General features: G+C 40.5%; 15 protein-coding genes and 1 pseudogene across 25 annotated transcripts; 9 read left to right on the top strand and 7 right to left on the bottom strand.

Moving 5' to 3' along the window:
- Positions 1–6,919: 6,919 nt before the first annotated feature.
- LOC139294212 (phosphatidylcholine:ceramide cholinephosphotransferase 1-like) lies at positions 6,920–10,995 on the bottom strand. Its single transcript, XM_070916047.1, has 5 exons — positions 10,382–10,995; positions 10,158–10,275; positions 8,728–8,881; positions 7,688–7,854; positions 6,920–7,447 (listed from the first exon to the last, which is right to left on the bottom strand). The coding sequence occupies exons 1-5, from the start codon at positions 10,993–10,995 to the stop codon at positions 7,271–7,273; spliced, it is 1,230 nt and encodes a 409-aa protein (XP_070772148.1). The 3' UTR covers positions 6,920–7,270.
- A 16,782-nt stretch (positions 10,996–27,777) lies between these two features.
- LOC139294372 (multiple inositol polyphosphate phosphatase 1-like) lies at positions 27,778–30,993 on the top strand. The gene is made up of 5 exons (XM_070916243.1): positions 27,778–28,024; positions 28,105–28,299; positions 28,915–29,012; positions 30,149–30,279; positions 30,563–30,993. Exons 1-5 carry the CDS (start codon positions 27,808–27,810, stop codon positions 30,939–30,941), a joined length of 1,020 nt encoding a protein of 339 aa, XP_070772344.1. The 5' UTR covers positions 27,778–27,807; the 3' UTR covers positions 30,942–30,993.
- A 1,402-nt stretch (positions 30,994–32,395) lies between these two features.
- Positions 32,396–37,916, top strand: minpp1a (multiple inositol-polyphosphate phosphatase 1a). Its single transcript, XM_070916049.1, has 5 exons — positions 32,396–32,725; positions 32,806–33,000; positions 34,399–34,496; positions 35,316–35,446; positions 37,147–37,916. Exons 1-5 carry the CDS (start codon positions 32,428–32,430, stop codon positions 37,523–37,525), a joined length of 1,101 nt encoding a protein of 366 aa, XP_070772150.1. The 5' UTR covers positions 32,396–32,427; the 3' UTR covers positions 37,526–37,916.
- A 1,560-nt stretch (positions 37,917–39,476) lies between these two features.
- Positions 39,477–50,819, top strand: LOC139294287 (bifunctional 3'-phosphoadenosine 5'-phosphosulfate synthase 2-like). The gene is made up of 12 exons (XM_070916140.1): positions 39,477–39,535; positions 42,347–42,461; positions 42,618–42,853; positions 43,048–43,186; positions 43,372–43,490; positions 45,316–45,429; positions 46,320–46,431; positions 48,064–48,269; positions 48,573–48,708; positions 49,885–50,153; positions 50,278–50,507; positions 50,633–50,819. Exons 1-12 carry the CDS (start codon positions 39,509–39,511, stop codon positions 50,772–50,774), a joined length of 1,845 nt encoding a protein of 614 aa, XP_070772241.1. The 5' UTR covers positions 39,477–39,508; the 3' UTR covers positions 50,775–50,819.
- A 3,128-nt stretch (positions 50,820–53,947) lies between these two features.
- Positions 53,948–65,447, top strand: LOC139293940 (phosphatidylinositol 3,4,5-trisphosphate 3-phosphatase and dual-specificity protein phosphatase PTEN). 5 transcript variants are annotated; one of them, XM_070915631.1, is made up of 11 exons: positions 53,948–54,728; positions 58,725–58,809; positions 58,971–59,015; positions 59,116–59,159; positions 59,384–59,622; positions 59,910–60,051; positions 61,905–61,973; positions 63,106–63,272; positions 63,993–64,126; positions 64,181–64,274; positions 64,448–65,447. In XM_070915631.1, the coding sequence occupies exons 1-11, from the start codon at positions 54,650–54,652 to the stop codon at positions 64,631–64,633; spliced, it is 1,284 nt and encodes a 427-aa protein (XP_070771732.1). In that variant the 5' UTR covers positions 53,948–54,649; the 3' UTR covers positions 64,634–65,447. The 5 variants fall into 5 exon arrangements, with proteins under 5 accessions (XP_070771732.1, XP_070771733.1, XP_070771734.1 ...); XM_070915632.1 differs by lacking the exon at positions 61,905–61,973 and having other exon boundaries at positions 63,993–64,093; positions 64,145–64,274; XM_070915633.1 differs by lacking the exon at positions 61,905–61,973.
- A 16,731-nt stretch (positions 65,448–82,178) lies between these two features.
- On the top strand, positions 82,179–87,282 carry fas (Fas cell surface death receptor). The gene is made up of 9 exons (XM_070916099.1): positions 82,179–82,261; positions 82,725–82,816; positions 83,784–83,918; positions 84,152–84,269; positions 85,130–85,200; positions 85,332–85,418; positions 85,629–85,681; positions 86,021–86,039; positions 86,565–87,282. The coding sequence occupies exons 1-9, from the start codon at positions 82,191–82,193 to the stop codon at positions 86,837–86,839; spliced, it is 921 nt and encodes a 306-aa protein (XP_070772200.1). The 5' UTR covers positions 82,179–82,190; the 3' UTR covers positions 86,840–87,282.
- Positions 87,283–89,350: 2,068 nt separating this feature from the next.
- On the bottom strand, positions 89,351–90,172 carry LOC139294041 (cholesterol 25-hydroxylase-like protein). The gene has a single exon (XM_070915810.1). The coding sequence runs from the start codon at positions 90,170–90,172 to the stop codon at positions 89,351–89,353; it is 822 nt and encodes a 273-aa protein (XP_070771911.1).
- Positions 90,173–93,601: 3,429 nt separating this feature from the next.
- Positions 93,602–95,475, top strand: itprip (inositol 1,4,5-trisphosphate receptor interacting protein). The gene has a single exon (XM_070915809.1). It carries the CDS (start codon positions 93,638–93,640, stop codon positions 95,243–95,245), a length of 1,608 nt encoding a protein of 535 aa, XP_070771910.1. The 5' UTR covers positions 93,602–93,637; the 3' UTR covers positions 95,246–95,475.
- Positions 95,476–95,953: 478 nt separating this feature from the next.
- LOC139294042 (glutathione S-transferase omega-1-like) lies at positions 95,954–98,579 on the bottom strand. The gene is made up of 6 exons (XM_070915811.1): positions 98,453–98,579; positions 97,440–97,548; positions 97,127–97,349; positions 96,926–97,027; positions 96,604–96,710; positions 95,954–96,378 (listed from the first exon to the last, which is right to left on the bottom strand). The coding sequence occupies exons 1-6, from the start codon at positions 98,478–98,480 to the stop codon at positions 96,228–96,230; spliced, it is 720 nt and encodes a 239-aa protein (XP_070771912.1). The 5' UTR covers positions 98,481–98,579; the 3' UTR covers positions 95,954–96,227.
- A 397-nt stretch (positions 98,580–98,976) lies between these two features.
- Positions 98,977–115,370, top strand: cfap43 (cilia and flagella associated protein 43). Its single transcript, XM_070916112.1, has 38 exons — positions 98,977–99,005; positions 99,280–99,533; positions 99,727–99,823; positions 99,934–100,095; positions 100,333–100,483; positions 100,671–100,815; positions 100,969–101,051; positions 101,179–101,310; positions 101,452–101,568; positions 101,696–101,773; positions 101,945–102,093; positions 102,388–102,491; positions 102,712–102,861; positions 103,688–103,848; positions 104,026–104,190; positions 104,283–104,413; positions 105,595–105,763; positions 106,364–106,474; positions 107,121–107,198; positions 107,860–107,985; positions 108,087–108,191; positions 108,282–108,398; positions 108,939–109,133; positions 109,353–109,559; positions 109,755–109,841; positions 110,106–110,186; positions 110,911–111,039; positions 111,136–111,255; positions 111,506–111,613; positions 111,860–111,946; positions 112,032–112,120; positions 112,232–112,436; positions 112,747–112,859; positions 113,078–113,237; positions 113,383–113,547; positions 114,689–114,769; positions 114,860–115,013; positions 115,111–115,370. Exons 1-38 carry the CDS (start codon positions 98,977–98,979, stop codon positions 115,284–115,286), a joined length of 4,971 nt encoding a protein of 1,656 aa, XP_070772213.1. The 3' UTR covers positions 115,287–115,370.
- Positions 115,332–116,527, bottom strand: sfr1 (SWI5-dependent homologous recombination repair protein 1). The gene is made up of 3 exons (XM_070916113.1): positions 116,319–116,527; positions 115,772–116,140; positions 115,332–115,651 (listed from the first exon to the last, which is right to left on the bottom strand). The coding sequence occupies exons 1-3, from the start codon at positions 116,412–116,414 to the stop codon at positions 115,463–115,465; spliced, it is 654 nt and encodes a 217-aa protein (XP_070772214.1). The 5' UTR covers positions 116,415–116,527; the 3' UTR covers positions 115,332–115,462.
- Positions 116,528–122,040: 5,513 nt separating this feature from the next.
- col17a1b (collagen, type XVII, alpha 1b) lies at positions 122,041–144,734 on the top strand. Its single transcript, XM_070915494.1, has 55 exons — positions 122,041–122,095; positions 124,271–124,321; positions 124,472–124,579; positions 125,372–125,692; positions 125,833–125,889; positions 125,995–126,030; positions 126,163–126,213; positions 127,527–127,673; positions 128,279–128,836; positions 129,851–129,934; positions 130,068–130,130; positions 130,220–130,378; positions 130,686–130,778; positions 130,870–130,914; positions 131,010–131,156; positions 133,034–133,582; positions 133,689–133,739; positions 133,849–133,866; positions 134,002–134,028; positions 134,143–134,205; positions 134,301–134,405; positions 134,514–134,567; positions 135,605–135,640; positions 135,776–135,829; positions 135,935–135,970; positions 136,042–136,077; positions 136,166–136,228; positions 137,072–137,107; positions 137,324–137,395; positions 137,500–137,526; positions 137,612–137,647; positions 137,761–137,796; positions 137,886–137,966; positions 138,076–138,111; positions 138,207–138,299; positions 138,730–138,801; positions 138,947–138,993; positions 139,128–139,194; positions 139,291–139,359; positions 139,466–139,492; positions 139,638–139,688; positions 139,804–139,890; positions 140,006–140,044; positions 140,551–140,667; positions 140,750–140,872; positions 140,961–141,065; positions 141,260–141,394; positions 141,492–141,611; positions 141,708–141,887; positions 142,421–142,573; positions 142,677–142,904; positions 143,323–143,487; positions 143,624–143,704; positions 143,814–143,897; positions 143,987–144,734. Exons 1-55 carry the CDS (start codon positions 122,041–122,043, stop codon positions 144,040–144,042), a joined length of 5,490 nt encoding a protein of 1,829 aa, XP_070771595.1. The 3' UTR covers positions 144,043–144,734.
- Positions 144,735–145,113: 379 nt separating this feature from the next.
- slka (STE20-like kinase a) lies at positions 145,114–168,212 on the bottom strand. 3 transcript variants are annotated; one of them, XM_070915491.1, is made up of 19 exons: positions 167,633–168,212; positions 164,441–164,605; positions 162,234–162,282; positions 161,514–161,663; positions 160,472–160,544; positions 159,895–160,089; positions 159,599–159,680; positions 159,230–159,361; positions 157,809–159,068; positions 157,581–157,711; positions 157,005–157,128; positions 156,447–156,626; positions 154,172–154,264; positions 151,468–151,597; positions 148,582–148,706; positions 148,291–148,485; positions 147,544–147,669; positions 147,118–147,231; positions 145,114–147,031 (listed from the first exon to the last, which is right to left on the bottom strand). In XM_070915491.1, exons 1-19 carry the CDS (start codon positions 167,780–167,782, stop codon positions 146,885–146,887), a joined length of 3,621 nt encoding a protein of 1,206 aa, XP_070771592.1. In that variant the 5' UTR covers positions 167,783–168,212; the 3' UTR covers positions 145,114–146,884. The 3 variants fall into 3 exon arrangements, with proteins under 3 accessions (XP_070771592.1, XP_070771593.1, XP_070771594.1); XM_070915492.1 differs by lacking the exon at positions 154,172–154,264 and adding an exon at positions 152,711–152,782; XM_070915493.1 differs by lacking the exon at positions 154,172–154,264.
- A 2,120-nt stretch (positions 168,213–170,332) lies between these two features.
- Positions 170,333–221,390, top strand: LOC139294098 (SH3 and PX domain-containing protein 2A-like). Of its 3 annotated transcripts, XM_070915883.1 has the most exons (15): positions 170,333–170,578; positions 177,513–177,593; positions 182,802–182,877; positions 184,232–184,308; positions 185,150–185,241; positions 189,518–189,610; positions 191,820–191,851; positions 200,493–200,621; positions 211,024–211,137; positions 213,678–213,761; positions 216,335–216,452; positions 216,548–216,876; positions 217,045–217,094; positions 218,067–218,186; positions 218,375–221,390. In XM_070915883.1, the coding sequence occupies exons 1-15, from the start codon at positions 170,507–170,509 to the stop codon at positions 220,301–220,303; spliced, it is 3,396 nt and encodes a 1,131-aa protein (XP_070771984.1). In that variant the 5' UTR covers positions 170,333–170,506; the 3' UTR covers positions 220,304–221,390. The 3 variants fall into 3 exon arrangements, with proteins under 3 accessions (XP_070771984.1, XP_070771985.1, XP_070771986.1); XM_070915884.1 differs by lacking the exon at positions 189,518–189,610; XM_070915885.1 differs by lacking the exons at positions 170,333–170,578; positions 184,232–184,308; positions 189,518–189,610 and having other exon boundaries at positions 177,519–177,593.
- On the bottom strand, positions 171,211–173,919 carry LOC139294067 (N-acetyllactosaminide beta-1,3-N-acetylglucosaminyltransferase 3 pseudogene; annotated as a pseudogene).
- Positions 221,391–227,776: 6,386 nt separating the features above from the next.
- LOC139294294 (E3 ubiquitin-protein ligase NEURL1-like) lies at positions 227,777–253,503 on the bottom strand. Of its 3 annotated transcripts, none has more exons than XM_070916147.1 (6): positions 253,392–253,503; positions 248,088–248,329; positions 246,738–247,059; positions 233,588–234,304; positions 229,109–229,282; positions 227,777–228,338 (listed from the first exon to the last, which is right to left on the bottom strand). In XM_070916147.1, the coding sequence occupies exons 1-6, from the start codon at positions 253,423–253,425 to the stop codon at positions 228,094–228,096; spliced, it is 1,734 nt and encodes a 577-aa protein (XP_070772248.1). In that variant the 5' UTR covers positions 253,426–253,503; the 3' UTR covers positions 227,777–228,093. The 3 variants fall into 3 exon arrangements, with proteins under 3 accessions (XP_070772248.1, XP_070772249.1, XP_070772250.1); XM_070916148.1 differs by having other exon boundaries at positions 229,142–229,282; XM_070916149.1 differs by having other exon boundaries at positions 227,777–228,343; positions 229,147–229,282.
- Between the last annotated feature and the right edge of the window lie 26,916 nt (positions 253,504–280,419).

The following is a 280,419-nucleotide window of genomic DNA, read 5'->3' as shown; positions in this document are numbered from 1 at the left end:
TAGGAGCGGGGAGGCTCGCTTTCAGTCGACGTTGCAGTTGGCTACCATATTTCAAAATCATTTTGTATTGATTGATTCCCTGCTGATGGGCCTTTCAAAGCCCGTTCAGGTCTGGATTCTGACTGGACATATACTGATGGACAAAGGAACATTTTCTGGATTTAGACACATTATCTTTTCATTCAATATTTCATTTTCACAGGAAGTTACAGGAAGCCTAGAAGAAGGCCAATCTTAGATAACCTCATAATGCTGCCATGTGCTATAGGGATGCAGGGAATGATCATTTCCTGTATGAGTTCAGGACCTGACCCCAAAGCAGGACAATACCAGCACGCACACTGCTGCTGTGGTTGACATGAGCAATGCACATAGGTGCTGCCTTTACCTGTCATCTCTCCCAACCTGAAGCCCAGGATGCATTGATGCATGCATTGAAACATCAAGAAACTTTACTATTTTTGTTTACTCTCACCGCTCTCATCAGAGCCGTTACCAGCAAGAATGTTCAGATTTACCCCACCCAGCACCAAACCACGAAGTTAGCGACTAGCTGGTGAACATATTGGGGCATTTAGCAGCTAAAGAGCCAGATATTTCCCTCAGTAGTTGGTGGAGACCAAAAAGAGCTAAAAGGAGAGTTAATATAGGAATCAGGTGGCTATAAACTTTACTTCAAATGAATGCTGATGTTGATGCTGATAATATGACAGTGTTGTGTTTACAGCTTGTTGCGCTGCCACCAAGTGGTCAAAAAAATGAAAGCAGGTTGAAAGAGTAACTTAATATCCCCTAATGTGCTTTAATTTGATGATCTCCTTGTTGAGTGATGTACAGGTGTACTCCAGAGCCCATGACCACCCATTGGGTGTGGTTACAGGTGTAATAAAGCACTCTGCTGACCACACCTATCAGTGATGCTGGCTGCAGTCAGAGGTGAAACTTTCAACCAGAGAGAGAGTCAGTCTGCTTTTCAACCTGGTGTTACTCTTTAAACTAAGGCAGTAGTAAGTAGTATAGTCATTGAAGTAGGAGGACAAACTAAATCCACATTACTGTGATCAATAGATGCCAATAGAGCCACAGCTCATCAGCAGTGTGCTCTCTATCTAAATGACACTTTGACAGCCAGGATCTGACAGGAATCAGTCTGCCATCTGCTTACCCAAATGTGTTGGCAGCACAGCCTATTTCCAAAATCCCCCAACAAAGATAAACTACTCAGCATCCAGAGATCAAAGTGCCTGTTCACAAATGATGCATCAAAAATCGGCCTTCCAGGTAGAGCGGTGAGATGGCTGCGGACGCCTCTGCTTATTCGGTCTGGCATGCCAGCCCTGGTGGTGAGGACTGTGGACAGATGGCACAGAAACTGTTTCCATCAGGCATGAGAGTGTCCTCTCAGTTGGCATGAGTTGACTTTTGACTTGTTACATCACACAGTATGTCATTCTCTGAGACGGCTCCAGCTCGGACAGGAACTCGGACCAAAACTTGTAAGATTGTAGAATGTAGAGGAAGCAAAGTCACATACCAAGTATCCCAAGTCTGAGCTGGAGTTTGACTTCCAGTTTCAGACCTTCTTAAATGGCAAGGGGGTGACCTCCACTTCTGAAAATCAGCACCTTGTCATGTTGGCTGTTATGACTGCCAGTTACTGAGTCACCTCTCCAGTGGTAGATGGACTGAAAGTGCAATGCAATTTCAAGTGGTCAGATGCTGTAGGGAGTGTTGGCCCAACTGACAGAGCGTGGCGAGATGAGCAAGCTCTCAAGCGAGGATAAACGTCAGTGGTTAGCGGGGGTGGTGGGGGGGGGGCAGTGTCGCTTCTCTAAGCTCTGGTCATTTCATGGCCTCTTCAGATGTGTGTGGAGGGGGTGGAATTACATCTCACCAGTCCGTGATAATGATGTGTGTGATGAAAATAACTATCATCATTACAACCGTCGGCCGTCTTCGGCAGCAGCAGCAGCCACATTCGATCATATCAAATCTCTGGAGAGGAACTTGAAATGAAGATCTCTAGGTGTAAAAACTGTGTAATGTTGTTTCTCCAATGACCTTACCGCATCTCAAAAATAGTTAGCAATAAAAGAGATAGAAGAAAACTTATCTTGATGTTTTTGAATGCTGCTGTTTTAGCCTTTTTGTCCTGCAGCAAAGTGAAAAAACACAGCACAGAGAATATTAAGCTGCTGTATACTTAGAGCGGCTAAAATCAACATTTATATAATAACAATGTATTAAATGAGAGCGGTCGCTCGTAGTGATGAACCTACATAGAATTATCACCTGAGTCTGCAGCTCCCCTCAGCTTTACAGAGCCAACTGTTGTTTAACTGTCTGTCTGCAATTTTACTGTTTTGGTTCACTCTCACCTCTCTCATATCGTCGTTTTCAGCAGCAGCAGGCAGCTATTTCCAGTGGAAAAACATCTAAAAAGCCACTTTATACTACCTGCCCAGCACCAAACAGCCGACAGACACAGTTAGCGACTAGCTGGTAAACATAGTGGAGCATTAAACAGCCAGATATTTCCCTCAGGAGAGGGGTGGAGACCAAAAACAGAGCTAAAAGAAGGGGGAACTTGAATTCATCAGGTGGACACACGACTCCAAATGATGATGATAATGCCCGGATGTGTAAATAAGCAGCCGTTTGCTAACATGCTCACCGTATCAACTTAAAAGGTGATGATATGTCAATGCTCACAGCTTGTTTTCACTTCCCCCAAATGGCCATAGAAATCAGTTGCAGGTTTAACTATGTTCTGACTGCAACATCACTTATTATAGATATCACTCAGAGGAGGACATGCATTGTTATTCACATGCACAGCAAAAAACACTCCACAGCACTAGAAAGATTAGTGAAAACACAGAGAGACATGGGGAGGAATTCATTTTCACAAGACATCAAACAATCAATGGGCTTTTGTGCTTGTAAATGTGTGTGTATCTTTCTATCCATCAACTTTCACCAGTACAAGCTCAGGATGGGGTCAGGACTACAGTGCAGAACATGGTTGTATACATCATGGCAGTTTTATTACCAAAATCCCTCTTTCTCATACCACCCACTTTCAGAGCCATCCATTAATAGACAAAACTCCATTTGCACTCCGACAGCATTATCTCCGCAGACTAAGTATGGTATTACGGTGAAAGACCGCAGCACTGCTGAGAATAGAATTTGCTTGTGAACCCATGAATCAGACCTTTGTTTCTCTTGGCTTCACGGCCTTGAGGGAGGGAAGGTTACTCCACAGGAGCAGACAGAATTGTGTGATGCAGTCGTGCAACGGTAAAAATAAGATTTGTATGTTCACATATTGAGGCACTCTCAGTAGAAAATGTCTTCTTTAGGAAAATGATTGATGGACAGCAGAGCATAGAGAGTGGCCAGATTGGAAAACAGGCTGCTACAGTATGGACAATGCCAGAGCAGAGTCTGCATTTTCACATGCACACACATTATTCACGTTGTTAAATCATTTACTGCATAAGATCTGAATAATACCCAATTGCTGTAACTACCTGAGTCAAAAGAAAGTGCACACACACAAAGCATTTTCCCACCCAAAACTCTCAAATCAAATGCAAGGTGACAGTAATTAAGAACAGTCTGTTTTCTGTCCACAGTACAGACTGTACACCTGCATAATTAGAATATTTTCAGCCACATTAAGCTGCAAACTATCTTGAGAGCATCACTCTGGCCTATTTAATGAAGTCAGCTGAAACTAGATGTTTAGAGCACAGACTTGACTGTGTACAGTAGTAGTGTGTGGGAGTTCGGCCTGGCTGGCCAGCACAGTCTCTCCAGGGTGCCAGCGAATACTCCAGCTGGCCGAGGAGCCAGCTCGAAATAAATATATGTCCCAAGGAATTGTGAGGACCTCTTGCTCTTTTAGCAGGCAAGTGCAGAGAACCCCAGAGGTGACTGAACCCCCCCTGCCCCCTAGCAACAATTCATCAGCAGCTGAGGTCGTGATCTAATTAGTTTTATTTGGATCTCTCATACCCCTAGAGGCTGCTGTGGGGAGACGCCACAATAATCAGCCCCGGATTAGTCCTTTGATCAATTGCAAGATAACATTTTTGGGACACGTTTAGACCTCCAAGAGAACGTTCACGATTTCATTCCTTGAGTGAAATTGGGTGTAAATCAGTAGCTAACTTTAAATTTTGGCTCATAAAGGCCCAGAAAACTTAATTTTCTTAATGAGATTCTGACTGTGAGTGATGGAGTCCTCCGTGAACTCCAACAGTTTTGGTTTGTTGGTTTTCTGTATTTAGTTTTCTCTGTACTCTTCTGGGAAAACCATCACACCACAACGATCAGGATTTAGCAACATTTGAATACAACTGCGATGTGGGGTTGTTGGCTCATGTTGCCAGGCAACTGTCGATCAAATTTGATCAAAACACACCCACATAGACCTGATGAAGCAGATGTGCTGAGTGTTAAACTGATAATAAATAATACAGAGCAGACAAATATTAATAACAAATGACAAATACCTGAGATTTTAGAACATGTTTTCAGGCTCTTTGAGTTATTACTATAGAGTGTGTATTACATTAGATTGTAACAGTGGCTACACAGGGCTATAAAAGTTATGTGTAGGTGGTGTGTGTTTATTCAAAAACCTCATGCTCAGCAGTTTATTGAACTGGCTGACTTAACACCTGGGAGGATGAGAAAAGAGGTTATGGGAAGACTTAAATTTGAAACATGGACGAGACAGGTTTGAAGAGTTAACAAGAGGTCCAGAATGAGCAATGTTAATGGAGGAAGTGACTCTGTCAGACATACTTGCAGTAGGTGGAGTCCACAAATACATACTGGAAGCAAAAACACATTTTGGAAAGAGAGGCCACCCCTCACTATACTAGTCTAATTTATGTGACTCAATGTGTCCATCTGCTGGCTGTTAGTGGGTCTGCCATGACGTCACCTTTCAGCACAATGAGTGTGATCTGCTGTGAGAAAAATAGATTGTGATGATAAAGAAAGAGCCCGACAGTAAAAACAGAATACATTATAGTAAAATGTTTTATTCAAAAGCGTCCCAAGTAGAATCCTTTATCATATCTTACAAACATCTGGTATACACACAAAGTGGGTGAGAAGTTCACAGAGAAGCATACAGGATGATAACCAACTTTCATTTCTTAGAGACAAAAAAAAACAAAACAACTTGATTGGCAAACTAGAGGACAAACATTAACTCCAACCTTCATCCTTATCAAAGCCCTCAAACATTAATAGAGAGCCATATTGAAACCATTACTTCAAACATTGCCTCAAATCACAATATGGCCGTATGTGAGGAAGCTGCTGTGCTCTTAAAAACTGAGAAATCGTTCTCTGTAAAATTGAAATGATTGGACAGTGCTACAGGAAGTACAGGAATGTACGCCTGTACTGTAATGCGTCTCAAACATCAAGACTCATGTTGGCATTAGCTCCATAAGCTTTTCCTCACCTCCTTTTGACAATGTTTAAAGAAATTAAATCACATCACTATTATTAATTATTTGGACTTTGTATAATCTAAAGCTTAGTGCAGTTTTTCTTCATCAAAGTTAATCAGTTTAATTTGAAATGAAAGTTTCACATGAGTTAACTCTTTCCCTATTGATGAACTTGTGCAATACTCATTCCTTACAGTTCAGTCATAATTACACATAGAAAAGCAAAAAAAAAAAAAAAAAGTGACATCCTGTTTGCACACATATGGCCCAATATACCACCAGCTCTGTGCGTCATCTTGTTCCCCCCACACACACACACACACACGAGTTCCAGGTTGAGTTTGCTTCTTCTAGAAAGAAAACAGCTGTGGCGTTAAACTTAAGGAGCAATGCAGAAGATGCACTGTCTTCAAACTGTAAGGCAGCAGCTTGATTTAGTACAAAGCCCGTTCAGATTCATTACAGACATGCTCAGAAACTTTGCCTGAAGCTTCTGTTATCTTTGACATTCCCTAAACTCAACACAAACAGTCACATTGTACCGAGACCTCATCACCAAAAAGGCTACAAGACAAGACCAATGAGGATAATTCCGACTTCAAAATGGGACTCGATGTAGGGAACAAGAGAGGGGAGATCCAGAATAACTTCACTCTGCACCTCTGAGACATTTCTTATCCAATCAGGCAGTGATGTTTAGCAGATAACGTTGTGGAGAGTAAAACGAGCAGACGTGGTGGTGTCCACAGGTGACTGAGCATCAATGATCGGGGTTTTGAACATGGCTGGTGTTGGTTGAATGTGAACAGACAGATGATACAGACATAAAAAAAATACAATTAACAGTCGTTTTTCTTCTGTTAAAACAGCATTAACCAACGAAACACAAACTGACATCATAAAGCATCAATAAATAAACAAGACATTTCACTCACTGCACTTAAATTTGGGGGAAACCAATTTTCTGGTAAGGCTGGCGTAGTTGTTTTTACATTCATGGGATTCAGGAGACTGTTAACCAAGTACCACCTCGTACCACGGTGTGGTCACACCAGCGGCTGAGAGACACAAGACACGTAGTACTTGAACTGTTTTACAATCAAGCTAAGAAAGGCACTGGAATAATGTTATACCACATTAGATTCTTATGCTCTCAGTTATCCATCTTGAAAAAGGTAAAAATCTAAAAATCTTTTCTTGGACATCATTTGTTTTTGAAAAATAAAGTTTGACATACTTAAAAAAATTATTTTTTGCACCTTTGACTCATTTTAGCAAGGACAGTTTACAAAAAGTAATATGCTATAAGAAAAAGAAAAAAGAAAAAAATGCTTATGGCATTTTGGTTATCAAATAAGCATTTGCTTGACACCATTTGCACTAAAAATCTTGGAAGAACATAAAGACATTAACTATGGTTTTGTGCAGAGAGGGAAAAAACAGAGTTGAGTCCTTATGGCCAAAAGCCGTCGAGTTTTAGAGGTTTGTTGAAATGCTTCAAAGATCTGGTACAAAAGCAGCAACTGTTATGTGGCCCATGGAGAGGAAAAGACACAAAACAAATATAAATTAGTGCTCTGTGTTGACAAATACTACCAGAAGGGAAAAAGGACAAAAATAATATCAAAAAACACAAAATACTAGATGGGTCACAGTGCTACCCATTTGGACAGGGATATGTCTGTTACTAGAGGTGAAAGGACAGCGCTACATTTAACAGTGCCTTCTTCCATGGGTAAAAACAGCACTTATGGAAGTCATAGTCCTCGCCTGCTTTGACATGATAAGGGTCACTGGGTGTCCAGTCTGCTGTACTTCACACCGCGGTTCCACTGCAATGCTCGCCATGACAACGGCAGCTGATAGTTCCGAGGGACCGTGCCGTTGACGTTCTCTTCAAAGTATTGAAACAGTCTGTACCACCACACCCGCGAGAACGGGTTACTCTGTGACGTCTCCTTCAGCGACTGAAACATAAACAAGACAAATACTGTCAGTGGGGTAATCAAAGATGTTTTGAGCCTTTACTTCAAATTATTCAGGGACTATTGTCATGTCACATTGTGTCAGCTGTACTTTCGGTTCCTAAAGTCAGAAAGTACACAGAAAACATACAAATAACAACATGGCACTAAAATACAGGTTCCAATTACTTTAATTCAAAATCCAACGTAGTAACGTAACGTGCAGCACGTGTGAACCCTCACCTGCTGGTTGGCCATGGTGTGGTACCACCAAAAGAGGCGCGTAGTGATAAAGTATGCAACGACTACATCCACAGTGTAGTGATCATGGGCCAGAAGGATGCAGAAAATCCCCACAGCACTCAAAGTCCAGCAAAACCACTGGTACCACCAGAACCGCTTGGGGGAGTCTGCCAATCAAACATGAAAGAACAAGCAGGGTTAATACACAAGAGACACAGATCGAACCCAACAGTATCAACACTGGAAGAGAGGCTAAATGGGCCATCAGGGCCAGTGGGCGTCAGCTAGTTGGTCGAAAAATGCCTCAGAACTTCAGAAGGGGCACTGTGGCTCTTTAGCAGAAACATTAGCCTTTTCACCACTAGATGTCACTGCTGCATCTATTGGTTTGTCAGCACAAACCTGGTGGAAAAGCATTGTGGCACCATGTGATGTAGCAGAGGAAAGAACTGTCGACTCAAAACTTGCATGAGAAATTTAATCATGTCTACAACAAAGCAGTTAAACGGCTACAACTCCTGACGCTTGTGCTTTGTGGTGAACCAAGAGGGTGTGCAAAGCGAATAAGTGAGATAACGGAAATGCCTGCTGAGGAATGTGAAATGTGGTTATGTAACAGAGCAGTGTCTTAACACGCTGAAACTAACATGTTACATTAACATTAACTGACGTGCAAGTGGATAGCGCAATGTTTCCTCTACATTTCCTTTGTCTACATTTCCTGATATTGTTTAGAGACGTGTTGCAAAAGACAAGCAGTGCTAGACTTTATCAGCCAGATACAGACGGCACTGAAAACTGTGGTGTGTGAACCTAAAACATCAGTTATGAAATTGAGCATATGTTGTAATAAGTACGCCGTAATGACAATTTATGAATCAAAATTAATACAATTGGAGATAAAGCAAAATTGGTCGATTTAGCTGTGAGTGCCAACCTGCTTACAGTGTCTGTATATTTACTAATATGCAGCATATCGACGAGGCTTAGAGGCCTGTAGATTCTTACTTAAACTACAATAGAGACGCAGTGGAACTTACACTCCTTGATGAAGAGGTACGTTAGTGTTAACATGACGGTGTGGCCACTATACAGGTAATCTCCACACATGGTGTGGGAACCTGTGATGGATAGGCCGCCACCAGCAATCATCTTCATTATTCTCCTCATCTGGGCCTCCCAGTTCCCGAGAAGCTGAAAGAAACAGACATTTGTCACATCATCTTTAGATTATTAATAAAAGTGTAACAACTGATAATATTACAGGTACCTGCTAAAGAAATATATGATGTGTAAAAGTAGGATGTAGAGCAGAGAGAGAGAATACAGCTGCACAACATGAATTAATCCAGACGGGGGTGTTCATTTCTTCATGGCACAGGTGGGGACAGCTACTATCAAGTTTTCCTTTGAGTCTGGATTCATCTGTGACGCCACGTCTCACCTCTTTTCCATTGCTTTTGAGATTATTTTACATCGCATTTGGAGTTTTTTCTTCAACTTTTCATTTAAAAACATCAAATTCTCTCACTTTTGCTACAAACGTTGCAGGGTGATCTCATTTGAGGTCCAGTTACAGAGGTAGGTGGTATCCTGATGCTTCACTTAACAAAAATATTGTAATACAGTGTAAAAAAATACTTGATACAAGCTTTCTTCTTATTTCTGCATTGAAATGTTTTCACAGTGAAGGACAAAGCAGCAAAATGTGGCTGCAGTATGAAAAGTAAAAGCAAATGAAGAAAGGCCTCTTTCAGATAGTTGAAGGAAGTAGTGCAAAATTTTTATTGATCAGCAAAAAATAAGGGTGTGGAGGACGAGGGTGTAAAACATGTTTGACTTCAACGCTGGAGGCCACGGTTTTATCTGTAACAGAAATTTGAGCTTCCTGAAACTTTGTAGCATTTCCGATGACCGCAATTTCCCCAAACCTTACACTATGAAGGTCTTTACCACAGGTGGTGTTTCAGAGCACTTTCGTGGCCGTGTATCCATGCATGAAGAAACCTCATGAACAAGCATGCAACTGTTTTACGAGCTAAGAGATGCATAAAGAACACACAGTGCATCTATTTTATCATCTATTTTCTCCAGGATTGTCTACTTCTTCTGTGAACCAATAATATTTTAACCCAACTGAAATGCTGCACAGTGGCTGTGAGTAAAAGGATGTGAATCTGCTTTCCTAGTACAGCAATTGCAACATTATCTAATAGGAACTACAAAAAAAGTGAAGCAACCACTCAAAGCTCCTCTTACTCACAGAAAAGAAAATGGACATGCACATATCTTACAATCAACGGTCAGTGTAGAGCACTCAGAGGCTTTCAGCTTACAAAACAGACATCATTTTTTGCTGAATTTGCCCATTCAGCGTGTTTGTGCCAAAAGCGGTTAAGTAAAAAAAGAAGCCTTTCATGCTCAAAAAACCTACAATGGTGAGAGAAATAAAAGTGTGTATGTGTTATACCTTTGGAGAGCATTTGAAGTGCATCCCAGGAACAGGCAGAGTGGTGATGTACATTGTAATACACCGGTACAGATAGAGTGTGCCCACAATGAAAAAGAACCGCCTGCCTATAATCGACCTTGAAAAAAAAAAAAAAAGACAGAAAATGAACACGACATTTTCATTTACTTGTAGTTAGATTCTAGCTCAAAAGAAATATTTTGGCTGACTAAACAAGACTGTACCTGTGCTTGAGTAGAATCCACTGTATGAGCCAGAACCCCACCAGCAGCATGCCGTTAATCTCACAGATGGAGAAGGCCCACTCCACCCTGTTGAACAGGTCGAAGAACTTATCAGGCAGGGGCGGGGTGTGCTCCTTTGGCGGTACTCTCTCGTGGACCACTGAAATGACGACAGTGGTGGTAACAAAGCACACCACCGCGTAGACGAATGCTATGCCCGTCTTCCCCCACTCGGCAGGGAACGAGGAGTGCGTAGTATCTATTGTGGGGATGGGGATGTGGACCATCTCCATCCTGAACTCCTTCATCCCCAACGTGCCATTCCTCTGAAGCTTGCTAGTTCCATTAGGTAGCCCGCCAGCATGCCCGTTTGCGTGGCCGTTTTTGTGAGCCTCGATGTGAGTCTCTATCCGCAGCGTCTCCAGTCGCTCCAACAGCTGCTGCCCGCCATCAGACGACACCAGCGAAAGGGGGGGCATCTGGAAATCTGCCTCGGTGAGCCTGAGCAGAGCAGGGCCGTCCGTCTGACGGAGGGCATCTATGTACTCCGGCATCCCCACTTTGCTGAGCCAGTCAGAGACGTCCTCTGCTGACCATGCTGCCACCTTCTTCATCTTGGCCAATGGGCAATGTGGAGGATTAGGAGGGTCCTCAGACCAGAGGGGAGGGTTCACAAGAGGTTTGGCGGTCTATGGGGCAGTGATAAGTCCTCTCCAGTTTTGGCACATGGTTTTTCTTGCACCCAGAGGGAGCCCAGCCTCCTCTTGGAGTGATGTTGGGAGAAAGTAGGCAGCAGGGTCCCTCAGGGTTAGGGCTAATAGATAGCAGATGAACCACAGTGGCCTCCTTTAGGTTTCTTCACCTCATCAGCTCTTCCCCACACACTGCACCCCTATTAAAAAGGAAAAACAAAATGCTGTAAACCATATCCACTTCCACAGCTCCACTGGGTGCAATCATGGGCCGGATGCCTGCTAAGACCTGGAAGCTAGTATGTACTCTGACTGAATAATAGAGCAGCATGACGCACAGGTTGTTTGACTCTGAAATACTGAAAATCACAAGTGAAACTACTTAAGCTCCATTTCACACACATGAAACATTAAATGAATAATTCACATCATTCTAAAGCTCTTACAATAATTACAGCAGCATTATGAGGACTCAATCGATCGGAAGGTTTCCCCCTCTTTAATCCTCGCTGCAGGGAAACCTTTTCATACATCAGTGGCAACATCCTGAGTTGATTAACTGTTTTATACATGACCCTCTGCATGTGTACGATACTTTTTAATTAACTACATGAAAGGGTTTCAGATTAAAAACCACTATTATTAGACAACAGTGTGTAAACAGATCAGAGGTGAAGGCAAGAGGAAGTGATGGATGGGAAGAGAGAAAAAAAACATGTACAGTGATTGATCATTAATTTGATAAGCTCAACAGACAGGGCCAAACACATGACGGAGTAGGCTGCCAAGTCAACTGACCATGTAATTCAGGTTATTTAACAGAGTTATCTCTCGAGCTCCGACGCTGTAAGTGTAGCAGATACAAGTACAATCCTACCAGTTCTTTCACAGATCTGGCTTTTTAACATGAACTTAGTTTTCAATAGTGTGTGTTTCTCATCAAGGCTTCAGGAAACAGCTTAGCATGAACAGAGAGACAAACTCGCACATCTGCTGCATATCACACGTTTGTTTACAGACCACAGTGTCGGTGGTGAACACAGGGTGGCCCTGCTTGTGTTCGCGGGAGTGTGAGGTATAGCTGGAGGCCATTTCTGATCTACTGCATGCAAGGAAAGAGGGGCGGATGGGAGGGACACAGGCTGCAAGGAGGAACTCATAAATCAGAGTGAAGGTCAGCGCAGAGCACAGAGACAGCCCCACCCCTGTAAAGAGGGCAATCAGCCAGCAGTCAGGCCCCAGCAGAGCCAGCTCAGCGAAGGCCAATAGCAGCTAAATACACTGGCAGGCTGGCTGGTTGGCAGGACAACAAACTGCACATCAGTACCTCATCTCGGCTCAGCTCAGAGGCCTGCTCATTTAGGCCAGCAAAACAGGGCCAAATAAATGGGCTATAAGCTGGGTCGTCTACAACTCCGACAACACCTGGCATCAGAGAACAATTTGACCCAATAACCTCATGATACTAATGTAACATACAAACACTAAAGAGCAAGTGTGAAAATAAACATATGGATAGCATGCAAACAGCACAGCATGAGAGTCCTCATTGCAACAGCTCAGCTACGTGACAACACAGCTGTGCACCTTCACATAGTGTGAGGAGTGCAAAGGAGAACAGTATTTAGTGGAAATAAAGACAAACACAGAGACAAACGCTTTTGCAATCAATCTGTTAACAGTGTATAATTCAGATAGCTCAGAGATTAGCTGTCACTGAGTCAGCTGTGTGCTGAGGACCTTTGGTCTATGAATCCGCTTACAGCGCGCTCAGTGAGGGAATAATCTGACTCAACTGAACTGGCAACGGGAAAAACAAACTAATCCTGAAACTAATAAACTAACCTGTATTTACTCAGGCATCTCAATGCAGTGGTCTCCTCAGAATCCGGGATATGAGGGTGCTATCTATTAGCTTTGTTTTGTAATTTGCATGAGAATATGTATATCCATTTTGTTAGTGCAATGATGGAAAGAGTGTTATGGTGCTGTGCTATTGTTCTCTTATTCAAGCACAGACTTGGACATGGAGAAAATACAAGTATCTGGAGGACATATGTGTGCACTGAATTACTTTTCATTGGCTGGAAGTTGACCCTGCAATGAAATGGAGGTTGTGGAAAACACATATTTCTCCCAATCAAATCCTTGTGTGCTGAGGTTAACCGACACCTGATGAGTGGAAAGCTTTGATAATAAAAATTGTTTCTGCATGAAGCAAAACAGATGGAGATCTGACCAAGCGTGACTTCAGGACAATATTGTTTTGAGGGCAGGGAATTACAGAGACAGAGGAAAGCCCGGAAATGCTTCGGCCTTATGATGTTGTGAATTTTGATACAAGATAAAAGAAAACATTGAAGCTGCTCCCTAAACAAAGAACTTTTGTTTCCCATCAGAACTTTAGTAAATATGACAACACCAGACACAGAAGGATAGGATTGTTACGCCTTTATTTTCAGTGTTTACTGAGTGGGGACTTCTATTGTAATAGGTTTATGTACTGTGGGCCAGCCCCTACTAACAGCACTGATATGGATCATTTGAGGATGTTTAAGGTGTTGAATGAAGGTTTTTTTTTTTATCTGACCAGAAAAAGAAAGACAGGGCACACACTCAGCATTGCACAAACACACAGAAGATAATATTACTGAGGTTTGAGACTGAGACATAAGCTTAGACAACTGAACTTTGAATCTTAAATGCTCATAAACCAGCACAGAGTTGGTGTCGCCACAGATCAATAAACACGTGATGCAGAGAGCACACACAAAAGCTAGAGTTTGCTTCCTTTAATCATGCAAATGTGACTGTTACAAACCCTTTTAACATTGTACAGATGTGTGCTGTCGATAAAAACAAGCCCCGCCTCTGTGTGTATGTGTTACAGCTCACATTGGCTAATCTCAAAATCTACTAGTAACCCTATTGCTTTCATTGTCATTATGGAAATATTGATTTCAGTTGTTGACAGCCCTCAACAGTGTTGCATGATGTTATCACGGCCTACCTTGTGTTTCACTTGGCTTGTTTGCTATGCAACTGTCGCCTGACTATCAAAGAACACTAATCATTTATTTAACATCTAAATTCAGCACTAATGTCAATTGCACTTTATTAGGGCCTATAGACTGTACACATCTGCCCAAAGAAACTGGTTTACAAATATAATTTCTTAAAATCATTTACTCCGCGTAGGTTCGCTGAACACTCTGCATCTCCCTGCTCCACATTCCTAAAGTTAGTGTCGTCTGTCTGCAGGTGAGTAGCTTAGTTCAAAGAAAAAACACAAAATGATGCTACACCCAAAATCTTTCGAGTGTACAACGTGCATCTAATGAAGGCTTAGAGAAGGTGGCTGTAAAACATTTGGAGATTGCTCCGTCACAGAAAACTGAGGCTGTGGTCAGCTGGATTCATGGGTTTATAGATTATAATAGTGACAAGTACAGACTCAAACTTCTCTGTTTTGTTTAGAGGAAATGGAGCATCAGGGTGGAGTGTCACTTTACAGGGCTTGCTCAAGGTGGAGACTACTTAAAATGGGCCCTGTAGAGTTTTATTGTAAACAAACAAAAGTTATGTGTACATTCAGTTTTACTCACCAAATGGCAACATTTACTTGCTTGAACTTCTCACTCAGTCTTTTTCCATTCTTGACACAACTATTTATGTCGCTTTTCTTGTGAACCAAGTGAAACATTATCCATGCCTTCCAGGAGAGTGTCTGAAAATTCATTTACTCTAAAGCAAATAATCCATTGTTATTAAACCTGGAGCAAACGAACAATAATTATGAGGAACACATCACTACCAAAGGAGAAGCAACTACACAGGCATAGATCAGACTTTTGGTGGCATTTGTCAGCACTTCCTCTTATCTTCACATCGCTCTCTGCAATCTAAAAAGCAAAAGTGACAGCAGCACTGGGAGCAAGACGGCTACATTAGCTGTGCTCACTGGAAAAATATCAAATGTATCATACTCAAAACATTGCCGCAACTGCACTTCTCCCCCATTTAAATCTTTCCCCTCAGAAAGTTTGGTGGGGCCGAGAAGAGGGAAAAGAGGGGGTGGGGTGGTTCAGCAAAAGGGAGTGCATGTGACATCACCAGAAAAAGATCCCACCCAGGAGCAACAATATGTCAAGGCGACACAAACATAAACACGCCATCCGTGGACCATCTTTAGGCAGCAAAGAGTGGTAACGAATTACTCATTCAACGGCTTTGAACAGCCTTTCAGACCAACGTTATAACCAAACCTCCTCTCCTACAAGTTTCATCTAGACATGCAGTAACTAAACATTTACTAGAGTTAACAGCAGCCTGGAGGTACTCTTGTGATATCACTAAACTTTACAGAAGCATGTTGGGCTACCACTTTTTAAAATGCCTGATCTGAATTTGAGCTTCATAGTAAAGGGCACTGTGCAATACAACTTATCACTTGTTGTTGTGTTCCTAAATTCCCTCCTCTGCTTTCATTGGCTCAACAGCATTGGCCTCAGAGGGGAGGAAATTTGTTTCTCTGACCTGTCGCCACCTTCTGTCTTTCCTTCATTCTCCTCCCTGCCTGCATGATCAGGAGCCAGCGCCTATTGATTGTACTTTCTCCCACTATCTCTGTTCCTGCACATTTGTTTCCTGCCCTTCGTTTCATTCTGTCTTGTGTTGATTTATTTATTTTTTGGCCATTACAACACTTACAACTTGTGAGAATCTCCCGGTGAAAAGAATGGTCTTCGTCAAATTGTCAGAAGTACAGATACGTGAATACTTAATGAGATGCGAGTACAGATATACAGTACAGAGCCTTAACACACAAGACACGCACACACACAGGCATATTAAACTTGGCCTTACCAGTCTTACCACATCAATAGGAATTTCTGACAAATATCGCATGCCTCTAAGGTAACAGTAATCTTTGAGCACTCAGGTCCAGAAGCCCTCATAATGAGGTCTTTTCAAAACAACATGTCTGTGCTTGAACCATTTCAGTGTTTCCACCAAGGAACCCATCATCAGTCCAGGGTAATGTCATCACCATGTAAAGCTCATTCGTAGAAGCAATGAGAAGCAAGCAGAGCTTTGAGGTGTGACTTGAGTGAAAAATGTAACTCAGCTATCCCTTAAACAAAAGTATGCACTGCTGGTCATAAGGTTGATCCTCAAGAGACATTCAAAATGAATTGGACAGATGCAAAAGATATTGTGTGCACTACAAGAGGGGAAGTGAGGAAACCAGTTTAACCAGAAAGATAACGAATTGGATTTATTGCCAAGTAGGTTTTCACTTACAAGGAATTTGCTTTGGTATATTGTTGCTACTACAAAAGTAAAGAAATATAAATGGTAAAAAGAAAAAAATTACACTTAAAATATGAAAAAAATTATAAAATGTATATAAAATATATCTGTTTTTGGAATGAAAGAGCTGTACAGTTTGTGCAGGAATGTGCAAAAATGCACAGTATGAAGTATAAGGAATATGTGCAATGTACAGAGACAATAGTCCAAAAGATGTGTGTTAATGTAATGCATATAGACAGATGTGGAGGCTATACGTTAATGTAACGTGTAGTGTCTATGGGAGGAGATCAGAGTCAGTATCAGTCTCATTCTCAGTCTCAGTCATCTGAAACGGTTTGTGTCTGAGGAGGGAGGGGTCAGCTAATTGAAAAATTTAGAATAAAAAACTGTGATTACAACAGAGCAACTTCTATTGAGCTGACAGCACAATAACAAGATTGGTATCAATGTTGTCCTGCTGGATACAAGCTGACAAATGAACTGACGGGGTCACTCGATGTGTTTGCTTTTAGCAACAATGTTTGACATGATGCGAGAGTTGTGTGTAGATTGTGTAATTTCCCCCCGGGGATCAATAAAGTATTTCTGATTCCGTGTGTTTCCGTCAGCCACCACAGTAGATCATGCGTTTTCTTCAAGTTTCAACATCATGTTAGCAAATAAAGTGGAGCTGCAAAGATTAGTCAATCGACTTTTTCGATAATTGATTTTTTTCAAGCAAATTGAATATCTTTGGGTTTTGGGCTGTTGGTCAAACAAAACAAGCAATTTGAAGACGTTGCTTTGGGCTTTGAGACACAACATAATACACAGATTAACAGATTCTCCTTTGTTGGCATGTCATGTTTGTTACCCTCACAGTCTGATTAGGTCAACTTTTAAACTGGTGGAAATGTGGGCCAATTCGTAAAACGTTTTGCCAGCCAAAATTGCAATCATTCACAACAGCCAACAGACCAATCCTGTACATGGCTTCAATTATGCCTCTCATGTTTGACAGCTCATGTTGCTGTTTTTACCTCGATATCCGTGTGTGATACATTCACACAAAATGGTCAAATCTTTGGAGAACAGACATGATATTGCACAACCAGCACACAATGTCGGCCACATAAACTTCAAACAAAGACAATATTCCCCTTCAAAAAACAAAAGTTACGCTTTGTTTGCCTTCTCTCTACCGTGAGTCCTGAGGGTATTGTCCGTGTCTTTATACACAGCTTTTGAAAGAGTAGTATCCCTTTGCAGGTTTTTTTTATCTTGTGATGGGTGAACAACACACTCTCACCTGTATCCCTTTACACCTAGTATACAAACGCCCCGCAGGTATACAATGCAAGGCCAATATTTACACAGCCTGGTTAAAGTGAAAGAGGTTATGGTTAACAATTAACTCTGTATGTTCCCGCTGTGGATTGTTAGACTGAGTTTATACTGTATACTTAGACCAAGCTTCATGAAATATGGTGCTGTGACTCATCCTGCTATTTCTTAGTAACTGTGACCAAATGATTCAACAGTGTTTTAGTGAACACAGAGGGGGTGAAGTTAACCAGACTTTCATCAGCACTGCTGTAGCAATGAAAAGAATTATTTGAGAAGTTCATCATTAACATGTCATTCCAGGTAGAATGTGCTGGTTACAAAATAACACCAATGAAAAATCTTTACAGGTCTGTTATAGGACACGTTTTGTAACTTTAACCCGGGTCTAGATCAAACTTAAAACTCTTGAGTGTCCATTTTATTTAATTGTTTTATTTGGATTTATTTTAAATTTGTATTTCGTCATTTTTGATCTTAACCTTTACTATTGCGTCCAAATTCTGTTTCGGGATGAGCTATTAGAGAAGTCTTGACACTACTCAGGGCAAGAAATCTTGAGAATGCTGAGGTCCGATGACGGCTTTGACAGAGTACAGTTACTGTGAAGCGAGACCACAGGCAGTGAGATCTGATATTTATTTGTGTCATGGAATAATCAATCCGCTAGCCATAACAGCTGACAACAGAAGCTCCAAAACATTACATAACATCCTCCTACTACCGCCGAGAAATTGCACTTCTAATTTTGTCAGATAACTAGACTACAGTTGCTTTCCCATTCTAAATTGGAGGTAAAACAAATGATTAACATTTATTTTTTTCCAGTGTGGGCATTTTAAAGTGTCACTGAACTCTGGTCTCCATGACTAACTATGTTGTTAGTAAACAAATATTTTCATGAAAATTGGCCTTTTCTGTTTTTAAATTTCAAAGAAGTGACTAAATACCTGGACCCCCCCCCCCAATCATTCATTCCTAAATCAATTAAGTTAAAGTTAAATGGCCAGATGCATTTTCCTCTTCTAGTGTGTTACGAAACCACTATATTGATCTGTCATTACATGATATTATTAAGAGGAAAACACAGGGATATGAAAAAGTCTGCAATGCCAAATAAACCTAGTTCAAAATGTGTTTCATCATAGAGGCCTTAGCAACCCCTACTATCACAGAGCAATAGTATATCCAATCAGTCTGTTAATTAAGAGAGCAAGGTGTTTGGCCAAGTGTAAAGATGAGTAAGACCAAAAAAACAAGGGTGGCTCAACAACCACTGTGCAGGTAGGTGCCATCTGCTAATGAGGAAACCACATGTGGCTTTATGAGTCACTTATCTGGATGTCAGGCCCTCACAGTCCCAGAGGACCAACACACACAACTCGCTTCGCCTCTCTGTCGCACAAACACATCAGAAATTATATCTAGGATAGCACACAGGGGTCTTGTTGTCAACAGGGAGTAATTAGTGTGTAGCACAGCATTTAGCCCATCTTTTCATATTATAACTATCCAATATGCAAAGGTCTGTGTCAATAAGGCCGACAGCTTAAGAGACCTGTAATGACTTCTTGTTTGGGCAGAAACTGTATAAAACTGTGGGGGGTTTTTATGGTTGACACTGTTGAATGGTCCTTGAAACCCAGTAACTAAGGCTCAGTTAAAGAGACTGGAGATAGCACATCAATAAATGTTGTGGTGTACTTTCTTTCACACAACACAACACAACACAAAATGCAGGTCTTTCTTGGACTTGAATGTGAACCATACTATTAAAAACACCTTAACATACCCTGATGACTCTCCACTGGCATGTGTTGGGACTTTAGAGACTGAAAAGGTTGTATTTTAGTAGCAATAACTCGCAGAGCACACTGAGTTCTGGTCCTTGCTTTCTTGGTTTCTTTGACCTGCACAATCTCCCATGAAGATGCCATCCACTGTACCCCTTTGATGACCTTAAAACTCCACAGCACTCTGAGAAAATCCACTTTCTCCAACAACGAAAGAAAAAAAAAAAAACACGATCAGCCAGTGGTTTGTCCACTCCTGGATGGAGGTACATTCACATAACTGTAAATCAATAGTACTTTAGTGGTATTAAGACTCACAGACCTTTTCACACGCAACTTCCAGATGCACTCCATGTTTCCAGACTTTTTTTTTTGTTTAAAAAAAACTGCTAGTAGTTGGTGTCTCTATCACATTTACACGTTGTACTTTTTAATATTATATATAATATACATAAATGTAATATATGTGTGGTTTTCCTCCAAGGACACTGGCCTGCACTTGGCCAAAGTCACACCATCTACCCTCAATATAGCATGTTACACTTTGCACTTAAAATAGCCAAACATTAGGGCAGGTCTACCGCAATTAGGGTACTTGTGTGTAGTGTCACACTGGTGTATCATTAAATGCATGTACACCAAACACCCTAAGAAACTAGATTGAATTAAGTGGAATGCAGGTACAACAAGAGTTACTCCAAACAAGTCTGAACAGGGAGATACCCAGCTCAGGTGTAAACAGGCCAGACAATAGCACAAACCACCACTTGCACCATTTAAAATTCCTTACAAAATACTCCAACCCCCCACCCGTCCCCATGTATTTGTCATGCCTAAATCATCCAATGTAATACAGAATCTTACATACACATAATTTCAAACTGTACAAAATTCATTTCAAGTCTGTGTGGCTCTGTCATTTATTCAAACAAAGCTCAGCCAACTAAGATGACATTGCGCTACTTAAAACACTGCCCTTTTGTCCCACAAGTATTATTAAAATTTCATCTCATTTTTTGACATAATTTAATTTCTGAAAAGCACAAAATAGGCTACATCAAAGTGCTACTAGCCTAGATTTCCAAAAAGCAGTTGTAGGCCACAGGAAACTGGGACATCATGCGAGTGGCGGTAAAACTTCATGTGTTTCTAATTATGGCAGAAACGAGATTAAAGCTATTGCATGTTTCTCTGGAGGGAAACCTATGATGGAAATCAAATGATCAATGGCTATTTGCTGACAATAACAATGTAGTACCATACGCTAGAACAGCAAACAGGCCACGCTAATCAGGTAATAACATTATACCCCAGCTGTGGTTTGAGTATTGAGGGTTAAATATGGTGCAGAGGAGCAGATTCATGCATTTGCAAATGTGTAATCGTTTTGGTGAAGACTGTGTCAGAAGACAAACAATGTTTCCCTGTTAGGTATCTGAAGCTGTTTTGACCAGTAACCCGTTTAAAAACAAACTGATACAACTAAATAAATGGTAATTTGCCAGGGATCTACACCCTGTATGAATAACGATGTATTAATGGAGCAATGTTTTGATCCCACAGAGATCTTCTTCAGGCTTTGTCAGGCTAACAAACATAGGCAGGTAATGCAAACTTTGTTTGACTTGGCAGTGACGTGTATCATTTTGGCTCCACTTAAAATTTACCTTGAGGCTAAGTAAGCTAAGTTTACATCATAAAGGGGATAGTTAAAGAATACAAAACAAAACACATAATATTAATCTTTGTAATGGACACAAAGAGGCAAATGGTCCAATATATACTCAGTGGCCAGTTTATTAGATACACCTGTACAGTCTAATGCAATCCAACACAACTGTTCTGCCACAAAGTCTATTTTGTAAAAGACACAAAAAAGATGTTATAACACTGCTGTTGTGTTGCCAGCTCCCCCATTTTACACAGACGTCAATTCGTCTCTGTTACAACATCCACTCAATGGCCGAACAACAATGTCCCCCAATTCAGTAGTTGTACGTTTTATACCGAACGGTGAGGTGGAATAACGGTGCAACACTCCCGCCTTGAACAGGCTGTATGTGACGGGCTATTGACTTTATTGTCCACCTCTGTGGAAATGTGTCTTTGGCTTCTACCAAAATACAGCAAAGGTACATACAATGCACATAACACAGCACACCATTAAAAACATACAGAATATACATTAGTGCAAATGGGAATGTAACAGCAGATAAGTTATATAAATAATACAAGAGTTATATAAATAATACAATATACTAATGGAGCTTTAAACTGTGGCGCATATAACAGGAGCAGATTACTGTGTGGTGCCACCAGGTCACATATATGGTTCTATGTGCTATCTAGCCTCTTAATTTTGCTCTCAAAGTGCCCCAGATTTATGCATTTAATTCTAAAATGTAACAGGGCTGCAACTAACGATTATTTTCATTATCAATTAATCTGACGATTATTTTTACATTTAGTCTTTAAAATGTGAAAAAATATGTTTTTAAATTGCTTCTTTTGTCCAACAGTCCAAAACCCCAAAACTCTAAATTTACTATCAAATGACAAAGAAAAGCAGCAAATCCTTACATTTAAGAATCGATTATCAAAAAAGTTGCCAATTAATTTTCTTTCAATTGACTCATCAGTTAATCCACTAATCGTTGTGGCTCTACAATATACAAAAATTTCTTCCGGGGAGCATTCCCCCAGAACCCCCTACACCTACCACAGTCTCACAAAATCCTGTGGGAAACACTGGAGTGCATAAACTAAAAATCTGTAATGTGTACACTCATTCTTCCCCGTTATCTCTCTCCATCTCCTCTCACGTGTTGCTCTCTCTCTCTCCTCGAGTTGCTGTACAAGTCTCATCTGTCTTCCTCATCCTGTCCTGTTGATATCTGTGTCTCTCCTAATTTCCTGGTGCTCTCCATTTCTCCCTCTCTCTCTCTCTCTGCTTAAAAGAAAATCCAGATCAGACATTTGCACAAGCTGACACTAACATAGAAGTGCAAACATCACTAAGAGGGATGCTAATATAGGTTAGCTAAAGCATATTATATCAGAAGCTCTGATCATCTGAGTCATATCCAGTTAAGCTTTGTGGTTTTCATTCATAAAAATTACATCTCACTCTAATGTAATCAAGTAATCTGCAGCCTATGAACGTAACCAACCAAGAGAAGCAGGAGAGTGTGTAGTCCATCAAGAGTTTGAAAAACATACACATTTGTTTAATTCCAAGTTAAACAAGAAAACAGTGACATGAAAGCACTTTTTCCATGCCAGAGGAAGTTGATGATCCAAGCTACTATTAGGCAATACGTTTGACTGTCAGCTGAGACTGTTTTCCAAGGCTGTGCCTACAGAAAACTCATTGTTTCCACTAGTTGATAGTCTGACATGCTTTGCTTTAGCAATGAGGCCAAACTGCAGCCGGGATGGATGCAGTGCCAACAATAAACCCCATTGACTCTAACATTTTGCCCCCTTGACACTCACTGCAGTCACATTGTTTATGTCTGTGAAAAGTTGCTTTCTCACCAGTTCCTGCTTCACAGAAATCTCCCTGTTTATTTCGATCACTGTCTCTGTTGGCTCATCTGTCTTTCCAGGGAGTTTTACTGTGGCCTTAGCGGATGTTGGGTTAGCGATCATACACAGCATGCTAACGGAGCAGAAGTGTCTTTTTCCAACGACAACAACTGTTCAAACACATCTGTGATCAACCCCCCCCCCCCCCTTCCCAAAAAGGGAAGAGACGTGTCTACAAGACTTTGTGGAAAACAGTGCTGAATCAGGTCGCCTGTTCCGCCCTGTTTTAAGGCGAATAAATGAGGCAAATGTATCACTGCCAAGAGACGCAGAGCAAAAACAAATGTTTGACTTAATACTCTAGGTTAATATTTAGAGAGAAAGAGATCCGCGGAGAAAATATTCGGCGATTCACAGCCACCATAACGTTAGTAGGCACACCTGTGAGATAGCCTTACATGAAAATCATGGCTGACACAGGTGTTTATCGTGCTACAAACACTGCTTTCATTCACACTAAGGCCTCGGCAGCCACTGTATAGTTTGGCTTAAGAGCTTATAGCCTGACCACCTAAAAATAGATAGGCAAACTGGCGTCTTCAGTGTTTTAGCTAGCTAGCGCGCTAGCTAAAATACAGCCTACACTGGGGTCGTGTATTCCTAGCGCGATTTTGGGATAACTGTTAGCTACATTATCGTGGATTTCACGACTGTAACGTGTTCATTTGTATAATTACAAATACAATATTAACATGCTCAATATTTAGCTCGGGTTAAAATGAGCACAGCGCGAACTGAGTGTAGCTTCTCTGCCAATCCCGTTGAATCGGGCTTAACGATAACGGGAAGTGTTTTTTAGTCAACTGATAAAATGTTTCAACACAAGGCCAGTGAGCAGCATTAGTTAGCTAACGTTACGTTGGGCTATACATACAACGTTAAGTAGTGGTATGTCAACTAGCGCATAGGGAGTACGCAGTTTAACGTTATGTTAAAATACCACGGTGTTTAACTCAGAGTTTGTGTTACAGTATAACACATTAACTAACAGTTGCCTTGCCACCACTTGGAGCCAGAGTGTTAACTAACAAACCTCACGTTGAGGGCTCCGCGGTTAGGTAGGTCTGCTGTCGACAAAAGAGTAGAAAGGATATGTGAGAAAAGAGTAGTAAGGGTGTGTGTGTGGTGTAATTACCTTGTCCTCGAAATGTTGAGGGACTTCTCTTCAAATTGTAGCGGGTATGACCGCAATGTGGTACGAATCACTGTGTGAGCCTGTCCGGTGTTTTCATGGATAGGCGGTTGACGCTGGAGAAGCGGGGAGTTCCTTCATGCCGTCATCCGTGCTGCCTTAAAGTACCATCAGGAATATTTTGCTCGGTACTTCAGTGCACATACGACAAAAGACGGAATAAGGTGTGATGGGTCGCAGCAACACACTTTATTTCCAAACACAAAAACACTACGATAAAACTGCACTCTCATAGCACAAGTCTTTGATCTTATTTAGCAAAGTAATGCGCGACGAGACATATTTACGTATTGGAACTCTGAAATCGGGGCACAGTAATCGCAACAGTGACAACTACGCAGAAAATGCAGCGTTGGAACAGCACAACCCAACCCCACTCACTCATCTGAGGCCATCTATTGGTGAAGGTTTGAGTTCGCCAAAGATTTCAAAATTGACACACGCACAGTTTTTGAACTTGTACTATGCTTTGAAAATATAGTGGTACAACAAAAAAAATGTGTGGGGGGGGGGATTACTGTAATCACACCAAAAATAAAGTTTCAGTGTACTGATTATTTAGCGAATTAGATCGGAAAACTAACATGAAAGTACACTGTATATTTCTGTTGTGATGGCTTTACCAAATTTCAGGAGGAGAAATAAGGAAAAAATGGGTGATGTAATGGGTCGGGCAGCAATATGGTTCATAAAAAATGTCACATAAAATAATACATTTTATGCAATCAAGGAAGATAAAACTGTCAATAAGTGTAAAGCAGGACATTCTGGTTCTTTTGAAACAATAACACATGATCAAATCATCATGATACAATTCCACTGTTTATAAAGATTATATTGAATTGAGTAGGGTAGTGGTAGTAGCATAACAAAACATTTCTGATTTGAAGTTTTCAGTCAGAACTTTACAAGCAAAACACCAAAGCTGCACTTGACATTTAAATACATACTTGCACTAATTCTGCTTTTCATTCACGCTGCTTGTGATACCACTGATCAGCTTATACTGCTTGATAAAATAGGATAATTGAGTTGGCATATCTCGGATACCCACTGAGTACATTTTCTTCTGTTTTGTCTGACAGAGGATTCACTGTCTCTATAGGTGACTTTACATCCTTATCAGCTTTAACTGATACATGACTCCTGCATGGATCAACAGTTGATCCGTTGTATTCATCTCTTTGGACGTAATCAGTTTAATTTGAAATAGCCTCTTTTCTGTGTAAAGTATGATTGCACTACTGCGACTCCTACTAATATAAAAAACAGAAATTCTTGTTCTAGGCCCTGACAAGTCATAAAAATCTTTACAACCATGACTTTTATTTTAAAAATCCTACTCCAAAATTCTTGCATTATTTTTGATTCAGCACTCAAGTTTAATAAAAACATTCTTTTAACAGTAGAATATGAGCTTTGTCCAGATTTGAACCAGCTTTGTTTTTGGTTGGCTTCAGGAAAACAGACCAAATGATCCCAGCACTCAATTCCCTTCACCAGCTCCCACTTCACCAGCTCCCACTTCTCTTCAGAATTTACTTTTAGATTCTGTTGTTTATTAAGGTTTTGCATGGACTGGCCACTGCATGGCAGGACCCTCCTGTAGGACACTAATGAGTCAGAATCAGAATCAGAATCAGAAATACTTTATTGATCCCCGGGGGGAAATTGTACAGCACCGGTGCGCCCATTCAAGATTAGAAAGTAGCATAAATTTAGAGCTAAAGTATGTACAAAATAGAAAATAAAGATAAAAATATACACATTTACAGTATTTAAGTGAAAATAAAAGTCAAAAATATATACAATAACAATGTATATGCATGTATATATATATATATATGTGTATATGTATGTATATATATATATATATATATATATATATATATATATATATATATATATATACATATATGTGTGTGTGTGTGTGTGTGTGTGTGTGTGTGTGTATGTATTGCACTGTTATGTATGACATATATGTATTGCACTGGCACATATGAACAGGTGAAGTAGGTCCAGGTTTCCAGTCTCTTTCTTGTCTCTTCTTGTGTCAGTGACACTCAGAGGGAGAAGTTGAACAGTTTGATGGCCACAGGCAGGAATGATTTCCTGTGGCGCTCCGTTGTGCATTTGGGAGGAATGAGTCTCCCACTGAAGCTGCTCTTGTGTCCAACCAGCACGTCATGTCTGCACTGTATTGCCAGATTTTCCTGTGCAGACTTAACCAAAACTGAAAACTGGAATATCAAATAATAGGTACTACAGTAGTAATTAATGAATCATGATAACTAGTAGAATTGAATGGGACACTGGTTAAACAATCAGTGATTATTGAAAAAAATGTTTTTGAATGAAAGAAAATACAAGCTTTTCTTAGTTATTGATATCTGAATGCCTGTGATATTAGCATTGTATGTTAATATCTATGTGTGCCATGTTTAACAGTTTATGACATATTGCAGGTATAGACATCAAATTTCAAGTTGACATTTAAATTAGACTAGTTCATTTTCAGTCCCTGCAAGAATTTAATTATATGTGATGTCAAAATCTACAGATATGGGTCTTGCACTTGTGGAGCTCCTGTACAAATTTCTAAATGTCATCTTGACATTTAGTAACATGAAACAACTAAATACATGTTAATATGCAAGTGCTATATAATATGGTCTAAGTATTAAAATGGGCAGAATATTATGAGTTAAATGAAGTGTAAGGCTGTAGAGCAACAATTAAAAATACACTAAAGTGAAATGCACCTATGAGACTGAAATACTACTAAACAGTATCTCGTGACTGAAATATAACTGGCCGACAAGTGAGACTAAAATCTAAGCATCATTCAGTCAGCTGTTCCACCTTCTTCTTAGGGGAATGAATGAGGCGAAACAGATCTCAAATGTGACCCTGCCAAGAGCTGAAAGCTGTTGAAGTGAAACTACTAGAGCTGTGAGTATTATGATATACCTGGGTAGTTGTGGTAAGAAAGGGCTTATAAAACAACTATGTGTTTACTTTACATTTTAGGACGTGCTGCTGTGAGGAAATAGGGGTAAACAAACTGGACTGGACTATGCTCAGTCCCATTTTTGATAGCGTCACACAGATGTTTTGGGTTTGGAGAAGTTTTGGGGACAGCTGCTTTTCAAGCCTCTTCTTGGATGCATCATGCTGAAATCCGCCGTCTTTCATTTCCTCATCATCTCCTGCTGTTTACTTAATTATGTGAATCCCGAGGACAATCTGGACATACCAGCCATCGCCAGATATTTCAACACAAAAGGGAGGTATGAAGAAGTGAACCCGTATCTCATAGAGGACATACTCGCTGTAAACAGATCAATTTTACAGCTTCCATCTGCACAATGTCAAGAAATTCACCTGACTGCCATAATAAGACACGGCACAAGATACCCGACAACCAAAAACATCAAGGAGATGCAGCAGCTCTACAACATCGTCCTGCACAATGCCTCAGGTGAAGAGAGCTGGCTGCGTGAGATCCAGACCCAGTGGACGATGTGGTACAATGAGGACATGGACGGCCGACTCGTCCAGAAAGGTGTGAACGATCACAGGCATCTGGCCGTCAGGCTGTCAAAGCTGTTCCCCTCTCTGATTTCAGAGGAGAAGCTCCGAGGTGGATTCTTTAAATTCATAACCAGCTCAAAGCACAGGTGTGTCAACAGCACACTGTCCTTCAAGGCAGGACTGACAGAGCTGTGGGCCATCACAGGTATGACCATAATGACATGACACATTATTATTCATTATTCATCACTTTCACTATAATCTGTTCTCTTTCTTTCTACCCAGATAAGGAGTTTGACCATGCAGTGAATGATGCTCTCATGAGGTTTTTTGACCAGTGCACCAGGTTTGTGCAGGAGGTTGATAACAACCCCTCAGCAGTGGTCGAAGTGAACAAGTTCAAGGAGGGACCAGAGATGAGGAGGGTCACAAAGAAGATCGCAGACCGTCTTGGAGTCCCACACAGTCTCATCACACTCGGTTATATCTGCAGAAACACTACCTTTTTACGCTGAGTGTGTTCTCTGCATGTGCTCTAAAGTATTTAGCCTTTATCATAACTCCCAAGGATCTGTGCTCTCACTGGTCCCATGCACAGGGTTTCTTAACTGACTGATCAAGACTATATAGTATGTGTCCCAGGTATATTACAGCTATGAAATGAGTACATTATCAGTTAATCCAAGCATAGTACATCTGTGTCACAGTCTGTAACAGACCATAGACGCAGTGCATATTGATAAGATACTGTATATCAGCTATCCTACATCCACTGGGTGGAGCTGTTTTCTAATTTGGAAGTAGTGAGGCCTCTGCACCAGGTTGTAGTGAATCTTGTCATTTATGGCCTTGAATTAGGTGTCAGAGGCTTTGAAAAAGTGCAGTAATTAAGAAAGCAATGCATACCAGACAAAGTACTTTCTGAGCAACTGTAGTGTTAGTAGATAGTATAGTTTTTGGTGCTTGTAGTGGAAGTATGCGCTCTCCAAGTGCTTTATAGTTTATTTTGAGTAAATCATAGATTTTTATATGGCTGCATTTCATGTGTAATTTCACCACTAAACATTTTGTTCCAACCTGCATCCTCTCTTGCAGATACGACTGAGGCTGCATTTTACTTGTGCGCTTATGAATTTGCAATCAAGGCGGTGAACTCCCCCTGGTGTCAGCTCTTTGACGAGGAAGATGCGAAAGTAGGAGCGATTAGTGGTCAACTGTGTGTAGATTTAATGTCGCAGCAGCATCAAATGCTTCCCTCAACTCAGCTATGATGTTTATGAGGCTGATTACAATCAGCCAGGAGATATTTGCGGGTCAAAAACCTGAACTGCAAGTTAATTTATTTATGGAGTTTATTACAGTGAGAACAAAGGGGATGTTTCCCTGCACAATAGGCCTTTTTCACAGGCCGAGTAGAAAAAGCACAGGTGTTACTAATAACATTAACTATGGCTCTGCTCTATTAGAGTGTTCCAGTAAGCCATGTCAGTGTGACAGTGAGCCAGCATGCACAGTACCAGGACCCATAAACTGAAGCAGCTGAATGGAATTCATCCATCATTAATTTGATCATTTTCACCTGTGCTTTTCCTGCTGTGACATGTTGAAATGTCTACTGTGACACTGCTGAAACAGCGCTACATTCCAAAATGTCTATACTCTGCAACTCTGGCAGCAAATTTGTTATTTCCCCGTCTCAAGTTCATTTATTTATAGAGCTCTTTATCACAAAGTGTAGAACAGGATGTTTTCCTACATAAGCAAGTATTGTTCAAATGTATCACAAGCAAGTCTCATTGGACTATACAGGGATAGGGTAAAAAGAAGCACAGGGTTAGTGTAAGGATTATATTATTTGGCCATAAGGTCACAGCAAAGTGGCAGATGAGCACCTCTAGAGAGCCACTTGGGCCTACCAGAGGACCACTTAGGTCAACCAGGGGCACAGGAATGTACAGATACTCAACCAATTATTGAATCCAACACAAACAGGACAAAGCAAACAAACAGCTCTATTTAAACTGGGTCAGAGGCACTCAGCACCCTCAACATTAGACAAATCATCTGGATATCCTGTTGCTTGTTTCTAGGAAAGGGAGGAGGAATATGAATATTAACTTCGGTGGCTTGTTCCAGGAAGAGTATACATGCATTACCTTCTCTCACACCATTCATTCACAGAGAACCGTAGAGAAAGAGCGTTTTGTGTCTTGTGTTACAAGCTGACCTCACACTCAAAACGAACAGATTGCTATCTTGGGATATTGTTCCTTTTAAAGTCTAAAGCTCACCCACATACAGGCTACCTTTGAACGCTCTGCACCAACAGGTGATGGAGTATGTAAGTGACCTGAGGGAATTCTGGAAAAGAGGCTACGGTCATGATATTAACAGCAAGTCGAGCTGCATTCTTTTCCATGATGTGTTCAGTCGACTGGACAAAGCAGCCAGCGAGACCAAGTGAGGGAACTTTAAATGACCTGCACACCATATGAATGTACTTGCTGAATACTTTAATGAAAACCTTCAAGTGGAATAGATTCAATAATCACTGGTATCATTGGTTTTATCTGCTTCTCCCCCAATCTCGGTTGTTTTACTGTTGTCAAAGGTTAGGTACTCTAAGACTAGTCTGTGTTCTATCTTAAAGTTACAAATATAGACATTTAAACTGAACGCTTATGAAATGCACTCCTTCAGTGTTACAGCAGAAGCTTTGTTAAATTCCTGTCCTGTATGTCAGGTCAGGCCAGCAGGTGACTGAAGCCGTGACAGTCCAGGTCGGCCATGCAGACACCCTGCTGCCACTGCTGACCCTCCTGGGCTTCTTCAAGGACAACGACACCCTGACCTCCACCAACTACGCCACACAGGCCAAACGCTCCTTCCGCACCAGCCACACGTTACCCTATGCAGCTAACTTACTCCTGGTGCTATACGACTGCGGCGGAGGCGACCTGAGACTGCAGCCACTGCTCAATGAGAAGCCCGTGACTTTCCCCGGTTTGACCGACCAGCGGGCCTCCATGCCGCTCTATCAAGACGTCAGAGAACACTACAGGGAACTGCTCCAAGGCTGTGACTTTGAAACTGAGTGTCAGCTGTTCAAGCAACCTGCTTAAGTTTAGGTAGACGGGGTAGATTCTGCAAAAGAAGGCATAGTAGTGGCTTTATTGTGTTCAGTCACAACAATATGCTCCCATCATGAAAGTGTAATGTGAATAAGCATCTTTCTAAATGTTCTGCTTTGGAAATGTTAATTATGGCTGTCTTACATTGAACACTTTGCTGCTTACTGTAATCAACATTCCAGGAAGCATTAACGTGTTTTGTGAAGCACTGAATTAAAGATTGAGATATGACTAAATGTGCTGTTGTTTTTTTGTTTCTTTCCATAGTAAATCAAGAGAAAGAATTATAATATAGAAAATGGTTTAATCAGTTATTAATAATAATAACTTTCAAAAATGAATTCACTTTTGAACTGTTAAAGATGTTTCAATGTGGCTGGAAAAAAAATGTAGTTTATATCAATATGTATGCAACAGTATCTAGATTTTTTAAATAAGGAACAACTTTGAGTTTTTACCAGTGGGTTGACTCACAACCTAAATATTGATTAAATCCAGATTTTAGGCCAGAAAAGTGACTTGTAAAATGTATTTAGGTACCTACTGAAATAGAACTCACTTTTATTATACAGCAATTAATATACAGCAACAAATGACCGGAAAATATGCAGTAGTAGACTGCCAGAGTAATCTTTAGGCACTGATTAAAAGGAAGACAGCTACACCTTCTCATTGAAATAACTGTAAGAGGTAAAATGATCCAATATTTCACACAAAACAGCAAAAATTAACAACGAGTGATAAAATCAAATTCTAATTTGTATAGCAGAACTTTTTCTTCTTTCCTCTCCCATTAATCACCTCACAGCCCCTTAGATTTACCTTGTAATACTTTGGAGGGGCCCCGACTGTACTTCTACTTTCAATAGGACTTTGAATGCAGGTCTTTTACTTGTAATGGAGTATTTTACATGGCGGTATTGGTTTAAATCACCCAGCGCCACAGGACGTTGTAAAGGCCCCTTTAGATCTGAAATGTACATAAACACAAGCAGTGATGTGATTAAAAGTGGTCAATGTCCATTACAGTCTATTACGTAACCTCAGTGTCAGTTGAAGTAAGTTAATCCTCCGTGTACCGGATTGGTTGGTCAGTCCCACATGGACCACGTCACCCTGTTCTGGGTCTGGTAGGTGGGGGGGGGGGTGCATGCGGGGACATACGTACAAGCAACCAGGCTGCATCATGCCTTTTACTTTATGGAATATCATTGTAGTTTATTTCACCACCATTACTGTGCTTTGCTGCTGTTTTCGGAACGATGTGAAGCCTGAGAACAACCCAAACATCCCAGCCATCGCCAAATATTTCAGCACGAAAGGGAGGTACGAGGAAGTGAACCCGTACCTCATAGAGGACATACTCGCTGTAAACAGATCGATTTTACAGCCTCCATCTGCACAATGTCGCGAAATTCACGCGACGGCCATAATAAGGCACGGCACGAGGTACCCGACGACCAAAAACGTGAAGAAGATGCAGAAGCTGTACGAGCTGGTGAAGAGCAGCGCCTCGGGTAAAGAGAGCTGGCTGCGTGAGATCCAGACCCAGTGGACGATGTGGTACAATGAGGACATGGACGGCCGACTCGTCCAGAAAGGTGTGAACGATCACAGGCATCTGGCCGTCAGGCTGTCAAAGCTGTTCCCCTCTCTGATTTCAGAGGAGAAGCTCCGAGGTGGATTCTTTAAATTCATAACCAGCTCAAAGCACAGGTGTGTCAACAGCACACTGTCCTTCAAGGCAGGACTGACAGAGCTGTGGGCCATCACAGGTATGACCATAATGACATGACACATTATTACTCATTATTCATCACTTTCACTATAATCTGTTCTCTTTCTTTCTACCCAGATAAGGAGTTTGACCATGCAGTGAATGATGCTCTCATGAGGTTTTTTGACCAGTGCACCAGGTTTGTGCAGGAGGTTGATAACAACCCCTCAGCTCTGTCAGAGGTGGACAAGTTCAAGGAGGGACCAGAGATGAGGAGGGTCACGGAGAAGATCGCAGACCGCCTCAGAGTCCCGTACAACAACATCACAGCTGGTCAGTGGTGGAGGAAGTAAAATAAAATACTCTATACTGGATACACCATGTGAGCACAAGACAAACTTAAATGATAAAGGTGTTAAAACTAGATTTTGACACTGGGCCCCAATGTGGGACCCAGTTGATGTTTTTGGTGCAATTTCCCAAACAAATTTACAAATGATCAAATTAACCTGTGACTTTTAGGGCCTAGAAAAAGTTGCCCATTTTGTCTGGTTTGTAATACAGCTTTTGTGCTATAACCATATATGTTATTTTATTAAATTATTATCACTAATGCATTGTGTCATTAACATTTACTGTTGTAGTTGGTCTGTACCAATATTTTATTTTATAAACTCTGTTCCTCATGTTCTTCAAAATAACTATAGTTGTCAAATAAATGTAGTGGAGTTGGAGAAGAAAGTAGCATAAAATTAATAGTATCTCAAACCTGTACTTAAGTACAGTATTGAGTAAATTTACTACTTAGTTACATTCCACCATCTGGAGATGGTCAGATTTGTGTAAGGACAATCTTTTCTTGGTTATTGAGTGTGCTGTGTGAATGTTACTCTGATTTATTTACCTTTATTGTAAGTTACGATGTGTGCTCATCCCACACACTAAGTTTCTTAAGTGGATGAATAAGACTCAATATGGATCCTGGGTCTGTTACTTACTGGCAAGAGTTGTTTCTGTCCCCATCGAGTGTATTAGTCCCATATTCCAAGCAAGTAAATGGTCACTTTTTATTCAACGTTCTTGAGTATTTTTTATATTTTAGTTAAATGCATTGACTTTATACAAGTTGCTGATTTTCAGAGGATTTTCCTCAAAAACTGCCCCATTTAAAACCATTCATTATTCAAATCCCACATTTTTGGATGTTCAGTTGACCTGCTGTGCACTGACTAAAAGGTTACAATTAATTGGAAATAATTAATTGAGCGTGTCCCAATTGATTAATGTCTCCATTTTCCCAATAATTAATACTACATTACACAGTATTTTCTAGGAGCCTCCCAATGAATTCACAGATACATTTCAGTTCCTTTCCAGGATACTATAGGAAACTATTGGCCCCCTAAAATAAAGTGTTAGCCAGTAAACCTACTTAAATGCATCTAATGACATTGTAAGCACAAAAATGAGTAGTCACTAAAGTATTAGTTGAGGTAAAGTCAGTAGTCAGTATTGGGTCATATTTCACAGTATTTGCACAGTAGGTGGAGCTGTTTTCTAATTTGAAAGTATTGAAGCTCCACTAGACTGAGCTGACTTTATCTGTGGCCTTTAAAAAGAGTCTCAGGCCTCAAATTGGTGCAATGGCACACCATGATGTGTAAGTTTTTGGATAAATTGGGTCACTTCTTCACTACTTATTAACGTTTTATTGCCACCTTTCCCCTGCAGATATGGCAGAAGCCGCGTTTTACTTGTGTGCTTATGAGTTTGCCATCAAGACCGTGAACTCCCCCTGGTGCCAGCTGTTCGATGAGGTTGATGCACAGGTACGGGCCTCAGCTATTTAATGATTGTAGATTTAATTATGTATGTTAATTAAGATGTTTATGGGTCAGTAAAGGGTTTTAAGTTAGTCTAAATATGATGTTTTCCCACACAAGTAGACACGTTGTCAAAACTGCCCTGGATTTCAGATGCTACATCTTTGGCAGCAAATTTGTGTTTTCTCTTCACTTGTAGACTGTGTGAAGTTAAAGTTACGGGCCTTTTTGTATCACATGTAGTTTGTCTGTAGGAGTAGATGATTTGCTAAAACTTTGTTAAAATGTATCACTAGAAACACAAAGTACCCAACACCACATCAGTCTTAGACCATCAAATCATGCGAGGAACAATGTCCCCAAAGACACTTTAGTCAGGAAAAATATTGAATGTTTAATCTATTTGTTTGCTTTTAAACCTGAATTTGAAAATCTAACCCACACAGGGAGCTGCAAATTAACTTCACCTAGATGCCACATATTACATCCATTGCTTTACTTCTTCCTATGTAATCTGTACTGTCTCATAAATTTATAATAAACAAATGAATACAGTAAATAAAAAGAGAAGAAACGTTTGGAAGGCCAAGTTAGAGAAAGACTCGTGCCTTACCTACTTCTTGTTTTGGAAACAAGTAGGTAAGTATTGAGACATAGAGTCACAAAGAGTGTTTTGTGTCTTGCGTTACAAGCTGACCTAAGGTAGCCTGATATGTTACCTCACATAACAAAAGACTGATTGCTGTTTTTTGGTTTTTTTTGGTCTTCATATAAAGCCCACTCCCCATCCAGACTAGTAATTATGTTAATTATCTGTACCAACAGGTTATGGAGTACGCAAATGACCTAAAGCAATTCTGGAAAAGAGCTTATGGTCACGATATTAACAGCAAGTCGAGCTGCATTCTCTTCCATGATGTGTTCAGTCGATTGGACAAAGCCACCGGCGAGACCAAGTGAGTAAATCCTAAATGGAGGGAGGTATTACTCTGTGTTTTTCTTACTGTGCACAAATCCCATGAAAAGATCAAAACCAAGAATGCGTTAGTCCATGTCAGTCTTTCTGACATCCTTACCCTGTCTTTGGCTCTCAGCCCTGTCAGTATTCGTTCCTACTAAAGACGTAAAAATCGCTAGGCATTTGTTGGGGACTGCACGTCTCTATTTCAATTAATTAACAAGTAGGACTGAAATGATGATTGATTCATCGATAATCAACAGACAATGACAGACAATTAATTGCCAACAATTTTGATAAATAATATTTTAAGTCATTTATCAAGCAACAGGACCAAACATTCACTGTTTCCAGCTTCTCCAATTTGAAGATTTGCACTTTTTCTGTTTGATATGACTGTAAAGTGAATATTTTGGGTTTTTGACCCTTGGAGACCTCCCCCTCACCTGCGGGAACATGTAATGGACATTTTTTACTATTGTCTGACATTTCATAGACTAAACGATTTGCAGAGAGAGTAACTGCAAGATTAATCTACGATGCAAATGAGTTAGTTGCAGCCCTTATGCCATTACATACACATTAATGTCTGTGTCTATCAGTGGTGACAAGAACTGGTACTGACAGGGCCAACGGGGCCATTACCAAAGCTCTGCTGGCCCTGGAGGCTAACCCAAGTCCGAGGCCCCCATTGGTTCCCAGGACATTGGCAAATATCACAAATCTTAACTGTATGAAAGAGTAAATATGCAAGAGCACACTGTGGCACAAGTAAGGAATGCATAGAGAACAAGTAATAACTTGTTAAACTAGACAAGAGCATGCTGTGCTAGACACACACACACAGAACACAGTGTCCTTTCTCTAACAACAAATAATTAACAAATTCTCTTGATATTTTACAAGTGTTACTGCTATTGTGTGTTGTGAGATTTCTCATTAAGTGTGTCTGTGTCATGTTTGTGTTGTTTTGCTGGAGCTCTTGGCAAGAGGCATTGCTTTCCTATATGTTTTTAAGTATCTGGTTAGATATTTGCCATATCCCTTCGTTACTGGTATGCAGACCTAAAATTTGTCCCTCCGCAGAACAATAAGAGTGGTGTAGTCACTTGTCTAACAACTCAGACATTACTTTGTACAAGTTTCATGCAGATGCAGTTTTAATACAATTGGAATTGTAAACAAAACACACAAGAGACAACAACAACAGCCCACAATTTCGCTTCCCTGATTACGGTCAATTTACAATGTCAATTTAAGTAGGCTGTAGAAAAGATTACGCTTAGACTCAAGTTTCTGAAAAAATGTGAGGCCAGAAATAGACATGTTTCATGTGACATCTACTAAGGTTGCAATGATTATTTTCATTACCGATTAATCCATCAATTATTCAATTATTATTATTATTCAGTCAACAAATTGTCTGGGGAAAAAAAGCTCAGAGTCAAATGTCATGCCCTCAAACGTAAGATGTTTTATCAACACTGATTTAAAAAATAACTGGCAACCTAGTTATAGGTTAATAGTTATAATAATAGAAATGTGCCGATTGGTTCAGTATCAGGCTGAATTGACACTTGTGTGGATGTTTTCCAGACTTGTATTTGATATAATATGAAAACTTGATGATGTAATCTGGATAATTTACTTTGACACTTGACATTGTTTTAAACTGATGTTGTATGTTCTGTATGTCAGGTCAGGCCAGCAGGTGACTGAAGCCGTGACAGTCCAGGTCGGCCATGCAGAGACACTGCTGCCACTGCTGACCCTCCTGGGCTTCTCAAAGGACAACGATACCCTGACCTCCACCAACTACGCCACACAGGCCAAACGCTCCTTCCGCACCAGCCACACGTTACCCTATGCAGCTAACTTACTCCTGGTGCTATACGACTGCGGCGGAGGCGACCTGAGACTGCAGCCACTGCTCAATGAGAAGCCCGTGACTTTCCCCGGTTTGAACGACCAGCGGGCCTCCATGCCGCTCTATCAAGACGTCAGAGAACACTACAGGGAACTGCTCCAAGGCTGTGACTTTGAAACTGAGTGTCAGCTGTTCAAGCAACCTGCTTAAGTTTAGGTAGACGGGGTAGATTCTGCAAAAGAAGGCATTGTAGTGGCTTTATTGTGTTTCATTTGCAAGATGGAGTGAGAATTGTGATCCTATTGGGAGCATCTTAGTCTGAATGCTTCTCGTATGTAAACAATGAACATATTGCTGTTTGACCTGGCTTTTTATTTCAATGAAGCAACATGGAAGCACATTCTCCCTTTGTCTTATGCCTAAGAAAAGTTTATGTCTTTGAAACATCCTATGATCCCAGCCTAGGAAATTAATTTCAAGTTCACCTGTACCACTACAGTATTACTACTGCTATATTGCTTATTTTCTCATGGTTTATTTCCATTATTGCACAACTCAGAGCAGGAAATAAAGACTTTATTTTTGCAGTGTACACATTTTATATGTTATATGTTCTACGTCATTTTGTTGTTTCCTGTTTTTCAAGAAGCACTGAAACATTCATCAACACATCAACCCTACTGTCAGTCTTTTGGATACACTTTCTATTAAGGCACCCTTTATACAGAGTGTATAAATTGCAACTAATGGGTTAATGAATCATTTACTAATTCATTACAGATCAGTTCTTAAAAAATTATTGATGACTTACACTTACAACTGTAGACTTGATGGCTTATTAGACCATGAGAAACCCATTTATTAATGGATTTCCATCATGTAGAACTGCATGACTATCAAAAAGAAAAGATAAGCACTTGCCAAATGCCCTTTCACCATTTGGCAATCCAAAAGTTGTTCCTGTTGGATTATAACAGTGTTCTGTGTAAAGCAAATGATTTATTTTACTAAGCATCCATATAGTCAACTATTTACAACGAGTGATTTATTTGAAAGTTGTACCCTTTTGGTAATAATTTCCATTTGTTTTAATTTTCAATTGATTCAGACAGACTTTCGTCATGTTCAAAATTCTACAACTGCAGCCTAATTGCAGTGAAATATAGACATCATGAATTATTGTTGAAGCTAATTATTACCTTTCAAAATTCATACATACCGTAGATATCTAATATGGATAATCAAGCGAATTCATTGCCTTACTTGAACTTTAATTGTTCATTTTACCTTTAACCCTTTACCTTAAAGAACACCTTGGTAACGGCTACTTAGCTACTCATGTCATTATGACTCCCGGTACGTTTAATTGCATGTTTTGGGCATTTATCAAATAGTATGTGCCCTCACGTAAAAAAAAAAAGAAAAAGAACTCGGTTAACTATAAAAGTAAGCTACTTCATTTTGTGTGACCGGCTTCTTAACTTCGGCTGAATAACTGAATCAGTGAAGTGGGGATATTTCTATACAGGAGAGAGTAACCTAAACTTTCTGCCATTTTGCTCCGACAGAATTGAGCTAGCATAACTGACATTAGCTAGCTTTAAAGTTAGCCAGCTGCAGCTGAGACAGTGGTGATTTACGGCTAGCTAATGTGCTTTTAACGGTTCACCTTAAATCTGGTAAACTAGAGATGTACTTTGTAACCCGAGTTGAGTGTGATGTCAACTAGTCTCCTGGAATTGAAATAGTATGAGCTAACAAAAGCTACCTTAATCAATGCATGGTGTAAGTAGTGGTGTATAGCGAGTCCCTTGGTTTTACATTACTATAACGTTATTGCCTAACTTCGACCCAGTCCTGCTGGCTTCAGTCAGTGCTCGGCCCCGTCATGGCGTTATGCTCGAGTATTGGCTGGAATACGGCAAATTATGCAGATTTCTGGACGTCGGAGGAGGGCTGGAGGATGGGCCAGCGGAATGCTACGTGTCTTGGTAGTCCCATTTAAACCCCCTTCGTCTTCTTCGATTCCAAAAGTTTGGAGGTTACAACCCAAGCGAGCGGAAGATTCCTCCATCCAGGCCTGTGAGTGTGTATGTGAGAGTGCTTGCGCGCGCGTGTGTGTGTGTGTGTGTGTGTGTATATGTGTGAAGCCCGGTGTTAAGCAGTCCGTCGGCGGTGTTACACGCGTGAGAAATGTCCGGAGTGAAAAAGCTTCGTACGGTGAGTAGATCTGGAGATAACGGGGAGAGAGAAACAACCGAAATCCGAGCTGTCATCAGATTAAGTTAGCCTCAAATGTTTGTCAAAAGTGCTGCGGAGTGTGTGTGTGTCTGTGTGTGTGTGTGTGAGCCGCCAGCGCCCGAGATGTAAAACTCATCCCAAGTATGTGTGTCAAATAAGTGTCTTATTAATACACAAATATTAACACTAACTATCCGCTATATGTTCTCCTTGTTAACGATGCTGTTACTACTGATGTCTGGTGCGATCGAACAGAAAAAACAGTGAAAAGTAGGCATAATGGTTGATGACTTTTTCCTCCAAAGTAACTCTGGATTGAACACCTTGTTCACTCCGGCGCCTCTTTACTGTAACTAACTACCAGGTGTGATGGCTACAGCCTTGACTCTGAATAGGCTGGTTGTTGTAGTAGCGTATTCGTGTCAATCTGGCCCATTCATAACGTAGGGTGTCTTGTGGGGGGGAGAAAGAGGCCACTGTGAAACGGCAGTCTGATGCTGCACAGGAATGCTGCTAACTTGGACAACATACGTGGAGTCAGAATGAGAATAGCGAGAAATCAGTGGGAAGATCATCAAGTGTAAAGTCATGCAGTCTTTCCATGCACTGACCTGTCATGTGTCTTTGTCATGTATGTCCCATAGAGCTGCATTTTGTAGGTACACCACTCAAGGTGTGCACCATTGCAGACAGTGTGTCACACTGATCCAACCATATAAACTGAGCTGAATATCAGCAACTATTTTGATAACTGAAATGTTTGAATCACTGTTGAAGCATAAATGTGACACATTTGCTGCTTCCAGCTTCTTAAATGTGAGTATTTGCTGCTTTTCTCTTTTTTGTATTGTTGTAACATGCATATCTTTGAGTTTTGGACTGTTGGTTTGACAGAACAATCAATTTAATTATTCAATTCAATTCAATTCAATTTTATTTATATAGCGCCAAATCACAACAAAAGTCATCTCATGACACTTTACAAATAGAGCAGGTTTAGACCGACTCTTTATAATGTTATTACAGAGATCCAACAGTTCCCACCATGAGCAAGCACTTTGGTGACAGTGGCAAGGAAAAGCTTCCTTTTAAGAGGCAGTTTAATTATGTGAACGTGGGCATTTTATAGACTAATCAATGATGAAAATTATCATTAGTTGCAGCCCTAAAATCTCCTGCGATTTAATGCTTACTGTTACTGTGGTGTTATTAACCTACCCAAAGTGTTAGTGTTATTATTACTCTGACAGAATTCCTGTACTATTTTCCATCATTGGGTGTATGCCTTTTTCATCATAGTTTTACTTTTTGTGATTTCTTGAGAAAGAGGATGTAGCAAGAGAAAAGGTTACAGGCCTTCAAATTTGGTAATATCAAGAGTTTATGGCACCTTTGTTACACAGGAATGCAGTTGAAAGTGCTTTTCATGACAAGTAAATGTAAAAGCAAGCGACATGAAACAAGGGAAGGGACAAAAAAAGTATTCAAAGAAATAAGATTGTTAATATGAAGTGAAGTGATGGTTTTGGATAAAGCATGTTCCCCTGAGTGTTGAAAAGGAAGGACGGATGAATAAGGAGCAGTGTGTCGGCAGTGGGATTCAGTGATGGAAAGAGAGAAACTGTTTCTGTTTGTCTACCTCGTGTGGGTGTGTTCGTGCACAAACTGTAGGCGACGTGTCATTTGGGGAAGATTCTGGTCATCATTAGTGTGAGTGTGTAAAGTATATCTTGTACTGTTGAGGAGCAGGTCACTTTGAAATGCTGCTCGAGGTACATTAACACCACTTGACAACAATGACAGTGGTATACATTTACATCCTTCTGTAGTATTGAATGTCACACTTTTGTTACAAAACTGCACACAAACTTTTCAACCTATTATTGATTTCTATTTTTTAGTAGCAGCAGTGCCTGGACTGGTAATCTATAAACCCAGCAAATGTATGGATCCCCTCCACTAGGAAGACAACCATAAAGTATAAGTCTTCTCACATTTTTCATTGAAACACACCTTTATGTGTCATGGTTACATTTGTGTGAAAAAGGAGCTCTTTAAACTCAGATTGTCAGCAGCAGACTGAAACCCTACAAGGGCCATATAACAGGGTCTAGTATGTTGAACTACTGTAACACTGGGTGGAGGTCTTGAAGACTTGTTATATGCACAGGGGACTGATTGAGAGGAGGAGGAGGAGGAGGAGGAGGGGGTGAGTATGCAAAAAAATGAAGCCATGGGATGAATGTAGGGAAGAAGGGAGAGTGGACGCAGAGGGCGAACGTGTGGGCACGAGCATTGCCACATCATCCTTGGCCTGCAGGCAGCACACTGGACACATTGTCCAGTCAGTCCTCTCCCTCCCTCCACCCTCCCATGCCTCCCCCCATCCCCCCATGCCTCCCTCCCCTCCAGAAGTCAATACAGCCCCATTTATCCACAGCCTGGTCCACAGAGTCACTTTGAACAGGGCATGTAAAACCAGCCATGCTATGCTAAACTGAGTTCTAATCACTGTGTAAAGTGCCATGGCGCTGCTGAGCAGTATGACTCTACATTTTTTCATCATTCAGTCATCGCTATTTTACTATATTGAAAGACTAAGGGGAACAGACAAAGTGGAAGTGTCTTGTGTAACTTGGTTAACATGATCTGAGTTGAATACATTTAGATGGGGGCAGTAAGATGGCTCTCAAGTCCTGTTTGCCTCTATATCAGGCTATCTGTATCATGAGTAATTCTCCAGAACCACTTCAGTTTGCCTCTGTCTGAGCCTGCCGTCTTTTGTTTCAGGATCTCAACAGGTCGACCAATGTGGTGTACCAGGCCCACCATGTCAGCCGGAGCAAGAGAGGGCAGGTCGTGGGCACCAGGGGAGGCTTCAGAGGCTGCACCATCTGGCTCACCGGTAAATCTCTATAGTCTTATGATATCCACCTATTGGTTGTGAGGTGGCTCGTTCCTCTGCCACATAGAAACCATACATTGAATAAGGTTTAATTTGATAAAAAAAAGTGCCTAATTCAACCCACTGTCATGCTTATATGTCACATTTTCCCACTAGGTTTGTCTGGTGCCGGGAAGACTACCATCAGTTTTGCCCTGGAAGAGTACCTGGTGTCCCACGCCATCCCTTGCTACTCACTGGACGGAGACAACATTCGCCATGGCCTGAACAAGAATCTGGGCTTCTCTGCCGAAGACCGCGAGGAGAACATCCGTCGTATTGCCGAGGTGGCCAAACTGTTTGCCGACGCTGGGCTGGTGTGCATCACCAGTTTCATCTCTCCTTTCTCCAAGGTCAGAGAACATTACCAGTTACAGTCTTGTGCTGGTGCTTATCTATTCACTTAAATAGCTGAAAACAGGATCTAATGATGGTTGATACTAGACATCTGGTGCACTTAAGGGTTTCATGAAAGAATCAGCCTAGAATACACTGCAACACTTTGAACTGTATTCAAATGCAATGTTTGTCCTATTTTCTTCCACAGGATCGTGAGGAGGCGAGGAAGATCCATGCAAGTGCCGGGCTACCATTTTTTGAGGTGTTTATCCACGCTTCTCTTGAGGTGTGTGAGAGCAGGGATGTGAAAGGACTTTACAAGAAGGCTCGCGCTGGAGAGATCAAAGGTGCAATGTTTTGTATTTTACCACTCTATTAATTATACTGTACAAGTAATCCCAAGCCCTTCTTACAACTACATGGTAGTTCACTTCCTGTTGAGGTGATACTGTATCCTACTCAAGTATTAATGGAGTGTCAGTGCTGATGGGGTTGATGACATTCCCTACTATGGTTTTACATTTGTTGCCAGGTTTCACTGGAATTGACTCAGACTATGAGCGTCCTGAGGTTCCAGATCTTGTGCTGAAAACTGGAGAGCTCTCGGTGAACGAATGCCTCAACCAAGTGTTGGAGCTGCTCAGGGACCAGGTGTGTGACGAGAATGTTTTCTGATGAAGCCCGTCGAACAAACCCCCAAAATGTGTCCAGATCTTTGTGGCAGAATGACCCACTGCACTGTGCATGTTGTATCTCACACAGCCGTTCACCATCCATCATACATGTCAAATGCTAAGACCTGTTAGTCTGCCAGTACACAGAATAATATATCCCTATTCAAACAAGCAGCTCAAAGCAAGTTCAATATAGTCAGGGATGGGCTATATTAGCTGGCTTCCTAAAACCAAACAATGATTTTTGATACCAATCATGAAGAATATCGTAGTGTTGTTTGTCAGTCCTGGATTTTACAGTCCAGCTATGAAGACTTATACATGAAGGAGGAGGGGTTTGCAACAACTAGCCAGAGGCAGAAAACATCATGGTGACCATCAGATGGCGTTGCTCAGAGCAGATGACACTATTATTGGTCATTGTCGGGGCAAAAAATAATGATTCAGCTGAGAAAAACTATAGTATATGTACACAATATGAAACTTATGATGTCAAAATAAAAGGTTATTAGGTCTAAAAAATAGTAGTTTTTTACTTCACACCAACTGGAAGAGAAAGAGCAACATAAATCGCCTTTCACAGATGAGAATGAATAAAAACCATAAGGTATTCTCTTGTACTCTGTGCCATTTTTACCCAGGGGTCATTTGCAAATATGTAAAGGAATAACAGATATGGTCTTAGATACAGACACAGGGTTCACATTACAGCTTTGCTGACGGAAAGGTTGCTGATAAAGTAAACGTGTAAACACATAAGGCACAGGTGACTTACTTTTAAATAAAACAATGCTGTGTCAACAGCAGTTGGTGAAAAGATTTTCTCATCTCGGCCTCCTGTTCTGGCAAGTACATTGCTTAATAAACGCTCAAAGGCAAGCTGTGTCATAGGACATGTTGAGTGATTACCACATATCTGCCTTGTTCATTGGGAAAACTGAGCTGTGAGCTGACAATGTCTATTTCTTGGAAACCTAAAATGACACATCAGAACTGTAAATGATGTAAATGACATCATAAATGTAACTTTTGAATGCTCATTCAGTGCAGTATCATTAGGCAGCTGGTGATTTGGTTTCAGCAAAACTGAGTGAAAGTGATTTCATGTTCATGATCCCTGGAGATGTTTTAAGGCTTGGTAACACAAAACTAGGAGGCAAACATGTATCCTAGTTACTCATCAAAAATACACTACACGACAAATACCTACTAAATACTGGATGTAATGCAGCAGACTTTAGAAATATAACAAAGTGCCCCATTCATTAATTTCATAATGGCTTCAAACTCAACATTCTGAAAGTATTGACAAAATTATTTGTAATGGAGCTCTTGGTGGTTAGGAAAGTTAGTCAGCAATATGGGATGTCTAGTCCGGACACAGGAGATGCACAGGTGTGTGTGTGGTCACATGACAAATGTAACGGGAATGCTTCTCGATAAACTGGACGCTGTTCTCTCTGAACAAGCAGAGCTGTAATACAAAAAAGGGTGTTGCCTAGCAACTGGTTAAACCTCTCTATCCATACTTCCTCATTTTACTTGAGCCTTTTGCACATTATTTCTCAGTAGAAGTAAATGTGGGAAAAGTCAAGTTTCTTCATCTTTTTAAGCCAATCCATTTTCTCTCAGCTCTTCTCTGGTTACCCAAAGTTTGGATCTGATGAGAACAAACCTGCTCCAGAATAGGTTGTGTGTTCAACTTAATTTGCTATGGAGATGTACTCTGTTTCAAAGTGAGCCACTGTGCAGTCCTACCATTCCAACCTTGTCCAATACTCCCTTTTTCTCCTTGTACGTAGAATATTGTACCAAGCGGGATCATGGAGGAGGTGAATGAACTCTTTGTTCTGGAGAACAAGCTGAATCTCGCTGTGGCTGACGCAAACACGCTTCCCACCATCAGCATCACCAAGGTAACCCACTACTGCAGTATATAGGCTTCTTTTTATCACACAGCAAATGGACAAGGGGGTCAGTACTGAACATGGCAGAGAGCTGCCCATAAACCTTCCCCACTGTTTGGAGCCTGTGTACTAATGTCACTGCTCTGACTTCCCTGGGCACTAACAAAGACATAAAAGCCTACCAGGCACACAGCTGTGAAATGCTTATTAAGTCTTATTAAATTATTGTTTCAATTCCCTAGAGGGGAATGAAAATTTCAACCCACAGAAGAGCAGTTGTTTGTGTTTTTTAAAACATTTTATTTTCTCCCAGAAACGCCCTTATAACAAGATACCTCTCTAATACCACTAGTAAGATAATTTACGTCAATTGATGCATAATGACAGTTATAATATCAATATATCAGTGGACTTGGTAATTGTTAACTACCTTTTATTCAAGCTACAGCGTGGGCAAGAAACTCAAAGAGAAAACACAAAATGATGTATTTGCACTAATACGGTAATACTGTGTTCTTCAATGTGATGATACAGTTTCTTCTACTTCTGAGTTGGGTTAGTTAGCTGTTTTTAATATTTATGGTGAAAGCCAGTTCATGAAGAAAACAATAACACCGTCTTCTGTCCATCATTCATGCAAGGCAGCACAATGAGGGTTTATAAGGTTAGGCATCGTGCCTGTTTTCCAACCATCCAGTAGTCTGACATCCACAATTCATTGATTATTTCATTCATAGTGTAAATACAGACATGTTGATTAGTGTATCAACATTTACAACACACCGAATATTATCAGTGCAGTTAAATCCATGGCCTAAACATTTGTTACATGTTGTGTAAATGTTTTCAGTATCATCTGTCTGTGATGTTTATAATGAGTAATCATTCTTTGTCTGCAGTTGGATCTACAGTGGGTGCAGGTTTTGGCAGAGGGGTGGGCCAGCCCTCTGAAGGGCTTCATGAGAGAGCGAGAGTTCCTCCAGGTTTTACACTTTGGCAACCTCCTGGATGGTGAGAGACGACCGCACTTTCATATTTACTCTTCTTATAACCTGCCAGGACATCGTCTCTCCACCACCCAGCACTAAAAGACATGCACTGCAGTGTAGCACCAACCAGATCAGCTGCTTGTCCCCCTTCAAACTGAGAGCCTAAATGACGATTACATTGGATTGGGCACATTTATTTTAAAATAAGAAAATACAAAAATGTGTATGAATGATCCCTTTTTATGACTTTATATATATAATATATATTATAACACCAACATCAATGTGCTTCCACCTCATCGTTTCACATTTGTAAATATAATATGCCCCACTAGAGTAAGCTTTTTTGTGCTGTCAAACATCCCATTTGACATTTTTTCATAGTCCTTTTCATTTTAATGGAAAAGTATGATTTTTTTTCTATGTCATACCATTAAAACGGTCTATACTACATGTAAACGATCACACCACATTTAAATAAAGACTTACGGCATTCAAAAAAAACAAATCATTGCTGCACACCACACATACTCTTACATATTCCTAAAGCAAAGAACAGACAGTAAAATGTGTTTTACACAGAAACACAACAGAGAACAGAACCGAAAAAGAACACAAACACATTCTGGCAATACAATGGGGCCAGTTTCATTGAGGTTTTTCATTATCTCAGCATCTTCCAACAAAAATTAATTGTTTTGGTTTTTACTGAAAACCTTTTTTCTGAGATCATGACACATAGGACCATATAAAACAAAATGTTTTTCTCATTCTGCCTCATTCAGCTCACATAACTAAGAAATCCGATCTGTTCTCCAAAACGTCCTGTTTCCAAATGTAGTGGTAAGATGAGAAGATAAGAAGAACTCAGTTTTGATTTAACCATATCTTCTACATTTTGTCTTGTTATCTGTATTTCATTATTATAATTTTTTTCTTTAAACAGAACAACAAAATCTTCAATCAAACCAAATAAATTCTATCTTTCAAAATGCTTTTTTGAAATTGTGTGCATGTAGTCTACCCACGGACCATATATCTGCGCGTCCCATGTGAGGAGTTTTTTTTTACACAGTCCACTATGTTTCCTGCCCACCAGTCTGTTTCACAGTCAAATCATGCAACCAGTCTAATGTTCATCACAGGGTCCCCACCCCTCATCTCCTGTCATGGCTTTAGTATAGTATAGCAAATTTATTTACTCCCAAAAAGTGCCTCATGGCTTTATTTCTGTACACTTGTAAGCTTTAAATCTCCACACTCCAACATAGTTTTACCTCTATACTCCACCTATTTTACCATTTATCTTACTTTTAGCTAACTATTTCAACCTTTATCCATTACCTCTGTCTTCTGTTTCCACTATTTGTTCATTACTTTTGGCTAACATTATATACTTTAACCATTATCCATTAGCTAACTATTTGAACTGTTTCTTTACTTTTTGCTACTGTTTCAACTTTCCTCGCTTGTACTCTCAATTGTGTGGTATTGCAGTTGACTCAATATGTGTATAAATACTTTTAAATTAAAGCGTGATGTTTCTAATTTTACACCTTTCCACAATCTTACCATGTATCCCCTGGCAACTGCAGATTTATAGTATTGTATAAGTAACATTTGCTTTGGTTCACTGCATCCTCTTGTGTCTCAGATGGGGCCATCAACTTGTCTGTTCCCATCGTCCTGCCTGTTAGCGCTGAGACCAAGCGGGAGCTGGACGGCTGTGCGGCTGTAGCTCTTGAGTACCAGGGTTCACGCGTGGCTATTCTCAGGAACCCAGAGTTCTACGAACACCACAAGGAGGAGCGCTGTGCCAGACAGTGGGGCACCACTTGTCCACAGCACCCTTACATTAAGGTGATAAGGCATTCATCAAATGTCTTCGTCAAACACACATTATAATTTCAATGTCCACCACATGATTGCACTGCAGACAGCTACATCCTCTGGTACCTACATCATTGTTCACTGTGTCAATATTGAACTTCAGCTTTATGATTTTGTGGCAAACAAAACATAAATCAAGCCATAGTGAAATATTTCATTACTATGTTCAAAGGCAAAGATTTTACCTGAATATTAATACTGAATGCAGTTACAGAACTAAATATTTGAGTCAGCTAAAAATAACTGGTATTCTCTGTTTATCACCTTGTGCAGATGGTTATGGAGGGAGGTGATTGGCTGGTAGGTGGTGACCTGGAGGTGCTGGAGCGAATCAAATGGAATGATGGACTTGATCAATACCGCCTCACTCCACAGGAGCTCAAGCAGAAGTTCAAAGACTTGAAAGCAGGTTAGAAAAACTAAGTTACTCACAAAACTACACCAATAATCAGGGAACACAAAATGGCTGATAATTTGTTGTAAGTAGCTACTGATGCGACACTTACGATAAATAAAGTTCCATAAATAAAATATCCATTGCAGCTGGTGAACAAATAAATGAACATACAACAACATTAAAGCAATGTATTTAGCAGTGCACCGTTTGTCTTTCAGAAGAACTTGACAAAGGACCAGATGAAAAAATGAAATGGTAAATTTAAAGCTGCATGGAGATGTTTGTGATCTGTGGAGACATACAGTCTGTTTCTGCAAAGTCATGAACAATGAAATGTGATCACCTGTTTTTACTCTCACTCACTCACTCTGACGTGAATGCTGTGTTCAAGATTCTGTTATTTATTTATCTGTAACACAATACAGTATGTATTTCAGTCATTTTTGTTTTGCAGCATTCTTTGCTGCTCTGTGGTCCCATCCTGAGTTTTGTTACTGGTGTAAGCATGTTGTGCACTTAATTGATCAGGCTGACAATATTCTATATTTTCTTATTGCTAACAAACCCCATGAAAAGACCAAAACCAACACCTCTCAAAACTTTCCCCAACCTGTCTGTGGCTCTCAGACCCAAGCCTAAACCGGCTCCTACTGAAGAACTAAACCTTTGGGGCACCCTGTAGCTCACTTGGTAGAGCAGGCGTCCCATGTATGCATGTCACCCCCTCTCTCTATCTCCCACCTTTCCTCTCTATCGCTGTCAATTAAAGGCAAAATGCCCAAAAATATCATCTTCATCATATACTTTCAATGTTTCATTTAAGGCTAAATGACTTCCTAAAATAGCTGAGCACTTTAGTTTTTAATAGCTTCTGTACAACAATGGAGCTCCATGACACAGAGGAATAAGCTGTATTAGGTTTTGCTACACAGACACTACTTCTTATGAGGATCAATTCAGGGTTGGTGTTTCATGGGATTTACTGACATTGAGAAAAATATTAAGTCCATTTGAGTTATGTGGCTTTATGAGCATGTTTGCTGTGACACTTGTTAATATGCACAACCTTTTTCACATATTTTGGACTGCACAGATCATGAAGCTCAACAGCTCCACTGTTCTGTAATGCTGCTGCTATGACCATGAATACTGTCATTATTTAAACAACCTCCATGTTATCCTCCTTAGATGCGGTATTTGCATTCCAGCTACGTAACCCGGTCCACAATGGTCACGCCCTGCTGATGCAGGACACCAAACGCCGTCTGCTGGAGCGAGGCTACAAGAATCCAGTCCTCCTGCTTCACCCACTTGGTGGCTGGACCAAAGATGACGATGTGCCTCTGGACTGGCGGATGAAGCAACATGCCGCTGTCTTGGAGGAGGGCATCCTTGACCCAGCCAACACCATTGTTGCCATCTTCCCCTCGCCTATGATGTACGCTGGACCCACAGAGGTGAGGAGTAGTGTGCTGGCTTATTGTACAGGTACAGTCAGTCTAGCTCTTGACTGTTCAACCATTTACCCGTGATATGTATGTGTGACTGAATATTAACCTGTATTAACCAATTTCTCATCAGGTTCAGTGGCACTGTAGAGCCAGAATGATCGCCGGAGCAAACTTCTACATTGTTGGCCGGGACCCCGCAGGCATGCCTCACCCAGAGACTAAACGGGACCTGTATGACCCCACCCATGGAGGCAAGGTCCTCACCATGGCCCCAGGCCTCACCTCTGTGGAGATCATCCCCTTCAGGGTAGCTGCTTACAACAAGACTAAGAAGGCTATGGACTTTTACGACACAGAGCGGTGAGTGAGGAAAGTAAATAAATATTAAATATTGTAATATTTGAAGAGTCCACACCACTTACTTGAATAACCTATCCCACCCACTCTCCCCATACTGCCCTTCCTCATTTCTCACTCTCTCTTAGACATGCTGACTTTGAGTTCATCTCTGGAACCAAGATGAGGAACATGGCTCGGAGTGGAGAGAACCCTCCAGATGGTTTCATGGCCCCCAAGGCCTGGAAGGTGTTGGTCGAGTACTACACCTCTCTTCAGAAGGACAAGTAATCAACACAGCGCTAACGGCATACTATAAAAAGATAAAGTCGGTTCTTTAAGGGGGTTAAGTAGAAGTATTTTAGATAGATTCTTGTTTTATCTTATACAAAGATACTCATTAGATTGCTATGAATGATGAGTCAGTCTGACAGGGGTGGGTGTTTTGTACAAGTCTTCACCAAATCAAAATGACTTGTCTTAAGCAGTTAAAGGATTACATTTTTACATTCCTATAAAACTATGTGATTTATAAATCCATTGTATGTTTATATGCATATTAACTTAAGCTATGTATTTTAGTAAATTAAAGGTAACTTGAGATTCTTTTTTTTTTATGTTAATACATTAATTTTAGGAGCACATCCCAAGGCAATGTAATCATGTTTGATATTTACATGTAATATCTGAAGGATGCATGACACAAAAAAAACATGTAGATTTCACCTTTTTTATAGCATTTTATTGCAATTATATTACTCTGTCCAGTCATTTGTATGACCTGAATGAAAACTTACTAGCAGTTTTGTCACTACTTACAGTGCCTATTTGATTTACTTGTATGTATCTTAATTAATTAATTGTGTTAATGTTTCATATTATTGTGAAATACAACATAGATTGTTTTATAATGTGAAAGTGCCTTTCTCTCAAATGTCAACATTATAAAAACAACATTTGTTTAAATGTCTTGCTGGCATTGGCCTTAAATGTCTCTGAGATTTCTCTGATGTTACAAAGTGGGCGTGTGCATTCATGTAATAAGGACCTGCAGTTTTAGGAAGACAAAGTATGTAAAATGCAGTTATAAAGGAGCTTATTTGTTACTTTGAATCATTGGTGACTGTCTAATTCTTGGATATTGTATACTGTAGCCTAAACAAGATTCCCTTTAATGTAATGGATTTAAATGTGTTCAGTGATATCTCTGTCCTGATTTCGTCTGCGTGCCACTGGTTATGCAACATACCTAAGATTAACTTCTGTCTGTACAGGGTGCATAGTTATCAATTGGAGGTTAAAGTTTGAAGTCGACTGGGCAGTGTGGCATTCTGGGGGCTGCAAAGCCAAAAGTGCAATTCTGCCATCTGCTGGCAAGAACTGGGAAAAACACAAAAATGACAGAAGGAGACACTACTGTAAAAGGGCACAATCACTTTGGGTTTCTCTGATAGGAGATAGGTTTGATAACTGCACTCATCATGATAACTTATCTCACTGAGACCAGACAAGATAGTCCTGTGTGTCTACCTGTTCACCTGATTTTCTATTAAACAGAGAGCTAGACTAGCAGCTGTGACAGTCAACAGTGGTGATGTTCTTTAAAATGGTCTAATATCTTGTGCATGTTTGTTTGCATAGGATTGGCTTTGCCAGCTAGATCTTTTATAACAGATTAAATAGATCCTGAGACGCTTTCGAATTACACTTAAGAGATGGTTGAGTGAACTTGAAGGACTGATTAATTTTACCAGTCATTAAGCCGTAAGAGCTTACATTGCTATGAGATGAGTGTTCTTCTATGAGTCTCCCCTGTAAGAAGCAGATTCCTAATTAGCCTCACACGGGATCAGATCATTTAATCTGCGATGTTCCAGGTAACCCCATTTAAATCTGCTGAACTGCACCCTCAGTACTTTATAAAATCTCCAACTCTGAACATCCAACATGTCATGTCACTGAGAAATGACCAGGACGGCTACTGGTGTAAATCTCTTGTGTCCTACAGGCCTAATATTTCTGAATATAGGCTAACTATTTTAACACCCCAAAATGTGATGTACTACCTATTTCCACTCCGTTGTTGATATGCAAGGCTGCTTATTTAAGTATGATTTAAAATGTCAATTAGTTATCACAGATTTTATCTAGGATGGTTTGCACAGCTGTCGACCTGGGTCGAGTAGGGCCACCATGGTTCCAGATGTAGACTGCTGTTTACACACAGTTCATTAGAAGAGATCATGTCCTCATTTATTTTGCATCATGGATGTGAATGGCTGGTGCTGTTTGGCTATAACAATAATGAGCCCTGACTCCAGAGCCACTTTCTGAAAGGCAGAAGTCACATGCAGTGATTTTTGCTGGTGTGGTGGAAATGCAGCTGCCACTTAGTTTTCCAGTTCATCACTTAATCACTTAATCGATGGTCTATAGCATGTCAGAAAATAGGGAAAATTCCCATTACAATTTCCTAGAGTCCAAGGTGACGTCTTCACATTGCTCGTTTTGTCTGACCAAAACTCCAAAACCAAAGAAATTCAATTTACTTTCACAAGGAATAAGAAAACCAGTAAATAGTTACATTTGAGCAGTTGGAACCAGCACATCTGTGGCCTTTAAAAAAACAAAAAACAAACATTAATTGATTATAGAAAATGCTTTAATTTTCTGTGAATCGACTAATTGATTAATTGAATTGTTTCAGCTCCAATCCAAACCCTGTAAAATACTACCCTACAACTTCCTTCAGATAAATATTTTGCATCAAGTGTTCATGAGAATAACATTATTATTATTATTATTATTATTATCATTATGGAAAATATCATAACATAACTTTAGGTTATTAATGTATCTTTAATTTAAGCATGCATAATGTGACTTTTTATTCTAGTGTGCATCAATAAAAATAAATGAGTATTTTAAATAAATAAAATGTCAACAATAACATATATGACCAATGCAATTAACAATGTTAATACATATAATTTAGGACTGATGTGAGGAGATTGTATGAAGAAGACAATGAAGGTACAGTAAAGTACATTAATTTTCCATTGTAAACATAGTATACGTTTTATATATTGATAGGTTACAAGGATGTATTTTCTATAGCTTGAAATGACAGTTTAAACCGCGAAAAGTGACATTATGTTGGAAACTTCCCTAATTACAGCCACACGTGATCACTTTGACAGAAGGGAGCGTCGCACGCGGACTCACTTTATCCTTCCGCCAGAAGCACGAAATAACTCGGTTGTTGCGCTTTTTAGGGTTAAAACAATTACATATGTCAGTAGCTGTTCGCCAGCATCTAATATTTATTGTTGAAACAACATTGGTTAATACTGTATTTGCCGGTTTTAGTTAAACGGTGGAACTACATAGTGAAGGCGGTGGGATATTTGTTCTAAAATCCCAGCCTGCTCTACCTTCTTTTTTTCCTTCGGTGGAGGCCATGATGGGAGCATGAGAGTTCAGCTGGAGCGAGAGGAACGAGAAAAGAAGATGATTCCCCGGGACGGAACTGTCAAACCAATCTGTGCAGATTTCTGATCTTTGTATAGTCTATATACATTTAAGGTGGAGCCTGTCACTTTTTTTCAGATGTGTTCTTGGCAATCAGTCGATGACAATGTTGAATCGTTAGGAGGCTTTTGGATCGAAAAAGGAGGTAGCATTAGCTATTGTTGCTAGCTAGCTGCGCTAGCTAGCTAGTTAGCTAGCGAGCTAGCTACGTCTGAGTGACTGGATACGGGTTTCGGGAACCGGTGAGTTCTCTATCCTCTCGCTGTCAATCGCGGCTGCTGCGATTGAGCCATCGGCTTGGACCGTGTCTGGCATCTAAAGGTTTTTCCGAGGACAACTGCATGTATTTTATTCGGGGCTATTTGCAAGACGAATTGCAGGATTGGGAAAGTCGGGCCTGCACGGAGGAGCAGAGCAAGGCCCGTCTTTATGATCCAGAGGAAGCCTTTCTAATCCTACCGACAGCCACTGCTAGCTCTGCTGGCTAGCACGTCTCTGCGAGGACCTGCAAAATTCAGAGAGCAGCCAGCGACCGAGAGCAGACCCATTGACTGCGACATACACGACCAGGCAGCCGATACTAAAAAAACCTGTTTTCATCATTTACCCCATATAGACTCCTGTCACCTGCTACAATGGCTGCGATTATAAAAGAAATGGTCAGCCGGAACAAAAGGAGATATCAAGAGGATGGGTTCGACCTGGACTTAACATGTATCCTTCCCTATGTTTCTTACTTTCACAGCACCCGGGATATTGACTAGTAATGTGTAATAGCTGCATTGAGTAGTAGAGCTGGAACCAGAAATGTCAGTGGAGTAACGTGAGGTAGTTAGCTTCCCTGCTACTTAGCTAGCTAGCTAGTTGGTCAGACAGCGCAGCTTTGCTGTCACCCAGCATGTTTGAAAGATGGTGGATCTGTCAAACCAGCACACATAAATGTCACAGTCATATTATAGCTGGAAAACCCCGTTGAACTGGACATTAGTGTGTGTTAAAAAAAAAAAACGAGAGGGCATTTAACTCTTACCAGTCCCCCAGCGGTGGACCTAGCTCGAGGTTGTGAAATTATTAGTGGCATTAAGTCAGTTTTTTATCAGTTGGTGTATGAAAGCAGGTAGATGATGTCTAGTATTGATCTAATTTCCTTCTATTTGATGTTTGTTTTATATTCATACGTCTAAACAGAATGTATGTTACCGCATTATATAGTAGATTTCTGGATTATGTTGCAAATAGTCCTACAATAGCCATACATCCCGAAGCTCACCTCACCTATGTCCTCTATGGGTGAGTATTCATTGATGGATCTCAACAAATCTTTAAAAATCAAATTAGCACTTTCCTTTCCTCAATGGAGAAACGATCATCTCCAGATTTAAGAATTGCTATTTCTGGGCCCTCTGCAGGACTCATTTCTCATTTATTACCACTGTTAATAGTTGACCTGGTTCCCTAGTGCAGTATGGCTGGTACAGAAATTGGTACTTGTACTTATTTGGCTGGTGATAAACTAGATTAGCAACTGATGAGGATGAGGTTGACCATGACCAGCTAAATGCAAAATCTAATGTGTGACAGGGCTGAGAGAGGTCATGGTTGTGGTGGATGTGCACATAACTTTGCAAAAGGGAAGTCAAACCGCCTTTTTGGCCTTTTGAGTCCTGAGTTTGATATTTGTGGTTTCAGGGCTGAAACAAGTTGTCAATTAATTGATGGATTGACGCAAGATAAATCTGCCACAGTTTTGATAATCGATTGCTTGCTGTCTTTATGCTACCATTTCTGCAAAAATCCATTACTTTCAGCTTCTCAAATGCGAATTTGTCTACTCTGGGAGTAAAATGTAAGTAAATAAAATGTTTATTTTGGACTGTTGGTCAGATAAAACAAGGCATTTGAAGATGCCAACTTAAGCTCTGCGAAATTGTAATAAGCATTTTTCACTATTTTCTCACACTTTGTAGACTAAATGATTAATTGACAAATCGGGAAAAGTATTTGGCAGATTAATCGATAATAAGAATGATTGTAAATTGCCACCTTATCTGGTTCCGTATAGCATGAAAAAAAACTGAACAGGCCTTGGTATATATGGACATCATTTCCTCTGGTTATAATTAGTATTGTTGCATTTACTTGATGACATTGCTGAGTAGCCTATAAGAATGGAAATGCAAAGCTGAGTGCTAGTTACGTTGATTCAATACTGCCACTGTAGATGACACATTGAACTGAATTGAGGCAGCTGGGATGTATGTGTGACTGCAGATGCTCAAACGTGTGCATCACAACGTTTGATCAGATTGTTTCTCACCTGGTTTTATAATGTGGTAAAGCTTGTGTCACATCTATGTGGTGCCTCGAGAGCTTTGTGCAGGTGTGAAGGGGCCACGACACTCAAGAGTGGCATCTTTCTTTGGCTTGAAGTCTCCTCTTGTTCAGATGTGGGCCCTTTTGAACTATCCCTTTTATCATTTTTGGCATGGTGTCTAAAAACAATATGGGCTCTCTGCAGTTATGTAATGCAGTATCACAGTTCTGGGAATTGCCCTTAAAATAGAGTTGCCAGTGATCTTGTATCAGTGTTGCCGTCTGAGTGCTCTCTCCCTCTTACCCTCTCAACCCACCACCTCTCCTTTGCTCTTTTTCTTTACTACTCCCACTCTAATTCTCCCTCCCTCTGCTTGCCCCCTTTCCTCCGCTCTCCTCCTTTCCTGTCCTCCCCACCCCCTCCTCACTCAGCGCTCGCCGGTTCCCACTCTCCCTTTCCCCCCCTCTCTCTTGCTCTCAGTTGTGGATTTGGCGTATGCATAGAGCTGAGGCAGGGCTGGCTTTAAAGAAAAGGCGTGCCTGAAATGGCAGATTTTCCCTTTTTTTTTTTTTTTCCTTTCCTCCTACATGGAGCTTCCGTCGGGGGTCCCGTATGTGCGTTTCCTTCCAGCTGCAGACACCAAGCCCCCCATGCCCTGGGCTGAGGCTCTCATGGGAGCTCTGCAGCTTTTTAAAAACACTTATAATAGTCTGACTGGGATCACTTTGCTAGTAGGTCCAAGGGTTAGAGTAGCCCATCAAATAGCATAGAAAACCTGTATTTGGCTCTTAATTAGGTTTTTGAGACATTAATGGATGGGATTATGGCACAGTATGTACAGATAGGCTACTCTGTCGTGAGCCACAGGGAAGTGGCTTGGCGGTATGCAAATAATGGCATAGATTTGCTATTGGGCTTGTTGAATTCATGCATCAAGGCATGTGTTGAGCATACCTCAGCTGCGTTAGTGCACTTATTGAGTCTGCCTTACAGGGATTTATTGAAGATTGCCATTTGGTGAATTTTTTTTCCAGCTAAAAAACGAAATTGCATTCATCTTTGAATATGTCTACATGTTCTGGATTCCAACATTTTTCTATACTAGCAGGTCTTCTGATAGAACAAGGAACAGTGCGTGTGCACTGTGAAAAGGGTTGTTCTTGGGTGTGGGTTTTTGCATGTGCAGGTACTTGCATGTGTGCACACCAGCTAGGTTGAAGATTGTGCAGAGCCAGCCATGCTTTCTCACCAGAGTTGTCAGATGCGTGTGTCAAATTTTTCTGACCAGTTAAAAAGTGATTTGACTCTGGAAAAATAAGGTCTGCTCAAAATGAAACAGACACATTCAATTAGAATTATTCAGCTTTTCTATTTTTGACACCGTGGCACAGGAAGTGTAAGAAAAGGTTGCCCTTTAGTCGGTGGTTAAAGTGTGAAATCCCACAGCTTATGGCGACAAGCAGACTTCAGTTACAGGTAGGCGTTTGCAGCCAAGCCTCAAAGACGTACATGCCAACTCGATTATTCTTTTTGCTGCAACATGACGCTGATGTGTGCCTTTTAAGATTGTATGTATGTCACCGTGTAATTGGCCACGACATTTTCCCTCACTATCCTGCTCTGAAATACGGAGCCCCGTTCAACCATGTAAGGCAACTGTAAAGACAGCCAGGTGTAGCATGAGAAAGGTGATGTAACCAGAAGTTAAACTTGTAGTGGAATCTGATGTGTGTGGTTTGTAAAGTGTTGCTTGTGTCCATCATTGAACATCATAGAAACACAATAACTACCTTCTGCTGCAAGTCATAACACAAAAGATTTTTGTTTGAAACATCTACATGCGTCTTCATGTTCCCTGCATTCGATCTCGCAGATATTCAGATTGGTCCGGCTGAGCTTGAAAGAGCGATAAGCCGAACATTTGCGATCATCCCAATATAACTTTGGGCTCTAAAAATAAATACAGGTCAGGGAGCGGAGACTCTCCTCGTGCACCCACATGTGGGCCTGGCTCGTGCAGGAGCATGGTTACTCCCGTCCTCTCTGCCTGCCTCTCACTGTCAAGGCCATCTGTCACAACACACACACACACACTGATCAGCGCCCCTCCCCTGTACTCCCATCTATCCATAACTACAATGACACCCTCATATTGACATTGGCTGAAACCTTTACACGCTCTGCTGCTCGCCTCTGCATCCTTGTAATTGTGCTCTAACGGCAAATTCTTCTGGAGTAACTTTGTAGTAACATATTTGGTCCTGTTAACATAGTTGTTGAAAGCATAAGTAGACCAACTTATTCTTAAAATTAAAGATGTAGTGCTGAGTGCCTCCTGTAATGGCGCCTTTCACAGTGTTACACAATGTACATTTCCTTGACCCCTGCCTGAACAGATATCTACCCAAACATCATTGCTATGGGCTTTCCAGCAGAGAGACTCGAAGGCGTGTACAGAAACAATATAGACGATGTAGTACGGTGAGTTGTGTTGCCTCAGCTTCTGCTATGTGATCATAGAAAAGGGAAATGTAAGACAAAAGCATTTTATTTTCAGAGTATCTCTGTTTATTCATTTTGCGCTGGCAGTTGATCTAATAAATATATTCTCTATGTGGTTATGTTCTCCATCTTCCAAACAGGTTTTTGGATTCAAAGCATAAAAACCATTACAAAATCTACAACCTGTAAGTGTTCCACATAATGTTCCTACCTGAACTGCTCTTTGTTTACTTTAATAACTTCCTCTGTGTGTTCGCTAACTGCATTTTGTTCTTCCCATTTCAGCTGCGCAGAAAGACACTACGATGCTGCCAAATTTAACTGCAGAGGTAGGCTGCTTTACATGTTCTATAGATGCTTTCCCTCTTTTAAAGAAACCGTCTGACCTAAAAGCTTGATGCGACGCAAGGTCGATTAAAATCTCACAAAATGTCTACTGTGTCTTCCTCCCTGTCTTGTCTCCTCTGACCTGTCTGCTCTGTGTTCCTTTGCACATTTTTTTTCTCCTCTCTGGTTACAACTTTGCGTGGGCCTGCATCCCGTCACGCATCAGTTGCACAGTACCCCTTCGAAGACCACAACCCTCCTCAGCTGGAGCTAATTAAGCCATTTTGTGAAGACCTGGACCAGTGGCTCAGCGAGGATGACAATCACGTGGCGGCCATCCACTGTAAGGCCGGAAAGGGCCGCACTGGAGTCATGATCTGCGCCTATCTCCTCCATCGCGGCAAATTCCTGGAGGCCCAAGAAGCGCTTGACTTTTACGGTGAAGTCAGGACAAGGGACAAGAAGGTGAGATATCAATCTGAGACTGAATGTCCAGTTAATGGCAGAAAATTGTGAAAAATCCCAATTGTATTTTCTCAGAGCCCGAAGTGACATTCAAATTGCAGCTTACAATGATATCAGAAAATACTCCCTTTTTAAGGAGAAAATATTTGGTATTTTAGCTTGAAAAGTGACTTTGTTAAGATAGTTGTCGATTTAGTTTCAGCTCTGGTTTCAAACGCTTGAACACACAGAAAAGAAAGCGTGATTTGTGCGTTCAGGATCTCTAAACATTGTTTGTGTTGTTGCAGGGAGTAACGATCCCGAGCCAGCGCCGCTACGTCTACTACTACAGCTACCTACTGAAGAACCAGCTAGAGTACAAGCCGGTGGCGCTCCTCTTCCACAAAATGGTGTTCGAGACTCTCCCTATGTTCAGCGGGGGCACCTGCAGTGAGTCACGCTCATGTTCGACTTTAACTCCCAACTAGGGCGTAGGCATGCATACTGCTGTTCAAACGCAACGAGAGGCTTGGATGTGTTGTGCATTGTAGGGCTCACCCACGCTGCAGCGTAGCACCATAGAAAAGAGCAGGTCATCTACGGTAGAGTTGAGTCGTCCTGTGCTGGGATTTTAAAACGGAGTCAAGTGTGGCTGAATTCGCTGCTGTATTTTTGTACCTTTTGACAAACAAGGGCAGCTTCTTATTGATTAAGTCCTGTTGTTGCTGCTTACAAAAATGGCCAACATATTCTCTGCCTGCTTAAAAAACAAAACTTGTTGAATGAAGTCCCCTCTGTTTGTCATAAAGGGATTTTAAAATGTTATTTCCACATTCTCTCACTGAGGAAAAGCACATGAAAACAGAAATTGATTGCCTTTTAAGAATTTTACTTTCTCAGAAACCTCCAAACTCTTGCAAAGTTGAGCAAGGAAGTATTTGAGCCATCATATATTTTCTAGGATTTTCTTTATAGGAGTCCGGCTCTGTGTGCTTTCAGTTGTTCATGTTCTGCTATGTAATACTTTCCTGTGCACAGTATTGAGAAGAATTACAATATGCGCTGTTTGAACAGAGTAGAGCACTTAAAGCCCTGCATGAGGGAAGTAAACTGCACTCACTCACCGGACAGTACAGTAAAAGCCACATATGCGTGAGTTTTGTGTGCTTTACTCATACATAACAAGGAAGTAACTAAAAGTGAGTAAAGGAATTAAATACTTAGCTCAGTGATTTATGTCTGCATACCATAGTGCAGCATTCAAGTGTTAATAAGTGACTGTAGTTAGTTTCAGTCACTCAATCGTGAGTATTTACATATCACTGCGTGTTTGCTCGGAGATTGAGTGGTATGACTTTGTTGTAAAATGGTGTGTATGCAAACAGTGCCACTTGTTGTCCGCTTGTGTTCAGTGGCAGAGTGAGACAGACATAAAGCAGTCGGACTTAGAATGTGCTTGATTTTTAAAAGTGTGCTGAAACCAAAACATAAAATATAATTCAAGCCATCCACGCTCAGATATTTGTGAAACGTTGGTTAAAATTTCTCATCAGATAATGACAGCAAAAATGTTTTTTTATTGTCCATGTCCATATGTTAATGCTGTGTATTTTACTGTACATAGTTATCTTTTATGGTCTTAGGAGGAAGATAATCCTGTTTTTCTGCTCAAACGAGTCGCACAATGTTATGCTTTTCTTGTATGTCAATTTGTCCATTTTTAACGGTCGGTCAGAAAAGGCGCCTCTTCTTCTTATATTTCGGTGGCTTTTTCACCTAACACCTAACTGTGCTGAACAACCATGGCTGTATTGATCCTTTTCTTCCTGCCTAACTAAAAGGCCCTATTCTGAGTTTGTCGTTTTAATACATGTACACACACACATCACCCATTTCGAGCCTCCAGGTTTTAGCTCACCTCAGCAGTAAAAGAGGAGAACTGGTTTGATAATTCTGTAACAAATAACTCAACATCACACATTTCTGTTTGTTGAATCCACCAAAGAAAGCTCTGATGTTTTGTGGTCATTTGTGATCGTCAGCAATCTCAAGTTCCCTCTTTCCTCCTTCCGCTTTGTGTGTCTCACAACGCACCAGGTCCCATGTCAAGTATTGAACATGCACACCTCCACTTTAAAGCCACGTACTAGATGTTTTTTGTTTTTTTTAAAGAAAAGCTATGTAGATGTAAATATGTGTAAATATTTGTGTAGCGCTCGTGTGTTTGTGGCTGCTAGTGCTGTCGAGCTCCTGACAGACCAGCCAGGTTCCTGTTTGTGATAATCTCCTTCTTTCTCTCTAAGGGGACAGTACCGTTAAAAACAGGAGCGAGCCGACCCCTCAGGGCTTCAAGAAAGGGAATTGGCATTGGGGTAAATGAGCCTTTCATCCATTATTATTTCACTCATTTCCTTTTTTTATATGGCCCCAGAGATCCACCAGGCAGGAGCAGTCTGAGGTAGACATGTTGCCTAGCAGGTCAGGACTAGCTTACAGGCATATGTCATTTCCAACACCACACCCACCCTGATAGGAAGAAGGAAGGGTTCAAATTCTTTTAAATGCATTATTATTGTTTTTTATTTCAGCCCTACTGTGCTGTGTGGCTAACACTTGTTCCTTCAACGTGTCCTTCTGATTGGATGCAAGCAGTTAGCGCGGCTGTGCCCCCAGGATGATGGAGATCCTAGGTGCTCCCTCGTCTGTGACTTACTGCATTCATTTTCTAGTTGGTCTTTATTACAAAATAGGAAATATCTGATTAGTTCTGACGCTGACACTAATACTTCTAAGGGGCTAATATATGCTAAGATAATAAGCATCGCTTTTTCCCTATACAAAAGTTATTTTAACTGGAATGCCTTCATTTGATATTTTGTTATCTTACACAGTTCTCTAAGCCTTTGTTTTTCTGATGGCAACACATGATTAAAGACCGAGTGTAATGTGTTTAGCGGAGAAGCAAATGTTATATGAACAAGGGGTTAAATTGACTTGCATCCTCTCCGTAGATACAAAGATTTTAAATATATTTGTATTATTACCTTATCGTCAACGTCAGTAGTGTCACTAGTGTTGTGAGAGTTGCCAAAAATTTGAGCTAGCATCCAATCACAAGGATGCGTCGAAGTAAGGAGCTAGCCAATCACGGCACAGTGGGGCAGGAAAAAATAACTCCTTTTCATATGCAGTGTGTTGCGCTGGTCCAAGACCAAACCGTGACTGTCTATCAGAATAGGGTCCTATGTCTCTGGTTCTGGGTCTCTTTGGGTGTTAGATTTTGTGGTCTCTCACTTTCCTTTTCTCCTCCCTTAATTTTGATATAATGTTTTTGCACCTGGCTTCTTTTGCCAAGCTCATGTAATAACACTGGTATCCTGTCTTGCTCTCTTGGTTCACAACTGTCACTCACTCTTCTTTTGGTGTTTTCTGTCTTCTCCTCACAAATCTCATAATCTTGGCTCCCTCGCCTCCCTCACCGTGCAACGTCAACACTTTTTGCAGATCCCCAGTTTGTGGTGTACCAGCTGAAAGTGAAGATTCACACGTCGAACCCCGCTCACACACGGCGCGAGGACAAGCACATGTTTTTCGAATTCCCCCAGCCGCTGCCAGTTTGTGGAGACATCAAAGTGGAGTTCTTCCATAAACAGAATAAGATGATGAAGAAGGTTAGTCGTGTGTGTGTTCAGGGGCTTTCATTGTATCTTAATTTGCTTGGACCTCGTCTCTGAGCTCATTTCAGCTGTTGACGTCTGCTAAGTCAAATTACAATACGTAAGCGTTTTCTCACTTAGCTGGATGACAATTATGCTTTTTTTTAAAGGATAAGGCTGACGGCATTCTGTATTTTTATTGTTTCTTATGGTCAACAAATGTCATGAAATGACCAAAATTGAAAATGTATTTTTATTACCATAGCTTGATAATAGCTTATTCCTCTGTGCTATAGACCTCTTTTATTGTCCAAAAACACATCAATTAGCCACACCGTCGCCACTGGTTGACAAGTTCCTTCATTGCCATGAACACAGGCACTGTAGTATATGTTGAGTCAATCCAACATTCATTGTCCTGCTGCCGTAAATGCTCACTAACGCAACAAAATGTGTGTTAATCCATGGCTGAAAATAGTCCCCAACAAATAAACAATTTCTTGTGAGCAGTTTTGTAAGATTCACATCTTCAGTACAAACAAATGGGCTTTGGGCTGAGCGCATGGACAGGGAAGGGAAGTTGGAAAGTATTGAGAGACGGACTAACACTTTTCTTTTGAGATTGTTGACAAGAAAAACAAAACTCCCATAAACTCATTTAATCAAAAGTTCCTTTTGAATACTCTTATTTCGCCCAATTTCTCATTACATCTCCTCATCACCTCTGCCCTCCAGGACAAAATGTTTCACTTCTGGGTGAACACCTTCTTCATCCCTGGACCAGAGGAGAGCGGGGACAAGATGGAGAACGGGGCGGTGAACAATGCAGAGAGCCAGCAGGGGGTACCGGCATCGGGCCAGGGCCAGCCGCAGAGTGCCGAGTGCAGGGACAGCTGCAGGGAAAGCGGCAGGGAAAGCGACAGGGACAGGGACTACCTCATCCTGACGCTCACCAAGAACGACTTGGACAAGGCCAACAAAGACAAAGCTAACCGCTACTTCTCGCCAAACTTCAAGGTAAGTGTTGACAGAAGCTGGCAGGATTTATTTTCATCAATTGTTGTCTCTTAGTATGTTATTGAATAAGCCAATTGCTTTGCTGTTTAGTCAGTCAGTATATTTATGGAAAGGGAAATGATTGTGATTATTTTTAGTGCATGGACTGAAGTTTTCTTAATTTGCAATTCCAGGTGAAGTTGTATTTTACGAAAACCGTGGAGGAGCCTTCGAATTCTGAGGCAAGCACTTCGACATCCGTCACCCCGGACGTTAGCGACAATGAGCCAGACCATTATCGATACTCTGACACCACTGACTCTGATCCGGAAAATGAACCTTTTGATGAAGAGCAGCACACGCAAATCACAAAAGTGTGAACTCTTTTTAAACAGGAAAAGAAGAAATTATACACCAGAAAAAAAAGGAGAAAACTTGAATATAAACTCAAAAGAAGAACCTTTGTCCCTTCCCTCCCCCAGACGGCAATAGAATATCATCATGTCAAATGCCAATTTTAGGGAAAAAAAGATAAATATCCTGACCAATATATTGTTTTTTTATTTTTCTTTTTTTCTTTGGCACGGCCATGTACCATGTGCGAGGTATTGACACTGTTGCCCCATGGGAAAAGGTGCTGTAGCTATAAAAATGTATTTATGTATATATATATATACACATACGTATATGTATATACATATATACATGCATATATAAAACAAACTTTTTTTTGTGTCAAAGACAATGGAAAGAGTACCACAATCAGGAGACGGGAGTTGAAGTGTGGGAGAAGTTAGAATGATATACTAGGACTATGCTGCTCCTTCTCCTGTCTAAACCAAGGCCAGTGCTGCAGTCACTTTGTTTCACTCCCTCTCTTCTCCTCCTCCCCCCTTTTCTCCTCATCTTTTACTCCCCCCTCCCTCCCTCCCCTCCTTCCTTATCCTCCTTTACTGTGAATGCTTCTTGTGCTCTTTGCAGGCTGTCTCACGTGACTTTTGGTCTTTGTGCAGTGCAAACTGCATGCGGGCAGTGGGTTGGGGGTGGGCGGGGTTATGAAGAGGCTGTGATGTCTAAAGCATTGCCATTCCTGTTCCCACTGTGTATACGTTAAATTATGCAGAACAAGGCATCCCATGTAATTGTTAATGTTTTTTTTTATCCTAAGATAATAAAAATATAATACACAAAACAGCAGGGAGACAAGTGTTTGCAATAATGTCAACACTACATTTAAAGGACAATGGTGATTTGCATGTATTGGAATTGGCGTCCATCCCTAATAAATGTATGCAATGTTGTCTTTTCTTAAAGAAACCAGCTTTGAGATGTGTCTTCTGCGTGGGGTTCCCCAGTGCTTTGAGTCATGCTCAGAAAATTACATCAGAGGTTTATGTAATATTCTCCCTTCGCTGCTCGCAGTTAATGAAAATGATGCAGAATGAAAATGATTTTTTTTGTAATATGCAGTTGTCATCAAATGGCGAGGCCAACACAGTCTAACTTGACACTGCTGCTTTCAGCTGAAGTCGTAACTTTAAGTGGCAGCACCCAGCCTCCGTAATCTGAACTTGAGCATGTATGCAGTGAGTCAAGGAGGAAAATGTGCACAAGCGCTGCGCTTGATGAGAAAAATGCTGTAAAGCAGGTTGTCGTCGTTGCAGCTGCTGGGGCCGTGTTAGCAGTAACTTCCTGCTTTAAAGGTTAGTGCTGCAAATAGCGGGTGGGACCTGAGGTAGGGAAGTGATGGAAGGATTATTATTAAAAGTTCAACTGAGGGCGAAGAGCCCACTTCAAACAAATAAGTGACTCAACCAGGGAGCTGAGCATCTACTTTAATGGCAGTCTATCAGTGAGAAAAAGCATATAAATATGTTGAACAGTTTGCCTTCATTCAAACTTGACTGATAATTGAAGTTCACCCAACTCAGCTTTCACTTTAATGGCTTCTTAATAGATCTGATGGAGATTTTTTCCTCTAGATATTTCTGCCAAGTAACAGGACGTTTCCTGGATTGATTTCAAAGCAAACTGACCTCTGAACTCTGATAAAAACATAAACATTTGTGAGCCAAAAGCAGCCTGACCTCATACCAAACCACCAGTGTTGCATGCAGAGTGGTTGCTGCTGGTTAATTGAGGCGTCCTCCACATGAAATGAGCAGAGGAAGGAAAGGCTACCAGCCCAGGAGGGAGGAGCACGAGGCCTCGGGTAGACGAGCTCTGCTCTGCTTGCAGGCTTGTGTGACTCCCCAAATGAAAGAGTAACAGGATTAACAACCATGTCGCTGTGATAGGAGAGCAGAGAGTGGCAAGACCCTGGCTAAAGCATGGCCCAAAGTCTCCTGATAATAAAATAAAGTATGAATTAAACATATATATTTAAAAAAAATGTTCCACCCCCGGAGGCAGGCAGTCACATAATCCCCTTCTGCTCTATTAAGACTTGGTCCTCGGCTCTTTTGGTTGATAGAGACATCAAAGCCAACCAGTGCAGCGTCAAATGAGACAGGCAGCAGTCGCAGGGGCCCGACTGTAATTGGCTGAGCTGAGAAGGAGGGAGAGACTCTCGTAGATGAATAATGAATGTGCTGTGCTGGGTTGAGAGAGACCAGAGAGAGATGCCTCAGCTCTCCACAGGCAGGCGAGACTGAAGAGAGCGAAGAGGGCTGACTTCAGTAGAGCTCCAGAGTCCACATCTTTGCTTTTGATTGCCCTCCTCATCACATACACAAACACAGACACAGCAGCTGCATCTGAAATATTAATCTAATCAAAATACAGCTTCATTTGTATGTCTTGAGCACCGGCTCCTCTAAAAGATGTTCGTTTGTTTGAGTTCTCTGCGTCAACGCCTCTCTTGAGACGAGACAAAAATGGAGAAACTGGAGATTCAGAGGAATATTTACTTTGTATGTTTGAATCAGGATCTCCCTCCATTATGTGGGTCATATATTATACATCCAGCCAAGTAAAGATGCATTACGACACACTATTTTAGGGTGACATGAAAAGAAACAGTGCGATGTGATATGAAATTTTATTTGTGTTGCATTTACAATCTTTTGGTTTCTGCCACGAAGCCTGACATTAGTCCATTATGTGAGCCTTTTCTAATAGGAAAAGAAAAATATGTCTTTTGAATAAACTGTGAACTTATTGTCCCGTTAGCAACAAGGCTACTGACGTTCCATGGCCATGGAAGTTAATTTTTTGGTGGATAGAAAGTTAATATATTGTAATAAAAGGAGTTTTTCTTCTGTCTGAGGAAAATGTTATATATTATATATTATCATATTATTGTTATATATTCCTATCAGCCTCATCTTTTCATCATGCCTTTATATTTCCTGCATTACGTTACCCGCTTGCTAGCTTGCTAAATTGTTAGCCTCATTGAACGAGGAGTCTTTTGGCGTCCATGTTGCTGTTGCCTAGCAGCAGTGACTTACCACTACCATTACCATTACCAAACATATCGTGTACACGTCTTCCCATGACGTAACCACAAGCTTACGAGCTCTGCGCTTTGAAGGTGGGGAGTCACAAGAGTCACAACGCCACCAAGCTTCAAGCGTCAAATATTTTGCAAATACACACAGATTAATTTTACTTTACCACTTTCTGGTGTGACCCGGCCCTCAGTCAAAGTTATAACTCACTCACAGTCAAATAATATAAACAATATGATGCTGAATCAGAATTCTGAGATTGTTTGTCAAATGTTGACTTAGCTGCCCATAATTGTGACTTAATATCATATAATATTGACTTACCATGAGCATTTATCATTCAAAACATTTCATCTTTTGTTTTTGTTTTGTTTTCTGGCAGGTTTGGCCTCCCATAGTCCATGTATCAAACTACTGTGAAAAGAAAAAAAAAAGCTAACACCAAAATATAGAGATTTAAGCATAGTATTATGACCAAATGAGGGGGTGGGGGAGTGTGGGGGTCAGTCTGGCCTACAAAGAGAAGATAAGCCCAAGCTGGTAACCCCATTTCCCTTCCATCTGTTGGTAGCAGTTGTAGAGCATGGCTGCACTCACCAGGACCTGGCAACCCATCCCCCAAGCTCTCTTTCTCTGGCTGACTGCACAGCTGTGTTGCGTTTGGATTAGACCAAGAATAAAACAGGAAGTAGAAATTAAACAAAAGCTTAAACACACACACACACACACACACACACACACACACACACAGATAATCACACACACACTCTCAGCCAGTGTAAGTTACCAAAGACTCAACAGCAGCACCAGTGACAGCCTGTGGAAAAAGTGCACACACCCACACGTGTAGACCATCGCACACAAATATACTACAGTATGAACAAAGTCGTACTCTGCCTCCCACAGTCTCACATAAGCCCAGGCACAGGACCACAGGCATATCATTTCTCTGTGCCCACACTCATGCTCACACATATGGTCTTTTTACATGCTAAGTGCCTCTCTGCCTCTCCTCCCCTCTTCATGGTGGTCTGCTGCGGCGGCTGATGAAGAAAACTAGCAAACGCGCTCAATCAGTGTTGCAACGCGTCAGCGTAATGATGCTAATATGGGAGTATTTTGGTCGTGAGATGACACGCAAGCATTATATTCACAACACAAATGACTATGAATGAGATAAAGACAACATAAGTTGCTTTGATTACTTATGCATTCGGTCTGATTATCATGCAAGCTGGTTCAATAGTGCCAGAATATGGAAACCATCGACCTCCAGAGATGTAGAAACGCTTCATTTCTTGCAGATTCTTTTAATTAATCCTCTACATTAAAGCTGGAATCCCATCCAGCATTTCTTTGAAGGAGATTAAGACGAATATTTAAACAATTACTGCAGCATATCAGCATATTATTAAAGTTATAGTTTTAATCAGTGATTTTCGTTGTGATGTTTCTGTGCAAGAATCTTGATTAATCTGTTTTAGGTCAAACTTCATGAATGCCTTATGGTCAAAAGCAGCAGGAGACTCATTCTGAATCACATAAAAAAAAATCTTCCCATGAAAATAGCATCCAAACAGAATATATCTGAGCAAAACTTTCATAAGAATACATTTAGTGTTGAATATTACCCCCCCTCTATCCTTGTATAACATTTTAGCTCTTAATTTCTCTGCTGTGAACTTCTGCGTGGTTTCTCTTTTTTGTTTGAATGCACCAAAATAGCCTGGCGATAGGACACAGGAACTATGTCAAATGGGGAAGTGGAATTGGGAAGAAGAAGGAGATGTCTGGAAACACGTAGCCGTATGTGTGTACGCATGGGGCAGCACAAGAGTTAGTTTCAGCTGGCAAGGTGCATTTGATGGAAATCCATTAAAGTGCTTCTCGTCATGAGTTGGACCAACTGTTAATGAATATACGGTAAATGTTTTCAGATGTTATTTTTACTGTCAGGACCTGAGTCACCTAATGAGTTACACGAGCTCTGTTTCTGTTTCTGTGTGTGTGAGAGTTTTTGTTGACATGGATATGCCAGCAACACACAAACACACACACAAGCACTTATTCTCTCTATGTGATCAATGAAGAGCTCATGTGTGTCCAGTGTACTGAATAATAGTCAACATGCATAGCCAGAGGGAAAAAACAAGGACAGAAGCATATCAGCTTTACCATAGGGCTCTACATACATACAGACAGCACAGCATACATGCGCACACACACATTTCTACAGCAGGAACTTGTGTTTAGCTTGGCTTTCAGTGATAGTGAAACGTACTCCTCCTTCAGGGCTTTTATGTATATCTATGTATATTTGAGTGCATTTGAAAGTGTACACCAGAGTGTGCATTATATCAGACTTTACTCTGACAGGCTCTGTTCTCTACCTGACTTTTACCCTGAAATCTTAGAGCGGGCGTAATCCTTCCCCCGAGCCTCCTCCTCTTCCTCGCTCTCTTCCCTCTCTCCATCTAGTGTCATCAGGAGGGTAATATGAGGCATATGGCTGCTGATGACAGTCCCTAATCCTCACGCTGATGACTGATAGTTACCCGTGCACTCCTCATCCCCATCTCATCCTTATATACCAAGAACAAGGGAGCGAGACGCAAGTGTGTCGACTGATACTCTTTGCTCAGCCTCCGAGTCCCTCCACTCCCTGTCTTTCCCAGCTGAGAGTCATTATCTGAAATGACTGATGTGAGAACGGCTGATGGACAAGACCGATATTAGTGTTTGTGCAAGAGAGGGAAAGTTAGAAATGGCACTGCAAGACTTTCAGAGTTTCAGAGACGAGAAATGGCTGCAGGGTCCTGCAGTTCATGAGATGCATAAAGAAACTGCACATCTTGAGAGCTTGTGGAGGATATAGTCAGAATATGGGATCCAAAATCCTGAGACACTGGAGTTCTGGTGGTTTTAAAAACATTTGTTTTTATTTGTTACTAACACAGTAACTCTCAATTGATTCCCTTTCAGCTAATGATGCATGCAGAGGTGCAATGGAAACAGTAGCGAATGAATCATGACATACATGAAGCATGTGACTTAAACATGCACACATTCTCTACATTGTTTTCCACCATTTGAGGTGTGACTGGCGCTCCTTTAATTATTTCATTGCGCCCTCTTCTGTAATGGTTTCATGGCACCCTACAGGAAAATTAGCTCCAACTGTTCATATCAATGTGCCTAAGATTAACAAAATAGTGGATGGAATTCAAATTTTCTTTTGCACATTTTCTGGAAATTTGGTAAAAATGTGCGCTACATTTGGATAAGTAAGACTGCAGCAACAAAACCCCTGCGTGTACTGAATTGAATTATGAGTTCAACGTCTCATTTGTAAGAGGAAGAATGTGTTGAGTTTAATTTTTTTTTCAGTTTACACAGATTTAGTGTACATGCAAGATTCATTTGGCTGTTGTTGAAAGCAACTTACAGTTTCCCCTCCTCACATGCACACATCAGGAGCAGTTTGGAGTCCAGTGTCTTAAAGGAATAGTTTGACATTTTGAGAAACACTTTTATTTGCTTTCTTGCCGAGAATTTGATGAGAAGATTGATAAAACTCTCATGTCTGTCTTTTAAATGTGAAGCTACAGCCAGGAGACAGTTAGCTTAGCTTAGCATAAAGACTGGAAGCAGGGGGAAACAGCTAGCCTGGATCTGTCTAAAGGTAAAACATCCACATATCTACACCTTTAAAGCTCACTAACTGTTATATCTTGTTAATTAATCCGTACAAAAACCAAAGTGTAAAAATGGAAACTTGTGGTTTTTATCTTTGGAAGGAGCCGGGCCAGCTGTTTCCCCCGTGTCCACTCTTTATGCTAAGCTAAGCTAACAAGCAAGAAAGCGATTCAGCGTGGTCGACACACTGGACCGGCCCAGATACTATGCAAGTTTCCTACATCTTTTTCTAATCTATTTCACAGTGTGGTATGCATTTATTTAAACCTTCCGTCTTGACTGCAAATGTTTATGGGTGGATGATACCACTGGAGAAGCAGTATGCAATGGAAATCTCTGGTGTGTGTATGTACATACTTGTACAAACAAGTGACATACTTTCTGGAGGCCGAGTGGATGTCAGTCACGGGAGAGGGTAAGCGTGGTCCATCCTCTCATTTAGAGCCTGCCAGTCAGCCAGCCACTCAACCAGCCCCAGAACCAGCCAGCCAGAGCTTTTTAAAGGCCCTGTGATTTGACAGAATCCCGTGGGGGGAGACGGGGGGATTAGGATTAGCAGCTGTTTCCCCTCAAACACTGGAGAAGATACGCTATAGCCACACCACGCTGATGGCAAATTAATAGATGAATAGAACATGCGTGCGTCGACTCAGATAATGTGCTAAAGCTCCCCGTTTCATAAATAGCGAGGAAGGTGTCCTTTTCTTGAACCCGGCTGTGTTGATCTCTTGTCACACACATACTGAGTAGCAGGGAGGGAAGCAAAGGCATATTGCGGCCGTGAGAAAGGTTTAAAACATCATCACTTTAATCTGGGAGCACAAAGCCAGCTGCAGATTATGCTTCTGCCTCTCAAGCGATTCGGCTGCAGATCCGGTTTAGATGACCCCCGCTAACACCCTCAGAGACAGGGGCTTTTAACCCCAAACAAACACTGATAGCAAAGCAGCCATCAAATGAGAACACACAGCGGGCACACACACACACACACACACACACACACACACACACACACACACACACACACATATTATCCACATCCATGGCATGCACATCCACTGTACTCACCCACAGCATCCGAAAACACATACATGAAGGCACACACACACACACATACAGAGGACACCCATAGCACATGCTCACAGCCGCAGACAATAACAGATAAACACACAGGCTTATGTCGGTTCCACTTGCATCCATTTCAGGCTATTAAGCAAGACATGAAAAGCCCAAACTGTTGCGTAGCTAACAGGTTTTGAGGTAAAAATGACACAATTGCTGGTGTGAAGAGACAGCACACAATGCGGCCATCCCTCCAACTGTCACAGAGACCACCTAAAGTGAGGATGACACTGCTGTGATGCTGTCAAGAGTTACGGCAAAATAAAGGGCACAAATATACATGTGAATTATCTAAAGGTTTTCATCAGGATCACAGAGGAAAGGTTCAACAGATGCTAAACTCCTCTGCTACTGACCTTGTGGGCCCGTGTTACCTGTATTAAAGGAGCTGAGACAGATTTCTGCTCAGTCTCTTTTAAAGTGGAGCACCAACCACACAATTAGCTCCCTGTGAGTTAATGACTAGTCTTCTCTATCGCTTATAAAAACCTTGGAAGGCCACACTGAATGCAGAAAGAACTCAATTCTACCAGTCTGGCATTTCATGCACATTCGTCCGAAATATCAAACTATTTCAGCTCACAAGATTGGCATACTCTGTATAATTTACAATATTTTCTTTTAAAAAAAGAGCTAGCTCATTTATATTTGATTGGAAATGTGCATTATTTAAAGCTATCTACATCGAACTAGAACTTAACCTTCGCTAAAGAGAGACAGACGCAGAGCAAGCGGAAATGGAAAGAGGGAGAAAGCGAGATACAGGAGAGAAAAGGGATATAAAAGAGGAGCGAATTCGGCAGCGGTTCGCCACAATACACTTGAGACCTGGAGGATGAGTCAGAGAGGGGACGGCCATGTCAAAGAAAACTGTGAAAGCAAAAGACAAAAGAAGGAAGGAGGGAATTTTCAAGCACAAGTAGCATTCTGTTTGAACTTAGCCCTTGATTTTGAACTCGGAGAATAAAATTATAACAGTGTCATCGTATCTCAGTCAGCCTCTTCAACTCACCAGAGCTCATGGAAAAGTTACTCTCTGGCGTGACAAGGCTGTGTGGGTTTCTTTTTTTTTTGCCAGTTTTTGCCCAACACTTCAATGAGAGCCTCAAACTAATTGCTCTCACCCCCACTCCACTTTAGCCATTTGTGTCTTTATGTAGAGCATATCTGGCAGATTTTTTTCACACTTAACAATTGCAAAGCTTAACCACTCAAACCGCATGGAAAATGTCCCCACACCCTTAAATAACGGTTACACGTGTGCGTGTGTGTATGTGTGTGTGTGTGTGTGTGTGAAAGAGAGAGAAAGAGGTAAAGAGAGCGAAAGCACACCCTGATGTTTCCTGTCTCCAAATAAAGACTGATGGCTTGTGTGTGTGTCTCCACTGTGCACACTGCCTGTGTTAAAGTGCAAATTTAAGACGCTGACATATTCAAATAAATGTCAGTGCATTCACATACATGGAGGACACACACCACCTGTGACACTGCCACTCCCAGCTCAGTGGGATGATGTTTCTGCACACGAGTCAGATAAATTAGGACAAGAGGACACACCTTAAAGCCGCCGTGTATTTATTCTGCAACGTGCAGAGGATGCACAGTATCAGCTCACATCTCTGTGACGTTTTTGTGTCCCGATGCAATGGCGGAGATGTAAACATGCCATTTGTGTGTCCCAATAAACCCGACATCACAATCTTTCTGAATGATTTCAACCATGACAGTGACTTCCATCAGATAGAAAATGACAAAAATGCTGAGGTTTCAAGTCTGTTCACTTCCTCTGTGATTTCTAGAGAGAGAGAGAGTGTGTGCATATATATGTGTGTGTGTGTGTGTGTGTGTGTGTGTGTGTGTGTGTGAGAGAGAGGCCCTATCTGTACTTGAACACTCACCACTACCACAAAGTGAGTGTGATTCATCACTTCCTTCCTATTAAGCATGAACAGTGCAAGAGCAGAGGGTGTAAACCAAACGCTACAGTTCAGAGCACCGGGCTCTCCACGCACAGCATGTGTACACACACCTGCACGTCTCTATTACCAACAAAATACTTATTTTTACTTGATGTAAAGTGCATTTAGTATGAAGTAAAGTAAGCTTTTCTGATAATTTAAGTATTTCTTTGTGTGAAGCTTCTGTGCATGTGTTTATGTGTGTGTGTGTTTGTGTGTGTGTGTGTGTGTGTGTGTGTGTGTGTATGTGCAGTTTGTGTTGTGTGTGAGAGGGCCTCCGAAAAGTTCTGCTCTCGACCTCTGGTGCCATCTGCCAGTGACAGGGCAGAAATGCAAATCAGATGCAGGCAGATAATACACCACGCTCGCTCCCTCCATTAGAGCAGCCTACAGAAATAAACTAGGTCAGACAGACCAGCAGCCAGCTGTGTGTGTGTGTGTGTGTGTGTGTGTGTAATAAGGCACATGCGCCTCTCTTTGTGTGGGGAGACAGCTATACATGTGTGTGTGGGGGATGGGTTTCGAGTTAGCATTGAGGGTTCATAATATCCTTACTTGTGATGCTGCACACTGAACAGTCACAAGGAACATACAGACAAACTGCAGCTCATCTAGTCAGCATTCCTTCAAAGATTTCAGACAGAGAAGGCGCTTCTAGGCTGTGTGACAGGGCAAAGGAGCTGGGTGACAAATAAAGGCTCTTATCTGGGGCTGAAATTAGCCACAGCCAAAGCGCAACTGATAGGGAGCGTATTAAACTCTCGAAAAACGAACCACCCGGGAGGGTGATGCAACGCAGAGGCAACGCTGGCGTAATGCAGACAGATGCGTCCTCCTCTCTCATATCGCTGCGACGTCTCTGAATTATGAATGAGGCCCCGTGCACCTCTTCAATGCAAAAGGCTTCTTCCCTTCATGCTCACAATATACTGTTTGTTTTCGTTAATGCCTCGCACTCAAACGCAGCCTCCCACAGTCATTGTTGGTTGTGCTGAAAATCTTAAATAAAAGGTTCAGAGAGTATTTGAGAGGCATTTTTTTTAAATCCCCTTTGTCTGAGGACAGTCAGACAGTGCACAAAGCAGATGGCATGTAGGTGCTGATCTAAGACAATTAGATTGCTTGGTGTTGCATTTGAGGAGCTCAACTGATTTATGCTTTACAGGGATGCAGCAACTTTTTGGCAAATACAGTATTTGATCTGCTAGTTTAAAGCTTCACTTCTGTGTCCCTTTTATTTAGTTGCATGCTGATGCTGCTGCATATTGTGTACGTTTGTATTCTTTCAAAAACTCATGCTGCACATCCGTTTATTTACCTAAAAGACTTTGCATGTCTTTGTTCTTTCATAAATGAAACCAATCACTAGTTTTAAATCTGCTATTGTCAGAAAAAAGGTCTAAATCTAAAGTTTCTTTTACTCATTCTATGTGATAAACATGGAGCAATATGAGCTGAATTATAAATGACTGCATGCCTTTCAGAATCATTTCAAACGTGGGCCTTCTATTTATAGACGCTCAAACATTTCCTTCTCCAGCTAACTTTCTCTGTTTTCTTTCTTCCTCCAACTGATTTCAGGCACAGATTGTAAATTCGGTCACAAGGGAGGGTCAATGATTCTCATTTCCTGCAGTTTGGTCCTCTTTAACCAAATGACTCTCCACTCCCTGAATTCTCTGAAGTTCCTCTGAGATATCTGCAGCAGCTGCTTGTGTGTCTGTATGTGTTGGTATGTATGAATCTGTGTGCACTTACACCAGTTCATAGTGTGCATGTGTGCAGTGTGGCATGTGTCTGTATGCATGTGAGCGTGATGCATGAAGTTAGACGAAAAAGGTGACGTGAGATGAAAAGGTTAATATTTTCCAGGCTGGTAGGTGGGAGGTGATAGCTTCATGAACGTGTGTGAGTGCTGTGTGTGTGTGTGTGTGTGTGTGTGTGTGTGTGTTTGTGCGTTTTATTACACATTTACGTGTACTTTCTGTGTGGGTGAATGAAAAGTTTCATGTGAAATGTTACAGTGTTCTCAGAAAAGTGGATTCATCTCACCGAAGTGAATTTGCTCCATGAGATTTTTTGGTTGGTTATGTTTGTCTGATTGTTAGAATATGTGAAACATTAGTTGTTTGTTGCAGATCCAGTAATTTATAAAGGATTTCTTTTCATTAAGAGATACCATTTTGAACATTTTCACTGATTGACTACCTAATTGGACCGACTATTGCACTTGAAAAGAAAGAAATCTGATGCATGTATCCTAAAATGTACCCATCACTGTCTTTTGATTCTGATCCAGATGCAGATGTAACATTTCTGAACATTTTCTTTTATCAAAATAACAAAGTGAAAGGATTGTGCAGCCTTGGCAAAGTTATGTGCTCACTGAAAGTCAACTTATGTAGATCAGTGTTTGCCAACCTTTTCTGTCCTGTACTCCCACTGCCTTATACAGATTAATTAAAATACCCTTCATCGACACCACCTGTCATGTTCCAGATGTGTTCCTTTGAACTGATTTTAAAGTGTGTGTTGTTTAACACTGTTAATTATATAAAAGTGGGTATTTATATAAATTTATATTTTTTTTTTTATACAATTGAACTTTCAATGTTTAGGTAGCTTTGGTCAAGTTTGCATTTATACTACTCCCACTTGAAGGAGTGGAAGCAGGAGGTTTCAGCTATGTGTCCAGTACTTTTAGGTAACTATTTCAACCTATAGCTAACTGTTCCAAGCATTTATTCATTACTTTTAGCTAAATTCAACTATTTATTTATGCATTTTAGCTAACTGTTTCTAGCAAGTATTCATTACTTTTAACTTACAAGCTTTTATTCATTATCCTACATAGTAGTAGTTAGTTAACTGTGTCAACTTCTCTGCTCGCTTACTAACTGTGTTAGTTTCCACATACTTTCAATTGCAACACATGGTGTTCAGGTGTTACAGTTGACTGGGGATATATAAAATGGTAATTTGTATATTTTCAAATGAATTGTGCCTCTCCATAGTCTTACCATGTACCCCCCCCCCCCCCGACAACTGCAGAAGTGGGGTAATTTGGGGTAAGGAATTTCTGATGTCGATCACAGCTACAGTTTACAGTACGAGGACCACAGACATATAAACGTCCTCATATTCTGTCCTCAGAAATAAGAGAGGGGTTTGTTCTAGAGGTCAGAATGGTTTAGACAAAGGACAAATGACTGGAGTGGACCCACTCTGAGGACAGAGAGGACAGGTAAAGGACAGGACAGGCAGGGCTGGAATCAGTTTGGCCTGGCCTACAGGCTCAGCTCAGTCTCTCCCTGCTGCCGCTCTGTTTTGATTAAGTCCCTAACCGGATTTTTCCAACACCAATAGTCCCAATAAATCCATCTCTATGGGATATTCAACCGGCATTATTCTTGTCTTTCCTCTGTGCTGGAGAAAAGCGCTCAGCACAGTTTGGAACAAGACATCCAATCTGCACTCCTCTCCATTGTCTTCCCCACCAGACAGCCCAGTGAATGAATGCTCTCGGCCAAATCCCCCTTCCATGTGCAGACGCAGACTCCCTTGCCCACAGATACGCTCGGCTCTAATTAGGCAAACCGCTGGACGTGTTGCGGGGGGGAAATCTCTCTGCACAGACATATCGTCTAGTGGCAGCTTTACAGATTTACGTCTTTTCATCCAGTTTGTGTGCATGTGTGTAAGCTGGTGCTGAGGGAGAGAAACACAGGGAGTTATTGTAGTTGTTTTTTAATGATTTAGTGATGAACACAATCCTTACTTTTAATGTATTGCACAAAACAGCACTCAAAGAAATGTGTGGCTGAGTATTGGAGTGTGTGTGTGTTGCTTGGCCTTGCACAGCCCAGCCGTTCATGCAGTTACAGAGTGTACAGTATGCTGCAGACCTACAGAACTTGCTGAGCATTCCCCGGAGACCTGCGTCATCAGCACAGAGGTTATTTCCTGTAGTTGAAGAGCAGCATGACTCTCTTCCTGTTCTGTGTGTGAAGAAGTATCACCCCCCCCACCCCCACCGCCCCCCCCACCCATTTTATTCTATACTGGACACCACAAGTTAAAAGGCAGACACAAGCAGTTAGCAATATATGTTTTTGCCTCACATTAGTTATTTCCTCTTTCACTCTTAATGCATACTGTAACCCAAATAAAGAAGTCCCTGCCTGAATTATCATCGTCCAACATGAGCACTGAATACCAAAACTGTGAATCTCGTCAGTCTGGTTCTTTGGAAGGTGAATGTTTCACTTCAAGATGGAAAAAAGTGAAAAACTGTCACGGTGGTTTTGTTTAAATGTCAAAGTCGCAGCAGTATAGCTGCTCTGAATTGAAAGAGCAAAGCCAATCCCTTTTGGAAATATAGTTTTCAAATTCACTCTCAGAGCATTCAGGGATTATGATTACTACCTGTAGGCCTAAAAGCTTTAGCTCGATAAAAGAAGTGCGACAGCTCAAGTTAAAGAATAAGCTCAACCTCAAGGAAGTAAATATGAAATATGAACCATTCTTCCCCAACATGCATGAAATTTTAAATTAACAAATGCATAGTGTACTTTGGGGGGAAATATTTCAGCTGGTACAAAACGTGGCACTGACATGCATGCAATACAATTTCTGGAAAAAACGTGTTGCTTTGCTTGTTGTTTTGAGTTAACACCGTTGTGACCCAATTTCCAAAAAAAGACACAGTGCATCGTGACTATTGTTAACTAAATTTATGAAACACACTATAATGCAATACAGCATTAATGAACTTCAGCCTACAGAAGCAATCACAACCACTGACGTCTCTTCTCTTTCTTTCTGGTGCTTCTTTTACCCAAAGAGAAGAGCTGTTACCTACTGCTTCCCCAGCTCATCTCCTCCCTCTTCTTCTGTGTCCCTGGGGAGGCTTTGCAACACGGTCCCTTCCAGCAGCTTCCTCCTAACAACAAAAACATTGTCTTATTCTATTTTATTTTTCCTCCCCTCCATCTCAGTGGAGCTATTACTCTGCCTTATTCTGCATATGACCTGGGGGTGATGGGAGGCGGAACGCATTGGCCGTGGATGATAATGTCTTTCCACAGAGCTGAAATCTACGAGCTGCACTTCTCTGGTGGTGGTTTTGTCGCTGTTTGGTTTTGTTGCAGTGCAGCAGAATGGAGGAGAGTGGTGCTCTCAGTGTGGCCTATTGGTAACAGTTTTATATGCTATTATTACATTAAGCATTAGCCCACTCAAAACAGAGAATGAGGCGCCAAAATACATGCATTTGTGCCAAGAAGACCGTGTCCAACTCATCGACTTGTTTATCAAAGCTAGCAGCAGAGAAGGCCATCAGGTTTACTTCCTACATTTGAAATGTATGAATGTCCATATGTTACAATCCTTCAAGAGATTTTTCTCTTTTATTAAACCATCTTGTTAAAGAGTCTACAGTCATGCTAGCGGCTCTGTGAGGCTCTACTTATCATAGCGGTGCTTTGAGCTAAATACTAACCTCAGCATGCTAACATGCTCACAATGACAATGTTAACAAAATGTTTAGCAGGTATAATGTTTGCGATGTTCACCATCATAGTTTAGCGTGCTGGCATGCTAACATTTGCTAATTAGCATTTGCTAACATTCATCCGTGGCAATGCCATTAGTTTTGCACATATTTGTTCATAAACTTCTAAAATGCTTACCTGATGATGGCACTTATTGAAAAGTGAAGGGATCACCAAATTATCAATTATCAATGTTTGTGCCAAATTTCATGGCAACAGCTGTGGAAATATTTCACTCAAAAGCACAAACAGTCAGGCATGTTCTTTAGCCTTCATCCTCTGGGGACCAAAAATATCTGTACAAAACTCCTCCATCCAATAGTTGTTGAGATATTTCAGTCTGGACCAAAGTCGACCAGACCAGTATTGTCATCTCTAGAGCCATGCTGCTTGCGTGGCTAAACATTTTAATTCATGATTTTTCTACAACACCTGTGTATGTGTGTGTTCATTTTGCTCTCTAAGTGGGCCAAATGAGCAGGCAGCAGACTGGTACAAATCCGACACTGGGACTCACTGGGACTACAAAGGCCTGAAATTTGATACACTTGCAAAAACAACCAAATCCCTCAGGAGTTCTCCTTCAAGTTAAGTTTTTATTCCCCAGCCAAATACTTTTTTCTTCACTTTTGTTCAAAGATAAATTTGCTGTTAACTACACTTGGCAGTGATCAAACAAATATGGCGTTTTTTGGATGTGGGGTGGGGGTGAGCCATTAATTTGTTAGTGGCACAGACAGAAACGATTTCCTGCCACAGAAATGACTTATATGGCACATTAGGAGCTTCATTAATTCACCCTACAAGAACTTTATAAATTACAGACTGAGTTTAAAATTATATTGACTCATATTGTCAATCCAATCAGTTGGCATCAAGGTGGCAGCTGTGCAGTGCTTTGCTTATCTGCATCACCTTCTTTTTGTTTTCATTTGGCTGATTTGTTGTTCAGGAACAGAAAAAACACAGACATGAGTCAGTAACTAGTTGAAAATGGCATGTTTTTAAACTTCACTTTCACAAATCACCTTTCAACTTGTCTGTAACCCAAAAAAAACCCATGGCTGCTGCCAACAAGATTAAATTATGGCCACGATTTAAAAGCATAATGCAGCCAGGCAAACTAAATCACTGTTGTTTTTGTTGTGTGGATTGGCGTTATCTATGCAATCAATTCTCAATCAATTTTACCAATTGTCTGACAGATCAAGAATTTCAAGGTATACTGCATTTAGTATGCTACTTTATATACTATATATACTATTTATATGCTACCGCCACATATGTTAATTTTTAAGAGATAAAAATCAGCTTGAATTGAATATTGAATCTTACCCCTCCTAATTCCTAGCAGCCAACATACCGAACAAAGAGCAATAACGCCTCCTAGTGGCAAGATATGAGTTTGCATCAGGGCAGACATAGAAATGTTACTTCTTTATTAATCATCACATTTAACAATTTAAATACAATACAATACAATTTAGTAACAGAATTGTTTTTGATGTCCAATGTATTAAATCTTTTCCCACTGAGAGATAGAGGTTGACAGTCCTGTTAACCAGAGCTGTAGCTACCACATTAGGGTACTTTACATTCTGCACTAGAAACTTACACGTGGTGGGTGTTTCATAAGCCTTTAAACTCATAGGTTAACAATTGGAGGGCTTTGAAACACCATTTTGACTTTCTTGTCAGAGACCCTCTTTTTTGCGGTCTGTGTTTTTTTTCTGAGAGGTGAGAGGTGTGTAGAGGGGGACTTGTAATCTATTTGTAAAATTGTGGCGACGGTCCTGCTGTTGAACCACTGGCAGAGACTTGATTGATGTGGGGGTTTCCAAAACTCAACAATTGTAGGCGATATTTGTGACAAGTAAACATAGGCCACCACCTTCTCACTCCTTACAGTTCCACACAATTGGAAACTGTACAAACAGATAAAAAATCTACAGAATTGTATTTTTTTTTATAAAGTACAATTTCATGTACAGGCTGTATTGTTAGCTATACATGCTGCACAATTCATTGTTTATTGGTGACAGTTACTCAGAAAGCAAGTAAGAAAAAAATTCCCACAGAAATCCCCTCCTGCGCAGTAAGAAGTGGAGGGAGCGGTTTGCTATCAACGCCTATACAGTAGGTGGTGTAAGCGGCAAGATGGCAGACGATTCAAAGAAGTTTCCTGCGGGTTTTATCATCTTTGTTTTGTTCTCCCTCCTTGTGTCAGTGTAAGTAAAGTTAAATACATCACACATATTAAGTTTGTGAGCTGTGGACGTCAAGTGTTGTGTCGACGTCTGTTTAAGTTAGCTAACCTAGTGTTTCCGCGTTTGGGTTAAAGCTTTAATTTAAGTTAACGCTAGATTTATAATAAGAGATGACTGGTAAGGTTTAGGTAAAAGGTTGGGTTGATAAGTACAATATTAATGTTAGACAACAGGGTTGCGGTTTTAGAGCTGAGGTGGGGTTCAAGGGAGAAACAAATCAATGGGTGACAAAAGTCGCCGCAACACCTGACTTTAACGTTCTACGTAAAATCGAGCCGTTAGAAAAGAGACGCAAACGAAGACAATACGTACATTAGGCGAGTTTTTAAATGTAGCTAGTTGCTAATCAGTTATTTCTTTAAGCTAACATACTGAGTTGTGAAACTTTCACTTTCGCTTTTCTGTCCAATGTTGTTATCGCCAGAGCCTTTTGCCAAAGGGAAAGGATAGACTTAAACCAGTGTATAGATGGCACCTACAAGCATGACGGGGGGGACTGCTGTCTGTGCGGAGCTGGTAAGTGTCAGTGGTTATAACGTGAACTTGAATAGTTACAAGAAAATCAGTCAGCTTTCTTCTTTAACGAAGGAGGGCTCAAATGACCCTGTATTGAAGACAGAGTTTCAAAAGTGGCTGCAAGATAGCATTCTTAAATAATATGTGGATAATGTTTTATGTTTTACCTTTTAATCTATTCAATCCAGTCCATTGAACTGAATTGAAGTGTCATACAACCGCTACCTTGTATGATGTGATTTTCTGGCTGTCCAGGATATCTTCTACCTTGTCTGCTTCAGCTTCTTGGAAAAAATGTAATATAATATGTAATTAAAACGTACAGTCTTTAGTTCCATCATTATTTCTTGTGTACACTTAATTTCTGTCTCCATCTTGGATTGGAAACAGGAACTACGATGGAAATAACTCCAGGGCTTTATGGTTGTATCCCTGACGAAGTCTGATATTTTGTATGCTATGAATATAGTAGAATGTTAATATAACCATACCAAACCAAATCTCAAAAAAGCTATGTTTTTAGTATTGTTTGACATATAAAACATCTGAAAAACTATCAGAGGTGCTTTCGGTTTACATCTGATTTACAGCTGCATGCAAAGGCACTGAAACACTGTGTGAGGTAGATAATAAAACAAGTGAGTGTAATTGATACCCTGTACTTAGCCAGGCAGTTGTCTTTTTTAAATACAATTTTGCTCCCAATTTAAGACATTTTGTGGTGGGTAATTACAACTTGCGGTTGTGCTGTTGGACAGTGGACTTTTACGTAAAACCTTTAGCCACTTCAGAACGTCAATGTTAACTGTTTTTTAACAAGATATTGATGAATTTGTCCATTTCAAATTGAAGTCTATTTTGCATGTAAAGGTGACTTTTAAAATTTATGGGTGTTAATATTGTAAGCTGGCCCAAAGTGATAAAAATATTTTCTTCTGCCTCCTGCTCATATGTCTCCATACTATAGGCCAGTACCTGGTGGAGCACTGCAGTACGAGTCTACCTAAAGGAAAATGTGAGAACTGTGAATCTGGGACATACAGAAGGCACCCTAGTGCCCAGAAATCCTGTGAGCCCTGCACATCCTGCTCACACCCCAGTGGTAAAGACACAAAAGGACATCACCATTCCCTTTCGATGCAATAAAGCTTTTTCACAGCAGACATTTTGACTTGTCATGGTAGGAAAAGCACAGGTGTAATCAGTCATTTTATTATTTACAGCTGTGCTTTTCCTACTGTGATGTCAAATTACAAAATGAGGAGACAGTTTGAAGCAATGTGACGGTCTGTCAGTCCCTCTAATGTCAGTTGTGTGGTTTTACTGTCCTTTTAGCAAATCTAGAGGAGGACGAACCCTGCACCTCTGCCAGGGACACCAAGTGTCGATGTAAAAAGGATCACTACTGCGGCAATGGCACAGAGATCTGTAGACTCTGTCACCCTTGTGAACAGTAAGTTCAGCTCCTTCAAATACCTGTAAACTAGAAAATGTACAGTATGTGTAGATTCTTTTAAAAAAATCAACAAATGTATTGACTTGTCCTCATAGACTGTTAGCAGAGTCTAACAAAAATGTCTATGTTATACCCAGTTATACCCAACAGCGCTGGTTATACCCAACGAGGCGTCAGCTAATTTGAGTTTTAATGTTAATGTTTTGATAACTTTGATAACTTCAGTCTACCTTCAATGAATGATGTCAGCCTATCCTTTGTAACACCCTGGGAACCAGCTATAACTCGGGGTAGCTGGCCAGCTTCAGATTTCATTCATTCACTGTTACGTCTGGATGAAAAACGTCTGAGAGTTAGATTTCAGCGGCAGGCTTTTCTTTCATCATCTCCTGTAAACGCTGATAACGTTAGTCTATAATGAAAAGTTTTAATTGTGTATTTTGACATTCTTAATACATAAAGATTGTACATTTTGCTTGTCATGTGTGCAGTGTGTCTTTGGCCTACAATAAGTCATGTCATTTAACAAAGTAATAGAAATAACAATAATGATTGTTATTGTTGTTATTGTTATTATTATTATTATTAATTGAGGTGTGGCTCATGTTTTAGGATCACCCAAATAAACTGTATAAAACAGGTGGCGTATTGTAATATTTATGTGTTGTTAATAATGTTTCAGAAAGGGAAAAAGAACTGTGGGTTTGGACCTGCGGAGGCTCTCCGGCTCTGCAGGTCAATGATATTGGGAACCCAAGCAATCGGCCCGTTCTGAACAGGAACGTTTTGAATGGGCACTGCACTTGTAAAACAAAAAAGATGTTCATCACTCACACTTGCTTTTCTTTTGGTTTAAGATGTGGTGCTGAGGGCATCAAAGTACGCTGTACAGCCAACAGTGACACAGTCTGCAATGTCAAAATGGAAGGTATGGTTTAGTATAGCATTATTGCATTTGAATTATATTCATATATTATATTGTATATTGCATTGTGTCATTTATAAACAAATGGCATAATTTTGTTTTTAATAAACATGTAATGTATCTATTTGTTTCAGGGGGAAATCAATTAGGGACAATAGTCGGCATAACTGTCCCAATTGTATTACTCGCGGTTGTAGCTGCTGTGATTATTATTTTTTTGAGTGAGTATTTCTACTACTATACAACTAAATGTAATGGGTTCTTGTGCCCAGCAGAGGGTACTCATGTGTTTCTCTGTACAATAGCAAAGTCCAGTAATGATACCCAAGGTTCAGTTCATATTCAATTCAAGTACCATTCAGATTTAATTAGCTGTTTTTGTATGTTCTTAATAATGTTTTTGTGTGTCTTGTTTTTTGATAATTTTTAAGGGAAGAGACAACAGGCTGATGACCCCCAGACGAATGGCAGCGCAACTGATGTGGTAAATAATCTCCAGTGTGATCTCTTATAATTCCGATGTTTGGCCTTTGTCCTGTTTTTCAGAGTTTTATCTAACCTGTTTTTATCACACTTGCACATGTACACATGTGTATGTATGATAAATGCTTTTCTGTCTCTCCTCTTAACGTTTGCATAGCTGCCCCTTTCTATAGGAGGTACAGGTTAGTTGTCTGAAACCTTTGGTGTCCTTGTTAGTGTGCTTGCTCTGTGTCAGTGTTATTGTGGTGTGACGTATTTGTGAAGGGTGTATAAGACGTTTGTAATTTCCTCACTGTGGCGTTGTAAATTTTTTATTAACATTCATTCTTCTGCTTCTCAGGAGATGCAACATCTTAGAGGTAAGAGAAGAACATGTTTTAATATTGATGCCATATTAGAGCTGTAATTGCTATTTCTCTATATTTCGAGCTTGTCAGATGAAATAGCGACTGACAGACTGAATTGACACTTAATTTCACGTTATTATTCGATCTGATATTGTGTTCATGTTTGGGAGGGTTGTATTTTATTTAGTTTTGTCCTAATCAATCAGTAGTGAGTGACATAACCTGCCAAAATATTTTTTTGTTGGCATGTTAGCTGCAGTTGCGGTGACAGGGAACAGTTAATGTTTTTCACAACAAGATATGCAGATTTATGCCCAGTTGTTATTATCTGTTATCTGTAAGTCGAATTACAACAATATGTACATCTCATTTACGCTTTTTCCCATTTTCCTGTCGCTATTTTTCATGGATGTAGTTATTTTTGTATTTTTGTTTTCAGTAGAGTTAAAATGCCCCGGCAAACTCAATAAAGCTGTGATGTGTGTTGTGCTTTGTGGCATTAATCCCCATTTTGACTGTCTTTTACATTAATTTCAGATGTGGATATCCAGCTTCACCTGCCTGACATTGCAAAAGAGATTGGATGGAAGGATATGCAGGACATAGCAATGCGTAGCGGCATAGGAAACGCTATTGATGTTTGTAAACTGGACTACCCTGGTGATAGTCAGGAGCAGACTCTCCAACTACTAAAGGTCTGGGTGGAGAGTCAGGGCAGGGGAGCCCCAAGGAACTTGATCCAAAACCTAAACCAAATTGGCAGAAAGGGCAAAGCAGAGAAGGTGACAGATATCTTGTCCCGCGACAGCTAGATCAAATCTTCCTGCTTGAATGTGTCTGTTGTGAGCTCTTTTTAAATATTTGCAGTACAGTCTACTGTATGAACTCATATTCTGAAAGGTATCAGTTGAGATGTTTACATGATAGGGTTGAACTGTAAATACAAGCAGAATTTAAGGTTAGATTACTACTGTGATCTACAATGGTGTTAACGGAGGCATGACATGAAGGAACAACATTATCTGCTTCTTAGTTTATTAAATAATGCAGTTTGTCTGTGTTTCCTTCTACTTTTGGGTGTGAAAGTGTTAAAAAAGATTAGATTGGATTACATCACATGCACCAAATTACGCCTCCCTTCCTGTGTTGATACAATAATGTTTCTGGAGACAGTCTGTGTGTCATTTGTAAGTTATTAGTAGCTTACCACAGCTTGTATATTGTGCAATAAACCTCAATACATTTGTAATTGTAATTTGTGACTGGTCTAGTTTTAATCATCCGATATTGATAGACGCTGGATTTTTTACTGTTCAGTTGTCTTTCGTAATCTTCAAACCAGAATACCACACGAACTTAAGTCGAACTTAAATGCACAACTATTAAATTGTTACTTATTTATTTCCCTTTTTCCAGGCTTGAAGCAGTCTCACATTTAAAATCTTTTTTGTGCACAAACAAATCAGGGTCAGCGTTTTACCAAGGTCAGTATAGCACAGACACAATACACAATACACAATACTAATCCAGTGATTTTCAGTGTGTAATTCTGAACTTAGAAATATGTGTCTGTATTTTCCCACACTCTTATTATTTTAAGTAACAAAGCTGCTCTACATAAATGTTTTAGTTAAAGAATTATTAAGTATCCAGTAATGGAATAAAATGTAATCCTTAGTCTCCACAACTCCAGCTAGTCGTTTGATCCATAAAGTATCAGACAACAGACAAAATGTCCACCCCAATTTAAAACCAAAGTTCTGTCTTCAAATTGCTTGCTTTGTCTGAACTGCGGTCAAAAACCCAAAGATTTTCTCTGTACTATTACATAATACAAAGAAAAGAAGCTGGAGCTGGAAATACAGATTGATTTCCATTTTTGGTGGAAAAATGATGATTAATCAAAGAAATTGGTGATTAATTTCCTGCCAATGCAGCTCTATACTGAAGAAAAAAAACAACTAAATAGACAAGAACCCACTTCCAGTTTTTACCCTGTATAGTATAGTGGTGACACGATAATCGAGAGTATTTCCAACTTTCCCCTTTATTTATAGTGGTCCAAGTTCCACATTCTATAAAGAAGTCATAAGCTGCGTTTCATGGAAACAGAGTCTGTGGTTGAATATCATGTTTTGTAAACCTTTTGAAAAGGAAATCCTCACAAATTGAACTTTGAGATTGCATTGAAAGGATTACTAGTGGTGGAAACATTGTGAGAATAAAGAAATCAACAGCAAGGTTACACAAAAAGTCACATTTTCAACAACATCTGAGCAGGAAACGGTGAAAAACAACACTTAAATCTCCAAACTTGCCTTTTATTTTCCAAAGGTTAAATTTTATATATATTTATATTTTTTATCCTTCATGTTTATTTTTTTAAATTCTTGTTTTTCACACTAGTCTATTTCCACATATTGCTTGTTTATGTGACAAATCAAATCTTTGAATCCTCGAAACTTGGCTCCTTAAAGCACCAAAACTATACAATAGATCCCATAGAGCTAAATGACCCTTCAACCTCAACCTGCCTTTCTGTGAGTGCGGAGATGTTAAACTTACAACCTGAGCAGAGATCTACTTGATAAATGAAGACGCCTGTGTTGTTGTGCAGGGCCTCATTCATTCATGTGGCATTTCAACAATATCCATTTAAAAAATACCCATACAGCTAAATGAAACAGTTTCTCTCAGGATTAGTGTAGAAAAACATAAAACCATCCGAACAGATTCTTGTTCCTGTAAAACCCATGAGGAAGGAAGCCCATCTTTTTAGTCTGGTTATTTTGAGTCTGCAGATTTGTTTGCCTACTTTCATTTCTCATCATTCAGCCCCACATTGCGACACTGGCACCAATGTGCCCTCATTCACTTTTAACATTTAGTGACGCTGTTTGTAATCTGCAATGACACCCAGACACAGTTTTCTAACATAACTTTAATATAAATAGTATTTGGGTGATTTTATGGACTCACATCAGTGCAGTGGTAGACTGTATGCGGTGGGGCACCAGCGCCTGATAGTCGTGATGCATTTATGGTGAAACAGTTCCAAATCCTGGTTAAGATTAAAATTGTTTTCTAAACAATAATAAATGCGTGTCATGTAAATTGTAACTACTACACCTCTGTATAAAAGCACACAGGGAACCATTAACTATTTAAGAATTTAGAGGCACGTAGAGGCCAACTAATTTTCTAGCATATAGGGCAGCCTATATGGCACTCTCCCGTGAAAACATGTTGCCGTTGACTACAAGCGACTGAATTTGAGCCAACCACAGTTTATTCATGAAGAAGCAAACCTGAAATTCTGATAATCACAACCTCTTTAAAGTCTCTAAGTTTCTTGGCTTCCTCTGTGTGTCTTCACCCTGCAGCGAGCCAAAAAGTCTGTCCCAGTGCGTGAAGTACGGTGCATAGTTTACTTTGAATTTGAGATGGTGGAGGTCGTGATGCTGAGCTCCTCCGAAGAGGCCGAACGGCACCAGCCTGTGCGGAGACCAGGGGAACTCATAGCCTGAGTGAGCCTCCACAGACAGGTACATGTTTGTGACATAGAAGAGCATCTCGGTGAGCGGATGGCAGTCCAGGAGTGCAGGGTTCAGTGATGTGAAGAAGCTGAGGCTCAGCATCTCCCAGACTCCGGTGTATTCAGTCGTCAGCGAGAAGGTGGTCGTGTAGAGGTGATGCTCCTTGTGAACGACGTGGTAGAGCCAGGACACCTTGTGATGCAGCAGATGCCACAAAAAGTACTGCATGTCGAACAGGAGGAGACAGGCCAGTATATCCTTAACAACTGACAGCATCTCAGGTGCCAGCGGGGGAGAAGACACGGGTCTCCAGTACCAGTGCACAACAGAAAGGGGGAAAATGAAACAGACGTGGTTGTGGATGATTTTGCCCAAGCACTTCCAAGCCATTGCCCATGACACCTTGTTCTGAGGCTGGATCTTGAAGCGGCGTACCAGGGTCAGTCTGGAATAGAGCAAATCCAGACATAAGTAAGGCAGGCAGCAGCTCAGGTAAACAGTCAGAGAGAACAAAACTGGGAAAAATGGAGATCTGAGGATGCTCTGTTCTCTTAACCAGTCCCAAAGAATCTGTAGATGGAGCCTCTCTGTGCGCTGTGAGTTTGTCATCCTGGCAGTAAGACAAAACTGTGCCTACACATTTATACCTAGTGAAGCATGGTGGGATGAAGCGTTGCAACATTACGTAAGATACTTGCATTTCCTGGGGAGTTTTACATTGATGACACTTCCAAACAAAACTTTAACTTTTGTTTTCCCGAGAGATTTATTTGGTGATCTGAAGGCTGTTTGCAATGGTACTCTTATACTTTATCACTTTGAAAAGGATGCAAATGTATGGATTTGAACAGGGGGTTATTCAAAGTCAGTATCCAGTAAGATTTTCAGTGTTGAATGAAATGCGTTAATGTGTTTTAAATCAGTGGATTTCTGCTTGCAAAAGGTCCAAGTTGTGATTGTTGTTGTGGTTCTTACCTGAGTTCAGTTGTAGTTGTTAAAAGCAATGAGTTGTGTTCAATCTCTGCATCCTGCCTCGTCCTTTTCGTTTAGGCTGTTTTTGCTCATGCATGAAGCGCCACCCTGTGGATGCAAAATATTTCTTGCCACAGATACTGCAGCTGCTAAGGTCACCATCATGTAATAACAGTAACACATTTTCCTGATTATACTTGCATACTTTTACTCTAGTCATATTTTCATGCTGGACATTTACTTTTAACAGAGTATTTGTACAGTGTGGTATTAGTACTTTTACTTAAATAAGGGATCTGAATACGTCTTTCACCCCTGCCTTCAAAGTGGTGGAAGAAGTATTCAGATCCTGTACTTACAGCTGGTCAAGGGGGAGGTAAATTTATAAATGTATCCTACAATATCACAGTTTTATACCATGTTATGTGTGTTTTGTATTTAAAGTCTTAATCTGCACAGTAACTATATCTGCTGTGTGCTAGTGGATTAAAAGTAGAAAGGAGCATAAACTTGTAATAGTCAATCAAAATACATCAAAATTGTACAGAAGTCTGGGGTCAGGGTGAAGTCTGCAAATAGCTCTTTTCTGAAATAGCTGAATAACTTTAAGTAAAACATTTTGATTGTACACACCATTTATGATATTTAAATCCATCATGAAACCGACACCCTCTGCGTTTCGGCCGCACAGAGGAAGCTGGGCGGTGTCTCCCTTCATGGGTGGAGCTCACAGTCCGGAAATGTGTAAGAAAAAAAAGCCGTGAAAGCGTCCCCTCGTTGTTCGCATGAGTTTGACGAGGAGGCTGCTTCCACCGGAGAGAGCCCGCAACATGAGTTCATCACCATGAAGCCAGCCAGAAAACTGCGCAAAGGTACGTCCGTCAACTGTTTTCGAAATATACTTTTCTAGCATTGCACATCGACGGAGAGCGAGTTCAAGCCGCTAAACATGCAGTTATGTTGCCTAAGTGATGCTTGTTGCTTATATTATCGGGCAAGTCAAAGTTTTAATGGTTGCTTGCTTCAGAGCTCTACACAGCATCCTACAGAGCACCGTTTGTTAGCTGAACAGCCTGTAAAGTGACTCATGTTCTCAGGAATAATGTTTGTCTGCCACCATGTTTCCGTGATGAGTGGGTCACTATTTTGTTGCTAAGACAACCGAGGAGGTAACCCGTGGCAATGCGTCTGGACTACATCACTTTATAAGTACACAGGCACGTCATAGTGCGAGTTATTTACTCCACACACCCTGAGCTCACTGGGTGTGGGAGTCCACACTTTCATTTTACATTTACTCATGTGCAGTCTTAAAGTAGGCTGCTTGAGCGAAGTACGCAGATCTTTTACTTTAGTAAAAGTAGCGATAACACAGTGTAGAAATACTCTGTTACAGGTAAAAGTCCTGCAAACAAAATTCAAAAGTATTCAAAAAATAAACTTTGAGTATCAAAAGTACTCATTATGCAGAATGGACCATTTCAGAATAATGTATATTATATTATTATAATTATTGATGCATTTATGTGTTCATCACTTTAATGTTGCAGCTGTTAAAGGTGGAGCTGATTTTAATTATTCTGATACATCATAATTTATTAGTTGGTTATATTTTGTATTAATAATCTGCAAGTAACTAAAAAAAATTATCTAGTGGAGTAAAAAATACAGTATTTGCATTTGAAATGTAGTAAAGTAGAAGTATAAGGTCTCAGAAAATGGAATTACTCAAGTAAAGCACAAGTATCTACCCAACACTATGTAACTTAAAGTTGGCTCCAATTCTACCAGCTGCAACATGGTAATACATACATACAATAATCCAATAATATAAACATTTTGCTGATAATACTTGAGGAAAAACTTAAAAGCAGTATTTGTACTTGGTGGTCTTAGTACTTAATGTAACTTTTTACAACTATAGGATAATGGTAAAAGCCTAAACATTGTATAACAGTGGCACAAGTAAAGAAGACATATACAATCAGCGACCTTACTTGGTAAAGCCAGTTAACCTACACAGCAGTCTACCCAAAGGTTTGCTTACATTAGCTGACATTAGCTGCTTTAAGTTAGTGGTCATACCAGACAGAGGCTGTAGCAGCAAAACGGGAATAGAAATAATGAGTTATTTCTCAGTGTTTGTTTATGTTGACTCTAGCCTTCATGTTCTGTAACAATGGATGATCTCAAATAATTTTTAATGAGCTACAGCACAGGCCTCTCTGCCTGGCTTGACGTTTGTTTGGATTAACTTTGGAGGCATGTAAGTGTTGGACAACATCCCAGTGAGTAAGTCATGGGAAGTTTCCCCGCCTCTGTGGCTTCACATACTCCATTGGACATTACTGCTGCCATTTTAAAGCTCAAGTCTGTCAGAGGACAGCTCATAACATCATGATCTTACAGTGAAATCATGATGCATGTGTACTTCCTATTCCTCGTTTCTCTTCTGTTTTTCAAAGGACGTCCCATTTTGAGCATGGTACCATATACCTTTATTTTGAAGACTGTAATGATGATAGTTTAAGTAATTCAGTCCATCCTCAGAGCAGTGTGCAGTTGTCTCTTTAAAGTCTACTAAAAACTTGGAAAAGGGAACATAAGCAAGAGACTTATGTAATTTCCTTTTACAGTATATTGCATTACTTGTCGGTTATCTGATGACGTCCAGGAAAGAAGATAATGTCAGTGTTTTCCACATTGTTTAAACTTTATTTGGACATTTTCCAGAAAGGGAGGTGTCAAAATGTTAACAGGATGTAAATGTTAACGGGCACAGTGTTGGTAACTAAATGGGTTTATCGGAGAAGGGCTCAATCTTCCTTCCTCCCATGCTGCACAGTCTGATCCTGGACGAGTGCGTCACTCAGCCCACTGCCTCTATATTTAGAGGTACAATCTGTGCTTCCCCCTGGGGTGGAGTGCTTTACGAAAATAACTATATACATACACATCATTTTTATTCATTTTATTCAGTGCATCAATGCTCATTTGGCTTCTCAATAAAACCACTATTTCTGTTTTTGTATCAGGATCTGAGCTGCAGCTGCCCGGACGTCTGCGAGGTGCTTAAATGTGGATGCTAGAAACAAGCTGAAGATGCAGGGGGCCATTGCACGGGTGTGTGTGGTGGTGGCCGCTGCCATATTAAACCACCCCTTGCTCTTTCCTCAAGAGAACACCACACTCCCAGACCAGGACGAGGAGCTGATGGCTCGCATGCGGGAGCACCAGGAGAGGCTGGAAATGGAGCAGGCCAGGCTGGAGAAAGAGCTTTCGCAGTTGGACTCAAAGCAGGAAGAAACCACCACGGAGGAAGGTTATAGTTGGTACTTTTGGAGCACCGTGTCTTTTGTCATTTTCTTCACTATCGAGATGTACAGGGGGGATCTTGTGGACACAGAAATCCGACCAGTTGAGGATGAGGACATATTTTCTGAGAGTGGATCCATCACCCCCAGGACGATAGTACTAGATAAGGATGTCCTGAGCAACTTCTGTGACAAATGCACCTACACTTCAGCCCATGAAAACTGGAGGGTGAGGGAGTTTGTTGAGGGTTTTGCTGACGACTTGCTGGAGTCGCTGAGGAGTGTATGTGACAGGGAGGCAGACATGGAAGTCGGGGACTTTGTCGGGATTGGAAGCATGTTTGAGTCTTGGACGGTGTGCAAGCCGCTGATGTGTGACCTTATAGTGCCTTTCTCGCCTCCAGATCCGTACTGCTTCCAGTTCCAGCTGTGGTGCGGCCCCTCCAGTGACATGCCTCCACACATGCAGGGCTGTGGCAAGATAAAGGTGACCAGGTTTGGGGAGAACGAGGAGGGCTGTCTCTGTGGTTCTACTAACCTGGGGGAGGACATGCTTTGTTTGCTGCACAGCAGGGATGACGCGCTCAAAGCCGACCACAGTCCTGATGAACTGCTGTGCTCCAGGAACACATCATTCTTAGCCAAAGATCAAGTCATGAAGTGGTTTCAGGTCTCTGTAACCAAAGCGTGGGGACGCATCTCCCATAAATACGACTTTGAGGTCACCTTTCGCAACCTAGATGCCGCCGGCGCTCTGAAGATCCGATTCCGTTCAGGGAAAGTCATTGTAATGAACATTGTACCGGTGGTTCAGCTGGAGGATACAGATGCTTATTTTGTCTCACACTTTCCATCAGATTGTGATGGCCCTCCTGACCCATACTGGCCTCTCTCTTTAGCTGTGTACGAGAGGAATTTGCTGAAGCATTTTGCTAAACGCTTACCACAAAACTCCTGTCATTTACACTGCCTTCAGATTGTTACTTTCCTACACAGAAAGCAGACCGGGCTCACAGGGAAAAGTGCCCTTACGAACTACCACTTAAAGACCGCTCTGCTGCACTTGCTGCTGAGCAAAAGGTCCTCTGTGTGGGGCATTGAGAGTATGGAGGATAGGCTTCGGGATGTGCTCAGCTTCCTGCAGGGGAGCCTACAGGAGAAGAGACTTCATCATGTTCTGATTGGGAACAGTAAAGTGCCAGAAGACGTCCAGGTTCCTGAGATCATTCGCCAAGCACAGCCCGTCAATCTGTTCCGGTCTCTGGTGTTGCAGAGGGAACTTTATGCAACAACAATCAGGCATTTCCACGAGATGTTGAGAAACGCACCTGTGCTCATACAAGAGTACACGCCTTCCTTATCAAATGGAGGTTTACACCTAAATGGAAGTGTGTGAGCTTTGCAGTCGTCTGAATTATTTCTTACTTTTAGCACTTGCAGAATTTAAAATATCATTCAGTTTTACTTAGAGTCATGTTACTAATAGTTGCACCAGATACACAAGTAGTGAAATGAAAAGGTGCACATACAACAGTTACTTTATTTATGGCTGATATCTTGCTTTCCTCACACTTGACAAGGTAACCAGTGTATTAATATATATCAGCAGCATTTCAACAGTATGTGTTCTGCAAGATTTGATGGGTACATTGTTTACCCATAAAGAGTTATTTTGCTTGTTTTACAGGTTTTCAGTAGATATCCCTCTGCCTCTAAAAGAAGCAGCAACAAGAAGTCTACATGAAGCATGATCATTTTAGAAATGCATTTCACCGTTTCACAGACAAAGCACTTTTGTTAGTCGGGGAAACATTTCAACAGAAATACCTCTCCTATTACTTACCAAACAGTATTGCAGTGTTTTTGTTTTCATTTATACTGTTGGGAATCTGATGGCAGCTATCACATTTTATAATGTTCAATGTTAAGTATTCTTTTTTTCCCTTTTGCTTGTTGTTACATTTCCACTGCATTGATGTCAATCTTTGGTAGAGCTCCAGTTTATTAAACAGGACCACCCTGTGTACCCTGGGGAGGGCCAGGTGGGGTGGGGGGGGGCATAATGTAGTTTATTGTTACACAGACAGAAAATTCAGATTCAAGAGTCATTGCATCAACAATTTTTATTAGACAAAAATTTTGAATAAATCATCTGAAAACACAAGAGTCAAATTTACCTCATTCTCATTATGGTAACTTCGTAGTTTTTCCTAAATAACAAAATAAGTCTTAAATGTCAAATTAAACATGTTAAATCATCGTGGTATTCGCCACAGCATTTTTTTTCCTGTTACAGAGTTTGAACAGACATGACTCCAGAACTACCATCACCAAAAACAAAAGAAACTGGACGGTTTAAGGCTTTGAGCACTCATTTTCTACAGGCCGTAGTCATAGTCGGGTTTCCCCTCGACGTAAGTCTTATAGAAGGCCTTGTAGGTGTCCATGCTGTGCATGGTGGCTTTGACAGCCGGGTCCTCCAACATGCGTTCTGTCCACTTCTTCAGCTCAGGTGTGCCTTCAAGGCAGCTGAAAAGATGAAGGGAATCAAATTAAGTCAACCCTCATGGAATATGATGCATCAGATGTCATGACGGAAAGAAGATTTATATGTTCTTGTGAGAGTCCCTACTCTTTATTATGCAGGTCTTACTTTTGTACTGTATCTAATATTTGTACTCTTTATGTGTTTTGAAATGCTTCTATAAATAAAATGTATTTATTTTTAAAATGTCCTGAGAGATTACTACTTACTGTTTCAGTTCAAAGATCTCCAGCCTCTCAAACCATGGCCACATCATGTAGTCGATCATTGTGATGGAATCACCGCCGAAGAACTTGGTCTTCTTATTAACTAGGTCCTGAAAAGCAAACATTACATTCATCAGCGTTGTTAAAGACGGATACATGGATGATCTCACTTTACTCTATATTTGACCATTTATTACAATTCATAGAAAATTACAGATGCACTCACACTCATTACAAGGGACAATTCTGACTTTACAATCTACAAAATTACTACAAAAATTAATTGTCTGGTGACTGTAAAGGAACCAAGGCACTCGCCACCTACCTCGTTTAATTTGGCAAACTTCTCTTTCAGTTCAGCTTCCAGTCCTGAGACATCCTCGCCATTCTTTCTCCCTGTTGGGATCTTGTAGAAGTATGGTGTCACCTGTAGAAAACAGTGGCATTCATGTGATTATTTGATGATGTAACAGTGGACAAGTACACAAAACCAAACCGCAGGATTAAGATGCTTCATTAAAGATACCTTGGAAAAATGCTCCAGCATCATCTTCTGTTGAGCTTTACCAAAAGGAGAGGATGGAAGCAGCTTCTTCTCGGGGTAAACTTCATCCAGGTATTCACAGGTGATGGGAGACTCGTATATCACCTCACCAGCAGGTGTTTCCAGTGTTGGGACGAGACCAAGAGGGTTCCTCTCAAGGAACCAGTCTGGTTTGTCTTTCAGGTTGATGTTGATGGTGTCGTGCCTAAAACAAAAAGTAAAAACAGCTTCTGTAACTTCGGTATCGGTGATGCTATGCTTTATTAAAATACAGTATAACGAAACGTGTCTGTACTTGATCCCTTTGGCATTCAGCACCAATCTGGCCCTCTGGGCGAAGGGGCAGAATCTCATGCTGTAAAGTCTGATGTGGCCTGTCGGGACTGGACCGGGTTCAGCACTTCCTGAAAGAAAAACCATTTTGCAATTTACAGACATGGGCAAGTGCACCTAGAAGAGCATGTTGATTTATGTTGGCTCCCATTAATGCAAGAAAGTAACCATTGACATTTACTTTTGTTACTGTAATAAGCATCAGAAACTGGACCATCTTTACCTGGCCAGTTGCGGAGCCATAACATATACATAAAGAGGCAATGAGTGAAGACTGACACAGTTAGCTGCCTTTGTTTTGGGCATTTCAGTTTTCCAATTTAAACAACAGAGGTGGAAAGTAAGAATATTCACCAAAGTAATGTACTTGAATACTGCAGTAACTTTTACACTGAGTACATCTGAAATGAGTGACTTATAATATCAGTAAAGTAGCCTGAAGTACCCCTAAGATGTTTCAGTCATCTTTCACAAGTGCATGTCATCAGAGTATCCACAAAGAGTCGCTGTACGCTCTGCTAATTCAGTCTTAAAAAGTGCTTTACAGTCGATAGTACAGATAATACTCAAGTTAAAAAGGAGTGGATTATTTGCAAAATAAAGTTATCTACTGTTAGCTTTACGAACTGGGCTGAAGGGGTAACATAATGCGCAATCATAATGACTTGACAAAAATATCGCTCTCGTCATTAACTCTGGCATTTCGTAACGTGACAGCACAAGTCAGAGCGGAAGAAATGAACGGGAGGGCAAACATCTGGCAGCGTGTTAAATTCGGTTTCCACAGGTTTTAATGTAACACAATGCATTCATTGGAAAAGAAAGTGAACGCGCATAAACATCTGACATTGCAAGTGACAGATTTTAAGAAGTGAAAAAGTGGATAAGCCATTCGTAGTTTAGCTTGCTAGCAAACCATGACAGCAGCCTGCAAGATGCTTGTTCGGTTAGCCAATCAATCGCCGTACGTCTTACCTTTGGCGAAACACTTTTCAGTCGACATGTTTACACTTCAGGTGGTGAATGAAATCAGGAGAGATGAGCGGATGATGCCGAAGCTCCGAAGCTTGGTTCACTACTGTGACGCTTGTGTCAAATGAAGAATATCACGTGATGACGTCTGAAGCTCCAACAGTCACTGGTGCTGGAGAAAGCGCTTCATTCAGTGTGATGGTTTTGAATACTTTGCAACTATGTGATCGGACATTCGTGGGATGAGACGACAGGAGAGTGGCTAAGTGAGAAACGTGGATGTATGATAATAATGTCTTATTATACACCCATGGATACAACGAAACAATGGAGAATTATTTAATTGATACCCTACTTCCGGTATGGGCGCGTCAGATAAAAGCATCAGCCAATAGCATGAAAGGGTGGTTTCTTTCACACTTGGTTTTCTCGTTGCCAGGGAAACGCAATGACTCCCCTTTTCGTTCGTCTGTTGTGTTGGTAAAAAAGTTGAAATTTATTGTGTGTAAGTTTATTCTTATCTTAAAATGGAAGACATTGGGAGTTTAGAAGTCAGGTATGTCGCCGCTACAAATACGCCTATCTAGTTTTTACTTCAGTTCAATATATGCACCGTTAATGTTCAGTTTTTTATCACAGTTGTCTATAGCAGTTAAGCTAGTAGTTAGCTAAGTTAGTTAGCCAATAGTTAAGTTAGCTCCAGTTCGTGCCTCTCAATTATCTAGCAGAGAAACGGATGGTTACCTCTGTGACCTGTATGAGTGCTAATACAAGAGAGGTACAAATTGCGGCTAGATGACATTCATATTTGCCTGTTTTACTCCTTACAGGTGGACACGAGGTTTTACAAACAAGAGCATCGAGTTTGTCGACAATAAAACAGTATGTTACACATGTGGGAGTCACATCTGTTTCCTGAACCTGGAGACACAATTGCAAAGTGTGCTTCCAAGTCCTGGCAGAGGCATTGGTGCATTGACAGCCAATGGAAACAATGGAATTTTTGCTTTCTCTGAGCAACAGCTTTCTCCATCTATATTTGTGTACACTTTCCCTGAATTTCAGTTGAAGAGTGAACTAAAAGGTAAGGTGATATTTTCTCCCACTTGAGATCACTAGCTCAATCTATGCAATTGCTGTAATATTCAAATTGCTAGGTGATGTTCTTATCTGATTTTACTGTAATTCTCTTCCAAGATGTCTTGTAATATGCATCTTTCCTTCATTTATTTTCTCTCTCACAAATCCTGAATAGTTACCATTGATTCTTTTTCTAGGGACAGCACAACTGGACTACACATCTCTGACATTAAGTGACGGTGGCCCTTATTTGGGCTGTTGTTCCTCTCTTCCAGACCACACCATAACAGTGTGGTAAGCCACTGAAAGCAGTACACTACCTTACATTGTGTGCTACATATTTTCCAGTTATGTTTATTTAGGCTGAGCAGCTTTGTGGCTGTAATCATGACTGTGTGATGCAGGAACTGGGAAAACGCTGAGCCAATTTGTACACAAGCTGGGCATGAGGTCATTTCTTTGGTGTTCAACCCTCTGAACCGGCTCCAGCTTTGTGCTTTGGGTACTACATCCCTCACTGTTTGGAATATTGAGAAGAGTGCCAGCTTTCATGTCCTGAAACCAAGGTAAAATAGACTTGACTGTACAAGCAAGTAGTTCAAATCTAAATTGATATGTGGACCTGACGTGTCTCTGTGCATTGCTTGTGATTTAACTGCTAAATGAAACTATATTACCTGCATTTATCCTTTTATGTTCAATAAGAATGAAGTGCATTGTGAACTGAAAAACACATGCAGAACCTAGATAATGCAGTGTCAAACAATATTTCGTATATGTATGTCATATTTGTTGTGTTGCAGTGTGATTGAGCTTCCAGCAACTGATGGTTCCTTTGTTGAGAGATTGATGCTCACCTCTCATACTGTGAGCGACAAACTGCTCTATTTTGGTCCAGAGATGCCTCCATCAGCCATCTCAGGGCTCAAGGGAGACAAGGCAGACAGCATTGTGGTATTGTCCCACTGTCACACTATTACAGGCAAAATAAATACGCTGTCACCAATTAATATGTTTGTTTTGGTAATACAGCTGTGATTTCTATCTATGAATCTATTTGTTGGGAAAACAATTTAGTTATCAAGCACACAAACACAGCCAAAATGTAAACTGTTACCCAACTCCACATGTGTTTACACAGACTAAACTCTGCACCAAAGCCAGACTAACTCCTACTGCCATCTGCTGGACGGCCACATCGGAGCTTTACGTGGGCTGTGCAGAAGGCTTTCTGCTGCTCGTTGACTCAGAGAGCCTCTCTGTCTCAGTCCTCTTCAACCCCACAAGTAAACAAACACTCACACTGGGACACTGCAATGTAGTAGAAATGTAAAAAAAATCCCTGGGAGTAGTTTTACTGTTCCATATAAGTATTGACAAATTTTATTTGGCAATAGAAAAGACATTTGACATCTAATTTGTGTTTCACTTTTGTTCAGCTGCTGATGCCATCCCAGAACTCAGACACAGCAACTTTCAATGTTTAACCCTTAACAAGAATGGTTTGATCACTGTAGGAAAGGTACAAGCCCATGCACCTATTAACATCTGCTTGGCTCATTGAGTATGACACCTTAATAGAAGGAAAAATACATCAAATGATCTATTAGTCCAATTTAAAAGCACTTTAAAATGCTTATGTTTTACAGGAGAGTGTGGTGCACTGTCTGCAAATCAAAGGGACTCAGATGGACATCACACAAACATGGCAATTAGAAGGACCTGTCGTGACAATGATGCACTCCCCTAACTATGAAACATTACTTTTATCGTCTAAAACAGTAAGTTCGTAAATCTACTATTGTGTGGCCTAATGTACATGAAAACACATGATATGCCATGAAATAATAACATGTTCCCTGAGAGAAAAAATATATTGAAAAGAAAATTTGAGAACATAACAGGCAGTTCTTGTTCTTCAGGGGCAAATCTATATGTTGAATTCAACTCAGTCAGACAAGATTGAGAAGATCCTGGACATTTTCAGTGGCAACTTTGTGGCAGCAGCTTTGTCGCACACTGACAAGAACATTTGTGTGGTAAAACATTTGTGTTGCTCAACAATTACAGTGTCTCCTGATGGCATGTGTAATTTAGGTCAATGGCTATTAAGTGAGTGGAGATGTTTGTTTTTGAAGGAGATGTTTGTGTTTTTGCTGGTTGCAGTCAGTGAGGGATTCTGGAGAACTGCAGCTGTGGTCCGCGGATGGCATTTGCCTCGGTTCCCTATCTCTTCAAGCTGAGGTCAGATTCACAACATATGAATGTTCAGAATCAGTAGAGCCACATTAATACACTTGTTCTGACTGTATGCATGTGAAAAGACTTTTTAAATTAAAGTTTAAATTAATCAAATAATCAAATTCTTAATCAGAAAAGAAATAAACATAAAACTTGTAATCTGTGTCTGTGTAGGTGACAAGTCTGGTCTGCTGTCCAATTGCACAATACGCAGCTGTTGGAACAGCTTCAGGAAATGTCCTCTTCATTGACCTGAACAGGGAGCAGCAGCCTCGCCTGGTGCATCAGGTTCATCTCTACCACACTCCTGTGGATCACCTAGTGCAAGTATCCTCCATCCCTGTGATGCCACAGGGTTTCGGTTTAACACAGTACCTGTGACAAAGTATCTCATCATAGTAAAGGCATGAGTTATTTCTACCCATAAAACCCAGAGGGAACCACTGCTCTTCCACTTCTGGTCAGGAAATCAAATTAATATGTCACATTAAATGGTTACAGACTTTCTTATTGTGTGCATATACTGTGTGTGTGTGTGTGTGTGTGTGTGTGTGTGTGTGTGTGTGTGTGTGTGTGTGTGTGTGTGTGTGTGAGTGTGTGTATTTGTGCTTTTACAGTTGTGATCAAGAGGGGCACTATCTTCTCACCGGTGCTTCAGATTCACATATCTATGTACTAGATGCAAAGCCGTCAAAGAGGTTTTCAGTCATAGGATACACCGGTAGATACTCTTTTTAACATTTGACGTTACTCCTCTCCTGTACATATCAAAACACTGTTCATATCAATAGAAAGGTCATTTTAGCTTCGAATTGATATATAGAAAATTATTGTCCTATTACTGTAACACTTTAATTTGAAAAGAACAATGAATTTGGTAATGTTATATTTAAATAATGAAAGAAAGAGCAAGATCAAGCTCACTTGGTTTTCTTTTCTAGTTGTTCCTGGACCCATTTTGTCGCTTTCCACTCAGTGCATCAGAGACTGTGAGCAGGTGAAAGTCCTTGCACTGTGCACTGGACAGGAGGACAAAAATCCTGATGGTAGCCTGCTCACAGTGCTCTCTCTGCCTGTGAGGGACCTTGCAGGTACAGCACTGATGGATTCATTCATTACTTATTCTCTAGATTCTTTTTTAGTTAAGATCATTTTGCAAATTGGTCAAAGACACAGGATTAGGGTCTCATGTGTGACATGTTATTCACAAGATCGTGCAGTGATACTGACCTAAAGCAATTCAACAAGTTCTGACAGAGGCCAGGGAGGTCCACTGCAGACATGGGGGGAGTGATGTTGGAACATTGAACAAAAGATACAAATGTATTTTGCAACTGTTAATGAATCACATCCTGTCGGTGAAGAGAGGTTGGTGATTGATGGTTTTAAAAGAAAGTCAAGGATTGTGCTCGTTGGTAGAAATGAACAGAGTAAAATGGCCTGTAGCTTCCTTTACTTCACCATTAAAAAATCTGCAAGCAGTAAATAATGGAGTTGCAGTTTACTGGACTAAAAAGAGAAAAACATTTGTGAGCGGCTTACAAAAGCACACCCTTTGTTTACACAGCCTGGAAAACTATGTTGAACAAGATAGACCATGAGACAGACAGGTCTCTAGAGGAAAGTGCAAACATTAAGTATAGTTACGCAGATGAGGGTTAAGTGAGAATTATAAAGCATGACTGTAGTGTGTTTTAATGTGCTATCTGCATGATCTACACAATCACCAATGACAATGACTTTGGTAATAATCAGTCAAGGATAAATTTTAGGATTTGGTTAAAACACAATTTGATAATGTATTGTATAACAATGGTTATAGAGTCGTTCTATAAGCTGATTCAAATTGCTTATTATTTACTTATTTACTTTACTTTTTAATACATTTCTGATGTTCCTCTTCCCTCTTTCCTGCAGGTCCAGACTGTGTAGACCGACATGGTTGTCTGTCCACTCACATCCTCAAAGTGTCCAGATATGAAGTGCCTCATCCACTTAAATCCTGTGTTCTGGGAGTCAGTGAGATCTTTGCTTACTGCAACAAGAAGAAAACTCTTCAGAGATTTCAGCTTCCCCAGGTTTACTGCCACCTAATCTGTCAGATGCTCATGATCCTCTTCATCCATCTGAAATATCATTGTAACTCTTTGTGTTTTAAATGATGACAAACTTTTATAGAAACAGTGGTCTCAGGTAGGTGTTTTTAATCTGTGTATTGACACTAAACCTTTATGCTCATTGATTTTTCTGCCCAGGACACAGACGGTCTCTCCAGTCATCAGGTGGTCCAGCTGAAACCAGAGCAGGAAGTAAAGGGTCATCCTCTGGGCCCTGCCTCTCTTGTTCTGTCTCCTCACCAATTATGGCTGGCTTCTGTGGGCCGAGATGGCCTACTGCGCATCCGACAAACTGCTTCTGTGGTAGGTTTTATTTAGTTTCATTTCTTGTAAACGTTTGAATCATGTTTTCGTTGTCTGTGGGGCGTATTACGATGCTGTTGCTGCACCTACAGGAGCAATACGTTGAGCTGCAATGTCATTCATGCCGTCTTGGTGGAGTTCGGAGTGTGTCCTTCTCCGCAGACAGCCAGACACTCCTCACTGCTGGCTTTAAAGATGGCTCTCTTGTGTGCACTAATCTCAGGTAAAACAGCAAGCAGTCTGCCATGCTTACATAATGAACCGCTGTGAACAGTAGAGGGAACTGTTGCTTGCAGTAGTGATGTCACTCTCATGCAGTTTGACATAGTGTACATTAAACAGTATTTTTCCTCTCTTGGCCTCGACCATGAGGGACAATATTAAATAAATACAACCGAAGTGGTGGGTCGAGGGGGATCATGGCCATAATCTGCAGGAAAACAAAGATCCAATAAACTTCACAGCACAATCTCACCACTGAATCAGATCCCACTGACATTCCACATCTGCCTCCTCTGCTTGCTCCTGCACGCTTTTCTTTTGAAGTTTAAAAACCTTTTCTTCTTTTTTCTTAGGCCTTTCTACTTTTCCAATATCTTAAATCACTGTTGTTTTAATGTTCCAGGAATTGTATTTTCTTTTCACATCTATTGTTGGTTCACTATGTGTCTGATCCATTGGCTGCTTAAGTGTTGTTCTTATTGTCAACAAATCCCATGAAAAGACCAAAACCAACAATAAAGTGATAATATAATAAATAAAGTACAAATATTGCCTGTGTAACCAAAGCCTTATATAGCTTTTTTCCTCTGTGGCCATAGAGATCAATTTTGTCCAAAAGATTTTAAAAACACATCAATGAGTCACACCATTGATTATGATCAACATATACACAGTCCTGCTGCCATAAATACTCACAAGCGCGCCAAATTCATAGCTGATGACAGTCCTTAACAAATGCACAATTTACTCCTGTTTGAGTAACATCTATTAAAAAATACAACTCCCAGCTGTTTTATGAAATAACTTTTAACTTTTTTAGAATGAAACTATATTTGTGACCAGTTTTTTGTAGAAGAAGATGAGCTTTGTTCTGAGTGCCACAGACGGGACGGGGGGGGGGTTTAGGTCTGTTTTATATACAAAATAGATACAATATACAAAATGATACATTATATAATGTAAAAATTATTTCATAAGGCAGAAGGAAACAAACAACTATACAATTCACTTTATTTATTTCCATTTAAAGATGCATGACTTGTTTTTTAGATCATATACATTTCTATATTTATTTGGATTTATGGATCAACTGGCCATCATCAGACATCCATAACAAATATCTTCATATACCTGCTCTCTCTTATTGTGTATATCCTATGTGTTTTCCATGGCTCCATACAGAATTAAAGGAGTGGACGCTGGTAAGGTGAATGAAGCTGCTCTGTATAGCCAGTCTGTGGATCATTTCTTGAAGAACATATTCAATACAGAGAATCCCGTTCTCAATGACTTTCCTGAGTGGTGCCAAGGGTCTCCTGCTGGCACTGGAAAACCAGAGGAAAGTGTAAAGGTAAATCATATTTTGTTCTGTTTTAGCAGTAAATTAACATAACATAACATAACAGTCAGTGTACTAACTGTGTTGGTTTTTGGTGATTTTGAAACACTGTAAACTGCAATTGCAGAAAATACACTCAGCTTATGAGGTACACCTAGCTTAAACTAATGCAGTCTAAAACAATATAACAGCCCTGCATTAAATTCTAACTTCATGAAGGCTATAATGTTCAGTTCAATATCCCAGTTATACTGGATGGTGTTTCAAAAATGTAGTAGTCCCTTATTGTTATAAATGTGGTGAAAAAGCAGCAGGTTATGTTGGTGATAAAAGTGTGAGGCATCCCAGTGAATTTGAAGAATATGACAAATGTGAATTGTTTGTTTGAAACAGTTTGTATCTGAGCTCTTTCAGCAATACAAGAACTATTTTGTGTTCTTAATTAAGGCACTGTGGTATAAATTTGTTATGAATATTGCACAATTTAATAGATATTCAATTATGTTATTTATTGCTTATGCAAGGGCCTCGTACATTCCTTAAGGAGATGAACATTTTAGCAATGTGTCAAAGCAAATGCTTTTTTATCTATGTGTTGTTAACCCTCTGTAGGTCAGTGGTGGAGCAGAGGCCGTGGATGTGACAGAGCAGGATGAGAGTTATAACAGCCTGCAGTCTGCTCCACCTTCACACCCCACCTGGCTGGAGAGCAGGCGAGAGGCGGTCAGTGACTAACATGCTGTAGTATTTTTGCGGTGGTGGCATAAGATGTGGATAATGTTAACTATGTTTAGATACTTCTCTCGTGTCTCTACGACGTTGCAGGTGGAGAATTACGAAAGTGCCCACTGCACCTGTGTGTGATATCTGGCTGTGTTGCTTTTGGCACATGGTTTCTCTAAGCAACAGCTTGATTTATCGTCACTTATTATATAGTGAGAAAATCAACCAGTCAGCAAGTGGTAAAGTGCTATAAAGCAGATAAGCATTTGTAAATAAAATGTTCAGTACTTTGTCATCTGACAAAGCTTCTTGATAACAACAAATTGATAGTGAAGGCGGGGCACTTTCCTGCCTGCTTTTATGCCACAACATGCTATCTAATCTGACTCATTTCTGTTTGAATCGAGCTTCGTTATGTTGAGTGATGAAGTGTTGGATAGCATATCATTTTTTTCCCCCTGTGTTGTACAATTTAATTTACATGCCATTTGTCATTTAGGTTTACTTACTGTAGGAAGGTGCTGTGATTCTTGTGAAGTAGACATAACTGATTCAATACTTTGTTGGAGTTGAAATATATCACTTGTTTTCAATCTTATATATTTATATATATATATACACATATATCTATATAAATGTAAAACAGGTTATAAAACAAGAGAATGAGCAATATTCTGAGACGAAGAAAAACCTGAGGAAAACCATCAAAGAGTTACGTGATACTGTAAGTGACTGTCACCACATCTTTTTTTTTTTTTTATTTCAATCCTTACTTAAGAATATAAGTTCTTGAACAGGAAAAAAGCATCATGACAAACGTAAAACTTGCTGACAAAACAACGTACCATAGTGCATGGAAGCACAAATACTGAAATAGTATAAGATTTATCCCTGTAATTACACACAGCAGCACACTACCCAGGGCAACACACACACACAGACACAAACATACACACACACACACACACACACACACACACACACACACACACACACACACACATAAACAAAAAACTAAAGGAGAACTGTTTGTGGGATTCTGGTAATAAATACATGCATAAATACTCACGTATAAAAAGCACATGTATAAACAAGCTATGATGCCATAATGTAAAATAATGTCTACACTGAATTGAAAGTGGTCCAATTGTATCTCAAAGCATCATCAGTCTGTCTCAAGAACATTTAACAACTTACCCCTTTAATTTCCAGCACATAAAAAATACAGTGTGCTTGAAGTTAAAGTTCATTGTGAAAAATACATATTAGGTTGAACAGTCTAGCTAATGCACTTTTATTAAAGGTAGGTGCACAATTAGAAAACAAGTCACAGAGACGTGTTAAAATGTTATATGACGATTGAACCTTGTTTCCTGTTCTGTCAGATTCAGGAGATGATGCGAGAAAATGAGAACCTCCCAGACATCGAGCGTCTGGAACAACAGGAATTCAACCTGGATGTTGAGGAGCAGAAGAGACTGGAGGCCACGGTGGAGCAGGAAGTTACTCTGGTAATGCACACACACACACACACACACACACAAATGCAATGAATCTTTAATTTTGCTTTGAGGTCACGATGGTAGTGATTCTTAATACGTTTGCATTGTAGGTGAGAAATGAAATTGAATGGGAGATTTTATCAAAATGTTACCTCCGTGATGTCCTAAAGAGGGAATGCTGGGATTCTATGAAGGTCAAAGGCAAGGCCATTAAGGTAAGATGGTTCAGTAACAACATTTCTTTATTATCAGTATGTTATGACCTGTATTAAGAGTTGTAAATCACTCCTGGCTGTCTACCACAGGCCTTTCACTCTGACCATGAGGTGAAGAACTACCCTCTGAAAGAGAGAACAGAGAAAGAGGAGGAGGACCTTCGCAGGGTTCAGAATATGAGGAAGTTTGAAAAGGCTGCTTGCACCGTAAGCAAAACTGATCCACAGGCCTGAACAGTCTGTGGTTTAGATTCTTGTTAACACTGCAAAGTGAGGCACATGTGATTAGTTAGAATGAGTCAGATGATATGTTGACTGTTTTTAATGTGAAACAGCATGCAAAGTCACAGCAAACAATATGTCAAATGTTCTCCATTTTCGAAAAGCTGTGACAATGCGACCTCTTCAGCATGTTGATTTTTGCTCTCTGGAAATACATTTTATGGCAAAACCATTCAAGTCAAAACAGGTTTACTGCTGGAAAATAATTTGATGCTTTGAATCACAGCCCTACGTGTGACCTTTCACTGTTGTAACTTTTTAAAATACTTGAACACGTGCCAGTCCACCAGTGTTGAAACTTTTTTAGATTTATGGCTGTGCGGCCAAAAGAGAGTTGTTACGATAGTTCTCTTGTCTGCAATATTCTTGGGATGAAGTTCATAATCTTATGGCCACAGATTAAATCCTCAACGTTTATTTCAGCCCTCTCATTCAAAGTATTTTCCCCCCACATTTCAACTACAGCAGAGCAGCGTAAAGAAAAGTTCTAACACAACCAGCGCGAAGGAGGATGAGCAGGGTGAGGAAGGCCACGAGGCAGAGAGTGCTGCTTTAACAGGAAGTTTCTCCGCTCAGTTAGGATATTCAAATCCTTTCCTCCACAATCAGTTCAGCCTGCAAACCACAGAACAGAGGATCAACCAGATAATTCTGCTACAGGTGGGAACCTGTTCAAAAACTGTTGGATCTCAGCAAAAGAGTGACGATGCCTGAAACACACACTTGAATATTGCAAATTGCAAAACATGAATAAACTAAAGAAAATGAAATAAAAATAAGGGATTTATAAGAACTGACTGACAGTCATACATGGTTGTTGTCGTCATGATCATAAATTATATTTTTTCTTTCCCAAATTTCACTCAACTCCGAATGCAGGATGTGATTTATCGCATCAAGACAGCTTTCAACGTTGACTTTGAGGCCGCACACAGGCAGAAGGTGCAGGAGCTCAACCGTGTGAGAGACAGGAACAGACACATCCGGGAGATCATGCTGGAGCTGGACATGAACGAGAAGCTGCGGGAGCTCAGCCTGACCGACGGCGAACAGCCGGAGAGGCTGCTCACTGTGGACGACTCTGAGGTTACTGACCTCCTCATGAAACATCTAAACAGTTGACAAGGTTCACATAAAGTGCAACAAACAAAGCCTACACTTTGAACCACTTTGTGGTTTGTTTGTTTTCTCTACTGAAATGTGAAATAGTATGTGATTATCATCATGTGAGATGCTTTTTCACAGTTTACCAGAGAGATATGCGCCTTTGTCCCACTCTAGATAAAAGCAGAAAAGTACCTCACCCCAGAACAGAAGGAGGAGGAGGAGAGGAAGAAGATGGAAGAGCAAAGACGTTTGGCTGCCAAGGTATGCGGCTATAATAAATATGTTTTTGTTTTTCAGCTCTTGTTTGTCACTATTTACAAATTCTTCAAATAAGTTCATATACAAAAACTTCATCTATGATCATCATTGACAATAGTAAGAGCACATTTAACAGTCCTTTACCATAAAGAAATGAAATATATTAATGTCTTATGTCTATTTTATATACAATATATGCAGCAAGTCCGAAATAATAGTTCAGTTCTGTTGTATTAATGAGTTACAGTTTTTGTCTTCCTCTTGCAGGGTAACAATGTCAGAGAAACGGCTCTTGATGACATGATGGATGGAGTGCTTGAAGTGAAAAAAGAGGACATCTTGAAAATGGTCAGTCAAAATATTCACATTTTTGTTAAAGCATTGATACAGTAATAGATTGATCACAGACATATTATTTCACACAAAAGAATAAGAATGACACACTTGGAATATCAGATGGCACCGTCTCCTGTGTCAGTTTAAATGTTAAAACCAGGCTGATGTAAACTGCTGTTGGAAAGTGGTCAAGTTTATTTTTATTAAATTAATGGGCTTGAATATGCAACTATTTTGATAATTGATTTATAGTTTTAGTCATTTTTCAAGAAAGGATGTCAATCATTCTCTAGTTTCAGCTTCACAAATGTAAAGATCTGATGATTTTCTTAGAAATATATGACAGTGAACTGAATAAAAACTCTGAAAAACTCTGGGTTTTGGACTGTTGGTGGATTTGAATACCTCTCCATGGCCTGTGGGAAAATATAATACATTTATAGAATAAACAGTTGTTAGTTGCAGCCCTAATGTAAATGTAGTTTTTCTATTGTCATTATTATGCAAAGAGTTTACACATTCTTGATTTTTTGAATATCTGGGAGAGAAAGACAGAAAAAAAGAGCAGAAGAAAACCTGTCCCTACCTCCTGCAGTCATTTCTTATGATGAACACACTGAATCTACATACTTACACCGGAAAGCTTTTTTAGCTTGAATTCTTTTCTAAGCAGTGTCAGTTGAATTAGACAAATCAGCATGAAGGGAACATAGTTTCTATTGACTTGACTCCACAGGAAATACCTCTGCCTGAGTTTGTTTTGACCAAACCTGACATCCACTGGAGTGAGGAGGAGAAGAAAGTCTATAAAGAGTATGAAAAGAAAACCAAAGACCTGAGTGAGGAGAAGGAGAAATACAAAAAGGTATTACAGTCACGCTTCTGTTTTACTATGATCAGAAATATGATTAACTTCTGATCAGTGATCAATATAAATCACCTGTGAACTCTGTGATTGCAGTCACTGGAAACTGAAATGAAAAAACTGCAGGCGTCCACCAAGGATGCAACCGAAAGGTTTGATGAAACTGTGACAAAGCTGTTTGAGAAGAAAGTGAAATGTGAAATGGCCATATATCAGGTGAGCCGACACACACACACACACACACACACACACACACAGAGCACATGTATGTGACACATGGACAGACATAACACTGACACATGAAGTCAATCTGCATCCTGTTGCTTCCATTTTTACTCACACAAGATGAAGGGCCCTCTCTGCTCATTGTGGTTCCCTCGCTGACATAATTATGAGATATGATATCTTGTGTGTGCGACACCTTAAAAGAAATCCTGTTTAATGTTGTTTTTTATGTATTTTACAGGAAGAGCTCAAGATTACTTATCTTGTCTATTCTGTCCTCGTTGAAGAGGAGATGAGAAATCGAGACCTGGAGCTCAAGCTCAAACTTGAAAAAACGTTGGCATACAAGGTCAGAAAACTTGCACACAGTAACGCTGAAGGAATTTATGACCGCCAGCTTCAGATTATTTGTGATACACCTGAGTGAAAGGCAGCGGTGTTCTTCCAAATTCTAGTATAACGTCTTCCCATCGCTCAGGCGTGTTTTGCAAGAGCTATCTTGCATGGCACGCTCATCTGTTTAGGCTTCAATACTTCCAGTCACTATTTCCCGTACATGCTGCTCTCGTCTTATTGGCATGTATTCCTCTGACAGGATGAAATTGGGGAGGAGGTGAAGAGATGTGAAGAAGACGTTCAATTGTTTCACGAGACCTATGAAAGCATTACAGCTGAGGACAAAGTAAGCCAGAAATACAGAAATCATTTTGACCGTAAGTGAGTGTAGGTGCACATACATAATATAATATCTATCCATGTCTAACAAGGGTCTTGACAAAGAATTCAGGAAGGAGTTCTTTGATGTACCAAGCCATGTGGTTGATCACCTATATAAGTTATTCAAGCGCAGACCCAGGTTTGTAATACTCACCAGGTAATTACAAACATGATACGTAGAAAGTTGCATGATTTGATCTCCAGTTGTAGATTATTTAACAGTTACTGCACACACTATTTTATGCCTCAGGGTTCAAAAGATGAGGACCCAGACTGACAACAGCTTGTTTAAAGAGCAGCGTCTGTGCAGTTCTCTGGCTCCAGATGCGCTCGGAAAAATGCTGAAAGCCATGGAGGAGCTGGACGCTCCGGAGAATATACCAGAAGGCTTGAACCCATCGATCTGGGAGAGGTTCTGTCTTGTCCGCAGAACAAAAGTAGAGAGTGAGCATAAGGTAAAATGAAAATATGGACAGGTTAAAGATTGGAAATACAGACAAACATTGTTAGTCCACTGAAATACATACATGTTAGTCTGTTTACAAACTTCAATCTTTCTAATTGCACTAATCAAAAAGGCCTTTCCACTTTATAGATGTAGCTTCTCCATCATTGCATGTTTTTCAAATGCTGTCACTTTTTTACAAACACCACCACCGCAATTCTCAGTCCAGCCCATCTATTAAACAGATTTAGGAACCTTTACCAAAGGATTGTATGTCATGCGTGTTGTTGTCCACTCACAGTTTGACATGTCCTTTGCAGGTAAAAGTAAAAGCTTTGACTCTTGCTGAGATGCAGGCGTTCCTGCAGAAGAGGAGAGATGAGGATAAGGCTGCTCAACAGGAAATTCAAAATCTCTCTGATGAACTTGAAAGGTATAACTGTAGTGCTGTCACTCATTCTTATTATAAGTAACTGTGATTGAATACATGGAACATTTTTATGGTTTTCATTCTGAGAGAATGGCACTTAAGCCACAAGTCTCTGTAACCTGTAATAATTGTAAAAGGTAATAAAAAGATAATATAATTTATTGTATTACTCTATGGAAGAATGATCCACTAGTGGGTTTTGTTGTCCTGCTCCCTTCTAGTCTGCATAAGGAGAAGAACCGTTTCCTGACGAACATCATGGTCCAGGTCTTACTCAAACAGGGCCAAGTGGAGGTGTCTACCACAGACCTGACTGCTGACTACACTGACTCTGTACTTCACCACAGGAGTGTGGTGGAGGACCTCAACAGAGCCATCAGGGTCAGCCTATACCACCAGACACTCTTATTGCAAAGCATAGATTCTTATGATGGATCTACAAAAATACAAGGGGTCATAATTGCATATACACTTGGTGGTCAAATACATCGGTCATGAAAATGTCTTGTCTTATCTACATGATCAGACGCTTGGAGAGCAGAAGATAGCCTCCATGGTGGAGTGCAAAGACTTCCGTAAGAACATCATCCAGCTGCAGTGGGAGCACAAGATGATGGGGATGCAGATAGAGGACCTCAACAACAGGGCGAGGGACATCCAGATGTTACGACTGTCTGAGGAGCAACAGGATGTGAGTGTAATCGGGATATGAAAACATCCTAACACTGTTTTTTTTCTCAGGGACCTTTTATTCGCAGTCAAATAAAGGCTCGGCCTCAATAAGGAAATGAGCACTAAATAACTTTTTCTGAGCAATTAGAAAAAAAGGTTTTACCCTGTACATAATTCTGACATGGTAAGTATATGTCAAACGTTTCCAAAAAGTTCAGCATCTGCTTGAAATGGCAATGAACTCTCTGCATTTGGGGTGAAACTTGAGCCCTGTTAGCATTTCTGGCCAAACCTCAGTCAGTGATATCAAGGCAGGTATTTTGGTTTTGGCAGCATCAGATGTTTTGCGAGCAGAAAATTGTTACCATCCCCGAGTACAGATGGATGATCTTTTATTATCGCAGACACACACCCTATTCACGTAGGCTCTCCACCCTATTTTTTTTTTCTTTTTTTGCATCTTTTGAAACTGTTACCCAATAGGTAGAGACAGGTTAAAAACTATAGTTTCTTTACTGTGCTTTCTTTACTCCTGTTTTAACATCTTAGCCATGTAAGCCAGCTGTGCAATTATTCAAATTCTAGGAAAACATTTGCTTCATTTGGCAGCAAATGTCAATCTAAGTCATGAACAGGCAGTTTAATTAAATACAGACCACTAAACTCGACTTTGCTCCTGGTTGCAATCCATTAACCCCTTAATGCACATTATAAAGCACAAGAAATTTCATGAGTTAGTGATGTAAAATAATAACAGGGAGGTGGTGGTTGAGCAATGAAAAAATACACAAAGATCAAATGAGTCATCCATCATCTTATTCTCAACAAGTCGATGAGCATGGCAAACACAAAACATGTTTCCAGGCCTGAATGCCAGTTTCCTCTGGCAAACGGTTCAGGTAGCTCTGCTGAGGCGTGGCATGCAGCTTCCTGTCATTGTTTAAGCCCCCGAAACTCTGAGGGAAAAACTTTGAATATAAACAAATCCATCCTGACTGAGCATTTATTGCCACGACTGTTGTGAATTCTTTCATCAAGAGCTAGAAGAAACGATTGATTGATAACTCTGTTGAGACACTTTATGTTGTTTAACCCTTTTGTTTTGTTTTTTCTCCAAGTTCTCACTTCATTCAAGTCAGTGATTCCCTTTTTCTCTTTAGTATCTCAACAAGACAGATCGAGACAGTCGTGTGTCCAAGCAAGTTTCCGTTCTGGAAAAAACTATAGCTTTCCAGGAGAAGGTAAACAGAACGATGTACCTCATCAATCAGCTCTGTCTCTACCTATACATGACTGTTTAAGCTAATATGAATGTTATGCTGTATTTTCAGACTCATCTACAGAGCGTGCAGCATCGCATAAAAAAGATAAAACAGCTTAACAGGCAGGGAGCGATGAAAGCTGACAAGACCGCAATCGTAGATGAGCAGCTACCTCATATGCAGGTGGCTGTGGCAGAGAGGAGACACATCTATGAAGCAATAGGTAATAAAACATTTTAGAGTCATTTCAGCAATGAAACAATGTAAAGGGAGATTTTAGAGCCTGTTCAGACTGATGATGTGGCTTGTTTGGTGTTTAGCTTCAGAGGAAGATCAGGCAGCTAAAACAGAGGAGCGCTACCAGGAAATCGTTCAGAGGAAGAACTTGGAGGACTTTGCCAGAGCACAGGCAGAGAATCTGGCCTTCCTCTGGGCAGAACTCGAGCGCCTGAGGATGAAAAACTTTCCTTCACTTGATCAGCTCAAACACAGCTGAGCAAAGCCTTTTCTTTAACTCATAACACAATTTTATTTACACATGAAATGTACAACTTAAGCTGTTGACATAAAATGGCATAGCAGCAACAAATAAAGGATATTTGAAATGTGATTGTTCCTCTGTAGTATGTTTGTATATGATACAAATGATGCGTGTGTTTTAAAGCACATTTATTAGGCAGTGAAGTCGTCCTCTGTGCGGTCAAAGTGAAGAATGCCATCATCCAGACCAAAGAGGTCAATAAGCCCCGACAGGCTAGCCTTTCCTCCGTCTATGGGGACATCTGACTGGAGCTCATAGAGTGCATCCTGAGCACAACTCCGCCACTTGTCAATCAAGCTTTGGAGCTGTGTTAAATCATTCTAGGGAGAGAGACAGGGCATGTATCATATAAAATGACCACTTTCAGTCTAGTTAAGCAAAATAAATCCCATTATGTTCGTGTTAAGAGCAACCCAGACAATTTAAAAGGTAGATGATACCTTGCTTCTGTACATTTGAACCATCTTGAGTCTGCGCAGAGTCTCCATCTTGTCTTTCATCTCCTTCCTCAGTTGGTCTCGCTGTTGTACAAAGTCTTTTGAAGGAGAATGCGATGGTTCGGGAATGGGTCCAGAAAACCGTTCACTCCCTGATTTTGCTTCATTTCTGTTTACATCAACTTTGGGCATGATCAGTGGAGGGTTATTAACTGTCTCCCGGGAATCTGCTGAAACTTGTTGGCCATCCTCCTCCTCCTCCTCCTCCTCCTCATCAACACAAAGGCGTTTGGCCACAGAGAAGGGCGAGGTGAAGGAGCGCCTTGATCTCTTGAGCCGCTCCTTCAGAGAGGAACTCAGCTTCTGATGATGCTGCGGAGATGACAGGGAAAAAATGGCAGGGCACACAGTGTCTACACAGGTCATAATAGTAGATGTTAGATTATGTCTCATCAGTTTAACACAAAATGTACTAATTTCGACGTCACATTAAAGCCTGCATGTACAGTTACCTGACTAGTACGATGTAACAAAGTACACTTCAACCTACCTTTTCCTCTTTATATTCACAGGGACTTGACTCCACTGAATTACAAGGTGGAGAATACACTGACTTTAATTTGTTTGCTTTAGGAGTGATCTCCATCGGCGAAACTTACTTTGACTCATGTGCCACTAACGTTAACGTTGTTATTGCTGTGGATACAGTGACGTTAGGGCTACAAAGTTAGCCTAACGAGTATTAGCTAGTCACATAGAGTTAGGTTCACCTCAACAAACACGAAAAACGCCGTTGAAAAACCAAAACTAACACGAACACCTATTAAAACTTATAGTTGAACGCGTTCGCAATAACTAGTGAGCGACCAACAGATTTTCCACAAAACGCTGACTAAAATATAAAACTGTCAACGCGAAGAGAGATTTTTCTGTCTTTCCTTGTTTATGCGGCTCAAGAAAACCTCCAAAGTCAGTGATTGGACAGAATTTGATGACGTGTTGCCGAAGAGGCTCTTGGGAACTGTGGTTGTTTCCACTAGACTCATAACCTAAAACGCAAATCACATCCACGAGGCTCCATCATCTCTGTCCTCTTGGATTTTATATATATGCACAAAATGACTTTAGTGGCACTTGTGATGGGAAGAAAATTGTTCTGAACTTTTTACAACAATTCAAACAGACACCACAGATTATAATACTAGTAGTAATAATAATAATAATAATAATAATAATAAAGTAAATAGAAATAAGAAATGCTTAAAAAAAATGCTCTTTTTAGAGAAGAGAGGATGGGATTGTTCTAGCGGGATTAAAAGAAGACAATGTGCTCAAAGGAAGTAAAAAAGCAAAACGGAGTAGTGTTACTTGGTTGCCCTTGTTACCAGGGTCCAGTCATATTGTGATTCAGCTCTTGTCATCAGTTGATTCATCTCTATTAAAGGATTTATTTAAAACTCCTACAGACTGATGTATTCATCCTTTGTCCATGATTGTTTTGAGGCATTTGCTGATATCCTCCATTTTTTAAATTGTGTTTTGCTTTAGCTGGGGGGAGAAAGGTGTGAATTAAAGGCGATCCTGCCTAGACTTGAACCTCAGTACTTGGCAGTCTGATATTACACACCCCAGGGAATGGGGATTTTCAACATTTTATATGGATGAATCTTGCAGGGCTGAGGGTTGAAGATAATTAGTATGTGTGAGTCAGGGGGCCGTTTTTTCTGTGCTTTTTACTTTTGAATAGTTGACATGAAATACTGTGCTTGCTCCTCAGCAATATACATGAAGTTACTTAGCAACAGTGTGAGTTTAAAGAATCTGGAGGCTATGTGAGAGACTGAGTGAGGATGCCAGCTCTTTCACCAAATGCAGGTGTGTACGCTGGGCACTCATAAATACGGCCTCGTCATGTTTGTACATCCTATTAATTCTTCTCAAGACGCACATATGGGCCAGTAGTAAGATATTATTGTTCCCTTTACATCTAATATGGTTCACTCCTGACGTTTAGGAATTTATTGTGAGGAAGGATGGTCTTAAACTTTTTCTCTGGAGTCCCTTTTCTAGTGAAGGAGATGTGTTTGTCCTGTGTGCCGAAGTGCAGTGGTGTCACTTGATTTTGTTTGGCTGTATTCTGTGTTAGTGGGTTATTTGGATTTCCAGTTGATATGCTGTGTTATCTCTGCGTTGGAAATTTCCTTTTTATGTGGTGCCAGGGGCTCGTCTGCAAACACTTCATTATCTTCCAACTTTGACACACAGCCCGTCTACAAGGCACGGCCACAAAATGTCCTTATGAAGTAGAAAATTAGAATAATTGAGTGCTTGAAATAACAGTTTGAACTATGGCCTACTGATTGTTGTGCTAGTTGGATGATTGTGGTTATTGCACATCATTTCTGAGAGATGTGTTTTCTTTCACGGTGAAAGAGTGAAGTAATTATAAAATACTGTATGTTGACTACATGAATCAAAACACATTCCTTTCAGAGATAAAAGTGGAAAATACACTTAACCACTACGCCGCATAGTACAAGTGCTTCTCTCAGTCCACTCTTATTTGTGTTATTTTCTTTATGCAATCAGTACATCATTCATGTTCTTGTTAGTAGGGCTGCAATTATTATTTTCATTATCTATTAATCTACTCTTTCTTTTCTGGATTAAGAGATTAATAAAAAAAAATGGAAAATGCTCATCACAATTCCCTTACGCCTGAGGTGATGATATCATATTGCTTGATGAAGAAAAGCAGCAAATCCTCACAATTAAGAAGCTGGAATTGGGGAACAAATGATGTGAAGTGTACACATACAAGGAGCCTGACTCTGGTTTTAAGTTGATCTCAATGTTACACACAGTTCCAAGAACAATTTACAAGAAGATAGAAACAGACATACAGCTGAAAAACAAGGACAACAAAGCTGAGCAAAGATAGGTAAACATAAACAGAACTATAATTAACATACAAGTAGGTGAGCTAGACCAAAACTGAAGTTCAAAAAACAAGTTTGAAGTAAACTGTTGTGTTTCCCTGTATCACTTTCTCTCAGCCAAGTATGCAGGTAAATAAATACAGATAATAAAATCCAATAAAGGTCTCCAGCTGCCTCTCATTTATCCGACCACACACAAAGAGTTCCCTCCTGGGATTTATTCTCTGCTGTTCTTTCTGAGGAGAGATTTAACCAGAGAGGTTTACCAGCATGACTTAGAACAAAGTGTGACGTCCATGAAAAGATGAGCCTCAGCTTTGTCTCTTTAAAATACCTGTTCAAAGTCGAGCCAGGCTGTTGAGTTTTCCTACGTATTATCTTTTATAGTTAACAATAAAAACATGCTGCTTGACTGGAGAGAAATTATGTCTGCAGGAGATTTCACCACACGCTGTGATAAAGCTCCCTTCATAACCCACAGTTATGAGGACATGTTTTCTGGTATACCTGAGGATAACTGGTGGTTTCTGTACAACACCTGACTGTCACTTTCACAGGGAATCATTAACGTGTTACATTATCTTGATAAACCTGGAATGATTAAGTTCTTTGCCATGTAGTGCACTTGAACTCGCTGTAAACCAAATTTGGGCACATTTGAAGCTGCTGCCCCTTTTGTTCCAGACAAGTAATCTGGGAGGCTGTTATCCTCAACACAAACATGAGTGTGTTGTATCCAAAAAGGCTGCACAAGCCAAGCAGCTCCTTTTTGTGTTTTCACCATCCTGGAATCTGTTGTTATAAACCAGCCCCTTTCCGTTAGATATGGCATTATTCAAGCTCGCACATAGATGTGAGCGCAGCAGCTCCTCCTCCGTTACACTGTCCTTGGGGCCATTTGTTTTCCATCATTTGAGCAGCAGATTGGAGTCATGCTCGCTGTGAGTCATGCAGGGTGGGTGGATGTCTACACAGGGTGTGGTGGGTGAGGGATCCTACTGGCGCTTGCGGGCTGCCAGTGGAGGAATAAAGCTTCCAATTTGGCTCAAAATTGCAGCAATGCAAATGAATGGATGGGGACGTTTGATTATGATCATACGGTTAAAAACAGCCCTTGCATTCTCACATGGGGGGAAACAGTCTGATGCTGCATCTTCTTCACATTATCAGCAGTGTCACATAAAAAGTTCCTAATCTAGACAGAAAAACAGAGACTGATCCCTCAACAGCTGCACAAACATGCGGAGCAGCCTTTTGTCCAATGACCTGGAAGTCAGTTCAAATCACTTTGACAAGTATATTGACTTGACTTGCATGCTACTTTTTTTTTGCCTAAGAAAGTGTTTGTGTATGTGGTAAAATGCTGTTTGGTTATATAATAACCCAGTGTCTGAAACCATATAGACTGAAATGTTCTATTTTGACTTCCAATGTGTGCTCCAGATGTGTTCCAGCTGCAACAGCATGGATTTGCTGCGCACACAATAGATCAGCAGACTCTGAGATGGTTGCACTCCAACCCCCCCCCCCAAAAAAAAAGAAGAAAAAAAAATCCCACCTCCCAAAGCTCTCCTTTCCACCTCCCCTCAAAACTTTGCCAGTTTCACAAAGTGGTGACTAAAGCAGCAGCAGCAGCAGCAGCAGGAGGAGTTCAGCTTCTTTAGTTTACTTTCTTCTCGACTATCTGTCTCTGCAGAGGTGAGAATGACAACTTAATTGGTTCCCTCAGGCGCTGTTTTTTTCTTTTACTTCTTCTTTTTTAATCCAGTTTTTTCGTGCCGTCTACTACACCTACCTGCCAGAGCTGCGGCGCTGATGGGCGCGGCTGGGACCGGTGCCCAAATCTGTGTTTTGACTTGCCTGGGAAAGTTGAAGCTAAAAAGGCACAAAAGGGAGCGAGGACTTTAAGAACATCCCACCACGGCTCGTCAACTTCATATAAACACATTATTCCTCCCGCGGATCAGTCGGTCCATCTTGAGAGGAGTCGGGATTTGATTGATTGTTGTTCCAAGTTGGCTGAAGGTATGGATTTTAACAGTACACTGGAATAACCTGGAGACTTGTAACAAGAAAAAAAAAGTTGTTTATATGCTGGATGTTGTGGATGTTTGTTCCCACCTGGCTGTTGCATCTCTGCACTAACAACTGCACTCTGGGAGTTGGGTGATGGTGTGTCAAGCTCTTTTTTTGGCTGTTATAGTTTGGATTTGTTGGCTTTGTATGTGGAATTGTGCAAAGTCCTCGATATAAAAAATGTTCTTCTTAACTTGTCTGCAAAACGCTGCAGGGGCTTTTTTGGGATCATTTTTCTTCCGGTGGTATCTATATAATTAGTCTGTTATAGTGATCTCAGGATAGTTTTACATGTTCTTTTGCTGGGCTATTTACATCCCTCTAAATATACTGCAGGACCTGGCCTGTAGCGCCAGCTTTATGTGACATCAGCCTTTTATATTTGCGGTTCAGATCACTCACAGGCTGTAACAGAGAGAGTTGTACACTCTTTAATGATGTAAGTAGATGTATGTAGATGTATTGAGAAATGTTGGTTTAATTGACTTTCACTCATATTTTACTTTTCTCAGAGCTCGAAGAAAGTGAAAAACTTTGTAGCACTTTGTAGGCTAGAAATTGTGATTTCAGTAACCAGCGCTGGGAGGAAAAAGGGTGTTTCTACTTTTTAAAAAAAATCTAAATGTTGTATAAAAGTGTGCAGTAAATGAAGCACATGCAGTTAAATGTCCCTGTCTGGCAGGGTGTGGTGAGAGGATGGTCTTTCAGGGCTGTGCAGTGATCCACTGGCCTCTTTTGTTCTTTTGTTAGTTTGGTCTTCAAAGACACAAAGTGAATACAAACTCTATTGAAATCTATAGATGATGCTTTATAGCTTCTGGGGACTTTTCTTGTGGTATCCACCATTCACATGAGATTTAAATGTGTAAATACAGTATCAGTGAGAGCTTACACCTGATCTATCCTGGGCCTACTGCAGAGTTTCTGCTTTTTTCAAGATCATTAAAAGCAGGAAAGTTGTATCCACTAAAACATTAGATTGTGGTTTCATGAGACTCATGTGATGACATTTTTCTGTCTTCAGTGGCATGAAATTTCAAGTTGCAGCAGTAAACATCAGACACAAGCGGCCTGGTCTTTAACCCAAATCCTTCCTGGCATAAGTTTTTGCCCTTTTCCCATCAAATGTTTGCTAAACCGCTGTTTAATCAGACCGCAGTTGCAAGTCAAGGAATAAACAGACCTTTAACAGCAGTTGGCACAGTACATGCATGACAGTGGTCAACATTTTATCATCATCTCACCAGATAAGATGGGATGGACGAGTTAACAAGACAGATGGACTTCTCAGGAGGCTTGTCAGGAGAAAAGGGTGAGATTTCTCAATTTAATTATGACGTTTTAAAACTGCCTAAAGACAAAGTCACCATTGAAAACATGAGTTAAAGGGTTGGTTCACCCAAATCACACACACACACACACACACACACACACGCAGAGTTTTAGAGATATCCAGCACTGAAACGCCTCTGGCCTCGCGAACACAATGGAGGTGAATTGACTGAATTTATGGTGCTCAAAGCATCGAAAACATTTTGAAAATCTCAGCAGAAACATTTCCAAAAAAAAGTTCCCATTTCCACAGACCTCACTGTGGCAAGAGATAGAAAAATATGATTTCTCATTTGAAAGCTTAATGACAGATTGGCGTAGTGTAAGTCTGTGTTTAAATGCAGTTATTTTCTTGGTTGATGCTTTTGTCTCTCTGTGTTTGGGGGTTTACTCTCACTAACATCCCGGCATGCCTTCACTGGTCTCAGGTTTCTATTTCTGTTCCTCTCTCAGGGCTCAGGGTGTAAGTCATCCTCCGGGTTTTCCTCCAGTTGTCATAACTGACTGTTACGGGACAGCTCATCTTGGCCTAACGACTTTTTGTTGGCGAGGTCAAGGAACGCCTGATTACATGTTTGTCGCTGACTGAGACAAACATATAATCAGCCATTCTGCTGTCCCCTTGTCCTTCTCTTGTTTTATATGTCACGTCTAAAAGAGAGTTAGTAAACTGAAGTTATGTTTCACTTTTTAAATTAGTAGTTACAGAAGAGAGAAAAGAAAGTGAGAAAAAAAGAAGAGACAGACAAGATAATGTGGTTTGAACACAATATACAAAGTTCAGGAAGATTATAAAAAAAGCCAAAACAAGTGAGTTTTAAGATGCCTTTTATGCTCTGTTGGCTTCTCCGAGACTTTGTTGGAAGCTGTTCCAAAGTCGAGGAGCAACGGCAGCAAAAAGCAGGATCACCTTTAGCTTTTTAGCCTTGACCCTGAAACAGACAGAAGTCCCTAAAAGGAAGGAGGAGGAGGAGGAGGAGGAGGAGGAGGAGGAAGAGGAGTGAGAAGGCAGCATGAAATCGAAATTTATATGATCTATAACTGAATCCAGTAAAACTCAACAGGCTGCAGCTCGAGAACAAGATGCCTCCTAGTGGAAGAAGGCTGTTATTAGTGTTAATTATCTGCATCCATTTCATTATAGACCTGATTTGACATGATTTATACAAACTTTATTCCCACACTTTGTTTATATTCAGCAAGGAGTTTAACTACCTCTAAAGACACATTCAGTTTTTGATTTAAGTGAGAAAAGGACACATAAATAAGTTAACAGCACCCAGTTTAGGTGCTATTCTGAATTTGCGTCTCATGATAACAACTAAACCATCTCCATGACAACTGAGCAAACTAAGTGTTTGTTAAAGTGAAATTGAAAGCTGTGACACCTCCAAAATACTGACATGTGATTTATGACTTATTTATCATTTTGTCAATAATTTATTACATTGAACTTGACTAAACTACCTAAAAAGACACACTTGATTACACAGTACCACCTTCTAATTAGGCACCTTTTTTAAAAGGGTTTATAAGTTGTAACTAATGGCTTTATTAACGGTTGATAGATAATTTACTAACTGCTTTATTAATCAATTATAGAACAACTTTTAGTTCAGCAAAAGTTAGTCATTACAAAAGGGTTCTTATAATGATATTAATATTAATCCATTAAGTCTGTACTTACTACGTAAAAGTTGTTAATAAACTGATTGTGGTTCAAGAAGGTCAGAGGTTAAACGAACCATTAGAGGGTCCTAAAGAGCTAAAAATACAAAGCAACTGTCCTGCTGGAGGAGGATAAACACCAACCTGGCATCCCGAATGTTCTTATTAATGGCTTATAACTGATACATAGCGCACTATTAAATGATTTGTTATCCATCAACAAAGCCATTAGTTATTGCTAATAAACTCTGTATTAGAAAGTGGTTCTGAATCTTTTACTGCAGTGATGGTAAATCCATCAACTGTCTATCAATCAAAGTCACTTTAATACAACTCTGGAAGCGTAAAATCATCAGCGTGCCAGTCACTCAACACTCCGGTCAACGCCCACCAACTGGGATTAACATATAGAAGTTTGAATGACAGGGTTTGCTGTAGATCCTGTGACTCCCCGGATAATAATCTCCTTTCTTTCATGTGCCATCAGTTGTGACTGAAACTATAACCTCCACCACCAGACTGACTTCTCTACCCCCAAGTGAGTGCCTCTTTCTTCCAGTCATGCTTGCTTTAATTATCGACAGTAAACTAAATGCATAATACAGTAATTATAGCCGAGTGGTTCTAAAGGAAGTACCCGATGAGTAACAGCTTCTCCTTGTTTTGCTGTGTGTCTTCTCGTTGCTAGAGGGAACCAGCGGATCAAATCACAGGAATATGTCCAGCAGTGCTGGAGGGCTGGGCTTGGAGAAGAATGTCTTAACCCAGAACAGCAGTGGAACTTATTTCTCTTCATGTGAGAGCAAATTTCCACTCATGATCCAAAATTGGGAAGTTGTGGCTTTGTGTTCTGACAAATTTTGAGATGCTGCACGTTTTATTTTTAACCCCCAGTAGAACAGTAATTTCGATTTCTGAGTTTGCGTATCATTTCACATCACTTGCAGTTTTTAAAAACTTCTAGGCAGTAGTGGAGGAAGTATTCATATTCTTTAACAAGTCATGTAGAAATACTCCATTACAAGTAAAAGTCCTGCATTGAAATGTGTCTAAAGTAAAAGTGCGCGTGTATTATCAACAAAATGTATTTAAAGTATTAAAAGTACTCAATACAGAGAAATGGTCCCTGTGAGCGTTCATATATACATACTACATACTATTATAAACTATATACTATTTTGATGATTGGTTAAGTCAAACATTTAATGGTTCCAGCTTGTCAGTGTGGAGGTGTCACTGTGAGCTCTGGATTATCGTGAAGGCATTTCTCACTATTATCTATCTAAGTTTTACAAACCAATCGATGAATAGAGTAAATAATCAGCAGATTGATCCCTAATGAAAATACTCATTAGTTGCAGCCATGTAGGCAATAGTTAAATTAGCTCCACCTCAACCAACTACAGCAGTAAAATGTAAGTAATAGTCATATAGTAATTATTATATCATAATATTATATAATAATATATCAGTCACAGCTGCAATCGTTCTGCATTAAAGACTTTTACTTTTGATACTTTAAGTACTGTTTGTTTCTTCACATTATCAAGAGGAAATCAAAAATAACTTGCATGCATCATCCCTCCAGCCTCTGTAGGTGTGAACACCAGCAGCTACAGCTCCTCCTCTGGAGTTTACCTTGGAGGAGACTCCTCGGGAGGAGGCGATGGAGGGGGGAGCTACATAGATGGAGAAGGGTATGGAAGTGCAGGAGGAGGAGGAGGAGGAGGAGGAGGAGGAGGAGGAGGAAGCAGAGGCGGCGGCAGTTATCTGGTGAGCTCGGTGACAAAGGTCAGGTCCAGCTCGTCGGGCGGTGCCAGGAGAGCGCAGACTGCTGGCTCATCAGGAGGCCTGTCGCCAGGTTTCCGGGAGAGGAAGAACATATCGAGCCGCTCAGGAGGATATGATGGTGAGATCCTGTCAATAAAACAAGCGCTGCACAGTTGGCATCAGCCGTGCCTGAAACAGAAGCTTGAAAAGTGAAGGAAACGTTAGTGCACGAGGGTGCTGTCAATATTTCTGCAACTATTGTTTGTTTTTTTCTTCCAGGGAGTTCCAGTGCCAATTCCTCTCCTGAATTTACACGCAAAGATTATGGAAACTATTGTAAGTGAGAGAGACAGCTGTATGGGATTATATACTTTATGATTACACAATATTTTTCCAGCTTTATCCTCATGATATGTCTGTGTATGTTTTTTTCCCTTTCAGGTTCCAGCACCACAAGAGGGAGGAGCGAAAGCAGAGGTATTCAGTAATAGTTTGTTGCCCCTCCTCCCTTCATTATTTCTGCTCCATCTGACTCTGAATTCTCCCGGCGTTCTTTTTTTTTATTAAATCAGGATTCCTTTGTCCATTGTGTGTTGTGATTTTTTCCAGAGAGCGAGATCAGAGCCAGATTACAAAGTGCCTCTCCCACCGCCTGCAGATGTAAGACCACTTGAGACACATTGATCCATTTGCTGCTGGTTATGCAATTCCTCATAAAGCATCTTTATTTGAGTGTGTTCATTCAAAGAACCCACTTGGGCAGTGAGATATTTTTACTGCGGGGTCGTAGACCAGCATGTTTTTTGAGTTATTTTGCTGTCAGATGCTTTGGCTCAGTATTCAGCATATCATGCACCTCTCACATGCATCTTTATGTCCATGAAATTTCAATGAGTAACACATGTGCAGCCCCCCCGATGGGAGGTACACGAAGCGTCAGTAAAAAGAAAAGGGTGAGACATTTAAACGATGAGGATCTTGGGTTTGTTTGCATTGTGTCCATGTGGGGAAGAAGTTAAGGGGCAGATCTGTGGTGGCAACTATGGCACACATGAGTCACTGTGTGCAGCACCTCCCCTGAAGCAAAACAGCGGAGAGTCAGAGTTTTACAGACGCTGATCGCTCCCCCTGCTGATTAAAGTGAATAACTGCTATTATTTAATCCACATTTTTTAACAGTTAGTCATGCTGTGCCACCTTAGTTCCACCTCAGCTGGCTCTCACATTGCTATGTTGCATTTTTCAGCAGTGGTGGAAGAAGTATTTAGTACTTTTACTTCAGTTGAAATAGCAATCCAACACTGTAAAAATCAGAAGTCGAATGCAATAAAATACTTTTATTCAAGTATGCACTTAAGTACTTGAGGTAGCCTAGTTTTCACTACATTTATATTGTACTTTTCACTCTACTGTAAATGTATTTGACAGATAGTAGTTGCTTAGAAGATCAAACTACCCAGCAGTATATAAAATAGTTCAAATGAGTCCCTTCTCCATCAGCAACAATTTTAAAAGTAGCCTAATGCATTAGTAGTAATAATCCATTAATCAAATTTAACACTCTGACAGGGGCCATTCTACCTTTTACCTTTATAGCCTACTTGTAGCACATTTTGCTGCTAATACTTATGTACTTATACATAAGTAAAATTATGAATGCAGGACTTTTACTTGTTATGGAGTATTTCTTGTGTTTTATTGAAAGTGTGTGTCACACGCCAGATGCGTGAGAGTTGGCAACACTGATTATTAATAATATTTATAGTAATAGTAGTTAAGGCTCTCTGCTTACAGGGAAGTATTAGAAGTATTAGAAGTAAGCTACCTCAGTTTCACTAAAGTACAGTACTTGAGTAAGTGTACACTCCAACACTGACTTTTAGACTAAACTCACACTACACTAAAATGACTTTCCCAAAGATGTTGCAGTATTGTATTTGGTGAGCTTTGTTTGTGTGACTGTGGTTTTGTAGGGACGGAGCTGGATGACGTGAAGAAGCTGCTGAAGGGACGCTCCTGCAGCGTCAGCCCCACTCGCTCCTCCAACGCCTCCATCACCCTGCCTGTCCCGAAAAAGGCCTGCGTGGAAACCAAGACCATCTCTGTGGCCTCTCAGTCGGGTATATACCCTTACACACACATATGCACATACTGTGCATGCGCAGACTCTTCGTCTCCCTCCCAAAGATATATGGTTTAAAATGACCTCCGTTTGTGCCTCTCATGTATTAGCGTTACATTCGAGTCACAGACACAGTAAGCAAGTAAGTGCAGTAATCCTGAAAGACTCTTCTTTTTCTGGATCAAAAAATATTTTGTCTGCTGCACAATGAAAATGAAATACAGCATCTCTTTGCTCATTTTGGACAACACACAAGGAAAATATCAACGTGTTATTATGTATGAAAGTATAAAATAATAGAAAATTACATCAATACACATGAATATGCTCAAAAATAAAACTTTTGGTTAATGTTCAACAAACAAATACAACATCTGTCACATGTTTGTTACCATCTTTGTTGAATTAAGAAAGTTTGGAAACGGGTCAAAAATCTTTTTTTATCCTGCCTTGGAGAGAATTTTAGTTTGTTTGTTTGTTTTCCCATAAAAACAGATGCTTAGCTCTGTGAGTCAAACGTAATGATTAAACACGAGAGACACAAACAGAGTTACGTTTAAATAAGAGACGCTTTTGGGATTTTGTGTCTTTTTTCTCCTGCAGGTTCAACTTCATTTGGCTCTGGTGTGAGATCAGGCCGGTTCCACACCATTGATACATCAGGCCTGTATGATACCAGTCTGACAAATGGGCAGTTTGATACTGGTGTAAAATCAGAACAATATGATATCACTCTGAAATCAGGCCAGTATGATACTGGTGTAAAATCGAGCCAATATGATGTTAGTCTGAAATCAGGCCAGTATGATACTGGTCTGAAATCAGGCCAGTATGATACTGGTCTGAAATCAGGCCAGTATGATACTGGTTTGAAATCAGGGCAGTATGACACCAGTGTGAGATCAGCCCAGTATGATACTGGTGTAAAATCAGCCCAGTATGACACCAGTATGAGATCAGGCCAGTATGACACCAGTATGAGATCAGGCCAGTATGACACGCTGGACGCTACACTTCCGTCTTTCTCCTGGTCCACCTCCACGCTGCCCGCCTCCCCCTCCACGGTTGTCAACGCCAGCAGCTACACGTACCAGGTCGGCACCAACAACATGCCGGGAGGATCCTCGCCGCTCGGCCTCACCTCGCCCTCGTCCCTGTCAGGTGAGACCAAACGTCCCCTGAATATCACCTGTTACCTGCAGGTGACGTGTGGTCTTGTTTGTAATGTAGTAAGGATTGTTTTGGTGACTCTTTTGTACTATATATGGACATAGTTACACATAAATAAACAAATATACAAACGAGCAAACAAGCACATTATTATATTGTTATATAAATGTTCAATAGTCACCTTATTATTATTTATTCATCGTCAAAGATAGGAAAAACTAATATGCAATGACGCTCACCAATGAATTTAAGTGTATGGTATGGAACGCAGTCATGTAAATATCTTATAGTAATTAATTTAGACAGATTGGTTCTATACACAGGTCTGAGTTGTTTTTCAAAAATAAAACCAACTATAGTTATCACACTGAGGGACATCATTATCTTCATCAGGCCAATCCTGAATCTATATCCTTGATTCTTAAGTTATCCTGAAGATTAATGAATTCTGGACCTCCACAGTTGGGACATAAATATAATAATAACACATTTGTAATTTTTACCAATGTTTGCTGTTTTCATACAGTTTCTGTAGTTAAACACAGTACACGATAGGTTACACGATTTAGGCACTACTCTTTAAATGAACCCCCAAAAAGTTAATCAGTCACATTTATATAATTCTAACTTATTTCCCCCCAATTTGCCAAATACAAGCTTTTCCCTGTTTTTCATCATTGTAAATCAAATATCTTTGGACTTTAGACTATTTGTCAGACAAAACAAACAATTTTATAGCCTTAATGATGAATCTGAATCACTTTTAGTGTTTTGTGTCCTGTGTCGTGATTAAATTCAATACAGAAGCTTGTGTTACATTCACTTTTTATGGTTTGTTTTATCTGAATTCATGTTTATTTTTTACTGAAGGTTTTTGACTTTCCCAAGTGTGTTTTCTTTTGGTTTTCTTCTTTTCTCATTTTGTGAATATAAGTGAGTCATGGGTGTGTAATTTTATGATTTTATGTTATTTAATCAAATCAAACCCTCCATCTCTGTTTATAGTGTACGGCTTTCAGAATAATCTGGCTCCCACCTCTGGAAGTGTGCTCACCACCAGCGGAGCCAACGTTAACGCTAACCTAGGAGGTACGGCAGCATGTTTTCTGACAGTTTCCACAATATCTAGACACTATCAAACATTTTACACTCACTAATAATACAAAATAGCACCTTTCTTACATGAGTGTTTATCTGTGTGTGTGTGTGTTTGTATTTACAGGTTATGGTGTCCAGAAGAACTTGTCAAATGGTGGTGGTGTCGTCAGCACTGGAGTCTCTTCAAGTAAGTCCACAATATGTTTAAATCCCCCACAGTCACGGTCAAAACAGTTCTCAAACGTAAATGATTCCTGTCTTTTTTCTTGTTCTCAGTCACTAGATCCCAAACTGATGACGCGTACAAGAAAGACTACAAGTTCCTGATCTCTGAAAAGGAGAACGTTCCAGCCAAGAGGGACACAGAGATGCTCATTTTGGCTAAAGACAGCGGGAAGCAGTTCACCAGCAGCAGCAGCGTTCATGTGGGAGGAGGTGAGTCAGCTACTTACTGCCCCCTTCTGGAGAAACACTGAATTTTCTCTCACCTTTAAAGAGATTCCAACCTTTTCTGGATCCCAACATTCCCATGCCATGACCCCAGCAAGTTGTTAACGTACTGGTCACTTGGACTTGGACCAGTATGTAAATTAAAGCCCTCCCTGTGTTATTGTATTGTATCATATGTATTGTTATATTTTGATATTGTGTGTGTTGTCTTTAGTAGCTGTGTTTTCTTTTCTGCTTATTAAACACAATAAATACAATAAAGCGTTTTAAAAAAGTATTTCTGATTTTACAGGGTCGCTATCGGGAGACTCAATAAAGAAAGAGAAGCTTATTTCAAGCTATACTGAGACGATGCCACTGAAGACGGAGACAGGCAACTCTTACTGTGAGTGGTCATTAAAAACACCTCCAAGAACATGAGAGGACTTTCCTTATAGAAATAAATGACTGATTATTGTTATTTATTCCTTCATCAGATGGATCATCTGGAGTTGTAATGAAAGACAAAGCCACCTATGCAGGTACCTTTAACTACACATGTTGATATTTACATGACGATGGAGATTTTATAGTGTTTGAAAGTGAGGGTTTTACTCTTTACTCTCCGTTTTTTCAGAGATTCACAGGGACAGCGGCATCTTCGGAGGAGGTGGAGGACTATGCTGCTGCTCCGATGCGTGTTGCTCTTGGTGGAAATGGCTGCTGGGTCTCCTCCTCCTCTCCCTGCTCCTGCTGGGACTCCTGTTCGGGCTCATTGCACTGGGTAAGGACGACTTATACAACACAAAGAGATTTAATAGGGAAAATAAATGAATCTCCCCAAAGATAAAAACCGTGGGAGTCATGAGATACTCTCTGGAGCTGCTCTGCAATGAAGTGCCTGTTTTTCAACCAATAAAATGTGTGTTTCAGCTTTTACAGGCTAGTGAGCATTATTTCACAGTGCTGCTAAGAGCTGTGAGACAGTAAATGTACTCCTTTCCCTGGAAACTTGATCTCTGGGTACTGTCCCGCTGCCATAAAGTCGGTCTGGCATTCATTGTCAGTGGAGCAGCTCCAGAAATGGTTGCTTGATGACATCAGGGACTCCAGTTTGTTTTCCTGCAGCAGGAGAGTTGTTGGTGTGGATTAATCCTGATAAAAATGTGATAAAAAAGCCTCTGATTTGAGGTATATTTTTTACTTGTACTTGTACTGCGCAACAGATTTTGATGTACACACACTTAGTACATCAAAATCTGTTGAGCAGTTACCGACAGATCCTAAACAGTACATATGGCATATTTACTGTCTTCAGGTTCAGTTGTGTATTATTGTCAGTGTAACTACGCTTTTTTTAGATCTCTTCAGTTACAATACAGTTTCAGTCAATACCACTTAATAAGTTGAATATGAACTGAATAGTAACACGTTTATGAACTTGTGAGTCATAACTCAGTCAAATCTGAATACACAGACACAATACACATAATTTTAGATTCAGTGCGACATACACACATCATAATCATTGTGTCCATTGTGATTACATGTCCAGAAATGTGCTTAGAAATCATAGAAAAAGACATTATTTGTAACTCCAGAACTTGGCTGAGAATATAACATTTTTCACGTTTCCTTCAGTGTCAAAGTGATCCAGTGATAGTTGTCTGTACATCCAATAAAGTATTTCTGATCCATGGGTACATGTAGTACGAGCTAATAGCTATTTCAGCATATTTCTAATGCTGCCAATTTTCCAAAATGTATACAAATATAGGCTAAAAGTTGTAGCCCACAGCTAATTAACTGACTCCATGGCAACATACTTCCTGTAGGGCCGACTTATCAGACAGAAAACCACTGTTCTGTACCAAGGTTGTCATACTTTGGATTTGATTTCTTCAGTGATCTGACAAAAGAGATCAGTTGTGTTACTGTGACTGTTTGGCTTTAGCTAATGAGATTATGGCAGTATGTGGTGGGAAAAGGTTAGCGGCTACTGAACTACAGAACAGGCGCACAGATGACTACAATTCAAAAAGAGGCTTAATGGTAGTAGTGAACTACAACATAATTGTACATCCATTCATTTACACTCTGACGTTAACATGAACTTTCACATTAAGTACTGAGGATTTGGGTTCTAGGCTTTGACCTGTGATCACACCTGTATCTTATTATTCACTTTGTGTTATATTTTGTATTCAAATATATATGTTTTGGAGTCAGACATCTTTTTTCTATTTTGTTTGGAACAGCTGCAATGTTTGCCTTGTTTCATCTCCATTATTAGTGATTTTTGAGATGAATTGCAGTCATTTAGATGTGAGAGTTAAGTTTGTGAATGCTATACTGTTTTAATAATAGTAATAATAATAAACGTTATTATATTAATATAGCACAATTTCATGCATAAATGCAAAATAAAGTGCTTTACATATACGTGAATGAAACACAAATAATCATGACATTTACAATGAAAGAAGGATAAAAGTAGTAAAATAACACAGACATGATTATAGATAGTTGCATTTCAGAAGTCAGAGCTGGATACCACAGATAAACTATATCAAATTAGAGGTTGAGAATAATTTCTAATCACTGCCTAAATGTGTGCTCCTTGCATGTGCATCTTACCAAATTTTGATGCCTCTTTCTCAGCTGAGGACGTGAGAAAGCTGAAAAATCGAGTGGCTACCCTGGAGGCCGAGTCCTCGGTCGCCAACGCTCGCACCAGTCGGCTGTCCTCCAATGACATCACTTATGTGGGCGGAGGAGGCACGGACCACCATGACAACACGCTACACCTGGGTGCCGGAGGTAGCGGCTCCTCAGGTGGCAATGGCATTGACGTGGGCGCTGGAGCTGGAGCTGGAGCTGGAGCTGGAGCTAGAGCTGGAGCTAGAGCTGGAGCTGGAGCTGGAGCTGGTGCTGGTGCTGCTACTGGAGACAGCGGAGCCAGTGGGGGCAGCAGGGCCGGTGCTGGAGGTGCTGGTACCAGTTTCAGTGGCAGCGCCGGCACTACTGGTACCAGTTACAGTGGCAGTGCTGGTACCGGCTACAGTGGCGGTGCCGGTGCTGGTGGCACCAGCTTCAGTCATGGCACTGGCCTCGGAACCGGTGTGAGCGGAGGACACATAGACGCTGGCTCTCTTCAGATCACAATCAAGGAAATGTTGAGAGCTGAAATGCACTCACAGGCATTCAGAGGTACTACACATATATACTAACTACATGAATACACACACACACACACACACACACACACACACATATACACAGTACATGTTCATTGAACTGTCGTTTTCTGTCTCAGGTTTTCTAGCATCATCAGTGCAGGGAGAGAGAGGACTGCCTGGACCTAAAGGTAAAATTCAAGTATTATTTCTTTCATAAAATCTAAGCATGTAGTGTTTTTTAATCAGTTAATCAACATGAGTCGTGTTTAATTTATGTTCATTTTTTATTCTTTTCAGGGGACACTGGATCTAAAGGTCGGGAAGCAAAGTCACCTACTGCTAGAAATCCTTTTCAGATATTTCAGTTGTCTTTCTGTCTCTGTTGTATTTCTTTATGTTTGTCAGCTGCGTTCTCTCATCATAATCAAATGTATGTTTTATTCGTCGCAGGAGATTCTGGTTTCCCTGGACTTCCAGGTGAGGAATGATGACTAACATTTTCCTGACTAACATTTTCAGTACTTTATGTTTTCTTAGGACTATCATGAGGCATCATAATGTCATTTTACTGACTGTGACCTTTGACCTCAGGTGCTCCGGGTGCGATGGGACATGCAGGCCCTGAGGGTCCAAAAGGGCAGAAAGGAAACCAAGGTACAGAGAGCGCTTCAGGTCAAACTTCATGATGCACATACACCGCTTAGCTTATTTACAGTGAGTGATTATCTGTATGTAAAATGTCTGATCAGGTGATCATGGACTGGATGGACCGCCAGGTGTCAGGGGTCGTGAGGGCCCAGCTGGCCCCAGAGGTGAGCCAGGACCTACAGGCTTCGGAGCGAAAGGTGACAGAGGTATGGCTCAGATTCCCAGCAGTAACTGAGCTTTATTAGCGTTCATTAGTGATTCTAATAACACCTCTAGACTGTGTCACTACAGGATGTCGTGTTTGGTTTATGCAGGTGCACCTGGAGATCCTGGGGTTCCTGGGTCTGTGGGACCTATCGGACCAAAAGGTGAGATCCTTGTCCCCCTATTTTTTTATTTTCAAAATAAACAACAAACAAAAACAAAAAACTGTTGGTTTTAGCTGCTGTCAAAAGGTGCATCTATAACAGTTCATTACCTCATGGTGTATCAACTACAAACAGCACCAGGTGGCAGCATTGAGTCAGTTTGCTAATAAAGCCTCCACATTGTTCAGTGAAACAAGATCTCTGCCTTGACTTAGACACATACAGTAATTAAGAATAAAAACGATGAAAAATACAATACAATACACTGCTGCTTCAACTTCTTGGAAAACACTATATCACATACGTTTGAGCACATGTGTTCTTTTTGTGTTCAATGTCAAAATGTTTTTTCTAGAATGTTTTCTCTCCGACAATTACTTCAATTACACCAACAGCATTAATTCACAGCTTCAGAGGCACCAGCGCTTTGTAAAAGTATGTTCTGTGTTGCATCCTGCCTCATGAAAATAAAACTTTAGTCTTTAAAAGGTAAAGTAACCAATTTAAATGTCAAATTAGTAAAGACTTTAAAGATAATGAAACTTTTGTAACACGTTGTATTCATATATTTATGAAGTGCACACATATCTCTCCTATCTTTCCTGATGCATTAATGTAAATAATTATTGGGCTTCACTGTATTAAGAACAGTATTTATATATTTATTGCATTTGAACTTTATTTTATTGATTTATTAATCTTTCATTTATCTGTTTTTCTGCTGTTCTGCAGTATTACAATTATTCATATTTATTTCTATAACAGTTACAGTATTATGAATTTGGGTTATGAACCCAGCATAGATATAAACAATTAATAATTAGTCAGTAAAAAAAGAAAGAAAAAGTGCTATTTCTTTGCAAGTTTTAGGATAATTAAACTTTTGTCAATTTCCAGTTATACATTATTGTCAGTGTCAATTCTTAATAGTTTTTTGTTTGTTTGTTTTGCATAATTATTAAGGTGTCCGAAGGCTATTATAATGTTGTTGTTAAACAGTGGTTTACCCTTCTAATAATTATTAATCTTCACTCTAGGCGCACATGGAGATACTGGACTTTCTGGGCCACCAGGTCAGTTTTTCATTCATTCATGTGGAGCATGCGACTCCAGAAACACCTGATGAGTTGAATATTATCTAAAATTTACCAACTGAAAGTACTATTAGCGGTGTCTTGACTTAATCTCTGGCATTCGTTTTGTTGTAGGTCAACCAGGCCCTCAGGGTTTCCGTGGCGAGGCAGGACCACCTGGGTCTAAAGGTCAGTTACATGGACATTGTTCAGTTGCTAAATACAGTGAAATAGTTAATTTAGTTTATTGCATATTCTACAATGTTACTCACTGTCACTCTTCTCACTCTGAAGGTGACAGAGGGCTTGCTGGATTTCAAGGACTTAAAGGTTTGTTAACTACATCAGGTTTTATAGGACTCATGGGGTCAGTGAATGTTTCTAACTGTCGTTTATTTTAGGTGAACCAGGTGACAAAGGTCTCAGAGGTCTGCCAGGTCAGTACGGCTTATATATATATATATTTGACACAGTCATATTGGCATGGTATGTGCAGTTTCCTGATCCAGTTGTCCCACTCCTCAGGTGATTCTGGTTTACCTGGTCTGCCAGGACCAGCTGGAGAGAAAGGACCCAAAGGGTCAATGGGTGAGTCACAGGACCTCCAGCCTCAGATAATTAATTGATCCTCAGACACTCAGATTATCGTATTGTGCTTCTGAACTACAACAACAGTTTGACATTTTGGGAAATTCGCTTTCTGGCAGAGAGTTAGATGCAAAGATAAACACCACTTGCATATCTGTCCATTAAATATGAAGCTACAGCCAGGAGCTGGTTGGCTTAACTTAGCACAAAGACTGGAAACAGGGGGAAACAGCTAGCCTGGCTCTGTCCAAAGGTAACAAAATTCCCCCACCAGCACCTCTAATGCTCACTAATAAACATGTTGTATCTTGTTTGTTTAATCCGTACAAAAAATGAAGCAATGACTTCCTGGAGTCTACGCTGGTTGCCTGGAAACTGCTCAAAATGTTGAACTATTACTTTAATGTGACTTGATTGAAGGTGATGAGTGTGACCATAACAAAAAATTCACCTATCCAAGAAAATTGAAAAAGCCCTTAATCATTTTGTATAATCATTATTATTATGTGTTTTTTATCATTTAAATGATTTACTTTAAAAATGACTAATTATTAATTAACTTTATAACTCACTTATCTTTATTGTTATTGTTAATGTTGTGTGAAATCATTTCAACTGATTATGTGGCAGTAAGAAGAGTATTAAATAACATTGTCCACTAGGGGGCAGCAGAGAGGACTCTGCTCATAAAGACTCAACTGTTCATTGAGGGAATAACAGACACTGAAAATAACCTATTACAACAAAAGTTTGTTTTTTAGAGTGACTTATGGATTGATGTTCAATATAATATAATATACTTGGGTACATATATTTTAATATATTTTCTTTTCATGTCATCAGGGTTGTCTGGACATGATGGTGCAAAAGGATCAAGAGGTAAATGAGTAATTATATAAGCATTACAGATACACCTATTTAAATATGTTTTTAATGTTCACAAGGATGTATCATTGGAGATTACACAACTCGAGAATGTATGAGGCTTTTCCTTCTCTTCCTGAACATTTCGTATATCAGGCACACAGCAATGGTTAACCTCCCCCCCAAAAAAGAAAAATCACCATGAATTATATTTGTATTTTTGTCCCTCAGGTGACTCAGGATCCGCTGGGCCCTCTGGACTCAGAGGTCCTGCTGGGCCTCATGGAGATAATGGACTTCCAGGTAAACTGAGCCTGATGTCACTCTTATGAAACTTGATCTCCAGCATTATTAACTTTATCTTTGGTGGATAATATGATATATTCATAATATCTCCCCCCCTGTAGGAACACCTGGGCTTCAAGGACCACCGGGTACGACTCTACTATTAGTACAACACACACTGTAAATTCTTTGCTTTTAATGCTCTCAACACTAAAAATGTAATTGTGTCTTTAGGGATACCAGGGAATCCAGGACGACCTGGCTCCAAAGGTACAGCTACTGTCATTGTCAGCTCCCTTTAGGGCCTCCTGCAGCAGAAAAATATCATGTGCTTTGTGCTGTTAATCTGTGCGTATGATGTAGCATGTGTCTGTCTGTTTTAGGTGAAACAGGTGAACCAGGAAGAATCATCAATGCAGGTAACTGAACATGATGAAACTTATATTTTAACTTATTATAGATTAGATATGTTGTTTGAGGATATCTGACCATCACTTTTATTTTCCAGGAGGCTCCGCTTCTGTTGGCATCCCAGGACCACCTGGGCCATCTGGACCTCCCGGCCCTGCAGGACCCCCAGGATTATCAGGTCTGACCCTTGAAAGTAGCCAGATGATCACGATATCGCAAGTAACAATACATTTCACTGTTGTCCTGGCGACCTCAAAGTGTTCATATGTCTTGATTTACCTCCTCAGGTCCCATTGGTCCTGCTGGTCTGCCTGGCCAAGCTGGTAGGTCGTTGCATTGTTTTGCTCTCGAACGAAACTTTTTAGATTGGACATGTAGCCCTCGGAGTCTCACAGAGGCTGCCTTGTTGTCTTCACAGGTCCTAAAGGTGACAGGGGATATAAGGGAGAGCAGGGAGAACAAGGAATAACAGTGAGAACCACCGAAAGTATAAGCTCAACTCGAGCTGAGAGTGAGTACTTGTGTTGATGTTTTTTGACATTCAGTATTTAGAGGTGAGAAATAACCTGCAACATCTGTGGTGTAACAGTGTAACAACACAATCTTTATCTTGCAAATGAAAAGTTGAATTCATAAGCAATAAAATCCAGTTCAGTTCAATCAGGTGTTTTGATTCTACAGACTTACTTGGTCTGGTATGACCACTAGTTTATAGTGGCTAATGCTAGCAAATAATAAAACTGAGTCTTCCTGCTTGCGCTACTGTTAATCTACATTTACCATGATCCTGTTATTGCCACTTGTGGCCACAGAGGCAGCTGTTTAGCAAAAGTTACACAGAGTCATAAATTGTAGTTTCCTACTCTTTTACCCAGGTTTGTTCCTCTCTACAGACCAGAATACTGTTCATTATTTAAAATTGTGGGTTTTTTCTACTTTAGGGCAATTTGGTTCTGGCGGAGCATCAGGAATACCAGGCCCACCCGGCCCACCGGGTCCTCCTGGACGTCCAGGTATGTAAGACACAACATGCTATGTTGCAGCATCATCAAAGACATCATCCTTAATGATTTTGTAGGATTTGTTGAGAATGACCACAGTCTTCTTGTAATGTTCTTCAAATTGTGTCACTGACTGCTTTAAAAATGTTTTTATTAGGTGATTCAAGACAAGGACCCCCAGGACCACCTGGACCTCCAGGTCAGTATTGAGTATTTAAGCTTGTTAAATCCACTGTTTCCAATATGGACTCTGAGGCGAGTGAGTCACACACTGTGTTTGTTTATCATGTGAAGCTCATCCATTGTTCATATCAAACTTTAATCATCATGTCTGCTTTGTAGGTTATGGAAGACAAGGACCTAAAGGAGAAAAAGGAGACTCTGGAAGCTTTGGATCCAGCTCTGGTATGATCCAAAATCTGAACTTGTGCTCTGTCTTGATGCAGGTTTGACATGTAATCAGCAGCAACAAAAAACATTTCAACACTGCTCTTCTTACAGGAACGTTTTACACTGGACCACCAGGACCACCAGGACCACCTGGGCCTTATGGGCCTAAAGGATCAGCAGGTGATCAGATGTTGTGAAGACCTCTTACTGTATGCCTCATTTAAAGAAATTTCCTTTCTTTTAGTTTTAGTCTCACTTTATTATAACATCTCCATCATTATTTTAGGTACTCCTGGACCAAGAGGATACCAAGGTGATTGTCTTCATTTAATTTTCATTTGTGTTGAAAATTGTGTTGTACTAACTGTTGTTACTCTTACGCAACAATGCTGATAGTTGTGAGTCTCCTTGTGGACAAACAAATAACAGTGACATCTTGTGTGTCTCAGGTGAACCAGGCCAGCCAGGTGTTCCAGGCACCCCAGGGAGATCAGGAAGCTCTGAGAGAGGTCGCCATCCGAACACAAATCAGACTAAATTACATTAGAATGATATCCGAAAGACACACTTGTGAGAGCCTCAAGGGCCTTAATGTATAACCGTACGTTTATTTCTTCCTTACAGTGTCAACTTATGCCGGAGGACATGGGATTCCTGGACCACCAGGTCCACCAGGGCCTCCTGGACATCCAGGACCACAAGGATTTAAAGGTAAACACATCAATGTCTGTGAATGCTGTCAAAGTTTTTTTGTCTGTATTTCAGAGTAACCACTGTATCCACCTGTGTGAAGATAACGCTTTTGTTGTTGTTTATCATTCCTAAGGGGACACTGGAGCTCCTGGTATTCCCGGTTCTTCAAGAGGTAGAAAAAATAATAATCATTGTCCTAACTACTCTTTATCAGATCAGAATCAGAATCAGAATCAGAAATACTTTATTGATCCCCGGGGGGGAAATTGTACAGTACCGGTGCTCCCATTCAGAGTAGAAAGTAGCATAATTTAGAACTAAAAGTATGTACAAAATATAAAAATAAGAAATAGAAAATAAAAATATACACATTTACAGTATTTAAGTGAACAATGAGGTAAAAAAATATATACAATAACAATGTATATGTATGTATGTGTTGCACTGAAGTGTATGACTATATATGTATTGCACTTAAACATTTAGAATAAATAGTGAGGTAGTGTATGAACAGGTGAAGTAGATACAGATTTCCAGTGTCTTCCTGAGTGTCTGACACTCAGAAGGAGGAGTTTACAATAAATCACAAAGTGGAGTGTTTTATCTCAAGTAGTTAAGAAGTTAGTTTGAGTCCATGTAACTTCTTCAGGGTCTTTACTATCAAATTGTTTTCATCAGGCTCCGTCTCAGTTACCTCAGGCCCACCTGGTCCCCCAGGTCCTCCTGGCCCTCCAGGCCATCCAGGCTCCTTCGCTTCTTCTAGTGAGATGCGCCAGTACATCACCGACTATCTAAGTAAGAGTTTTTGTGAAGCAAGGTCACAAGCTCACAAGCTGTCAGGGTCAGAGTGAGCACATGTTTTATTTGTTCCATGCAGGTAGAAGCAGACAGGCATCAGGTGTCCCAGGACCTCCAGGTCCACCTGGGCCTCCAGGAATCCCTGGAACCTTCTCAGGCTCTATGGAGGACATCTCTGCTCGAATCATTGCATACATACAACGTAAACCTGAGCTTTTCCCCAGAATATATTATTATATTGTACTTACAGTAGAATGGGGGCCACCATTAACTGTGTTGTGCAATTTCAGGATCGGGCTCAGGCATCAGCATTGGTGGTCAGGGCCGTCCGGGACCACCTGGTCCTCCTGGACCTGGCTCCCTGACGGTCAGTGGTCTCATCGCCATGCTTCAGAGTAAGTACAATACGTATTCTAGCTGAGCCGAAAGGCATCAGACACATTTATTGTCCACGCTGCCCTCGACATATTTACAGTCCACTGTGTTGGAAACTCTTCAACATCCTCTCATTTGACTGTGAAGACAAAAAAGTTTCTTTTTCAGAGGAAGCACCGGGCTAAACTATGTCTCTCTGCTGTGATCTGTCTAGGAGACGATGTGAGGAGATATTTGTCAGGACCACCAGGGCCACAAGGACCACCGGGGCCACCGGGGTCTTCAGGAGGCATTTCAGGCAGTTACCGTGTAGAGGAGGTAGCCTCGTATGTCTTCAATATCATGAATGGTAAGCATAGGTTGCACAACAGAAAACAATAACCCTGGAAGTGGTGCCTGGATCAATTTAATCAATTAATAAAACTACTTTTACTGTCATTTTTCAGAAAGAGGGATCGCTAAAGGTCCGCCCGGACTGCCCGGACCGCCCGGTCCTCCTGGGCTTTCTGTTGCAGGGGGCTCTGGCTTCTCTACCGCTTTGATTGACTATTCTGCACTGATAAGAAGTAAGTCATCTTATTAGCTACACAGAGTTCATTCTCCAAGAACAGTGAAAAGTCTGTCACTCACCCGTCATCTTCCTCCTGTCTTCATCTACTTAGATCCAGAATTCCGCTCATGGATCAGCTCTTCTGTACAAAGTGGTCCTCCTGGTCCTCCGGGTGGGCCAGGGCTACCTGGCCCTCCTGGCCCTCAGGGGCCATCAGGAGTCTCCACTGCCACCGTGTACGGGGCGGGAGATCGTGGCTACAGCATGGAGGACATTAAGCGTTACCTGCAGGGTGAGTCTGACAGAGAGGATGAACATGATGTATAAACTGAGGCTGACTGTTAATCTGGATTCAAAAGTTATTTACTGTTCAGTTTGTCTGAGCTGTGACCATGTTGCCAAAAAGTGTGTTTGACAATGAAAAAATAATACTTATTATTACAACAACAACTAGTGCTGAGGCTGAGATTAATGGCCAATCCTCCTGTAAATACTTACATTCTTACAGTATCACCCTCAGTCACCACATGCTACAGTCTGGTGTTATAATACGTACAATACTCCCGTCTATCAGGTCCAGTACACCACGCTTTATTCACTAAACGTTTTTTGGCTATCTTGCCTTCGTCAGGGTGGTGTTTAAGGCTATTTCTGGTGTCCTGATATACAATTCATTGATCATATTGTGACCAATAAATCACTATAAATCACCATATATACAAAACATTTCATTCATCCTTTTCTTCTAAAATGCTGTTCACAAAATATCATTAAACTTAGTTGATACATTCCTCATCTTGCTGTGTACAATGTCTACTTTCTCAGGCTCTTCTGGGTTCAGAGGCCTTCCTGGCCCTCCTGGTCCTCAAGGTCCACAGGGACCACAGGGTCCACCAGGCAGTTACTCTGGATCAGTCTCCTACAGTGGAAACTTCCCTCGCGAGAGCATCCGCGCTGAAGTTCAGGAGTATTTAACCAGTAAGCTCCCAACATCCCACATGGACAGATTAAAGACGTGTGATCAGTATCTGTACTCAAACATTTAACCCCCATAAAACTTGAAATGAACTGCATTTTTCAGGTGACAATGTTCGTCGTGCCATCATCGGACATCCAGGGCCTCCAGGACCAAGGGGTCAGAAAGGAGACCGTGGAGAGCCGGGTTACGTCCAGAGCCACACTCAGGGCCGGAGCTACTCTCAAGGTGACCGGAGCTATGGCTCTGAGCACAGAGAGATTGATATCAGCAGGCTCACCGACACTATGGACTACTCCAACGTCGCCTTGAAAGTTACAGACTACATCAAGAGTGAGTCCATCGCAGCCGTCACACGTAGAGATTTGTCTAAGGCAGGGGTTTCCAAAGTCTGACACTTATTCCTATTTGGGAGATACACTCTAACTACATTTCCCATAATGCTTTGGGGGATGCTGCTGTGGATTCAGTGAGTTACGCTGTGGGCTACAACCTGAGCCTCATTTTTTTTGCCGATATTTGTTTACATTTTGGCAAATTGGCAGCATTAAAAGTTATTAGTCATTAGTGCTTCCTGTTTGCAGTGTAAACTATCACTGGATTACTTTGATACTGAAGAAAACTTGAGCAGTGAAGTCAGTGTCAGACTGAAACCCCTGACTTAACTAAAGGATCTACTTACCCCACCTCTGGCCAACAATGATGAACGATGTGTAAATGAGTCTTGTATGATCTATCTATGTATCTCTAGATCAAGGCCTGCTGCAGGATTACCTGGTTGAGGGTCCTTGGAGGGCGAATGTAAGAGCGATCCAAGGCCCCCCTGGTCCACCCGGACCTTCCGGACCACCTGGTCAGAGCCGCGTCATCGGTGCCTATGGCAATGTCACGGCTGACCTCATGGACTTCTTCAGAAGTGAGGATACAGAGTTATGATTTTCCACATACTGTATCAGGTTGAACCTTGCAGCAATGGAAAACTATCCAGACTTATGTAAGTGTAGCTGGAAAATGTTGCTTCATCACGAATCTGTGCTTTTGCTCTTGCGCAGCCTACGGCACCATCCAAGGCCCTCCCGGAGGCCCTGGACCAAAGGGAGACAGAGGGTACCCAGGACCCAGAGGAGAAAAGGGTACATTGAAACAGATTTGCTAAAAGAAACACTGCATGATTTCCAGAGTTTTTCAATGTTTTAGTGGAGTGATTGAGACAAGCGGGCTGAGAGTTTTGTTTGTTTACAGGTGATCCTGGACACCCAGGTTTACCAGGACTACCAGGGTCATACGCTGTCCAGATTCCACACAGAGTGCAGAAGAGGGATGCAGGTAACATCTGTCAAATGTTGTCAAATCACATAATAAAATGTCCAGTGTTACATACTCATCAATACACCATTTTTTTTCACCCACTGCAGGCAATAAAGTGGTTGGTCGCCATAAGAAGCATCGCCGTCAAGCCAACGGGGGCTAAAGGGCAAACATACTACTGGATCATGTCAGATTTCATTTTTACTCATCTTTTTTTTAAGGTTTTCAACAGTAGCAATGCAAGTAGTCAAAATGCTCCTTATTGTTGCCATGTGTAGAAACGTCAGAGGACAATTTGAGAAAATAAAAAGCGGCCAAAAAACGCATCAGTCTCTTTAAAGCGGCTTCAGTAGGGGTTAGGATTTAGCTGCTGGTCAGTGTTTTTGTAACACAAGACTGTTTTTGACATGTGGGTGTATAATGTTTACTTTGCTTAGTTAGAAGCTTGCATTCAAACTTTTTCCAGGGGCAACTTTGTTTAAGAGAATATCTATTTTTAAGCAATAAGTAGTAATTGCTGATGTTTTAATTGCACTTTGCATCTTTTCCCACTACTTGTGTAAGTTGAGTGTCTGGTGTACCTTTTTTTTGTATTCGTTGTCTTTTGAGGAATATATTGTATTGAGGACTATATAAGTGTTACATGTTGTGTCAAGTTAACCCTTCAATGTTTCATATACAGCTACAATATTGTCAGATTATCCACATAAATCAAGCTAACCTCCAGCCTTTAAGACCCCTGGCAGTTATCCATTCACCCTATACAAATTACAAAACAATTTTTAAATATATAAAGCAATGAATCATTATCTGAACCTGACAGTCAAGAGTGAGGGTCATCTGTGCATGGGGGGGGGGGGGGGGGGGGGGGGGGGGGCTGAGGGTTACAGTAAATGTATCTACAGTCAGGACTGGTGATTTACTTGAAAGGATTGTGGGTAAAAAATAAAGGTTGAGAGACAGGGACTCAGATAAGCAGATAGAAATGACTGATTGGAGTGTATATTTTTGTATAAGACCGCACTGAAATTGATATATTTTCTTTATACCTTTAAGTGTTGGAAAGATTAAATTATAAAATGTTCCCGGATTATGTTTTACATGATTGAATTTATTGACATTTGATCAATATATTTGAAAGACACACAAATAAATCTATTTTTGGACTTGCGAGTCTTGATATTTGTATGACTAAATTGATCTGAAAACAGTTTGACTCAAGGTGTTCCCAATGTCAAATAAACAGTCAATGTTTTATTTACAACAAATGTCCATTTATAAAGACACTTTAAATACATTTGATCTGACATCAAACATACTAAGAATATTCATTGTGGTAGAATGACAACTTATTGACACATCAAAATGCTGTAACTTAACAAAATAAAAAAATATTTGAAATCTATGGGGCGTATGGTGTAATTCACAAGACACAGTCTCCAATAACCCCAATAAAAATCCAGCATTCATGATGAAACACTAGTCGATGTTAATGTAAGCGTACAGAAATGAAAACGTGCATCGATGATAGCAGTGGCAAAATAAAACCAATTCGGTATCTTGAAGTAGGTCTCTCTTTGTGAACACTTTTCTCATAAAATACAGCGACGAACGTTGAAATTCAGTTACAGATACAGCATTTTACCTTTCATACAACACTGGTCTCAACGAGAGCAGAAGCTCACCAAAAAGAGCGATTATAGCATTGATATATCAGGAATACATGTTTAAAAAACTAGATGTGGTCATAAAATACTAAGGGCTTATTTGAAAAGAAAAAAAGAAGATAAAATTATAAGTAAAAATGAAACAATTCCGTCAGCTTGGAGTTTGAATAGGCTTGGGTGAGACGAAGGTGACTCGCTGTCAAACATACGTTGACAGTTTTTACTACTGCATATTTCTTCTTTAGCTCAAGTGGCAAAACAGTGCAAATCAACAGCTTTACATTCCTTTAGTATTCATACTTCACAACAAAGCATTCCTTTGTGAGAACACCTCTTGAAAATAACTCCCAGAAGGTAAAGTGATTTCTTTTCAAAATAAAAAAAAAAGTATTTCGTCATTCTCCAGGAAGTAACAGGTCACCTCTGTGTTTAACTGAACAGGGGAAATGTGTGTTTGGGAGTACAGCACTGACATGAAATGATGTGCTAAAGCGATAAGATACATTTTTGTTTATTTATCTCTCAAGACTGTAAAATCCTCAGGGTAAGCACAGTATCTGATTAAACTTCATATGTAGGCGCACACATGTAACATTTCACTCAGCGCGTCATTTACAGCACAGTACATTCATTTTCATTCATTTAAACTCGCAGCCTTAAGATCCCACGCTGTTCGTGACGACACATAAGACTACACAGACGTAACCAAGTCTTACAACTACTGACTTTTTCTTTTCTTTCGAGTCACAGACTCATCACTTCATCTCCCGTGAACCAGATCTACCTCACATGCAGCAAAACAAGATCTCAGTGTCGGCTTAATCGCCAGTTTATGTGAAATGATTCAAATAATTTCTCATTTTGTGATTATGGGTGGAAATGATACCCAGTTATTTAAGTGTAAGACATTTGGGGGGGGGGGGGGGGTCTGTGTTTACTGCAAGCTGTAGAAAACACAGGGGAAGGGCCTAAATGCAGAGAAAAGAACATATGAGGCACTGGAGATCATTCAAACTGTAGCAGGCTGTGCTTACTATAATCTGATAAGCATGATAGGCCTTAGCTACCAACTGTAGACTTTTAAAATTTGAACATGCTCAAAAAAGTGCATATTATCCCATTGGACGATTCCAACAAGCTGAGAAGAATTGATTAAGTGAGGGAACGTGTAAGTGTGTAGGCACGTCATGCTCACTAATGGTGGAACCAAAGCAGTGAAAAGACATTTTTCATGTTTATCAGTAACGGTCGGAGGGATGATGTTGCTCCACAACAATGAGTCTGTGAACGCAGTCATGTTAGATAAGAGTCTGTTTTGATGCACAGACAGACACGAGGCTATAAACCAGAGTTGTGCAGGTTTGGGATGGGGTAGAATTTGGATACTCGACTCTGGGTGGTGGGGTTAAGGCATTCGGATTCGCCACTCATCTTGAAGAAGACCTCCTGCTCCTGCAGCTTCCGTGTGAACTCCTCCTCTAAGGCCTGCAGGGGGCAGCAGATACAAACTACTCAGTCAACCGCAGGAGACACACTCTAAAGTGTAAAGAGTACATGGCTAATAAACATACCTTCTTCCTGGGTCTTAGCTTCTCTCTCCACTCCTTTATCTCTTGGCTGTGCTCCTCATCCAGCTCCTTCAGCTTCTGGGTCTCATGTTCAATCAGGAGGTGGCATTTCTCATTCTGAAAGAAAATGTGGGTCAACAGAGAGCCCTCAGGATTAATGAGTAACACCTCCCGCACTCTACTTACTTTATCTGCACTGGAATATACGTACGTCTCTGTGCTTTTATTTATTTAATTTTTTAATCAGCATGGAGTCCTGAGATGAAAATATCTTCCTCTTATTTTACGTCTTTCCTCACGTAATGATCCTTCTATAGTCACAGTCCATTATTTATTTTAAAGCGTCTTCTCCTGTTGCATCCATTCCAAATCAGCATAGATGAGAAACAAAAGCTTAATGCTTAAAATGTGTGTGTGTCGTGTTCCCACCTGTAGCTGCTGCAGCTCCCTGATGTTTGAGTCACACTGCAGCTGCAGATCCCTCATCTGGTTCTCGTGTTTCTGGTGTTGATGGAGCCTCTCGTTCTTCTGCCTCTTTTCTTCCTGAGAAGCAAACTGGACCAAAGTACAACAGACGATTGTAACGGCAATTCACTTCACCAAACAAAGGTATTAAGTGATTTGTCTATTTTTGCAGAAAGGTTGTATTTTGAAAGCTGGTCTGCTGGTGCTGCAGGCAGTGTAAGCACTATAGAGCAATAAGCAGAAGGATAAGTACCCGGCCATGGAGCGGTGCATTTCAAACATGTACTGCACTGATTGCAATGACAAAATCATTTCGGTATCTGCTTTTCATGTACGTGTTTTGTGTGTACATTCAAAATGTCAGACAAAACCCTGTTTTTACCAGCTACTTCTTGCTGCAGAGAATTTTTAAGCTGTTTAAGATTTCCTCCACTTGTCTATCTGAACTAAACTAAATGGAAACAGCATTTTGAGGATGACGGAGCCAGTGGAGCTCATGAAATGGTGACTGGAAAGTTTGCTGGCTTGAGATCCAGAGGCTGGGATCATTAAGAGTGCTGTGTTTGTATTGGGCAGATGCTAGGTGTGACTGTCTGCCAGTGTGACATAGTGTTGCTAAAAAAAGACCATGCACGTTCAGTCACTTGTCCTCAAATGTGAAAGTAGAAATTGTGAAAGAGCAGTAGCACAGTGAGTCCACAGTGTCTGCACCTGTTTAATCCGCTCCCTCTCCTGCTCCGGGGTGACGGATGCAGTGGCAGTGATGCGGAGGCTCTTCTTGAACATGGCCATGCGAGTCTTGGCCTCGCTGCGCTGGATCTTGGGCAGACGAACTCTCTCTTGAGTCTGTTTGTTTTTCATCTCCTCTATCAACCGCTGGTTGTAGCGCTGCATCTGCTCCATCTCCTATGAAACACACACGCCCACGCACGCAGTTTTGAGTTCAGCTGTGTTTTCTAAATAAGTCCGCACATTTCTCTGAGTAGATTTCTCTCGACTTACTTTCTCGTGCCTCTTCAGCAGCTGATGTCTCTGCAGGAAGTACTGGTCTTTCAGCTGCTGCTTCAGCTGCTGGTGTTTCTCCTGCAGGTGGCGCTCCTCCAACTCCCACATGGCTGCCTCTCGAGCTACAAGACACACACACACCACACACACACCACACACACACACACACACACACACACACACACACACACACACACACACACACACACACACACACACACACACACACACACACACACACACACACACACACACACACACACACACACACACACACACAAAAGGAAGGCCTGATGAGTGTGAGTTAGCAAACATGTACATGCACGTTAGCCGTTAGAGTAGAGAGATGAAAACAAAACAGACAAGAAACACCAGACAAGCTGTGACATGTCTTCTCAAACAGCACGTCTGTATTTGTCTGCACGTTGCACTCAGTATTTACGCTCTTATTTTTTGTTGTTGGTTTCATGTCTGTCTGCTATGAAAATGAACTTAGAGAGACCTGAAACTTACACAGGATGTTTGACGCTTGAGAGGTAATCCGTCACATATTGTTGCCTGTTTTGTCAGATTTTAATGGTAACGTAGTCTAAGCATGGATTGTTAGCAAAAGTCTGCTGATGTGGTGCCTTAAGCTGTGTTGTCAGGAAATCAGAACCAGAAGTGTCGCCATGCTTCTCACGAAAGCACCATAACAGTATGCTTCAAATCAATCAATGCTCTTGCTGGCTTTACTACGCGGCGATAAAAACACTGATAATAAGAAAATGTGATATTTCCTACAAATTACTGCATGTTTCAAGTCTCTACAATCTGATTTTCACATCACACTGAAATAAATAGAAGCTAGTAGTTGCCTCTGACGAGTAGTTACTGTAGTAACTGGACTTATTTCACCTCTGTCAGCAACTATAACCCCATTATTTATTCTCTATTTATAAGATACCAGTGCATACACATTTACCAGTGCAATACAGACATATATATGCATACATACAGTGCATCCGGAAAGTATTCACAGCGCTTCACTTTTTCCACATTTTGTTATGTTGCAGCCTTATACCAAAATGGATTAAATTCATTTTTTTCCTCAAAATTCTACACACAACACCCCATAATGACAACGTGAAAAAAGTTTATTTGAGATTTTTGCAAATTTATTAAAAATAAAAAACCTGAGAAATCACATGTACATAAGTATTCACAGCCTTTGCTCAATACTTTGTTGATGCACCTTTGGCAGCAATTACAGGCTCAAGTCTTTTTGAATATGATGCCACAAGCTTGGCACACCTATCTTTGGGCAGTTTCACCCATTCCTCTTTGCAGCACCTCTCAAGCTCCATCAGGTTGGATGGGAAGCGTCGGTGCACAGCCATTTTCAGATCTCTCCAGAGATGTTCAATCGGATTCAAGTCTGGGCTCTGGCTGGGCCACTCAAGGACATTCACAGAGTTGTCCTGAAGCCACTCCTTTGATATCTTGGCTGTGTGCTTAGGGTCGTTGTCCTGCTGAAAGATAAACCGTCGCCCCAGTCTGAGGTCAAGAGCGCTCTGGAGCAGGTTTTCATCCAGGATGTCTCTGTACTTTGCTGCATTCATCTTTCCCTCTATCCTGACTAGTCTCCCAGTTCCTGCCGCTGAAAAACATCCCCACAGCATGATGCTGCCACCACCATGCTTCACTGTAGGGATGGTATTGGCCTGGTGATGAGCGGTGCCTGGTTTCCTCCAAACGTGACGCCTGGCATTCACACCAAAGAGTTCAATCTTTGTCTCATCAGACCAGAGAATTTTGTTTCTCATGGTCTGAGAGTCCTTCAGGTGCCTTTTGGCAAACTCCAGGCGGGCTGCTATGTGCCTTTTACTAAGGAGTGGCTTCCGTCTGGCCACTCTACCATACAGGCCTGATTGGTGGATTGCTGCAGAGATGGTTGTCCTTCTGGAAGGTTCTCCTCTCTCCACAGAGGAACTCTGGAGCTCTGACAGAGTGACCATCGGGTTCTTGGTCACCTCCCTGACTAAGGCCCTTCTCCCCCGATTACTCAGTTTAGATGGCCGGCCAGCTCTAGGAAGAGTCCTGGTGGTTCCGAACTTCTTCCACTTACGGATGATGGAGGCCACTGTGCTCATTGGGACCTTCAAAGCAGCAGAAATGTTTCTGTAACCTTCCCCAGATTTGTGCCTCGAGACAATCCTGTCTCGGAGGTCTACAGACAATTCCTTTGACTTCATGCTTGGTTTGTGCTCTGACATGCACTGTCAACTGTGGGACCTTATATAGACAGGTGTGTGCCTTTCCAAATCATGTCCAATCAACTGAATTTACCACAGGTGGACTCCAATTAAGCTGCAGAAACATCTCAAGGATGATCAGTGGAAACAGGATGCACCTGAGCTCAATTTTGAGCTTCATGGCAAAGGCTGTGAATACTTATGTACATGTGATTTCTTAGTTTTTTATTTTTAATAAATTTGCAAAAATTTCAAAAAAACTTTTTTCACATTGTCATTATGGGGTGTTGTGTGTAGAATTTTGAGGAAAAAAATTAATTTAATCCATTTTGGAATAAGGGTGTAACATAACAAAATGTGGAAAAAGTGAAGCGCCGTGAATACTTTCCGGATGCACTGTATACATTGTTATTGTACATATTTTTTTACTTTTTCACTTAAATGTTGTAAATGTATATATTTTTTACATTTTTATTTTTTTATATCTTACAGACTTCTCATTTCTAAAACCTCTATGCTACTTTTCTATTCTTGAATGGGAGCACCTGTAACTTGTCTAATTTCCCCCCGGGGATCAATAAAGTATTTCTGATTCTGATTCTGAAAAAGCTGATTTCATCTGTCAAGCAGTTCTTCCTCTATCTCCTACCTCTCATCAGCTGCTGCTTGTGGTTGAGGCAGTCTCTCTCAATAGTGGAAATCTCCAGTTTATGCTGCTGGATGATTTTCTTCAGAGCTCCATCCAGCTCTTGCTGCTGCTTCTGTAGGAACTCCTGCTCCTGAGGAGCCAGAGAGAAGAGGAGCAGTGAGAAACAGCCGTGGAGATCATTCAGAGGGACAGCCAAGAGCAGAGAGAGATGGCACAACAGTACAAACGCATCTTAAGTATCAAAACTGCCTGAAATAACATCCTATAAATCTAGTCACGTCATCCACTTCAAGTTCAGTACAACACAGGGCACTAAGATGTCACAGCATCAACTGGAATCAGTAGAGGAGACACTCAGAAATCATGGATGGCAACGATCCACAATGTAGGTGAAGAGAGAAAGAGAGAAAAGTTAACAGACTAAAGATTCACAGTTTTATGTGAGACAACATTGACATCAGCGTTCACATCGTCCAGAGCCCGGCCTTCGTGATGCATGACTCATTACATAACGAGCCAGAGATGTCGATTAATTTAATTTTCTTTTCTATCTTTACACACAATTTAAAAAGATGTAATTATCTATTCTTTAGATGTCTAATACATAGCTGGTGGTAAATTGTTGGTTACGTGCTGCTATTACTTAACTATGATTAGGCATAACTGATCATATAATTACCCAGATTTCACTTCATCAGCAGAAAACCTGTGTTTGTTATTATACTGCTGGATCCAAATTAAACTGGTTAAAATGTGATACCATAACCAAATTATGCACAATACAAGTGACTCTTACATCCATCCTGTAAGGCAGTTGGTCTTTGTTTGGACTTTGGTTGACAAGAGACAAACAAACATGGATCCAGACAGAAGGGGACCAACAACTACACCACCTCTGGGAAAACACTATAACATGTTTACTCTCAGACTCAATCCGGTCTGATGCAAACGGTGTGAAACCATATAAATACCATATAAAATACACAGACTAGATGTAGGACATTTGTGGATTGGTGGAGGAAAAATATTGAGCAGGAGAGGAAGAGAGAACCACTGCACAAACACAGTGATGACAACACTCAAAAGAAAACAACACCGCCCATGCTTACATGTGTCGCTCTTAAAGTAAAACTGAACCATCAACATAAACTGCCCTGTCACTTAGCTTCGCTCACATCTAAGTATGGGCCAGAGACGGAGAGAAACAGGGCGAGGACGGGTGGGGGGGATGGGGGGGACTTACATCCTGCATCTGAGCGTTGAAGAGTGCGCATGAGGACAACTGAAAAGACTGTATCATAACCTGGGCCACTGCCTGCGGAGGAGAGCACACAGCGCACTCGCCCTGATCAGGGACAGACAGCACACAGCAGGCTGAGGATCTCACACACACACCAGCACACACACACACACACACACACCAATTCTTCCTAAGTTATGTAAGAGATGGCCCTTACTATGTTAGGAGGAAGTCAATTAATTAGTTATTAATACTTGTCTTCTCATGCTTGAAAAGCGGCTCATAGTTCCAGCACTTGAGATTCATCCAGCTTGCAAAAGAGCAGTTTAGTTACTTTCCATGCTACTGGCTCATGGAGTGTTAATAGTTACCTTTCAAAGAAAAGAAGGCCTTTGTCCACATGGCTCATGTCTAATTCATAAAAGATGCACAGGAAAACAAAGTTTGGAAAAGGGCTTACAGTACAGACGTCTACTGTGTGGAAACAAAAGCTGTGTCTGCGATTGCTCCTTGTTCATTAATTCACTACATGAGAAACACTAAGAGGTACTCTGAGGTGAGTAGTGAAACCAGAGCCGACATTTATGAATCATCATCATTTTGCATCAACACTGACAAGTGTACCGTGACATATCCTTGATTTCCACATCTCAGGAGCAAAGGGGAAGAATTGCATTGTGGAATGTTTAGTAATCAGTAGTACACATGCTATAGATAGTACATTTTTTGTTCCATTGAGGGCATTTTTTAAAGGATCAAATCTATCACAGTGTGTATAATTTATTTTGTTAGCACAATTATTTTACTAACAATGATTATTTTCTCATAAACCATAAAATATGATAAATCATTGGGTCTATAAAATGTCAGAAATTAGTGAAAAATGCCCATCACATTTTCTCAAATGTCTTATTTTGTGTGACCACCAGTTAAAAACCCAAATATATTTACTTTACTATCATAGAAGACTGAGAAAAACAGCAAATATTCACAAGAGAGTAGGAGCCAGAGAACTTTTGGGTAAAATATGACTTAAACAATTAATTGATTATCAAAGTTTCTGTTGATTAACTAATCTAATAATAATAACTTGTTGTTTCAGCTCTAAATTTTATATCTTGATATTGATGTATATCAGAATGTATTACATTTTCAGGAAACTAAACTGAGAAACCATTTATAGATAAAATAACCTGACGGGAGTGAGTGTTTTTTGGTTGGTTGGTAAATTAAATACATAACAGATCAAAGTACTTCATCACATTGATTCAGACACTCAAATAAAATGTCTGAAAGTTATTACAGCGCACTTGATAGCAAATGCGGAGCGATTACAGACACAGCAATTCTTTGTGTTTGTGTGTTTATGAATACAAGAATGAATGAGGTCGTAGGGAGAGAGGGAAGATTAGAAAGAGAGAAAGAGTAATCTTAATCAGAGACAGCAGGTGACAGGTGGTTTACCTCTGCAGTCTTAAGGAGCGATAGGTCCTCCTTTAAGCGTTTCATGAGCTCTTTTCTCAAATGTTTGGGTGAAAGTCCAACTTCCTGTTTGACCTACAGTGTGTGTGCAAAAACTGGTTGATGCTGTATATTCTGAAAACCTACCAAAGCTGGCCAACAACAGTAGAAGACATGCACGGCCCACTTTGAGAGGAGAGATACTGCATCCAGCCACCAACTGATTTAAAGTCAGCATGCATAATTCCCATATCCTGTGATTGATGTCCCTTTGAACTAGTCAGTAAGTCTTTTGATTAGTAGTTTTTCAGAGCACGTCACAACTATGAGTTTGAACTGTACAAGTTAGAATCAAGTCATGAGTTTGTCAAAAGAAAGATTAGACTGGTACATGGCAGAAGATATTAGTCTCAAGAACAGCTCCTCATGTATTACTCTGCATTCAATTAAGTCCCACAGCCATCAAGATGATTATTTTGCCTCTAGAAATTAAAAAAAGAGAAACTGAGTTGGAATCATCTGGCGACCTCTGAGTGTTTTACGGTCCTCACAAGCTCTCAATTTATAACTGAATGCAGATTAGACTTCACTGATGCATCATGCCAACAAAACAGTCTTGTTAGTTTCTACCTTTAAAATGACACTGATCAACCTGTACCTAAGAAATCTTTGGTAACATGTCTTAAGGACTACAGGCCAGTTGCTCTGACTTTGGTGATAATGAAATGTTTGGTTAAAACCTTCATATGTAACACCTTACCTAGTACCCTTGACCCACTTCACTTTGCTTATTGCCCTTTTCTTTTTTCTTACACTCTGTCAACTCTGTAGAACATCTTGAAGCTAAAAATACTTTCATAGACTGTAGCTCAGCATTTAACACTGTCAGTGAAACTGGTAGCTAAACTAAACCAGCTACAGTAGGTCTGCGTGATGCAATCTGTGCGTGGGTACAGAATTTCTTAAAAGAAAGGCCATAAACAGTGAGAGTGGGAAATAACTTCCACTATTATTGTAAGCTGAGGCACATGTTTACATATGACTGTGTTGCTTAATATCAGAACAACCAGATTATTACATTTGGCCTTGTTCATTGCTAATTTTTTTTCTGAATTCCTTAAGAAATGAAGTACATCTCCAAACATTTCCGTCTATCAGTGCACTATTGAAAATGTTCTTACAGGAAGTTTAATAGTGTGGTTTGGTAACCTGTCTGACAACACAAATTTTTCATTGTATGGAAATGCACTGGTGGCATTTCATTGCATATGACAATAAATTCCTTGAATCCTTGAATATACACGGTTAAGATGATTCCATATCAGTTACTCTGATGCAAGGCTTTTATTATTTCCCCAAATGAGCCCAACACCACTCGGAAAAATCTTCAAAAGTCGGCCATCCCATGACCAACGTCACCTCACACACTCATACAAGAGACATGGTTAGTTAAATACACAATAACAGTACATTTTGAATAATAATACAACATGAATATGCATTTTATCAATAACTATGGCAATAGCTTATATTTTTGCAGCTAAACAACTACAACAAAGTACATAACTGAGGGCTGAAGCCACCACTTTAAGCCAACCTGCAATGTGTTAATATCTTTTAAGTACAATGAAAATAAACTCTCAGTGGCCCAGAAAGCAAATTGTGAGCAGCACAACCACCACCAAGGCAAGGCATCATAATGCACAATGGATGCCAATCGGCACTATTGCCATAAAAATGCTGCATAAAGCGAAACATAAAAACTTCAAGCACACCTAAAACATCAAACAAAGGCTTAAAGGCTGCCAAGCAGAGAAAGAGGCAGAAAAGACTAATAAAGACCTAGCATGAGTACAAGCCCAGCACACCATCATGATAAGGTTTTAAGCTTAAACTGAGACTGAACTTTTATTAAACAGTTCTCTAAAAATAACAAATAAGACTCAGCAGCACAGCATTGCTTAAGAGGCAACCAGAAGCCTCGGGGCTGATGAATAATGGATACAACAACATGGAGCTAGCAGCATCTAGGAGAAAGATAGCACAGTCTGTCTGTTGCTATCATTTGCTCACATACAGGACGAAGCACAACAGCGAGGCACACCACTCCCACAGGATTAATATGACACAGCCAAGTATGCCACCGGCTAAGTTGTTAAACACATGCACCATTGAACAGCTCGTATCCATGACATGCAAATGCTTACGATCCCTCAGTTAAGAGCTAATAAGCCCACTAAAGGCACCCCCATGCAGAAACCGCCATGCAAGACCATACCTCTTTCTTCCGGTTCTTCAGCATGTTTTGGAACTTGGAGAGCTCCTTGTCTTGGTCCGCTTTGATGCGTTTGGCTTCGTCTCGGAGCCGGCTGGTGTGATCCTGTTCCAGTCGCTCAATGGTCTGCTTCTGCTTCTTCTCGAGATTCTCCACTTCTTGGTCATATTGACGCTTCTTAGCCTGCACGTACAGAATCAACAGACAATGGCATGAGCCTGACAGGACTATAAATGTTTATATGTGATCCAGTATCATAAGATGAATATAGCTCAACACCCAAAAGTTAGGTTCAGCCCTTTATTGCTTAGGAGGGAGGGGAAAATTAACTGTAAGACATACAGTATGACAGACTCAAATTAAAGTTTCTGATCACTAATGAAAGAGAATTTGCTAAATGACTAAATGATAAGTGATAGAGACAGTCTGGTGGCTGGCAACATGCTTCATATAAGTCCCTCCGTCAGATTTAGATCAACTTTGAGATGAAGCAGCTTGTTCCCTAGGAGTTAGCCAAATAAATAAACATCACACCATTGCGCTACGAACAAACTGACTCACAGCAGTTTCCTGTTCAAAGCGTCGGTAGATCTGCTCTCTCTGCTGCTGCAGCTTGTTGCTCAGCTGCTGCTGGGCCCTCTGCTCCTCTTTCTGCAGGAGGCGCAGCTCTCTCAACTCCTGCCGCCTGAAGAAACCACAGCAACCGTGCAGTCAGGGTGCCACCATATTCCCTCATCTCAAATTCAACAGTTTATCATTGATGACAGATTGATTATAATATTAGTCTCCCATTATTATTTAATAGGAGACTGGTCTCCTCCTTTATGAATCAGTAAGTGTTAAATTGATACATGTTAACTCTGTGCATTAGTGACATAAGGTCATGAACCCAACAGAAAATAGTCAGACAGCACTTGTACAAACATTCAGAGCAGCATGTCTCGTGTCTTTAAAAGGCAACATGGGAGATGACAGTAATATAATGCAGCATCCATCACGGGAGATAACCCATCTGGCATTTGTAAAAAGCTGGGGGAGTTGTGAAGTGAACGAAAACTATTTAAAGCAGGCATGTTAAATAGGCCATGTCACATATTTAGACCAACAGTGTGGTAAGCAGATTGGATACAGACGTACCTCAGGAACCTCATCTCTTCGCTCTTGGTGTCGTTATCTGTCACAATCTTTGATGTCGTCACACTGACCTCCACACCATCCACCATGAACTTACGTGTCTTCTTCAGAGTCTTCTTCTGACGTTTTGACTCCTACAAATAAAACAGGGGTGTTTTGGGGGCTCAGGTGATCAAAATCGAGTTGATAATTTAGAAATTGAGGCTGTAAGTGAGGCACAGATTGTACTACCTGCATAGACACGGAGCCCCCTTCTTTGCTCTTGGACAGGAAGCTGGAGATGGACAGATTGAGGTCAAGGCTGTTGCTGTCAGCCGCAGAGCTGCTTCCAGAGTCAGAGTCCTTCTCCACGTCCGGCTTGATCACAGCGGGGCTTCCATGCTCGATCTTGCTTTCTGAATCCGTTTCACTCTCCTGGACAGAGACAGCATCTTGGGAAGTGCTCTCATCTGCACGAGCGGCTTTCTCCTCATCTTCCTTCACAGGGACATCTTTAGATGGGACCACTTGTTCCGAATCCTCAGAGGTGTCTTTGGCTTCATCGCTGACTCCATTTGTGCATTCAGTTGGTGCCTGTTCCTCCAGTTCTACCTCCTCTCTGGGGTGATTGTCTTGTTCAGGCTGCTCTGCCTCCTCAGGGGCCTCATCCTCAGGCTTCCCATCTGGCTGACTTGCTATGGCCTCCTTCTCCAACAAAACCTCAGCGGGGGACTCGTCCACACTCGACTTTGCGTCTATGTCTCCATTTATGTTTGTGTCCACTATATTTGATTCTATATTCTCTGTGTCTATATTTACATCTGTGCCATTAGCTGTGTCTTCTATTCTGTCCTCTGTCGCTTCATGTTGAGGCACCTCCTCATCTGGTTCTTTGCTTTCTTCTTCTTCTGCCTGAGCCACTTGTCCTGATATGGATTCTGGTTCTTCAGGTGTATCCTCAGGTTGCTCTTGTGATTCTCTGGATTCTTCTGTACCTGCTTCTTTTTCTTCCTCTTCTTTCACCTCCTCAGGCTCTCTTTCTTCTTCTAATACTTGGGTAGGTGTGTCTTCTGTTTTCCCCTCTTGTGTCTCCGTCTGTTCCTCCTCTGTTTCTTGACCATCTTTGAGAAGTTCTTGGGTATACGCTGTATCTACAGGTTCTTCTGGCTGTGATACTACAGGCTCAGCAGGAATCTCTTCAACTTGGCCATCTTCTGGTTTAGGCTCTGCAGGATCTTGAGAGATAAAGTCCTTGGTATGATCTATTAGCCCAGAGGCCAGGTCTTCATTACTGGCATCAGACACCTCATTGAGTTTCTCCTCCTCAGTCTTGTCTACCTCACTTGTTCCAAGTCCTTCATCAGAGAGCTTATCGCTGGCCCGGTCCTCAGCAGGCTCAGTCTCCGTCTTTTCTGTAACAGATTCCAACGTGGAGGGAGTTGGAGGGACTTTGTCATCCTCTGAGCTGGCCACACTGGCATCTGATGGCGCTCGCTTGTGCCCAGGAACCGCCTGACAGTTAAAAAAATATGAAAATCACATTGTCATCAATGAGTGATAGAAAAGGTCAGCTTCACAAAGATATAAACAACTGTTAGAGCTCATACATCATTTAAAAAAATGTTGAATACTATTATGCTTGCTATTACACATAAACAAATAAAACTACAAACCAGAGGTGTATCAGGCTCTTCCTCCTCCTCCTCCTCTTTGCTATCCTCGATCTCCTCTGTGACTTCAGCTTTGGCCTCGGCTATGATCTCTCTGAGAGGTTTGCTATCAGTTACACTGGTGACAAAAGGATGCTACATAGATGGATAGGGACACAAGACATCCACATGAAATTGAAATATTTATCCTTCACATACTGTCAGGTTGAATCAAATATAACAAAAAACAGCAGAAATGACACCCTTCAAAATATGACACATTCAGAGTTCATATTTAAGTGTGCATGAATTCTTTGGGTTGTATTGTAGGCTGCATAGATGGTTGCATACTATGAGATAACAGTAGGGAGTGGATGGAGTAGGGCAGCTCACCTGTAGTAGCTGTAATGTGCCCCACCTATTGTCCACATTCTTATCAAGTGCTTTCCGCAGAAAGTCGTTGAATTCTGGTGACCTTTAAAGAGTAAATAAAAAAAGAAATCAGCTTGCTAGCCATAGTAAGTGTGGGTCCTGCTTTGTGGAATAAAATTAATACAGTTTTTCCCCCTGTGGCCATTCAGTTAATCATTAACAATTCACCAAGCTTTCACACAGTCAACATATCCTTATCTCCAGTCCGGAAACATTTCAGTGCCACCACTCTAGTTATTGCCAGCGCACCATCTCACCAGCGAGAGGGATGCATGAGTGTGGGCGGCTCGGACTTGGCTATTTTCAGCAGCACTCTCATGGGATTCATCTCGTGGTTGGGTGGCTCAATCTGCGCCAGCTCTATCAGGGTTACCCCGAGGGACCAGATGTCGGCCTTGTAGTCGTATGGACGGTCCTTGGACGTTTCGCACATTACCACCTCTGGGGCCATCCTGCAAAATTCAGTCAAATTCTAAGTCAGCAAAGTCAGTGGATTTGCAATTAGGTGGAGCAAACTTTGGACTGCAAGCGAATGTGTGCATTCAGGCATGTTATTTGATATCTTTCTGATCCCTAAAGGTAGAAAATAAAATAAAATTTGTATGTGTGTGCATTTCGATCTGGAATTTGAAAGCCTACTCAGTATTTAAATCTAAGGTCATCCAACACTCAAGTGCATCTACATTTCTGAATGAGGCTTTTTCCGTTATCCAAAATTTCATGACAGCTTTTGTGCCACGGCATAGAACCCCCGCCCCAGCTGTGGGACATGCTAAGTCAATTATCACATGGAAAGGGGTGAATGGCCTCTTGTATACAGGCTGCATGACTCACCAATATGGAGTGCCAATGAAAGAATCTCTTCTCTGTAACGTCTTGGTATTTTTAGCAGACACCCCAAAGTCAGCTGAAAGTAGAAATTAATTATGATCATTTTCATCCGTGACTCAAACTAAAACTGTATAACGACACCTTTTCTGTTAAACAGTGAATCCAGTGGAATAAAAGATGTAAAATAACATATATCACATTTCAATTAGAGCAACACACTTACAGTTGAATTCTTTCTTAACTAACCTGCTTCTAGCTTTCAAATATGAACCCCATAAGTGGGCAGAAAAGCCTCAAACTCCCTTTTTATAATGCTCTTAATGGTCCATCATCACTCCCAGCTGTTCTGTCACCTGTGCAACTATTTCAGCCTACTTTTCTTTTCTTGCATCACTTACAGTGTGTACACATTAGAGGGAAAGAGAGATCTATCATTAAGTCCCTGCTGACGGCTTGATAATTATTGTTTGCCAGGCTCTGTCATGACCCTCTGCCTACAGAACATGAATCACCAGCCAGCAGCTATGGATGCAACAGCAGCAACATGAATACTTTTACTTCTGGAATATTATATAAGCAATTCAATGTATCACCAACTCCAGTACATAAGTAGTGTAAAAAAATACAGCTCTCTCCTTCACGGAGACAGGCAACATTTTTTTTTTTTTAACATGACGTCACATGAATGACTCATTCCAGGTTTATCATATGTAAACACTGTGCCGTACACTTGTCACCACTATCCCCAAAGTCAAATAGCTCAGCTGGTTGCCACAGCACTGATGGCAAAGGGATCCACAATTGATTTTACTAATGAGCCTATTAGTGTTGGCCCTGCAGGAAGGTTCAGAGTGGCCACCAAGGACATAGATCTGAGAAAAATCAACAATGAATCAGCTATTGCTCTGTGTAGTACTCTAAAGTGAGTAGTACCTTAACGTATGCTCAGCTGGAACATGAGTGATCTGTCCTTGATGAATAATCCTTCACATTTACTGAAATATTATGATGGCAAATGCAGTAGCAAAAGTTTAGAGATATTTACCCAGTTTCACATCTCCATCCAAAGAGAGGAGAATGTTCCCGGCTTTCAGGTCTCTGTGGATGACCTTGTTCTCATGGAGGTAAGACAAGGCCTCCAAGGTCTGCCTACACACCACACGGATTTGGGGCTCTGTCAGGGGCCTCTCCAGCTCTGTGGATAAATATGCACACAGATAAGTAAGGACCATATGTTGTTATTGTGGATTTTATGATGCACTTTTACAAACACAGACTGGGCCATTTGGATTATTATTATCAAATGTGATGGCCTGATGGTATCCAATAGCTACTGGAAGACAAAACTCCACCCTGACACCAGCCAGCATGTATGACTGGACAAATCTGGTGGAAGAAATGTGTTCTAGGTGAGTCAGACCACAGAGCAGAATGCATCAAGATCCAAAAGTGAAATGAATCAATTGGTATCCTCTTTGACATGGTAATTCACAAGTAAGAAAGAGTGGTGAGGTGTTTTGTCAAGCTTGAAAATAAGAGCGAGAAACTGCAGGCATTAGAAGTGGACTAACCACTCCTTGAAATCTGAGCTACAATAATTACACAGTTGGAATGGCCTTTCCAACTGGGGAGAGGGAAAAAATCCCACAGAGGAGGCTTAGGATGGAATAAAAAAAAAAAGAGTTGGCACTTGAGGATGGAGCAAAGAAAAAGCTCCAGAAGTTTATAGTGTTTTTCTGTTTCCTTCAATGAATGAGGGACTTACCCAACATGATGGCATCCACTGCACCACCCGCACAGAACTCAATCAGAATCTGCAACGGTACAACAAAACAAAGAGGAACAATAATTAAAGTGTACTGTACTGCAATGAATAATTTAACTCCTCACATATACATCATCTGCTTGAGGGAGGAACTTGTGTTATCCACGGTAGATGAACAATATGACCTTTATATGAAAGAATCAGAATCTCTGTTCTATGTTATTGATTACGCTGTGGAGACATTCCAAGAAGCCAATCGATCAGACACGATACAGCCACACTGAGCATCCTCTATAGACACATCTTTTCTTTTCCATTTCAGGACAATCTTTTTGTTTCAGTCCTTGTAAGATCAACACATCAGCAGAGGTTCTACTTGCAAGCTGGAGACAGATACTGGGACCCTCTCCTTGTGGTTTCTCTACGGTGCAACTGTTCAGCAGGGTTTTTATGTGCAGAGTAGGTTGTGATGGTTGGCCATCCTGTTAGAACTATTTCTACAAAATCATCTTGCATTTTTTACAGTGTAAATGCTTTACGCGCTATTTCTACATATGGCTCACGTCCAGGATATTTCATCATACATTCTGATGAAAAAAAGATTTCCTCCTTTTGGGTCAGCCTTACAGTATATTTAGGAGATAAAGCCTTAAGCAAACACTCTCTTTCAAGACAAGATGTCATATGCAGTACAGATATATTTTATTCCTGGGAGTACATACAGTGGAATTCCTGCCATAAAACAATATTCTAGATATACATATCCAGACCATACTATTTATATTAGGAAATGTACTGATGAAATAAGCCAGGGAGTTAATAACCGTAAACAACTTAAACTTACTTTCACTTGTCAATCAGTGTGTGAAAGTCTTAACAGTTTACAACTTAAAGCTACAGTAGAAGTTTAAACTTCAGCGTAATGATGCAATGATCAGCAGAGGTGCTTTCAACAAATCTTAATAACAAGAGAACTATGGATTCACAAGTTCACAGAGGACATTTAAGTTATCTCTGTGAAGCCGCAGTGCATTAGACGAACATAACACCATTCCCTAATACTGTTATTGAGATGTAAAACTGACCAGCTACTGACCTCAGTTGTAATAGCTGATGTAATGTACCCAACCACCACTTCATCTATATTGGCCTTGCCAGTTAGTTGGCAGCTCATGGTATCAGATGATAGACAAAAATCAATCAAAGCTACAACTGAGCACCGCCCTCTATTCAGGGACTCAAACAAAGAGGAGAAACCAAGCGGTTGTTCCTGTTCTGCATAACAATTTATTGTGCCGCAGGAATCTCGCTTGTAATCTTCGTTCTTGTGATCCTTCACGTGTGCACACATTAACATTTGCTGATCATCATCTCACGTTAAATTGAATATCACGCATGCAAATAAATCCTCTCTTTTTTTAGTAACACATTTTCCTTGATTCATCTTTTGGAGAAAAAAAGACAACATATTATACATTAACTCAACACCCAACACATGCAAAGCAGAAGCAGTTACACATTCAGCGTATTGTTTTAACATGGGGGCCGGAGGGACAACCTGTATGCAGCTCTGAATTATTCACAGGCACTTTCTCCAGCCACCAAAACCACTCCATTATCATCCCATAGATGTGGCCAGTCCACAAGGGACGGCCACATGACACCATCTGCCAGGACCTAATTGCTCTGGGGCCTCTTACTGCACACAGAATGAGATCTACTGACCATGTATTAAAACTGCACTGTGACTCAACTCTCTGCTCAGAGTAAAGTCGTTTAATATGGAAGCAGGTGCAGGACTCTTTTGTTACTATAAAGAAACCATATTCACTGCTTAAGGGTTAGAATAAATGTGGGAGGTAAGAATAAAGTCAACATGAGTATTCAGCTCAAATTGTCATCAGAAAAATCCTTAGTGTAGAGATCTAGATTATGACCTGTGAGGTCAGCCTCTGACTGTGTCACATGATCGGTTTTAAACTCTCCAAATGTAGGTGACAGGAAAAACAAATGCACTGCTATTATCCTTTGATCGAATTATATAAGAGTCCTTTGAGAAACAGCACAACGAATAGTGGCTTGTGATGAATTTGTGTGTCTCCATGCGTGACTGGTTCACTGCCTCTGTGTCTCCTTGGCTTCAAATCAACAGCAACACTCAAGAAAAAAAGAAAACAGTTCACTCAGTGAGGCACTAGCTTACTTACCCAAAGTTTGCCTTCAAAATAGAAGGCATCCAGCAGTTTGACAATGTGATGGTGGTTGCAAGAGGCCAGGATGTCAATCTCTACCATGTAATCCTCCAATTCATCCTCTGTCTTCGTGTCAATAACCTTGGCAGCAGCGAGGGTCCCATTCTGCTTGTTCTGGGCCTGACAGCAACATTGATGAAAAAGATAGGAAATCGATTACATTCTCACAGTAGGAAACATATACATTAAGATTTAATATGCATTACTGACATTGCTGACTGGATTACGGAATCACAGATCAGTTGGGCTTACTTTCCTTAGCAGTGCTGTAAAGTGGCTATCATAGAAGAACATCCATCAACATTAACAATCTAAATTAAGTCATTAAGTCATTTTGGATCTAGAGCAATAAACACTGCAGCACTTTATGGCTTGTGTAGCTCAAAACAATCTCTATAAATACATTTCATAGAGACTTTAAGATAACATGTTATATATAGAAAAGGAAAATTACTGTAGAAAAAACCACAGCACCCATCTGAAGTCAAAATATTTACAATATGCCCCATCATCTTCTGACCTATTCTAACAAAAACTGATTTTGTGAAGCTTGCTCACTTCCTTCTCTTTATTTCATTTCACTATGATACACCTACTGTAAGGTCAAATGTTTTACAGTGGCAGTAATTTACAGATTATATCAAATAAATCTATGATTTAATAGGTTTCTGATAAGGGAAATGGCTTATGCTTGTCTACATTGTTAACACATGCCCCAAAATCTTCATTCCCGATTAGGCTGTACTGAAGAGACTAATACAAAAAATGGCCACACACCCGTCAAACAAGTAGCTGAGAAGTTATTTTAAGGCCAGCTTTGGACTTAATGTTTATGGATACAGACACAATCTCAGGGAGTTAAGGAAAAAGAAAAGGGAGGGAGTGTTAGAACAAACGGCTGCAGAGTGTGTCACACCCTATATTTACACAGTTCTGACCTGACACACTCCCTCTGTCTTTCCCTTTGTACTGGTGCAGGCCATCACTAATACATATGCAGATTCAATATGAGGTTCATGATGGAGAGGGCGGCGATAATTTTTCTGTTACTGAGTTATTCAAGTGGAGTCTGTGGCCTTCAGTCATTATGTGCGTGACATTTTACACAAGCTCTATATACTAGTCTGTTTTGAGGGATTAGATGAGACAGAGTTTGTGGCTAACAAGTGAAACAATTCTGCACATTGTTATAAGATCTTTTAAGACTAGCAAATAATTTCACTTGTCAAGGTGAACAGATTGTAATGAGTATGAATCATTACAGCTGTATTGTAAGGGTAAACTACTTGGCAGAATAACTGAATTTTTGTCTCTCATTTTATCACGTATGCCAATCTAACGATGGGATCTGGCTGTGCGAACAGAATTATGTAAGCATTTTGTGTTAGGTCCAAAAAAATGACACGCCTCTTCACTAATAGGTACAATAAAATCTATGTTGATGTGAGTTCAGGACTCTTTGCTCTTTCACTCTCTTAAACAGCTGATTCACACTTTGCTGGCAATCTTTGTCACCCCACCCAAAAGAGGCAGACATCAAAAGCTTGTGAAATAACTGATGAAATGCGTAGCCTGTGCTGATAGTAACATGACCTGATGACGACAACTCCTCCCCACCCCTGTCTGTGTGGGAACAGGGAGTCAATGCATTGTAAAGTGTATATTTTGTCTACAACTTTAGTCTGAGTAGGCATGAAAGTCATCTGGCTTTCATCACAGTTAGTGAATCAGCTAATAAGACTTGGAAAAACAGCTAATGAAGATTTATGGGCCATTATGCTGCATTATTTGATCACAAGAGTTCCAGGAAGGGACAACACAAGTTACACACAAACACAGAGAAAGCTGTTCAACAAGGGTTACTGCAATAAAAGAGTCCTGAATTGATGAAGAGATGGAGCTTCATGTGAAACTAATTTCCACTAAACTTCTAGACGACCTACATTTCTCATCTGATAATTGTCTGTGTTAGATTTGTATTATACCGCTCAATCCTTTCTTGAAGAGGTTGTATTAAAATTCAAAAAATGAAACAAAAAAACCCAACCATTTAACTTCCACTTCAAGACATACACAGGTATATGAACAGAGCTGAATTTTTCTCATGTTGCTGACCTTTCCCAAAAGGGTGTTCTCAGTGCAATACAAATTCACACAAAGATAACCTGGAGAGGTAGCAGATATTACAGGTGGTGGACACAAAACCATGACTACCTTGCGATATAATGCAATCCACCACCGCAAACTACAGCCTTAGAAATAACAGAGGAAGGAAACAACCCCTCTCTGGCACTCTGACTCTCTCAACAAAAACTAAAAGCTCCGCAAGCATTGTTTCGGGGCCATTTCATTAAATTTACATTATACTGTACTGTTGTTGTGAGTATTGTGTCCACCTCATGTATAATGTACAGTATGCGTTGACGAAACAAATAGACTATCAACCTGAAGTTACGAACTGTTAACCACTACACTAAATTTAAATACACACCTGCACACCTGTCAGCATTAACAAAGTACTTTCCCTTTCCTTTGTAAACAAAATCCCTTTTTACAAATGGACAACTCTACAAGGCTGGGAGTGAAACATTTGACTTTTAAGGGCACCTGCTCCCATGATTACTGTTTATCTGTGTTTCTTATGATCTCTCAGAGCAACCGTAGACAACTCAGTTTGGCATTTGTGAGGCCGTGTTTATTCTGTGGAAGTAAATCATACCTTCAACAGTTTGCCTGAGGCCAAGTGCAACTCAATGACATGGCAAAGTCATATTTATAACCTGACAATGTAACAGGGCCTCCCTTAATCCTCCAAAATGAGAAATGCCCCTGATGCACTTACATGGTGAGTTTAAACTGTCACTGAACACAGCCCTAGGTCACGTTTCTTTACATATCCTCAACAGGAAGATTTTAGTAGGCAGGTAACTATACAGAATGAGTGAACTGTCATAGCATGCACTTGAAACGGAAATTTCAATTACTGAGGGTCTAGTGGCCTAGAGGATGTGGCCTGAACGAGGATTGTGCAATCATTGCTGTCATTTTAACGTTATATCTTGTGACCTGCATGCAACATGAAACACAATGGAAGCGAGTATCTTAAGAAATAGGTTAGAAAACCCCAAGGCGGATGTAATACATTACCTTGAACACTTTCCCAAATGCTCCATCTCCCAGTTCCCCAATTATCTCCCAAAATTCCTCTGGATTAACGTCCCTATGTACATGTTCATACTGCTTCTTCTTCTTATCAGGCCCAAACTTGAATATCTTCCGAAAATTGAAGAAAGACATCTTTTTAGGAGGTGAACTACAGTGCCGTGGATGCGGTCTCTTCGGTTATTTCCGCCAAGAAAATATAGCGGTTCCTCCCGACGCGGAGCTCAAATGGCTGTCGAAATAACAGCATACAGGCGTTAAATGAAGGCAGACAAGCTGCTATTGTAGCCATTCAGCTATGATAATGTCAATTATAACTTCCCTCGACGGCAGTTATTCATAATCACATCATAGCTAACCTAGCAGTGTTCACAGGACGCTGATCGGGGAGGTGAGGCATACAGAGAAGAGTTCGCTGTTACGCACAGGCTGGTGTTTCCGTTTTAAAAAATATTAAAATTAAATGAAACAGAAGATCTCGACCATATCACCACACTCGACACGACATTTTTCATCATTTAACGTTAGCGAGTAAAAAACGGAGAGCCAAAGGACCCCATGCTTCGCTTGGCTGACCATACAGAAGTTAGCGGACTAGCGTCAAGCTTGCGAACGTTATCATTTGTATTTCCGTTAAAACGTTCAAAATTAAAACCGTCACTAATGAACAGCCGAACAAGACTTCTTACCCACTAAAATTAGCAAAGATAAAATGAATAATATTCCACTGCAATAAATAGTGTTATCTTAGCAGTCTTTTGTGCTGTTTTATGACTGTTGATGAAGAAGTAGGTAACCGTTAGGCACAGACGTCAACAGCATTGTGTCAGTTTTTCAAGCGCAACGTTGACGCTTCATCTGTTGTGCTGGATCAAAATGCATTTTTCCACGGAATGTAGCTCACGTTATCATCATTACATGGTCCAAATGCAAGTGTGTTTTACTGGGTCGTTTTTGTGTTGCTGTTAACAACGCAAGAGACCCACTAAATACGTTTACTTCGGAGACTAAGTGTAGATATTTCCGCTGCCAGTTGGTGTATCACTAGTTAGCTTGACGCAGTTGGTTAGCTGTGTCTATTTCCTGAATCTCCTCGGCAGGACGTACTCAGCAGCTCTGCCCCTCGGCGCTACCACGCATGCTAACCTACTTGTGTTCCTGTCGTCATGAAGAGGAAGAAATGGTAGAAATTGTGTTATAAGGAGTCAGATGATGTAGGCTAACTGATCAGTTCGGCTAATTTACAGTAATTAAGCAGTCATAGGCTGGGACTGTTGTGAATTATTCCAACCTATTGGTTTAGTAGGCATAACCTTATGCTTAAGTTTAGTTTTACCTTGTATTTTCACAACTCATTGCAAAAATAACGTTAAGTCTGTAAGTCGCCATGTCAATACAACTACTATCCAAGGTACAATAATATAGGCTACCTTTAGGTACTATAGGGATTCCTGTTGCTCATAAACTCACTGTTGGATCATAAATTATTGTAAAATACAATATGCCCAAACTGTTCATTAGTAGTAAATAACTTGACACTGAACACATCAAGGCATAGGTTTAGAGCAGTATTCAGATCATTTACTTCACAACAGCAATACTACACATTGTAAAAATACTCCATTACAATCAAGAGTTCTGCAATAAAAATATAAGTTAATTGTATATTTAAAGTGTCATCAGGCATTTAATTTATTTTAGTATTTAAAGTAAAAGTACTCATTACTGTAGAATTGCCTCTTTTAGTGTGATATTTTATAGGGTGATCATAGAATGTGCAAAATCTGAATCTGAAAAACAGCGCAGTGGACTAAAAAGGCATGAAATACTCAAATAAAATACAAGTACCTCAGAACTGTACTTAAGTGCTGTACTTGATTACATGTAATTTTCCCCCCACCTCTGCGAAGAGCAAATAATAACAACATAATAATACATGATGTATAAAATAAAAACAAAATGCTCCACTTGTTTACATTATTACAAAGGGGATAAATTTGTTTGTGTGTTGTTTAGCGCCCCCATGTGGGAAGATGAACTAAATATTATTTTCTTCTTCACCTCCATGCTCATACCTCCTCCACCAGGAGGGAGCAGAGTCATTTGCCATATGCCGAGTTTCATTCCTGTCGGAAACTTTTAAATGAACGGAAAAGCGTACGGTGTACGTCATGTTACCGTACACGGTATACACGTTGTATATTTCTATGTAGCTGTTCATAAGTGTAACGCAGTTTTCATTAATTTAAAATTACAGCATTTGCATACAGAAGAGTATTTAGTCACAAAGCCTTTCTTCTTCTACTTTTTAAAAAAACTAAAAGCTACCTACCAAAACATTTTTGTTTTGTTTTGTTGAGTGTTTAACGGGATGTAGTATGAACATTTGAAGGCAGCAATACAAGTTTGGTACAATATTATACGTGAGACATAAGAAATAGGTCCCAGTCTGTCTTCACTTTCTTCAAAGGGTCCCGTGCAAGTGTGTCCAGCCAGCAAAAGCGGGACCGCCCCGTACATATTGATTTGCTCTGCCCTCCTGTCCGTACTTTGCTGCTGCAGTCCAGCCCCTCTTGAGGGAGGAGAAGACGGATTAAACGCCAGTTTTACTGCGTTGTCATGTTTCACAAGGAGTTCAGAAGCTCCGAGACTGCCTGACACCATCATTTCATGGATGCACACAGATACTGAGTGCGGACAGACTTTTTCTTTTCCTTCTCCCAACTTTGCTTCTCTCACCAGAGTCCTCACAAGGCGATCCTTATGGTTTTTGATACTCTATATCGTTTTCATGGCTGAGCATCTTCTTCTGTAGGATTTAAAGTATTTGACGGTGCAAATCCCACTTGGTTTGTCAAGATGCAGCTCCGAACGGTCCTTGATGTTAATGTTGTGGACGTGCAGAAGAGGAGGAATCCCTCCAAACACTATGTAAGTTGTCCCCTCGTCTTGTGTATCATGTTGTTCAAGTAGCTATTAACTTCACAAATGTAGGCTACAAATTGTATTTAATCTCTTAATTTTAGCCATGCTAACAGCTCTATGTGGGCGTGTCAGTGTCTGTTTGACTGACAGGGAAACCAGAGAAAAAGTAAATTTGGGCTGTAGCTTGCAAGCCAGCCCTGGTCCAAACTGACCTAAGTGACATTTGCAGGTGTGTTTACATGCAATTTAATGTGCTGCAGCTGACCAGCTAATTATCTAATATGACATTAACGGTGCACCTTTCCCCTTTGACTGTTTTGGTCACTTGTTCAACAAGCTAAGGTGCAGAACAAGACAAGTTCGTGTTTGTAGCTTAGATAAAAAGGAGACTTTAGCAGGAAAGCTAATCTAGGTTGTTGTTCGAAGCATGTGGCAGTTATGTAAATATGTAATACACAAAACATACTCTCCCACACTCCACATAAATAAAAAAAAAAGATTGGACTGCGTTGGACGCCCACTAAGAGGCTGCAGCAGAATAGCTGCATGAAACACTTCCAACCTTTTCTCATGATACAATGAAGAAGGTCCTGTTTGCTCTCAAAACCTAAGAACAAGTGCAAAGTGCTAAAGTGCCTTTACCACCTGTAAATTACAGTTTGGTCCTCCTTCAGCCATTTCTTTGAGGTACCACATTTCAGATCAGGGTCATGTATTCTTTGCCACATAACATACATGTCAGCTGGAAGAAGTCTGTGTACTAGAAGCAGTTCTTTAAAATAGCACGGGTCATACTTATCAAGTTTGCTGGAGGGGATGTACCATCCCAGGGTCTTCACACCCATATGAGAAACAGGTGCGAGTCTTGCTTTGGCCAGACACATCCCCATGTAGACATCATCAATGGGAACAAAAGTAATGGACTGGGACATGTTGTATATGACCAAAGCTGTGTAGACAGTCATGAGGATGCCCCCACCACCACAGTAGGGGGGAAATGAGTTTGAGTTGTGCACCTGAAATGGCAAAAAATACTTGCTCGTTGACAATCTAATGGGAATCGCATTACTGATCAGATGGCCAGTAAAGAGGTGCTTGCTTCCATCATTATCCTTGAGGCCTTGGAGATACTCAGCCATGTTGTCTGTGTTGGCAAAGACGTCATCATCGCCATTTAGCAGGAAGCGAGCGTGCGGACAGTTTCTTTCCATCCATTCTAAGAAGAGTATCTGCTTCAAGGTGAGGTTGAAGAATGATTCATTGAAGTCCCATTGGAGAATGTCATTGTACTCATGTTGCTCCAGTTCGAGGAGATTGTTCAGTCTCTCTTTCTCAAAACCAGCATCCATTGTTCCTGAGATAAAGATCCTTCTGATCCACACGCCGTTGTATAGCCTTTCTTTAGCCCAGGTCTTGCGCAGCACCTCTCGGCGGTCGTAGTTCACAGGGGAGCTTTTAATGACCAGCAGAAGGAAGATGTCTCTTTCACATTTGTCAGGAATGTCCAGTAGCATGGGGAAATGGCGACAGTGACGATAGTAGAGAAAGTCTTGAGTCTTCTTAGAAAGAAAGCTGAAGCCTGAGATGTTGGCAGCATCCAAATTTTGCTGACATCTTGGCCAGGAGTATACATAAGAGTTGTCTTTGGGGGATGCCTTCGTTTGATTGCTGCTGTTTTTCACATCTTCTTGGAGATGAATGGTTTTGTGGTCAATTACATCTTTCCAGAGATAAACCACCAGCAGAAGAGCTAGCAAGGAAGTTCCTGCTTTGAATTTTCCACTCCTTGAAACTCTGCGGTGAAAAATGAAACAGTTTTCTCATCAACACATTGTCATCAACAACCGGACATGGATTTAGGTAAATGAACCTATAGTCAGTATTAAGATCTGCACGCACAGTCACTTTTACACCATAATAATATAGCAGAATTACATGGTTCAAAGTTATTTCTAATGCACAACAATATACAAATTAACACACCCGTATGGAAACAAAATACTGTTAGTGAGCCGATTTCAAGCTGTTGAGGAGTGAGTGCATTTTTTAAAAGAATATATGGATGCACTTTCTTTCCTTCGTGATTTTATTTTCCCGGACATTGCCTTCTAAAATTACTCATGAACATTTTCTCACCCAAAAATCATCACAAATGTCTGTAACTGAAATGATTCACGGGACCATTTTTTCATTTGCCACTGCTATGGTTAAAGTTGTTAAAGTTATACTGGTTATGTCAGACATTTAGTCGTTAGAAAAAAATGAAGCATCCTGTTTGTTCAAATGTTTGTGAAACATCTGAACAAACAGGTTGTTCCTAAAGTGACTCATCCTTTTCCTCAGTATCACACAACTGACTTTTATTATTTTTAACAAATAAAAATGTTTTTTTGTTTTTTCTTGTAATTTTAACAGAGCGTATGTTTTTGCGAACCTTGTAATGGGGGTTAGTTTATTTCTGGCTAATGTTTGAAAGTGTTTTTTTGAGCTTTAGTGTGATCAGGGTGTCCGACCGAAATGTCTCAGCAAATATGAAATGGAATTTATACACACATTTGTTTTCCCCACAGGATACATTGTGATAACCTAAGTGATCTCCTCACTTTTCATCTAGCGCCACCATCCCATTCCCAATCATTTGATGTATCTTTTGGCACGAAATTATAATCCTCATCTTCACTTGCTTCAGGCACATCTTCTCTTTCAGAGTTTCTGCCTTCAAAACGCTCAAAAGTCAAAGAAAGTGTCAGTTCACCTGTGCCAGCATGCTACTGTGACAGTAAGAAAAGAAAAAAAAAACCTCATCATGAAAACACAACATTACCTGGTATTTCCTGTTACCGGCATACCTTGAAAGAAACCGACAATCTTACATACTTTGGCTCTTTAAATACCCTTTCAACTTTTGAAAGAAAACATCACAAAAGCAAGATTTGAAGGCTTAATTGACAAAAATTAATGAATCATAAGGGCTGTAATGTCAAACGCCCTCCCAAATCAGAACATCCACATATTCTCTACTGATTAAATAACATCTCAGCTCAGCTGTGAAAATATATGCTACACATTTTTATGTATAAGAATAATTCCAACAATTTTCATTCAAAGAAACATGTAGCATACAATTAAACCAACCTTCATTCAACAATACTTACCTGAACATATTAGTAGATCAGTGTGAGCATGTGGTGAGTATCCCTTTAATAGTCAGTAGTCATCCTGTGTAGATTGCTGGATTTACTTTGAAGATGATGTACGGGCTGCCTGTGGGGCACATTTTTATCCGGGTTTAGCCAATCAGGCAGCCTCTGTGCAGGCAGGTGGGGCTTTCTCCGAACAAACGTCATGATTCAAATAGTTTGTGGGTAGCTATTTGGCATCAGAGGTGGCTTGCCAGGGTTGGCTGAGATTAAAACAGGTGGAACTCCCTGGAAGAAAAACACATGTTGATCAGTGTAAAAGTAAATTTCAGTTGTGGTGGCCTTTACTACGAACTACCAACAACTCCCCCCCCTGTGTCTAACTTGACTGGGACTCCTTATCAATAAATAAATGATAAACCAAAGGCTCACTCACTCACTCACAAATCAATCAGTACAGCACACTTATCTTAAAAATGTGATAGAAGATCAGCATATAATTTAATTCAGTTGTGTTTGTGGTTACCATTTAATTACCGTAATATTCTTGTCAACCAGTACAGCGTGGCCATTGTTTGACTAACAATTGATCTCACAGACATAGTCACTGCCAAGAATGCTTGATGTGACTTTGCTACTAACCTACAGATCAGGTCTGTCAATCAAAATGGGCAGGTCTCTCTTGGAATTTAGATTGATGACAGTTGATACTCTTCTCTTTGTGAGCTCAGCCATGGGACCTGATGAATCACGAATATAGTCAGGAGATTGTTTGCTTAGCTCAGCACAAAGACAAAGACAGAAAAGATAGAGATACTAAGCGCTAAACTGCATGAATAGTTTAAGGTATGAGTCAGAAATATCCAATATCCAATAACTTAGCTCCAGTACATGCATCTAATGACCTGGTGAGATCCCTGGATTTGAACTAAAACTGGGTGCTTTTACACAGTGACTTGTGAGGAAGAAATACACGGTTTAAGGTTAAACAGCTCATTGTGTTGCTGCTAGGTTATGGTTGGTTTATTGAGAGCAGCAACAGTTTGTCATGGTCTGTTACCAGTCATATAATTGTTTTGAATTGTTTTTCAGGCTGTTCAGAGTTCCAGCGCGTGACATCTGCTAATTCAGGCTGACCTTGCATCACAATTTTCAGAGAGGAAAAAAAAGTTGTAAAGTAGTCAGCGAGTCGCTTTTCATCTTCCCTGGCTGAACATAATTGAATTGTTTTGCTCACAAACAATAAGAACCCGGTATGGAGCCCTCTGTTCTTAATGTCTGCTGCCCATTTGTTGTCTGGAAGACGGCAGAAATCCGGCCATGACTCCTACACATGAATGTGTGTAGAAAATGTGGTAAAAAAAAATGTGTAGCTGTTGAGATACTTCATTGGATAAGTGAAAACTCTGACCTGCTGGTGGTGCTAGAGGAAAAAGTCAGGGGTCCAAAGTTAATACAATTCATCCTGAGCAGGACATGAATGTGTGTACCAAATGACATGCCAATCAATTTTAATAGTTACTGAGATATTTAAGTTTGGACCAATGCATGGCTAAAAAGGAACACTTTATACATTTTAAAATATCAAGCAAACCTGTCTCAGAGGTATTTGGTGCCGACGATTTTTATTAACCATGCTAGCGGTATGGCTCTGTGGATGGCAGTGCTTTTTGGTTGGTCGGTCCACCACTTTGGTCCAGATCAACAACTATTGGGTGGATTGCCATGAAATTTTGTACAGACGATACAGAGAAGATTTGACTTCTTCAACCGAGAAAATAACCCACTAAGGAAAGGTCAATGACATTCCCATCTGCCCTGGCTCTACTTTGTATTTAGTGCTAATTACAAAATGTTAGCATGCTAACATGCTGAACTAGGATGGTGAAGACAATAAACATTTTACCTGTTAAACATTAGCATGTTAGCATTGTCATTGTGAGCATGTTAGCATGCTAACGTTAGCATTTAGCAGGACAGCCTCACAGAGCTACTACCTTGGCTGTAGACTCCCAGTCTTGTTTGACTGCATGGTCTGGTCTTATCTGGTATTATCTTACTGACTTGAGTAATCAAATCAGATGAGCCACAAGACATGTCTCAGCGGGGCTGCAAAAATCAATTAGTCCATCAGGTACAATTGGATTAATGAATGAGAGTTGGGATCAATTGCATCATCCATCTCCTGCTGAAGGAGTCTCCCTGAGGCCACTAAACACAGGGCTCAGACTTTCCCTTGGGATGGAAGCCGGAGGTGAGGGTCGACTGGGAAGTCCCCACGAGGGAAAAATAAAATCTCATTATCTATGAGCTAAGCAACTGAAAATGCTTATCCGGTTTGAGAGAGGAAAGAAGCAACCCTTTGTCTTTTGTCCCCACTGTTCAAGTGTGACTTCCTTCCAGGGACTCATGGCACTGGAGCCAGAGAGTGCATGGCAACTAATCCTTGTTTACATACATTGCCAGAGAATAATTTCAGGAGAGATGAGATCCAATGGGAAGTCTGCAGTTTGCGCAGTTTACTGCATGAACACCCTTGCTGAATTACAGACTTTAATATTTACTAAAAAATGTGCCATGAATCAGCTATGTATGACCACCAGTCATGGGAATTTTATGCAGTTGAGCCCACACATAAATGTGCATTAATTTGTGGTGTTTACTTGTTTTAAATCTGCTGTAAAGAATGTAATCCTTTTGCATGTAATTACAATAGGGACATGTATCAGTAATGTTGGTTGCAACCATCACAATCACTTCCTGACATTACATATAAATCACACATTAATTAACTCATAATAATGTGTTAATCTCAGATAGTTTTCTGTTGCATAAATTAAATTGTCATGTTCAAACATGACTCATGGTTCTTTTGGGATGTATCTTGACCTCACTCACCCTCACATTGAGCCATGCTGTTGCCTAAACTCAGAGTGTTTGGTCATGCTGTCTGTATCTAATTAGCGAGCTGCTGGAGAACTCGTTCCGCCTCGCTGTGCACTCTTTCTGTAATGAACTGTAATGTAACTGTGTGCAGAACTAGTAACTGATGTCCTTGTAGATTGTCACCATATGTGTAAAGGCTGCTTTTGTAAACACTCTGTGCCATGTGCTTAGATGGCAGTGCATTAGGTGCAGCCATCTGTTTCCGAACTTCAGGATGTGCACAATTTTTTGTTGGCCCTTTTATTGTTGAGGCAAAAAGAGAATTTATTTTAGGAAAACATCCGACAACAGTGTTTTGTTCTGTAAATGACTGATGTCTGCCAAGGAAATTATAGTCCCATTTCATTTTCTGTATGAGTAAACACTTCATCCCTGTCATTATTGCTGTTGATAGACAGAAACGCTGGAAGTTGTTGACATAATGGGAGCATCATTTGTTTCATCAGACTGTGGATTCAGGTGGACTTTGCAAACGTAAAGCGCAAAGTTGTTAGTTATACAAGGCACTGTAATGCAACTTTGCAGGTTTTTGCTATCAGCACTGTAGAATGATTAGTAAAATTGAGTCACATTCAATCAGCTGCACTCAAAAACACAAATGTAATTAATTATAAATGGTTTTAATGACATAATATGTGAAATCTATTGACCCCCTCATTGACCCCTGATGGCTTTCCAATGTGTGATGGAAACAAATGAACTTAATGAGTTTAGTTGACCCTTGACGACCTCTTGAAGTTAAGGGAATGTACTTTGTGTCATTAGAGCAAGTCAAGCTAAAGCAGTGCCGTGGTGTCTTTGACAGAGTGACTTTGTTCCTGACGGACCTCTTTTGTTTGTGCTTCTCTCTTTAGGTGTACCTCATCAACGTCACTTACTCAGACTCCACATCCCATGTCATCTACAGGAGATACAGCAAATTCTTTGACCTACAGGTATGTTATAAGTAAAAGTACTTCTACAGTCTCTTGATACATGAGTAGCTTCAGTTCTAAACCTTTAAATTGCGTGTTGGTTGAATATGTCGTCTTCATATTAAACTCAGTGAGGTCAGTTTGACCTTTTGGTCACGTCTTTATATTCAGCTGCTGGAAGGCTGTATGCTTGGTGAAAGGTCTCATTTAACCACTACTGGAGCCTGCTTGGAAAAAAAGGGAAATGGGGGAAATCCAGTCAGCAGATGCAGGAAGAAAACATGACCTCAGCCAGTAACCAGAATACAGCATGGGGCAAAGTTATGCCTCAGGGTTTTTTGAGGGAGCCTCCAGTGAAATTTCTGCATTTCCCAACAGTGACTCAAGTTTACATTTTAACCACACAGGCCTGAATTGTCTATACTATAGTTTGTTTGTTTGCCTAAGCAACAGTGTGAGTGGTTTAAACCTAAATTAGTGCATACCTTATCAAGCATTTGTCTTGTAAAAGACTCTGGCTCTTCTCTGATAACCCTCTCTGCCAGACTGCACTCTACAGCGCTGTGGCTCTGGCTGTGTTGAAGGCAGCAGAGGAAACCCTTTGTTCTCTGGCCTCTTGCTAATAGCTAGGAAAATTCTGCCCTGCTCTGTTTGATGGAAACAGAGCTTCTCTCCTGTCTCTGTAAACATTAGTCTTGTCCATAGATCCCTGCTGCCTGGGTGTGTTTGTCTGGCCATGGTAATCCATGAAGAAAAACAGTCTGCAGCTGTCCATACAAAATGGGTGGGGATAGTGTGTTTTATTTGTCCTTATATGAACATAGTCATATAGGCAAAAGATGAAGTGTCTTGAGTGAAACACATTGGCAGTTGCAGACCATCTATGATTAGTATTGGATTGAGCAGTTGTAAAGGAAGAAGAAAGCATCTTCTCACTACTAGTTAAAATGGCGTGTCCATTATTATTTTGTGGAAATCAGTTCAGCCAGTGAGCTTGTGATAAGCTTTACAGAAGGAGGATGTAGTTGAGGTAACGCAAGGACCAATCCCAGAATGCACTGGATGAAATAAGGAGGAAGCTGTGGTCAGGAAAGGGTTGGGGGTTGGGGTTAATGAGCAGTTTTGGAGCCTTGGATTTAAAGACTGAAAGGAAGATGCTTTCCTTTAGATAAGACAACTATTTAACTGCTGCAAGTCTCCTCATTTTTCTCCAGGCAGAAACTGAACTTTTGTTTGTGTGTCTGCCAACTGACACCTACAATTTTCTCCCACCTCTGCACAGTTCTCTGTCTTCGTAGCACAATTGCGTGTTTCATGTTCACTAGAAGCTGACAGAGGGAAAAAAATGCATTTGACACTCTTGGCCTGACAAATGTGACCATGATGTCATCTGATAACCATTAATTCAGAATTTAGAAAAGCCAAGTAAGGTCACAGAACAACAAATGCCTTTTAAGCAACGGCCCATCATTCATATTATGTCCAACATCAGTCAGCACTGTGTAGTTGGTCATATAACACCCCTCGGCAACAACAGGCAGCTTTGCTGTTTGTCTTTTAAAGGTGAAGTATCCATTTTCATTGCCAAATGGATGTCCAAAAGTGCACTCACTGTTAATGTTTCAAACCTCTCCCATGCACTAAACATAACTCATAACTGTTCCTCTGGGAAGCAATTATCATAAATTATCAGGATCCTTTTTATCTGATTCCTTCTTTCTTTATCTTTTCTGCTGACCTAAAGTGAAGTGTGCTCTTTGTAATGCATGTGCAGAGTTAAACACATTGATTCCACATTTGTTTTCATGCTGAATACTGCTGAGCCTGAATACCACCAAACGCCGTTTCTGGTGTCAAAGGGAAATGTTTCTGACCCGCATATGTTTGACGTGAGCAGAATTGGTCAGTGTGTCAAACAGAGTTTACCCCTCCAATACACACACACCCTTCAACCACAGCGTACAGAGCACATGGGTCACAGCATTCCACAGGGGGATTGTGGAGTGTGCAAGCTGGCCTGGTTTCCTTCTGGACAGAAACTTCTCCAAAAATCACTTAGTCGTCATTGTTTTTGGATTGGGGAATTGGACCATGGTCAGCTCTACCCTGACTGCATAATAATTTCTCTGGCCTACATTCCCCACACAAGATGAGACTTGATCAAGATTATTTTCAAAAAACTGTTGACAAACCTGGACTACTTTGGGCGCCAAACTAGGGGCTGGGTCCTTGGGTTTGAGTCCGGCCCGAGCCCTTTGCTGTGTGTCGTTCCCCTTCTCTCTCCCCTGCCTTTCCTTTCTGTCTCTACTGTCCTATCAAGTAAAGCGGAAAATGCCCCAAAAATGCACTACTTTGCAGGCATATGAGGGAAGACAAACTAATGGCTGAGAAAAGGTTATAAATAGGTTATTTAAAAGAACACTGATTTAGCGTTGCACTCCTACAGTATAACATAGTCAGACTCGTGATGGATGTTTTTTTTTAGAAAAGTTTCAAAATTGATGCACACGTTCTTCTTCGTCCTTGACCTGACGCCTACATTACCCACAATGCAACTCCGTCAGCAGTTGATGAGCGGGCTACAGAGGTCTGGTGAGCTCACTTCTGTCTAACTCAACACTATTTTTATTCAGCCCCAACCGACACTGACTCAAGGGACCCTACTTGAGGCAATTTATCAGCTCCCTCTGGAGCCACAAAAGGTTTTGTACAACATATGTAGTAGACCTGTTAAAGACTTTGATGTGTAAGATCGGTGGAGTTCCCTCTCTTAATGAATCAACTGATTATTGTCAATTGAGCCCCAGTGAGACAAACAGCCCAAAGATCTGAACACTTGTCAATGTTGCAACAATTCTTAAGTACCAGAGGAAACAAGTGAGTTTACGTTACTTGTGATAATGATGACAATGCAGCTTTTGTAACAACATGCACGATAAATCTGAGATAGTTTAAGGCTTTTGCATCACAATCTCTCCGCAGTAAACAACTGTCAAGTAGATGTCAAAACACAACCCAGAGATGGGATCAGATTGTTTTCCCACTCAAACATTCCTCCAAACTCCTCGTCTGAGATTCCTCTCAGAACAGTTTCTTTGTCTGCACAGTGCAGTGTCTCTTCCTCTCTTCCTCTCTCCCCACTGCAATTAAGTTTAAGTGCATCAAATGATTGTCATTACAGTGTACAGAAGCTTGGCTTTCTCCTGTCACCGTAATTCATGTCCACAATGTCATGATGCCAAAATAGAGATATGTTTGATGATTGAGTGTTTATTGCGCTTTCTTCCTTGGGCATTTATTCACAACACTGATTATATCGAGTGTGTAAAGAGAGACTGGGGAAATGTGATCACATCATAGCACCTGTTGCTACATGGACAAGTTCATTTTCCCAGTGGGAGCACTTGGCTGACTCTGCAGCTTAATTCACTGAAGTATCCTGTGCAGAGTTTAGGAAAGCCATATAGAGTAAATACAGCATCTGGGGTGCCTGAAGCCTCTGAATTAAAGGTATATGAAATGTGAGAGATGTTTTCCCTCAGAGTTTTGTTCCAAGTTGTCCGGCTGTTGCCATAGAAACTGCTTTCACACCTGTGCTGTAGAGCTGTGAGTGTATCCAGGCAGGTCCCCGGGGCCAATGTCATCATCGCTTCTGGATGAGGAGCCTCTCTGTCAGCTGAGGTGGTTTCTGAAGGTGTTGAGTGAACACTCCCATATTAGAGGGAGTTTACGGATGCATCCAGCTGGGAGGCTGATAACATGATGAGTGTGCAGCTTAGTGTGTCAGACAAACAATACAGTTGCCAATGCACTGTTACAAAAACTGGGATTTTTGGAAATTACAGCCCTTGCTATAAAATTGTATTATTGCCATAGTAAAGAAAAACAGTCTGGTCTGTAAACATATTTGATGTCTTGTCTTTTCAGTTTTAGGAGCATAAAACTGTGTGCTGTGCATGTTTAAGTGCAGGTGTGGTTAACCAGGGCTGTTCTTTATACTCAGCCCTTTTACTTTGCCCTTCAACCACAATAATGATGGCTGTCCTCTTCAAAAGAAACCATTTCTTAGCTGCCTATATTTCAGAGGAGGGGGGGAAATGCCATGCCCTGAGAGAAATTTAGAGATTACAGATGAGTGCAGAAAAGAAAGAACCACAAGAGGAGAAACCAAACCACCTCTTATTGGAGAAATCCTACAAACAACTCCAGCAGGCCCAGACATAGTGGATCCAACTTTACCCTCCTAGTTGGATTCTGTTTGTCCACCTGGTTGTTTTTGGCTCGGTTTAGACCAGAACTAGCCTCCCGGTCTCCTCCTCCCAGTTGAGTGTGCTTTAGCTTGATGCTCACAGTCTTTGCTGTTTAACAAAGCACATCTGGAACAAGGCAAGGCAGAACGAACAAAGGCGGGGCTACATCTGGATTTCCAGCCTGCTGTTACTGTAGGACGCTCTCATGTGCGTTCATGGTATTGTCGTGATTTATTCAAACGGGAAACTAGAAATCCTTTACCATGATACAGACACATTTGCAATGCGTGTTTTTTTTCAGCACTCAACAAAACATGCTCATACATCATGCACAGCACAGTATGTTCCTTGTACACATGGGACAGTGTATCTGAGCAGACACATGCTGAAGCAGTTACAAACTGTTACACTTCGAAGGAAATAGTTGTATGCTGTCATCATAAAAGACTTGACACAGCATGCTTTGTATTTTGTCTGTTTTGCTCTGTATCTCTCAGTAGATCCTGTAAATGGTCAGATGTATCACGTGTTAACATCAAAGTGTTAATTGTTCCCGATTTTTAAGCTCCTTAAGTGAAAGTTGCTTTAGATTTTTTTTTCAGCTGTTCAGAGTGGGTGATGTAACCTTGTCTGCTACCCCAGAGATCAAAGTGAAACTGTTTGTAGTTGCACGACACAGTAGCTTTTCAGACATTATATGTAATTACATCCAGTGTTGAACTCATGTACCGTAACAAGGAGGTCGACTGTTCCCGGGGAGTTTGCAACCCCTTTTTTGTTTCCGTTCTCATCTCAGATTCCTCCACTTTCAACTTTGACTGATAAACTTGTGGGAGATAAAAGACAGTTCATGTGGCTTAGCCGTCAGTTAGGACATAATTATGGCTTGCCATTTATATTGGCATATATCTTTTTCATGGCAGTTTTGTTGCACAACTCATGTTTGTGTCACTCTTTACTTCCTCCCTCTCGTTTACAGATGCGAATCCTCGACAAATTCCCAATTGACGGAGGACAGAAGGACCCAAAAAAGCGGATTATTCCTTTTTTGCCAGGTGATAAACACAATCATTGTCACATCCATTTTAGATAGACTGCAATACGCAAGAGCCCTGCAAGAACAAGCAAAAGAAAGGCCCTCAGACATTTCCTTGCACAATTGATGTTTGTTAGTACTCCTACATACTCCATAGCATTGCCTACCACATTTCATTGTTTTATTAACTGCCATACTCCACCCAGGCCAAATCAATTTGTCATCTGCCATGGCAGTAGGAGGGATCTGTCTAATCTGATAAACTCATTGTGGGCCAGCGGAGAGGAGAGCAGTGAAGAGATCCTTTGTTAGACAAGTTGTACTGCTCAAGTCTGGCCAGTGCTGTTTTGATCTCTTTGTAAGCTCAACATGGTGTGAACTGTATTCCCTTACACACAGCAAACAGCATTCACAATTTTACTCTTTAGTGGGCTTCATGCATTCAGTCACTGGTATTAGCAGTCGGTCTCCCAGGAGTTGTAAAGTGAGAAATAAGGGGGAAAAGTAACTTCTTACAACTGCTCTTATTCATTTATGCCATTTATGTTTATGTTTTTAGGATCAAGCCTGTTTTATTAAAGATTTAAAATATATATTCAGTGTAGGATACTTTTTCTTTAGTGTGTCATGTCAAATGGACTTCACACTGACAACGTATGAATTAATTATTTGGTAAAGACACGTCCTCTGTGGTGTAAGCATTACATGTCCCAAGAAGCTATACTAAATGCTGCTGCTTTTATTTATTCATTTTCTTTTGTTACTTTTTATTATTTTCCACCCAAGTATACATCTGGCATTTAAATACAACAAATTCATATATACATATACATATACTCCTACACACACATAAAGGAAGTTAAGTTACAAAAAGGTAAACACAGAGAGCTACACACAAAGAAAAGGGCAAGAAATGGTAAATAAAAGAGCCAAAAGAAAACAAATAAATAAAAAACTCAAAAGAAGGGGTTTTGAGGAGTAAATGAATAGTCCGTGTGTAAAAAGAGCGAAAACCTATATGCATAAAAAAATGAAGAAGAGGCTTTTCAGAATAAAAGGGAGGCGTGGGTCCTGTTTGCTCCCATTATTGAATAGTTCCCACTTTTGCCAGTTAGCATAATAATCATGACCTCTAATTAACAACTTAAATGACAATTTTTCAAATGCTGCTAGTCGTCCAACCTGAATAATCCACTCATCAACAGCAGGAGAAGTTTTCCATTTATTGGTAATAAGTTTAAGTATCACCATCAGTACTGTCGGAATCTACTCGGCTGGGGAGAGATCTCCCTTTTAATGAGTACATTTAATTATCTGAAGTTTTAATTGTTGTATTTTGAATGTTTTTTGAGATGTACTCCGTTTTTCCTCAGGTAAAGTCTTGTTTCGCCGAAGTCACATAAGAGATGTAGCCGTCAGAAGGCTGAAACACCTGGATAATTACTGCAAAGTAAGACAAAGGCTCAGTTTGTCTGCTACTAACACATCACACCTCATATTCTAGGACAGTAAATGTTCATGTGTTGGTTGGAAGAGCACTTTATCTATGTCAATGCTCTACTCCCTGAACATTTGCCACAGTATTTCCGAGGCAGGCTTCAACATTTATCTCCCCCACCAGCCTCAACAGGAAAGCAACGGCTCTATCTGCACTGGTCATTTCCTGTCACCAATGTAAATAGGCAGACTATGAAGGAAACAAGGGAAATGGGGGCACACAGGAGTAAAGCAGAATCTAAAGAGTAAGAATGAATCAGCAGACCTGAAGCGTAGTAGTGAGTGCAGATGGCTACCTGACCCTCTTAAATTCAGTAGGTCACAGAAGGGAATTTGGGGCAGGTGCGCTGCCAAGTGGGGCAGCAGTTTTCATTTAGAGGAATTAAAAAAGATTTGCTGTGAATGCAGTAAGCTTAAAGACAACAAAACTAGGTTTCTTTTTAATATTTTTTCTATAAAGACGTCTGTCATGATTCAAGTGCAGTGGGCTGAAGCATCTCATACTGTCTTTGCAGCTGAGACAGGCGGTTGTTATACTATATCACCTCTGTGTGTTTTCCTTTGTTTTAACCCTCACTCTGGGTTCAGAGCCTTCTTCCTTCCCCTCCACACCCTCCACATCTCCACCAGGTCTTCTCATCTGACTGACTGTGCAGTGACTAAGTATCATAAACTGGTTACTCATTGCCAGTCAAACCAAACTACAGCACTTATACATGCACTTATACATGCAACCTTGAAAATATGTGTTTGTGTTGCAACCAGTAGCTTTCTCCCTCCCTTCTCTCCCGCAGGCTCTGATGAAGCTTCCCTCCCACATTTCCCAAAGTGAGGAGGTCCTTAAGTTCTTTGAGACCAAGTTAGAGGACCTCAACCCTCCCACAGAGTGAGTAACTACCACTACATACTTTAGAAATCATAAGATATCATTTAGCATTAGCATCTTCTCTGTTATAAGAACTGTTAGATTCCGAACATTGCCCTCTGGTGGGTTATAAACACTGGCTACAGCAGCAGACTGCATGTCTTTGTGTAGTTCAGCAGCTGGGACGGCTGCCTTTCACCCGCACTGACCCGTCTTGATCCAGAGGCTTTGCTGTGACTCAGAGATGATTGATGGATGCTGGTTGAGAGGCACTGTGTTTTATTAATAATGATTTCTGGGAGGTGACACCTGATCCCAAAGCAAATGCGTAAGGATCAGTGCTGTCATGAGAGTGCAGCCGAGTTCAAGTCTCAGAACAGATAAGGCTCTCAGGCTAGTCATTTGTCATACTCAGTTCAAAGTCAGAGTGGGAGTAATCACAGACTGGCTGTTAGATTACTTTTTGTTTAAAGTCTATTCTTTCCTTTTGATTTATGTTCAGCCGAAGTATGTCTGTGATAGTATTTTTACTCACTAAGATATGAATTTAAACTCATCAAATGTTGTTTGTAAACTTCCCAAACTGCTCAAGGAGAAACATGTGTTAGAGTAACCTCGTGAGTGGTCTCTCCACTACCACCAGGCCCACCACCTCCAACCCCCACCATCCATACACATGTTAATCCCACTTCAAAGTGAGATCCTCCTCCAGTCATGGAGACAGTCTCACTGCAGCTTAAGTTGAGATATTGAGGTCTAAAATCAATGCCACCCAAGTGCTCTGTTCACTACTGGGGGATCTGGACCATTTCAAAATTACTTTTAGGATGTTATTCTTCTGATGCCATAAAATTAAAATGTGTGAAGAAACATTTATTGTCACTGTTAAACTGTTAACTGTCCTATCTGGCAATTACTTTTTACAACAGTTTGTGTTTCCTCAGTTTGGTCTAAATAAAGAATAATAGAACAAAAAGAATAAAGGTTTTTCTGCTCAGGTTTCAATGACTGTGTTAATTCTTTTTTCAACTGTCTCAGTCACTGAAACACTTTGAGTACAGGCTGTAAAAAGCAGTTCAACTTTAATCCAATCAATCCAATATGTCTCTATCACAGTGATTCATTATGAGGCCAATCATACTGGTGACATTTTCTCTACCATGAAACAAGATTCAGATCCATTTCACTGGTATTTCTGCCAGTAGTGTGTCACTGCATCAGCAACGAGGCAGTGTTGTTTGTCAAGCCCTCATCTGCTACTGCCATCTAATGGTTGGTCACAGATTTTAAAGCTTAAAAAATAAATGGATGTGATGTTGCTCCGTCACAAGAGGGAGCCATGCCATAGGCTTGAAAAATGAAAGCTATTTCTCTTGACTTTTGATGAATGAAAGATAGTATCACATACTGTCATCATAATAACAGACATACTCAGTGCACATGCAAATAATCATTGGCTATTGACTATTGACTTGATTGGCCCTTTTTCTCATGTGGAAAGTTCTTAGCTAGAGGGTAGTGAAATGCTCAGAAATATGCTTTGCTTAAATAATTTAAAGACCATTGTTGCAGTGAGTGCTTTTAAATGTTTTTGGCTTAAGATCCTTTAAACCAAAGGGATGCTTACTTCCAGTCACAGGTATGCATTTGCCCAGAAGTGAACAGTTCATTCAAATAACTGTTGTAAAGTAGTAGAGGCCTAAAGGCTGAAAGCTTATGAATATCTCACAAGAAAATTGAACTTTTGGGGGAAACTTACAGACAAATTAAGAAAAATAGACATCATAATACATTTAGATAATAGAAACATGTTCATAGTCTTACAAATCATCTTACATGCTGGGGTCCAGCACCTCAAATGACTGATTATGATAGAGAAGATGCAGAGAATATTTAATTATAGTTTAGATTTCCTTTATGATAATAGATGCTGCTGGCGAGGTATAACATTAGAATACAAATTTGTACTCATCAGTCATTCTTTCAACACTGCAGTGTTAGTTTGACAATTAAGCAGATTTGAAACAGGGCATTTGTGCTGTTTACAACAAGGTGATTTTGCTTATCATTTTGACATCAGTTAGCTTTAAGGTGTTTTGCTGAGATAATACGTGCCGTCAGTGTCAGCCCATGTTTTTGCTTGTTCACTGAAAAGAAATATCTTTTACTGCCCTATCTGCAATGTGACTTTGCTTTGTACTATATTTTTAGAGTGGTAATAAGTACGTTAGACTTCATTAATCCTTCCCTTCGGGAAATTTGTCCTTTGCATTTGATCCATCCTAACTGTTTAGGAACAGCGTGCAGCCACAGCGCTGCGCCGGGAGGCCATCTCCAGTTCTGAGGCCAACAACTTGGTCAAGGGCAATGGCACAATTGTGAATAATTCCAGTACACATATGCACATATCCATCATCTCCATTTAAAATAACATTTTACTTTTCATACAGCCAAATATCAGGTTAAACCATACCAGCCCTTTTTCTTTTATTCGTTCATGTTGATGGGCCACTTCCCATGTATTTCAGCTTAGTTGCATTTACACTTCTTGTTACTCCGAAGTAGTTTTGTTCAGTTGCACTGTAATCACAGATTTCAGCTCTACATATAAACTGAGCATATGGGACCCAGCGTGGAGTTAGATTAAGACCTCGATCCACAGAGGAATATTAATATCTAAAAAAATGTAAAATATCTGTACAATATAATACAGTATCAATAGAGATGTTAGAGGACCAGAAACAATGAGAAAATATTAATAATACAGCTGTCAACGACGTGCCATTTGAGCAGTGTCGTACTGTGACAGAAATAAAGGGATAATTTTTTAAAATGTTTAATGCAAAGCGGTCCATCACTAATATGAGAGTTGGTCATGTGACAGTCATGGTGATAACAGACGGGATAGTATTATAGCCTACAGTAGGTGATGTTACACTGTCGGGTGGAACGGAGGATGATACTAGACGGAGACCTGCATACAGATCCTGAGGCAGCTGTCGGAGTGAGAGCAGTGAGAGCAGGATATTGATCATGGAGGATGCATGATTCTTGAGAATGAAATCACATAATTTACTTAAATCTTCAAAGAGCAAACCCAGTATTTAAAGCCGTGTAACAGACATTTGAACTCAGACCTGGAACAAGATGACAAGGACATCAATGAAGAAAATAAGTCTCACTTCTGTAGCTCCTATTCAAAACATGTGATCATGCTGCTGGTTGGAAACCTGTGGTCAAAACACATTCCTCCAGATGTGCATACGTGATGGTGCAGCTACTGTGGACTCTTTTTCATATGCATGTAAACAGACAACCTTAACAAGCAAAATAATGCTAAAATGTAATGATTTATCTTGTGGGAACCTGCTTTTTGTCTCCAATTTGGGAGGCAAGTCCCCACATTGTGAATGTGTCAACACAACATGATTAATACAACTACGCAATTATGCATTTTAATTTATATGAGAGACAATAAAGTTGTTATAAAGTCTTTTCTTTAAAGCCTAAAGCTTAATTTTACATGTGTTTCACCACGAGGGAAGTTATTAGTGGTTGATTTGTGGTCAAACAGGAATTCTTTTACACTGACATCACTGTGTAATCATTACCAAGCTTTGCTGGAGATTTGGGCCCATATGCATGAGTTTACTGTGTTTTTGTGAGGATTTGAAGAAGCAGTGTCATTACCTCTCTTAGGATATACACACAAAAACATCTCCTGCACCCTTTCTGTATGCAAACCAGCCCTCTGCCCCATCATAATGATTTCCTGTTCAATGACGTCGACCCATTGACCCCTGAGCTGGGGGTTGCTCCTGCAGAGGTTAATCTTGGGTCAGGCAGGAGTGTCTGTGCAATGTATACATGCAGCAGGGCAGACACTTTAGTCCTCCGGCTTGGCTGAGAAATGTGAGCAAACGACTAATGTCTCACACATTCCATTTCTAATAGGCCCACCTACAAAGAGTGAGCTGCAAACAGATGGTTATTCTCAACTCGAGCTTAGGATGGACTCTCATGGGCTTGGATTTTTAATGATGTGTTCAGCCCATGCAGTCTAAGCGTATGTGCATGTCCATATACTGTATGTGCATCTCCTGGCATGCATGTTTACATAGTGAAACCAAAACTTTATGAATTGTCTCCCAACTTCTGTGACTCTTTATTGTTAACTAAAGGTTCAAGTGTACTCCTAAAAACACAGGCGCAAAGTCTTAAGCATTTAATAGTGTTTGGACATATTTTCGCTCCCCTTACCTTCCCCTCATCTATTAGATTTTACTGGTGATAGGAGCGAAGCGCACAGAGCCGGAGTTGTGTGCTCAGTCTCCTCCTGGGAAGAATATTATTCCAGCTCTGTGCTTAGGGTCACGAGAGAGCAGGGCAGGTCAAGCATCTAATTTCTCCCCATCATTTCTCCCCAAGCCTCTATAGTGCTTCCCTCAGTTTCACCTCCACCCTACCAGATTTTGACAAAATAAACACAGAATGCTTCATAGGATACTTCAGAAATGTTTAACATGTATTACAATTAATTAGTCTGAACAGTATCTGAAGCCATTACCATAAACATATTGTAATTTAGAGTTTATGCTACATCACCTAAAGAAATAGCACCATGCTTGATTTTCCATCCTGAAAAGAACTGGTGACTAGTTTTGATTTTAAAACCTATTACTGCACATATTTGGTTTCCTCTCCTTAAGTTGTGAGTGTACATTTGTCTCCAGTGATACTTTGTGCATCATCTGCTCAGACTATACTTATTTTTCAATAAGCTATAATTCTATTTATGTTGGCTCGGCATAAATGTTTAACATTATCGTGTTTCCTGCCCATCCTATCATATAGAAAGTTATAAAATTAATTTCCACAGTGTGAATGTTGCTTTAAGATCCAATATAAACATTGTTTTTACTGGGTCACAATCCAATTTAATAGTGCATTCACGGTTGAATTTGTTGTTTTATTTCAAAATTAGGTAAAGTATATCATTTATGTTCTTAATGAAGCTGAACTGAGCTGTAAGTCATTACATGTGTGATTGGAAATGTCTCATAGCTCATGTTAGTTCATGCATCTGGAAACAGAAAAGGCTTGTGCCAAAAATGACTTTATCTTAAGTAACAGAGGAATACAGTTATTGGTAAGAAATGTTTTGATTAAGCCAGAAGTGTTGCTTAGCTTGAGCTAGGATAATCCTTTTATGAAGCTTGCCAAACTCTGACTTACCCTGATTTTATAGGTTCAGTGTCATTTTACGTTTTTGGTATTGTCCTGTAAAAGCAAAGCCTAAATGGCTTCTTTGTACTGCAGTATAAAATAATATACTTGAGGAATACCAAAAAGTTCACATTTTCTTGTTAACCGGATCAATGAAACACAGCGAGTTGATGAACAGGCTGTAACCTGGCAAATGTTGGACAAGGTTTATCCAAACATGCACTCATATCCATAACTGGCCGTGGCTCCAGTCCTGCTGCTGGCCTCTCCAGAGAGCCAGGTGTCTGTTCCCATCTGCGTCAAACCTTAGCTTCTCCTCAGTGTGCTCTCTCTGCAGCTCAGTTAACTAACTGAGGACATGCAGTCAGCCAGCACCTCCGAAGATGTACAACAAGCTACAAACCAGACATATACATAAGGACACGGATTCAGGTCTCATTTGAAATATTTATGCATTTCCATTGTATAACAAATCCTAATCCTACTGGATTAAGTAATTATGTGAAGTATCATCATTTATGTACCTGGCTTTATTACAGCACATGAAACATGAGCATTCAAATTGAACTGACAACACTTTAATGAATGAATTTAAATGTATTTATACTGTGTTCATCGTACCATTGTTGCTTTTAAATGACTAATTTCTGTCAAACTAAAATAATGGCTTCATATTTCCTCTGGCTGAATACATCCAACAACAGTGACAGATTTACAATTATGCAAATGATCTCTTCCAGTCTAAATAATAATAAACCAAACAAAAAAAATGAGCACACAGACGTGTACAGTGAAAAACAGTCAATGGCAAATTGCTGCTCTATGACTCTGATGAGTGTGAAAGCACAGAGTGGGTTCATTGACACTAATGCTCATCCTTTCAGTGTTTAGTTACAGTCCAGGCTTTGGAACAGAAAGACTCTTTCACAGCTAAACATGAATGGGACTTATCAAGGGGATATGACACTGTTGTCAAGTAAATAAATGCTGTTCTGTTAAACAGAGGCAGCTGCGTTGCCCTCATGTACACCATGTCTACCATTTGAACACATACATACACGCATGGGAGTATATATGGAATATAAGATCTGATGATTTGTTTTGTTACTGTCCTTGACACACTTACTGCGGCCCTCCACACACCCTTATGTTGTATCCCACCCTGTCGCCCTCCCTCGGGTAGTGGGTCAAGTTCTGCATGCATTCTCAACGAGGGCTTGGCTGGTGCTTGTGTGCCAACTGCACTTGGATGGTCCGAGTCAGAGATTCAGCTGTAACCAGTTACTGGATTGATCAAGTCGTGTTAATGCTCTGACCTCTGTTGCACACACACGCATACTGACCATGCTTCTCTGGTGTTGCTTCCTTTCCAGAGACTGTGGAGGCTCCGGCAAACGTAAATCAGGTAAGGATCTGAAATCTTTTTACCTCGGACAGTATGCTCCATACATTTGTATTTACTGCTTACTTGAATTATATTGAGGTCTCTTTCATGTACACGTTGTAACAGTTTTCATCATTGGTTTTCAAATATTTGTGCCTGAACTTTAAAGGGGAACTCCACCGATTTTACAGCTGTTTACAGGTCTAAGTATTACTGCATGTGTGAAGAAAGTTGTTTAAAGTTTTTTGTGGCTCCAGAGAGAGCTGCATGAAATCTGATGAAATGCCTCAAGTGATGTCATGGCAACTATTTTGATAAGCGATCAATGGTTTCACTTATTTTTCAAGCAAAAAATGGCAAATATTTTCTGGTTTCAGCTTCTCAAATGAGAGGATTTTTATTATGACAGTGAATAGAATATCTTTTGGTTTTGGACAAAACAAACAATTTGAAGATACCGGTGTAGGCTCTGAGATATTGGGAATGCCATTTTTTCCCCAAGTTAAAACATATTATATAAACAATAAATAAATAATAAATTGATAAATTGAAGAAAGAATCATCAGATTAATCAGTAATTACAATAATTGTTAGTTGCAGCTCTAGTTTGCCATAAAAAAGATGATATCTCTGGTCGTGCTGCATAGATTTAAATCCTTTTAGTAACTGTCCATCGTGAGTCCAACAATGTTATAGGAGATTAATGCTCAAACACATATCCTGACCTAACACTTAAAGACGAAATGGTTAAGAAAATCGTGTTAGGTGGGAGAGACCACCTGTTTGTGCCTCTGTGCTCTGTGTTTGCTCTGCCAGGGTTGGCGGTTGGATTTATGTTTGTATGTGCATGTATGTGAGAGTGCAAAGAAGACAGAAAGACTGAGTGACTCAGCTGAGCATGGGGGATACAGGCGTAGGAGGCAGCAGGAAAAGTATGAGAGAGGTTTAGCGAACAGCTGTGCAAGTGTTGTGTATTTGCGTGTGCATGCAGTCTCAGAATACCCACATGCATTACTAAATTACACGTTAGCCCTGCAATCAGATGCAAAGTTGCTGTGGCCATCCTTCCTGCAGTCTGCCACAGTTACGTATGACATTGCTGGGTAATGAAAGTCAGTAAATGACCTATAAGTTAATTTTCTGTGGGCGATCCACTCTGAGGAAAAGCTGTGCCGGAGTTGCCACCAAACGAAATAAGACCCCAACCTAATTTCATTATGTGTTCCATGGTATTGAGGCTTTACGTAACAGGGAATTCCAGATACATAGCGAAATGGAAAAATTGTCTTATTTCAGCTGTGTGTGTGTGTGTGTGTGTGTGTGTGTGTGTGTGTGTGTGTGTGTGTGTGTCAAGTAGCCTACATTCAGTCTGTGCAAGATATTAGATTGGTTCCCATTTATATTCATATCGGCTGCCTGGAAAGTTCATCATATAGGGCCTGTCGTTTGCATGCACAATTTCAGCTGTTTTACTCTGAATGGTTTGGTTTGATGTTAAATCTGTTATCACCTTCGTAGTTTCTAACATGTACATATATTTATGCGTATAATGAATCTTTCGATGGGTTCAAGTCTACCAATGACAACAATAATAACGCACTTTATGTCTGGTGCTCATGATGATTTACAGTCCACAGTCAACATGGAGCACATACTGTACAAGCCCTTCATACTTGATCTCTCACCCTTCACCATAGTCCCCATGCTGGACATTAGTGGTAAATGCAGCCGAAAGATTGATCTTTCTCTTTTAAAGCCGGACAGCAGATAAAGTGAAGTGAGTCTGTGGTGAATTTGTGCTGTAGCTGCAGCTTATGGTTTCCATAATTACATGGTGCAGGTCTCCCATAAGAGTTTACTGAGCCCCTGCCCTAAACAGGAGAATGTAGCCCTTCACCACAAAACTGCAGGCGGTTAGAGGTTTGACTAGGAACTGTTTACCTGGCAAGTAGAGGAACTCAGAGGAACATCTCAGGTTTACACACTCACAGATGATCTCTCACTGTTGGTCTCATTATCATCTTTGTCTTCATTATGGTATTGTCTCATTTTCGTCACCATCATGATTGTTTTTCTTCTTTGTTTATCGCCTTTATTAGTGATGTCTCTGTTTCATAGGACTGATGCTAGGTGATGGAGACCAGTGGGGAAAAAAGGGATTTGTGTTATATACTTTGGCATTTCATCTCTCATATGTTTTCAGTAAGATTCTGGCCCATATCTATTGTCCTCCAACTGTGACTTCCACTTCAGTATGAGGTTGAAGCAGTCTGCATGATTGACTCAGCATCATAGCCAGGCCACTATAAGGTTCAAAGAAAGACATGTAATGGAGTTGTCAGGATTGACTGCTGATACCGAGCTTGTCAGCATAAACCACTGTTAGATAACTGGGACTGATGAAAGCACATGCTGCTGTAACCTAACCCTGAAGGAAACATCTTTTGACAAGATACTGTGGTGATGAAATACACAACACCATACTCGGGAAAGAAAGACAAGGGTAACTGTAGGTAAAAGAAAACACTCTTCAAATTAACTCAGGAGATTCAGCAATCATCAAAAGCATTAGTGATCATCTGAACTAAAAACAAAGTGAGATGAGGAGACGGTTAGAAATGGAGTAGGAGAGGAAAAGAAACGGAGCGCTCAGGGGTGTAGTGCATGTGAAAAGCAGCTGGAGAGGAGAGGAGGTTTACGTGGCAAGTGGAAACCATTTCAGTGTTGCGCACGGACTGAGGGAGTGTGTTTATGTGCGCAGACTTGCTGTCTTTATTTGAGCAGCGGGTCTCCGGGGGCCTATAGGGTGTGTGTATGTGTGCATGAGGTGGTGTCTATGTGGGTGTTTACATGCTGTATGTGGGTCTGCATGTGTGTGCGCATGCTTGTCGGGAGGAAAAGGGTTAATCTGTTCACGAGCTAGATGGTGGGTGGGTCAAGAGGTCTGTGTTTGTTTGCATTTGCAGATGGATAAGATTTTAAACTGGCATAGGAAATCATTAAGGCAAATGAGCACTTCCAAATTATTTTAACAACCATTCACTGTTTCAGCGGCTTCTTTCTCAATGAACAGACCCCCCCCCCCTTCCCCTTATAGACTCATGCACAATGAGTCTCACAGTAACAGAAAGATTCATTTCGTGGGCTAAACTAGATTTAAATCAAATGTTACGTTTATCTTTTTTCTACTAGATGTTCATGTTCATTTCATGGATAAAGCTTTAACATCAGAGTAGAACTGTTTGTTTTTCTCCCAACTCTTAACTCTGGCGGGGTCGAAGCTCCACCCCCTCCAGCGTGGAGCAGATCCAATACAGGCCGCTCTGTTTCTGATAAGTGACCATTTGTCACAGTGGACCCCTACCCTGGAGGCAGCACTTAAGCTTTTTGCTCAAAACACCACGTTAAAGCCAGAAAATGTTCTGTAATGAATGAGATCAGAAATGTATATTTATTTATTTATTTGTGATTTTGGATAGGGTGTCAGTCATAGGGATAAGTTACATTGTTCTTTGATTCACTTGCTTTTCCTTCACATACCGGTTGTCAAGTGTTAAAGGCGTCCGAGTTTCTACTGGAAAACCTGAAAACTCAATTATCAGTTTGCCTCTGATGTACCAGCAAAATCCAGTGCAATAGTTACTACTTAAGTTAAAGGTGCCCTATGGAGTTTCTTACCTTTAGAGGCGTTATGAAGCAACGTTTTTACAAGTGTCCCTGTTTTGTTATTATCATTAACATGCACATGCATGCAGGGAACATGAGACACAGTGCTGTGATGGTTTCATGTATTTCAGCGACAGTTGGTGGTGGTAACCTTTCAAGTAACGTAGCAACAAAGGCAAGAAAGAAGAAACAACACAAACAAACGTGGATGTAAACAATGTAGGTTTCAAATTCTTCCAAACCCTCTGCTATACTTGAAAATCTTGTATCTATCTGTTACTTTTAACTTCTATGACAAAATTTTATCTAAATCTAAAATACTGAGAGAATCTGCAGATCAAGTCAAGATAATGAAGATACTCAACACTTTTTAACAGCCTTGTGAAGGCTGTCGTACTGTAAGATGATTTTGGGGAAGGTTTCTGTACTATTTGTTTGTGGTCTGCCCCTTCTCCCTCAGGGCCACATACTGATTCAATGACATGAGTACATCTGCACTACATTGAACAGCAGTCCTGTGTCCTTTTCTAATCCAACTGCACATCTGCTGCTGATGAGCCAAACAAAGGCATTGCACTTTGCCAAATCTTTACTCCTCTCAACCCAGATCTGCTCTCGTAAAGTTACCCCAGGGTTCAAAATATGGCACTAAGACATAAAGGCCAGTGCCAACTATGCTATCAACCAAATGCTTGATCCTGAAAAATCTCTCACGAAGACAAATTCCTTGGTATAAATGGATAGACTAGACTCCCTGGTTTCCTCTTCTTGGTGATGAATTATTGCAAGGTTCCTAACTGCCATCATCTTTGGATGGAGCTGATGATGGGTGAGTGGGGGTGGAGATGGGGGCTGGATGGAGTTGGGACGTCTGGGAGTGCAAGGGCGGGAGCAGGAAGCACATGTATAAATCTGAGAGAGGAGAGATATAAACACAGAGAGTGGCTAATAGGGCTATCTGATGGAAGCCAAGAAGAAAATACTTTTCTTTTCGAAGCTCATAAATACTTTAGATCTACATTGTGCATACACACACACACTGTATAATACACATATAAACACGCATGCAAGCTCACACACACACTCTGTAACGCTTCCCAACCTTCTTTCTCAGACGTACCACCACAGCCTATCAGAAAAACTCAAGTACTCTTTCATCTGCACCACACATCATGTTCCAAATGTGTATGTGAATTTGATAAATGCATCATGATTTAATTATTAATTAAATAAAAGTGATCAAGTGGTCAACATATTACTAGTACAACTAACACTTGGAGTTGCATTTATCCATTACTTTTGTCTATTTCAGCCATTTATGCATTGCTTTTTAGCTATTTCAAATCTTTTTCCATAACTTTTAGCTGGCGATTTCAATCATTTATCCATTACTTTTAGCTAACTGTCCTCTGTGCTCGCTTGCTAATAGTTTTTGTGCACTTTTTTTACCCTGCTGACTCTGTATGTGGATATATATTGTATTTGCTTTTAATGAAATCGTAATTTCTATTTTTTTTTCAAAATAGTTGAGCTACTCACATTCTTTCCACGTACCCGCTGGCAACTGCAGAAATCACTGCTCTATAACATTTCTATCGTATATAATGTGAAATCACCTTTTCATGGAGTGACTGATTTGAAGGGGCTGATGCATTTCACTGAAACCTTGATTTGTTCACAGTTGTCATTTTATATAGCTCATTTTATACTCCTCTTTACACAGAGTTCATTTGAAATTAAACCTATCCTGTCCAAGGCTGTTTCACCTCATTTTTCTCACACATGTTCTCCTTGTTCTGGCTCTGTCTTCCTGCTGTTGCAAAACATTTCATTTCCTGAATGAGGCTGAAATATAAGCTTTTGTTTTTCAGGCCTATTGACTTTGCTGACAGAGTCTTTAAACACTCACCTCAGGTCTCAGATTTAATGTTCACTCACTGCAGTAATTAATTGTGTGTTTTAGAGACATCCATTTACTTCATTTGACATAGATTATGGTTTTATGAGATCATGAGTTATGTCCATCTGTCTTGAAATTATATTGTTGACAAGTGTGTGTTTTTTGGGGGTAAGACTATGTCCAGGATAGCATATGTATTTTAAATTGGGTTCCCGACAGGTCAGTATTTTATTTTGAGGCCAGATTCATTATTAACCCATAAGAACCCATGGTGACACCAGTGTAACACACACTTCAAAGGCCCCAGAATCTTCCTTATACAGCTTTGTGCTTGATCTTAACTCATTAAGTCCCTAAGCGACATATACGAAACATCCTGGTGTGGTGGTCATGTCACAGTCATGTTTTCAAAATGGTGGTGTGACATGTAAACACAAGTGAAGGAAGCAACTAATTTCAAAAAGCCTGTATTTTGATACTAAAGGTAAGTTAAAACCCATTTAACGATTATAATGCTTTAATAGTGTGTCCTGTATACAGTCAACCTGTTTTGACCATATTTCTTGAACAAATTAATATAAAACAATAAAACAAGTAAATCTACCATAAACGCCCAATGTAACGTATAACATCACAGATCTTTGACATTAAGGGGTAGTATAAAAAAACCCCATCAGAAATGTCTTCAATGTGGTCCACTTGGTCTGTGGTGTATTCCCCATAATTTTCCTTTGAGGGGAAATGGGTCTGGGTTCTTATGGGTTAAATAAGCGAAGGCACAGCATAAATCCACAGGTTTGCTGTTTCTTGTGGTTTGAGTAGAGGGAAAATGAAAAGTAAAGATATGCTGAAATAATTTGCACTTAGTTAAGGTACTGCATGCTAATAAATCTTTAAATCTAGACAAGCCAAGACCATAGGTGATGACTGGGAACCTGATTTACACATGTTCAAATTCCCATACTGCATAAAACATTTGTGTTATCTTAAAGATGCCTTTTAAAATGTAGGAAACCAAAAAAGTGGAAAACATGCATATAAACATATTTACCTGAAATTAAAGTGAAATTACTGACTTTAACTACACATTACGTTTTCAGTTTCATCACTGGTAAAAATTGCGTAGTAGTTACAGAAAAACATGTTTGAGTCATCTTATGTCCTTGGTGAGCCTACATTATTAGTGATCAGTGTAATTGATCTGTGAGTTAAAACAAACCACTCAACCACACACATCCCAGAATAGTGTCAAAAGAAATATCACAGTTTGCTGTAACTAAAGTAATTGCTGTCATATTGAAGAAGAAGGAGGCAGTACCCAACATTTAAATAATATGTTCTTTCCAGTGTTTCTGCACCCAACTTTGTGGTTTGACAAAACATCTTGCACAAATAACGTGAAGCTTCATCAACCACAGCCCAACCACAGTAATCCAGTGTCAGACTCTTTGGCAGTTTTAGCATTTGAGATGCTAATGGTGCTGAGTTCATCCTCATAAGTTATGGGCTCCTTGACATTTCACATTTAGTTCTCGAATTGAATGTAAAATATTATCTTTAGTCTGAAGGACTGTCGCCAGGTCAGCTTTTTGGAGAAATGGCAGCTTAATCCAAGTTCTCTCAATCATTCCTTATCTAATCCTCAAACCCATCTTTTGAGTGGTTCTTATTTTCCATCCTCGGGATGAAACGGACTTCCTCTTTCCACATTGTAAAAAAAAAAAAGTGAACTACCTTTTCTTTTCTCCTCATCTTGTGACATTACTTTTCTGGGGATATTTGTTGATTATGTGAGTCAAGAGCTCAAATTGTTCTTCTCTCTAACTACAGTAACTGATGGCAGTTAGTAGAAGCAGCATATGAAGCAATGTGACCATAAATAGAGATTGTGATCTCTACTTTGTTTGTTGATCTTTTACTGCTATTCAAACACACCATAAAAGTACATCGTGTATCCGTTGTGTCAGCCGTATTAGGGTAAACATATCTAATCTTAAGTGTGCAGACCGTAGCTTTGAACTCACTGGTCAGCAGAAGCTCTTGTTAATGTGTGAACTGAATGTCAGCTGGTGTTGTGTCTGGATTCCAGCTGAAGCTTGTTAGATCTGCTTTAGTTCGTTTAGCTATGCTTGTTTTAAGTATTTTTCACGACTAAGGCTTCAGCCGGGCTCAGTTAATGTAGCCTTACTCATGTATAGTGGAAAATAGGCACTATATGCTCTTTATACGTGTTCACAAATTGAATAATCTGTTTCTGTCTTAAGAAGGCATTCCTGTAGTTAGTTAAAGTGAACCAAACTGGTTAAGTAATTGATGTGACCAAGTTATGAAAGCAGGCACAAACTGTGAAAGAACTAAGTCACTGCTGGTGTTTATATGGTTAACTCAGTGAAGTACAGAAAGGAGGATTTCCATTGGCTGGGCTGCATGCTGTAGTCAGAGCTCTAGTGTTTCATGGAGACAGAGGGCCATCCCTCTGCGCACAGCTCCAGCCCCTTCATCTGGTTCTATTTAAGGCCTCTAGTGCAGACTCTTATGATTGGCGTACACAACCCCCTACTCTTTCTCCAGCTCCAGCCCCAACTGAGGAGAAGGAGGCTTTTTAGCAGATGGTTTATTTTCCAAGGGAAACCATTTCTTTCTCCCTCTCTACTGTCCTGTCCTCAGCTGGCTTCAGCTCACTTTTCTATCACTACTACAGCTCCTTCTGCTTTCTCACTGCTGCTTCCACTTTCCATTGTGTTAATGTGCCTACCTGCATCTACTGACCTGGGCCCAGCTTTGTTGGACAATAAGGATGAGGCCCCTTCAGTAACACAGAATGGATTTTCTGCACTTGACTGCTTGAGCCTTCACTTTTTAGAAGGAGACTATTTTCCTAGACTTTCAGCATCTCCATTGCCCTTGTTGTTGGGCTGGAGGGGGATGCAGCTCTATGGCTAGACTCTCAGGAAGATGCACTGAGCCCTGTGAATATTGTGATTGGCTGAGCTCTCCAGACAAAGTGGCCTATGGCACAGCGAGTGCCCAGCAGTCGTTCTCGTGGACCTATGGCTGGCAGCTGGCTGACAGCATGTTTTTTCCCATCAACTCCAGGTCTGGATGCTTCAGATCCCATGCTCCTGGAACAGTATGTGGTGGTGGCCAGCTACGAGAAACAAGAGCCTGCAGAAATCAGCCTTCAAGCGGGCGAGGTTGTCGACGTCATTGAGAAGAGCGAGAGTGGTGAGTAATCAAAACAAATGCACAACAAAGACATGTTGAGCAGGAGTAGGCAGCATGCATGTTGCCTGTATGTCAGACACAAACAGACTGTTTCATGATTCAGCCCATTGCTCCTCCAACATGCTGCGCTTTTCCCTACCTCAACCCTTTGTCCACAGCTTGCTAGCTGTTACTTAGCCCCATCTGGAGGCTCGCTTTGGCCTGCAGTCATCCCTGTTTTTTCCCACTGTTGGTTTAGGCTGGGGGCCAGAATGTTGCCTCTAGCAAGAGGAATGTCTTCCAGACCTGTATTAATTATTCCACCTCACTTTAATGGAAAGCCAGCAAGACATGCCGGATTTACAAATGCCAGCTGCAGAGAGCCCTGAGTCAGCTGTTTAACCTCTGGAAAGAGCTAGCAAACAAGATCCAAGATCGTGTTTTAGGATATATGTGATTCAGTGTGACAATATTTAATGTTTAATGAGTCAGTAGCATGCTGACGTGAAGCACAACTTCATGATATTCTAGGAATATGCTGTAATGCTTCTAGGAACTTGCATCTATTGTGGGTAAAAGAAGACACAAAAAAGCCTGAATTATATTTACAGCAAATGCATATGAATTAACTGAAATACAATATATATTATCTGTGTTTCTGGTTAGATAGTTTTGTACATTTTATGACGTAAGGACTCCAGAAAAACTACTACTACTGTAGTTACATGTTATTTGCTATTAATATCATGAGTATCAAACCATGTGTCTTGGTTAAATAAACTAAAACAGTCAACTATCAGAGCACCTGCCCGAATTACTTTTATTTTGTCGTGAATTTGCCATATGAAGACCGGAGAGGTATAGGCCCAATAACAGGGTCTGACATTCAGCTTTAATGGTGTGCTGAGACAGTAAAACAGTAATGGGACTCATGTGTTCTTCAGCGGGAGGACGGGGAAAGAGAGGTGGAGGAGGAAACGGTGACCAGGAAGGCAGCTGGACTTGGGTTTCATGATGGGTGTGAGTGAAACGCCATGCCACACTGGCCTTAAGGAAGAGGGTCCCTAGAGGTGGACCGCTTTGAAGTGTCACGTGTCCTGCCTTTGGGTTCATGTATTTGTTTTCACTCCCTGCTCCAGTAGGATTTCAACCCAATGGGGAGCCACAGTGAGGCGGATATTCCAACACCTTGAAGTCCTTTTATCGGGGGCCTTATATGAGAGCTTTCCTCCGCATGGTCCTGTGCTTTTAAGTAGGGGCCCCTTCACTTCTGCATTTCAGCTGACCACTGTGCAAAGTTACAGTGGTTGATCTGTGCATTGATGATCCTTGCAGAATGTGAAACTCATGCACTTCAACGGTCTCATTGCAGATTTATGATTTCCAGGCTTCCGTGTTATTGCTGTAGCTTAGTTTCCATGTTGATATTTCTTTGTTTCATCCTCCTCTCTGATGCAGGCTACATTTTGTCGCTGCCCTCAGTTCAGCTCATTCATTCATTTCTGGTTAGGTTGGATTTGTCATGAGTTTCTAGAAAGCAAAACAGTAGACTTCAGGCTCCTAAACATATCTTAAGGGCATTTGACAGTTTTATTATACACCGACGAACACTTACACAGAGATCTGAAGTAAATACCCCCCTCCCCCAGCCTACATCTTGCTATGGAGACTGTTTCCAGCAGCACAGCTAGCATTTAACTGAAATCTCAACACCTCCTGCATTGGAAGTCGGCTAAATCTGCTCCGTTTGGTTGGGTGACATCACTCCATATCACTTTGCCAATACTAACAAGACCAGGTGTGTGCTAAGAAGATTTCAGAGCTCATTTGATTTAGCATCCATTCCCCTGCAGGATAAGTACAAACCCTTTAATGGTTTCTGACAGATTGATCTGTGTATTAGAGAGCTAAGTATGCTGAGTTAGAGGTACTAAAAGGTGTCAATTACATTTGTAATGATAAAAGGGTTATATTGATTTTATGGAGCCTCCAGCTATAGTCACTTATTTTCATTTTAGGCCATGCACATTTAAACCAGCATGGGTTCTCCTGCAGAGTCTTTGGATGCACTGAGTGGAAAATATCAATGTCATATTGCCATCTAATTTGGTATCAGCATTGTGTGTCTGAGTGAGATTTCTTACACGAAGGTGTGAGAGTGTAACAGTGACAGATCTGGAAATGGGAAAACTACAGCTCTGTGTTATTCTTCCTATTCACCCTAGTCCGTCAAACAGAAGTCCTGCTGTTAAAGCTACTGTACCATAGACTGTTGCCCAGTGCAGTTATCGACTTTTCCTTACCTTGGATTAGATAATATATGCTTTTGACAGGGCTGTGAATCTAGGTCAGACCTATAAGCGAGCTCAGCTTTCTCCAGTTTTCCATCCTGCTGTCTCGAGCCAAGGCAGTATTTTCCATTGCACCGGCTTGGTGATACAGTTTGTGTCGTGGCCTTTGTCTCAGTTGGTACAATAGTTTATATTGATTTCTGGTTTGTTGGGTTTGAAGTAGGTGCAGCAAATCAACAGGGAAGACCAGTGACTGCTTGATATTTCTGTAATAATACTCTTACTATTTGCTAAGTCCCACAAAGAAAAATGCAAAAATCTAAAGGAGCAATATGAAAATGTTGTAGAAGTTACAATTTGGTATTGTCAAAATCTGTTTTATAATTATTAATTCTGTCCTCGCTCCTTCTGCAGCTATTTTATTTGTCTATTTTACGAGAGTTTGCCAGGGGGGATGCTGGCTCAGGAGGAGAGAGTAGAGCAGGGAGAAACTCAGGGAGAAAATGGAAAAAGACATTTCCTGCCAAAGTTAGTGGTTCAGAGAGGTTGGTTCATTATAATGGCTTAATGGATCCTCCAGGATGCCTCCTCAGTTTACACTATATTGGAGAGATGTTAACCAAAGCTAAGCTAGCAGCCTTGTTGGTCAGTTCAAATGCTCAGTATTCAGTGGTTTAAACTTTGCCCGTTAATGGAGTAGTATGTAGGAAGGGAAAAAATAACTTGCAGTCACTTCTGGAAATATTGTACTTATTGCAGCTGGTTTGCCTACACCTCAAGGGCAGCGTCAGGCATGTTGTGCCCAGTCCTGTGTAGAAGATCTCTCTCTGTGGACCAGTCAGGGTTTAACTTGTCTCCATTCCAAGTCCAGATCAGCCGCTATGAATTACAATTTGCCAAATGGACTCCAGGAATGTCTGTCTGTTTTGGAGAGGCCAGCTCACATCCGTCAGTCCCTACGGCTCCCCCAAGACCCCCTGGCACCACCCGTGTACAGTATGTGTTGTATCTCTAAAGCTCCACCCTGCTTAAGTAAACTGGGTGAGTGAAATTTCAGGAAGAGCTTTAAGGGTCACTTACTAAGACAGTAATCTGTATATGCCCTTTTTGTCCTCATGCACACTGATGATTTTAAGTTTGACAAATGTGAGCCATAGAGAAACTGGAAGGTAAGAGGGGGATCCTGCAGGTGATGTTCGACTGCCTGGCTGCAAGCCCATAGAGACAGCTGGAGTCAAATCCTGGCAGATTACGCTGGTCTGGCCCTCAGCGTGGCATGATGGATGTGCAGGATGTCTTCTTTACCTTCACATGGAAAAGCTGCACCAATACAATAATGTCTCTGCTCTCCGTCTTCAAGCTGGAAGCAAGATTATCTCAGGGCTCGGCTCAGCGGGAGCTCGATGTTCAGAGAGGCTGATTCTTCCAGGAACTGAGTTTACTACAAGAGCACAGACTTACTGTTGCTCTTTAAAGCTATCTATAAAATTATATAAGGCAGTTTTTGTGATGGCAACGATTCCAAATCCAGATAACTACTCTGTTTAGTCAATTTTTTTGGACAATCAGATTATTAGTAGTTATTTTAATTGTTTTTCAAGGAATGGCAATATGAATCTGTTGGTCGGTCCTGCCACTTTGGTCCAGACTGAAATATCTCAACAACTATTGAATGGATTGCCACAAAAGTTAGGCTAAGATAACTAAGATTGTGAACCTGGTAAACATTAATCCTGCTAAACATCAGCATGTTAGCATTCAGGCGTTAGCATTTAGGTCAAAGCACCACTGTGTCTAAGTACAGCCTCACAGAGCTGCTAGCATGGCTGTGGATTTTTAAGTCTATCATGCACACACATATGCAAACATAACCTTGGTAAAGGTAATAAACTGTGTATCACCTTGAAGCCCTCAGTCTACAGTATTTATTGTTTCACCTGGGACCGTTCCTAGGTCCTCATATTCATCCTGCACAGATTACAATTTATTAGAATGACAGTTGACTTTCTTTTGCACCCAGATAATATCACCAAAAGTCAGGAAAAGCATCATGTATACTGGCTGTTGCAATTTTCTTGTCTGTGATATGTAGGAGAATTAAAGGCAAGGTCAACATTGAGCTTCCAGTGCTGCCAGTGTTTAAACCTTCAGTTTCCCAATTTGGTATGTGCAGTTTCAGCAAGAACATGTTTCCTTGTATGAAAGAGGAAAAACCCTATAATTCATGTCAATGAACCACCAAAGACATGATACAGAAAACTTGCCAAGTGTTAAATGTCTCTTTAAAGCTGAAGTTGCAGCAGCAGATGGAAGACACATTATCCACTCATAGTAATCCCCATCCTCCACATTCTTTCAGCTGACCATAGGAAGTACTAATGACCGTCTCAAGAAATGAACCTTATCCTGTATTTTTAGATATGGAAACTCAAATGGGAGGTTTGTAAGTGGCATTTCAACAAAGGCTTTAACTGCTTTATTTCCTTGCATCTTGTCACACAGCGATACAGGCAGAGGACATGGCGAACAATAACAGTATTTAAGAGCACAAATAGACGCAATAATAGTGTACAGAAATCAGTCAGTGGAGCCAAAAAGGTGCCTCTCTCTCACACACACTCAAGAATTGACCATTGAGTTCAAGCAGTATTTTAAGGGGTGGGCTTTCAGACTCTCAAGGACTACTGTGTCTCCAAATCAGTGGAGCCTAGAAAGCACACAAGCTGTGGGCTGAAACTTCGTTCAGACCATGAGAGGATCCTTTCAGAGGCTGGGAGGGAGAGACGGTTGTGCCCTAGGTCAACATCAGCTCTTGAAAGTCGTGTTGTTGCCGTTTTGCCCACCCCCGCCGCCTCTTACCTAAGAGCCACCCAGGTAATTGAAACCCAATGATTTATGAAAACTTGAAGTGTGTGTATTGGACTGGATACCTTCCCCCTTGTGCTTTGATACTGAATCCACTGTTAATGAATACAGAAGCTGGAAATGAATGGGTTTTCTCCTGCTCTACTCAACAGTGGTGTCAGATATCTGCAGGACTGCTGAGCCACTGCATTCCTCATCATTTCAGGTCGTGAAAAAAAAAACCCCTTCTGCTGCTGCTGAATCTGTGGTTCTCATATTCATGCTAGATGTGTAGAAATCTTTTGTTAGTATTACAGAGTTACTACAAAAATGTTTCAGTACAGTTTAACACAGTACTATTTGTCAAGGATAAGTAGCATTAAGGAGCACTGCAACGTCACACTGTGTGTCACACGTATGCCGTGGTGTAGGTATCAGACTTGATCGATTGTATACGTAAATCGCAGTTTTGTTTTATAGGTTATCCAGTCACCTTACAGAAAAACACAAATAGCATAAATCTAGTTTCTTGTTGCAGCTGAGAATCTGTTGTTGATTACAGTAAAAATGAAGAACGGGTCTTAAAGCTGATAGAGTTTCCAGATGGCAGATACTGTATGAGAGACAAATAGAGCTCAGAAATGCTGCTCACTCTCAGTGTCTGTCTGTCCTCTGTATCTAGAATACAGCTTAAGTTAAACTATGAGGACATCTCTTTGAAAGTCTGGAGCGAACATCTGTGTACATGTTTTACTGTCTCTTTGCAGAAATATCTGTCTCTGCAGCATTTTTCCATCTGTCATTGTCAAATTGCTGCGAAACGTTCAACTTACATAACCAATATTTATTTTTATTCATTATTCAGCTAATTGTTTTTAAAAATGCGTAGCTCATACTTAGAATAATCGAAGAAGCGTATTTGCTCTCTGGCGGAGCGTTGAGAAGGTCGATACCGCTCATATCTGTCTGTTCAATATGAAGCTACAGCCAGCTGTCGGTTAGCTTAGCTTAGCACACTGACTGAAAAACAGGGGGAAACAGCTAGCCTTGCTTTGCCCAATGCTAACAAAATACACCAGCACATCTGAAGCTCAGAAATTAACATGTTGTATCAAATTACTTTTATCTTTACCAAAACCTGTGTAAAAATGACAATTAGCTATTTTACGAGGGGTTATGTGCTGGACAGTTTCTTGGCTGAGACCAGTTGCTAGGCAACCAGCGGAGACTTTAGTGGTTATGAGATATAACATGAGCTTTAGAGGTGCTGGTAGGCACAATCTTTGGACAGAGCCAGGCTAGCTGTTTCCCCCTGTTTCCGGTCTTGACTAAGTTAACTGCCTGCTGGCTGTAGCCTTATGTGTAATTGACAGATATGAGAATTATATCGACCTCTCATGTAACTCTCTGCCAGAAAGCGAAAGTGTAAGTCCCAAAATGTAAATTTCTTGCTTCAAATCTGGATCTGTATGTTTCATGCTGTTTGAATTAGGCTAACATCATCATTTTCTTTCTTTTATTACAGAAATAATTGGAATCAAGCAGGCATTTAACTTGATACGACCAGAGTTTTGCACCTCACAGCAGGCTGCCGAGGCATAAACTTAGTTACAGCTTGCCCTCAGCTCCATTTAAAACTTCCAGGTTTTCATGATGTCCTTGCAGTGCAGTGTTGTCAAGACAAACTGTTTGGTTTCTTCCTCTCAGATGCTGTGACATTTGAGGTTGATGTCTGTGGTCATGATCCTATGGTGTGATGGTGTTATATGACATCTCCACCAGAGGGTTGTGGGTTTAGCTATTGTCTTATGCAACCACTGACCCCAAAACGATGGGGGTTACAAAACTAAACTCTGCTCAAACGTTTTAAAAGCTTTTTGATTTACTCAGGATGTTGACTAAGTAGCTGTAATCGTAATATTGAATAATGTTTAGCAAAGTGCATTGCCAGTCAGCATTTGGCGGTGTTCTTTTTTTCCCTTTGTGGTTGAAACTCTGCAGCATCTTTCCAAGATTTTAAACTTTTCCTTTAGTGGATAGTGAGACAGGGAGATGTGGAGAAAAGCAGGTTGTGATATAGACTGATCAAAAACAACAAGAAATGATATATAAACACAGATAAAGATACAGGTGTAGCTTTGTAATGTATGTCTGCACTCTCTGCTGTGGGAACCAAAACAGTCGGTGGATCAAACATCAGACAAATGCACAGATACATGTGTAACACACACACACACACACACTCGCACACATATTTCCAGACATAAGGTATGCTTCCTTCACCTCCTCCCACATCTGGACAGATAATCCCTGCCATCCGGTAAACAAGGAAGAGAGAACACCTTCTTCTCCTAATCTTATTTCCATTATCTGCCATTTTGCCTTTCAGCAGCCGAATCCACAACTTCATTCACTCCCCTCACATAAGCTTTACTTTAAACTTCTTCATTTTCAGCAAGATTTCTTTTGTAATGACCTCAGTTTAAGGTCTGTGTCATCATGAGGAATGCACAAATGATAACCCTGTCAAATATGAAGTTGACATTATCCAAAAGTTAAGAATCACATTCCCCTCCCTGCACTTTGGAAAATATTCCAAAAGAATTATATCAACAAAAGGTACGTTATGTGACAGTTCTAGGTGGGTTTCATTTGGAATCAGAAGCCCTGAATATAACTTATAGAAACACATAGTTTCTGAAAGTGGGATTTTAGTCATTTTGTGTTGCCTGTATACATCAACTATGGAGCTGCTTTTGTGCAAGATTTAATTGCAGTCACTCTGTGAATGAATATATGCGATGAAAGACATGAAGCAGGTTTCTCATTTAGAAGTGGGGTTTTTTTCTCTACATTTCATATAATTGCAACCTGTCTGATATAAACCTGCAGTGGCCAGGAAATCAGCACTTGCGTAATGTGTGTGCGTTTTTTAAAAGTACTTTTATTGCTTCTCTTGAGGTTCAGTGAACTCAGCCTAAGCACCTGCCATATGGGAGGATGGTTGAAAAATACAGACAAGGCAGCGTTAGCCATCAATAACAGCATATATTTACTCAGGCCTTTTAAAGTGACTGTGTGTCTTTGCTGCGTATGTATATTCAGACTTACAGCCAAGTGCTCTCAGTACATTCCCACACCTTATTCTTATATTTGCTTACATTTCTATAAGTACTGCTGAGGTGTAAATTACATTTCCCTCAAGCTGGCATGTGTGAAAATAGCATGTAAGTATTTTTTCTTTATTGAGTTGACGCTGGTCTTTTTACTCCCATCAAGCTGACCTTTCTTTATAATGGTCAAGTTACTTTAATGTACCATTAATGTAGTTCATGTTGCCCTTTGCTGGTCATTAAACACGACACAGAGACTTAATGAAGTATTGCAAAATGTTGGTGTAGTGAGCTCATTTAAAACTGGGATAATAACTGAATCTTCTCACAAGCTTTCAACTCCTCTGTGGAAAGAAAAATGCTGTATTTTGAGTCCTTTGGTTATGAATGTTTTAGACAACGGTTTGTTTTTTTGTAGCTTGCTGCTCTGTCTGATTTATTGGCATGAGGTTTTGTTCAAGCCACAGCTTTGGTGTAAAGACTGAGCACATTACACGGCTTGTTACGTACCTGAGCCCTAGCCAGCATGTTGCTCAGAGCCAAACACTAACAGCACCCTGCTATCTGGACCCACCCTAACTCTATGCAAAATAGCCCCCACTGTACAGCTGAAAATATTTTTTTTTATATATGGAAATATTTTCTGTGTTACTTCCTCCAGTGAGAAAGTCATGCATTAAGTCTGTCAACAGGATATCTCTAGCGCTCCTAGATAAATTTGGTGAACAGACAAACATATGGCCAGGGAACAATCTGACTCAGTTATGTCATCAGAATTTGGGATTGCCAACATTTCACAATAATTATGTTTTATGACCATAAGTACAGTATGAAACTGCCTGAGAAACGACCTGATACCAAATCCTACGGGCATCCTTTGCAGAAATCAATAACTTGTAGTGAAAGCCATGATGTCTTTGAATATAACAGCTGACAGGTTGAGGAATTGTTCAATGTTGGGTTTGTATGTCAGCTCTGGTTTGTTTTGCTGAGAGATAAGCCATTATACAAAATGAAATTGTGTTTATTGTAAATGTGTTAATTCTCTCTGACTTTGCAAAAAAAATCTAACTTAAGTCTTCAACAATGATTAAAAGGGCTTTCCTGTCTAGTAATAACCTCCTCTAATCAGTCTGATGCATGACTGCAAAATGTAAGGACATGATTACAACATATTTTACTACATGAAAAATGCCTAATGTAAAAGGATTTTCTTTGTCTACAACCTTTCTGCTGTTATTTCCACATTCATATCCTGTAATTTTGCCTCATCCTACACCATATCATCACACCTTCTTTCTGTTCCTGTCTATCATACTACAGTATATTCTGCTTTTTTTTATTAATTAAACTAAACTACCTCATAACACACCATTTCTGTAGGAAAAGTACACTGGATGTTTGGACCAGCTGTGAAAATGTGATGGAACACTCCTATCCTCTTTACGGGTTTTCCAGACAGCTGTCGGCCATATTGTATTCCCGTTACCACAACAAATAGTGTACAGTATGTGTGGCATACCGTGCAGTTTTTGTGCCAGCTTTGTCACTTAGGTCTCCTGTTGAGAGGTCTCATAAAGTTAAAATGTTATGATTAGTGTGCATATGTACTTAACATTTGCCACAAGCCCTAATCTAACACAATGGGTCGCTGTACTCCACTTACTTTATTGGGATCAGATTTTTTGCATGTGCACCTTTCCAGCTGAGGCATTCGTCATTAAGCAAGTCAAATCAGCTGCAACATTGCAAATGGACATTTTGGATAGTGACAGCACTTCAGTAAATGTCCTGCCCACTGAAATCATGACTGATCCCATCCCGACTTCGTCACGAGTCGAGCTACAGCCAGGCGATGTTCCCTCTGATGTTCTTGGCCCTGACCACAGTTATAGATTCAGTTGGCAACACAATTAAGTTCACATAAATGATTTGACGTGGGATATGAACCATGCTAGAGGATCTGTGGTCAGAAGACGTCATCTGTATTCAGTATCATCTGTCTTTGTAGAGATTATGTCTCTCTTCTCTTTGGGGTGGGAAATTGCAAAATTCACAAATCTTCTAGACCTTCTAGAAAGTTTAGGCAATACCTACTGTATATGCATTGTATGACATGTTTGTTAAACATCCTACATAGTCCTGGTGATTTTCAGCCTCTGTATGTTTCCACAGGTTGGTGGTTTGTCAGCACTGCAGAGGAGCAGGGTTGGGTCCCTGCTACCTATCTCAACTCCCACAGTGGCACACGGGATGACTTGGAGCTAGGCGCCTCTAAAGCTGGGGAAGGTAAGTCATTGCAAACTCTCCTACTTCTGCCCACCCACACACACTCAAATACAACCTCACACACTCTGTTATATACCCACACACAGATACCACCCCTGCCCTCAATCCTCAGTCTTTGATCTGTGACAAGATGGAGCAAACTCGCCCATACTTTACCACTGCCGGCCTACGCTAACGGCTGGCGCCGGGCTGGTGTGAACACCTCTCTCTGTCTGCCTGCCATTATAAGCATGCTTGAACAGAGTGTAGATTCAGGCCTGGGTAAACAGCAGGGAGGAGTGCCAGGAGAGACTAGACCACAGCTACTGAAGTGACGTGCTGTACAGTAATGCACTGTACAGTAGAAATGCAGCGCAATATTAAGTGATGTGAGCTCCATGGAGTGAGATCATGAAAGAGTCAGCAGTAAGGAATAAAACAGGAGAATATCTCACGAGTCATGCTCATTAAAATTATGGTCATTGTTAATTCAAGCAGGCTCTGACATGAATTATCATTGTAGATTGCTGATAAGTTACAGTACAGTAGATGTGTGTTGATGTTAAGTTTCGTGAGCTTACTGGAGTCAGAGAGGGATCCAAAACCCTGATTAGAAACACACCTATGCAGAGTTTGGTTTGCCAGAATATTATGCTAACACATAACACACTGAAGCTGAAGACGGGGTCCAATCATGTAATCTTCGATAGCTCTGTCAGATACGGTTATCAAGCCATCTAAGAGCATTTCAAGCTGTCTCACTCTTCAAGCATTTTCAATATTAGTGGAGAAAATAGAGCTCAATTAGTGTCACATACTCAGACTTTGATAGTTTTGACAGGTAGTGGAGCAACTGCAGCTTGTTTGTTAAGATGTATGCAGCATTGTGTCAGAGAACACCCAACAAACTGAAGGCACAGAAATAATTAAGTTGCATGTTACACTTCCAAACAAACATCAAGATTTTCCAGCACTCTGGCCAAAACATATTTTGTTGTACAATTGTACTCTGTAACAATGGGACCCAGGATCCCCTCGGTGTTGTATATCTTATGACTCAATGATGGAGGGAGAGAGAGAATTCATGAGGCTAAACAGTGTTACTGTTTCACAATATGTTAAACATGCTAAAAGGCCCCCTCTTTTCTTACAGAATATCTATTTATCAACAGAAGATTTCAACATGTGTGCATACCACAAATGTATGACCACACACACACAAACCTAAATGCAAAAGTCTACACCCGACACTCCTATCTGCTCTGTCAGAGATAGCTGGAGTTTGCTGCCAGGGGTTTTTTCGAGAAGGACAATCTGTCAGTGTAATTAGTGTTTATGTGTCTAGTCAGTCATGGGAATGGCATGAAACTCATAAAGGATCTCTTTGTCAGTCCTGTGGTCTTCAGCAGCCTGTGCCACCACACTGTCACAGAAAAACAGAAAAACTGGATTTAGAATTCATGTTAGTTCTTTCAAAAAGCCATAAAAGAAATGTTGAGCTTTATGAATATATTGCTTAAAGTAATTAAACATTTTGGAAAATATGCTTGTTCGCTTCAAGAGTTAGATGAGGAGATTGATACCACTTTAATGTCTAATGTGAGCAGCTGCTTAGCTTAGCTTAGCATAAAGACTGGAAAAAACAGTTAGCCTGGCTCTGTTCAGCGGTTACAAAATCCGCCTATCAGCACCTCCAAAGCTCACAAATTAACACGTTATGTCTAAATTGTTTGGCTGGGACTAGTAACGTCCTGGAGTCCCTGCTGCTTGCCTGGCAACTGCTCAGAGGCAAGAAATGGTCTGGTACATAACCCACCAGTTTTTGTATGAATTATGAATATGAACAGCTAATGTGGAAGCTAATTTAACCGATGGCTGGCAGTGGTTTCATACCTACAGATATGAGAGTGAAATCATTCTTCTCCTCTAACTTCCTGCCAGAAAGCAAAAAAACATTTTTTCCCATGTTTTGTAATTGTAGTGGCATATGGTATGATTATATTCCCATCATTGGAAATTTAAGAGTATTTAAAAAGGAAAAGGATTTTCTTTGTCTTACATAAGATAATTTACAGGAGCTACTTCTTCTATCATTTTGGCATGTGACAGAAGATCTCGCAGTTGGCAGAAATTATTTCCATCTACACAGTTTTACCTACAAAAGGCACAGGGAAATATAGACCCTCTGAGGTACACAACTCCAACCAGCAGCACCGTCAGCTGCTCTATTAATTGGATGGCATCCCTGCTGCAGCAATGTGTGTCCTAGATGCTCTAACAGAACAGGATGGGAAAACCATGCTAACAACATCCTAATTACAAGCCACAGAGAAGATGCCCTGGTTTAACACTTCCTCTGTAACCTCCATCCATCCACTCTAACTGTCCACCATGTTTTGCTTTGTGGTCTTGTTTTTATGTCCTCCATGTAGCTAACGGGGCTCCAGGGGGTGGATCCATGTCATTTGTGTGCTGTGTGTTTGTGTAACATTTGTGCTTGCTCTTCGTGTCTCCCATGTTTGTTTGTTTGCTGTCGTCTGATCACCACGTGTGTCTGTCAGTTACTAAGCGACACAAGGCTCATCTGAAGAGGCTGGACCGGAGATGGACGTTGGGGGGTGTCATCAGCAGGCAGCAGAGCCGAGGTGAACTGAGACAGATGCAGCATCACCTCCCTCCCTCCCATCCTCCCACCCTCCCTATGCTATTGTTCTCCTCACGCCATCTTTCTCATTGTCTCTTATCACATGGCTCAACTCGTCCCTCTCCACATGCACACATTTGCTCAGTCTTTTATCCTGTGTTGTCTTCCAGCAAATGCATTTATCATGAGCCACAATCCACCACAACTAACCACTAACTGACGTTTTAATATGGAATGAGCCTGGAAAGCAAAGGTGAAATCTGCAACTTTTATATACACCAATTATTGATGCTAAGCTCAAATTATGTTACAAAATTGCTCCATGTAAGCGTTTTCGTTATAATTAAACACTGTGTGCCAAAACCAATCTTCCCAGAATCTCCGAAGAAAAAACTACCCACTCATCTGAATATAGTTACGTAATAGACTTTGGAATGCCTCATGCTGCATTTTAGAGCCATATTTTGCTTTTTTATGAGCAAATGAAGCGTGTATGTAGTTTTCTAATGAGTGTGAGTTCTACCAATGTGTGGTAGAAACAGACCTTTATCCTGCTGTGGTGCAGATAGCAACCAATATTGACAGATAAACAAAGAGCCTTATTAATCTCTCACGTATTTAGCAAGAAAGTCACATTCTCAATCACAAAGTTGCACATGTTCCTCTTACCAAGGCCAAGGGTTTGTTTTTTTCACAGGAGATGTATTTAGATTGCCGACAGAGGAGTGAGGATAGGCTATTGAGTTCAGCCCAAACTTTGTGCTTGGCAGTGGATGCTGCTCTCTGGAGTGGAGAGAGAGTTGTTTCCACCCTAGGACTGAAATCCTGCTTTGTGTTAAAAAAAAAGAAAAAAAAAGTGATATTTTGCTGACTCCACAAGAATAATTTATAACACTGATGCAGGCGATGCATGTTGTGGTTAACATAACATCTGATTCAGAGTTTCCCTTCATTGCACTGCTGGATATTGTTTGAAAGAGGTTGGTGAGAGGAAAACGATTTACCAGCCCCGACAAAGAGGCCGGAAGAACCAGGCAAAAGGAAAATAAAGCGTACAGAAATATCCTTTGCCCGTGGAGCCCACTGAAGTTTTTGCAAGTAAAGGGAATTGCTATCCCACACCCATTCCGCTCCTACACAACCTTGGAAAAAAGGAAAAATTTGTCACCAGAATGTTGGTTCCTGTGTAGGACGGCATACAGAACACACCTCTTCTCCCTGTGCTGTCTGTCCTAGACAGGAATTGCTATAATGACAGGAAATGATGTCTTCACTCTGCCCCTTGGCCTCATGGGAATGCATAAATCAGCATGGTGCCCCTGCTCTCTGTTCTGTGCTGAGTTAGGAGATGCTTGCTGTTGCAAGGCCAAGGACACTATTAGGACACTAGTTCGCCCCATGTGCTGTAGTTCCCCTCAGTCAATACCCTTACTGAATACCAATGAACTTAGTGTTTTAATTTTTTTTGATTTCACATTTTGAGGAATATTAGTTATTTTTCATGGATTTTATTGGACAGCTGATAGTAGACATATGACAGGAAATGAGGGGAGAGAGAGAAGGGAAACAACTTAACTGGGGATGTTGCAGTTCATGGTCGGCACCCTAAGGTGGGGACACACAGTACAACTGTAGAGCCAATTATGAATATGATTTGGGTGTGGTGACTGATTGGACCAAGTTGGACCAGGTCTGTTCCAGCCTGGATTAGTTTGACGGCTGGCAGTTAAAATCATGTAGTGTATGAGATGTAAAGATTCAAATCCAATTGCTGCCAACTGTTCTCATAAAGATCTTTTTAAACATGTTTGATATTCGCGACTGACTTCTCACCCAAAATCGTCATTTTTTTTCTTAATTTTCTGGTCTTTTCACTACAAATTACACAGTATACAAGCAGTGCAAGCTGCTGGTTGCCATCCATGTTTGTTTTGGTACAAGAACACACTACAATTAGTGTTCTCATGGGATTTGCCGGGTCGTCTACTGCCAGAACTCCAGTGGTTACTGACCAGTCGTTCTGTGTGTCTAGTGTATTTACTCGTGACATTTATGCTCCTTCCTAGCTGTCAAAGACAGCTTTTTTCAAGCCTGTCTGAAAACAATATTCACATGTCGACATGTACATTGAAAGCGTTATTATTTGTTGTTGCCGTGAAGAGATCCCTTCTTAATGTGTTCAAAGGAAGTGTTGGGGGACAAAATCCACAGTCTTAATTTCATGCATTCTGTGGAAGTCGAATCAAGTGGGTATCTTCCAAAGTTAGTCTTTTAGTTAATCCAACTGTCAGAAAGCAGAACAGTTTCAGTCTGTATTAAAGAAACACCTCTGCTCAGTATATTGCAAAATTGAGAATATTTCATTATATATTGCTGTACATGTATATATTGCTTCATAATTATCTCTTATTACTGCAGTATGCTCATATAAATACAAAAAGTTATAGAAAAGATTTATAAAATATGCACTTCTTTCTCTTTTTGTTTTCTTTTCACACCATTATTTTGTTTTTAGAGATCTCACAGCCCTCAAAATCTTAGCGTTGTTGTCATTCTCTGCTCTGGCTTTGGCAGAAGAGAAGTACGTGACAGTGCAGCCCTACACCAGCCAGGGCAAGGATGAGATTGCTTTCGAGAAAGGAGTCATTGTGGAGGTGATTCAGAAGAATCTGGAAGGCTGGTGGTTTATCAGGTAAACCTTTGCTGACTTTCTTCAGACATTTGTTACCTCTGTCATTACAAAAAGATTATTTTTTTTATAATTTTCTCTGCCAACTTACTTTACAGGTACCAGGATAAAGAGGGCTGGGCTCCAGCCTCTTACCTGAAGAAGCTGAAGGATGACTTCTCTCCCCGCAAGAAAACTGTGACGGGCCCAGTGGAGATAATTGGAAACATCATGGAGATCAGTAACCTGCTTAACAAGAAAGCCTTGAGTGAGAAAGATGTGCAGACTGAAGGTGTCCCAGAGAGCCCCCAGGTGGCCAGGAAGGAGATCAGCCTGCCAATCCCTTGTGCTGACGCCAGCCCTGTTAATACCCCACAGGATGGAAAAAGTAAAGCAGAGCCTGCCTCACCGGCTGTAGCCCGCATCGCCCCTCATCGGGTGGAAATTGGTCAGTAATCTCACTGTGAATGTTTGAATTTCTGTCAGTCTGCAACAGTAGATTACTAATTACTCAATTTCATTCTCTCATTCTTAAATTTCTTTAGGCTTAAAAATATATATTCTTAAATGTAACCAAACAATCATGTATGCTTTTTTCTCTGTGTCATTTTCACAGGTTCCCCAGTTCTCAGGCAAAAACCTCCTCCTCGAAGAGATGCAACCCTGGTAAGTGTTTGATATTTTAGCCATCCATCCATACCTCTTGTCATCCAGTCATTTATAATCTTTTATTGGTTGAAGATCATGGAGCGTGAAAAGCTGTGTTTATAGGTGCTAATAAATATATTCCCCTTGTGAGCAATTTTAAATGGCAGTGTGTAGACTTTTGTTCTCGGTTGGAGAACAAACAAATGGATACATCAGAGGCATAATGTTTGTACTTACTTTCTTTTTCTTTCATGCACAGGACTTTGATTACAAACAATAATAATATTTAGTGATCAAAGGTAAAAGTACTCATTTTGCTGAAAACTGGCTCCTATAACTGATATATTTATGATGACATGACATTATTCGATTGTTACTAATGCATCAGTGTGTAAGCAGCATTTTACTGCTGTAGCTGGTGGAGGTGGAGCTAGTTTTTCTTTACATAAAGTTAGGTATTTTAGACCAGTAGTTGCCACCCTCGGGGTCAGACCTCCTTGTAAGTATCACAAGATAAATCTGATTGGTCGTGAGATGATTAATGGGGTAGACGTTTTGACTCTTTTGTGAAACAATAAATCATTTTACTTGTAGAGCCTTGAACAATAATTTAAATGAAACCATCTGACAAGTTTGGTAGAAATGCTAACAACTCATAACTGTAGATATCTGAAACATGACAAGGGGCCCCAATCAGACAGTTTTTCTTTTTGCAAGGGGCCACAAGTTAAGAAGAATACACTGTATTTTGTAATATTATCATATGCTTTTTAATGCAAAATCTGCTCAGATAAATGTAGTATAGAGTAAAAAGTACAATATTTCCCTCTAAAACGTTGTGCAGTACAAATATAAAACAGCATGAAATGGAAATACTCAAGTAAAGCACAATTAACTCAAAACTTGACTTAAGTACAGTACGTGAGCATCCTTGAGTTACCGTCTGCCACTGACAGTTTATCTAACAGTGCCAATTTCATTTGTGCTCAGGGATTTCAGTTGCCCTCCCCACCAGAGCCCCCTACAGTTGAAGCAGAGTATTACACCATTGCAGATTTCCAGTCCTGTATATCTGATGGTATCACTTTCAATGGAGGACAGAAAGCAGAGGTAAGCACTCTTTTTCAAGATAAGCTTCAATAACAAACATGGGTACCAACCATATATCTCTTGCTGTATCAATTTATTCATCACAGCTCAGCAACTCTGCCTTCTCCAAGAGAAAATGTAAATCAGATTAAAATGTATAAAAATGCCTTCATATAAAGACTAAGCTCTGTTTTGAACATGCATTTTAGGTAATTGAGAAGAACTCTGGTGGTTGGTGGTATGTCCAGATAGGAGAGAAGGAGGGCTGGGCTCCCTGCTCCTACATTGACAAACGCAAAAAGCCCAACCTGAATCGTAGAACAAGCACTCTGTGCCGCCCAAAAGTTCCACCTCCAGCTCCGCCTGTCAAAAAGCAAGACTCTGTGGATACTGCCCCTCCCAGCAGCCCTGGCTCTGAAGCTCCAGAGTCCCCTGTGTCTCCTGGGAGGCCAGTGTATGAAGAGCCAGAATATGATGTCCCTGCCATTGGCGATCTGGACATGGAGTCTGAGTTTGAGTTTCTGAGAGGAGAAGGTTCCTTGGTGGATGGAAAGCATGAGGACACTTCCTCCGAGAAGGGATCCCACCTGTCCTCCAAGCCTTCTCCAGCTTCGTCGCTCCACAGTGCCTCTTTCAAAATGGGTGAGTCATTTGAAGATGGCCATGAGGCAGAGGGGGAGGCGGAGGGAGAGGAAGAGTGTATCTATGAGAATGACGGCTTCCGGCCCTTCAGGGAGACACCAGAGAGGCAGTGCAGCAGGGACTCAAATTCCTCCAAGACAAGTGTCTTGTCAGAAACTGGCAGGACTGCAAACCCAACATCAGGTGGATGGAGACCTGCAGGTAACAAGTTCAAGATTGACTTGAATGGGAGCCCATTTTCAACCAAAGCTGAGGAGGCATCCAGTCCTAAATCTGCTTCCACTGAGTCCACCCCAGATCTGTCCAGAACTAAGAAAGACCAAGAGGAAAGCAAGGCATCCTCTTCCACCAAGTCTTCCTCTAAACTAAAGCCAGTGGTGAGGCCTAAACCACAACTAGCCAAGGCGTCCAGTGCAGAGAAGATGGACATCAGCACCTTGAGAAGACAGCTGCGGCCAACAGGGCAGCTGAAGAATGGCACCAAAACTAAAGGTGAGGACTCTGAGACAGCCTCAGTCATCTCCTCAGAGGACTCCTTCTCTTCTCAGAGCACATCCGATCTCTCCTCCATCTATTCTAAAGGTAGCAGAGGAGACTCTGACTTGGAAGGCTGCAGCTTGTATCGCACCACAGATCCCTATGAGAAGGTCCAAGAGTCTGAGCTCAGCTTCCCTGCTGGAGTGGAGGTGGAAGTGGTGGAGAAGCAGGAGAGTGGCTGGTGGTATGTCCGTTGGGGAGATGCAGAGGGTTGGGCTCCAACTTACTACCTGGAGCCTGTCAGGCAACAAGATGACATGGCAGGGTCCGAATCTGATGGCACCCCAACTAAACCTGGAAGCCTCAGCAAGTCCAACAGCCTGGAGAAGAATGAACAAAGGGTGCAGGCGTTGAACAACATCAACCAAAACCTGAAGAAGGTCACCCCACCCATCCCCTCCAAGCCTCCAGGTGGCCTCTCTAAACCTATTGGCTTATTTGGTTCACGGAAGCAGAATAGCACCAAACAGCAGCAGGTTGTCAGACCGCAGTCTGTCTTCATATCAGCCCCAATCAGGGATGGCCCCAGCCCTGTTGGCTCTCTCAGGAGAAATGAGTCCCTCAACTCCACGGACCACCCTCGTGCTAGCCCCACAGTGCGACGCAATGCTTCCTTTGGCACTGTTCCACGTAGCCTGGCGCCAAACAACATAGCACTACCCAACAGGAACAGAGCCGGTACTGGTAGCTCTGAATCCCTTGGCCTCAGCTCTCAGAAGAATGCCCTCCCTGTATCCACAGTGAAACCCAAGCCCCACATCATCCACAACAACCTCAGAGAGGTGTATGTCTCTATAGCAGATTACCATGGAGACGAGGAGACCATGGGATTTCCTGAGGGGACGAGTCTGGAGGTCCTGGAAAGAAACCCCAATGGATGGTGGTACTGCAAGATTCTGGACAATGGCAGACCAAGGAAAGGATGGGTTCCCTCAAATTACCTCGAGAGAAAGCACTAGCGCTCGTGTGTGGAGCTGGCAGAACTCTGAACATGCGTGTAAAGACTACTCAAACAGATGCATTTATTTTGTGAAAAAGGCTAACCCTAAGATGTTAAGTAAGGATTGAAATCTAACCCGGTACCTTTGCCAAAATGAGCAGCCAGATCAAATTGTGACTTTGAAATTAAATGAGGCATCTGGTAAAATGAGTCTACATGATACAGCGCCTGAGACTTTGCATTAGGAGCAATATATTGGGACTTAATGACACAGCCAAAGAGAACCCCAGGGAGCGGAAGAATGATTAAATGATTTTCTTCAGTGGTTACCTTTTTAACTTGAACTAAGATGTCATTTTGTGTCCACTCCTTGAACCTTTCTCTGTAAGTTTATAATGTAATTTTTTTTAAAACCTTTTTAAGCATTTAAAGCTTACTGCATGTTTGAAATGATTCATTATACTGACGATACCTTGAGCTGTTGAAGTTAAAACCTTTTTCTCCTTTTTTCCGTAAAAGAAAATCTCAGTTGTTGCCAAAGCTGCTTTATGTTGGTCTCATCTTGGTGCTGTCTGTTTGCATGTTTTTTTATATCTCTTTATACTGTATGTCACCTTTTATGTGAAATATTTTATCCATTTAATTATGTAATATTGTCCTAACAAAACAATTTGTGAGCATCTCTGATTATCACAGTATTTTCTTACCCTTAAATGTAAAAAGAAAAACCCTGATGATCTCCCCTGAAACTTACAGCCTTAAAATGTCCTTTTGTTTTCATTTCAGAGGGTAATTGTCCAAAATTAAAACTTCCCTAACGTCAGTGAAAATTATATTTATTCAATACTTAAAAATCATATTATTACTTATTTTATTATTATTGTAAGACATTTACTGATGAAAACATTTCACAACTGCTTAAACATTTCTAAGAACTGCTCTTTTAATCATGATAACGTTTTGAATTTCTGCTGGGCAGTAAATTTGACATAACTCTTCAGCTGCAGTAGTACTGGGATGCTCACTTTTGTTTTATGTTAACTGTGTGACCAGTGATGATAACTAAGTGCCAAAAGAATGAATTAAATAAATGCACTTTTGAACAATCATTAGTACTCTCTTTTTTTTTTAAATTTTCTGCGCTGTAACCTACATGGGCAGACAGTGTGTTGTTAGTGGTATTGAAGAGTAAGGACCACACCAGCGCCAGAAGTGACATTTGCAGGTAAATGGACTTCATGTATATAGGCTTTTCAACTTTAATGGTTCCCAAAGCGGCCTGGTTCAGTGGTCTGCTCTGTCTATAATACAACGCTGACTGCTTTATGCAAGATTTGATTGGCTGTATTGAAATAAGGTCTCCATCTACGTAGCCGGATACCTGAACAGTATTCTGTCTAGTGAATGCAAAACAGGGTGCAATCGTGAAACCAAAAAATCTAAGAAATTTCTCCCTTTTGGTTTTTCAAGCAGAACACAGGACAAGTGATATAGCAGATATTTATGCTGTAGGGGACCAAAAAAAGCAATTTAATTTCAGGTGAACTTTAATGCTCCACATGTGGCTTTTTGTTGCAATTGCCCCTACTGTTTATGAAAGTCGTGTGAGAAGGGAGTAATTATCTGCTAAATTAATTGCAAATTAATGTGGTGTATAATAAACAGCATAATGAAAACTCATCACAGGCCATAATCACTGGTTACGTTAAACCTCTCCGTTGTGCTGCATTAAAAGCTTTTTGGAATAAGTAAAAAATCTCAATATTGAGCGTGTTTATATCTGGTGTAAACTCACATCTGTGCATATGCAATACAACTGTGTTGTGTTTGACCTGCTGGATGCTGTTAAGCAAATAAATTAGATCACTTGGTTGCATGGCATCCCTTTCATTTCTTACCCGCAGCACTGAGCCAGATAGTGTTGCAATTCACTTTGATTGGCCTCCTCCGGCAGCTTCTGCATCAGGGGAACCTGCACATTTGACTTTGGTTAAGATGGCTTTCATTCTGTGGTTGCTGGGCTGCTTAATTTAGCATCAACTGACGAAGCAAAAGTTTAAGTTACCAGTGTGGAGTTGTAGTCTATAATAGTGTCGCCTTCAGCTATAATCAGAGAAACACCAAATCAAAACACTGATGCAGTTTTCCAGTGTCAGACACTGTATATTGCTGATATATTGGATTTGGTGCCTGAAATATAATACGATTACAGCCCACAGGAATTTGATGTGAAATATGTCCATCCCACTGGCTGTTTCCTCTATTGGGATCTCTCCACTCACACTACACTCACTGGCTTGGAACTAAGTTATGGGTGCCCGTTGATCATCTCTATAACATTTTTGTCAACAAGTTTGTCTGCTGGCTGTGTGCAAGTGTGTCTGTATTTGCTCCTTGTACTTGTGTAGTTTGTGTTTATTTGTGCATGCAAACGATAAATCACAGGAAGAAGAAAGAAGAAAAAGGAAATACAAGATGTGCAGGTAAGATAAAGACAAGCCCAAGAGGTTTATAACTTCACATGTGAAGGTGGTTTGTCAGTCATAGTGTCAGCAGTTGTTGTATTGTGTGATGAAGATCAAGACTTATTTATTTAGTGTGGAAGTTCATTCTTGATCTTAGAAATAGTAGTTGACAGCTGAGCAAACTGATGAAGACCATAAGATGAGATTTAGAGTGTTTTGTCAAATTGTTGTCATTAAAAAAAATTGAAAATACAAAAATCTAGATCTAAGCCTGAATGTTTTTGTGCATTTTGTTTGATTAAATATGTTGGCTCCTCCATGAAAAATAGTGATCATGACTATGAAGAAACCTCTTCCTAGTCTATTGTCATTATATCCTATTACATGCCCTGAAAACACTTTTGACCTCTGATCTAATCACACATTGCTGATGGTTTGCCAATGAGGGTTTTTCTGAACTGTGCAGGAGGTGCTGTAGCTTTTTCTGACCTCTGGAGAGCAGCAGAGCTCAGCATCTTATTGCCGCGCAGCATCACAGTAACCTTCACCTTGGTCTTCATCAACACAGTAATTAGATAGTGCAGGGGAGAGATCCTTCAATTGATATTTTGGACTATGAACAAAGTTGTACTTTTTAAAATAATTGCACTTCTCCTCACAGTCTGTCCCTCGGCACTGCAAATCTGACTGAGGAAAAGATTTTACATCACGCTGAACATCAAAAGCTGAAAGCCTTAACTACAACAGAGGAACACACTCAAATCCTGCCTGTCTGATGCCTAGTTAAAATTCAAAATCGATAGTGTCGTGCTTTTTTGGAATACAAATTTGATACCTTAATAGACGGAGTGTGTGTTTGACCAAACAGCTGTCTAGAAGAGATACCACAACATAGCTCAAACAAGTCCGCCAAACCCTTAAGCCTTCAGAAGGCCGGCAGCCAGGTTCACTGAGAGGTCTGAGTGGAAATTCTGTGTGTACACAGACACCAGTGAGATATACTGTATTCATGTCACTGTCACAGGCCCGGGCTGTGTATTTCCCTCTCACCTCTGAGAACACTTGGCTATGAACAGCAGCCACTGCTGTCTGTTTCATGTCCGGACGTCATGGGCTGTATTTGTGCCTGTTGGAGTGCAGCATAAAACAGTGCTGCATTAGAGCCAGGCCCGCAGGGTAGTAAATAACAGATGATGTTCACTCTGGCCAGGTCTACATACCACAACTCTAAACAGCTTCTCTGTGAGTTATAGCTGTTTACTAAAAGCCCTTGCCTTTGTTATTCATATAATATATGGTGGGTTGTTAGTCAAGTATACTACTGTGGTGAGTGATTGTGTTGGGTGTTAGGCATCTTAAAAGATGGCTGCCTTTATGCTCTCTAACTGTTGCACAATTTGAATTTTCTTGCATAAGATGTTACATCAACCATTTGTATAATGTACGTTTTGGGAAAAGGTAATTGCACTAATGCTCTTTTATTCCCCATCTTTTGTGCCAGATTGACTTCAGTTTCCTACTGTGCATAAAACATAATAAGGACTGTAGCTATGAAATGGAAATGATCAGTTTAAAATTTTTATTGCAATTCGAGTCCAATGCCTGAACCGAAGAAGGGGATAAGCTTTCTTCTGTATCTTTTGGGCTCAAAATGTACTTTATTTTATGTAATAAATAAGAAATAATAACAGGCACAAAGCCAGTGATTCAGACTTGAACTTTATTTAACAAACTGAACATAATTAAACCACTGTAAGAATGTTTTTTAATGACTAATAGAAATCCCAAGCCCAGGAAACCAAAGTTATGAGCTGATCTTCTTGTCCAAAATTCTTACCTTCACCTACTTGCTGGTTTTGTTTTGTTTGGACTGCAAATATTTGGTCACATTTAAAAAAACAGGCTGTCAGAATTATGACCAAGCGGAAACTACTCACGCCTGATTCACTACAACACAAATTCAAGATAGAATTTAAATATGCACAAGTAGGACAAACATAATTTTACCAACTAATAGGTAACCAATGCCAACTTTACACATTTTATTCCCTTTTAATACCATTTGATAGTATATGGCATTAAAGCAAACGTTTGACATCTTGTTCGCTTTCTGGCGGAGAGTTAAATATATGTGTACATACATTAATTTGGAGTCTTGTTTGCGAACTATCTTTTAACTGTTTTTGGTCTCTATCAATTCCTGAGGGAAAATATTTGGTTCTTTAGCTGCTGAATGCTCCACTATGTTCACCAGCTAGTCGCTAACTGTGTCTGTCATTTGGTGCTGAGCAGGTAGCGTACAGTGGGTTTTCAGAGCTTTTTGGTGAAAACAGTTGCCTGCTGCGGTGGAACACAACGTTGTGAGAGCGCTGAGACTGAACCAAAACAGTAAAGTTGCAGGTTAGAAAGCTAAACAATGAGCTGAAACTAAGCTCCGTGAAGCAGAGAGGAGCTGCAGATTCAGGTGATAATTCTCTGTAGGTACAAGCGACCCCTCTCACATCATCATTTCATCCATTATTATAAAAATATCGATTAAGTAAAAGTAGTATGCTGATAGCACAATGTCAAAATACTCCACTACAGGTAAAATTTAGTTGAGTTAAATACAGAAGTACTATCGACAAAACTGACTTGAAGTAACTAAAGTCAAAGTACTCCCGTCAGAAAAATGTCAGGTCAGTGTTATATTATCATATACAATATTGCAATAATTATTACTGGTGCATTTGTGTGTAAGCAGCATTTCAATGGTGTAGCTTGTTGCTTCACTTTATTCTGTTGGGTACTTTATTCTATAAAAATGTGTCATTTTATGAACTAATAATAGGTGTTGTGTGTAAAATCTTAACTACAACTGTCAGATAAATGTGGTGGAGTAAAAATTACAATATTTCCCTTGTGGAGTAGAAGTATAAGGTAAAATAATCGAAGTACAGCACTTGAGTACTTAGTTACATTCCACACTGGACAGTGGTATCGATCTTCTCATCTAACTCTCCGCCAGAGAGTGAATAAGCCTTATTTTCCAAGATGTCAAAATATTCCTTTGAGTGAAAATCAGCTGACAGATCCACTTCCAGGGGAATAAAGTTTTCTATAATCTTTAACTATGCAACAATAAAATATAACAATATTCTTACTTTTTGGACACTATAGCCATACATATAAAACAAACAGTGATAATTCATTATAGTAGCATTGACAAAATAAATAAACCTCATAACGTACAGTTAATATTACACTCATTGATACCATTGTTCTATCAAAAATGTTTCACAATGTTTGATTTCTGCTAGGTCATATTTGGTCAGGAGGAAAAACAATAACAGGTCAAAATTTAAAGGCTGAGCAACAAAATTCCAGTATTTTGCAATGCAGTGACAGAGGGGACAAGGCAATACTTAAACATTTCATCTTTAGCAGTGAATAAGTCCACACGCTGAGATTAAGCACACCGAAATCCTTGTATTGGTAGGTTGTGTGGTTACACCTGCTCACGTCAGAGACATCACAACCACGTAAGAGTGACTTTAAGATGAAGATGAACCCCGGTGTTCCTCCTGGTTTTCACAGTGAGGAGGCAAAAGTTTGTCCAGACTTCTCTTTTTAAAAAGGCACACAAGAAAACTTAAAACTGTGACTCAAACGTTACACAATATAACTGCTAATTTTCCTTCCACAGTGGCGAGATGACGAGCTTCAACACCTTGAAAAACAAATCAGCACTTACTACTTTACAAATTACTGAGTAATGTTTCAGCGAGGCCAAAATAACACCTGAAAATAGCTTTTATTTCTTAACATTTCAAAGCTGTACATAATGCATGAGATTAGTCGAGTGAAAATGTCCTTGGAGTTTGCTTTTACCGACTGAGAGCAGCACTCAGAAACTGATATGCAAATGAAATTCTCACAAATTGTCCCACAATAACAAGCTACATCCTTGTCACTGACTGCACACGTGTGATTTTTTTTTTTCCACTTGAAGACACAGTGTACTTAAACACGTCATCACTGAAAGCAAATATTCATGTTCTTATTTCATGTACATATGAAAGAGAAGTAACCTGAAGTAAGCGCAGCCATCTGCAACTTACTGTTTCATGGGTTTCTTGCAATGATGAAGAAGTTGATTCGTCATCCTTATGTGCTCTTTCAGCACTTTAAAAATACTTCACTGCCCACCAATGTTTATTTGAATGACTTTTGGCGGGGACGGCTGCCAAGAAGCAGGACATGCATACCACGCAAGTACCACATTTTACAGGCTTTCATACAAACTCCTGATGTCTCTGGTGTGCCTGACTGAGAAAACGCTTTCTTTGCGCTGAAACGATGTGCAGACACACAGCAAAGTTGCCCCTTCCTCCCGTCTTCATCCCAAACATACAACATCCTCTCTCCCTCTTCACTGATTTACGTCCTCGTTCGCTGCGAGCGTGACCTTCTACGGTGACAACGTTCACACTTTATTATTTTACCTTTTGCACAATCTCGCCTTAAGTTCACAGAAGCACAGCAGGTAGTGAGATATCGGACCAAAACACTATTATGCAACAGAGTTCCTTTAAAGATTTCTTTACCCTCTAGGTTTAGGCATTTCATTGTGTTTTATTGCAGGAGGAGCATTTTCTATGCATTCAAAAATGGCTTACTTTAGAAGTGCTGCAAGGTTTTCACCAGAAAGACTCTTTTCTTTTTACTCATTTCTCACTGGCTTCTAGAAGCATTCAGGGAATCTCAAATCTTGCCTTGATTTTTTCTCTCTCAGATTTAGCAGAGAATTGATTCTTACTATAAAACAACACTTTCTCCGACACGCAGTGGAGAAGCAGCTTGTGAAACAGCAGATTTATTCTCCTTGATTTCTTCTGCAGCTCTGGACAATTTTCGTTCTTCTAAAACTAGCTAGCAGCAATGCTATCACCAACAGAATGATGGGTTACTCTGCAGGAAGTAGGACAGATGCCTCTTCAAATTACACTCTCTCTTCAACAGATGCACAAAGCACACAGTCACTGGACAATAGTAGGTCAAGGTGGGTGCTATCTGCAGTTACTGCAGTAGCACATATTTTGTTTCTTTTGATCACACTGTATACTTTTGATGGTCTCTGATTAATCTCCTTACTGAGACATCCCAGGTAGGAACCACTGTGAGCTTTTCAAGGATGTGCATTAGACATAGACATGTTTTAATGATGGAGTCCTGCTGTAGAGTACCTGAGCCAGATTGCACACACGAACAACCTTTCACTTGTGCTGTGTCCGTCTTTACGAAGTCTTACATGGCTTTAACAACCTCTTGAACCTGACGAAGCGACACGTTGTCTAACACAGGCCTACGTGCTCCGGTAGGTCTTGATGATGTCTTTGATTGTCCTCCTACAGATTGGGCAGCACGCATTGGCCATCTTCTTGAGTTTGAGGCCGCAGGTGTAGCAGAGACACATGTGTCCACAGGCGTAGAGGACTGTGTCCACCACATTCTCGTAGCAAATGGTGCATTCGTCACTCCACGAGCCCGAGCAGGATGGGAAGGTAGGGGACTCTGGGTGGCTGGAGAACGGAGAGCTCGGGGTTGTACCTGAGTTGATGGGAGAAAAGGACATTAGAGGTGTGTGTGGGAGAGAAAACATAACAAAAAAAACCTCTTCCAATTAGTTCAGGCAGACAACTGCAGTTGCAGTTCTACACTCACATGTGACACACTCTGCTCACTGCAACATTCAGCCATTTATTTAAGCTGTCAATACCCTGCCCGCTGTTTTTCTCTACTAATGAAGCTTCTGGATGACTTTATGGAGGAATAATTGTGTTCCAATCCTCGCTCCTTCTTCCGCCATCATCTGCCAGGTGTCATACTGTCTGCAGCTTGGGACTGCAGTGATGTCGGGGGCCGCTTCACATCAACAAAGGCAAATATTTGCTTCAGCTGCTAACATGCGTATTGTGAGCCGATGTCTTGGAGCTGTTTGTTTGCTGTTTGATTGCTCTCCTGGATGTCTGCTTTTTAATCAATTTCATAAACAAAAAAATTGGCAAACACAGAAAAAAACATCACCAAAACCTGGACAGGAAATACATGTAAATATTTGATTTGGAGACGCGTCTCTGTGCTTCACAGTATATGCAAGAGGAAGAGAGTTGAATCTCCTGCTATAAAGCTCTTAGTATCTTTCTATCAGATATATTTGTTTCCCCAGTTCTATGGAGGTAATTACAAGAAAGATCTGATTGTTGAGACAATAACAATACCCCGAGGGAGCCCATGGGAACTAAAGATAGAGAATAAAGATAGATTGAAGATAGACAGATAGAGAAGAGAAAGGAGTAAAGTGGAACACTTGGACAAACCTGTGGAGGAAGAAAAGACTGAGTGATAGTTGGAGTTCAGGCTTGAATTGAGGTTGATGTTGAAGGGTGTGTTGAGGTTGGGCTCAGAGTTACCGCTGCAAAGCATTGTGAGGGTGTTGCAGGCTGGGGAGCTGGGGACCGACGCGCCTCGAAGGTCTGGGTGCGGAGATGAGCCTGAAGGTACAAGAAGAGACATCTGGGTCACATCAAAGATTCAGCAACACGCAGATAATCTATGAAAGTAAGAGATGTCTGTGTTCAAAGCCACATGCTTTCAAAACTGGGAATCAAATATTTCCATCATTAAGTTACTGAGAAGTTAGTCAGAACTGATAATTAGCAAATGGAGGAAAGTGGATGTCTTGTTGCATCCGTAACTGTCTCAGTCTGATACTCTCACACACACATTAAATCTGTTCCATCACCAAGCAGATGACTGGTGAGCCCACAGTGTCTGTGTATGTGTGAGTGAGTCAAGACCCTATGAGTTGGTGTAGTCAGTCAGAGACGCCAAGCACCCCCGCCCCCCTCCTTCCTGAGCCCATGAGCCCTCTGGGTAGGGTACAAAACGCTTCCACAGACTATCTGTTGTCTGTCCCGTACGATCCGTCCCCACTCGCACGCTATAACCATCGGCTCTGGCATCAGTTCTCATATTGGCAGCTCATCTCTCCTGAAAGACCAGAATACCGACCCCGATTCAGCAGACAAATTCTGATCTAGTCTGCCTGGCAGGCACACGGCATTGTTGTTTACACATTGTCCTTCAACTGACCATGGCAGAAATACTGCTACACTGTTGGGATGGCCGCTTACTTGGCACCACCACCCATCCATGTATCAAATCATCTAATATTGGTAGTTTACATCCTATCCCACTATTTGCTTATCCAAATTTTCCTACAATGACAGTGTGGAGTGGATAAACAGCTAAAAAAAGAACCACAGATGGCGAGAAATTACAGAAAAAAATTAAATATTGTTTGCTTAAAAAAAGAAAAAGACACATTTATGTGGTCTGTTGTTAGCACAAATATGTATACAGTTTGTTGTATAACTAGCTACGTGCTCTGATCCATTGTTCTGAACTGCCTTTTCCTTGGACCACTCCAACCACTGCAGTCTCAGTTTCAGCCTACGTAAACAAACTTTAGTAGTTTTTTCGTCATGCAACAAGTCAAAGTCTGCATGAACGCAGGACCTCTGGTAATCCATACAAAAAGCTTTCCATAATTTGTTTGCATTCAAGGTTAGTGTTGGGATCAATGTGTCTGCACCACTTTGCTGAGACACGCTTTTTTCAGAGTCATCTATTTATTTATTCTTTATATTATCATAATGTAGAGTTGGTGCAGAGACATGTTTGCATACAGTAGCATTTATAAACCCTTCCATTACCTACTTAATGTGACCTATGTGGCAGCCCGGCTGTTAGCAAATGTCTTGGTCAACTCTAATAAGGAAGAATGGATAACCTTCATGTCTATTCATGTACCCTTTCATCAAGGGGACCTTTCATCTTGTCTTGTACTATGAATTTACTGCTGGCTGTGCCACCAGGAGTGAGTATGTGCATGTCTTTAGCTATGCAGGCAGTACAGCAGATTTATTTGTGTTGGGCATATGTATGGTGGCTTTCAACACTTGCTTATCAAATATAGAGATCTCTGCCACACCCCATCAGACTATTTATTTTTCTGTTAGTGTCTGAAAGAGGAAGTCAGGTATTTTGCCACTCAGGGGCAGCAGAAACAACACATGCATCACCTTTTTAGCTGATATGGCAAACTTAATAAGAAACAGCTTATTTACACATCTCCCAGTTTAGCTTTGTTTTGCTCTCCACCAACTCCAGAGGGAAATATTTGTCTCTTTAGGAGCTAGCTTAAATGCTTCATTATGTGCATCAGCAAGTTGCTAACTGTGTCTATGTGTTGTACAGTGGGTTTTTAGAGCTTTTCCACTGAAAACACATGCCTGGTACGGCCGAAAACGATGCTATGGGATTGGTGAGCGTGAACCAAAATATTAAGATGGTCAGAAAACCAAAACAATGAGTCAAAAGACGCCTAAATGCTCCATAGAGCTGGAGGGAGCTGCAAAGTCCCCTTTCACATAAACGCAGTCAATTGTTAATATGAAAATATAAAATGACAGCTGAGCACATGCAGAGATGTAAACCTACAGCAGGACGCCTGTAATGAGGAAACTGACTACTGTAGGCAAATTATTGATTCAAAACATCTTACATGAAATTATAAAATCTTGGTGTCTGGAGATAACACGGACAAAATGACCATGTGAGCGCAACAGACTCCCATCTGTTCCACTTCACAGGCTTGACAACACCCAGCCATGGCACACTGTCACTTGCCTCAGCGGCTAGATGTTTCCATGGCAACTCGTGGCGTGCGGCTGCAGCGAGTGGGTGAGCAGAGACGTCACAAATGTACTCCCCACAGCTGGAGTGGGTAATGACTCAAAGAACGTTCATACCCCCAAAGAATCAGGAGAGAGGGTGGTGGAGAGTATGAAAATGCACGAGGAAAAGAGGAAGTACAGAGACGATTGCAGGACCAGTGTTGAGGGAACAAGCTGTGGGTGGAAAACCCAGCATCTCAAACCTCCATGCAATTACATTTTAATAATGCATATGGAGGGCATCATAAGGAGCCATCACGGCCCCCCCTCCTGATACATAATGCTGGCTGCTGGGAGCCCACGCAAGACAGAAATAACCTCCTCAGCCTTGGTCTGACTGACTGCATGAAAGAGAGGAGAGAGGAGAAACTGTAATCCAGAAATGAATTACAAGAGAGAATTAGCAGAATCAACTAATTCTAACAAGCCAATGCATTTTGACCATCTCTGGAGTCTCTCAGAAAACTCTAATTATCATTTTTCCTGTGAAAAGAAGGCTAACCTGCTGCGACAAAATCGTTATCAACTCAGCCAGAAGACAACACTGTGGTGGAAGTCTTTATCTGCGGCGACTGTAAACTAATCAAAAGCACTCGCTCGCTGCACTCTGCAGTATTTCACAGTCACATCGTAATACACTAAAATCCAAGCAATGCTAGAGCTCCATCTTATGAAAAATAGAGAATTTAAAATCCTTAAAGTGCAGGACTCTTAAAACTGAGCAAGTCATACTAAATATTTCAAGCTTAAATTGGATTCGCACAAAATGTGGTGACGCTTATTTACCTCTTCACTTGAGATGTGTGCCGTGTATCAAATGTCTTTTTAAAATTCTCCAAACTAGGTGGAAATTGCTTCAACATACTTACTGTGTACACAAAGAATACGTCCTGAACAATTAAACAATAAAATTATCTGAGGATCTTCACTGCAAGACTGAGCTTGGAAGCAAACAAACTTTATCCGAACATCTTCAAAAGCATATCTTTAGCCTGTGATCATCACCACGGCATCTGCATGGTATGTAGCATGTATAGTTTCATTTTCACTCTCAAAATCAACAGAACCCAGAAATTCTTTTGGAGAGGAAACTTATACCAAAACTTACAACCACTGCTTGTCATGAAACCACCATTTTCAGCAGCTCCTGAACCTGTTAGTCATTACATGTTCTTATTGCTGCTAATTTTGAGTCATAAAGTCTTAAACTGTGCATGCAGCCCCACATCCAGGGAGCCAGAATCTCAACACCAGGCGTGATTAACTTCAGGGTACCTTCAGGTAACGCTGCAGTATCGTTGTGTGAAATCTGCTGGAATCAAACTGAGCTGACAGAAATTCTGCTCAACAGAGAACAGACATTCATATGCAAACTGTGGGGGTAGAATGTAAATTCCCAAGAGATATACAAGTTGATAAAAAGTCAGAGAGCAGCCCAGACAGCAAAGGAGGGTGAAAGTATTTCATGACTCGGCTGAGTGGGAATTCAGCCTCCAAAAGGTTGTCCAAGGACTGCTTTAATTTCTGAATGGAAATTTACAAATGACATCCTGTAAAGATCTGTTTATTAATTAATTTAATTAAATATTCTAACTATTGCTAAAACGAATGCTAATAAGGAACTGTTGTATTTGACATTCTCTTTTTGCTTGGACCAAATCTGGTATCATTCACCTTGAATAGACGCCTCCATTGCTGATGCAAACAGTATAACTGACATGTAATGAAACAAAATTGAATGTTCAAAAAGGACTGTGAGTCAGTGGTGTCCTGGTCACCTCACTGCAAACAGATTTTAGTCTCAGTCTAAAATCTTTGTTTGGCTTCATTTGTTTGTTGGGAGGTGTGGGTTTTCTTCCCACAGTTCATGAACATGGGGAACATAACACCTGAATCTGAATATGAATAAGAAGACAGTGGAAATGAATGAAAGTTAGCGATTATGTTTGAGGACTAGTTGTTTTCTGAGGGAATAATAACAGTGATGGAGTCCCTTATTGTGAAAGCTTTCGTTAACATACAATCTAAGAATGCAGTTGCAAAAAAAGACGAACAAACCTAAAATCCTGAGTTGTGTGATGGTGCCGTGCAGACCGTAGAACATCCAGAGCGGCCTGGAGTTATCGACACACAGCTGCATCCCTGCACTGATGCCGTTATGGCTCATCATGACCTCCCCTTCTGCGTTCACCACAAAGCCCAAGATGTCTCCACTGTGGAGTGGCACTGCCACCCGACACAAGGCCCAGAATTCCTTGCGGTCAACCAGGGACTCTGGGTTGGATGGGAGGTCGCTGGGCCTCAGGGTGGCTGGGTCACATGACGTCACACCATAAGAAAGACATCCAGGCCGTGTGGCACCTGCCTTCACCTTCACAAAAACCGTCTCTGAGCAGCGCATCGGCCGGCTGGTGAACACCAGCGTCCTCTCATCGCCACGGTGATCCAGCCGCGCCACCGTGTTCTTATCCAGCTCAGTAACATGGACGCCGTGCACCGAGTGGAAGTGCAGATCAGTGTCCAAATGGCTGGGCAGCATCGAGCACTGCTGTGAGTTTTGAGAGTTTTGGGGCACATGGCAGGACGTGGAGCTTAAGGGTTGTAGCCGTTCCTCTTCCTCATCATCTTCCTCCAGTTGCGTCTCCTGCTGCTGCAGGCTCAGGTCACACAGGCTGATGGAAAGGCGAGGGTCATCACCGTTTCGATGAATGGAGGCCCGGTGGGCGGCAGCAAAAGAACGAGGACGCAGACAGTCCAGGGGGAGCATCTCACTGTCTATGGGAAAAAACACACACACACACACACACACACACACACACACACACACACACACACACACACACACACACACACACACACAGGAATGTTATATAATCACTTGCTTGTGGTGTTTTGAAGTGAACATTTCAATCTGAATCAACACACAATGTCGCCTTTTCTGGTTTTCTAATGATTTTTATCTGGATATCATCATAACTTTGTTCAGATTATGAATAGTACAGTCTTACAGTCCAGAACCAAATTAAATTTATGTAACCACTTAGTATTCTGCATGTTCCCATGTACAACACTGGTTTGTTTTATATTCTCTGCCTGTATGCTGTTCATTCATCATGCCCGTCATGATGAATGAACAGCTGTAAACAAATGGTGGCTTCCGGCTTCTCTGCTTTATAACGTATTCATTCTAATGCACTCTCTGTACCGAGGCTGGTAGCTCAACAATATGAACAAATACGTCAATGTTTACATGTTTCGAAACATATCAGGGCTTTAAGTGGGGGCATACTGTAGCTGCAGGCCAGTGGCTACATCACAGCTTTATGTAACGCTGAAGAGATAAGAGACGCATGAAGCCACTGAAAGACAGTGAAGCTCAGCTGTGTTTGAGCCTCCCACTCTTTTGCTTGGAGTCCTGTGATAATGAGCCACAGTTTCTTACTTATCTTATGTCTTATTTTTACTTTTGAGTCTTCTTGGAGTGTTTCCACAATCGAGAGCCTAAGGTGTGAAATGCAGACATTATTACAACCTATTAGATAAAAAAAAATTGGATTCTTATTGGATTCTTAAAAAGGCTAAAGGGACCTGCGGAGTTTGTCTAGGACTGTGTGTATGTATAGTATGCAGAAGCTTTCAAATAGCTGTAAAGAGCCACCGTGAGTGTTTACATAACAAACTGTCTCAGCAGCAGTTACTTAATGTACTGTACTCTACCTCTGCACACTGTCAACATTTTCAGTTATGTGTCTGAATGCTAAAAGTAGCGTATTTTCCAATCATTGAAAGGGAAAGGCATTCTAAAAACTGTATCACATGTCTCTCCACGCTGTGCAGCTCCCTTCACAAATAGCCCTTCCTATGCTAATTCTGCTCACTGTAAAAAAGAAGCCACATGGGAACATCGATGCAAAAAAGAAAACAGAAAGAGAGCGCGTGTCTTTCCATGCACACAGTCGGTACAAGCGGATCTGCATCGTGGCACGCTTAGGGACACGCTGCCAAATTTAACACGGGCTAAAATTAGCCTGATTGGACATTTGAGGAGAGCGGGGAGGGACAGGCCAAGGGATGAGTGACACGATGGCTGAGTTGTGTGGCTCTTAGCCTCGATCTGCTTTGGGCTTCCCCTGTGGGAAGTGGATGGAGTGGGAGAGTGTGACAGAGGAGGAGAGGATGAAAAATAGGGTGGGGTGGACACTTGAGAGAAAGGGCATACCTCACCAGCTCCTCTTTATCACACAAAGACAGCACATCTCCGGCCAGCCGCTGATAAACTGCTTGAACTTAATTACTTCCTCAGTCAAGAGTGTCCACAACCAAGCATGAGGCTCTTATTATTAGCAGCCTTATCATCTTCAAGGCAAAGTTAGCTGACTTTGGGATACAACAGATAATTTCTATTCTTGCTATTATGGCTTCCTGTAGTTCACAGTTTCCGTTTTTGAGAGTGGTGCAGCAGACAAAACAAGCAGTGAGGAGAATAGCAACATTAAAAGGAAGTTTCTACCTATTGTGAGAAAAAAAAAGATGCACAAAAGATAAAAGGAGACAAAACAATGAAAGATAAAGACGTGAGCCAAATAAATATGTATGACCTCTTCTTGCGTTTGGCCTCAAAAGGAGGATAGAATTTCACATAAACACCTGACAGACACGAAAAGCATCGAGTCAAACAGTGAGATTACACAGCTTGAAACACACAATACACTATGTTAATCCTCTGTGTCCTCTGATGAACATGTGTTTATGTGTGTACACCAACATTCACAGCATGGTTGCATGCACCGGGGTAAAGAACTGCTCTCAAAACAAACACAAACACAGAGCAGGGACATGGCTGAAATAGTCCAGTTCTACCACACCTACTATATCATTCATAACAACCAGGGTACTCGTACCCCAGGGGGTACTTCTATAGTAGCTAGGGGTTATGTGGAGAGATTGTGAGCTCATCTAATGGAAATTACAATTTGATAAAAAAAAAAAAATATATATATATATATACCCACATACGAAGTCAGTTATGAAAGTATTAACAAGTTGAAACGGTTATCTAAACATGGTTGAAATAGCTCAAATAAATGGCTAATTGGTTCAAATAATGGCTAAAAGTAAGCGAGAATGGTTTTAATATATGTAAATGATTGAAATCATTAATAATGGACACATGGGCATTGGACAAATGGTTGAAATCTTTGGCTAAAAGTAATGGCTAAATGGTTGAAATAGCTAAACATAATGAACACATGGTTGAAATCAAACCAACCCGACAGGTCATCCAACAGTGTTGTGGGGGTACATCTGACAAAAAAAAAGGTTGGGAACCAATGACTTGAGATCTTCCAACACCACACACACACACACACATATATAACAGCAAACAATCTTTTTGTAGCTGGGGTGTAAACACTCTTTGTTATTACAGTTGATGAGGAGCCAAGTCTTCCTCTCAGTCTGCTCTCTCGTGAAAATGTCACTCACAAACAGACAAGTGCAGTCTTGCCCTTTGTCCTCTGTGCATGGCACCCATAGAAAATTCACTGCAGCTCAGCGTAACACTCTTTTGGAGTTTTTACATTTGGCCATGCTCCAGTGGTTTTTACAATAGCATGTCTTGAACATAATGGTGATTATACTCTGCTTCAAGTCCTTGAAGCTTTTGAATAGCAAGGCAAAGTCTGAATCACTTTTTTTCTGGCATGAAAACAATACAGATGTGATTAAGTGTATAGCTGAAATTGCCCTAGTAAAATTAAGTGGTCTTTGAACAGCTCCAGCTACTCGATCTCAGGAGAAAAGCTCTATTTAAATAGAAGAACGCATACCAGACTGACACTGCAGGGTCAGTTGGTGACCTCTTGGCTTTTTATTAAGCATTGTAGCTGTGAGAAAAAAAGAAATAGAAATCAGACTGAAGGAATGTCTTGGCTTTGTGTAAGTAAGAACACACCCACACATCAAAACATACACCTGCAGACAAGGCCTCTACCTGTTTTAGGTTTGCATATTCAAACAAGTTGCAACCTTCAGAGACAGAAACGCGCAATCCAGAAAAACCTGTTCGTGGGTCATGAACATGACATGGGCAAAGGAGGATGTCTAGGACATAACTGAAAAACTGGCATCCTGTTTCACTTTGAACGCATGCCAGAATGACAACAAAAAGCCCGGCTCCACCTCATCTCCACCTACATGTATTACAGTTCAGTACTACGCTTTTGATCTAAATCATTCAATTCAATTGAGGATTTTTATGTATCCTATGCCTTTTTTAGTCTTGAACAGCACTCAGTCGGACAATGGCATGGCACTGAATAGATGAGGGAGGGTTCAGTTTATTCCTTGGCCCGGTGGAACAGGATTAGGAGGCTTTTGGGGGGTTTTAGTGAAGCTGCAACCTCTATACAAGGTCAGCTGTACCAATTGTGTGCGTGTGTGTATGTGTGTGTTTGGGGATTTGCCCTAAGTATGCATGCCGAGGGGGCCAATGCGGGGCTCTGTCTATGAGTGAGTGAAGTCATCTGTCATGAGAAAGGAGAGTGGGGGGGGGCGGGGGTTGTGTGTCAGTCCCAAAAAGGAGAGGGAAGGGCTTTCACTTATCAAAGAAAAGAAAAGAAAAGAAAAAGAGAAGGAGAAGTATATTATGAGTGTGAAGCAGGGGGGGATAAAACGGCTAGACGGTGCTTCGATAACGATACACCGGAGCAGCCCAACAGTTGCCATGATGCCATGTGCAATAGGAGCCACATATGTGGCACTTTTGAGAGATCAAGTTGAGTCTCTGGTTTAGTGCCAGATGTTTCTGAGTTTTGGACCGTGATCGTGGAAAGAAAATGGGACACGCTGAGGTGACAAATGGCAGCAGTGAAAACAACGCTCAGCACTTCAGGGATGTCACAAGGGCTGAGTGTTTCCACGGCCAGTTAAAAGCCACTTCTACTTCTGGACTTGACTTAACTAAAGTGTCTCTGTGCATAAAACACCACGCACTTATAGCCCTGCTTTGAAGTAACATCCTTTTTTTTTTTTTTTTTTGGTTGATCGGGTGTCTTTAGTCTTTCAATCTGACCTCAAACACATTTCTCCAATTATTGATTCATGTCATTGTTTTGGTCAAAACAATATCAAGAGAACTTCAATGAAAACTACAGAGATGGACACATTTGCACGCTAATACGCACAGTACACAAAGTACACATTCACGTCTTGACAGGAACTAGACTCTGGTCATCTGAAAGTGATTAGCCTCCTCTCTGAAGGCTTCCCCCTGTACAGCCCTAGCTCGCAGGATCCAAACCTGACAGGCTCCATTACGCTTTCTATTTTGATTTCTCCGCAAATCTGTTCGATTCCATCTGGGCCGATTAAATCCCAGCTGAGGCACAATAGCCCGTCCAGCGGCATTTATTTTGGTTCAACAAATCAAATAAATTCCAAGCACTGAGATCACTTGAAACAGAGCTCTCATAAATACATAGACCTTAATCCCGATGGGTACTTGCTGGCAGATGTTAGGTCAAAGGACAGTCCTCCAACATTTTAGTTTATACCAGGCCTCTCATTTTATTGTAACCAACTGTCCGACAGAATGACTTTACTTCAGTTATAATAAGGGTCCCAAGAGAAATAAAGAGAAAATCAAAATATACTCACAACACAGCAGTCAGATCTGTGCATGACATGTCAACTATGACATTTGCAATCGGGATGAGGAGCATGGTTAGTTTTTGGTTTAGTTATAACACAAATACAACTCTGAATGAATGCTAATGCTGCTCTGTGTCTGCTGGATGTGTAAATAAGCAACTGTTCGGTAAATAGTTCTACATATCAACTTAAAAAGCTGATAATATGTCAGATGTTGTGTTCAAGAGGCCAAAATGATCTGTTACTGCAGGTTGAAGAAAGTAAATATAAGCCATAAAAGATCCAATTATCTGAGAAATGGAGAGAGGCACGTGGCCATAATGTCGTGTAATTCCCCGTCATACAGTAATGGTTCACTTTGTACCTTGATGACAGTGAATCCAGATTATCTGTCTTGTGTGCAAGCTCGATTGTGGCTTTACAACACGGCCCCTCAGCATTCACCCAATCACAAGTCACCAAAGACCAGCAACTCTACATGCGCTTTGTATCTGGCTTTGGACAAAGTTTGTTTCTTTTAGTCCACACACAAAATATCATGGCAAAGACAATTCTCCCAACAATATTTCACTGAGTCTTTTATTTTTTCAAGTAATTTCTTGGCGTCTTGCTTCGCTCTTGACTCACAACAGCCTCAGAGGCACCGTTACCATGGTTTCCTTCATCCAACGTTTTTCTCTTGTTGATTACAGCCAATGTACTGAAGATTTTTAAGAAGGCTTATTATCTTGAGTAAGGTGAACTGCTATGACCAGTAATTGTGAATGTTTCTTCTCCCTCCTCTTACTCTCTTCTATGTCCATGGCTGTGCTACATATCCACAAGCCTCGGCAGCTCCCAACCTGAAGTCCTGTGTTATCGTCTATCTGTATCTTTAAAATATTTGTTTATGCTGTTGCTTTGTATCATTGCATGCTAATTTTGACAAACAAGAGGCGTTCACAGAAAGTGCCTTTGCACTTTGGAATTTCGGTTATCTGCATCCTAAGTCCACACTATATATAAATACTACACTCTAATCTCCATAGTACATTGTTTCAGCAGTTAGTATGTGAAAAAGTTGACTCATGCACTATGATTACGTATCTGTATTATCAGGATATAGTGAGCAGCTGCAGATGCCAATCATGATGTACCACTACTACCTACTACCAGCAATTCCAAAACATCACATTTAGAAATTAAAACATTGCAATTAAAATGCTGCATTGTGGAAGGAGAGTTTCCCTTTGCAGCACTTTAAGTATATTTAAATTTTGTCATTTTCCCTGTATGAATGTGAAAGTATTAAGTTAAAAATTAGATGTTAGCACGTAAAGCTAGCACATCAATGGGGACTTGAGATTGGCTCAATGCCGAGGAGTGCAGTGGCAGTTTCAACTTTGAACATGGTGGGAAAGCTACAGGACAATGTACCTACTTAGAAATGGACATGGTTACCAAAGCCATGGACCACAATCATCTCTAGCCTTAAAATTTTTACCCAAAAAAGGTATCAACATGGGCCTAAGCTGGTCCTCTTGACCTGAACAAAAGTTGCAGGGTTCAGTAATTTCCGAAAGAGGAGAACTTGGAATAGGGTCCATAGTCTTGCAAAATCTTAATGCGACTATAATCAGGTTTAAATGTCCAGTCCCTTGAAAAGAGATCACTTTTCATCCGATTTATTAGTGTGATCAGTATACAGAGAGGGACTGTCTACAGAAAGAGAGAGCAAGAAGGAAAAAAGGGTGACAGGCTGTAGTATGATTCATGATTTTAGTCTCATTCTGCCAAAAGAATTCAGCTCAAGGAAATTACTAAATGTTTATAATATGGAGACATTTAGCATCTCTCTTTGCCTTTCCCCTTCAATGTGTGCTGTTTGCCTTTGGCTGGAAACTGACTTTTGACAGATGACTTTGCATATTGTTATTACCATCCTGAAATTCCAGTTTATTGTTTTTGGAGGATTTGGCTATAAGCAGCAGACCAGAAATTGAACGTATTAGTACAACATCCATTTGCTGTACTTCAGGGTAATCAGACCCTTCAGGCATTTCACATGTTTTCATCAATCAAAATTAACATAAAAGTTTACATCCCCTCCCTTATGAAGCCCTGTGGAAACAGGTAAGAACCACATATACTCAGTGTAAAATATGCAACAGGATTCAAGATACAGTATAAAACTGAATTTAAAAAGTACATTTTGTTCTTCATCCTGTCATACTGAGCCATTTTTACCTGCATTGTTACCAGGCTGACCCCAGGTCGCACCTATCTGACCTCTCTATATTTAAAACCATTTTATACACAAATCAAAACCCTGAAACTCCACATAATCTGTGTTGACAAGTGAAACAATAAGTGAGATCTGTAGCAAATAAGCGTGAGCGTTGGGTGTACCGAGTGAACAGAAATAGACACAAAGAAAGGAAAGTACCGCACAATCTGGTTCAGACGACCAAACACGTCTTTCAGCATTTCCACGTTATCTCTTTATCTGTCCACAAAACAGGTATGAGCCTAAGGTACAGCGCTCTTTAACTGTTATAATGTTATAATTGTTTCAAAACATGACATATTGCAAATGTGCATCTGACGTTTTATAGACTAAACAATTATCCAATTAACTGAGAAAATAATCGACAGATTAATCTGCAATGAAAATAATAATTAGTTGCAGCCCTAATGCTGATGGTAATGTTATTAGTTTTGCAGGTATTTGGTCATGAAAAATTCTGACCTGATGAGGGAGGACATTAATGTTTGTGGCATATTTCATGGAAATCCATCCAATAGATGTAGAGACATTTCACACAAAACCACATGGTGGCGCTGTAGAAAAACTGCCATTACATCTATCTAGTAGATGTTGAGAAATTTCACAGGATAAGTCAAAACTTTGACCTGCTGGTGACGCTAGATGAAAAGTCAGGAAACCATCAGGAAAGTCATAAGGATGAATTCTCTGGAGATGAATGTCTGTTCAAACTTTAATGGAAATCCATACTATCCGTTTGTTGCGATCGACCGACAGAATGACCAGAATTGCCATCCACAGAGCCATGCCACTAACATGGTTAAAAATCTAGTTTTCTTTCCAAACTGTTCCCCCTGTCCTCTGAGGTGGAAACGTTAGTGATGTCTCTCAGAATGTCAGTGAGCATGAAAAGCATACAGCAGGAGGTTTTCCCCACTAAGATTCTCTACAGGCCTAATGCATCGCAATGCCGTGTACAGAGATGATTGATGTCATCACCCTCCTCTTAATCACCTGAGAGGTATTCCGCCTCTTGACAGTCTGGCAGCCATTTTGGATTCTTCTCTAATGACTAGAGAGACAGGTTGCAGATGATGTTAGCTGACGCCGGTCTCACGGATCACCACCATTCTGTCAGTGATTAAGTGACTCATCTACCTCTAGTAAACAAACCCCCAGTAGAGCATCTTGCATCCATCAAAAGATGCCTTTGACTCGCTCCGCTTATCTAACTTGGAAGGAATCCATCATACCTGTACAAAACGGTGGATGCCGTGTGGTCTCTCGGGATTCGTCCCATAAACAAACACATTCTGTGAAGACTGCAGCCTTACATGTGTAAAGGGAGCACCGTTACTTTTTTGACTGCAGAAAGGTTTAGCATTCCCATATGTGTTTTGCTTCGGGGAAATGAAACTGAAAACACTTGCAACAATCGTGTGACCTGATTTCAGGAGCTTCTACAACCAACTTGATAAGACTCAAATACTCAAAAGTTAACTACTAAAAAAAGAAAACTAACCTTTCAAACTTCACATTTTTGAAATATGTCTATTAGGAAATAGTGTTTAGTGGTAACTAAAGCCAGGTTTCTTATGACACTATATATAGTAAACAGAGACATTTGTGAAAATGCAGCTGACAAATTGAGCTTTGAAAACAGTTATGTAGCTTGAGACATATTATACACTTGAGGAAACCTTTTGTAAGTCCTTCTAAGAGCTAATGTGTCTCAGCGTTGGGCCACAGATCCTCAACAGCACAGGCTGTTCTGTACAAAACCCAAGCAAGGCACTTTAGTCTTTATTGATAGCTGCGTGAGTAGGACAAGTGTGGTGATGTAACAGATCTTTCTTAAATTGCATGGGCAGCATTGTTGGTCTGGACAACCCCTGAGGCTCACTTTGATTTCAGCAGATTAATTTAGCTTCCTCTCTTACGTAACACTATCTCAGCTTTCAAGCTGTCTCACTGACCTTTGACTCCTTGCATGGGTGGCTAGCTGCTGAACTGCACTCCCTCGATAACTTAGAGCTTAGAGAGGAAACAACACCGCTCTTGAAAAGATCCTCAAACGTCAGAATAAGACCCGATAGCAGGAAAACTGTTTGGCAGCAGGCTGCATCGAGAGACAGCACAAGTGAAAAGGCAGCAACTGATAGCGGCTTTGATGAATACCATAATACAGCATGTAAGGTTGTAAATGATAAAACAGACACAACAGCATGAGAATCCTGTGCAGCATGTGTTTGATGTGGATTATCCACAGGCTAAAAAACACTTTTGACTGCTAAAAATCAACTTATTTAGGAAAAAAATGGTTTAGACAATGAAGCAACTTTATCATGGGTTCAGAATGAAGTATTTGCCCTAGGAAGGATCGCAGAAACCTTTAGTTCAAGCAAAATAATCAAACAACCAAAAGATTTAATCAGAAATGCAATGACGCATTGTGCCCGCAACACTGTGTTCAGTAGACGTTTATACTCAGGTGGCGTTACGCAGCGAAACTGTGACAGTTACGGTTATGTGTGCTGACATGTGAGCAGGGACACTTCCATAATTAATCCATGAAATATTAAAGGCGGGGAAGCTATTCACAGAAAGGATGTGATCAGATACAGTTATGCTCACTACATGGGTCTTAAAATAAGAGAGAGTGAAGGCTGATTGGTCCGAGCTGACGGCAGCTGGAGAATGAGGTCACGACACAAGAATGGTTCAGCTTAGAGAAACAATGGTTAAAGGTTTTGGGGAAGTGAAATCTGTTATCAGTACTCATATATTTATTTCCTCAATATAAGGGGAATTCCAGCACTACTGCACTTTCGTAAGTCACTAGTCCTTATTATGGCTCAAACTCCAGAAATGTTTAATCCCACAATTTCATAATGCAACTCGATACTGTCTTTTGTTAGACTATTCCTTCCTGGTAAATGCCCACATCTTTCAAACCCCACACCTCCAGTTTGTACTGCAGCCTTTAATCAAGATAACCCTGATGAAATGATCAAGGTTACTTTCTCTGACTTTAAAAGGAGAACTCTACCAATTTTACACATCAAAGTCTGTTTACAGGTCTTGGGGAGTACTGCTGCAAATGTGAAAAAAAAAAGTAATATGAAGCCTTTTGTAGCTGCGAGAAGTCTGAAGTCTAAATTGCAAGAGAGTAAGAGTAAGAGTAAGATCCTTTCTGTTTAACCAGAAACAGAAGTCTCGCTCAAGGAGAAGTCTCGCTCTGAAATATAGCGAGATGTTGTAAAAAAACAGCCATTACTGTGCCAATTCCAAAACTTGAAAAATGGTAATGGTGAATGGTAATTATTACTCATTTAGACACCAAAATTTGTAAAAATAAGGCCCAGGTTTAAAAATACCAGAATTTCCCTTTAAGTCAACAGGTTTATCACAACTTAGTTTCTCTGATATTCTTACTGTCTTGAACATTTATCTCAAAAGCCAAATCAAGGTCACCTAACCAAGCCATTCTCTACACTCCACAGAGCTTATTCACAGCTCCACGCTCCATTTGTCTCCTGTAAAGAAAAAAAAAATACAACTGCAGCAGATCTGTAATTCCCACCTGGACAGATTGTGTGATAACGAGCCCACAACAGGTGAAATTTGGCTCAATTTATCAGTTGGTGCAGCATTAATTTCAGACCCTAGTGTAAGCATCATTAAGAATCAAAATGCACCCTTCTGTTAAAGGAAAATACGCACATGTGCCAGTTCTCAACACCAGACTTTGATGTGTCCGCCCATATTTCAGAGACTAAGTGTTTGCTGAACTGCAGCCAACTGCCGAGACAATACTGGGCCTTTGAGATATACCATGCTCTCGAGTAGTGACGCTCTCAGGCTATAGAGGAAAGCCGATAGCCAAGTGATCCTTCAGCTGACAGAGGCCCGTGGCTTTTCGGTTTAAGCCATCAATGTGGGGATAAAGGTTATCGATGTGGGAAAACCAGAGAAGGAACAGTGGGATTTAGGGCTGCTGGCCTCATTCACAGGCAAAAATTACATGAACTACAACTATTCATTGCGGGAAATCTTGATTTTAATTGTAAAATGGGAAAATTTACGATAACGTTTGGTGAACAGATGTCTCTTTTAAACATATGAATCTGTGATAGGGGTGATCACATATCACAAGTCAAATTCACTCTTGGATCCAAAGAGTGAGACATTCCACTGGTTTGATTGTCTTGGAAAAAACATTCCCAGACATGTCATTTACCTGACATCATCCCTCCTCTTGTCTGTCCTCTTGGGATGACCAACACACTCCTCTTGTTCTTCGACAAGAGCTGTGTGCTGGTCAGCACCACGAGGCCAGTGAACCCCAGATAGTCGCACTCTGGCGCTGGATACCAAACAGCCCATCACGAGATAGCACGCTTCTCGCTGTCAACCACACCGCGAGAAATGAGGTTAAATGGCACTATCTACAACATATGGGAGCCTCTTCTATTTTTATTAACGGCGCTGACAGCCTCTATTCTTTGGAGAGAGGCAGCTCAATTCTTGGAAATGGTTATAAATAAGTACTGAGGCGTCCACAAGGATTCCTATTTATCTATTTTGCATAGTTCTGTATTGGTTTCAAAATTGGTGACAGCTGTTTTCAAAGCATGATGTGTTTCATAAATGCATCTTAATCTGCAATCCCAACACTTCAGATGATTCAGTGTGGTGAAAAACTGCTGTTAATGATTGAGGAGTACTTGTTTGCTCTTAATTTCTTTTATGTAATGACCCCTTAAACAGCATGGAGAACTTGTTAGAATGGATTTCAGACATTTTGAAATCCCCCTTAAGGGAAATTTCTTTGATACTAACGACCGTGTTAACAATACAATCTACCTAATCTCCCACCATCTTTTTCCACTGAGCTATTTGGCGTGTGGGAAAAGTAGAGCAGCTGGATGTAACATCACCTTTTAACCACTGAAAACACATCAGAAGCAGAATGGCTTCCAGTGGTAAAGCATTACAGAAACAAGACAAAAGAGTCTACAGTCATGCTACCTGCTCTGTGAGGCAAATTACATAATGTTTAGTAGTATAATGTTTACCATCTTAGCTTAGCATGTTTAACATGTTTAGTAAGCTAAAAGTTTAGCACTAAACACAAAGTGCAGCTGAGGCTGATGGGAATATCATTTGTTTTACAGGTATTTGGACATAAACCAAAGTATTGGACAAATTTAAATTTTGCCCTTATGATGGTCAAAAAAGAAAGAAGGCCAAATGCTAGCTCACAATTCAAACAGTCATCATTTCTCTGTTGGTTCTGAATGCATGACTCACCTAGCAGCTGGACCCCCCTGGTGAGGCCGTAAACGTCTATAAGAGCCCACAGAGGTTCAGAGACGTGTACACCGCTGAAGAACAGCATTGGGCTGGAGTTGTTGATTCGGTAAAACACCCGGCCCTTCTTGTCCACCCAGAAGGAGATGACGTGCCCCTCATTGGAGAGCTCCTCCGGCAGGGCTTTTGCCCAGAAGCCGCTCTGGGAGACCAGGTCGGGGCAGGCATACTTCGGCAAGGTGTCTGGGTTGATCCTCGATGGGTCTTTGGATGTAAAACCAAGACGCAGAGCACCACTCCAGCAGCATTGCTTTTTAGTGATCTGGAGAGGGCACATTTTAAATTAATTGAGATAAATAGCTTAAAATGAATCTTTACATAAGCTTTTCTCTCAGTTGTGTAATAAACCAAAGACAAATCTAAAGACCTGATGATGACATTAAATGAAACATTAAGGGATAGCCAGAGCTATTACAATTCATCCATGTCTATGCCATCCAATAGTTGCTGAGATATTTCAGTCTGGACCAACACCCAGAAAACGTTGCCATCCGTAGTGCCAAGCCAGCGAGCGTGGCTAAAGATCTGTTTCAAGCAAACTAAGACCAGTTACCTTGGTATGTTTATCACCTGCAAACAATTTTTGTCTAATTTCGAACCTCTATTTACTTTGTATTTACCGTGCCAGATAACAGTGTTCCTCACATGGCAATGCTTGCCCTGCTCTCTCACTTTCGAGACATAGATGGCCTGATAGGTGAAGTGGAAACTTGTTCTAAGCTGCTGCTGCTTTGGCCCACACAAGAGCGGAGAGAGAATAGAGAGCAAAGAAGGGAGATGAAGAGAGAGAGAGAGCGAGATAGGGAAGGGACTGTCTACTGTACATACTAATATTGTAAAATACAGTATGTACTGATGTCGATGCAATATCTTGGTAGTAGTATATAGTATAGTGAAAAACAAAACAAAAAAAACATGGCTTATAAGTTTGTTTTTCATTTTCTGAGGTTTTTGTTACACGTTGCATCATGTCACAATAGTTTCCACTGACACCCCACTCAGAAATATATTGATTTTAAATTGCAAACTAAAAAGGATTTATATTTGGGTCAATATAGGACTAACGCAATACTGGGATAAATCTACCCAGTATGCATGGGTAGAAAACCACCATCACAAACTGGGTCAGTTTTTAACCCGGTCACTTTTAGTGTGTAGCATGCTGGGATTTTTCAGTTGAAAAGTTCCTTTTGTCATTTTTCCAGTGTTTCCAGATTGCATTCTCAAAACAGGGTCAGAATAAGCACAGACTATAAAATGCAACTGGGACACAGCTAGTGTATTTATCACCTTCAGCCGAACTTGCTCGTACACAGCGATAGGTCTGTTGCTGAAGGTGATGGCGTTACAGAAGCTGGCCTGTCTCTTGACGGTCCTCTGGGACATGTCCATGACGATCTGTGAGCCTTTGGTGCTGGGGTGGAAGAGCAGAGGGAAGGAGGACAAACTCCCACATGGCTGAATGGGCAGGCAGCGCTTGGGCTTGTGGTGGCATCGGTGGGATGTGGCAGGAAACGGCCCGTTCAGAGAATCTATGTGGAGAAAGAAAAGCAGCTGCTTAGTTTGGTCCACAGGTGGGGAGCCGAAAATACATTACTGAATAAATTCTCCTTGGGGCACAATTTACAGTAAAACACCCACATTTTAGATTAGATTAGAATATTAGATTAGATAGTCTGTCCCACAGCAGGCTTCACTTTAAATAATCTACTGACATGAGGCGGACCCCAGGTTGTGACCTGCTGTCACATGTCATTTCTTCTCCCATATTTTACCAGCTCCTGTAACACCCAATTAAGTAAAAAATGCATTAAAATAATCTAATACTTCCAGCTTCTCAAGGTAACACAGTGCAACCCCACACCTACAGTACTGCGGACATAAAAGAACAACGTGCAAGTTAAATTACATGCAAAATGTCCTTGGATGGAAAAAAAACACAAGGACAGAATTGCTCCCTTGGTTACGTAATTAAGGAGAACAATGCGGCAGTGAGAAGTTCATACAAAATGCTCTAGTTTCAGTAAATGATCATTTCACTTTCTGCTTTTCTACATCTTGCCAGATTTTAAACTGGTTTGCGTTTTAACAGTTTGTTTCTCACCGTGCTGCAACACATTTGTACAATAGAGGTAGAGAGGAGGAAATGGAGCAGCAGAAGGACGATAAGGAAAACAAAAGCTAACATGTAAGGTGCTCTAACATCATGTAGCCTCTCTAACAGCTAAATTAGCGCAGCTTTCAGTTGTTAATGTGTATATGTTCAGCTGGCTGATACAGCACATTCAACGCCGCTCTTATAATAGCGAGGCATGGCTGTTACATGTTATTTCCAGCTGTGGCTCATGTCACAACATAATATGCCTGAGTTCACACTACCTGCGTTATCAGAATGAGAATAAGAAATAAAATAAAGTAAACACAATCGAATATATATAAAATCACTGAGATTTAGTGACATTTATTGTGTTTAGCCGGTCAGAGGAAGTAACAAAATAAGAGCAGACCCAAAGGAGAACATCTGACTCACAATATGCAGCAGAGTTTTCAAATTATTTCCCGTGTGAACATGCGTGAATCATGACTGCTCCCACTTACAGTACCTCATAATAGAATAACATCTTTTTTTCACATCACATCTCTCTTTTTGGGTTTTAGACTGATGAATGATGATTTTTTTTGCTCAAAGTCATCATGAGCCTGATTTCACACTCACTCCCTCTTATTAGGACCAACTCCCCCCATTTGTGTTTCCACATTTCTCTTCAAAAGTACAACGCCAAGGTCATTGTGGTGCTGCGGAGCAGGCTTTTTCTCACAGACATTGGGTTCTCATTAAACGTAAGGCAGGATTGTTTAGAATTGATTGATAACATGTACAAATATAATCTAATCAAGCGATTTGATATAGTTTTCTGTATTACAATACTTCAGTCCTCTCTACAATGACATTTAAAGGCCTTAAAATGTTATAAAATCCAGCAATGCGCCAAGACTGGAAGCCAAATAAATAATGAATTAATAATAATTAACACTTCTTCGTCCTTGAGAACTGCTTGTATTTTCACACCTAAATTTGGAAGACTGTGTAGGAGCTGCTTGTGTTTGTCCATGAGAGAGGTAGACTATGAGATTCATTGCTGAAAGACAGCTTGGAGGGTCAAGAGCTTCATAATGTACCCTGGAGACAAATCAGTAAAGAGTGTCAGGATTGGCAATGGCTAGTCATGTGACTTCTGAGACCATAACATCACTATTGCTGTGAATTCAGGGCAGGGATACAGGTTTTGAGCAGTGGATAAGACATGATTTCCCTACATGGATGTAAAAGCTTATAATTTTGGTGAGCTTAAACTAGAAAGAGTCTTTCCCTTCAAATCACAATCAGAGAGGCTCTGCCAAGTGTTCTGGGCTCACTACAGTGTATTTGTTAAGCTCTTCGCATGCTCTTGTCCCGATAGAACAATGTCGAATTGTGCTCCATGTACAACAGTGGTTTTAAATGAAGTCATAACAAATCCTTCAACCATATTGCATCCATGATGTCATGTCAGACGTGATGTCTTCAGGAAAACAAAACAGGACTGTATTGTACTCCATCAACGGCCAGACCCAGAGTACGGCTAGAGTATTTCCTGTAAGATCTGAAAACAGAAGCAACACCTCACAGGCCCGTGCAGATAGTGTAGCAACACTCATGCTGTACCATCTCATCCAATACCTTCATCATTCTCACTACATGAATGTCATCTCAGGAGCAGCTTTATTCTCACATCCCAGACATCTTGGAGTGGGTTTGCAGCATTCAGAGCACACAGAGGACTACATAAACTATGTATAAAGTCAAATACGTAAATAAATGGATAAATAAAAATACCACGTTTGATTTACTGTAAAAGCCAAAAGTGCTGATGATACAGTGGCTGCTGAAGTGTGTTTAAAAAGTCATGCGACCTGACAAAGACGTCAGGGTAAACAGGGACCAGAGCCCTGCCATGATAAAAGAGAGGTGCCATGACAAATGTCAGATGAGCAACTTAAGAAAGGATAATGTTACTTAGTGCACCACCGCACACAATGTGAAGGCCTATGCTTTCATTAATTGGAAAGGACAAACAGTGCAGAGACAAAGAGCGGCCCTGGCCAGTGTCACCTGGCCTCTTACGCTCCTCTGTGTTTTATCCCCGGGCTCGGTCTCACTAAAAAGCCTCGACAGAGGCCCTAATGTGGTTTGACGTTAGTATCAAGGCACTGTGGCCCCCTCTCACAAGACAAGCACACACAGGCAGCATCCCAAAGAGCCAAAGGGCACGTATGTTTTTAGCTTTTTACAAATATGTCATAGCTTGTCCAAAAAGAGGTAAACAAAAGTGCCTCTCAAACACTGATAAAGTTTTCAAACATATTCTCGTAAGTATCACTGTGTTTCAGCCCTGTTACGTTTTGTGACATGTTATGAATCATTAGAATAAACTAGAATGGAGAAGATGTTGTATGTAAGCTCCTGCAAGGCTCTGTTAGCTGTTAGCTGCATAGTATTTTAAGGGTTGACAACGTCTGGGGCCTCTAGGGAAAAGTCACAGGGTCACCAAAACAAATTGGTTTTGTCCTGTTGGGGGTGTGAATGTGCACACAAAGGTGAACACTGGAATCTGAATTACTTTCGTTTTGAAAGTTAGGTGATGTTATTGATTTTAAAGAAAATAGAAAATAGCATAAAATGCCCATCACAGTCACCCAATTTGACGTCTTCATATGTCTTGTTTAGTCCGACCAACAGTCCAAAACCCAAAGATTTTCAACTCACTATCATAAAAGGCTAACAAAAACAGAAAACATTCAGTTTTGAGGAGCAGGAACAAGATAATTTTGGCATTTCCTTCTTTAAAAAAAATTATAAACCAATCAACTTGTGGCTTCAGCAACGCTAAGTAATAAATCATAAGTGCTGTTTCTTATAATCTCAACGCTGGGATAATCACTTAAAACTTTTAAAACACTCAACACATAAAACGAATCGCCTTTCTTTGAAAAATGGTTTAACCTCCCGTCACACTGTGATACCTAAACTTCAGTAATACAATCATGCGGGGTTGCCAAATGGGGAGAGGTGAGAGCTGAATGATTCATGAGCCCGTGAGCTGGATTGGGGCCCTGAAACATGACAGGGATTACACTTTCAGGGCCCTGACTGAGAAACTCAGGGTCAAGAGTTTCTAGCAGCGCCCCTGCCTGCACCTATATTGTTACTTCACACCAGCGGCCCCTGACAGTGAAATTGGAAAAAATACAGTATGGATTGGCCTGTGTCCATGTGTCATGTACTGTATATCAATTCACATCATCAAAAACCAAAAAATCATTATGAAGTACATGTTTGCTTTGTAGCCAAATTATATGAAATTGGCTCGTGTAACAAAAGACATCTAATCATCAGTGAACACTTAGCCAATGTAAAGTCACTGATGGCCAACGTCATCAAATGAGCCCTACATCCCACAAAACTTAATGAAATACTACAATTATTATCAATTAGGGCTGAAAACTAACAATTATTTTCATTATAGATTAATCTTATGATTACTTTAATTGACCAATTGTCGTCGCAATGTTGTAAAGCTGAAGGTGACGTCCTCAGATGTCTTATTTTGGTCAACCAACAGTCCAAAACTCAAAGATATTCAGTTTACAGTCCTATAAACCACGAAAGCAGAAAATAGTGATTAACTGATTATCAAAATAGTTGCTGACTGATTTTCTGGGAAATCCACTAATCAATTAATTGACTTATTGCAGCTCTACATTCAATATGATCAATAACTCCCCTCCTGAATATTTTAAGTTGTCAGAATATAAAGTACACAATTAATAAACAGAAGCCAGAATAAAGCAGCGATAATGAGTTTTTTTTACTTAATCATAGTGTTCAACACATTTACATAACAATATAGTAAATATGTTTAAGTATACATGTTGTGTGTATGCATCACTTCCAGAAAGCAGCATTCTGATTGTATTTGCAAATAACCAATAGATAATTCAGGAAATCAATCACTAAATTGTATCTTGTAGTAAATAGTTGTCTAGAAAGCTTCTGCAGGAAATTTGAATGTTAACTGAAATGTGAGAATGGACAAATAAAAACGTCAAATGCACCTGTTAACTACCAACACTGGCTGACATTCATGGGCTGTACAGGCTATAAACAACAATAACAAGCCAGGTGGAAAAAGTTGTGTACCAACTTGGTTCAGTTTGTGCTGTTTGGTTTCTTTTAACTATAACTTCCTCTTCAATGAGAAACTTCCACCGCTGGGATGTTTTTTTATAATATGCTGCTGTCGAAAACAAGATGTCCTGTTCATATTTCTTATTTAAAGCCAGTCGTGACTTACAGAGGGTGGTAAAAACTTGGCTACTTCCACTTCTCGTGTATTTTAGGCTTCCAGGACGCCTACAATTTCCATGCACACAGGCTTGAGGCTGCACAAGCAACGCTTACAGCTCGATTATATCATCTTCTGTTCTAAGAACCACGGGATTCATTAATAATAAAGAATGAATACAGAGTCTCCTGGTGCCAGATGTTCTTACCGTACAAGGTATTTCTGGTGATCTGACCTCCCATGGCTGGATGCAAGGTGCGTTCACCTCTTCTCTAACTACCGGCTGGATCCACAGATATTCACATTCAGCTGCGCCTCCTCAGCGGCGACATTACACGCACACTGACGGCCGTTCACACTCACACACACACACAAAAAGTCCCGACAGTGATTCAGCGGCAGGTTGTGTCTGTCCAAAGCCTCATCGACATTAAGCAGAAAGGCAGCAGCCAACAGATCCAGCACTCAGCGTCTCCCTGCGGTCCGTGCTCAGATCACGCTGAAATTAACATAAAAGGTGGTAGTGGAGGTGGGGCTTCCCGGGACTATTAACGCTGTAGCTACCAAAGAGAGGACCTGAGGAGTCTCTGCAAGCTATAAATCATCATAATATTCTTATAGACTCTTAGAGGACATTTATTTCCCTGTGATATATATTTAATACCTCTGTCGGGACTTTTATTTTTTCTACCTTTTAATTCTAACCCTAACTCTCACTTTCCCCCACTTGCTGTAGTCTTTTGCTGAAGATGCACAGTCTTTATAAAACAGGTTGTGGTGGGGTTTTTTTCCCTCCCCCCCACCTGTTGAGAGGACTAACCTGTCTGCTGCCCCCACCAACTCTTAAAAATTACAGGTTGGTGTTTGTGTACATCTTCATTTACTGTAAGTGAAGAAGCTCAGTTATTCCTAGAATCACTTGAATCAGTAAATGGGAAAATAAAAGTGCAGGGAGGAAAATATTTTAACATTTATAGTTATTTTGGCAGAAACCCGCTGAAACCCCCTTCAAGCACCCATCTGGAGGAAATGAATGAAACCGACCGATAATACTGAAATGTCACACTGCTGGGTGTTTCTTCCAAATGTTTTCTTCTTTTTTTGGCTTCTGTTAATCTAAAGCCAGTTTCTTTGTAGTGTTTCAAGATTTCCTTGGCAGCTTGTAGGAAGATGAATGCTGATACATTGTGACGTCTTGGCGGTGGAGCTGCCACGATGACCAGGCAGAGACACCGTTGGCTTCAGGCTTGAATGTGATACTTGGGTCTGAGCAGCAAGGCTGGGTAGTAAAATTAACTTTAGTTTTAATTTCATTAAAGTTTTATTTCCTTCCTCTTTTCCTTTAAAGTAAAGGGACAACTTGTTAGGGCTTCTTGTCTGGCTTCTGGGGTTCAAAGTTGGCATGATGGCCCTGGTCTCTAGTGGGCACCTCTGAAGATCTGCCTTGTCGCCTTAGCGTTTACATAACTTGTGTCGGCAGCCAGGCCTGTGAGACACTGTATTGGCTCGGCAGCATGAGCTATATTCTCATGCTGTTTATACAAACTGATTGCGGTTAACTCGACTGTCTGTAAGCAATTTGCAACAAGGGTAAAGCCATACCACTGGGGTTTTTCATGCAGCATTTTGCATGGTGATTTTCTATGAAAAGTGGTCAGACCGATTTTATTTGTCACAGGAAATTGAGATGAACCAAAAATATCAAAGCAAAAAGTGTGAACAGAACACTTAGGAATTTATGGCATGGGCCCTGTAGCTATCACAGTCACACTTAATGGAGTTTGACATGCCACCTGATCACTGGGCTGTCAAAATCTGATTGGCTGTTCTGTAATATAAGGAGAAGTGTTGTTCACTGTGAAATGATAAAACATGATGCCTTGTGTCCCACAGTAATATCAAAGCAGCATGCCACTAATCGTGCATTGAGGAAGGTTGCCAAATATGCAGAAATTGCAAAATATCAATTACACAAAAACACAAAAAGCAAAATATTTATGAAAAATTGATCTAAATCTGTCTTAAATGTCTTCTCATAGAGTGAATTGTTTATAGTAATTTTGTGTCTCTTTTTGGTTGTTATGCGCCTGTTTGTGCCCGTTTGCACTTCCTTGTAGTCGTTGTGTGCCTCTTAGTAGTAATTTTGCATCTTTTTATGGGAGTTTTGCATCTCTTTGTGGTCGTTTTGTGTCTTTTTGTGATCTTTTTGTAGTTGTTCTGTAGTTGTTTTGCGTGTCTTTGTGGTTGTTTCGCGTCTCTTTGCAGTCGTTTTGCATTAATTTTGTGTCTTTTGTGGTCGTTTTGTGTCTTTGTGGTCTTTTTGTGTTTCTTTGTGGTTCTTTTACGTCTCTTTGTAGTCATTTGATTCACTCTCAGTCAGTCACTTCAAATAGAGGTGCTGTTCATCCACGCATTGAAGTCACAGAATAAGGATTAAGTTTAAAAATTGCCCCAGTTTGCTTAAATCCAGACACTTCTATATTCTCAGCACTTTTCTAATTATTATTATTACCTAGTTCATTGTGTAATAGCTTTGAAGCTGTCACTCAGGACTGGATATGCCCTGACAGAACAGACTGACACCTCCTCCCACAGTAGATTATTTGTAGATGGGCGCCTGGCAGGCAGCAGCTGCCTGGTGGGGTGTGCTGGCGTTGGGCCTCTGCGGACATCTTGACGGCCTTGTTTGAGGCAGCCGTGTGCACGCTTGCTCTCTTCTGGGATGATCCATGTTGAACAAAAACACCATTCAACTCAGAGTTTGGACGATCGCCCTGGAGCCATATGCAAAACATTACAAAGCAACACAAGAGCATCATATGATCCTCAACAGGGGGGCGTCAGCAGAAAAGGAACCCCACCCGGCAGGCACGTATCAGAGGTGAAATCAAGTTGTCACATTCAAAAGTGACAGTGACATAAGAAAGATACTGGGGAAAAGTTTATTGATCATGAGATTGTAGCTAGAAGGGACTCACAACATTCATCTAAAATGACCAGAATCCAGTTTATTTATTGGAAAAACCTGCTCACAGAAAGAATTTTGACTACAGTTGTTAGGAGCAGTGTGTCTACATGTAGCAGACAAACAGACATTCAGCTGTTAAACGAAGCAAATAGATATAGTAAAAGCTCCTAGTTCACTATAGTTTATTATCCCAGTTTACTTCTACTTCTTTACTTTCCCATTTTCATAGACAGTTGTCCAGAGGCTTCAGCTGTTTTTGAGCTAAGGGTTGTCGATCTAAAAAAAACATAACAGCATTATGAGCTTGGTTTAGATTTTATTTAGCCTGGCGTTCAGTGGTGTGCAGTGATCCAGATACTGCGGAACTGAAGGATCATCACTGAGATTATGTGTTTAAAGACCTGAGGGACTATGAATTGACTCACTGCATCTCTTTAATCATTCAATAACCAAGCTAAATGATAGCTGAAAAGCAGCTTTAAGTATTGTAAAACACTTTTATTTTACCATATAGCTTGTGGTTCACCATGCCTTGCCTTGCCATGCCTTTCTCTGAGGGTAATTGCTGTTGACATGTGACCAAGATAAATGTGGCCAACAGCTAAACTTTACTCCGACTTCTGGGTCAGGAAAAATGTTTTCCATTAAGGGTAACTGAGAGGCTAGCCTGACATCACCAGATCAATTCGCAAATGTAAAATAGTCTGGAACGCCTCTGTACGCAATTGCATAGACCTACAACCAATCAGAGCAATAAAACATGTGACGTAGCACTGATACAACAGAATGTTCCTCATCAGCAGCAGCCATCTTGCTTTTTTTTGCCTCAATGGCGCTCCTCTGTACGGTTATCGTATCAAACTGTATCAAACCCGTCCCATATTGGATAAAATGGGTGGCCAGAGCAAATAAAACATGAGCTTGCAGATTTGTCTTGTTTCCAGGCTTCTGGGAGGCAGGACCGCAGGGTAGATCTAGTCATGTCAAAATATTTAGAGTGAATATATCTGATTGTTAACACTGTTTTTAGTGATACAGAACATTTCTTCATGGCACACTTTATATGACTGGCAACATGAAATTATTAGGTATATAATTTTCTGGAAATAAATACATTTTAGATTTATTGTTCATACTGTTTATAAGAGAAACTGCTCTTATATGTGGTGCTCTGCTTGTGCCCACATGGGAAGAAATAGCTTTGACATCAGTCTTTGTACTTGTAGGACTTTAATGTACACTTGCACCACATGGATAAGGTTTTATTGTTGCCATTCTCTTTAATGTTTGTCTCAGTGAGTGGGACAACTCTTAACTGATGAACATGGTGTTGTAGCAGAATGTACATATGTGAAATGGTTACATCTGAGACACTGATAGCTCTGCTGTAGGCTGGAGACTTGGATTTGACTGCTAGGAGCCTTAACGTACTTAAGACTTGACTCCCTTAAGACTGGGCCAGGTAAAATTGCCTCCAGTGTGTATTTTTAGTGTGTCCTCTTTCCAGGTCTTTGTGGTAGAATGGGCTTAATGTCTGCACTCTATTTACCCAATATTGTCTTTCTATTTCCGTCCTGGAAGAGGGATCCCTCCTCTGTTGCTCCTCCTGAGATTTTTTTCTCCTGTTAAAGGAGTTTTTTCCTTAACAGAGTGGGTCTAAAGATAGACAATTTGTGATTTTGGGCAATGTAAATAAAATTGACTTGACTTGATATAAATCCTGAAACAAAAAAAAATGTAATGGCATGACAGGCAGCAACACACATTGCATATTTAGTTATTAGCATATGCAATTGCAAATGCATATGCATTCAAATTACTCAATAAAAAAACACATCTCATGTTTGTGCGTTAAATATGAAGCTACAGCAGCCGATTAGCTTAGCTTAGCACAAGCTGAAGTGTAGTGTTTTATGGTTTTCTTTTAGTCTGGACTGGTTGCCAGGCAACCAGCGGAGAGTCCAGGAGGTTACTGGTCTCAGTCAAGAAATAGTCTGGTAAAACAGCAAATTGTTGGTTACATTTCAGTTTATGTGCGGATTAAACAAACGGGATATAATGTGTTAATTAGTGAACAGAGGCAGAGTATGTTACCTTTGGACAGAGCCAGACTAGCCCCGTTTCCATTCTGTGTGCTAAACTAAGCTAACCAGCTGCTGGTTGGAGCCTTATAATTAACGTACAGATATCAGAGTAGTATCCTTTCCTCTAACACTGCACCAGAAACCGAATAAGCACATTTCCCAAACTGACTTGTCTTGACTTGAGACTTGAATTAAAAACTGCATGTACAAGTCATATTCTGAATTTGTTTTATTTATTGTTCATCATTTGCATCACCGTTAAAGAAATTCATCATTATCTACTCACCCACATGCTAATCAAACCTCCAGTGACATTTGAATAACTGTCAGACACACACTGGTTTTAGCCCCCACATCTCCATCTCAGCCTTCTACCAGACTGCTGAAATTAAAGGAGCCATCCTTTTACAGCCACAAGACAGAATAAAATGTCCATCACATTTCTCAAACTAGCTTATGCACCATAATCAGGTGTTTGTAGCCAAACAAAATCCCCTCTATTTTCCTCTGTGAATATACTTTCTTTTAAAAGGCACCAACAGTCACACCAGACCACGTCACCAGAGCACATGAGGAAAATAATGAGGTATTCAGGGAAATTTGATGGACATTTTTATGTTTTTTCTCTCTCTCTGTCTCTAAAGATGGTCCCATTAACATCAGCAGTTTGGGAGATGACTCGTCCGGTATCATTCAAAATGTCACTGGAGTTCTGACTGGTATGGGGTAGAAAATGACAGATTTCATCCTGAAAAAAACATATTTTCCTGTAAGTGACTTTGAACATGGCTGTTTTAAAATATGTTGTAAAGAACTGCATGTGCGGGTTTGAATGTTGAAGATTTTGTCCAACTAACATAGTGCTACGTTTACGGTGTTTATAGTGGCTTTCTTGGTAGAGGAATTGCAATTTGAGATGCTCTTTACAGTCCTCCTAAATTGATGTTTGTATGTTAACATAGTGTAGAACAGAACAGAAGATGTATAACTAAAATGACTAAAATGATTATATTTTCTTTTTCTATTTGTATCTTATACCACAGCCACCTTTAAAAATATATTGTTTATATGTTTGGGTTTATAGAAGAACCACCTACATATACAGATCATTCTGGCAGTTTCTGTGTGAGGCACATTTCTTCCCATAGATAACTGTTGTAATAGCTGCTGACAGTGAGTCTGCAAAATTATTGAGCATTTTTGGGGGATCATGTGATGCCCTTATCAATAACCAGGCGCGATAGTTATGGAGCATTTATTGGAGCTTGTGAAAACAGCATCTGAAAGCAGGCCTTCCATCACTTTCATTACTATGGAGAGTTCAGATGATTGCAATTGATCTTCCTCCAGAGAGGATAAAATCCAAGCCAGAGGAAAAAATCCTCATAATTACAGAACCAGCACCACTGTAGCCATGGTTTAAATGCCAGTGTGATTTTCATCACATGTCCGTTGTGCAATTCAGTACAGTTTCCCATACAAATTTGAAAGAATGCAAGAACAATATGGTATCACTTTCTTGTGGAACATAATGTATGCTGACCTAGAAATCCATGCATATTAAAACGGCAGACTTGTACACTAATACGGCTCAGCAGAAAGCGCTGAAGAACAGAGAGCTAACTAATTAGTCCTTCATTTTCACGAGGATGTTTTTTTTTGTAAGCTATTGTGCGTTCACATCCTTGGATCACTGCAGTAGCTGTGGTTGAAATCAAGCACCATCCATTCTACAGATGTTCCCATCTGCTCAGTTTGTGGTTCATTTGATGCAACACAGCAAATCAAATGAATTCAGAGGAGCATTTTTGCCCTCTCTCTTCAAACAGCACCTGCATCTATTCAGCTGAGGAGGAACTGAATAGGTGCTAATAAAGCGAGACCACGTAAAGTCTCACAGCCCATTATTTCACTTACTTACTATTGTGGTTTGGTTGTATAATAGTGGTGAAGTGTCATATGACCAAAGGAAGACACACTTGAGCACAAAAGTTACATTTTAAAGTGCATGTTTTCTACTTAGCGTTGAAACCCCAGAACATCTGAAGCCGTACTGCTATCCTATGAAGAAATGCTGTAGTGCAGTACAGCTGTTTACAGTCTTTCCACTATTGTTAGCATTGTATTATAAACTGTTTAAACCTCCACTAATATAGAGCCTGTAAAGCATTGCTGGAGCAGAGTGTGACTGCAAACATGTTGGAATGTTAACTGAAGCAAAGAGTAAACCAACCATGAATAAAGCAAGTTTATAATGAAATATGACATTTATAATCAATAAATATTTAAGGTGGTCCCTCCAGCTTTGGCCTGATGCATAATTAAAGCACTTTATATACATTCATAATGATGTAATGACAATAGAGGACATAACACAGACACTGACTGTCTGTATTGGCTTATGACCGTAACATATTGATCTTATACCTCTGCTCAGGGAGTGTTTTATTTAAAAACAAGCATATGGAGAGTTGGAAAGTTTACAACTACTTGTCAGTGTGGAATTTTCTGTTGAATAATGACAGTAAAGCTAAACTTTAGTTTGACCTTGTTCGTAACACCCAACAATATGAAATGATGGCATTTCAGAGGAAGTCACCAAATTCAACATGTTCATCTTCTGGGGAGCATAAATGTGCTCAGTACACTTCCTGGAAATTGTCCCATTAGATTTTAATATTTCTTGTGTATGAGTGGACATTATAGCCTGATGGTGGTGCTGAGAGGAAACTAGGATTAATCTTATAATATTATGATTAATCCTCTGGGGACCATGAATACTCACAGCAAATTGGCCATTATGTATTGATTTATTGGGTGCAAAACAGACACTTGACCCAAGGGTCATGTTAAGAGCTCATCAAATGTCCAAAATGGAAATGGTTTGTTCTCTGAGAAGCATGAATGTCCACATTAAAACTGATTACCTCATATGGTGTTTTTACCATTAATCTTGTTATATTTTTGGCATTGTGTATATTTGGATATTGTATATCTGTTTATTGATATTTTCATACTTTATACATCCTGTGCCCATAAAACACGTTTTTTGTCACCTTTTGTGCCCCAGATTTGTTTTCCACAAAGTCAAATACATTAACAATAAGTATAATTAAATGTCAGTATAATTACCATATTCATTTCTAGTATTATGATGCTTGGTGGGTATTTTATATTATAAAATGCACCTTTATGACATTTGGCCAGGGTTTTGCACATGTAATAGGTAATAAAAAACAATGTCTTTCAATCCCTCATTATTTTTCAGTTGCTAAAATAAAAAAGATAATACCCTCATGGAAAAGACTTGTTGATAGAATATCTGGTTTGCTTCATGCTTGAAAACAACCCTCCAGATTTGAAGGATTGAAGTCAGGGTTGGTGACCATGGAAGTGCCAGAAGGAGTTTCTAGTTGAGACCTGAAAGGCCTGTTTAATCTGGATCCCAGGATCTGATGGTGATGGTGCCCCAAAGGCAAAGGCAAGTGATGACAAGGTTGGATCTTCTTTTTTCACATCAGACAAAGATGAACTTTGAATCAGGTCAATCAGGTTCGGTGTTTTTCAACGATAAATGCCCAGATGTTTTTGAAAAGGAGCAGATTCTTTTAAACTGATCCTTTTTTATATTGTTTTTGTTTTTTTCCTACATAGTACAGTAGTTGCTAAATGCACACTTAATCTACCGTAGACCTATATTAAAAATAGTAAGTTAAATATTTTACCAGCAGCTCAGCAATAAGAAAACACCACAGCTTTTCTTAGATTATTCCTATTATATTGAATCGTGTCCTTTAGTGTTTAGTAAGACAGTTGTGGAGAGATAAGTGTCAGTATGGATCTGTTGTGAGAGGAAGATTTGAATATGATTCTGACAGCCTCTCTTCAACCCCAGCAAGAACAAAATACTGAAGTTCAAATGCAGTTTTGAACCAAAACAGCAGCACTTAAGATGCTGCAGTTCCTGCACTGTGCCAGTGTCATGGTGAGGCACTTTTTGTTGCAACTTCAAGCACAGTAGATCAGTCCATAAATAGTTGAGCGAAGGAAGAAAGCGGAGCTCACATTTGTTTCTGTTGTAGACTGAGGTCTGCATTAACTTGTCCTTCTCTGAAAACTGGTCTGAAGAGCAAAATAGTGCTGTAATAATAACAAATCTTTCATTTGCTGTACTTTTAAACTGTAACACTTAAAAAATGAAACTACCTCTAATTAAAAATGATGGACAACCGATTTGCCACCATAAAATTAAAGTACCTTCTTCTAATATAGCACAAAAGTTTTATTAAATTAAATGTACAACTAAAAGCAATAAATCATCTGCATATAATGAAATACTCTGTAAAGGTTCATTCACACATGAAGTGGAATGGACATAAACCAGCTGCATATTGGGATGATTGTATCTGTATTTAGTTGCATAATGCAGACTAAATACTCCCACAAACTTTCCTTTATACAGAAGGAAGGTCCCTTGTAGATACACTTTTTATCACTATCTCAGAATTACATTAAAATAGACATCTTCACTGAAAGAGGAAGTGGAGATACTGTAGACTATGAAAGAATCTGAGAGTGAGATGTTGTTTTCTCTTCATTCTAGAGATTCTGAACCACATCTGGTCTGATCTGGCCTGTATTGATAGTAAAGTTGATCATTTAAACAGAACCTTAGAGAAGATGTCCACATCCAACAGCGGGCTGTTAGGGTGATTTAGGGCAATTTAGGGCAGTAGAGAGAAAGATAACATATTTTAGCTAAACAATTCTAAACTTCTTTGAAATTCTTAAGAGAAACCTAACAGAGCTTGAAGGTTTGCCAGACTGCACAGTAATGCAGAGGGATTCACTGATGGCTTCAGTAATTTCTCTTGAGGTAATACACTGATTCAATGCCATCTGGTGAGAATCACAGATGTTTGGCAAGAAGACGTAACTTGGAAAGCCTTTTGAATGATTGACTTTCTCTTTTCAGCTTTATATATTGGTTTGTAAAAATGACAAAAACAGTATTATTTTTTAGAGAAGTAGGCTGCCGTTTGCCAGACATGTTCTTGATACCAGCTACAGAGTGATGATTCAGGATGGTGGGTAGATCAGTCCCCCATTTGCTGCCACGTTATTTTTTAGCGTCTGTCTTAAGGTATCCAGCATATTTGGATTCACATACAGCAGCAATTTGATCAACATGAAAATATGCAGAAATCAAGGATCCTGCATGCTATTTTTAGCATAATGGCATAATGACAGGCATTTGTGGAGAGACGAGGGTTTTGCACCACTCATACTTGTACAGTATACATGTACACCACACTGTATATCAAGAATGAAACTGTACTTTTGAAATCATATGAATAAATCCAATAATGGTAGGCCTATGTATGTCATAACTAAACAGGTTGACAACCTGCAAACAAACAGGTCTCAGCTTTTTTAAAGAGCAGGCGTTAGCGTCTTATTTTACAGAGGGCTTAAATACTTGGACCACTCGGGTGACATATGCAGAGGACATAAATTGCGACACTGCAATCTTTCCACTCCTACATAAATCACTGCAAGATAGAGCGGGGAGGGAGAAGCTAATGGAGCAAGGAGCACAACCATGTCATCTCAGACAGGTTTACAAGGAATCTAGTATACAAACTTTAAATTTCTCTCAACACACTTTCTGGAACTTACTGGCAAACACACCTGGACAAGGAACTGGAAACTAACTTTATGAGCTCAGAACATTTATTGTTGTCATCAACACTAAAAATGAATATGTATCTGCAGTTCTGGTCCAGAAAATATGTCAGCATCCCAGGAAAGTCACCCCCTGTCCTCTCATTGTGTACTGAAAGGTATTCTCCAATGCACTGTGGAAGAAGGATTTCCACATTACCGTAAAGGTATCAGTAGTATCACGGATTTGGATGATATTAAATGCTTTTTTATCTTAACTTCTAACAAAGAAGTCTTTCACATTTGTTTACTAAATCTAGACTAAAGTGTCCAAAATCATGAAAACACCTGAAATATTTGAATGCTAAAACAAATGGATGCCAAAAAACAATAAAAAAAACACTTTTTGTTATTGACAAACTGAAGATCATGAAACTGTAGATGTTTCTGAACACCTCACGGCTTCATGATCTTGGCAACGGCAACTGACAAAACAATCTTAATTCAACAGTGATGGAAAGTAACCAAGCACATTTACTCAATAATGAATATTTTATAAACTGATCATATTTTTGACATATTTAATCTTCATCTGAAAAGAAATTAGTGACTACTGCCGCCAGATAAATATGGTGGGGTAAAAAGTACAATATCCTCCTCTGAAATGTAGTGATGTAGATGTATGAAGTCACATAAAATGTAAATACAAGTACAAGTACCTCTAAATCGTACTTGTTGTCAATTTCTTCTTCATTCCCCAGATGTAGGCGATGGTCCGATGATGGAAGGAAACTCCGCTGATACTGACTTTTCACATAATATTCTTTATGATTAGTATCAAATAATACACATCATACTTAAGTACAGTAGAGTAAATATACTTAGGCTAGTTACATTACACCACTGTTGGTAATGAATAGGAGTATTTTTACATTGTTGTATAGTAAAGGATGTACTTCTTCCACCACTTAAACTCAAAGTCCACTTACTTGCTTTTGTATCACATGGTCTTCATACATATTTTTTTTCATTCATTCTCCCAAGGTGTTGTACAATTACAGATCCCACTTTATGCAAAGGACTATCATGTGTAATCATGTACTGTATCATCTCAGATGAACACATCAGAAACCAAATCCTGCCTATCTGTGTGGCATTTTGAATGCAAATGTTCTCTAGATGGCACATTTTAAAGAGCAACAAATACAAATAGATGTAAAAACCAGCCCACAATTTCAGTATCAGTCCATGATATAAGGTAGTTCTAACATTCATGAGTCCTCCTTTGTGTCATTACCCTTTTCCCCACATTCAGGATGAACCAGTTCTTTTATTTTCAAAGTCAGTCCATAACAAGATAAACAGTGCTTCGCTCCAGAGTATTGATTCCTTCGTGTCATAAACAGATGCTCTGTCATTGGCTGTGGCTCACAATCATATTAAGTTGGCAATAAGGTGAAGGCCATGTTATAACCGAATGACAGTTCAGCTCCTCTAGATACAAATTAGTTCTTTACCTTCCCCTTCCTCCCTTCTCGGTGCACAGAAATACACACACTTAGAGCTACAACAGCTGTTGTAGATCATTTCTGTGTTAGTTAATAATATAACATGTATTAGGGAAACATATTTATATCACATGAAATGTTGATTTTAATTCTATAAGTCTTGTGTTTGTGTAAACGTGATTCTTCCATTGTTGTGTCTAATATGGGTTATAATTTTAAGCTGCATGACAATGTGCAGAATGTCTGGTCCAGATTTCCACTCTTGTTCTGCCTGTTGTTTCTTTGCTCTCCAAACAGATGCTCCATCAAATCTCTTTATACTTGGCTGAGCAATGGGAGTTACGCACTGTCACTCTGTGGCCCCCATTCAAAGACACCCAATGTATAAGCTGCCACTCATCATGATAGCTTTCATGAGTGTGTGCAACGTGTGTGTGCCTGCTTGCTCGTGAACATATGTCAGTGGGCTTTTTTTTTGCATCTTGGTGCAACTCTTCATTTACTTGGAAATTAAAATTCAGCCTGCCAGTAAAGCAGTAATATGTGTATGTTTATTCACATCTGGTCTTAATCCAAAAATGACAGCACTGCAAAATATTAACTTCATATGAAGTCTCCTGCGACCTCAGTTACATTACTCTAAATGTCCTCTTATCGAGTTATCTCCATACTGCTGTACTTCAGCCAGTCATTAGGATTTTGCTATCAGGGTGGGCTTTGCAGATCAATACCTGTCTCTGTACAAGACATACCAAAAGCTGGATGAAATATGAACGCAGATGTGGGTTGTTTCTATATTGCTTCTATATTGCAGAGCATCTGAGTGTCATCTGATGACTCATAACAACATGCTCTGTATGCAGAAGACCCTGCTCACGATACCCCATCCCACCCAAGATAGACTTTAACCTATGACTAAAGATTAAAAATAAAAAGATTAAAAATAAAAAGATTAAAAATAAAATGAATGCCAAATTAGTTTTTAGCAGTTCTTGTTTGCATTGTAATCATGGCTGTACAGTCAACTATGACTGGATTTCTTTGACACTGAAGAAAACTTAAAAATGATGATTCTCTGGAGCATCTGATTTCTGAGCGGATTTTTGGATGTTTGATTGCAATGGACATCGGATGATGATATTTTTCTGGAAGTGAATTGAGAAGGACAATGACAATGTGCATGATTTTATACTAATTTGACACTGTCATCAATGACATAAAATGGCTAAAATCGTCCACATTATGCAAACAGAGCAGTCTTTTGTGCCGCACAACACAGTGTTTCTCTTGACTGTGTCCGTACTCATGACACAGTCTGTCTACAGCACATCTGTCTTTACTCACACTGTAAAACTGACATCATCTCCACACATGCAAACTCCCACCCTCCCCCCAGCACAGACCCTGTAGATACTTCTAGAGCATGCGGATGGAGGAGGGGTAAATAAATCAAAATCAACAACAGGCATCTGTTTGAAACAACTGACAGGATCCAGGATGCAGCCCCAAAGCAGGCGTAACGAAGGTCAGTGGAAAAAGGGATTACTGTCTCTGTCTTTCACATTGCAAGCAAATGGGACCAATTTTTAGCCATGTTTTTTGTATCTTGTTCCACATAAATCACCTTAATAAGAGTTAGGTTTAATCACCAAGGATACAGATAAGAAAATGGCTGAGATGTTGCACTCTGTTGTCAAGGAAACTGGTCAGAATTGGCTCGGTGGCCTTGGAAGCTCGCAGTAAACTGCTGACTAAAACCATCAGATACTGTACAAGCAGTACATGGAAACCTTGGAGACAAAATCTTCATTATCTGCTTTATTTAGTTTAGTTAGTTTAGTTAATGCTTTAAAATTCCAACCTTTTTTATTCGTGCAAACACTTGAAGGCCAAACATGTAAGAACACTTATTTTTGCCTCTTTTGGAGAACAAAAAATCAATGATGATGCATTTCATGGAAACACATTGAATGTATTTAGTGCCTTTGACAAAGATGCAGCCTCATGAGAGATTTTTATAGACACACTGTATTATCCTACATGTCCAGGTCTATGAAACACATGAATTACAATGATATAAAAACAATGATAAAGAGGGAATTGAAATAATTTCTTTAGATATTTTTATTAATTTATTTTGTGTATCTATATATTTTACAGCAATATAAATTAATACTTTAACAGTTGTATTACCTGTTGCAAGAATCCATAGATGCAGTTACCACCAGCCTTATACCCTCCGTGTATGACATGTTGGACAACCAAGTGGCACCTGAACATGCATATTAAGTGAGAACAGTGAAAATGATCTGTTACATTTAAGAAGGACAGTGTAAAAGCAATATTCTTTATGCAACTGAAAACTGTTGCAACTGTGATATTGCTGGCATTAAACAGTCACTTTAGGGTTAAGATATTGCTGAGAGTGTGGGTATAGAATAATTCATGACTGGTGTGTGAGAGTGTGAGCAGGCACAGAGGACTCACATCTGTGACAGAAACTGCGACACATAATGATGTGAGCTGAGTAAACACATCACAATAAGCATGATTACAGTTTTTCATGCTGGCATTGAATCTTTGCTGTGAATCTTTTGCAAAATATGTCTTCAAAATCTGAAAATGATGTCTTTTCTTGGTGGATTAACTCAAATTTCGCTCTGTCAATTAATGAGATTTTGCTCCCTCCGGAAGGCAATTAAACAATGGACCCTGTGTTCCCGTCTCTGCCAATATTCTGACAGTTCTCCTTTATCAACACACAACTATCTAATACCAATTAGTTTCTGTCTTTTCAAATACATGCAAATTAAAGTTGCAGCAAATGAACTGCCTTTCCAGCTTATCCCAGGCACTGAAGTGTGGACCCACTGCGCTATATCTTTTATTTTGTCATTATTTCATCCTCCAGTCAAAGTCAGTTCGTTTCTCAAGGGTAATATGTTGGGAAGGGGATTAACCTGACCCAGCTGGTTATATCTGATTCAGCTGACACTGATGTAGCTGTTTATCTGTTATGTGTGACCAAGAAAAATTACAAATTTGTCTCTCTGAGGGTTAGAGAGAAAGAGAGAGAGGGAGAGAGTCTCGCTACAGATGTAAAAAAAATGCAGTGAAATACATGACCATAGCACTTTATCATTATCAGCTTGTATTTAATGTAACTTCCTCCCAATGATCTAGCCCCCTCTAGTGTGTGAAGAAATGATCACGTAGAAGACTCAAAGGTCCTCTTCAGACACATCGCTCATACATCATACATGCAACAGGCTTTTTCAGTGCATTATTCAAATATTGCAGCATTTGTAACATGTTTTAAAAACTACAGAGAATTGCTCTTAAAAGGAATAAAATAAATGTAATATCAGGTTGCATCTTGGCAGAAGGTTTTCCTAATCAGTCAGTTTCTGCCTTCAGCAGTTTATAGTCTCTGCAGGTCATACTCTGCTGTTGCATACATTTGCCTTTTCTGATCAACCAATTCCTCCAGCATCATAGAGATGGGCTCTTTGAAACCACTAGGGGGCACTATGAATCAACCCAGCCATTAGAGACATGAAGGAGACATGAAGGGAGGTTATTTCTCTGGCAGTAGCCAGTTTGTTGCTGTGTTACAGGTCCAGAGGGACTGAAACGTTAATATGATCAATAAATTGTGATGCTGAGCAAGAGCAGCATGCGGGATCTTCTTTTCTCAAGATTGCTGTTACTGAAAATGAAATTCAAAACAAACAGGTCTGTTTGGTACATTTTCCCTCCATTCTCTCCTGCTATTCCTCCAATTCGCCCTGATACCACTTTTTTCCTGTCTTTTTTCTTTCTCTCTCTCCTTTTTTTCTAAACCAACCGGTGGTTATGTAGTCTGGAATATGCTAATCTGCTATGCACCGGCAACTCCCTGGGTGAAGATCACTTATTAAAAGCATAGTTGGGAGGGTTTATGCAAATTGAGTCAAATCAAAGCAAGCTTTCCCTTGGTTGGTTACCCCTTTGCATACATTGTGGATTTGAGACCAATATTTTATTCCTGATATTCCTTTTTCATGGAGCCTGTGCCAATTTCACATCACCTCTGAGCTATCCTCGTTGTGTATTTAATGTTGAATTCATGTCGCTCTGCTTTCTCATTTTTTTTTTGCCACTGTGTTGCTGCAGACAAACAGTTTGCTTGTCTGCAAAAGGAGAAGTTTCATTTCCCGTTGAGTGGATTGACAGATTTGTTAGAAGGAAAAGATGGATAATATCCGCTGTGGCCAAAGGCTGCCGTGAAGTAGTCTGACACAGACACTGATTAAGCCTCTTGAGATCTGAAGGGATTGTGGGTCTTAGTTGAGAGAGAAAAAGAGAAACAAAAAGAGGGGAGTGAGCAGGCGAAAGAACCAAACTGCAAATTGGATGAGATGCAAGTGTCCTGTGGGTGTGCTGTCTTTTGTGTAGCATGTTGTTCAGGTTGGACCAACAATCAGTCGTGCTTCCTTAACTCCAGACTATTAGGTGCAGGAGAGAAGGGATAAGCAGATCTCAGATCAACAAGGGGAAACAGCATTGGGGATAATGTGCTCCATTGCTTGTGAGCAGAGTTGACTTCTGATTCCTGGTCATTATTTTGGGAAAAGTCATACTTTCTGAATCAGCTGTGCCTGTTTTGCATACAGCCACATATTATAATGGAGGACTTAATTGGACTTCTTGACATGCATATGGGTTTATGTTTATACCACAGCCATGCAAACACATCTGACTTCCAAAATCACCCCTGCCCTTTAGTGCACCTCATGCTGTGCTAATTTAGAGTGCAAAGGTGAGTCCTCTATGTTCCATATTTATATTTTGACAGTAAATTAAGTAAAACAGAGCAGAGGTCAATGCCTCCCCTCCAGGCAAATGTGCAGACTCTGCAGTCTTGTGTTGGGTACTAAATATCACCAGGTGGTCCTATTACTGGTTTAGACTGCAGTCAAACTGGGAGTTTTCATCTTAAAGGGACAAATGAAAGGTTATTAAGAACATCAGTGATTACTCAACCGTTCACTTCAGCCAGGCAGCGTGATTGATTAAATATATTGGATGTTTACTCATGCTTTCAGAGGCAGAAAAGCACATTAAGCCATGCTTTACAAATGGCTTCTTGCACAAGAGTTAACCAGGGAAACATTTTTACCAACTTTGTCCTGTCGTCATGAATGCAATCTTTGATGAAGACAACTCATGAAGGCACACACGGCTCAGTAACAACTCTTTCAAAGCCATAATTCCCTTGTGAGGCTTATTTTGCTGGATTTTTTTTAACAGATATGTGATATTTTTAATGAGGTAGCTTTAACTATATCATGCCACATCATATTAGAGGTGAAGCATGCTCTCTTGAGTATTACTAATATATAGATTACATCAAAAATTAACTGTGTGTGCATCATCTTAACATTGTATTTAAATGTAATCTGCCCATTTTAGGTGTAAATAACTCCTAAATCTCTTCAGTAGCTGCTGTAACAACACAAACAGAATATGGGCTGCTTCATTGCATGTGTGTGATGTCTTCACAAGTAGCTTTTGTCTAGACGTATTCATTTAGACAGTTGCATTCCTCCGTGTCTTTGTGGGTCAATTCAGTAAGGTTTGGACTATAAGGGGATCACTTGAGCACATTTCAGCGTTTAACCCGAGCATAAACCCCATCAGCGCAGTAGAGGCAGCTGTGGATGATTCCTTAATCCAACCAGACACTGGGAGAGGGATTCATAAAGGCAGAAAGGCTTCCAACAGCATCCGCCCTGCTGCACACCAGCGGGGATAAAATTCCCTAATGTGAATGCAGAAGGGTTTGCCGATTGCAAAGTCTAATTGCAATATTAATCAATTACAGAGAATAAAAAGCTCATTTTTATGCCTACTATGGATGGATGGTGTGCTGACTTCCTGTAGTCTTTATCCACTGACTGGATCATATGAGGTTTGTGCTCCACTGTAAGAAAATGAAATTATCCCACTTCCCATTTGCATATTCCCTCCAAAACAATGAGTCTCTTGTGCAGTGGTATAGCAGCTACGTCATACAAGTATAGCGTATTGAATGTTTGCTGGACTCCTGTTGATATAGTTACACAGAATCAGCCCCTGCGTTAATGGTGAACGCAGCTCAATAATGTCTCAGTCTGGATGAAAGCAGCCCCCCATAAAAACCATCAGAGGGCAATCGATGCGCTTTCATCCCCAGGACGGAAATTGCACTCATATGGCTCAGACTCTATGAAGGTCCCCCATCCAAAGCCAAATCATTAACATCAAACTTGCAGGAAAGAAATCAAAATGTCAGTCTGCCCTGCAATCTCTGGGCAGATGAGCATTGCCTCTATTTCTTATACAATTTCATTCTCCTCATATCTTCTCCTGGCGTAGCCTACTGTAGGCCTATTTCCCCCAGCATGATTAGGCTGTATTGAATATGGAGAGTTGAGACAGTTGTGTGCGTTGGACAACTTTTTCTATAGAATTATTGAACATACACTCCCACAAATAAGCTACTATACTTACACACTGATTTTATGAGTTATGGCTCTGAATTCCCTTAAGACTTAATTACCCTGCGTGTCATGGTTAGTTGGTTGGTTAATAGTGGTTGGTTTTATTTACCTATTTAAGATTTCCATTCTATTTTTGTCACCATCCCAATTGAGGTGAACGCAATGTCTTTTGTAAGGGTGTTGTTGTGTGATGTACAGGTTGTAAAGCTCTTTGAGACAATTTGTGATGTGTGAAAAATTACACTTAAAGAGAAGCCAAGCCATAAGGATGTTAGTCAGGGAACCCACACACTGCACACTACACTACTGCTCATCTTGCACATTGTGCTCTGGATAACCCTTTCTATGAAGAGTTTTATTGGAATTACTTTTGAGTGGAAAAGTAATCTTTATGAATTGTCCAAAGTAACAGAGACACTTTCTGGGGGACATAAATCTTACATTATTGAGATTATTGAGATTGATATTGATATTTGTTACATAAATCTGATATGGAAATATTGTCCACTATTCTTTTTTTTTATTAGGATCACTTACATTTGGTTATTAAATAACTGTGACCAACATATGTAATGAGTAGGACATAGAAACTTGTTACCTAAAACGTATCTTCGGCATTTCTGCACTACGGCTCCATATCTCCTTATCTGCTGAGATATGTCATAACTGCAATAAGTTCATGTCGATCAATGTATTGGCTTGGTGGATACATCGGTCTAGCTCAAGAAAGTTTATTTTTAATTTTTAAGTACTCCAAATTATGCAACAAAATGTGTTGATGGTTCATGCCCTCCAGGATGACGACCTCTTCGGTTAAGGTTTGGTTTGGTTTAGGCACAATAACCCCTTGGTTATGGTTAGGGAATGACTGCAGGTATGGTTTCTCTCCTTGTTTCATGTACACATGGAATATATCTTACAAAAAGTGACTTTCCAAAGTAGCCAGAAGAAAGCTGTTTTTTATCTTGACTTGCTGCATAATGTGTAACATAGAAGATTTCATTTTAGCACATCTGAGTCTCCGAGATCTTTTGTAAAAATCACGAATAGTATCACAACATACTTGTCAGGTCATTGTCTGCTGATTCAAAGCGCAGGCTGACCAAAGAAGATGTTAATTTATTGGAAATGCTGTGAATGTTCAAACGATGTATTAAAAGCGCAGTAGCATTCTCTTTAGCATTCATCCTTTTGATCATCTGGCATTCATGTTAAGTTCAATGTATGCCAAGGCCTCCTGTGATGCATCACAAGCACAAACACAAAATGATATACAAACAGAAACCCTCTCCCTTCCTCTCCACCTCTCATTTCTTTGTCTCTTCTCTCTCTTTCTGAAGCTCATTTCACGTGGTCCTCATGGTGGGAATGCTACTTGTGTGTTTGAAAGACAATTACTTTCATTCATCACCACTTGTGGCCTTACAGTGTGCTTGTTCTGGTGCCCACTGTATTGTTACAAAAGCAATTAGCAACCTGGAAACAACACTGACTCACTGTAGTGCAAAATTGAAATAAGGCAAGGCAGATGACATATAATTGCTGTAATTACAGTATAATGACAACTACTGTAATCATAGAATAACTATTTTGTTAACCATGATAGATCATGATTGGCATAATCTATTATCTTCAGGCCAAGTCTGCGTCTAATCCGAACTGTGCCGAAGATGTTTGAGGAATCTTTTTCTTACTCTCCTTAAGGCATTTCTTTTTTCTCATTTGAACGGATAAAGTCATCTTTCTCATTTCAGATTGCTTCAGATTCCCTGTTTGAATATTTCACTTTGTTTGTTTGAATGTTTAAATAATGTCAGTCATATTGATCCAAACACATTTCGCTGAAATCTCTTATTATCCCTTATCAAACATGCCTCTGTCAAAGTCTCAATCTTGGCTTGCTGTAACAGTACATCAAGATGTTCCTCAATTTGGAAAAAATTCATTCTCAGAAATTCAGTTTCCTTCGTTTCTAAATTTAGTCTGCTCCTCTAATGGACTGTATGAAAATGATTAGGGGTGAGGGGGGTTCAGAGAAGGGGGCGGGTTTGTTTTGTTTTTCCTTTTTGCTGAAGGGACACATCCTTTTGTTGTGTTTGCCACAATTTTGATAATTGCCAATTCCACTTCTATTGTGCAATTTGTTGACTGTGAACGTTATTATTCCATTAACATATTAAGGTTTAAAGAGGCTATAATCAATATAACAACATATCAAATAACAACGTGAAAACAATGTGACTGACAGGTGTTTCTGTTATTTTGTCCACCTCGTTTATATAAATGAGGGTAGGCTAAATAACAGAAACACCTCTTTGTATAAGTCAACACAGTTCAACAAACTACAGCCTCCAAAATCATCATAAAATTGAATCAACGCCTCTCTAAAACAGCTTCATCAGAAACTGAACATCATTATATTACAGGACTGTTGTATTAGACTGCATCAATTTTAGCTAGGTGTACCTAATAAACCGGCAACTGAGTTTATATCTATCAAATAAGTGTAGTGGAGTAGAAGTAGAAAGTAGCATAAAATGGAACTACTCAAGTAAAGTACAAGTACCTCAAAACTATTGTTAATCTGAGGTAGAATATGCAGTTTTTGCATCATTGTGCAGATTTTATATGTGTTTTATAGAAGAGTCTTTATGTTCTCTGAGATTTACTGTGAAGTGAGTTTTAGTTCAAGTGATGCAGTACATTGCTTCGCTTTTTTAGTAGAAAACCAGTTGAAAAATATCAACACAAGGGACAATTTAAGGAAGAACTAACACACACACACACACTCGTTTTTTGACATGAATCAATGTTGGCATGTTCTTATTTCCAGAGCTGAAGCTTCTTTTTTTTTTTTGAGATGAACTGAATGGAAATTCTGCAGCATGAGCCGGCACGGGCGACACAGCTGCCTCGGTCAATAGGCCAGAGCTGCTCATGGACTCGGCAGCAAAGCACAGGAGCAGACGACAGAACCAATGGAGCCGGATCAAACAGCTTGATCTGTAAAGGCCCTGGCCCAAGACACAAATTGACTGGGGGAGCAGGAGAGAGCGCCTCTCCCCCAGTCAGATAACTTTCACAGTTCATAGACACAGAGAGGGACACATTTTTGGAAGCGTGCCACAGTCATTAAATCCAGCCTATTTTTGTATTCTGCACGCACATCTGCTGAGGATCTGTCGCTGTGGCTCTGATATCACGGGAGGCGGAATCACCTTTGCCCCCGACTCTCTCCCATGTTGGTGATGGAAGGACTAGTGCTATTAGACACCACAGGAAAGGATTTCACTCTTGTTACACTCTTGACTGCTGATTGAACACCCCAGCGCTATCTGTTACCAGGAGAGTGGTCTGCTGCCAGAGGCGCTTCTTGTAGTAGTAGATTATTTGCTTCCACTCAGATGGATGTACTTTACATGGCATTAAACAGAAGCAATACGGGATCTGCCTGGTACAAACCCATCCCGCCTCACCCTCCTCCCTCCCCTGTGAAGAGCGTGGGAGAGTTTCATGCTCGATTCATCTCGTAAATCTAACATCTTACAATATACGATGGGGATATGATGTGGAATTAATGGTCAAATGCACTTAAAAAAACAAAGATAATGTTGTTTACATGTGTATCCTCAAATTGGCAATCACGCAATTTGAAATGAAAATTGGATCCACTTCCAGCATAGAATTTTAAAACATGCATCTGCATAGATCTGGCAGGCGCTCTGGGCTAAGTGTTTCTAATGTCTTGAGAGAGAGAGAGAGAGAGAGAGAGAGAGAGTAAATAAAAACCTTAATGTGTTCTTGCGCACACATCTAAACAAGACTTGTCAAGAGGACATAATCTTCTCTTCCCATGATGCCTTGTATATTGTGACGCCTTGGCTTGTTTGTTTTGCGTTCAAGGGACTGCTTTGAAAGGGAAATGATAGTGATATTTTCTCGTCAATCGTAATGACTTCCCATTTGGAAATCTTAAAAGCCTGCAACAGAGGGACGTTGTGCATCCAGATAAGCTTCAGGCCTGGACAGGCTTTATTCACTGGAGACATATGCTAAAGTGATTACAAAATAATGTGAAGAATAGATCGACTTCAACATCAAAGATAAAGAAAATGATTAATTGGAGGTGCAACAACATTTTTATGATATCTAGATAACTCAATATATTAAATTTTCAACACACTTCATAGTGTCAGTTTGATAATTAATTTATGGCGGAATTAATCAACTGTAAAAAAAACCTGTCTTTCTTGAAGATTGGGAAACATTATAGATGTTTTGTAAAAAAGGATTGCTTTTCTGCAAAAATTGCAAAGAATTAATGCATTTATCATTTACATTGAGTCACAATTAAAATAAAAGATCCAGTTTTTCTCAGACCTTGTTAAAATGTTTTAGCACATATCACAAGCTTCAGGAACTTACTATTCAGTTGAAGCTTCTCATTATTGGGCAATCATTTAGGATTTAATAAAAACTGATACAATTCCATTATCTTTAGATGTCTGACAAAAATGCCATTACTTATTACTATATTTTGGGCTGGAGCCTGGTAATTTGTTTATTTCATATCTCTAAACCAACCCACTCGCTGAGTGGCACCGTTGAGGTTGTGTTTATGTAGATCAGGTGGCACACTGCAGCTTTGGTAGTAATTTCTGCATGACATTACGGTAAACTTACGCTTCTGCCAGCAAAACCAGACAAACCTTTCCTGTGTCTTTCCATCCTTGATTGTTTGGCTTCTTCAGGGCACCGCAACAAGTTGTAAACACAACACTGATATTTTACCAACTTATAAAGTTGGTATGCTGCATATTTTGCCAAAACGATTGCCTATTTACACTTCCAACAGAAACAACACTCATTTGGAGTGATGTTACAGGTAACCTGATGGCAGTAAGTCCAATATTCACTGCTTTTATTTCTGTTTCGCTCTCCAGCAGCTCCTGAGGGAAATATCTGGCTCTTTAGCTGCTAAATGCTCCAATATGTTCACCAGCTAGTGACAAACTTTGTCTGTCAGCTGTTCAGTGCTGGACAGGTAGCGTACAGTGGGTTTATCAGAGCCGTTGCTGAAAACAGCTGCTGGAAACACGGTTGATGAGAGCAATGCGAGTGAACCAAAACAGTAAAGTAAAACCAATCTATCACTATCTGTCAGTAGATGGATTTCACTCCTTTTTTGACAATACAGAGTATGCTGTGGATACTTTGTTGTGGCTGTGATCTTCTGTCTTTCATGAGTAGCTGACATTACTGATAACTGATGACAGCCTTTCTATTGGCCAAAGTTAGACAGTCTAGCATGACAGCAGGCTAAAACCACCACACAACAACATAATAATGTATTTCCAATGCAACAGATGCCAGCCTCAGTGACAAAGGAAATAGAATAAAGAAGTTATTGTTTTTCAAGGCTGTTCATTGTTCATTCCTTTAATTTCATTTCAGAGTTAACTTGTTTTTGTTAGGAACCTGAGGAATAGCCTTCCTCAGGTTTGGAGCAACAGTCACCTCTCTGGCATTAATACAATCTTGGACAGGTGTTACAAATCAAGGCCATCAAATTGAGGCCAATCGAAGGCCAAAAACATGTCCACATTATCAAGAAAACAACAAGCACAAAAACAGAAAGACTAAAGTCAAAATATAAAACACCTCACATTCAAATTAGAGAAAGAATCTAATGTTTTTGGTGTTGGATTGGTTTGATTTTTAACACCTGTCCTAGTTGGTATAAAGGTCAGATTACTGTTGTTTTTAAAGGCTGGTCACACCAGACAAGTCTAAAAATGGAGGAAGCTATCATAGCTCGTTAGCTGTGAACAGGTTATGAACTGAAATGAATGAGTCACAGTTATAAGTGTGCGGCTTTCCTTTTTTTTTTCTACCAAAAGGTCACGAAGTTCTTCCATAAATCAGGAAGTCTGGGAGCTCTCTGTTATGATTTTTTTTAAAATTATTTCTCATGGCTACATCTGTGACAGAATGCAGGAAATTGTGCAAAATAGAGTCAAAGAACCTGACAGAGAGCATGCATTGTTTAATGACCATTTATTTTTATTTTCAAGGTTTTTTAAGATCGGATCATGAGAGTGGTACATTCTCAAAGCTAAAGCTGTCACTGAGTTTGTGCTATGGATGATGATAAATGATAGTAAACAACATTTTTAAAAGGTTTGTGTTGAACAACCAATGACCCTGTTCTACAAGATTGTGTCAGCCTCTATTGCACATAATTAAAAGTCACTGACAGTGGCCAGCAGTTAATAAAAAAGGATACGGTATTTTCAGCTAGTTGTAATAATTAACATTTTCTCTGGTCTAGTTTTTTTTCCCCTCAAATCGGCTGGGCATGTGAATGAGATGACCAGGTTTGGTCGCGGCTACTTTTGATGAAAGGAGAGAATTCATTAATTTAACTGGTAAAGCAATTATGAAATATGTATGTGGAACACATTGCATCAGTGTGATGAAAGTCTGTCATTGTCCTGGCTGCTGGTTTTAGCATTGACATTTTAATTGGTGATTTTCAGCTCTCATTCTGCACCAAAAATACACACTGACGGCAGAGAAAGTTTCTAGGACATTTCAGAAAGAATGTTAGCTTCTAAGCTGGTCACATACACAGTCATGCACACTGACACAAACACATACACACACACACACACACACACACACACACACACACACACACACACTCAGGAGTCATTGAAATTGAGTAGTCTGACTGAGCCTTGTGTGGGCTCAGTGACAGCGTTGATTAAACATTAAGGAAGAGATATAATGCCATTTTACCATTGTGAGTTATCCAACCCCTTTGTACTATCATTTCATCTTTGCCCTTGAACTCAAACACATTGCCGACTGACAGGATAGAAAGAATAATGATAATGAATTATGCATAAATGAGAACTTGAATTCATCTTTATCCAACTTTGGAAAGTTGGTGCGTTTGAGGACCCCTGAGTGTTATTTGTCATGCAGCTGACAGGAAACACTGCGGTTGGTACTTGTAAAAAATGGGCTCAGTGTCTGTGCCAAACAGAACGGTTTTAACGCAGCATTGTGGACCGTGATCCTGATCCTCCTCGTCTTTAGTGGGCTTAAGAGGGTGAGCAATGGAAGACAATAAACAATTTGTCCACTTCTACTTCCTTTAATCCCTTTTCTTGAGCTGATGTGAGATGGATTTGGAAGAAAGTGCCATTGTTGTCAAAGGAAAGTGTCAAATTCTCTGCATGACGACGGTAAAGTACCTGGTCTGGTTAAATCCTGGATGTGTTTTCACTTACTGTATGAAAGACAAACAAGAAAAAAAAAACACTGGAACATTTTGTATTTTGTAGGTTATTTTAACGCTGTGTGTCTCCTATCTGATGCTCAGGGTGCATCAGCAGATGAATTTCCTTTTCAGCGTAACAGTGCAATGACAACGCAGCCTGTGATACCAGATGAAGTGTCTGCTGAGACACAGACGACATTCACAGAGAGGATGGGATTGCCAGCAGCAGTGGTGTCTTACTGATTGTTGTTTTGTCTTAAGTTTGTCTTATCCATCACACTGTAGCCATATTTGGAAGAAGGAGGTCACATTTATTTTTCTATCCATATCAATAATGTCGAAAGCATGAGCTTTGGATCCACTTGGACAATCAGAAAAATTGCACCCTAACCCTCGATATATTCATAGCTTTACTTCCACCTAGGTTACACACTTATCACTTTCATTTTGGCCAAGATATTGCTGTTGGGATGTGTGTAATTTTCTCTGCAGGCCTTCGAATTTCCTGGATATCTTATCATCAGCCAGTGCCCTTTGATTTTATGAACTTGTTATGAAAGGCGGTTCTGTGTACTTTCCATAGAGGTGCGCCATGAAATTCATGGAGTTTTCAGCAGTTTTTACTTGGGACAAGTCACAAATGCAGGCTACAAATGACCTGCTGAGACTCAGAGATGTTAAATTCTCATTGCATTCGCTGCTCACCACAGTGTAAGGCAAGCACTCAGATCCTTTACGAGAGTAAAAGTACTAATACCACAATGTAAAAGTACTCTAATTAGCAAAATGTATCAAAAGTAAAAATAATCAGTATTGTTAATACTGATACATCAGTATACAAGTAGCACTTTACTGTTGTAGCTGGTTGAGGTGGAGCTACTTTTAAGTGTAACAACTTTATATACAGTTTAGTTCAGTCATTCCCAACCTGTGAGTCGTGCTCCCTCCAGAGGGTCACAAAATAAATGTGGTGGGTCGTGAGATGATTAATGGGGTAGGAAGGAAGAAAAACTAAATTCTGCTACACTAGACTTTTCTTTGAACATGGCTTTTTTTTTATGAAATATTGGATAATCTTACCTCTTTTGGCCTTGAACTGTTATTAAAATAAAACCATCTAAGATGTTTAGAGATTGCGTAGGACCACATTGCTCATAGTAAGAAGCTGATTGAGAAAATACGTTTTCAGGGCCTTTAACG

This window comes from Enoplosus armatus, chromosome 12 (assembly GCF_043641665.1).
Source record: "Enoplosus armatus isolate fEnoArm2 chromosome 12, fEnoArm2.hap1, whole genome shotgun sequence".
Classification (NCBI taxonomy): domain Eukaryota; kingdom Metazoa; phylum Chordata; class Actinopteri; order Centrarchiformes; family Enoplosidae; genus Enoplosus; species Enoplosus armatus.
This window is presented reverse-complemented; position numbering and strand designations above follow the sequence as displayed.

Coding starts and splice junctions, on each gene's coding strand:
- LOC139294212 (XM_070916047.1), bottom strand. CDS start 10,995: ATGAAGAAGGTGGCAGCATGGTCAGCAGAGGACGTCTCTGACTGGCTC. Junction 7,855..8,727: donor GTACCTCTTCATCAAGGAGT/GTAAGTTCCACT, acceptor TTTGATTGGCAG/ACTCCCCCAAGCGGTTCTGG. Junction 7,448..7,687: donor ACACCATGGCCAACCAGCAG/GTGAGGGTTCAC, acceptor TTTATGTTTCAG/TCGCTGAAGGAGACGTCACA.
- LOC139294372 (XM_070916243.1), top strand. CDS start 27,808: ATGTGGTACAATGAGGACATGGACGGCCGACTCGTCCAGAAAGGTGTG. Junction 29,013..30,148: donor TTGACGAGGAAGATGCGAAA/GTAGGAGCGATT, acceptor CTGCACCAACAG/GTGATGGAGTATGTAAGTGA. Junction 30,280..30,562: donor AAAGCAGCCAGCGAGACCAA/GTGAGGGAACTT, acceptor CCTGTATGTCAG/GTCAGGCCAGCAGGTGACTG.
- minpp1a (XM_070916049.1), top strand. CDS start 32,428: ATGCAGAAGCTGTACGAGCTGGTGAAGAGCAGCGCCTCGGGTAAAGAG. Junction 32,726..32,805: donor AGAGCTGTGGGCCATCACAG/GTATGACCATAA, acceptor CTTTCTACCCAG/ATAAGGAGTTTGACCATGCA. Junction 33,001..34,398: donor GTACAACAACATCACAGCTG/GTCAGTGGTGGA, acceptor TTTCCCCTGCAG/ATATGGCAGAAGCCGCGTTT.
- LOC139294287 (XM_070916140.1), top strand. CDS start 39,509: ATGTCCGGAGTGAAAAAGCTTCGTACG. Junction 43,187..43,371: donor TCGCGCTGGAGAGATCAAAG/GTGCAATGTTTT, acceptor ATTTGTTGCCAG/GTTTCACTGGAATTGACTCA. Junction 43,491..45,315: donor TGGAGCTGCTCAGGGACCAG/GTGTGTGACGAG, acceptor CCTTGTACGTAG/AATATTGTACCAAGCGGGAT.
- LOC139293940 (XM_070915629.1), top strand. CDS start 54,650: ATGGCTGCGATTATAAAAGAAATGGTCAGCCGGAACAAAAGGAGATAT. Junction 63,273..63,992: donor AGAATAAGATGATGAAGAAG/GTTAGTCGTGTG, acceptor TCTGCCCTCCAG/GACAAAATGTTTCACTTCTG. Junction 64,275..64,447: donor ACTTCTCGCCAAACTTCAAG/GTAAGTGTTGAC, acceptor TTGCAATTCCAG/GTGAAGTTGTATTTTACGAA.
- fas (XM_070916099.1), top strand. CDS start 82,191: ATGGCAGACGATTCAAAGAAGTTTCCTGCGGGTTTTATCATCTTTGTT. Junction 82,262..82,724: donor TTCTCCCTCCTTGTGTCAGT/GTAAGTAAAGTT, acceptor TGTTATCGCCAG/AGCCTTTTGCCAAAGGGAAA. Junction 85,419..85,628: donor TGTGATTATTATTTTTTTGA/GTGAGTATTTCT, acceptor ATAATTTTTAAG/GGAAGAGACAACAGGCTGAT.
- LOC139294041 (XM_070915810.1), bottom strand. CDS start 90,172: ATGACAAACTCACAGCGCACAGAGAGGCTCCATCTACAGATTCTTTGG.
- itprip (XM_070915809.1), top strand. CDS start 93,638: ATGCAGGGGGCCATTGCACGGGTGTGTGTGGTGGTGGCCGCTGCCATA.
- LOC139294042 (XM_070915811.1), bottom strand. CDS start 98,480: ATGTCGACTGAAAAGTGTTTCGCCAAAG. Junction 97,549..98,452: donor TGAAAAGTGTTTCGCCAAAG/GTAAGACGTACG, acceptor TTTTTCTTTCAG/GAAGTGCTGAACCCGGTCCA. Junction 96,379..96,603: donor GAGATCTTTGAACTGAAACA/GTAAGTAGTAAT, acceptor TCATCTTTTCAG/CTGCCTTGAAGGCACACCTG.
- cfap43 (XM_070916112.1), top strand. CDS start 98,977: ATGGAAGACATTGGGAGTTTAGAAGTCAG. Junction 100,096..100,332: donor TTTCATGTCCTGAAACCAAG/GTAAAATAGACT, acceptor GTTGTGTTGCAG/TGTGATTGAGCTTCCAGCAA. Junction 106,475..107,120: donor TGGAGAGCAGGCGAGAGGCG/GTCAGTGACTAA, acceptor AATGTAAAACAG/GTTATAAAACAAGAGAATGA.
- sfr1 (XM_070916113.1), bottom strand. CDS start 116,414: ATGGAGATCACTCCTAAAGCAAACAAATTAAAGTCAGTGTATTCTCCA. Junction 116,141..116,318: donor GTGAATATAAAGAGGAAAAG/GTAGGTTGAAGT, acceptor TCATCTCCGCAG/CATCATCAGAAGCTGAGTTC. Junction 115,652..115,771: donor TTCAAATGTACAGAAGCAAG/GTATCATCTACC, acceptor CTCTCTCCCTAG/AATGATTTAACACAGCTCCA.
- col17a1b (XM_070915494.1), top strand. CDS start 122,041: ATGGACGAGTTAACAAGACAGATGGACTTCTCAGGAGGCTTGTCAGGA. Junction 137,108..137,323: donor TGGTGCAAAAGGATCAAGAG/GTAAATGAGTAA, acceptor TTTGTCCCTCAG/GTGACTCAGGATCCGCTGGG. Junction 139,195..139,290: donor AAGCTTTGGATCCAGCTCTG/GTATGATCCAAA, acceptor CTCTTCTTACAG/GAACGTTTTACACTGGACCA.
- slka (XM_070915491.1), bottom strand. CDS start 167,782: ATGTCTTTCTTCAATTTTCGGAAGATATTCAAGTTTGGGCCTGATAAG. Junction 151,598..154,171: donor CGCTCCTTAAGACTGCAGAG/GTAAACCACCTG, acceptor CTGGCTCCTCAG/GAGCAGGAGTTCCTACAGAA. Junction 148,486..148,581: donor TGCTGAAGAGGCACGAGAAA/GTAAGTCGAGAG, acceptor TGTGTTTCATAG/GAGATGGAGCAGATGCAGCG.
- LOC139294098 (XM_070915883.1), top strand. CDS start 170,507: ATGCAGCTCCGAACGGTCCTTGATGTTAATGTTGTGGACGTGCAGAAG. Junction 185,242..189,517: donor GACCTCAACCCTCCCACAGA/GTGAGTAACTAC, acceptor TGGTGATAGGAG/CGAAGCGCACAGAGCCGGAG. Junction 191,852..200,492: donor CTCCGGCAAACGTAAATCAG/GTAAGGATCTGA, acceptor CATCAACTCCAG/GTCTGGATGCTTCAGATCCC.
- LOC139294294 (XM_070916147.1), bottom strand. CDS start 253,425: ATGGGAGGTCAGATCACCAGAAATACCTTGTACG. Junction 247,060..248,087: donor ACGAGCAAGTTCGGCTGAAG/GTGATAAATACA, acceptor TGCCCTCTCCAG/ATCACTAAAAAGCAATGCTG. Junction 228,339..229,108: donor AGTCTTTTCTTCCTCCACAG/GTTTGTCCAAGT, acceptor CCATCAACTCAG/GTACAACCCCGAGCTCTCCG.